The sequence below is a fragment of the Oncorhynchus keta genome, chromosome 28, assembly GCF_023373465.1.
Source record: "Oncorhynchus keta strain PuntledgeMale-10-30-2019 chromosome 28, Oket_V2, whole genome shotgun sequence".
NCBI lineage: Eukaryota > Metazoa > Chordata > Actinopteri > Salmoniformes > Salmonidae > Oncorhynchus > Oncorhynchus keta.
The window spans coordinates 38,180,005-38,423,790 of NC_068448.1; the positions used below are offsets into that span (position 1 = coordinate 38,180,005).

The 243,786-nt window shown below is 43.2% G+C and overlaps 9 protein-coding genes across 24 annotated transcripts; 4 read left to right on the plus strand and 5 right to left on the minus strand.

Annotated features, from left to right (window-relative positions):
• Positions 1–8,215: 8,215 nt before the first annotated feature.
• LOC118361268 (myelin transcription factor 1-like) lies at positions 8,216–35,131 on the plus strand. Of its 8 annotated transcripts, none has more exons than XM_035741070.2 (23): positions 8,216–8,247; positions 12,557–12,651; positions 13,346–13,400; positions 13,524–13,554; positions 13,810–13,875; positions 14,049–14,299; positions 14,474–15,508; positions 15,610–15,729; positions 15,877–15,967; positions 16,144–16,269; positions 16,616–16,830; positions 21,335–21,543; positions 22,304–22,528; positions 24,249–24,403; positions 24,615–24,677; positions 25,045–25,113; positions 25,603–25,665; positions 25,788–25,871; positions 26,048–26,272; positions 29,579–29,670; positions 33,282–33,385; positions 33,562–33,705; positions 33,892–35,131. In XM_035741070.2, exons 3-23 carry the CDS (start codon positions 13,346–13,348, stop codon positions 34,033–34,035), a joined length of 3,567 nt encoding a protein of 1,188 aa, XP_035596963.2. In that variant the 5' UTR covers positions 8,216–8,247; positions 12,557–12,651; the 3' UTR covers positions 34,036–35,131. The 8 variants fall into 8 exon arrangements, with proteins under 8 accessions (XP_035596963.2, XP_035596962.2, XP_035596965.2 ...); XM_035741069.2 differs by lacking the exon at positions 8,216–8,247 and adding an exon at positions 8,258–8,548; XM_035741072.2 differs by lacking the exon at positions 8,216–8,247 and adding an exon at positions 8,258–8,548 and having other exon boundaries at positions 33,895–35,131.
• A 9,453-nt stretch (positions 35,132–44,584) lies between these two features.
• Positions 44,585–58,085, plus strand: LOC118361270 (protein-L-isoaspartate O-methyltransferase domain-containing protein 2-like). The gene is made up of 7 exons (XM_035741077.2): positions 44,585–44,778; positions 44,871–44,903; positions 52,269–52,588; positions 52,757–52,859; positions 53,270–53,441; positions 54,043–54,166; positions 54,559–58,085. Exons 3-7 carry the CDS (start codon positions 52,282–52,284, stop codon positions 54,987–54,989), a joined length of 1,137 nt encoding a protein of 378 aa, XP_035596970.1. The 5' UTR covers positions 44,585–44,778; positions 44,871–44,903; positions 52,269–52,281; the 3' UTR covers positions 54,990–58,085.
• Positions 58,086–58,236: 151 nt separating this feature from the next.
• On the minus strand, positions 58,237–83,803 carry LOC118361271 (polycomb group protein ASXL1-like). Its single transcript, XM_052482954.1, has 13 exons — positions 83,228–83,803; positions 72,762–72,844; positions 72,582–72,584; positions 72,323–72,440; positions 72,007–72,166; positions 70,457–70,587; positions 70,215–70,299; positions 65,998–66,120; positions 64,858–65,024; positions 64,545–64,641; positions 62,904–63,009; positions 61,772–62,744; positions 58,237–61,458 (listed from the first exon to the last, which is right to left on the minus strand). The coding sequence occupies exons 1-13, from the start codon at positions 83,282–83,284 to the stop codon at positions 58,738–58,740; spliced, it is 4,824 nt and encodes a 1,607-aa protein (XP_052338914.1). The 5' UTR covers positions 83,285–83,803; the 3' UTR covers positions 58,237–58,737.
• An 836-nt stretch (positions 83,804–84,639) lies between these two features.
• Positions 84,640–90,221, plus strand: LOC118361272 (zinc finger protein PLAGL2-like). The gene is made up of 2 exons (XM_035741080.2): positions 84,640–84,790; positions 85,720–90,221. Exon 2 carries the CDS (start codon positions 86,233–86,235, stop codon positions 87,511–87,513), a length of 1,281 nt encoding a protein of 426 aa, XP_035596973.1. The 5' UTR covers positions 84,640–84,790; positions 85,720–86,232; the 3' UTR covers positions 87,514–90,221.
• Positions 90,222–97,245: 7,024 nt separating this feature from the next.
• On the minus strand, positions 97,246–108,411 carry LOC118361273 (targeting protein for Xklp2-B-like). Its single transcript, XM_035741081.1, has 16 exons — positions 108,253–108,411; positions 107,763–107,893; positions 107,359–107,499; positions 107,100–107,253; positions 104,567–104,653; positions 104,050–104,160; positions 103,635–103,744; positions 103,409–103,554; positions 103,066–103,237; positions 102,795–102,933; positions 102,270–102,489; positions 101,766–102,035; positions 101,351–101,497; positions 98,690–98,801; positions 98,100–98,287; positions 97,246–97,721 (listed from the first exon to the last, which is right to left on the minus strand). Exons 2-16 carry the CDS (start codon positions 107,875–107,877, stop codon positions 97,611–97,613), a joined length of 2,223 nt encoding a protein of 740 aa, XP_035596974.1. The 5' UTR covers positions 107,878–107,893; positions 108,253–108,411; the 3' UTR covers positions 97,246–97,610.
• A 647-nt stretch (positions 108,412–109,058) lies between these two features.
• trappc6b (trafficking protein particle complex subunit 6B) lies at positions 109,059–113,132 on the minus strand. The gene is made up of 6 exons (XM_035741082.2): positions 112,696–113,132; positions 112,539–112,606; positions 110,126–110,243; positions 109,925–110,008; positions 109,732–109,825; positions 109,059–109,371 (listed from the first exon to the last, which is right to left on the minus strand). The coding sequence occupies exons 1-6, from the start codon at positions 112,774–112,776 to the stop codon at positions 109,340–109,342; spliced, it is 477 nt and encodes a 158-aa protein (XP_035596975.1). The 5' UTR covers positions 112,777–113,132; the 3' UTR covers positions 109,059–109,339.
• Positions 113,133–123,103: 9,971 nt separating this feature from the next.
• LOC118361276 (solute carrier family 2, facilitated glucose transporter member 1-like) lies at positions 123,104–150,416 on the minus strand. Of its 3 annotated transcripts, none has more exons than XM_035741084.2 (10): positions 150,101–150,416; positions 138,185–138,280; positions 129,938–130,098; positions 129,509–129,749; positions 129,025–129,187; positions 128,525–128,712; positions 128,271–128,375; positions 126,768–126,869; positions 126,455–126,658; positions 123,104–126,273 (listed from the first exon to the last, which is right to left on the minus strand). In XM_035741084.2, exons 1-10 carry the CDS (start codon positions 150,116–150,118, stop codon positions 126,070–126,072), a joined length of 1,482 nt encoding a protein of 493 aa, XP_035596977.1. In that variant the 5' UTR covers positions 150,119–150,416; the 3' UTR covers positions 123,104–126,069. The 3 variants fall into 3 exon arrangements, with proteins under 3 accessions (XP_035596977.1, XP_052338915.1, XP_035596981.1); XM_052482955.1 differs by lacking the exon at positions 150,101–150,416 and adding an exon at positions 139,699–139,743; XM_035741088.2 differs by lacking the exons at positions 138,185–138,280; positions 150,101–150,416 and adding an exon at positions 130,956–131,118.
• A 16,020-nt stretch (positions 150,417–166,436) lies between these two features.
• Positions 166,437–217,523, plus strand: LOC118361277 (polyhomeotic-like protein 2). 6 transcript variants are annotated; one of them, XM_052482957.1, is made up of 14 exons: positions 166,437–166,521; positions 184,855–185,074; positions 187,177–187,344; positions 193,466–193,543; positions 193,859–194,020; positions 199,403–199,492; positions 201,740–201,995; positions 207,373–207,951; positions 210,720–210,931; positions 211,388–211,517; positions 212,388–212,499; positions 212,918–213,044; positions 213,188–213,479; positions 213,875–217,523. In XM_052482957.1, the coding sequence occupies exons 2-14, from the start codon at positions 184,916–184,918 to the stop codon at positions 214,027–214,029; spliced, it is 2,520 nt and encodes an 839-aa protein (XP_052338917.1). In that variant the 5' UTR covers positions 166,437–166,521; positions 184,855–184,915; the 3' UTR covers positions 214,030–217,523. The 6 variants fall into 6 exon arrangements, with proteins under 6 accessions (XP_052338917.1, XP_052338918.1, XP_052338919.1 ...); XM_052482958.1 differs by having other exon boundaries at positions 210,723–210,931; XM_052482959.1 differs by having other exon boundaries at positions 201,740–201,926.
• Positions 217,524–221,441: 3,918 nt separating this feature from the next.
• LOC118360428 (putative beta-lactamase-like 1) lies at positions 221,442–227,311 on the minus strand. Of its 2 annotated transcripts, none has more exons than XM_035739682.1 (7): positions 227,197–227,311; positions 226,318–226,460; positions 224,309–224,415; positions 223,927–224,084; positions 223,505–223,734; positions 223,095–223,200; positions 221,442–222,794 (listed from the first exon to the last, which is right to left on the minus strand). In XM_035739682.1, the coding sequence occupies exons 1-7, from the start codon at positions 227,271–227,273 to the stop codon at positions 221,810–221,812; spliced, it is 1,806 nt and encodes a 601-aa protein (XP_035595575.1). In that variant the 5' UTR covers positions 227,274–227,311; the 3' UTR covers positions 221,442–221,809. The 2 variants fall into 2 exon arrangements, with proteins under 2 accessions (XP_035595575.1, XP_035595576.1); XM_035739683.1 differs by lacking the exon at positions 227,197–227,311 and adding an exon at positions 227,004–227,183.
• Positions 227,312–243,786: the final 16,475 nt, after the last annotated feature.

A 243,786-nucleotide genomic window follows, 5' to 3' on the forward strand; every position in this document is an offset into this window, starting at 1 on the left:
TGAGTCCAGGCAGGGATGTTCTTGTCCCATCGCGCACTAGCGACTCCTGTGGCAGGCCATGCGCAATGCACGCTGACACGGTCTCCAGGTGTACAGTGTTTCCACCGACACATTGATGCGGCTGACTTCCGGGTTAAGTGGCCGTTGTGTCAAGAAGCAGTGCGGCTCGGCTGGGTTGTGTTTCGGAGGACACACGGTTCTCGACCTTCGCCTCTCCCGAGTCCATACGAGAGTTGCAGCGATGGGACAAGATACCGTGAAATTGGGGAGAAAAAGGAGTAAAAACTAAATGTATAAATAGAAATGCCAGTTTTGAAGTACTGTTCAAAATATGTACACAGATTTACTAATTTTAAGTATTTTTTTCATTTGTAAAAATGTCATAATCGATATCTTAAAAATGTCAATTGCAAGGATGACAGCCATAGAAAGCTGGTTATAATCTCACACAATTGACCTCTAGTGCATAAGTATGAGGGAGTCCGTACATCACCTCACCCTCCATACATGATCTATATACCATTAAAGTCATTTGGATACAGATGCCAACTCAGCCCAGCGAGTTAGATGAGAAGGGGTGGGGGGGGGGGGATCAGCACACCTGGTTAACGATCTACGGGTGCCTGATGGCCTATACACCCAGTCCTTTGACCCTGTGGCATGGCGACAGGAATGTATATTTCAAATGACCATACTTCGGAAGGTGGGCCGGTGTCACTCAATCTTTGAGGATGTCAGGTCCAACAGTGATAATGTATGGGCTTGAGCAGTCTGCAAGTAGATTTTATATTTTATTTTTTAAGGAGGGGGAATGGGGGCAGCTGTATTGCCGGGGGAAAGAAACAAAAATGATCAGAACAGGAAGTGAGTGTGCTTAAATAGGGAGGTATGAATAGGGGTACAAAGTGGGGTCGGGGAAGGGGGGCACTGAGTTTGATGGAAGGGGGTATGAGGGCCGGTGGCATGAACATCTAGAAGAAGTCAAATTGTCTCATTGGGAAGCTGCAGGATTAATCAAAACAGAGGACTGTTGGTACATTGTCATATTCATATTTTGGGGAATATTCAGAGGTGAAAATTTTCCACAGGAATTAACGGGAATATATGGGAATTAACAGAAATATATGCAAATTAATATTAATACCATTTAAATGTAGATGTTTTTTGCATTGGATATGTTTACCATATCATATGGAGACAGTAAATCCTTCCAATAGAAATAGAAAACAATTTAGTTACAAATTAACTTTAATTAAATGAGTTGACTCTTCACATGGGATGATTTCACTGAACAACAAAAGAAAGAGAATATTGAATGATCCCAATGATCCACCGCATCTCCCAAAAACATTTTCAACATACATCTGTAAAATGATAGTCTAGAAACTAAAGCTTTGGTTGTCTTCCCCTCAGGCTTCCACGTTTTCTCCCTGGACCTCCTCAATGTCCACCTCTTGAACATCAGACTCCGAGGCCTCATGTTCACTGTCACTTTCCAACCTTGTTGATGGATGTCTCGCTGTCAGCCTCAAAAATCCTAAAATTTTCCCAGATGGCCAACAATGTAAATGGTCCTTCTGTAGCACAGTTGGTAGAGCATGGCGCTTGTAACGCCAGGGTAGTGGGTTCGATTCCCGGGACCACCCATACATAGAATGTATGCACACATGACTGTAAGTCGCTTTGGATAAAAGCGTCTGCTAAATGGCATATATTATTATTATTATATTAGAACAGTCTTCTGACTTTGAGTCACTTCATAGATCCCTACGCACAAAATCCAAAAACAGACATTTTATTTTTGGGTATGTAATCTTCAAATAATAATTTAATTGTTGCAGGGATATTGATGCAGTCCTTATTTTTACATTACATTTAGATAGACTAGACTGATATTACACTGGAGTGACAGCTGTGGCAAAGGGCCTTTTTAGCACTATTCACATACACAAGCACATGCGCGGCACACACATGCTCATTAGGCAGCCTCATGCTCAATGGCCTGGAAATCATCCTGCTGGCTCCACCCCAAAGTGTGAGCGGCCTTTGTTATGGTAATCAGACTCTTACTTGAGTGTGTGTGCAGGGGGCAGGGGGTGCATGTGCGTGCAGTATAACAGGACTTGGCCATCAGTCATCAAGCCTCCTCACAGCTCCCATCCATAGGCCCATACAACATCAGATTTTTTAAAAAGTATATTGATGAAAAACATAAATACAGTTTATTTACTACAAAATAAAAACAAGTTCATTTCAGGGTAATCACAATCAGGTCTCAGCAATACATGTCTCAACTCTCAAAAGTTTGAGCTTGCAGAATGCCTTGAGGACAACCCAGAAGCCCTGTCAGAAAGGAGGTGGGGGAAGGGGGGCTGCAGCCTGCAGTCATCAATATCTGCAGGCCATCTGTCATAGAGGTCTATGGGGGGAGGGGGGGGGGCACTCAGTCTCAACTCACAGAAGGACATATTCACCCCTATTTGAGTGAATTTCCACACCTTTCTGTAGCATGTTGCAGTGCTATAGTACAACATTGTGTGGTGTATTACCTTGAAAGAAGAACATTACTACACTGAATTTAAGGGTATAGGGCAGGCGAACAGAATTTGTATTAGCCTATGAGTGGGCCTACTAGACCTATACATTTAGATAGACTAGACTGATATTACACTGGAGTGACACACTATTGCCATGTTATAACCACAAGTGCTACCAACCTTAGTTTATTGACTAAATTAATCTGATTGTGCATTTTTGCACACGCCTTCAGTATTATAATCAGTTTCATTACATACTGCAGCAAAAGGGTGCCTACCTTTCACCTGCTGACACGATTCTGAGGGAGTCATTCTGAGAAATGAAAGCTTCATTTCAGTCAGTGGTGGAAAAAGTACCCAATTGTCAAACTTGAGTAAAAGTAAAGACACCTTAATAGAAAATGACTCAAGTAAAAGTGAAAGTCACCCAGTAAAATAATACTTGAATAAAAGTCTAAAAGTATTTGACTTTAAATATACTTAAGCGTCAAAAGTAAATGTAATTACTAAAATATACTTAAGTGTCATAAGTAAATGTATAAATAATTTCAAATTCCTTATATTAAGCAAACCAGACGGCACCATTTTTTAAGCTTTTTTAATTTACTTACGGGTAGCCAAAACTCAGGCATAATTTACAAACAAAGCATGTGTGTTCAGTAACTCCGCCAGATCAGAGGCAGTAGTGATGACCAGGGAGGGATGTTCTCTTGATAAGTGTGTGAATTTGACCATTTTCCTGTCTTGCTAAGCATTCAAATAGTAACAAGTACTTTTTGGTGTCAGGTAAAATGTACGTCATTTTCTTTTGGTATGTAGTGAAGTAAAAGTAAAAGTTGCCAAAAGTAGAAATAGAAAAGTACAAATACCCCCCAAAACTACTTAAGTAGTACTTTAAAGTATTTTCACTTCAGCACTTTACACCACTGTTTTCAGTAACACTTTGAAAGCTAAAGCATATTTAAGGAGTTGCAATGAGAGAACGGGAAGAAGTCGGATTAGACTTGTGACTTGCTGGGGTCCACGACCCCTTTGTGTTCCTTTTCAATGAGCATTGTTTTGGAGCGCTGACAGTGTGCGCCGCTCTCATTGGCTGTTTTATGAAACAATAACAGGACCGGTGGCCTCTGATTGGTTCAACCCGACAGCTGCCCAATACCCCCTCTCCGACTGATAAGTTTCTCTAACCAACTTTATTTAGTATGAAGTCAAGTTGCTTGTGTTTTGAAGCAGTGAGCAAAGGGAAATTTCACCGCAAAGAAGATGAAGCTGTGTAAAACGTTTTTAGGTAAGTAGCCTATGTATTATCTGTTTTTCACTCTTCACTCATCACTCACTTTTTCACTCTTCACTCATGTGTTGATGGCTAACTGAACTCAGGTTAGGAGCAGAAGTGACGGTCGTTCACTAATTTCTATGTTAGTATAGGTCTTGCTCTTTTGTTGTAGCCTAAACTTGCATGTTTTTTATTCAATAATTTGAATTATGTTATAGTCTGTTTATGCTGCATTATTTGATATAGCCTATAGATATTTAATCCAATACTTACTTGTTAATTTCTTAGGCTGTATAGCCAAGTGACTCATTTAAGGACACAGTAGCCTATTGGTTGTAAGGATAGTGTCAGTATTTGCATTGGTTTATCACTAGGATGGATAAACGGGTTGGTTTATCAATGGGAGAAAACAGACCGGGTTGGCTTAGAATGTTGCCAACATGTAAACTAGTGAATATTTAGTCTCCACTGTTTATTGAAAACATAAATACATTTGCACAATGGGCACTTGTAGTCTCGCGAATACATGGTTACAGCTGTTGTTTAGCTAGCGAGCGAATTTAATTCAAAACACCTCAAAACAAGACATGATGGTATCAAGAACAAGATTAAACAATCCAATTCCTCACATGGCAGTTTGTAATTCCTGCTAGCAAACTGGCCATCCAAGAATCACAACACGCTGGCTTCTGCCCCGTGGATGCGCGCACATCAATTTCGTGAATTGTCAGCTAACCCATCTATTGGCTAACATCTTCAAGCCACTAGGCCTACTAGACACAAACAGGTGGCATCCACTTTATTTAAACAGTCTAATTATGTCAAGGTGACTGCTTTGTATTTAATTTACAATAACTCATGAACTCTACTTACACAATGTCATTTTAACCCAAAATGTACGGCAGCTATAGAGTAGTGAGGAGGAGGAGTCTACCATGTCAGGAAGTGACTTCACCAATCATTTTCTATATTCAGGGTTCACTCAAACATGTTTTAAGCTTTGTTGTAATATTGACAGTTACAACTGATTTCAGTAGTGTATTCCCTGTCCTTAAAAATAGGTCATCTGATTTAATTCAGTCTCTGAAACGTTTAATCAAAGTTTTCGCCTCCAGACCCGGGCATGACAACCACAATCTGTCTCCTGAATTGTGCACTAAACCCGAACTATTTTTCTTTGCTTTTCTCTCGATCACAATATTTACCACATCTACCAAATCTAAATTGGCTCTATCGTAAACATTCAGGGAAACAAAACATTTGCTTTTTGGTCTTAATTTAAGGTTAGGGTTAGGTATAAGGTTAACACGCAGTGAGGTCTTCGTTACAGTTTGGGTTAGGTTTGAAATAATATTTTAAGAAGATACATTGTAAATGGGGGTTATGACTTTATGGTTGTGGTAACTAGTGACGACCGTCTTCCCTGGCTAAACTAGCTGAACTGTGCTAGTTTTCGTCCTCATTTCCAAACTTCATAAACTTATACAATCATGTAACAAAAAAATTGCTGGAAATAAACTTACATTATTTATTGTTGTATTGTTTTGATGAAGTGTCATGATTGGTTGGAGAACGACAGTGGCGAAGGTAGCCTAGTGGTTAGGCTAGTAACCGAAAGGTTGTAAGATCGAATCCCCGAGCTGACAAGTTAAAAAATCTGTCGTTCTGCCCCTGAACAAGGCAGTTAACCCACTGTTCCTAGGTCGTCATTGTAAATACGATTTCGTTCTTAACTGACTTGACTAGTTATATAAAGATTAAATGAAACGAATAAATATCACTGGTACTTAAATCGGATCCAAGTTCAGATTTGGGCTCCACCGGCGTTATTGACTTAGGGTTTGCTGGACGTTTCTGACTGTTCTTGGAACTGTGGAAACGGGCAGCCTCTCCCCGCTTGGCTCGACGGGATATGTAGTGATTTTGCCAACACAGCTTGAATTGTAGGCCTACACAGTCTTGTACCGAGGAATTAAGTGCTGCCAGAGCGCGACCCTCACCTTTTTCAAATTCAGAATACACGAAAAAAAATATTTAAAAAAATATTTCTGGAAAATTAGCCTATTTCTGAAGCTTAATCAAGATCACGTAGGTTAACGATGAATGAATATTTTACATAAAAGAACCGAATATAATAACATAGCATAACATCTCATCGTTTCTAGTGATATTTTAGGATAGTAAACTGAAGCTGAATAGTCGCATTTATTTTCTCATGCGGCTCAAAGCTCAACAGCGCGCGCCACTAGACAATATGCGTGCTTCGATTTGTTTGTTAACACCATCTGGTCTAACATGCTCAGGAAACAGTCATCTAAATGTATATTCAAATGAAACTGATTGAGATCAAATGATTGGCATGCAGACGCAGTTTGGGCATTCACTGGTAAAATGTGAAGAATTGTCATTGACAGTGATGATGGCCTATTTTGACATTAAGTAGACCTATGCCGAACTTGCTGTTTAGGGGTTTTAAACATATAACATTTCTTGAGACAATATATGTGAGTATAGGCAGACATTGCACATGGAGGATGCATTTTAATCATATTTTATAGGCTAATAATATGCAATGCTACATCTGTCAGTACAAACTTTGATTGAGAAATTATGATGTAATAAATAAATAAACATTGCACTACACCACTGCTTGGAACCTTAACCTTTTTTTCAACTGGCTATCATATTTGTTGATTAAATCGAACTGTATTAATATCACGAGTAATCGAGGAATGTCACTTAATCGGCATGAGAAAATAGCAACTCGATAGAGTGCATTGACAACAATGAATGGCTAAATTACTTCCGGACACTAGGGGTCAGCGGAGCTCCTCCGTCTCCTCACCACTCTATAAATATAGCAGACAAGGTCAATTAAATATATATTTTTAAATTGCACAGTTGCTGATTTTCAGCTGTTTATGAAACGTGTTTCTGTAGCCTACATGACCGAAATTGTTGAATCCTAACCACACAAGGCCCTTTGTGCTGACCAAAGATTTCCTGAACTCACATTCCGTCCAGACACTTTGTTAGACAAAGGAAAGTTGTGTCCCTTCAGGGATTAGTGGCTCTTAACTCTGTATAGGGGACGTCAGGCTGCAGGCGCATTAAAAAAGTTTTGTGCGGGGTGGGGGAGTCTGTCAGATTGGTCCATCTGTTGGCGGGGAGTCGAAAGTGTAGCCTACCCTCTCGTTGGTCGCCCCCTATGTAATATTTATACATCCGGTCCTAGTCACAGCAGATCCAACGCTGATTGTATTCCAGAGCAGGTCTGTCCATCTGCACTGGGGCTTTAAGAAGTGTCTGAGATTAGATGGGGGAGAAAAAGGCCCCAGCTGGTAACCGAAGAGGAGGTGAGTCTCTTTAAATATGCAAAACTCTTTCGAAGTTACTTCATTTTTAACGGTGCCAAAATGTGGATGATTTTTTTCTAGTTTTGCAACCGGACGTCTGATGGATATAGACTAGGCCTGCTAGGCTATAGACCTATGCCCAATAAGTAAAAGCATTTAGTTACATGCACTCCAAAGTGTAAACTACTCATTCATTTTAGTCTATTCCTATTCCTAAGTTATTGATTGGGTTTCTAAATTTGTATAGGCTGCATGATTTCATGATTATAGACCTCGATTACTGTCTTATATTCGTGGCTATGTTAGCATTTATTAACATATATTTAAACCTACTTCTGAAGTTGATGTTTTTTTGCTGTTACATTATATTATTTTCATCAAAACGAAAGTTTTTCGTTTGATACTTTGGATGCCTACACAACGTGCTACGAAGACGTTGTCTATAACAGACCCCATGCAATTCGAGGTGTTCAATGAACAAGTGGCGCAGCGGTCTAAGGCAATGCATCTCAATGCAAGAGGCATCACTGCAGTCCCTGGTTCGAATCCAGGTTGCATCACATCCGGCTGTGGGCTGCACACAATTGGCCGTCATTGTAAATACGATTTTGTTCTTTACTGACTTGCCTAGTTAAATAAATGATAACGTCAAAAGCCGATGTTTTTTAAATGTAACTTTGTAGGGTTTTCTATCGGTGTGCATTAGAAATTGGTTTATATTGAGCTGTAAGAGTCATTATCAAACTTATAAGACCAAATGTCATGTTTATGGATGGCAGTTTTAGCAGAGTGGTCTAGCTACTGTCCATGGTGCTGAAACTAAGGCACGCGCCACCCAAGCGCTGTCTGGGACACTGAACTGTTCAAGATCCTTGCACGGTGCTTAGATTTGCCTCAATACTGATGTTGATTGAGGGTGTCGAGTCTAAAGATAATTTATGATTGATGCACCATGATAAGTGATATCAAAAATTAACTGGAGTACCCGAAGCCCTGCCCCTCTTAGCCTATGTTGTGGGGTTTGCTATGGTGATGTCAGAGTATGGGGGAGGGGTGAACAAGGGACCATGAGCGAAAGGTAAGGCAATATTACGTATTCTCGCTGACAAAGGCAAATGAAGCCATGTTTTTTTGCTTATGTATTTTGGTGTAGGCTATTCTACATTTAAAGTTGGATTAATGCCGCATTTGTAAACTGGAGACTGTCGGAAGAGCACCCAGCTCCGGATTATGTTTGATGTCTCTAACGGTCAATGAGGGCGGTGCGGGGATGTTGTGGACGTTGTATCCAATGCTGAGCAGAAGTTGTTGAAATAGGGACCAGAAAGCCCGTTTTACCTACTTGAAAACAACGAAGCAACCAGAACCATTCAATAATGGTAGGCTATTTATAAATCATATTACGTTTACAATTCTGCAGTATATAGTTACATTATTATGTTCCCCAAATTCGTTTGAAATCAGATTGTAAACCTATCCTTTCGCGAATTTATTTTGGTTTCTGTAATGGACGTCCCGGTCCTAATTCTTAAAGATGCAGTCTCTTTAGGCTGCTCATTTATATAAAACACTAATCTTATTTCACATAACCTTCAGTATCATATACATTATGGACTGAAAAAGCAGAATACACAGTTATGTTAATCCAAAGGTAATCCAAAGGTAATCCAAACGACCAGAGAACGTCAATTCGGACAAATAACTGAACTCTTTTGGATATTCCCCTTGAAAAAAACGTTTATCGTTTTGATATGGGTTTCAGAATAAGCTATAATGTTCACAGTTTGTAAAAACATTAATGCGTGACTTGTAGCCGATCGAGTGTTGCTTAGGGTTACTGAAACTTGGAGAAAATCATAATGTTGATAAGTTTGAAAGCTGTAGGCCTTGTGCAGTAGCCTATGCCATTGTATTTTGTGGTTTACCCAGTCCTTTACATTATGAAGAGCCTATAGAAAAAGTAGGAGATATCAAATAATAGTTGAAGCCAGGCATATTTGTTTCGATTTAGGGTGCTATTGTGAAAGTCCTTTATGTTTTTGCAACCCGGAGAGGCATGGGCCTTTAATAAACGCAATGTTGCCTACTTTTCTTGTTCCTATTCTCTTCAGTTTTTTGTCTTTGTAGTTCAGTTGTATGTGGATGTTCACTCGGTGACCAATTAAGGCCCAAACCTGCATGTTATTTTGTGACAAAGTGGCTTTGCAATGGGCCTACTTGCTGCGTTACTATATAATTTTCCTAGTGCTTTGCTACTCGGCTCGCAGGAGGTTGTGTGTCGATGACTGTAAAGTGTGTCGGTAGGAGACGGGGGAGGTGGAGCTACATTTCCGAGAGCCGATGCGCCCCTCAAATGTCACCATCTCCCGGGGCTAAGTGCGCTCAGAGTGCCATTTATAACGAGTTTATTAATATAGTAGCACTAGAAAAACCCACCCAAGCTTGATATTTGAAGGCTCGCTCTCTCTCTCTCTCTCTCTATAGCAAGGACTGATTAAATCGAAGGCGTGGTGCCATAGCCTCTCATACAGAATGAGTGTGTTAGGTCGTGTTAGCACCATGGACAGCGAGCGCCGTTCTGTTTTTGTGCAATAACGATAAACAAAGACACGAAGCCCCGTTCTCTTTAAACCCACAATCATATATTTTTTGTTGAATCTATTCAAATGTGTCATACAGTATGCTTTTAGGTCTAATTCCATTATGTGCAATACAGAAGAAAAATAGCATGTTCGAGGGCTATGCTTTTGGCAGGCTAGCTGCTCTGGTAAGCGGATATGCATTTCCGTTGTACAGTTAAATATTTTATCATATATGCTTCATGACTGGTTTATTAAAGGCTATTCCTCAAATAACACAATTACCACCAGTTACTGGGCTAACTGTCCATCCATATAGCAGGCGTAATCATAGGTAGGCCTAATATGGTATAAAATTATACATATTTTTTGCACATTGCTGCATGTTTTACGCAACATGATCTTAGAACACTGTAGGCTATCCTAGTGATAACACACGTGCAGGCCTTCTGTATTGTTCTCATATTTTTCTGGGAGAATCTCACACACAGCCCAACCTTGTTCGCGGAGAGCTACCTTCCTGTAGGTTAGACATTTTTTTCATTTATCAGACGCGATTTACAGTAGTAAATGCATACATTTTCGTACTTTCACGTACTGGTCTCCGGTGGGAGTCCAAACCACAACCCTGGCGTTGAAAGCTGCATGCTCTACCAACTGAGCCACACGGTTGTAAATAACAGATTAAACAAACCTGATTCCGTTTATCAACCAGCTAATTATTAGAAACAGGTGCGCTAGATTAGGGTTGGAGCGAAAACCTACAGAATGGTAGCTCTCCAGGCACAGGGTTGAAGAGTCCTAATGTATGAGGAGCTCCAAGGTACCAGTTGCCCACATGAGGCAATAGCTGTGTGGATGTAGTTCGTAATGTATAGTAGGCCTAAAATGAAACAGCTGGGTCGAGTGCCCATGCTATACAGCACCAGTCAAACGTTTGGACACAACTACTCATTCCAGGGTTTTTCTTACATTTTTACTATTTTCTACATTGTAGAATTATAGTGAAGACATCAAAACTATGAAATAACACATATGTAATCATGTAGTAACCAAAAAAGTTTTAAACAAATCAAAATATATTTTATTTTTGTGATTCTTCAAAGTAGCCCTTTGCCTTGATGACAGCTTTGCACACTCTTGGCATTCTCTCAACCAGCTTCATGAGGCAGTCACTCAGAATGCATTTCAATTAACAGGTATGCCTTGTTGAAAGTTCATTTGAGTAATTTCTTTCCTTCTTAATGCGTTTGAGCCAATCAGTTGTGTTGTGACAAGGCAGTGGTGGTATACAGAAGATAGCCCTATTTGGAAAAAGACCAAGTCCATATTATGGCAAGAACAGCTCAAATAAGCAAAGAGAAACGACAGTCCATCATTACTTGAAGACATGAAGGTCAGTCAATCTGGAAAATTTCAACAACTTTTAAGGTTTATTCAAGTGTAGTCGCAAAAACCATCAAGCGCTATGATGAAACTGGCTCTCATGAGGACCGCCACAGGAAAGGAAGACCCAGAGTTACCTCTGATGCAGAGGATAAGTTCATTAGATTTACCAGGCTCAGAAATTGCAGCCCAAATAAATGCTTCACGGAGGTCAAGTAACAGACACATCTCAACATCAACTGTTCATAGGAGACTGCATGAATCAGGCCTTGCAAAGAAACCACTACAAAAGGACACCAAGTATAAGAAGAGACTTGCTTGCTCCAAGAACCACAAGCAATGGACATTAGATCAGTGGAAATCTGTCCGCATATGTGGTTCCCACCGTGAAGCATGGAAGAGAAGGTGTGATGGTGTGGGGGTGCTTTGCTGGTGACACTGTCAGTGATTTGTTTAGAATTCAAGGCACACTTAACCAGCATGGCTATCACAGCATTCTGCAGTGATTCACCATCCCATCTAGTTTGCGCTTAGTGGGACTATCATTTGTTTTTCAACAGGACAATGACCAAAAACACACCTCCAGGCTGTGTAAGGACTATTTGACCAAGAAGGAGAGTGATGGAGTGTTGCATCAGATGACCTGGCCTCCACAATCACCTGACCGTAACCACATTGAGATGGTTTGGGACGAGTTGGACCACAGAGTGAAGAAAAAGCAGCCAACAAGTGCTCAGCATGTGTGGGAACTCCTTCAAGACTGTTGGGAAAAAGCATTCCAGGTGAAGCTGGTTGAGAGAATGTCAAGAGTGTGCAAAGATGTCATCAAGGCAAAGGGTGGCTACTTTGAGGAATCTCAAATATACAATATATTTAGATTTTGGTAACTTTTTGGTTACTATGTTATTTCATAGTTTTGATGTCTTCCCTATTATTCTACAATGTAAAATAAAGAAAACCCCTTGAATGAGTAGGTGTGTCCAAACTTTTGACTGGTTTTTGGTCATTGTTCACGGGTGTAACGCTGTGTCATCGTAGAATTAGAATATCGTTCTATAGCCTAGTGGGTGCAACAGTCTAGTGGGTGCAATAACAATAATAATAATTTAATAAGAGTCATGGCTATTTATCACCCTCTTATGAACCATCCACTTTTTTTATACCTATAGCTCTGTCCAGATTGAACATGAGATGATTTCTGGGGTGCTTTACAATGATCATTTTGTGTACACGTTTTTTTTTTTTAAACAAATTTTGTACTCAAATAAGATCAACAACAAACAACACCGCCAATGAAATTTACATTACATGGAAAGAATATAGTACGTAACGGGTTAGGATGTAGGCCTGACTAAGTATTTATGCTTTATGCTGGTGATGTATAACCATGACTTTGTGTACAATGTCTCTCCTCTCCAATAGAAAATGAGTTCAGAGGCCAGCTGCTGAACCAGAGGTGGACACGAGGGGACAGAATAAGCAGATTCTGTGAGACCAAGAGGAGCCTGCGAATCAAAGTGAGAAGCTGTGTGTGTGTGTGTTGGTGTGCGTGCACGTGTGTGCCTGTGTCTGTGTGAGAAAGAGCCAGAGAGAAATAGAGAGTTAAGGCTTCGTGATACCGACGAGTGGTGTCAGAAACCGTGACCCTCCCATTTCACACCAATCTATCTCACTCTGCTCCTCTCTCCCGCCCTCTTCCTTCCCTCGCTAAACTTAAGGAGGTCATACATTTTTCCTTTTAAAAGCTTTTATTAGAGTTGATAAGGACTCTGCTTCTGTAACCAGATCTTGCTCCATTGAGGATGAGGGGAGGTTCCACCTCACTTTGAAATCAGTATGAATGTTATGTGTATGTGTTTGGTTATGGATGTATCTGTGCTTTAAAATACTTGTGTGTGGGAAGAGGAAGACGGGGGGGGGGAGACAAAATGATACTGCTATGGTACTTGCAATGAGGTACTGTATGGATTGATGATGGAGAATAATTGTAGAGAAGTCACTCAAAAAGTGAAGCTGTGTATGTGTGTGTATGTATGAGCATCAATATGTGTACCTGTGTGCCTATGTAGTATGTATGTATGTGTGTGAGTGAGTGAGTGAGTGAGTGAGTGAGTGAGTGAGTGAGTGAGTGAGTGAGTGAGTGACAGAGAGAGAGAAAGAAAGAGAGAAAGAGAGGTAGTGAGTGCACTGTCATAACACTTTGTGTTTCAGATGAGTCAGGAAGCAGCAGAAACAAGAACACGGACCCGCTCAAAAGGCATCAGAGGTGAGCTGGGGCCACACACATGCACGTTCAAACGCATGATACTAATGGAAACAGCTTCGTTTGGAGTGCATTTAGCGTAAAGGTTGTCTTTTGATGTTCACTGTTTGTCTTTTTACTCTCCAGTACCCAGTGAACTCGTGGGAACAGAGTTAAGGTGAGAGAGGACGATGTTTTATGCTACGGTATTAAATTCACAGACACACTTTTCCTATTACTGTATACATGTAGCCCAGTCCTGATAAATGTAATATTGGTTTAGGCCAGCCCAGTGCACTTAAACCAGAGCATGCAGATATTCAGAGCAAATAAACTGGGCTGGTGATGAACTGGAAAGCACATTCAGAGTTTGAACGTATCCATTGCGCAACATGAAGAAAACAAACGTTTGTTTCCTGTTTGTATCACTAAGTAGCTGCCCCACCCCTGGATGTGATGGTTCAGGCCATGTCAGTGGGAGATATTCACGACACAAAAGGTATGATATACTAACTGTACTAACTACCACTAACTCTTAGCACTCAAGATCCTATGCTAACAGTTTTTTAAATACATCTCAACTTTGGGTCATTGATAACAAATTCAACGTATAGTGTAAAATATACACTTGAAGGGGAATTCAATAGTCTCTTACCATCTCCGCACCCACAGCGTTCTCGGTTGCCCAATAGTGAAGAAGAGGAAACTTGCGGAGGCGGAGGCAGAGGCAGAAGAGAATCAGCCCGCCCCTAAGAAAAAGTCCCCGTCCCTGAAGTTGGCCATGGACGAGGGTTTCAACGCAGCAGACAGTGATGCTGGCAGTGAGGCGGAGCATGAGGAGGAGGAGGAGGAGGAGTCAGAGGATGAGGAACAGAAAGAGAAAGAAAATAACAAAATGCCAAACCCACTGGAGTCCATGAAAGGTGAGTCAAGAGAAGACCAGGATCCAAGGAAAATATCACATTTATCATGGATTGTTATTAGCTATTACAGTGGTATATATTGATAATGATACTAAAGTAAGTAATGATGGAAAGACAAATATAGGGAACAGCTTTCTCTTTAGCAATAACCTATCAACTCTGCACTGCACACAGCCAATTGCGCTCAGGTGTTACCCGAAGACACAGAAAAAGAGACATCTGTCAAGTTCGACACCATAGCTGCACCTGAAGCAGAGGCTCTGCAGGAGGACACAGAGGCAGCCACCACAACCCAACAGCAGGCTTCCACAGAGGCAGAAGCAGAAACAGAGGCAGAGACAGCAACATACAGACGTGAAGAGGAGGTGCAAGCAGTGGCAGAGATACAGGCCACAGAGGAGGAGGAGGAGGAGGAGGGGACAGTTGATGAATACAGAACAACAGAGCAGCTCAAAGGCAACGATGAAACAGGGAGAGTAGAGATTGAGGAGAAGCAAAAGGAGGAGGTAGGATACGAGGAAGAAGAGGAAGAAGAGGAAGAAGAGGGGGTGGAGGAAGAGAAAGAGGAGGAGAGGCAATGTGTGGGTCAGGAGAACTCAGATCATCAGTACTCCAGTGGTGACTACAGCAGGCATCAGGCAAAAGTGGAAGGAGATGAGGAAGAAGAAGGGGAAGAGAAGGAGGGAGAGGAGACTGAGAAGAAGGTAATGGAAGAGAAGGAGGACGAAGAGGAGGAGGAGGTGGTCCACGTGGAGCCTCTTGCCTCTAGTACGCTTGCTCAGGGATGTGAGGATACAGAAGTGGCATCGGAGGAGGTAAAGATTGGTACCCCGTTGACAGAAGAGGAGGAAGAGGAGGAGGAAGGAGAGGAGGAAACAGAAGCAGGGGAGGTGGAAGAAGAAGACCAAGACTCTCACAAAGCCTCACCTACCACAGTGGTCATTGAGATACGATCTGAGGAGGAGGAAGAGGAGGAGGAAGATGACTGTCTCTCACAGGGTTCAGGCGTGACAGATGACTCTGAGACCTGGGATATGACCCGGGGGAACTTGGGGCTGCTGGAGCAAGCCATCGCCCTGAAGGCCGAGCAGGTGAGAGGACCGAACGACGACCAACAGTCTCCCGAGGACCAGCGCTACCACAGCCCCGACGACAGGGCCAGCAAACCCATGGACCAAGCCATGCGACACAGAGGACACCACAGCAAAGGTAGGACAGTTTATGGTTTATCAGGATGTCTTTTATCTCACCATAGGTTAATCTTCCAATTATTATCCTGCTCACTCAACTTCTCTCCACTTTCCATCCAGACAAGAAAGAGGTGAAATGCCCCACCCCTGGGTGTGATGGGACAGGCCATGTGACTGGGCTGTACCCCCACCACCGCAGCCTCTCTGGGTGCCCTCACAAAGACAGGATCCCACCTGAGAGTGAGTACTTTTGTTTGTAGTACTAGCAGAGTAGTAATACAGTACTACCAAAGTGCTAACAGGGAAACTACTGCTTTGAACAATATGCAGACTTGTAACACATACATATATCTCTCTGCCTATGTCTCTTTGCCTCCATTTCCCTAGTCCTGGCCATGCACGAGAATGTGCTGAAGTGTCCAACTCCAGGATGCACAGGCCAAGGTCACGTCAATAGCAATCGCAACACGCACCGCAGGTATTATACTGTCCAATGATTATAACCTCACATTTACCTTTTATCCCTACACTTAAAGGCTAACATTGAGTGTATGCTAAATGAGCTGTTAATGAGCTGTAGCTCTAGTCACAAAGTTAGTCAATCAAAAGTGAAACAATTGATGAATTATCACTATCTCTCTTTGTCTGTCTCAGTCTGTCCGGTTGTCCCATCGCAGCTGCAGAGAAGCTTGCCAAGGGGGGCCAAGTCACCCTCACTCACCCCCAACCTTCAGTCAGCGAGCCCCAAACTGGGAGCCCCCACTCAGACAGAGTTCTCAGGTGAGCCCTCTCTCCTCCTCCCTTTCTCCCCTTACGTAAATAGCTGTCCGTCTCTGATGCATTTTTACTCATCTTTGACCCTTTCTCTTGCACATAATGTTCTCTCTCTCTCTCTCTCTCTCTCTCTCTCTCTCTCTCTCTCTCTCTCTCTCTCTCTCTCTCTCTCTCTCTCTCTCTCTCTCTCTCTCTCTCTCTCTCTCTCTCTCTCTCTCTCTCTCTCTCTCTCTCTCTCTCTCTCTCTCTCTCTCTCTCTCTCTCTCTCTCTCTCTCTCTCTCTCTCTCTCTCTCTCTCTCTCTCTCTCTCTCTCTCTCTCTCTCTCTCTCTCTCTCTCTCTCTCTCCAACAGACCAATGTGTTTTGTGAAGCAGCTGGAGATCCCTCAGTATGGCTACAGACCCAACATGGTGCCTGCTACACCCCGCGCCAACTTGGCTAAAGAGCTGGAGAAATACTCCAAGGTTTCCTTCGACTATGCAAGCTTCGACGTCCAGGTGTTTGGGAAGCCTATGCTGGTTCCAAAGATGCCCGCAACCAGTCAATCCTCACCCAAAGCCATCAAATGTAAGATGATCTTGGCAGAAAGAATGAAAAACTATGAGAATGCAGGAAAAGCAGCTATAATCTTTATAGCACATTAATAACAAGGTTGTTTATTATGGCAATTGAACAGTCATCAGATCTGATAACAGTAAGGGGCTAAAAATGTATGGATTAGAGACAAAAGTTCTCGAGTCCTCAATCTTCAACCTTGAAGGGCTAAGATAAGATAGTAGTTTATTCAGAAATTTGATTGCACCAGCCAATACATACATTACCACTAAATATGCCATAAAAACACAACAAAAGACACACAGACATTAAAAGCAGCACATCATCAATGGATATGAAAAAAAAAACCTGAAGTGTTCATGTTAAAAGCCTCATAGCATATGGTAAAAAGGATCCGTGGAAACGCTCTGTTTTAGGAAAAATACATCTGTCTGCCATCGCACTGCAATGCTCCGCCAGGTACTGTGGAAGGCGTGGCTAGTGATGGCCTCTATACTCCTGAGCTTCTTGAGGTTCCGCTTATCTAGGGTGGGATCTAGATTGTTTTCAAAAACTATGGAGGTGTTCTCTTTCCACTGCAGCTTATCGTCAATCACCACCCCCAGGTATTTGTACGAGCCCACCCTTTCCACAGTGACCGCATTGATGACCACAGCAAACACACTCTCCTTCCTACTGAAGTCTATCACCAGCTTATTGGTTTTAGACCCATTCAGCTCCAGGCGGTTTCAGCTGCACCATGCCACAAATTAAGATATTTCCTCCCCGTATTGGGAATCATCATCCTTTGTAATGCAACCTACAATGGCTGAATCGTCTGAAAACATTTGTAGGCGACAGGAGGCTTGGGCGTGCCAGCAGTCTGCTGTGTAGACGGTGAAGAGGAATGGTGACAAAACCGTCCCTTGTGGGGCATCTGTGTTAGTGATGATGTTGTCTGAGACCGAGTGGTTCTGTAGTCTGACCCACTGCGGCCTGTCAGTGAGGTAGTCCATGACCCAGGTGATGGTGGAAGGATGTAACTGCATGACCTGGAGTTGGCGGGCTAGAAGATGGGACTGGATGTTGTTGCACAGTCATTGAGCCCCCGAAGTCTGAATTAGAGGTTATGGACCGATTATGATTTTTCAACGCCGATGCCGATTATTAGAGGACCAAAAAAAGCAGATACCAATTCATCGGCCGATTTTTAAAATGTATTTGTAATAATGATAATTACAACAATACTGAATGAACACTTATTTTAACTTTTTTATTTTACCTTTATTTAACCAGGCAAGTCAGTTAAGAACAAATTCTTATTTTCAATGACGGCCTAGGAACAGCGGGTTAACTGCCTGTTCAGGGGCAGAACGACAGATTTGTACCTTGTCAGCTCGGGGGTGGGGGTTTGAACTTGCAACCTTCCGGTCACTAGTCCTCTAACCACTAGGCTACCCTGAACTTAATATAATACATCAATAAAAATCCATTTAGCCTCAAATAAATTATGAAACATGTTCAATTTGGTTTAAATACTGTAAAAACAGTGTTGGAGAAGAAAGTAAAAGTGCAATATGTGCCATGTAAAAAAGCTAACATTTATGTTCCTTGCTCAGAACATGAGAACATATGAAAGCTGGTGGTTCATTTTAACATGAGACTTCAATATTCCCAGGTAAGACGTTTTAGGTTGTAGTTAATATAGTATTTATAGGACTATATCTCTCTATACCATTTGTATTTCATATACCTTTGACTATTGGATGTTCTTATAGGCACTTTAGTGTTGCCAGTGTAACAGTATAGCTTCCGTCCCTCTCCTCACCCCTACCTGGGCTCGAACCAGGAACACATCGACAACATTAACATTAACTGACTTGCCTAGTTAAATAAAGGTGAAACAAAAAAAAAACAAAAGAAAATGTTCCTGTACCCAGAAAAGCAAAGGTAACTGAACTAAATGACTATCGCCCCATAGCACTCACTTCTGTCATCATGAAGTGCTTTGAGAGGCTAGTTAAGGATCATATCACCTCTACCTTACCAGACACCCTAGACCCACTTCAATTTGCTTACTAACCCAATAGATCCACAGACGATGCAATCACCATTGCAGTGCACACTGCCCTATCCCATCTGGACAAGAGGAATACCTATGTAAGAATGCTGTTCATTGACTATATCTTAGCCTTCAACACCATAGTAGCCTCCAAGTTCATCATTAAGCTCGGGGACCTGGGTCTGCAGACTTGTTAATTGAAATAAATTCCAGGTGACTACCTCATGAATCTTGTTGAGAGAATGCCAAGAGTCTGCAAATCTGTCATCGAGGCAAAGGGTGGCTACTTTGAAGAATCTCAAACATAAAATATATTTAGATTTGTTGAACACTTTTTTGGTTCACTTTTTTGGTTACATGTGATTCCATATGTGTTATTTCATAGTTGAGATGTCTTCACTAGTATTCTACAATGTAGAAAATAGTCAAATAAAGAAAAACCCTAGAATGAGTAGGTGTGTCCAAACTTTTGACTGGAACTGTATGTACATTTACAAAAATGTCTATATACAGGTTTTCACTTTGTCATTATGAGGTATTGTGTGTAGATGGGTGACAAAAAAAAAACAATCTAATCCATTTTGCATTCAGGCTGTAAAGCAAGGTGTATGAATACTTTCGGAAAGTATGTTCCACATTTTGTTACGTTACAGCCTTATTCTAAAATGTATTACATTGTTTCCTCCCCCCCTCATCAATCTATACACAATACCCCATACCGACAAAGCAAAAACAGATTTTTAGAAATGTTTATTTTTATAGAAAATTAAAACTGGAAATATTACGTTTACATAATCATTCAGACTCTTTACTCAGTACTTTGTTGAAGCACCTATGGCAGTGATTACAGCCTAAATTCTGCTTGAGTATGACACTACAAGCTTTGCACACCTGTATTTGGGGAGTTTCTCCCATTCTCTGCAGATCCTCTCATGCTCTGTCAGGGTAGATGGGAAGTGATGCTGCACAGCTATTTTCAGGTCTCTCCAGAGATGTTCATTCAGGTTCAAATCCGGGCTCTGGCTGGGCCACTCAAGGACATTCAGAGACTTGTCCTGAAGCCACTCCTGCGTTGTCTTAGCTGTGTGCTTAGGGGTTGTTGTCCTGTTGGAAGGGGAACCTTCGCCCCCGTCGGGGGTACTGAGTGCTCTGGAGCAGGTTTTCATCAAGGATCTCTCTGTACTTTGCTCCGTTCATCTTTGCCTCGATCCTGACTAGTCTCCCAGTCCCTGCCGCTGTAAACATCCCCACAGCATGATGCTGCCACCACCATGCTTCACTGTAGGGATGTTGCCAGGTTTCCTCCAGACGTGACGCTTGACATTCAGGCCAAAGAGTTCAATCTTGGTTTCATCAGACCAGAGAAATTTGTTTCACATGGTCTGAGAGTTTTTAGGTGCCTTTTGGCAAAGGCAATGGCTTCCGTCTGGCCATACTACCATAAAGGCGTGATTGGTGGAGTGCTGCAGAGATAGTTGTCCTACTGGAAGGTTCTCCCATCTCCACAGAGGAACTCTAGAGCTCTGTCAGAGTGACCATTGGGTTCTTGGACACCTCCCTGACCAAGGCCCTTCTCCCCTGATTGCTCAGCTCTCGGAAGAGTCTTGGTGGTTCCAAACTTCTACCATTTAAGAATGATGAAGGCCACTGTGTTCTTGGGGACCTTCAATGCTGCAGACATTTTTTGGTACCCTTCCCCAGATCTGTGCCTCGACACAATCCTGTCACGGAGCTCTACAGACAATTCCTTCCACGCCATGGCTTGGTTTTTGCTCTGACATGCACTGTCAACTGTGGGCCCTTATATAGACATGTATATGCCTTTCCAAATCGTGGCCAATCAATTGAATTTACCACAGGTGGACTCCAATCAAGTTGTAGAAACATCTCAAGGATGATCAATGTAAACCAATGGAAACAGGATGCACCTGAGCTCAATTTCGAGTCTCATAGCAAAGGGTCTCAATATTTATGTAAATAAAGTATTTCTGTTTTTTTTTTAAAATAAATTAGCAAAAGAAAATTAAAACCTGTTTTTTTTTCTTTGTAATGGGGTATTGTGTGTAGATTGCTGAGGGAAAACATTTTCTAATCAATTTCAGAATAAGGCTGTAATTTAACAAAATGTGGAAAAAGTCCAAAGGCACTGTATATACAGAATTGTTTTGTTTTCCACCAAGTCCAACAACCAGGGGATTCAATATTATGCAAGTAATGTTATTTGATAGAGACTCCAATTATATCTGCTAATTTCATAGGTGATCTATCCCCTATATAAAAAAAGATGATCTTGGCATTTGTTGAATTTCTGTTGGAAACCATTCCTTAACTACGAAAACATAACTTTCATTTGTTATGTCAGTGCTCATGAGAGAAATTGGTTGGTTATAGAGAGAACTGTAATGGTGGCTTGGTGCATGTTCAACTGGGAAGATGAATTCTCATTTGGACTCCCACCCTCTCTCTCCTCCACAGCTAAACCATTCCCTAAGGCCTCGTCCCCGAGCCATAGCTTGTCAGGAGGATATGCAAAGAGCAGCTCCTCCTCGTCCTCCAGCGGCTACGATTACTCCCATGATGCCGAGGCCGCTCACATGGCTGCCACTGCCATCCTGAACCTGTCCACGCGCTGCTGGGAAAGGCCCGAGAACCTTAGCACCAAACAGCAGGAGGCAGCCGGCAAGGTAGGCCTCTTTGCTACCCAGCCCATCCTATCCTATTGGTGTTGGTAGTTGACTTTACAAACTCTTTCCCTCTTGAAAATATTTATTGGACACACTGCATTACTTAACCATGCACTTTCTGGCGAATCAACCTGATCTTATGATCTTCTAACTTTTGTCATCAATGTACATAAATATACATGTGTAGGATCTAAATTTGACCTATATTGTCACAGCAAAATGATCCTGCAGCAACAAGATTTGAACAACTAGTCCATAATGTTGCTTGATCTGTGGTTAGGCTATTAGCTGGCCAAAAGTAGGCTACATGAAAAGTTCAATACTGTTAATATAACCATGTATTAGTGTTTCTTTTGTGTGAATTTATGTAAATCAGAAGCTCATCTGCAGGAATTTTCCTGAGCTTCTGCGAGAAGCCCAGAAAAAGTCTCATTAACAAAATAGTGATCCAATTAGGATCCTACATCTATACACACTAGAGGAGGTTGGTGGCACCTTAATTGGGGAGGATGGGCTCATGGTAATGGCTGGGGTGGAATCAGTGGAATGGTATGAAATGCATCAAACAAATGGATTCCATGTGTTTGATGCCATTCCATTTACTCCAGTCCAGACATTATTAGGAGCCGTCCTCCCCTCAACAGTCACCACTGGTACACACACACACACACACACACACACACACACACACACACACACACACACACACACACACACACACACACACACACACACGCTAACATAGTCCTTGTACCTTCAGGAAATTGATATTGAAGTGGATGAGAATGGTACACTGGACCTGAGCATGAAGAAGCCCATCAAGAGGGAAGGGATGCAATCACCAGACCCATCTTTATCCTCCTCCTCTTCCTCGCAGCACCTGGGAGGTGTTCCCTTGTCCCAGGCCCACCTGCAAGAGGAGTGGGAAGGGCCTCTGGACTTCACCAAGCCAAACTGTCCCAAAGAGGAGGAGGAGCAAGATGAGGTAACCACATAATGCCAAGTCTGCAAATAACACCAAACCATTGGAATTATGATCATGTTAGTCTTGAGAGAGAGGTTACCCGCTGGGCACAAACTGGTTAAATCAACGTTGTTTCAACGTAATCTGTCTACGTATTGTGATGTGGAAAATACATATTGGATTTGAAAAAAGTTATCAACCTTTTTTTTTTACAAGGTAAGTTGACTGAGAAGACATTCTCATTTACAGCAACGACCTGGGGAATAGTTACAGGGGAGAGGAAGGGGGATGAATGAGTCATTTGGAAGCTGGGGATGATTAGACGGCTATGATGGTATGAGGGTCAGATTGGGAATTTAGCCAGTACACCGGGGTTAACACCCCTACTCTTACGATAAGTGCCGTGGGATCTTTAGTGAACACAGAGAAGACACCCGTTTAACTTCCCATCCAAAAGACGGCACCCTACACAGGGCAATGTCCCCAATCACTGCCCTGGGAAAAAGGGATATTTTATTTCGACCAGAAGAAAGAGTGCCTCCTACTTGCCCTCCAACAGCATCTGGTCTCCCATCCAGGGACTGACCAGGACCAACCCTGCTTAGCTTCAGAGGAAAGCCAGCATCAGGATGCAGGGTGGTATGCTGCTTTTGAGGAAAACTTTTTAAACCACATGATTATGTCATCATGGTAACCAATTTTCAACAAAGACAAACCTTGTATTAAATATGTTGAAGTTGTACCTTTGAAAGAACATCAGATCTTCAAGGTAATATGCACAATAAGAAAAAGCTATAGGCTGGGCAGCACCTCCTACTGGAGAGTTGATCCATCTACAGCCATCCTTTCAGTCTCCCATCCAGGATTTTAACAAAGCCCAACCCTGCTTAGCTTTTGTCCCCGACTCGTACCAATGTGCTCTCATGAGAATAATTGTTGCTATCGTGTTGTGCTATCGTGAGAATGATTATCGAAGTCATTCCAAAGGGTAGGTTGAACTTTATCAATCATACATCATCAATAATATAATAATAATAATAATATATGCCATTTAGCAGACGCTTTTATCCAAAGTGACTTACAGTCATCAATGATGCTATTTAGGCCTGTATAGTATTTGGGAAGTAATCAACAGCTATTCAGCACATGATTCAAATACATATCGGCCTAGAGTTTGGTTAATTTCAAATGGAATCTACAAGTTGATAATAAATATGTTGTATTCACGTCTCCTTCTCAACCAAAAACAAAAGTTAAAGAATTTGATTGAATCAAATCAAACTGCATTTAAAGTTTGATTTGTTTTAGTCCTATTCTTTAACTTAGATTGTTGGTTGAAATGGAGACCTGAATCCAACATGTAAATTATTAATATGTAGACAAACTGGAATTCAGCCAGACTCAGTGGCACAGATGGATTCTGAAAAAATATTCAGACCCATTGACCTTTTCCACCTTTTGTTACTTTACAGCCTTATTCTAAAATGTATTAAATATTTCCCCTCATCAAGCTACACACAATACCCATAATAACAAAGCAAAAACAGGTCAAAAAAATATATTTGTGCAAAAAAATTAAAAATTAACCTGAAATATCACATTTACGTAACTATTCCAAATCAAAATTGTACGATTGCCTTTTTATCTCAATGGAACATCCTGGCAATGAATCAGGGATGGATGAAATGATAAACTATAATCTCTCTCCATCCTTACCTGTGTTTGTTTGACCTTCCCCCAGGTGGACTTTGTGGCCCACTCCTACACCTCTTCTGATGCAGAGGACGATGACATCGCTCAGGAGAGCATGGAGGACAGGAAGTACCCAGGCGAGGTCACCACGTCCAGCTTCAAGGTCCAGTTCTCGCCCAAAGACTGCAAGAAAGAGGTTCTACTGTAAGTCTGCTCTAAAACAACTTCAATCCAGCATTCATAACAACATTATAAGAGAAAAAGCATCCCAATTTTAATCTTAAAATTTCTATCTATGGAGTACTCTAATCTCAAGGCTGACACATAACTATTATAAAGGACATAGTTCAAAGTAGTACTGCCATCCACCCTCACTATGTTTTCAATTAATTAATTAATTTCCAATTATCTCCAGATGTCCCACCCCAGGTTGTGATGGCAGTGGGCACATCACTGGAAACTACGCTTCACATCGGAGGTATGACACAGCCCCACTCCCCTGCATTTCAACCAATGCAGTCGGTAGCGCTGTTTCACATTTTCCGTCTTACAACTACATACAACTGCATTTATAGTGTTTTTCAGGCACTGATTCTGAATGTCAACGAATCTGCACATCTGCATTACAAATCCAGAACTTTCAATAATGACTATTCTCTATTACTCTCTTATCCTGTGCTACAATGAATCCTGTAAACAATATTCATTGTTATGATTGGATATCGAGCCCTTTCCTTTGTTCTGCCCCTTATTAAATGACTTCACAATATCCTCTCCATCGCTCTCCTTCCCTCTCTCTCTCGCTCCCCCTCCTTCTCTCTCTCTATATTTTCCATATCTTCCAGTCTGTCAGGCTGTCCTCTTGCTGATAAGTCTCTTCGGACCCTCATGGCAGCCCACTCTGCTGAACTTAAGTATGTCTGTGCTTGTATTCCCCCTTCCGTCCTTCCTTCCGTCCTTCTTTCCTTCCTTCCTTCCAACCCAGGGGTAACTCTGCTCACGGAGTGTAGCATGTGTGTGCATGTATTGGTTCCAGTTCAGCTCCAACACATCTGCAAACCTAACTGTTGTCTGACTTGAAGATCATGGTTAGTCAAGGATTTGAATTAGGTGTTTAGTGCTGGGCTGAAATAAAAGTCTGCACACGCTGTGGCCCTCCTGGACCAGAGATCCCTATCCCTGTTCTAACCCTACTTTATACTGACATGACTGAACCCTACTGATCTTTGTATTGTCACCACAATGTGCAGGGATGTGTCTTCCTCTGCTGCGATCTCCTGTATCAAACAAATTGCTATCCTATAGAGAAAGTGTTAGCTACTTTTATGAGAAACGCTATCGTATGTTCTTTACATTTCCTATGCTCACATGACTTGTGCTGACCTCTGTCTGGTTGACCCCAGGTGTCCGACCCCTGGATGCGATGGATCAGGTCACATCACTGGAAACTACGCCTCCCATAGAAGGTACACACAGATAGTTTATTGCTTTTGTTTCTATTTTTATTTCATCCTAAACAATCCTACTACAAGATTGTCTAAAAAGGACTGTATTTGAATCCTTATTTTTCTCTCTATGTCTCTGTCAGTTTGTCTGGATGCCCTCGTGCAAAGAAAGGGGCTGTCAAGACAACACCCACCAAGGACGACAAGGAAGACTCTGAGCTTTTAAGGTTGGTCCACGACAAACCATTTGTTTTTCTTTTCTTTACAATCCACACAATGGATTGCCCTTTATTCGGACCTCTAGCTCTCAAACGAAATGCTGATTGCTTTCCTCTCTCTCTCTCTCTCGCTCTTCTTTCTCCTCTTCTTCACTGTCAACCCTGGCTTCCCCCCCCTCCATTAGTAGATGCCCGGTGCCCGGCTGTGACAGCCTGGGCCACATCAGTGGGAAGTATGCCACCCACCGCAGTGCCTATGGGTGCCCCCTGGCAGCGCGGCGTCAAAAGGAGGGGCTCCTCAACGGCTCTCCTTTCTCCTGGAAGGCCTTTAAGACTGAGGGACCCACCTGTCCCACCCCCGGCTGTGACGGATCAGGACACGCCAATGGCAGCTTCCTCACACACCGCAGGTATTACACTCAATCAAATTCAAATAAAGGTTTTTGTTTGTGTTCTTACTGTTAAGGGTTTGTACGGGAGGCGAAGTCAGCAGAGTGTAGTGAACAGGCACACTTTTTATTCCGGTCCAACGAAAGCACAAAAGTACATAAATGTGCCCAAACACAGAACAATAGACAAAAAGTATGGCGCTTAACAATACCCACATAACATAAATACAATTTCACACAAAGACATGGAGGGGAACAGAGGACGAAATACATGCAGTGTGATTAGGGAATGAAAACTAGGTGTGTATGGAACAAGACAAAACAAATGAAATATGAAAAATGGAGCGGCGATGGCTAGAAAGCTGGTGACGTCGATCGCTGAATGCCGCCCGAACAAGGAGAGGAGCCGACTTCGGCGGAAGTCGTGACAGTACCCCCCTTGATGCGCGGCTCCAGCGGGGAAACTCCCGCAGCAGTTCGGGGTCCAAAACATCCGCAACCGGGACCCAGCACTTTCCTCCAGACCGTACTACTCCCACTCCACAAGGTACTGAAGGTCCCCCGCCCGACGCCTCGAATCCAGGATGGAACGAACGGAGTACGCCAGGGCCCGTCGATGTCCAGAGGGGGCGGAGGATCCTCTCGCACCTCAGATTCCTGGAGCGGACCAGCCACCACAGGCCTGAGGAGAGACACATGGAACAAGGGGTTAATAAGGTAATCAGAGGGAAGCTGTAACCTGTGACACACCTCGTTCACCCTCCTCAGGACTTTGAATGGCCCCACAAACCGCGGACCCAGCTTCCGGCAGGGCAGGCGGAGGGGCAGGTTTCGGGTGCGAACACCGGGGCCTCACTGCGGTGATGTTCCGCGCTACTCATTTCACGGCTCACTGGAGGTGAACATGGGTGTCCTCTCATGTCTCCTCCGCGCGCCTGAACCATTCGTCCACCGCAGGAGCCTCGGTCTGACCCTGATGCCATGGCGCCAGAACCGGCTGGTACCCCAATACGCACTGAAAAGGGGAGAGGTTAGTGGAGGAGTGGCAAAGCGAGTTCTGTGCCATCTCGGCCCAGGGCACAAACGCCGCCCACTCCCCCGGCTGGTCCTGGCAATAGGACCGCAGAAACCTGCCGGAGGAGTCGAGAGCCAAATCGGCATATTCTGGGGGGATGCGCACGCTGGAGACCTGGTCTGGACTTTCCACCATGGTAGCAACAACGGAAACCCCTACACACCTCCCCGAGCACTCTCGCGACAACCCTGTGAGAGCCCTCTGTTGCCAGGAAATGGTGGGGTTATGATGAGCCAACCAGGGAAGGCCTAGTACCACGGGAAACGCAGGACAGTCAATGAGGAAGAGACTGATTTTCTCCTCGTGACCCCCCTGCATCTCCATGGCCAGGGAGATGGTGGCCTCCCTGATTAACCCGGACCCTAATGATCGACTATCCAGAGCGTGTACCGGGAAAGGTCTAACTACAGAAATAATGTGGATCCCTAAACTAAAGGCTAATGCTCTGTCGATAAAATTCCCAGCTGCGCCTGAATCAACGAGCGCCTTATGCTGGGAATGCGGGGAAAACTCAGGGAAATAAACAGGTACAAACAGGTGGTGAACAGAGGATCCTGGATGAGTGTGGTGCAAACTCACCTGGGGTGACGCCGGAGTGCCCTGCCTGCTGCCTCGACTCTCAGAGGGACCGACACGGCACCGACTGGAAGTGTGCCCTCTGCAGCCACAGATGGTGCACGTGATGGCCCCTCCTCCAGCCTTCCTACGCACAGCCCCTCCCAACTCCATGGGCACCGGAGCGGGGGTGCTGGAAGATGGAACCGACAGAGCCCCCTCTGGACATCCCCTGGTGACCAGCAGGTTATCCAACCGAATGCACAAATCTACCAGTTGGTCAAAGGGGATGGTGGCATCCCTGCATGCGAGCTCACGTCGGACATCCTCGCGCAGGCTGCATCGGTAGTGGTCGATCAGGGCCCTGTCGTTCCAGCCTGCATCGGCTGCCAAGATCCGGAATTCCAGGGTGAACTCCTGGGCACTCCTCGTCCCCTGCCTCAAATGGAAGAGCAATTCCCCCGCCGCTCTACCTTCGGGCGGATGGTCGAAGACGGCCCGGAAGCGGTGAACTCCTCGATGTGGTCCAACGCCGCGTCTCCTTCCCCGTACACGCCGTTTGACCACTCCAGAGCTCTCCCCGAGAGGCGTGAGACAAGGGCGGACACTCTCTCCCTTTCCAAGGGAGCTGGGTGAACGGTGGCCATGTAGAGGTCTAGTTGTAAAAAGGAATCCCTGGCACTGTGCTGCCGTCCCATCATACTCCCTGGGAAGGGAGAGACGCATCCCACTGGGACTGGCTCCGGATGGGACGGGTAGAGGTAACCCCGGTTGCGCTGGTCGAGGCACTGGAGAGACTTCCTGTCTCTCCCAGCGGTCCATGGTCTGAACAACGCGATCCGCCATGGCACCAAGATGATGTAACTTTGCAGAGTGTTCCTGGACGCGCTCCTCGACTCCTCTAATCGGGGTACCTGCTGACTGGCCGGACCATTTAAGAACTTACACATTCTTGTTCTGAAGCCATTCCAGCGTTGCTTTGGCTGTATACTTGGGGTCATTGTCCTGTTGGAATGTAAATCTTTGCCCCAAGTCGAAAATCGTTTGCACTCTGAAGCAGGTTCTCATCAAGGATTTGCCTGTATTTGGCTCCATTCATTGTTTCCTTTATCCTTACCAGTCTCCAACTCCCTGGCAATGAAAAGCATCCCCATAGTATGATGTCACCACCAGTAGGGATGGTGTTAGACGGGTGATGAGCTGTGCCTGTTTTTTTCCAGACAGTGCTTTGCATTCAGGCCAAAGAATTATATTACATCATCTTTATCCTTATGCTTTCAGTCTTTCACGTGTCTTTTTGCAACCTCCAGGCATGTGGTCATGAACATTTTTCTCCATTTGGCCACTTTCCCATATAGCCCAGAATGGTAAAGTGCTGTAGAGACTGTTGTCCTTCTGGCAGGTTCTCCCATCTCAGCCAAAGGACTCTGTAGTTATGTCAGAGTGGTCACTGGGTTCTTGGTCACCTCCCTGACTAAGGTCCTTCTTGCCCGGGTGCTCAGTTTGATCAGACGGATAGCTCTCGGCCGAGTTTAACATCTTGACAGGTTTTTAAAGCATGGCAAAACATATTGTGTAAAGAGAACTGATAGCATATTCAAATAAAATAAACTAACTAGTAGTTAGTCATATTGGCCCTATTTTGCAGCGCTCGCATCACTAGCCTCACTTCTCTTTTCCTCTTCTGTTGCTCCTAGTCTCTCTGGTTGTCCCAGAGCCTCTGCTAATAAGAAGAGAAGCAGGTTTCCTGGAGACGAGTACATTACAGCAAAGTTCAGGGCCAGCGATGGTAAGTCTGGACATAACTTAAAAGCTTCATCTGACAGTAAAAAAAAAATATATAAAAAAAATCTACTCATTGTCTTCAGAGGACAAATATAGCTTTTTTTAGTTAGATATACATTTTACATATTACATTTGACATACTACATAAATACTTTTATATACAGCATTCACCTAACAAAGCATTTACCTGACAAAGATATTTATAGAAAGATATACAGTTGAAGTCTGAAGTTTACATACACTTAGGTTGGAGTCATTAAAACTTGTCTTTTAACCAATTAACAAACTATAGTTTTGGCAAGTCATTTTTCCAACAATTGTTTACAGAGATTATTTCACTTAGAACTCACTGTATCACAATTCCAGGGGGTCAGAAGTTTACATACACTAAGTTGACTGTGCCTTTAAACAGCCTGGAAAATTCCAGAAAATGATCTCATGGCTTTAGAAGCTTCTGATAGGCTAATTGACATCATTTGAGTCAATTGGAGGTGTACCTGTGGATGTATTTTAAGGCCTACCTTCAAACACAGTGCCTCTTTGCTTGACATCATGGGAAAATCAAAATAAATCAGCCAAGTCTGGGTCATCCTTGGGAGCAATTTCCAAACGCCTGAAGGTACCACGTTCATCTGTACAAACAATAGTACGCAAGTACAAAACACTGTGTGACCAAGCAGCCGTCATACCGCTCAGGAAGGAGACGCGTTCTGTCTCCTAGAGATGAACGTACTTTGGTGCAAAAAGTACAAATCAATCACAGAACAACAGGAAAGGACCCTGTGAAGATGCTGGAGGAAACAGGTACAAAAGTATCTATATCCACAGTAAAACGAGTCCTATATCGACATAACCTGAAAGGCCGCTCAGCAAGGAAGAAGCCACTGCTCTTAAACCACCATAGAAAAGCCAGACTATGGTTTGCAACTGCACACGAGGACAAAGATCGTATTTTTTGTAGAAATGTCCTCTGGTCTGATGAAACAAAAATATAACTGTTTGGCCATAATGACCATTGTTATGTTTGGAGGAAAAAGGGGGAGGCTTGCAAGCCGAAGAACACCATGCCAACCTTGAAGCACGGGGGTGGCATCATCATGTTCATCATGTTCATGATCATGTTGTGGGGGTGCTTTGCTGCAGGAGGGACTGGTGCACTTCACAAAATAGATGGCATCATGAGGATGCAAATTATGTGGATATTTTGAAGCAACATCTCAAGACATCAGTCAGGAAGTTAAAGCTTGGTCGCAAATGGGTCTTCCAAATGTACAATGATCCCAAGCATACTTCCAAAGTTGTGGTAATATGGCTTAAGGACAACAAAGTCAAGGTATTGGAGTGGTCATCACAAAGCCCTGACCTCAATCCTATTGAACATTTGTGGGAAGAACTGAAAAAGCTTGTGCGAGCAAGGAGGCCTACAAACCTGACTCAGTTACACCAGCTCTGTCAGGATGAATAGGCCAAAATTCACCCAACTTATTGTGTGGGAAGCTTATGGAAGGCTACCTGAAACGTTTGACCCAAGTTAACCAATTTAAAGGCAATGCTACCAAATACTAATTGGGTGTATGTAAACTTCTGACCCACTGGGAATGTGATTAAGGAAATAACAGCTGAAATAAATAATTATCTTTACTATTATTCTGACATTTCACATTCTTAAAATAAAGTTGTGATCCTAACTGACCTAAGACAGGGAATTTTTACTCTGATTAAATGTCAGGAATTGTGAAAAACTGAGTTTAAATGTATTTGGCTACGGTGTATGTAAACTTCCGACTTCAACTGTATTTCTTTGTCAGGTGAATGTTGTGTGTGTGTGTGTGTGTATGTATGTATTTGCGTCTATATATATATATATATATATATACATCATATTGGACACCTGCTCATTCAGGGGAAGGCAGATAGCCTAGTGGTTAGTTGGGCCAGTAACCGAAAGGATGGTGGATCGAAACACCGAGCTGACAAGGTAAAAATCTGTCGTTTTGCCCCTGAACAAGGCAGTTAACCCACTGTTCCTAGGCCATCATTGTAAATAAGAATTTGTTCTTAACTGACTTGCCTAGATAAATAAAATAATTGTAAAAAATAAAGGGTTTTTGTTATTTTTACTATTTTATACATTGTAGAATAATAATGAAGACATCAAAACTATAAAATAACACATATGGAATCATGTAGGAACCACAAAAGTGGTAAACAAATCAAAATGTATTTTATATTTGAATTTGCCATCCTTTGCTTTGATGACAGTTGGCATTCTCTCAACCAGCTTCATGGAGGTAGTCACCTGGAATGCATTTCAATTAACAGGTCTGCCTTGTTAAAAGTTCATTTGTGGAATTTCTTTCCTTCTTAAGCACTTACACTGCAACGGTGAAGTGTAAGTGCGTTATTGTGAAGTGGAAACGTCAAGGGAGCAACAATGGCTCAGCTGTGAAGTGATAGGCAACACAAGTTCACAGAACGGGATCGCCGAGTGCTGAAGTGCGTAAAAATCGTCTGTCCTCGGTTGCAACACTCACTAATGAGTTCCAAACTGCCTCTGGAAGCAACGTCAGTATAAAAACTGTTCGTCGGGAGCTTCATGAAATGGGTTTCCATGGCCGAGCAGCCACACACAAGAACAAAGATCACCATGCGTAATGCCATGAGTCGGTTGGAGTGGTGTAAAGATCGCTTCCATTGGACTCTGGAGCAGTGGAAACCCGTTCTCTGGAGTGATGTATCACGCTTCACCATCTGGCAGTCTGATGGACGAATCTGGGTTTGGCGGATACCAGGAGAACGCTACCTGCCCCAATGCATAGTGCCAACTGTAAAGTTCTGTGGAGGAGGAATAATAGTCTGGGGCTGTTTTTCACGGTTCGGGCTAGGCCCCTTAGTTCCAGTGAAAGGAAATCTTAATGCTACAGCATACAATAACATTCAAACAATTCTGTGCTTCCCAACTTTTTGGCAACAGTTTGGGGAAGGCCCTTTCCTGTTTCAGCATGACAATGTCCCCGTGCACAAAGCAAGATCAATTCAGAAATGTTTGTCGAGATTGGTGTGGAAGAACTTGACTGGCCTGCAGATCCTGACCTCAACTCCATTGAACACCTTTGGGATGAATTGGAACTCCGACTGCGAGCTCGTGCTCTTATGGCTGAATGGAAGCAAGTCCCCACAGCAATGTTCCAAAATTAAGTGGAAAGCCTTCCCAGAAGAGTGGAGGATGTTATAGCAGCAAAGGGGGGACCAACTCCATATTAATGCCCATGCTTTTGGAATGAGATGTTCGACGAGCAGGTGTCCACATACTTTTGGTCATGTTGTGTACATACATACACATTTGATTTTACTCAGGTATACATTATATGTAGTGTTTTAAATAATAATAATTTCTGACAGTTTGTGCATAATGGCACAAATCCTCATTTCCATTTAAGTAACATTTCCATTGATGTCAATTGGAGACTAAGTGAAAATTCCACTTAAGTTAGCATTTGTCCCAACATGAAAAGTGGGTCAAGTCTTGTCCAGTAAAACTGGATGATCTTCAATTATGTTTGACTGTTGCTAGTTGTTTTATTGTTTCTAACTGGTTTGCTATTAATTATTCAGTTCTGGATAATGATGAAGATATCAAGCAACTGAACAATGAGATCAGGGAACTCAGCGAGTCCAATTCAGAGATGGAGGATGACATGATGAACCTGCACACACAGGTTGGTCTGCCACTTCTTAACAATAACCACTAAATACTGTCTTGACGTTCCTAATTCAATTAGAAATAAAAACAATGATTGTATAGACAGTTTGTGGTGGACTGATAAGCTGTTATTGACTTGTTTGTGGCTACCTGAAGAACCGTGGTTGATTGGTTTGTGGTTCTCTGCTCCAGATCTCATCCATGGAGAATAACCTGAAGAGTATGGAGGAGGAGAACAAGCAGATCGAGGAGAGAAACGATGCCCTGTACATGGAGCTGTCTGGCCTGAGCCAAGCTCTGATCCGCAGCTTGTCCAACATCCGGCTGCCACACATTGTGAGTTACACCCAGGGATGGATCACTCAGAGCATGCACACACACGCGCACGCACACACATACACAAACACTTTCTCTTAGAGAGAAAATGTTGACATAACCTCAGTTATACACATCTACATGCATAAAACACACATTTTCTAATTACACACACTTTATCTAACGTGTTACTTGTGTTTACTTCAGCAGGAGCCTATGTCGGAGCAGAACTTCGATACCTACGTGGACACCTTGACCCATATGTTCTCCAATAAAGATTGCTACCAAAACCCGGAAAACCGCGCTCTGTTGGAGTCCATCAACCAAGCAGTAAAAGGCATCGAAGTATAGTCTCTCAAAGGGAGATGAAGAGGCTAAATGGAATATATGAAAGAGAGGGAAAAGAGGAACGAGAGCAGGGTGACATGGTGTGTGGGTATACAAAACCCAACAACTATACAAAACCCAACATCTATAAATAAATCCATTGCTTTTGGAATATACTGTAGACCTGATTTTTCTTGTATTTGTTTTGGAGAAAATGTGTCCATTTCACATTGCTCCCCCTCCCTGCTTGCATGAAGGTTATCAAGATCAATGGACACACTTGTGTATGGATGAGTACGGAAGTTTCAATTATGTCTTGAGTGTTCTTGAGTGCATTGGAGTAAAACTGTGTTGGTGTGGGTGTTTAGGAACGTTTTGAGGGGTATAATAAAGAAGCCACTTTAATGGTTCAGAACGGACTAAGAATGCAGTATACTGGCTCCAATACCCCATCATACAATATTCTCCTAAATAGTGTACATGTAATTCCAACCCCATTGAGTAATGTTGATAGTATTTATGAGCGTAGATGTTGCACTTCCAGGGGATAGTTTTTAGTTTCATTACTATTGTTGTGTATGAATTTGAGTCTTAAAAATGTCTGTTTGATGTATTATTTATTCATGTTGTGTTAATTTAGCTTATTTATTCAGCATTTATTTATTGGCCTATTTATTTATTTTTACAAAACAAAATTATACTGAAGACATTTTTAAACAGCGATTGAGAGGAGTTTTCCTCTGCACTGTTGAAAAATAGAAATATTTTAAAATATCAACTATAAATTGTTTTATATATCTTATTATTTATTTGAAATACTGGGATCTTTTTTAAGTGCAAATATTTTATAACCGACAAGTTTTGATAATTTTTTAAAGATTTTTCTTTTGTTTATATTATTTATTTTATTCCATAAAGTATTTTGAGACACCTTGCAATGAACTGGGAGAAATGTGTATGTATTTAATATTTATTTGATAATGAAGAACAAAGTGAATGGAGATGTTGGTGTATATTTATTTTGTATTGTCTATGTGTTAGTGATGATGGCTGTGTATGGATTAGTCTTTGCCCATATGTTGATATTGAAATAAAGAAAACCTGTGCTAATATAACTAAGCATCATGGAATATGTCACAATGATTGTAAAAGTGTACATGAATATTGTTTAAGGCTACAGATATTTTGTGGAATGGTTGTGGGATACAACAATTGAAAGGATGAGGACTGAGCCAGGTATACTACGCTGAACAAAAATATAAACCCAACATGCAACAATTTCAAAGATTTTACTGAGTTCCAGTTCATATAAGGAAAAAAGTCCATTGAAATAAATCCTGTGAATGTTGTCCAACTTCCAATCAGTGTTCCAAGTTTCTGGATATTGATGGGAACTGAAACATGCAGTCGGTCCAGAGTATCCCAAACATACTCAATGGGTGACATGTCTGGTGAGTATGAAGGCCATTGAAGAACAGGGACATTTTCAGCCTCCAGGAATTGTGTACAGATCCTTATGACATGGGGCCGTGCATTACCATGCTGAAACATGAAGTGATGGCAGTGAACGAATGGCACTAAAATGGGCCTCAGGATCTCGTCAAGGTATCTCTGTGCATTCAAATTGTCATCGGAAAACTGTCATTGTGTTCATTGTCTGTAGCTTATGCCTGCCCATACCATAACCCCCCCACCACGGGGCACTCTGTTGACTGCTTGCCCACACCACACCATACACACTGTCTGCCATCCCGGTACAGTTGAAAATGCAGTCCGGTCAAGACCCTGGTGAGGATGACAAGCACACAGATGAACTTCCCTGAGACATTTTCTGCAGAAATTCTTTGGTTGTTTTATCAGCTGTCCGGGTGGCTGGTCTCAGACGATCCCGCAGGTGAAGAAGCCGGATGGAGAGGTCCTGGGCTGGCATGGTTACACGTGGTCTGTGGTTGTGAGGTCAATTGGACATACTGCCAAATTCTCTAAAACGACGTTGGAGGCAGCTTATGGTAGAGAAATGCACATTCAATTCTCTGGCAACAGCTCTGGTGGACATTCTTGCAATCAGCGTGCCATCTGTGGCATTGTGTTGTGTGACAAAACTGCATATTTTATAGTGGCATTTTATTGTCCCCGGCACAAGGTGCACCTGTGTAATGATTATCTTGTTTAATTAGCTTCTTGAAATGCCACACTTGGCAGATGGATGGATTATATTGGCAAAGGAGTGGTGTAAATAAATTTGTGCACAACATTTGAGAGAAATACGTTTTTTGTGCATAATAATTCTGTGCACAAAAAATACCCGTAAGACTTTAATGAGGGTCATATTGAGGCAATTTTGACCATAGTACAATGGTTACAGGAAAAACTAGTGGACTTTGTGATAGAGCAATCAAATTTCATAAACAGTTGGGGCATGTTTAAAGAGGTATTTTGGGCTATAGTGCCATCACAGATTATTTTCCATTACCCCCCTGGCAGCAATTTCTAATATGGGCACCAACCAACAGCATGGGGCCATATTTAACTAGATTCACATGGCCATATCTTCATAAATAATTGCTACATACAGCCCAATGATGGCTTAACATTTTTGAAAGGAAAATGTAAAAAAATAAAAAATAAAATAGAATGTCTGGAAAACACAATAAAATGGCCCAGAAATTACATAGCAATGTATTAAGTCTAGCAGAGAGACAGGTAACCCATTCAGCCTTTACACAAAGTAATCAAAAGTTTGAACAAAGATGTCTAGATATAGAACCATTGAGATTTAACCTATTATACTCATTGGTGTAGTGCTGTTATTTTAGGTACCGGAGGGCAATAAAAGAAAATGACGTCATAATTTCTCAATCAACGCTTGCACAGTAGTAGTAGCCTGTTGAATAATATTACTTTAATATGCATAAAACACATCATCCAAATGCAACGCCTGCCTACACCTACACACATTGACAATGTTTGTATATTTTACTCTTAATAACTATTTATTCAAACTGTATTTAACAAGTTTACCAAGGTCTTAGTTTTGTCCTCACATGACTATGTGGAACTTTTTCACCCTGGAAGCTTTATCTGGACATAGATCTGCAGGACCTCTTCTGGCCATAAAAAAGAAAGCCAAGTAACATAATGCCTTCTCATTGCAGTAGCTGTACTCTTAATATACAGAAGAACTATCACCTTAAGGTAAGGATACCCAAGTTGCAAGCTCGGGTTCAGACGCAATCGTTAGTCAAAGGCAATTTAAATGTAGGAAAGAATGATACAGCGTCTGTGCCATCGGGAATACAGATAGTAGTGTTAAAACCCTTACACAGTCTCCGCAGCCTGACAATTTTCTCATAACTTCTGGAAAGAAATGCTTTTGGCATGCTCAACCGGTGTCGCTCATTCAGCCAATAGAAACTGTCAAACGGTTTTCCTCACTAAGCAACGAGTCGTTGTCAGAGCCCGAGCTTTCTCAGGTCTCTCCTCCAACTGTTACGAGGTCTGAGCTGCCGAAGCCTCCCTCCATTAGCTCTGACAAATTAAAAACATCATTACCCTAAATATTAGACTTAAACATAATCATCCAGTGATCATATATTTTTTACCAGAGGGCAGGGCTGTCGACGTAAAGAGTAATCTGAAAATCGTGCTGGCTCAGGCTAAAACTGGCTAGTGTAGATGGTATAGGGATATTGTTATCCACGTCTGCACCAACAATGTTAGGATGAAACAGTCATAGGTCATCAAGCGCAACATAACTTCAGAGTGTAACTTAGCGAGAAAGATGTGTTGGCATCGAGTAATTGTCTCTGGCCCCCTCCCAGTTAGGGGGAGTGATGAGCTCTACAGCAGACTTGCACAACTCAAATGCTGTTTTCAAAAAACTGTTTTCTGAATTTGTAGATAACTGGCCCTCTTTCTGGGACTCTCCCACAAACAGTACCAACACTGGCCTGCTGAGGAGTGACAGACTCCATCCAAGCTGGAGGGGTGCTCTCATCTTATCTATCAACATAGACAGTGCTTTAACTCCTCTAGCTCAACAATGAGATAGGGAGCAGGTCAGGCAGCAAGCTTTTAGCCAGCCTGCCAGCTTATTGGAGTCTGCCACTAGCACAGTAAGTGTAGTGATCTCAGCTTTCCCCGTTGAGACCGTGCCTGTGCCACTATCTAGGTTGGGGAAAACTAAACATGTCGGTGTTCGCCTTAGCAATCTGACTGGAATAAAGACCTTCTCCATTCCTGTTATTATTGAAAGAGATTGTGATAATATCTCACATCTCAAAATAGGACTACTTAATGTTAGATCCATCACTTCCAAGACAGTCATACTCAATGAACTAATCACTGATCAATAACTTGATGTGTTTGGCCTGGCTGAAACATGGCTCAAGCCAGATTTATTTACTGTGTTAAATGACACCTCTCCTCCTGGTTACACTAGTACCATATCCCTCCAACCCCCCCTCTGTCAGAGTGATCATCGGGTTCTTGGTCACCTCCCTGACCAAGGCCCTTCTCCCCTAATTGCGCAATTAGGCCAGGCAGCCAGCTCTAGGAAGAGCCTTGGTGGTTCTAAACTTCTTCCATTTAAGAATGATGGAAGCCACTGTGTTCTTGGGGACGTTCAATGCTGAAGAAATGTTTGGGTAACCTTCCCCAGATCTGTGCCTCGACACAATACTGTCTCGGAGCTCTATGGACAATTCCTTCGAACTCATGGCTTGGTTTTTGCTCTGACATGCACTGTCAACTGTGGGACCTTATATAGGCAGGTGTTTGCCTTTCCAACTCATGTCCAATAAATTCAATTTACCACAGGTAGACTAATCAAGTTGTAAAAACATCTCAAGGATGATCAATGGAAACCGGATGCACATGAGCTCAATTTCGAGTCTCATAGCAAAGGGTCTGAATACTTATGTAAATAAGGTATTTCTGTTTTTTGTTTTTAATACATTTTTCCGAATAAGATGGACCACCATCTTACTATGTTTGCAATTGCAACAAATAATCTGCTCAGATCCCAACCAAGGATTATCAAACGCTGCGCTATAAACTCTCAGACAACCCAAAGATTCCTAGATGCCCTTCCAGACTCCCTCCGCCTACCCAAGGACGTCGGAGTACAAAAATCTGTTAACCACCTAACAGAATCTAAATGTATAATTTGCACCTCTAAAAACAAAAACAAAACATTTGTCACAAGAAATTAGCTCACTGGTATACAGAAAATACCCGAACCCTGAAGCAAGCTTCCAAAGAATTGCGCTCCACCAAACTGAAAGTTTTCCGACTAGCTTGGAAAGACAGAGCCCTCAATACTGCTCGATCTGCCTACTTTTCAACCTAATTGAGGAGAATAAAAACTATTCAAAATGTTACTGTCGCAAAGCTAATTAAAATGCAGCATTTCTGCCCAGGCTCTGTCGTAACCGGCTGCGACCGGGAGGTCCGTGGGGCGACGCACAATTGGCATAGCGTCGTCCGGGTTAGGGAGGGTTTGGCCGGTAGGGATATCCTTGTCTCATCGCACACCAGCGACTCCTGTGGCGGGCCGGGCGCAGTGCACGCTAACCAAGGTTGCCAGGTGCAAGGTGTTTCCTCCGACACATTGGTGCGGCTGGCTTCTGGGTTGGATGCGCGCTGTGTTAAGAAGCAGTGCGGCTTGGTTGGGTTGTAAATCGGAGGACGCATGACTTTCAACCTTCGTCTCTCCCGAGCCCGTACGGGAGTTGTAGCAATGAGACAAGATAGTAGCTACTAGCAATTGGATACCACAAATTGGGGAGAAAAACGGGTAAAATTCAACAACAAAAAAAAGCAGCATTCCCCAAGAGAGGATGGCCTTCAGTTCAGCTGTGATGAATTCATTAACTTCTTCGTCTTCACGAAAATATCATGATCATTAGAAAGCAAATTACGGACTCCTCTTTGCGTATTTCTACAAAACTCAAGTTGTCCTGATTGCACAGAACATCCAGGACATAGGATCAATGGAGACACTCCAGTTTTTTTATCATGTATCTCTCAACACATTCACAAAAATAGTCATGGCCTTTAAACCTTCCAGCAACCGACTGGACACTATTCCAACTATACTACTGAAAGAGCTACTTCCTGTGCTTGGCCCTCCTATGTGGAACATAATAAACGGCTCCCTATCCTCCGGATGTGGACAAACTCACTAAAAGTGGCAGTAATATAGCCTCTCCTGAAAAAGCCAAACCTTGACAAGAAAATCTAAAAAAGTATTGCCCAATATCGAATCTCCAATTAATACAAAATAATAATAACATGAAAACGCTATTGAGCAGCAACTGATTGTCTTCCTGAAAACAAATCATGTACATGAAACGCTCCCGTCTGGTTTTAAACCCGATCATAGTACTGAGACTGCACACCTGAAGGTGGTAAATTACCTTTTAATGGCGTCAGACCAAGACTCTGCATCTGTACCCGTGCTCTTGGACCTTAGTGACGCTTTTGGCACTATCGATCACCACATTCTTTTGGAGAGATTGGAAACCCTAAATTGGTCTACACGGACAAGTTCTTGCTTGGTTTAGATCTTATCAGTTGTAAAATTCCAAAGACTAGTGACATCCAGTGGAAGCGGTAGGAACTGAAAACAAGTTCCTAAGAAATATTGTTTCCCAATGAGAACTCACTGAACAGACAGAGACCTCGAAAAAAGAAAATTCTGAACGGTTAGTCCTTGGGGTTTTGCCTACTACACAAGTTCTGTTATACTCACAGACATGATTCAAACAGTTTTAGAAACTTCAGAGTATTTTCTATCCAAATATACTAATAATATGCATATCTTATATTCTTGGCATGAGTAGCGGGAAGTTGAAATTGGGCACGCTATTTATCCAAAAGTGAAAATGCTGCCCCCTATACCTTAAGAAGTTAACTTGGCTTTCGAAGACTTTAGATAGGCAGGGCAGGATGGATATAGGTCTGTAACAATTTGGGTCTAGGGTGTCACCCCCTTTGATGAGGGGGATGACCGCGGCAGCTTTCCATTCTTTAGGGATCTCGGATGATACGAAAGAGAGGTTGAACAGGCTGGTAATAGGGGTTGCAACAATGGCGGCGGATAGTTTTAGAAAGAGAGGGTCCAGATTGTCTAGCCCAGCTGATTTGTATTGGTCCAGGTTTTGCAGCTCTTTCAGAACATCTGTCTGGATATGGGTGAAGGAGAAGCTGGGGAGGCTTGGGGGGTTGGTTCCTGACTTCCCTGAACAGTTGCATATCGGGGGGACTATTCGATGCTATAGCAGTCCGCCACATGATGTTTTTGTGCTGGTCAAGGGCAGTCAGGTCTGGAGTGAACCAAGGGCTATATCTGTTCTTAGTTCTGCATTTTTTTGAACGGGGAATGCTTATCTAAGATGGTGAGGAAATTACTTTTAAAGAATGACAAGGCATCCTCGGCTGGCGGGATGAGGTCAATATCCTTCCATTAGAAAGGCCTGCTCGCAGATGTGAGTAAAACAAACTTAGAGAGGAGGCTTCTGATGTTGACATGCATGAAACCAAGGTTTTTTTGATCATTGAAGTCAACAAATGAGGGTGCCTGGGGACACGCGGGCCTGGGTTTACCTCCACGTCACCCGAGGAACAGAGGAGAAGTAGGATGAGGGTATGGCTAAAGGCTATCAAAACTGGTCGCCTAGAACGTTGGGGACAAAGAATAAAAGGAGCAGATTTCTGGGCATGGTAGAATAGATTCAGGGCATAATGTGCAGACGGGTATGGTGGGGTGCAGGTACAGCGGGGGTAAGCCCAGGCACTGAGTGATGATAAGAGAGGTTGTATCTCTGGATAAGCTGGTTATAATGGGTGAGGTCACCACATGTGTGGGAGGTGGGACAAAGGAGGTATAATGAGTGGAACTAGGGGCTCCATTGTAAACTAAAACAATGATAACTAACCTAAACAACAGTATACAAGACATATTGACATATGAGAGAGACATACAGCGAGGCATAAAGTAATCACAGGTGTTGATTTGGAGAGATAGCTAAGACAACAACAGCTAATCAGCTAAAACAACAGGTAAAATGGCGATGAATGGGCAGAGGGTCGGTTAACTACACACAGAGCCTGAGTTTGCGGCTGGGGCCGGCAGATAAACAAACAAAAAATAAATAAATAAACAGAATGGAGTATCGTGATTAATGGACAGTCCAGCGGGCATCAGCTATCATACGTTGAGAGGAAACTACTTCAAAAGGGAATCTTACTGGCTCAACACACTGTCTCCTCTCGGCCTTAATGAGGAGTTTGACTTTAAACTTTATAGTTCTAAAAATGTCCAAACTACTGTTCTTACCCTAAATGAACAGTGTATGTATATTACTTTAAATATTTCTCACATTCCTCATGTATGGTTATATATTTTGATATATTGAATGTTGATATTGTGAACAAATATTATATATTTTTTACCTCCTGTTTCAGGAAGTGATGTCACTGAGCATTGCTCCTATATATAGGACTTTCCACCCCCACCTGGGATATGGATGCCTGATGAAGACCTAAGGGTTGAATCGTTGTAACGATAAAATCACCTGGGAGCATGAGCAGCAGTGTGCGGCACTTTTGTTTTTCATGTATTTAAATCCTGTCAAAACTTTCCTCCATTTCTTTCCAGTTGTATGCATTCAAGTAAAAGTATGTTTATTTCATATTTTCCATGTATTATTAAGATGTCATGCAATGTCCTTATTTAAGGTATATTGGTTTAATAGATTCATCCTTATGATTGTTACCTTTTATTTATGCAACCTGCTTATAATGTCTCTCCTTTGTTGCAGAACCACACACAAATCCAACTTTACCATGTCCAACCACAAGCCCTCAATAAATATGTGAACTGTGGCACTGTCTCTGTTGTCTGCTTCATCTCTGAACGGAGCCTAATTACCTATATTGTTTTTTTTTTAGTATATTTTTCAGCAGCCATATTGGAAATTACCTCCAGGGGGGTAATGGACCAAATCTGTGATGGCACTATAGTCAGAAATACTTATTTAGACATGCCCTAGCTGTACGTTAAATTTGGAGGCTCTATTTCAAAGTCCACAATGTTTTCATGTAACTGCTGGACTATGATCAAAATGACCTTTATGATCAGAATTATTGTCTATATTATCTGTAGGATTTAGTTAGTCGGTAGATAACATTACAAAGTCATTTTTACATTGTTTGGAATGATTTTACCCTATTTTCTTCTAATAGGAAATCCAGATATCCTATCAGTCAATTGCTGACAGGATTCCTAGGCTGCCTCCAACCTTTAAAATGTCCCTTAAGGTATCTACTATTAGTTTAGAAAGTTTGATACTTGCATCATAAAATGGAACAATTATTTCACCTGTGCGCTGGACTATACTATTACTACCACACTGTTAGAGTTTTGTTTACCATCAAAGAGTGGGTCCACCAGTCAAAATCTGGATAAACGTTCTGAAGTACATTCCATGATAATTTCACACGCAAATAGCAATTGATTTCTATGATATAGGCATAAGGGTTACAATTGGCATATTACAGGTGTACAGCCCACATTCTGTTTTATGTTTCATGTCAAACAAGTTCAAAAGCTTTAGGGTGATATTCCAAAATTGCATTCAAAGCCTAATTTCTAAACTAGGTCAAATGAGTTTCATATCGGATGTTTGTGGATATTTAGTTTACTCTCGTCAATAGCTATTGAACCAAGCATGCCATAACTATGAAGATGGTATATTCTGAATCAGGGGTGGATGGAGAAATATACACCCCTTTTTTAAAACTATTTTTAAATAAGATCTCAGATTTCAATCTTCAATAGCTCTTAGGCAAAGCATGCCATGACTATGAAAATTAGATGTTCTGCATCAGGGGAGGATTGGATGCTTTTGTGTAAGAGAAATCTGGAAAGTGTCTTACCCTAAATGAACAGTGTGTGTATATTACTTTAAATATTTCTCACATTCCTCATGTATGGTTTGTGTAAGAGCTATTGAAGATTGAAAGCAAAAACATTAAAAAGCGCATTTTTGTCCATCCTCCCCAGAATTCAGAATATATCATTTTCATAGTCATGGCAAGAGCTATTGAAGAGCTATTGAAGCCCCACTAAAAAGAAAATCACAATTTCAACAAGAACAAAAAATGTGGATTTTTGTCCAACCTGCTTTGCCTAAGAGCTATTGAAGATTGAATGCTAAAAAAATATACTAATAAATACAAAATGTACAACAACAAAAAAGCTGTGTATTTTTGTCCAACCTTCCCCTGATTCAGAATATATCATTTTAATAGTCAAGGCGCACTTTGTGTAAGAGCTATTGATGATTGAAAGCAAAAAATATACTATAATAATAATACATAAATCAATAAAGACTGTGGATTTTTGTACACCCTCCCCTGATTCAGAATGTATCATTATCATAGTCATGTCACTCTTTGTCTAACAGCTATTGGCTACACCGAATATCCAATTTAAATTAATTTGACCTATTTCATTTTCCATTGGAGATTTAACATTTCGGCCAATGCAAGACGAGTACAACTCTCCCTCTCCACTGGGGAACTGACTGATCGGAGTTTGGTGTTTGTGTGACGTCACTGTCAGCTGGTCAATGTTTACGTCCAGAATTGTGGCGACATCTATTGAATGTTTATGGGGGAAAACGAGAAGGTATCAACATATTTTTTCGAAATACAGTTGACACTATAAAGCAGTGTCAATTATATCGTCACATCCATAAGGTAAAGACCGCTGCTTCGTATTTCTTATGGCGAGTGTCTTTTTCAGCTCCAGCCAGACAATAATTTATCTTCTCTCCCATGTACCCATGCAGAGCGCTTCGTTGACGAAATCAACAGAGACAAAGGTGATGCATATTTATTTATATATCTCGCGTTGAAGCAGCAGTTTGATAACATGTTGTGTTTGGTTGTTAAATATCAAATTCCCAATGTCAAACTATTTGAAAGAAGATTAAGAAAAACACTATGAATGCGCAACAAATGCTTACCCAAATTTTGGCTGCAGTACTTTTGGTGATAATAAGAATATTTATGTAAACACATACTATTTTGTTATTCAGTGGCGCAGCTGTATTTTGTGTGTGCGTTCATTGGTGGGAAATATGCATCACTGAGAGGATTCGATTATCTGGTCCGGGCGCCCTGTTCATTGGGTGAAAGTAGTGGCATTTGTTTTGGAACCGGGCTGCCTCCTGGGTGTGAGCCAGGGACCTGGATCAAAGCACACGGCGAAATCGGCTCAAAACAAAAGCGATGTAATTAATCACGTTGAGTAACGACTAGGATTCTGTGTTCTCACATGCACAAATGATTGCTTTTGATATAAACGCCCTTATCTGCCTTACAATGAAACTAGTTTGTAAATGCAAAGGTATATTATATGGCAAAGAGATGTATTTCTGCATGATACACCGTGTTTTCTTGTTGCCAACATGACCGAACGTCAGAGATTATGCCGCGTTCATCTGCTCGTCAGAATTAGGAAAATATGACATTTTCTATTTTCTAACTGGTTGCAGTTATACACGTGCCACGTTCAACTAATCAGCACATAGGACATTTCAGTTTTCTAGTATCGACTAGCAGATGAACGCGGCATTGATGTTCGATTTCAGATGGGCGCTCCTCCCTCACCGCTTTTGCCCGGCACATCACGGGACATAGACAGGTGCCCCACGGCTCAGCATAATCGAATCCGCCTACTCCTGCAGTTACAAAGAAGGCGTTTCCATCATCACTAGGATTAACGCCCAGCTACTCGTGAAAGCAGAATACAATACGAGTTTATTTGACTGGTTTGTAATATACGAACTTCATTAAAGGCCGAAGAAAGAGGTTCTTAAACAGGCCTGTCTTTTACACACACCTTCAGAACCAAAATGACATGTTCAAAGTTAATCTTTTCTCCAAATAGAACTCATTCCAGGGTTTTTCATTATTATTATTTTTTTTCAACAATTTTCTATTATAATAATGGTGAAGACAAACTATGAAATAACCAATATGGAATCACGTAGTAACCAAAAAGGTGTTAAACAAATCAAAATATATTTTATATTTGAGATTCTTCTAAGTAACCACCTGTTGCCTTGATGACAGCTTTGCACACACTTGGCATTCTCTCAACCAGCTTCATGAGGTAGTCACCTGGAATGCATTTCAATTAACAGGTGTGTCTTGTTCATTTGTGGAATTTATTTACTTCTTAATGCATTTCAGCCAATCAGTTGTATTTTGACACGGTAGGGGTGGTATACAGAAGATAGTCTGTATTTGGTAAAAGACCAAGTCCATATTACGGCAAAACCAGCTCAAAAGAGAAACGACAGTCCATTACTTTAAGACATGAAGGTCAGTCAATCTGGAAGGTGTCAAGAACTTTGAAAGTGTCTTCAAGTGCAGTCGCAAAAAGCATCAAGCACTGTGATGAAACTGGCTCTCATGAGGACCGCCACAGAAAAGGAAGACCCAGAGTTACCTCTGCTGCAGAGGATCATTTCATTAGAGATACCATCCTCATAATAGGCAGCCCAAATAAATACTTCAGAGTTCAAGTAACAGACACATCTCAACATCAACTGTTCAGAGGAGACTGCGTGAATCAGGCCTTCATGGTCAAATTGATGCAAAGAAACCATTACTAAAGGACACCAATAATAAGAAGAGACTTGCTTGGGCCAAGAAACACGAGCAATGGACATTAGACCGGTGGAAATCTGTCCTTTGGTCTGATGAATCCAAATGTTTGATTTTTGGTTCCAACCACCATGTCTTTGTGAGACGCAGAGTAAGTGAATAGATGATCTCCGCATGTGTGGTTCCCAACGTGAAGTATGGAGTAGGAGGTGTGATGGTGCTTTGCTGGTGACACTGTTGGTGATTTATTTAGAATTCAAGGTACACTTAACCAGCATGGCTACCACAGCATTCTGCAGCGATACGCCATCCCATCTGGTTTGGGCTTAGTGTGACTAATTATTTGTTTTTCAACAGGACAATGACCCAAAACACATCTCAAGGCTGTGTCAGGGCTACTTGACCAATGAGAGGGATTGGAGTGCTGCATCAGATGACCTGGCCTCCGCAATCACCTGACCTCAACCCAATTGAGATGATTTGGGATGAGTTGGACTGCAGAGTGAAGGAAAAGCAGCCAACAAGTGCTTAGCACATGTGGGAACTCCTTCAAGACTGTTGGAAAAGCATTCCAGGGGAAGCTGGTTGAGAGAATGCCAAAAGTGTGCAAAGCTGTCATCAAGGCACAGGGTGAAGAATCTAAAAATATATTTTGATTTACACTTTTTTTTATTCGTTACTACATGATTCCATATCTGTTATTACATAGTTTGTCTTCACTATTATTCTACAATGTAGAAAATAGTAAAAATAAAGAAAAACCCTTGAATGAGTAGGTGTGTCCAAACCTTTGACTGGTACCGTGTGTGTGTGTGTATTTACAATTTAATTGCACAATACAAATCTACATGTAAAGTGTTACATAGTAAAAGGTGCATTGTGCCCCCAGAGGATCCAACAAGACTGAAATACTAAGCTGAGTTAATATCTAAGATCCTTCTCATCAATCATCTGTTGTGAAAGCCATTGTTGGCAACACGTTCTACTTTACCAGAGGGACGTCAAGGAAACCTGAGAGAACACTTTCTCTTCCAATTAAGAAATCAAATTTTATTTGTCACATACACATGGTTAGCAGATGTTAATGCGAGTGTAGAGAAATGCTTGTGATTCTAGTTCCGACCATGCAGTAATATCTAACAAGTAATCTAACCTAACAATTTCACAACAACTACCTTATACACACAAATGTAAAGGAATTAATAAGAATATGTACATACAAATATATGAATGAGTGATGGCTGAACGACATAGGCAAGATGCAGTAGATGGTATAGAGTACAGTATATACAGTGGGGCAAAAAAGCATTTAGTCAGCCACCAATTGTGCAAGTTCTCCCAATTAAAAAGATGAGAGGCCTGTAATTTTCATCATAGGTACACTTCAACTATGACATACAAAATTAGAAAAAAAATCCAGAAAATCACATTGTAGGATTTTTAATGAATTTATTTGCAAATTATGGTGGAAAATAAGTATTTGGTCACCTACAAACAAGCAAGATTTCTGGCTCTCACAGACCTGTAACTTCTTCTTTAAGAGGCTCCTCTGTCCTCCACTCGTTACCTGTATTAATGGCACCTGTTTGAACTTGTTATCAGTATAAAAGACACCTGTCCACAACCTCAAACAGTCACACTCCAAACTCCACTACTCCACTCCAAGACCAAAGAGCTGCGAAAGGACACCAGAAACAAAATTGTTGACCTGCACCAGGCTGGGAAGACTGAATCTGCAATAGGTAAGCAGCTTGGTTTGAAGAAATCAACTGTGGGAGCAAATATTAGAAAATGGAAGACATACAAGACCACTGATAATCTCCCTCGATCTGAGGCTCCACGCAAGATCTCACCCCGTGGGGTGAAAATGATCACAAGAACGGTGAGCAAAAATCCCAGAACCACACGGGGGGACCTAGTGAATGACCTGCAGAGAGCTGGGACCAAAGTAACAAAGCCTAACATCAGTAACACACTACGCCGCCAGGGACTCAAATCCTGCAGTGCCAGATGTGTCCCCCTGCTTAAGCCAGTACATGTCCAGGCCCGTCTGAAGTTTGCTAGAGAGCATTTGGATGATCCAGAAGAAGATTGGGAGAATGTCATATGGTCAGATGAAACCAAAATATAACTTTTTGGAAAAACTCAACTCGTCGTGTTTGGAGGACAAAGAATGCTGAGTTGCATTCAAAGAACACCATATCTACTGTGAAGCATGGGGGTGGAAACATCATGCTTTGGGGCTGTTTTTCTGCAAAGGGATCAGGGTGACTGATCCGTGTAAAGGAAAGAATGAATGGGGCCATGTATTGTGAGATTTTGAGTGAAAACCTCCTTCCATCAGCAAGGGCATTGAAGATGAAACGTGGCTGGGTCTTTCAGCATGACAATGATCCCAAACACACCGCCCGAGCAACGAAGGAGTGGCTTCGTAAGAAGCATTTCAAGGTCCTGGAGTGGCCTAGCCAGTCTCCAGATCTCAATCCCATAGAAAATCTTTGGAGGGAGTTGAAAGTCCGTGTTGCCCAGCAACAGCCCCAAAACATCACTGCTCTGGAGGAGATCTGCATGGAGGAATGGGCCAAAATACCAGCAACCGTGTGTGAAGACTTACAGAAAACGTTTGACCTCTGTCATTGCCAACAAAGGGTATATAACAACGTATTGAGATAAACTTTTGTTATTGACCAAATGCTTATTTTCCACCATAATTTGCAAATAAGTTCATTCAAAATCCTACAATGTGATTTTCTGGATTTTTTTTCTTCTCATTTTGTCTGTCATAGTTGAAGTGTACCTATGATGAAAATTACAGGCCTCTCTCATCTTTGTAAGTGGGAGAACTAGCACAATTGGTGGCTGACTAAATACTTTTTTGCCCCACTGTACATATGAGATGAGTAATGAAGGGTATGTAAACATTATATAAAGTGGCATTGTGGCTAGTGATACATTTATTACATTTATTGCATAAATTTGTCCATTATTAAAGTGGCTAGAGTTGAGTCAGTATGTTGGCAGCAGCCACTCAATGTTTGTGATGGCTGTTTAACAGTCTTATGGCCTAGAGATAGAAACTGTTTTTTAGTCTCTCAGTCCCTGCTTTGATGCACCTTTACTGACCTCTCCTTCTGGATGATAGCGGGGTGAACAGGCAGTGGCTCGGGGGGTTGTTGTCCTTGATTATCTTTTTGGCCTTCCTGTGACATCGGGTGGTGTAGGTGTTCTGGAGGGCAGGTAGTTTGCCCCCGATGATGCATTGTGCAGACCTCACTACACTCTGGAGAGTCTTACGGTTGTGGGCGGAGTAGTTGCCGTACCAGGCAGTGATACAGCCCGACAGCATGCTCTCGATTGTGCATCTGTAAAAGTTTGAGTGTTTTTGGTGACAAGCCAAATTTCTTCAGCCTCCTGAGGGTGAAGAGGCTCTGCTGCGCCGCCTTCACCACGCTATCTGTGTGGATGGACCATTTCAGTTTGTCCGTGATGTGTACGCCGAGGAACTTAAAACGTTCCACCCTCTCCACTACTGTCCCATCTATGTGGATAGGGGGCTGCTCCCTCTGCTGTTTCCTGAAGTCCACGATCATCTCCTTTGTTTTGTTGACATTGAGTGTGAGGTTATTTTCCTGACACCACACTCCGAGGGCCCTCACCCCCTCCCTCCCTGTTGGCCGTCTCGTCGTTGTTGGTCGTCAAGCCTACCACTGTAGTGTCATCTGCAAACTTGATGATTGAGTTGGATGCGTGCATGGCCACGCGTCATGGGTAAACAGGGAGTACAGGAGAGGGCTGAGAACGCACCCTTGTGGGGCCCCAGTGTTGAGGATCAGCGGGGTGGAGATGTTGTAACCTACCCTCATCACCTGGGGGCGGCCCGTCAGGAAGTCCAGGATCCAGTTGCACAGGGCGGGGTCGAGACCGAAAACCCAATTACCATTAATTGTGGAGAAGGTTAAAGAGTGGCCCACTGTGCCTTCATGTACCTCAGGTAATCCAATCAGGCTACACTGCAGTGTCTGATACTGGATGTCACAGTTAATGATAGCTGCTTCACTTAGGTTGTTATTCACATCAAAAAACAAACAAATGTACTGTAACTTCTACATATATACTACCGTTCAAAAGTTTGGGGTCACTTTGACATTTCCTTGTTTTTGTCCATTTTCTTTTCAATTAAAATAACATAAAATTGATCAGAAATACAGTATAGACATTGTTAATGTTGTAAATTACTATTGTAGCTGGAAACGACAGATTAATGTTTTTTTTTTATTATTGAATATCTACATAGGCCCATTATCAGCAACCATCACTCCTGTGTTCCAATGGCACGTTGTGTTAGCTCATCCAAGTTTACCATTTTAATAGGCTAATTGAACATTAGAAAACCCTTTTGCAATTATGTTAGCACATGGCCAGAAACAACTTTCTTTTGAAACTCATCAGTCTATTCATGTTCTGAGAAATTTAGGCTATTCCATGCGAGAAATTGCAAAGAAATGGAAGATCTCGTACAATGCTGTGTACTACTCCCTTCACAGAACAGCGCAAACTGGAGCTAACCTGAATAGAAAAAGAAGTGGGAGGCTCAGGTGCACAACTGAGCAAGAGGACAAGTACATTAGTGTCTAGTGTGAGAAACGGACGCCACACAAGTCCTCAACTGGCAGCTTCATTAAATAGTACCCGCAAAACACCAGTCTCAACGTCAACAGTGAAGAGGCAACTCCGGGATGCTGACCTTCTAGGCAGAGTTGCAAAGAAAAAGCCATATATCAGACTGGCCAATAAAAAATAAAATATTAAGATGGGCAAAATAACACAGGCAATGGACAGAGGAACTCTGCCTAGAAGGCCAGCATCGCCTCTTCACTGTTAAGACTGGTGTTTTGCGGGTACTATTTAATGAAAAAAATAATGATTTTGAACTGTCATGTCTAGAAGAAACCTGGCACCATCCCTACGGTGAAGCATGGCGGTGGCAGCATCATGCTGTGGGGATGTTTGCGCTCAGGACCTCAGACTCTCTTGAGAGACCTGAAAATAGATGTCTAGCAATGCTCCCCATCCAACCTGACAGAGCTTGAGAGGATCTGCAGAGAAGAATGGGAGAAACTCCCCAAATACCAGTGTGCCAAGCTTATAGTGTCATATCTCAGACTCAAGCCTGAAATTGCTGCCAAAGGTGCTTCAAAAAAGTAGAGAGGAAAGGCTCGGAATTCTTATGTAAATGTAATACTTATTTGTGTGTGTTTATGTGTAAGGGTTGTATGTGTATGAGAGTCAGTGCCTATAGTCTGTAAAGTGTGGATAGTCTCTGAGGTACAAATAATCTCTCAGGAGCAGGTCTGAGCAGGTAGACAGCAAGGGGTAGCTGTTCAGCAGTCTGATTGTCTGGTGGTTGAAGCTGAAGCTGTCTCGGGAGCCTTTTGCCCTGAGACCCGATGTTCTGATACCGTTTGCAAGATGGTAACAGTGAACAGTCTTTGAGGGGGATGAATCAATCTGAATCAATTGATCAATATTTTTAGACACCTTTTTGTCTGACTCTGTCCTCACCTTTCTCTCAGCGAGTCTGTGAGGATGGGAGGAGCTGTGAGTGCGGGGGAGGATAACGATGAGTTGATTGACAACCTGAAGGAGGCTCAGTACATCCGCTCGGACTTGGTGGAGCAGGCCTTTAGGGCCATCGACAGGGCCGACTACTATCTGGAAGAGTTCAGAGACAGTGCCTACAAGGACCTGGCCTGGAGGCACGGCAACATCCACCTCTCAGCACCCTGCATCTACTCCGAGGTGATGGAGGCCTTGGATCTCCAGCCTGGCCTGTCCTTCCTCAATCTGGGCAGTGGTACGGGCTACCTCAGCACTATGGTGGGACTCATACTGGGTGAGTCAGGATGGCACAAACCTCACCTGGCCAGGTGAAACAAAATAAAGCAATTATAAGGGCAAGAATGGCTTAAAAATCATTTTTACCATTGCTTTACATAAGAAAATGGAAAATAAGATGGAAAGTGCAAATGTACTCACACCTTGTTTCTCCCCTTTACTGTAGGTCCATTTGGAGTGAACCATGGGGTGGAGCTGCACCAAGATGTCATTGAGTATGCATACCAGAAACTGGAGTTTTTCATCAAGACCAGCGACAGCTTCGACAGGTAGGAGTTTCATGATGAAAATGACAATGTAGGAATTACAACCAGAGTTATGAGCTATCAGGAGAATCCAGTTTAATTATCATTATACCAGAGTTATAGGAGCTATCAAGATAATTCAGTTAAATGGCTATAACTCTGGTATATCAGGAGAATCCAGTTAAATGACATTATACCAGAGTTATAGAAGCTAGCAGGAGGATCCAGTTAAACAGAATTATTCTGTAACAAGCTAGTAAGATAACATACTGCAGTTATGGTGGGTAGGCTGATTCTCTGAGGAAACTGTGTCGGGAGTGCTACAGGTATCCAAGGAACATCAGACGTGGCTCTGGAATGGGAGAATCATAGGTGTGTGTGTGTGTGTGTGTGTGTGTGTGTGTGTGTGTGTGTGTGTGTGTGTGTGTGTGTAGGTTTGAGTTCTGTGAGCCCTGCTTCGTGATGGGGAACTGTCTGGAGATAGCCCCAGAGAGTGGTCCGTATGACCGGGTGTATTGTGGAGCTGGGGTGCAGCGGGAGCAGGAAGACTACATGAAGAACCTGCTCAAAGTGGAGGGAATCCTAGTGCTGCCATTGGAGGAGAAGGTCAGCGCTCACACATGCACACCCCCAGTGGTGGCTGCTGAGCGAAGGACGGCTCTTAATAATGTCTGGAATGGAGCGAATAAAATGGTATCCAACACGTGGAACTCCACTCTAGCCATTACCACGAGCCCGTCCTCTCCAGTTAAGGTGCCACCAACCTCCTGTGACCCAGGCACAGACACAAAATGTGAAGTGAAACAGAATGGCGAGCGTAGCAATCAGGATGGTTTCACAAGGCTAAATTGTGACTGTAAAGACATGGCCACTTTTAAAACCAGAATAAACTTAGATAAACTCACCTCTTAACCCAGTGCTATTTCTAGCACTTTGATATATTCTGGTGTCTTGTGGTGTCATCTTCCCTGTTATACATCTTCTCTGTTGTAGACTTTGTTGTCTCATCTTTCTTGGTCTCGCTCCTAGAAATTGTTTGTATACCTTCTATACACATTTTGATACTCGTTTCCTTCGTGTGGAGCTAATGCTCTGTGCTCCACTTGTTTAGAGAAAGACCTGTATATGAATACATATTTCTTAACACTGCTTACGACAAAAAAATCTCCAGGACACAAACACATTATTGCTCTTCCTCTCTCCTTAGTTGACCAAGATCACTCGAACAGGCTACAACAGCTGGGAGACCAAAAACATCATTGCCGTGTCCTTTGCCCCACTGGTGTTGCCCAAACACAGAGATAACAGTAAACCCAAAGCAGTGCCTTTACGTAAGTACTGTACTAGCACATCTGTCATATGATTGTCTATGTAACAGAGGTCGTTTTCCAAGTGAGCCTTTGTGTGATGAGTAACCATATCGGAGATCTGGGCCGGTATTCGCAAAGCATCTCAGAGTAGGTGCTTATCTAGGATAAATGTAGCCTTTTAGATTATAATAAATGACGGGAGGGGGCTGATTCTAGATCAGCTATCCTACTCTGAGGCTTTGTGAAAACAGGCCCTGGAGACTCAGAACCACGGGGGGGAGGTGACAGTTGTTGAACACTATGTTGTCTCAAATGCTGGACTAGTTACAAAATGGGAAGGCAGAACTTCCATCACTTACTATGTGGGAGTGTGTGAAATGGTTTCCTCTTGTCATTTGTGTGTACCTCCTCAGCGACCATGTTTGAGGTGCGGACTCTGCAGGACTTGGCTCGCATCTTTATCCGTCTGACGTTAAAGAAGACAGTGGTGGGGCCAGGGCCCTTGCCCAGGGGGTTGGCCCACAACGGGGAGCGACTCCAGCAGGCCCAACACTGTGGCTCCACCCTGCTCTCCAACCGCTACGTATTCATGAGCCGCCTCATCCCCGGGCCGATGGACGACGACAACAACCGCTCAGACGCAGAAGAGGAGGAAGAAGAAGGGAACTGCAGGATTCGAGGAGAGCCTGAGGAAGAGGAGGATCAGGAGGAAGAGGGGGAGGAGAGTAGGGAGGGCGGTGCCCTTCTACATGAGGCTCCAGTGAACCTGCTCAGAGAAAGGATCCTGAGCCTGCCGCTCCCTGAGCCTCTGAAGATGTACATGCTCCACTACAGAGAGAAGTAGGGAGGTACAGGAGACAAGAACCTGTGCTCCCATTTTCTAACTTGTTCCCATCCCTATGCTCTTGATTCCCCTTTCTGGATACAAAAGTAATTAATGTGTAAGAAATAGGCTGATCACTCCACAGGAATGGCTAAAATGAGTTCCCATCCGAATTCAAAATGTAAGCCCTAGAAACTTCATGTTGAAGTGAATAACTAGAAGAATTGGATAAGTAGAAGCAATATGGTAATAGCTCCATCTCCCCCTTCCCCGATAGCCCAGGTACGCCTATCTAATCTACAGAGGTGCCTGAGGGGTAGAGGTCGAGGTTGGAAAAACAAGGATTTAGAGATTGAGAGCATCCTTAGGGTCACCCCTACCCCTAGAAGCCCTCACCACCACCACCAGCCCCCTAGGACTATTCCAACAACCCCTCTGAACACTAGAAAACTAGTCTCATCCCACTCAATGCCCCACCCATGAACTTTATCTCCCCTCTTTTGGGGTATCTTGTCTTGTGCCTGACACTGGTACCCAGTCTCAAAGACCTTTCCTCCCTCTTTGAATTTTGTAAATGTGATTTTTCTGAGAATGATGATTTTGACTGTGACTGAACAATTCAGGGGAGCTTTTGAGATCAACTTACAAGAACTGAAAGCCCCAAATGGTGTGGAAACATTTGCTCATTCTGTGTTCACATCTGTAAGATCTTCTCTGCATTGAATATACTTGTTGAGAGCAGGAGTGACAAATAAAAGTAATTTAACTGAAGAGACCATTTCTGTTAAGGCAAATGTCAAGAGGGCTACAGGCATGAAAAAAGTATATTAACACATTTTTACACGGTATAGCAAAGAAATCACCACATTGTCAAACAGCATTACCCGAAATTCACTCTCGTTTTGTGAATTTCTTCAATATCAAATAATGGGAGACTGCAAATGCCTTTGGACCGTAGAACACCTTTGGATTAGGGGTAGAAAGTGAGTGTGGGAAAGCAATTTACTATTAGGTTCTCAAAGCAGATCTGTAATTAAAGTGGTAAATAATGTACAGTGGGGTCCAAAGATATTTGGACAGTGATACATTATTTTGCCTCTGTACTCCAGCACTTTGTATTTAAAATTTTACATATATATATACACACAAAAGTATGTGGACGAGAGGACCCGCCGAGTACTGAAACACGTAGCGTGTAGAAATCTTCTCCCCGGTTACAACACTCACTACGGAGTTCCAAACTGCCTCAGGAAACAACGTCAGCACAATAACTGTTCGTCGGGAGCTTCACGAAATAGGTTTCCATGGCTGAGCAGCCGCACACAAGCCTAAGCTAACCATGTGCAATCAAGCGTCGGCAGGAGTGGTGTGAAGCTCGCGCCATTGGACTCTGGAGCAGTGGAACGCGTTCTCTGAAGTGATGAATCACACTTCACCATCTGGCAGTCCAACTGACAAATCTGGGTTGGAAAATGCCAGGAGAACGCTAGCTGCCCCAATGCATAGTGCCAACTGTAAAGTTTGGTGGAGGAGGAATAATAGTCCTCGGCTGTTTTTCATGGTTCGGGCTACCCTTAATTAAGTTCCAGTGAAGGGAAATCTTAACGCTAGAGCATACAATTACATTCTAGATGATTCTGTGATTCCAACTTTGTGGCAACAGTTTGGGGAAGGCCCTTTCCTGTTCCAGAATGATAATGCCCTCGTGCACAAAGTGAGATCCATACAGAATTGGTTTGTCGAGATCGATGTGGCAGAGCCCTGACAACCCCAATGAACACCTTTGGGATACATTGAAACGCCGACTGCGAGCCAGCCTTAATCACCCAACCTCATGTTTTTAATGGCTGAATGGAAGCAAGTCCCCGCAGCAACGTTCCAACATCTAGTAGAAATCCTTCCCAGAAGAGTGGAGGCTGTTATAGCAGCAAAAGGGGGATCAACTCCACATTAATGCCCATGCTTTTGGATGAGATGTTCGACAAGCAGGTGTCCACATGCTTTTGGTTAGGTAGTGTACATTGAGGTTAAGGTGCTGGGCTGTTGGCTTTCATTTGAAAGTATTGTCATCCATATCGGGTGAACGGTTGAAATTAAAATACTTTTTGTACATAGTCCCCACCCATTTTAGAGAACCAAAAGTATTAGGACTTGTGTATTAAACAGTCAAAAGTGTAGTATTTGGTCCCATATTCCTAGCACACAATGATTACATCAAGCTGTGACTCTACACACTTGTTGGCTGCATTTGCAGTGTTTTGGTTGTTTCAGTTTATTTTGTGCCCAATAGAAATTAATGGTAAATAATGTATTGTCATTTGAGTCACTTAGAGTAAAGAATATAATATTTTTCTGAACCCTTCTACATTGTGGATGCTACCATTGATTACAGATAATCCTGAATGAGTCGTGAATAATGAGTGAGAAAGTTAGTGGCACAGAACACAACCCCAAGACATGCTGACCTCTCGCTATTTCTAATAACAGGAGAGGTTGGCATTTTTTGTGGGCTTACAATATTTATGCCTCATTCATGGGCACAAAATGTGAAACCAAAAAAAATGCAAATGCATCCAGAAAGTTCAGTCACAAGCCTGATATCATTGCGTGGAATATGGGACTAAACATTTGACTACTTTAATGAGTGAATTTTCCATGTCTGGTCCCATAAAATGGGGGGGCACAGGGAAACGGAAGTACAAAAAGTCCTGTTAATTCCAAACGGTTCACCCGGCATGGATGAAATTACCCTCAAATTAAAGCTGGCAGTCTGCACTTGAACCTCAGTCATTGTATAATTTTAGTACAGAGCCAAAACAACATGTCACTGTCCAAATACATTTGGACCTCACTGTGTGTATCCACCTGTGAAGGAATTTAAGCACTTATTTGTCTACCAGTGTGATGGACTGTGTGTTATGCTCCGATGCTGTTGAGGTATATATAAAAAAAAAAATGAAATGTTTTGTCTGATGTTCTCAGTGCCAAACTTATCCAGCACTTGACGGGTCCAAATGTGTCTTGCTGTTCAGTTCTACATGTCAAATTGTTAATCGAATAAACATGTGTATTTAGAATAAATATCTACGTGTGACAAAAGTTGTAAGTTGAACTATACTGCCAGAAAATCCAAAATGAGTGTCATTGCTTAACACCAGACTGCTCAATCTAAGTTATTCATTTTGATTACTGTGCTTAGCTGCAGAGTACAGACTTGATTTTGTGCAGGGAAAAATGGAATGAAAGCACTTACAAAAAAACTGAACAATGTAATTTATGCTTGCTTTAATGATTAAAAAAATATTTCTTTGCAAGAAAGAGACGAGAACAAATCCCCCTCTAAGCCCTCCATGCAGGGCCAGAGAGGAAAACAAACAATAACGGCCACCATTTTCACACTGAACTGCAGACAGGTGTGTCAAGATAAGATGAGGTAAATGTTTTGAGGAAAGAATAAAAAAAGGCACAATTTACAATCTACCGTGCCAAATAAATTCACAATATTAATAATTATAACAAAATAATAATTACATCAACATAACAGCATTAGAAAAAATATGCAACAAAAAAATACATACCGATTTTATAATACAAGGCAACATTTCCAAGGGTTATGTACATGTCAAAGCCTGAAGTCCCACACCCTTGTTTCTCTCAAGTTCGGGGTGTGTTAGGTTAGTTAACCGTTTATACATGGAGCAGGTATGCTGAAGGTGGCACAGCATATAACATCAAACCACCAACACCGTGATAACGTCAGAGAAAGCTCCTATCTGACCACCAGACAGGAGACACACAGTTTGGAGGGGCCGATGCAGTCGTCGTGGCAGAAGGCCCCGCAGCCCTGGCACATGATCATGGCCTTGAGGCGGCACGAGCACTTGAGGGCCACTTCCTCAGCGGCGCTGTCGGCGAACGCCTGGATGCTGAGTGTGGCGCTCTGGCTAGCGCTGTGGCGCTGACGCAGCTGCAGGACGCCGTCAGCGATGCTCCTCGAGAAGCCACTGCCGTCCACCACAGACACGTTGGCCGTGTAGCTGAAACCGGGCGACGCCACACCACCCTGCTTAGGCAGCTTTCCGTAGAGCTGGAAAGGGAGGGAGGAGGGGGAAGATGAGGAGTACTGAGCTTTGCTCTGCGCCTCCTTCTTAGCCATGCGGGCTAAGGACATCTCCATGTTCAGCAGTCCTTCCATAGCCCCACCTCCTCCTATCCCTCCTCCAGTCAGGTAACCGTCCATAGAGTTCACTGCCTCCTTTTTGGTGACCACCACACCTGGCCCGCCGCCTGCCATGGGGCCAGAGGGGGAGGTTTTGGCAAGAGTTTGGCAAGAGGGCCGGGAGGTGACCTCGCTCTTCACGGGCGAAAGCTGCTGTTGGTGTGGGGGGTGGGGTTTGGAAGGGTGCCAGTTGATCTTGACGGTGGGGACCACGTCAGAGAGGCAGAGGTTGCTGTGCGGGGGCGATGGGGCGTCCGGGGTGGCCCGCGGCTGGGTGAAGTTGTGGTGCCTCTCCGGAGACTCTCTGATGACGGCTGACTCCTGGGAGTTGCGTCTGGAGGAAGAGGACGAAGAAGAGAGGGAAGTAATGACGGGCACGGCCCCGGGGGGAACGGCACCAGCCGGCTGCTGGGAGAGATACTGCTGCATGGCCGTGGCCCGAGAGGAGGCCTCCTCCAGCAGGCAGGCCATGCGGGAGGGTACTGTGCCTGGGGGAGAGGACGCAAAGCTCCTGCCTGCTCCAGGGGAGCCTCCTCGGCCAGCAGGGGACTTCTGCTGGTTCTGAGAGGACAACTCAGGGACCAGCGACTCCATCGTACCGGACTCTGGGGGGCCCCTGAAGCGAGTGCCTGGGTTCCTGGTCTGCTGCTGCCGGCTGAGCTGGGACTGGGGGCCTGACTGAAGCCCCTCTGGCAGGCGGTTGATCTCCAGCTTGCTAGCCGAGTGCGTCTGCGGCAGGACTTTCTCCAGCGGGAGGCTGCCTTGGAGCAGCTGGGTGACCAGAGGGTTGTTGGCCTCCACTGTAGACACAGGCCGGGCTGAACTAGGGAGCCTCTTGCAGCTAGCGGTGGGAGAGGGATTCAGCCCCAACCTACAGTCCTCATCAGCCAAGCAACGGCTAGATGCTTTGTAGTCTTCGATGGCGTCTGTTTTGTGCCCCCTCTGGGCTTTGGGGTGTGGCGCAGCGATAGCTTGTTGGTCTGGGTGGGGAGTGCGTCCAGGCTGCTGCGGATTTTGTCCCGGCTGCATGAGACTCTGGCTGGGCAGGCCGTTGGGGAAGCAGGGCTGGATGACCGTCTGGCCGTGCTGGTTGGACACATGGGCCTGGATGACCGGCTGCTGGTTCTGCTGTGAAGGGGGACTGCAGATCACAGGCTGGCCATGGGCCTTCTGAGACAGCCTTTGGAGGTGCTGGATGTTGCCGTTGCGCTGAGCGGGCAGGTGGTGGCGCCATGTGCTCAGGTGGGGCTCCTCCTCCTGGCTCTCGTTCTCACAGTCGGAGGCCGTCTCCGTGGAGTCGCTGTGATGCCCTGCGTCGTCCTCTCTGACTGAGGGTGGGAGACGAGGGAGAGAGGCTGTCTCTCTCTCCCTCCCCGGGGGCTCCGACTGCTGCCTTTCGCCCTGGATGCGGCCCTCTCTAGCCGGGGTGGGGGGGTTCTCCTGTGGACCCACGTGGTGGGAACCATGCTGGATGACACCCCCTCCTCCCCCCCTGGCCTGCTCTGTGCCGGCCAAGGACCTGATCACATCCACTCCCTGGGCCCCGAACCTGGGCAGAGAATCTGGGATGGAGGTGGGTGCCAAGGGACCGCTTTGGGTCGTTGTCCTGTCACAGTCGGCCCCCTCGCTTTGCCCTTGGAGGTGGCTGGACACAGTCTCAGGCTTCAGCAGCACTGCCTTGTCCGAGAGTCCATTGGTGGTGCATTTGACTGGTGGTGGTGTTAGTGTAGCCCCTTCCTCCCCACTCAGCTCCCCCAGCCGCTCCTCCTGGGCGGGTAGGGGTGGAGTGGGGGTCTGCGGGGGCTCTGAAGAGGACAGGGAGGGGTTGGAGGAGGTAGACAGGGAGGGGGATGAGGCAGCTGTGTGGGGGGTGGGGGTAGAGGAGGGCTCTACATTGGACAGCTGTAGTTGTGTTCCAGGCGGATGAGAGCCCGCAGGCGATCCCTGCTCCTCCACGCCTCCTGCTCTTCCTCCTCCTCCTCCGGGCTCGACGGGTCCTGGGTGCTCTCGAGTTCGTCTTCCACTGCTGCGATCCGGTAGCCCAGAACCAGCCCTGCCCCCGCCGGGCCCTGGCCCGTCCCCAGTGGCTGCAACAGCAGCAGCGGCCTCGCGCTGGGCCCGGGCCTGCTGGGCGCGAGCTTTGATGTCCGCCAGGGTGCGCGCCCCCGTCCCCGTGCGCCGCAAGCCCTCGCCGGGGGGCACAATGCGGGGACAGATCTGGTAGGTTGGCGGCCCTTTGACCCAGGGCGGTTTGATTCTGGAGAGTTGAATCTGGAGGGATAGAGAGAAGGAGAGCATGTCAAATATGGAATTTACCAAGGCCATATACAGGACATTAGCATGCATTGCTTGGCTAATAATCTCACACCGAAACCCAGAGTCAATCATCTCTATTGATTTACCATCTTCAGAGAAAGAACTTGTTCTTTGTCAAGTTGATTTGAGATGTTTTGTGGAGACAGAAATCACAAAATAATCAAACTTACTTTACAGATTGTGGACTCCAGGTCTTAGGAAATTGGGTGCCTGCCACTGCACCACTAGTCACAATAAAGACTTACAATTACAAATGGTGACTTCATACCCGGATAGGTGGGACCTTGGGCTCCTCTGCTGTCGGCTGCGGCTTTTCCGTGTGGACCCCGTCGATTGTGGTACGAAAGGACTGACGATCTTCTATTCGCGGCCTCTTCTCGGGGAAGCTGGAGAAGGCCTGGGTCTCGTCTGGCCTCCTCTTCTGCTCCTTGGTCTGGGTGGAGGTGGCGGCAGTGGGGGTGGGGCTGGCTGCAGGGCTGCTCTCCTGGCTGCTGGTGGCCGTTCCCCCCGTGACCGAGGTGACCACAGAGGCCCCATCGTCTAGTGGATCGGCAGTGGCGGCGGCCGTGGAGGAGGAGGAAGAGGAAGAAGAGTCCAAGCCGCCGGTGAACGCCCCCTGCCTCTCTGAGGTTGAGGAGGGAGAGGAGGAAGGGGAGGAGGACGAGGAGGAGGAGGAGGAAGAGGAGGAGGGAGAGGTTGAGGCGATGGCAGGTGCAAGCTCTTCGGGGAGCAGGCGGGCAGTGACTTCAGGCTCGTCAATGGCACTGACGGATGCAGGGCTGGGGCTGGGGGTCGGGGTGGGCTCAGGCTCAGGCACGGTCACAGACAGGAGCGTGGGGACAGGGGAAGGGCAGGGCGTGGGCTCTAGGGAGGCAGACTGGGCCGGGGTCTCCAGTCCAGATTCGGCCTGTAGCACCACCTCTCCCTGCACCATGGTGGCCTCTGGGACGGGCGAGGGCGCAGAGACAGAGGCAACAGCGTCTAGAGTGAGTGTGCCCTCCGGCTGCTCGGGGGTCTGCATGGCGGGGGAGTTGGTCTTGCAGAGGGTGCGCCGCGCCCTGCGTCTCATGTCTGCACGCGTTCGCCGTCTCATCCTGCCGTCCCGCCGCCGCCTGCCCACACCACGGCGCTTGGGCGTTCCTGCAGCCACAGATGCCACCTCACTCTCCAGGACGCTGGCGGCAGCATCGGCCTCTTCACTCATTGTCAACTTCAGAGACTCTTCCCGGGTCAGGCCAGACCTGCAGCCATAGATCACAACGTTAGTGCACAGTATATACCATTTATAAAAGACACTTTCACCCAATTGAAATAATTAAAGTAATTTTCGAAATGATCCACGGACTAAGAGCGAGCTTAAAAAAAATACTGATGTGACGGGGTGTGTTCAGGAGACTTACTTTTGACCGTGGTACTCCTCAAAGAACTTCTCCTTCCATGCCTCCACTTTCTTCTCTTTCTCCATCTCCTGGCGAAATCGCACCTGCATCTCGTGGGTGAACTCCCCTGAGTAGGTCAAACAATATTGGACAAGATTAATCCACAGATATCTGGCTATAGTGTTTTAAACAATACATTAATTTGTGTATTGACCTATTGTTTCCCCTGGTATTTACTAGGAAGCTATGTTGTAGTATCAATGGGCACTTTCTGGTTTCCCAAGAGTTACCTGCCACCCTAGACACACTCAATTTGCATACCGCCATCACACTGCCCTATCCCATCTGGACAAGAGGAATACCTATGTAAGAAAGCTGTTCATTGACTACAGCTCAGCATTGAACACCATAGTACCCTCCAAGTTCATCATTAAGCTTGAGGCACTGGGTCTCAACCCCACCCTGTACAATTGGATCCTGGACTTCCTGACAGGGCGCCCCCAGGTGGTGAAGGTAGGAAACAAGATCTCCACTTCATCGATCCTCAACACTGGGGCCCCACAAGAGTGTGTGCTTAGCCCCCTCCTGTACTCCCTGTTCACCCATGACTGCATGGCCATGCACGCCTCCAACTCAATCATCAAGTTTGCAGACAACAGTAGTAGGCTTGATCACAAACAACGAGACAGCCTATAGGGAGGAGGGGAGGGCACTCGGAGTGGTGTCAGGGAAACAGCCTCTCACTCAATCGTGGACTTCAGGAAACAGCAAAGGGAACACCCCCCTATCCAAATCAACGGGACAGCAGTGGAGCACCTCAGGAGGCTTAAGAAATTTGGCTTGTCACCTAAAACCCTCACAGACTTTTACAGATGCAAAATTGAGAGCATCTTGTCGGGCTGTATCACCGCCTGGTACGGCAACTGCACCGCCCACAACCACAGGGCTCTTCAGAGGGTGGTGCGGTATTCAGGACACCTACAGCATCTATTGTCACAGGAAGGCCAAAAAGATCATCAAGGACAACAACCACCCGAGCCACTGCCTGTTCACCCCTCTACCATCCAGAAGGCAAGGTCAGTACAAGTGCATCAAAGCTGGGACCGAGATACTGAAAAATAGCTTATCTCAAGGCTACCAGACTGTTAAATACCCATCACTAGCAAACAGAGAGGCTGCTGCTACATACAGACTTGAAATCATTGGCCACTTTAATAAATAGATCCCTAGTCACTTGAATAATCTTTACATATCTTGCATTACTCATCCCATATGTATATACTGTATTTTATACCATCTATTCCATCTTGCCTATGCCACTCGGTCATCCATATATTTATATGTATATATTCCATCCCTTTACTTAGATTTGTGTGTATTAGGTAGAAATTGTGGAATTGTTAGATTACTGCACTGTCAGAGCTAGAAGTACAAGCATTTTACTACACACGCAATAACATGTGTATGTGACCAATACAATTTGATTTGAGTTATTGTAACTGTGTTATATCTGAAAAAAATACCTGGAAATAGTCCTGGCCAAATAAATTGTTAGCCAATTAAACCCTGAAGGGAAGGTGTTCACTATATGTGCAGCCAGTCACTAACCCACTCAATCACATTACATGTGTACATTATAACTAACTACAGTTAGGTACTAACCCTCAGCGAGCCTTTCCTTCCAGCTCTGGGAGGCGTGAGTGAAGAATTCATTGTTGAGAGCAGAGTTACTGAGGCGAGCCAGACCGTCAGGTCCCACCTAGAGAAGAAGAAAGGCGGAACATACTGGGTTACATTCCAGACGTTTCTGGTATTTCTCTGTACAACAACATGGCACAGAAATGACGAGACGTTATGGGCTGGACTAAAAGCCATGCTCCAATAGGGAATCTCCATTGAAAAAGCTTTTTATTCCAGGGAAACTATCAGTTATAAACTATGAGTATAATGATAAATTCTGAGCGTGCGCACTCACCTGGCGGTCGACTTCAGGGAGGAGCTGCAGGAGTTGCTGTTGGTACTGCGCTGGGAAGGCAGAGAAGGTGCGCATGTTGATGAGTGCCCTGATGTTTGTGTTGACCAGGATTGAGCCAGGCGTCTCAAAGTCCACCTCCACCCCACCTCGGCTCCTTTTCATGGGCCCTGCAGACAAACACAACCCATAGGCCTGCACGGGTTAGCAAGTGGCTAATGCTATCCAACCCTGGGTTTAAACACATTCATTCAACTAACAGCAAGCACAGCGTGGCCATTCCATTGCCAGCCAGCAGCAGCACAGTAGGTGTTTAGCTTAGCAGCCAACACAACCACAACAGCTTTCAGTCAGTGAGCGGTTAAGTAAGTCCTGTCCGGATGGCTAGTGTTGGGATAGCTAGCCGACCCTGGCATTCAGTTAGCAACCTGCAAAGCACTGCCTGTTAGCATTAGCGACCAATGCAATCCTGACAATGTTAGAGACCAGTGTACCATTAGTTAGCTACCAAATCACCCTGTCCACGTTTGGTGCTTATTTGTGTTATTTGTGTTGTTGTATGTGTCGAACTGCTTTGCTTCATCTTGGCCAGGTCGCAATTGTAAATGAGAACTTGTTCTCAACTTGCCTACCTGGTTAAATAAAGGTCAAATAAAATAAATAAACATTTGTAGACAGCTGACCTGCGCAACGTCTATATACATCTAATAGTTCTACAGATAGTGTGCTATATCTAGACTATGATGTTTGGCCTTTTCCTTTGTGATAGCTAAATTCAAGTCATAAGATAAAGATTTGTCAAGTTGTTTACAGTTCAGGCCCATCAGGCATATCTCTCTGCCAAAGATGTCCTGAACAATGATGGGAGGGGAAAAAAAATGCTTCACAGCTGAACCCGTCCCCCTCCCCGCTGAATTGGACTAAATAAAAATGGGACAGTCAATGAAGAGAGAAAGACATTTTGTTGAATTCAACCACAGTGCAACAGACTAAGCTTCCACAAATCCAGGGGATTTTTGGGTTGCTAATTGTTTAGGGTTTGATAATTGGGTAGACTGAGGGGGAGAGAGGGGTTTGGCGTTTTCGTGGTTACTGAGGGAGATGTTGGTTGGGGGTGATTATACCCGGGTCTAACCCCTGTACCTGAGTGGTGGCCACGAATGCTCTTGAAGTGCTGGGGGCGTTTCCAGCTAGCCAGTTCAGGGCGGGCACGGAGCGTGGGGCCTGGACCCCCCCTAGAGCCTTCCCTGCGCCTCCCCGCTGCTCCTGAGGGGGAGAGGTGGGGAGGAGGGGGAGCCTGGTGAGACACTCCCGTCACGTGTGTAAAGGGGGGTTTACAAGCAGGGGAGGGCAGATCAGGCAGACAATCCAAAAGGGGGGACAGCAGAGCCAATAGCACAGGTGGGGTGGGGGAGGGGGGGTTGGGAGGGGTGAGCAGCACACAACAAAGCAAGAGGAGCAGTTACCCAGGCCCACAAACACAGAGAGGAGGGGGGGTGCAGCAGACATCTGAGAAAGTGCTCACCTCACCCTCTCTCATACAGAGAAAATCAGGTTTACTGGGCAGCTAAACGTAAGGCAGGAAGGAGGGACTGATATTCCAGGTACACACAGAAAGAAGGAGGGTATTGGAAGTTGCACTCAGACAGTGAGGGCAAGGGAAGGTTATTCTGCACGCAGAGACGGACAGAACCACAAGAAGGGAGGATTTTCTGGGGCACCTCAGAATGAGAGAAATACTCTGGGTGTACACATAAGGAGTACGGTCAAACATGAGCAGCTCACTGGGGTTGGGCAATGTCTGGAATGACACATCGTCCCATCCAAACATCGTTGATCTACGATTTGATCGCACATTATTTTGTGCACGGAAAAGAGAACAATATTAAGGACACATTGCGAGGCCTAATTATTTGATCTAGTCTAGGCTGCAGAATCATTTTCAAATTGGTAGGGCTATGATTCTCTTGTCCATAAAAATACATAGATATCAGTTACATTAGCCTACCGTTAAAAAATAATTATATTATAAACTGGGTGGGTCGAGCCCTGAATGGTGATTGGCTGACAGACGTGGTATATCAGACTGTATACTACATGGAGGACAAAACATATATTTTTACTGCTCTAATTACATTGGTAACCAGTTTATAATAGCAATAAGGCACCTCAGGGATTTGTGATATATGGCCAATATACAGCGGCTAAGGGTTGTGTCCAGGCACTCTGAGTTGGGTCATGAGTAACAGCCCTTAGCAGTGGTATATTAACCATATAAGTAATTCTATTTCTATCTGCAATGTTCAGAAAGTTTCACAGCCATGTTGACGTTGACTCTACCCCCCAGTGCCAACTGTCAAGCCACTGACTTTCTATTACACTGCTCAAAAAAATAAAGGGAACACTTAAAACAACACAATGTAACTCCAAGTCAATCACACTTCTGTGAAATCAAACTGTCCACTTATGAAGCAACACTGATTGACAATACATTTCACATGCTGCTGTGCAAATGGAATAGACAACAGGTGGAAATTATAGGCAATTAGCAAGACACCCCCAATAAAGGAGTGGTTCTGCAGGTGGTGACCACAGACCACTTCTCAGTTCCTATGCTTCCTGGCTGATGTTTTGATCACTTTTGAATGCTGGCGGTGATTTCACTCTAGTGGTAGCATGAGACGGAGTCTACAACCCACACAAGTGGCTCAGCTGGTGCAGCTCATCCAGGATGGCACATCAATGCGAGCTGTGGCAAGAAGGTTTGCTGTGTCTGTCAGCGTAGTGTCCAGAGGATGAGGCGCTACCAGGAGACAGGCCAGTACATCAGGAGACGTGGAGGAGGCCATAGGAGGGCAACAACCCAGCAGCAGGACCGCTACCTCTGCATTTGTGCAAGGAGGAGCAGGAGGAGCACTGCAAAATGACCTCCAGCAGGCCACAAATGTGCATGTGTCTGCTCAAACGGTCAGAAACAGACTCCATGAGGGTGGTATGAGGGCCCGACGTCCACAGGTGGGGGTTGTGCTTACAGCCCAACACCATGCAGGACATTTGGCATTTTTCAGAGAACACAGAGATTGGCAAATTTGCCACTGGCACCCTGTGATCTTCACAGTTGAAAGCAGGTTCACACTGATCACATGTGACAGACATGACAGAGTCTGGAGACGCCGTGGAGAACGTTCTGCTGCCTGCAACATCCTCCAGCATGACCGGTTTGGCGGTGGGTCAGTCATGGTATGGGGTGGCATTTCTTTGGGGGGCCGCACAGCCCTCCATGTGCTCTCCAGAGGTAGCCTGACTGCCATTAGGTACCGAGATGAGATCCTCAGACCCCTTGTGAGACCATATGCTGGTGCGGTTGGCCCTGGGTTCCTCCTAATGCAAGACAATGCTAGACCTCATGTGGCTGGAGTGTGTCAGCAGTTCCTGCAAGCGGAAGGCATTGATGCTATGGACTGGGCCGCCCGTTCCCCAGACCTGAATCCAATTGAGCACATCTGGGACATCATGTCTCGCTCCATCCACCAACGCCACATTGCACCAGACGCTTTAGTCCAGGTCTGGGAGGAGATCCCTCAGGAGACCATCCGCCACCTCATCAGGAGCATGCCCAGGCGTTGTAGGGAGGTCATACAGGCACGTGGAGGCTACACACACTACTGAGCCTCATTTTGACTTGTTTTAAGGACATTACATCAAAGTTGGATCAGCCTGTAGTGTGGTTTTCCACTTTCATTTTGAGTGTGACTCCAAATCCAGACCTCCATGGATTGATGAATTTGATTTCCATTGATAATTTTTGTGTGATTTTGTTGTCAGCACATTCAACTATGTAAAGAAAAAAAAGTATTTAATAAGAATATTTCATTCATTCAGATCTAGGATGTGTTATTTTAGTGATCCCTTTATTTTGACATACATACACACACAAGGCCTTGTTGCTTAATTATAACATATCAAGTGTAGTTTCTTCAATAGGGATACTTTCCGACAGTAAAAAAAAGTGACTGGATTTCATAAGTATCGCTTAAGCTAAATCCTGAGAAAAAAAAAAAAACATATGGTGACTTGGTGGGAAAGAAAAGCATGTCGACACCAAGTTGGAAGTTCTTCGATTTCAGGCCGAATGATAAAGGTGAGCCAGCAGACCTGACGAAGTCCCTTGCAGCATACGCAAAAATATTATACAAAAGACGGACAGACCACAAACCTGAGTTCTGAGTTCACTAGAAAAGGTAAACATTGCCAGAAACCTTTAGGTAGGCTTGTGACATGGTAAAAAACAACTAAACCTAATGGTACTTCATTTCAGTTTAAAAATGTAGCCTATATTCAAATCCAGATGCATCTTATTCAAAAAACAGAACATTTTTGCTTTTTTATTTTAGTATTTCGTTATGGCTACTTTGATTTATTTTTTAACATGTAGGTCTATATTTAGGATTTGTACAGGCATATCCTAATAGGTTTATTCGTTTAAAAACGCACGCCATGTTCATTCAAGTGTTATAAAGAATGTTATAGGAAAGATGAACTGAGGTCCACACTCCAGTCGGTGGTAAGGCACCTTAAAGTTGGTTGCCAATCGACATAAAAGTCCACAGAAGAAGACAACTACTTCTACTGAAGGCGAAGAGATTACTAGAAACAAACTGTTTCCCCTTTTATCTGTGGATTAATTTTTGGAGAAGAGAACATACAATTTTGTGAAACTCAAAATTCTACAAAGACCCAGGGGGGAAAAGGACCTTATGCAATTCAGCTAAAATAACAACCCAATGGTTATATCCCAGGACAAATGAGCTAGCAACAGCAAGCTAGCTAAATGTTTCATGTGTTTCGACCTGTCTCCAAATTAACATAGTTGATTCAGAGTTCCTTTTGATAATTCAACCTGCGTGTCTAGATCACATCTGGTGTAGATGTACAAAATCAACATGCGCGCAATGATGCACACCCGATCTAGACAGCATGTTAGGCCCCATCTGACATTATGCGCTGCTTTGGTGCTCTCCGCTCTTTCTACAATTTGCATTGTTCTCTTGCAATATGTTAATACCACATATGTATTGAACATTTATGCTATGGCAAATAGGGAATGGACCATTTGGCAGGTCACCCTGCTGTGTGTTCACTGCGCTGCGCTCTTGTCCACCGCCAGACTCAAATTCAACCCATCATTTGTGACATCAAGATCAACGATGGCTGTCAAACATCTTTGATAGTCGATCCAGGAATAGGACTCAAAAGGCGTTGGTGTGTAATGCTACCACAATTTGCTGCCCAGGAAGTGTGTGTGGGCACAGAAAGATGGGGTTAGGGTAGCAAAGGGGCTAGTAGAGAGCAGTGCTAACCTGATGGGACGTGGTCACCATTGACCTTGAGTGGAGTGAGGACCACGCGCGGCATCATCACAGCCTTCTTCCTCTGTCTGCCCGACTGCAGCAAAGGAGAGCAGGGGACATGGTGAGAGGTAATAGAATGCTAAGACTGATGTTATCACGAATTCAGAGATAAAGGGGATCTTCAATATGCAATTATTTCTTATATATCATATCCAAAAACGCTTCAGAGGGAGTGGTGGGGTAAAGCATACCTGTCTGGATCGGCTTAGCCGGGTCTGTGCCTGGGCCTCGGAGCGCACCTGTCCGGAGACTCCAGACCTACTCAGCCTGGTCTGGGGCTCTGTGGAGCAGGACGCACTGGATGAGCTCTCATCTACTGACGCTGTGTGTGGTGGGGGGGGCAGAGAAGGTTATGGTCATATATCAAAATTGTTACTCTTTACATAGTTGATGACAAATGGTCCATGGATCACATACACTGACTAGAAGGCTTTTCACACTGCACGTTTCGGTTTCTGTTACCACAATTGGTGATGGTGCGTTTATCATCTAGAATTTATCAGCCATGCATTCAAAGACTCGCATAAACAGCAGCTCCCATACAAATAAACAATAAATGCTTCTCTTAATAAAAATAAAAAAAGAAAGTACACAGACAAACACACAGATCTAGGCCGGGGATGGCAGTGTCATGTGTGCCTGTAACCATGGCAACGAACACATGTTTAGGGAGGAAAAAAAACCTTTCTCCGATTCCCAGTTTTTGTTCAAAAAGCCCTCTCGTGGGCATGCTCCTTCCGCCTGTATCACAATACATGTTCCGGTGTTGTTTCGAAAGCACCTTTGAACAGACCAGTCAAAGTAATTATATATTTTTGTGCTTAATAAAGACCAGGGATGTAGTGGTAAAAAAAAAAAAAAAGGTGGATAAACAGTAAACAGTGGTTGAGAAAATGGGCAGTGAGTCAGGTTGCACGTTGTAACCAAACTTGAAAAATGGTCCATAACTCCAATGTGTTACTTTCGGGTTCTTCTGTCAAATGTGTCTCATGTTGTATACTGAAAGAGGATTAAGTCAGTCTAGTAATTTGCCTGAACAAGACGAGTAACGAACAGCAAATCAGATAACCTCATAGTGGAATAGTTTACCTATTTACCTAGTCAGCTTGTTGTTACCCCACAATTGCATTAAGCAAATCAGATAACCTCATAGTGGAATAGTTGACCTATTTACCTAGTCAGCTTGTTGTTTAATGCAATCGTGGGGAAAACGCATTTGAAAGAAGTTTTGATAGCCTTTGTTTATATAAAAAGGGAATCCCAGCTTTCGATCGCTACTACAACTCCTAAAAAATGAGCGCAAACAGCACAGTTTTAAAACGGAGGACATCAGCATGGTTCGGTGTGCTAGCGCTCCTTAATTCACAGTGAGTGCATAGGGGAGACTGGGGCTAAATGTAACACTGGACAATTCTAACAGATGCCTACATTATATTCACTGTGTTTATGGGGACATTAAAGTCATCAATACATTGCTAACTAGTAACAAGATCATGTTTAGAGTTTGGGATCCAGCTAATATGATTTGCCCAATGGGGTATGCATACATGCAATCCTGTGCTTCAGCCTATTTATTTAGCCATTATGCTGCATCAGTTGGGCTACAGCTGATAATGCTTATTGGATTATGTATAGGCTATGGTAAAAGTAAGCCCTAAAAAAAATTCTGGTATTGTGACAGCACAAGAGGTAAGTAATGTAAACTCTAACACTAATTTACAGTAGATGTGACCATACATACCGTCATTCTCTCCGCTGGCCGCAATCGTTTCCATGGAGTCACAGCTCTCTTGCTCCCCACCTTCCGTTGGCCCTGCTGTTGCAGTGGAAGCGGTAGCCTGTGTGGTGGTGTCCGCTGTCTCCGCCTCTGTCGAACTCTTGGTCCACTGCAGAGCGTTCTTCTGCAGAGGGAGAGTCAGAAAGGTGACTCCTATCAGAAACGTGTGTGCATGTGCATTTTAGGTAGAGGTTTGTATGACGTTTATAAGGGGTAGGGATAAGAGTTGTGTGTGTGCATGTTCAAGAGATTTGGTGAATGGAGTGGGCTTGTTCCATACCTTTAAAGTGAACAGACTCATCCTGCCAGGAAGCTTGAAGAAGATGCTGTTCTTTACTCGGTCCCCCCTCACCTGGGAGTGCAGCATGGTCACCAGACAGGCCAGAGGGGCCGTGCCACTTATGGACAGAGAAGAGCAGAGGAGATGAGTGTGAGAAGCAGACAAAAATGTGAACTTGCAAGGTAATACTATGGTATGCAAAGAGACCGCACAAAAAAAAAATAGATAATATTTTCCTTTTGTTATTGTGCCATCTCACCTTCTGTTTTTGTGAAACACATTGTGTATCCGGCCAGGTAGAGATCATGGGGGAATGGTGAAAAATGACAAAGTGTGTTACTTATTTGACATAAAACGAGTGATATTATTATTGTACATATGTTACATATTACAGTAGAGATGTGCGTTAATTAAAAGGTGTGGGTGTGTGGTTGTTGACCTCATTTCCTTGAGTCCTTTGGTCTGGATAACATGCAGGATCTGCTTGGGCGTCATGGGGGCATCAGAGAAGTTCTCTAGAACCTGAAAAATACAATACAATAAGTAAACATGTTAGAGCACACACAGAACATTTGAGAGTTGGGCCTAATAATAGCTCTTGAAAATAGCTGTTAGCATCGTTCACGGTTCGTTGCGTGTGTACGAGGACTGACCATTTATTCGACTGGTCGATTGTTTAGTCGATGGGCTGTTGGTCGACTGAGATTTCTTTAGTCGAGCAGTAGTAAAAATATTTTGCAAATAACGTTGTAGAAGACACCTGTCTGAGTGGACTGAATCATTGTGGAGGCCGTGGGGATGGCACAGTCCATCACTCTAAGACATGTTACTGAAATTGTACACTACCGTTCAGAAGTTGGGTCACTAAGAAATGTGCTTGTTTTTGAAAGAAAAGCTCATTTGTCTATTAACATAAACAATTTATCAGAAATAGTGGAGACATTGTTAATGTTGTAAATGACATCTGTAGCTGAAAACGGCTGATTTTTATGGAATATCTATAGGCTTACAGAGGCTCATTATCAGCAACCATCACTCCTGTGTTCCAATGGCACGTTGTGTTAGCAAATCAAAGTTAATAGTTTTAAAAAAGGCTCATTGATCATTAGAAAACCCTTTTGCAATTATGTTAGCACAGCCGAAACCTGTTGTTTTGATAAAGAAGCAATAAAACTGGCCTTCTTTCGACTAGTTGAGTATCTGGAGCATCAGCATGTGGGTTAGAGTGCCTAGTTTGAGAAACAGATGCCTCACAAGTCCTCAACTGGCAGCTTCATTAAATAGTACCTGCAAAACACCAGTCTCAACGTTAACAGTGAAGAGGCGACTTCGGGATGCTGGCCTTCTAGGCAGTGTTGCAAAGAAAAAGCCAGATCTCAGACCGGCCAATAAAAATAAAAGATTAGGACGGGCAAAAGAACAGACACTGGACAGAGGAAGATTGGAAAAAAGTGTTATGGACAGACAAATCTAAGTTTGAGGTGCTTGGATCACAAAGAAGAACATTTGTGAAACGCAGAAAAATTGAAAAGATGCTTGCCACCATCTGTCAAACATGGCGGAGGCAATGTGATGGTCTGAGGGTGCTTTGGTGGTAAAGTGGGAGATATGTACAGGGTAAAATGGATCTATTACTCCATTTTGCAACACCATGGCATACCCTGTGGACGGCACTTAATTGGAGCCAATTCCCTCCTACAATAGGACAATGACCCAAAGCACAGCTTCAAACTATGCAAGAACTATTTAGGGAAGAAGCAGTCAGCTGGTATTCTGTCTATAATGGAGTGGCAAGCACAGTCACCGGATCTCAACCCTATTGAGCTGTTGTGGGAGTATCTTGACCATATGGTACATAAGTGCCCATCAAGCCAATCCAACTTGTGGGAGGTGCGTCAGGAAGCATGGGATGAAATCTCTTCAGATTACCTCAACAAATTTACAACTAGAATGCCAAAGGTCTGCAAGGCAGTATTTGCTGCAAATGGAGGATTCTTTGATGAAAGTTTAATGTTTGAAGAACAATTATTTCAATTTAAAAAATGTTTTTATTCATAACCTCGTCAACATATTGACTGTATTTCCTATTCATTTTGCAACTCATTTCATGTATGTTTTCATGGAAAACAAGGACATTTCTAAGTGACCCCCAACTTTTGAACTGTAGTGTATATGGTTAAATAACATAAGAACAATGGTGCAACACTAATGGGGGAAAAATTATTTAACAAACACGCTTTGTCCCGCGTTGGATAGCGGATTGCCTTTTCCTAGACCATGTTGCCATGTGCATAATAGCAAAGCTAAACAGCATAATGGTGTGGAGAACAATGAGTTGGAGGCAGCAGCAGCGTTAGGAGACTAGAAAACAGCCCGTCTTAATTGTCTAAAAAGTGATGAGGAAACCAACTTAATTAGGCCTATAATTAACAGCCCAAGTTAAAAATGTGCCTGGCTTTATAAATCATCCATATACAGTGCATTCAGACCCCTTGACTTTGCCACATTTTGTTACGTTACAACCTTAATCTAAAAAGTATTAAATATTTATTTTTTCCCCCTCAATCTACACACAATAAACCATAATGACAAAGCAAAAAGGTTCACAAATTTTTGCAAATGTATTACAAATAAAAACAGAAATAGCTTATTTACATAAGTATTCAGACCCTTTGCTATGAGACTCGAAATTGAGCTCAGGTGCATCCTGTTTCCATTGATCATCCTCGAAATGTTTCTACAACTTGGGAGTCCACCTGTGGTAAATTAAATTGATTGGACATGATTTGGAAAGGCACACACACCTGTCTATATAAGGTCCCACAGTTGACAGCGCACGTCAGAGCAAAAACCAAGCCATGAGGTTGAAGGAATTGTGCGTAGAGATCCAAGAAAGGATTGTGTCAAGGCACAGATCTGGGAACGGGTACCAAAACATTTCTGCAGCATTGAAGGTCGCCAAGAACACAGTGGCCTCCATCATTCTTAAATGGAAGAAGTTTGGAACCACCAAGACTCTTCCTAGAGCTAGCTGCCCGGCCCAACTGAGCAATCGGGGGAGAAGGACCTTTAGGGAGGGGAACAAGAACCCAATGGTCACTCTGACAGAGCTCCAGACTTACTCTGTGGCAATGGGAGAACATTCCAGAAAAACAACCTCAACAATCTCTGCAGCATTCCACCAATCAGGCCTTTGTGGTAGAATGGCCAGACGGAAGCCACTCCTCAGTAAAAGGCGCATGACAGCCCGCTTGGAGTTTGCCAAAAGGCACTTAAATACTCTCAGACCATGAGAAACCAAGATTGGCCTGAATGCCAAGCATCGTGTCTGAAGGAAACCTGGCACTATCCCTCCGGTGAAGCATGGTGTTGGCAGCATCATGCTGTAGGGACGTTTTTCAGCGACAGGGACTGGGGAGACTAGTCAGAATCGAGGGAAAGATTAACAGAGCAAAGTGCAGAGAGATCCATGATGAAAACCTGCTTCAGAGCAAGTTTCAACGTCCAACAAGACAATGCAGGAGTGGCTTCGGGACAAGTCTCTGAATGTCCTCGAGTGCCCGGACTTGAACACGATCGGACATCTTTGGAGAGACCTGAAAATAGCTCTGCAGCGACGGTCCCCATCCAACATGACAGAGCTTGAGGATCTACAGAGAAGAATGGGAGAAACTCCAAATACATGTGTGACAAGCTTGTAGCGTCATACTCCAAAAGACTCTAGGCTCTAATCACTGCCAAAGTCACTTCGACAAAGTACTGAGCTAAAGGGTCTGAATAATTATGTAAATGTGATATTTTCCACAAGTCAAATTTATTCCACACCATCCTTCCTCTTTACCTCCTGAGCAACCAGTAAACATTCCCGCTTTGAGTTTGTCACATTCTCTGCATTAATTTTGCAGTCATTTCAGTCAGAAATGGCTGTAATTATGCTGCATCTTCAGCAGCAGACAGCGTGATACACTGTTGATGTTCTGTGGTGGTCGCTGCAGCAGGGACGAGAGAGAGACAACGGGTGCTAGTCACAGTTGCTTGCAGTCTCTTATTTTTAAATTATTCTATTTTTTTTTTTTACACAGCAAGTCTGAGTCCGGTCCAACACAATCAAATCAATTGCGGTCGGACTTCCTCTAGTCATGTGAGTCTTAAAGCATCAGACAAGCTCGGTGTTTGAAATAGTTAAGCGCACTGCTAGTTGATTGGACTAAGACACCGGATGTATCTATATATGGAAAGATGTGCATATAAATGTTGACCAAAAAGAACAGACGAAAGAACAGACGACTATCGGTTGACCAAGGTAAAAAAAATATATATTAAAAAATGTCGGGGTTAGCCTCGCTTGCGAAACGGTTTTCAAAACAGATATATGCTGATATTCCCTTATCTTTCATATCAGCAAGAAAGAAACTTTCAAATAAAAAAAGATACATTTACTGTAGCAGATTAGCACAGATCCATATGCTTGACAAACTGCACTTCCTCTCCATTTACACTGACACACAGGTGTTCAGAGCATACTAGATAGCCAATTAGCACAGGTGGCCGTCTACAAGCGCTGCAACATGGAGATATGGCTGTGTGGAAACACTAACCCTGTAAAAAGATGTGTAGTAATTTTACCGTTATTAAAATATTTCTCAACGTTGAAAGACACGTTCCTTATGTTTCCAAAACCGTAACGCAAGCTTTGTGTTTTAATGTTCAGAATGAGCATCAGGGCTCTAAACAAAACTCCACCGACCAGAAGATACTATCTTCAATAGGTGCTATAGGTAGTTAGGAGAAAGCTAACCCATTCATAGAGGCGAACTATAAGTCTGTACCATACATACAGTCAGTGAATACAGAAGCTTCAGAAATATCGGGTGCAAAAGAGAAACAAAACGTGAACTCCATACCTCAAGAATGGAAGACTCAGAAAGGCTGTGCCTAAAACTTTTTACAAGTATTTATTCAAATGCTTAAAACACATGAGTTAACCACTCAAGCTTTGTCAGCAGAAAGGGGAAATTGAAGCAATACGCTAAGACAGAAATAGTACACAACACAAACCCATAACTAGGTCCATCACTCTAGGTGAACCAATTCATATCTATCAGGTGATGTAGCTTAATATTTTTTCTAAAGTGACATCACTACATAGCCTAGTAACCTGTGGTTTAACAGCCATCTCCACTCACTTAAAAATACAGTGAATTATTGATTAATTGCAATGCTGAAGATGAAAAGACCAGAGACAGATAGGTGGTTGGGGTTGTGAGATCGATCCAGTGTCTCTCCGTGTGTCGCCATGACAGGATGCATGAGAAGGAACAATACATAACAGACTGGGTAGTAGAGCGCTGCTTCAAATGAACCCAAGGACATACAAGCAGGAAATGGAATGGAGAGGAAGGGTATTTTGGTCAGGGAGAGACAAGCAGACAAAGCCTCTTAAGCACTCCACCAACCACGCATGCACCCTAAAGATGCAGATCCCAAATAGAGAAACAGTATGCTCCATGATTAGGTGAGTCGTTGGTGAATAACAGAATGCTACGACATGTGGCAATCAATGTAACATTTATTTTGTCCTTGTCCCAGAAGAAAATGTAAAATAGAAAACGGTCCCTGAGGAACCAGATGGTCAATAAGTTAGACTTATCAGGGTACTCTGCAATCTGTGGAGAAAATAAAAGAACCTGCTCAGTTATAATATATATGGAACTGGTAAAGTGTGTGCCCCTATCTTGTTGAAGATACAACCATGTGTCCACTGCCTATCTACCTGAATGTGTGAGCGTGCAATGTATGTGTGTTTCCAGACTCTGTATGTCTTGTGACACTAATTGGTCAGTCATTTCTGTATGCCTCAGCAAATGACAGAAGTCCTTAGTTTGAACATGCTTATTTTACACACAAACCTAGCATGACATAGCACAAGATTCAGAGCACACTGGATTCTTGTTATTAGTCTCAGTCTATAAATATTGTTTATGCTCCCAAAAGCTACACATTCTCTCTCCACAAGGATCGGCAGTGACATATGGGCCTTAGCTTATAAATACATGCATTCTCTGCACAGTCAAAACCAAAAATGGCACAGAGCTTTGTAGCACTTCCATGGCGTGCAGGGATGCAGATAGGCAGAAAACAGTAAAATAGGGTCTGGCAACTGAACAGAGCCACATCCTAAAATGCAGGCCTGTGCATCTAAGGAACTTCCACACCCATATTAAGGAAGGAGAACTGAGCTATAACGCATCTGCAGTATGCATGTACAATATAAAACATGGTAGGATTTATAGCATTGTGAACTGAATAAAATCAAATGTGTCATTAACTGCATCCAGTTCAAGATCCTCAAGAAGCAACAATGATAATATCAAATTGTATTTGTCGAATAAAACAGGTGTAGACCTTTGTGAAATGCTTACTACAAGCCCTTAATCAAAAATGCAGTTAAGAAAATCCCTTAAAAAAGAAAGCGATAAGAATAACAAATAATTAAGGGGCAGCAGTAAATAACAATAGCGGGGCTATATACAGGGTGTACTGGTACAGAGTCAATGGGTCAATGTACAGGGGGCACCGATGTTGAGGTAATTATGTACATGTAGGTAGAGTTATTAAAGTGACTATGCATAGATAATAACAGAGAGTAGCAGCAGCGTTCCGGGGGGGGGCAATGCAAATAGTCTGGGTAGTCTTATGGCTTGGGGGTGGGTATAAGCTGTTTAAAAGCCTCTTGGACCAAGATTTGGCCCCGGTCAGGATGTTCTTGATGGTGCAGCTGTAAAACCCTTTGAGGATCTGAGGAGCCATGTCAAATAATTTCAGTCTCCTGAGGGGGAATAGGTTTTGTTGTGCCCTCTTCACAACTGTCTTGGTGTGCTTGGACCATGTTAGTTTGTTGGTGACGTGGACACCAAGGCATATTAATTAAGCTCCCAACCTGCACCGCTACAGCCTTTCGATGAGAGTGGGGGGCATGCTCGGTCCTCCCATTCCTGTAGTCAAAACTCATCAGGTCTCCGACCTCCTCCCTATAAGCGGTCTCATTGTTGTCAGTGATCAGGCCTACCACTGTTGTGTCATCAGCAAACTTAATGATGGTGTTAGAGTCTTGCCTGGCCGTGCAGTCATGGGTGAACAGGAAGTACAGGAGGGGACTGTGTTGAGGATCAGCGTGGCGGATGTGTTGTCATGAAGTCCAGGATCCAGTTGCAGTGGGAGGTGTTTAGTCCCAGGGTCCTTGGCCTAATGATGAGCTCTGAGGGCACTATGGTGTTGAACACTGAGCTGTAGTTAATGAATATCATTCTCACATAAAGTGGGGCAAAAAAGTATTTAGTCAGCCGCCAATTGTGCAAGTTCTCCCACTTAAAAATACGAGAGAGGCCTGTAATTTTCATCATAGGTACACTTCAACTATGACAGACAAAATGAGAAAAAAAAAATCCAGAAAATCAAATTGTAGGATTTTTAATGAGTATTAAATTAGTATTTTTAATGAGTATTAAAAATAAGTATTTGGTCCCCTACAAACAAGCAAGATTTCTGTCTCTCACAGACCTGTAACTTCTTCTTTAAGAGGCTCCTCTGTCCTCCACTCGTTACGTGTATTAATGGCACCTGTTTGAACTTGTTATCAGTATAATAGACACCTGTCCACAACCTCAAACAGTCACACTCCAAACTCCACTATGGCCAAAACCAAAGAACTGTCAAAGGACACCAGAAACTAAATTGTAGACCTGCACCAGGCTGGGAAGACTGAATCTGCAATAGGTAAGCAGCTTGGTTTGAAGAAATCAACTGTGGGAGCAATTATTAGGAAATGGAAGACATACAAGACCACTGATAATCTCCCTCGATCTGGGGCTCCACGCAAGATCTCACCCTGTGGGGTCAAAATGATCACAAGAACGGTGAGCAAAAATCCCAGAACAACACGGGGGGACCTAGTGAATGACCTGCAGAGAGCTGGGACCAAAGTAACAAAGCCTACCATCAGTAACACACTACGCCGCCAGGGACTCAAATCCTGCAGTGCCAGACGTGTCCCCCTGCTTAAGCCAGTACATGTCCAGGCCCGTCTGAAGTTTGCTAGAGAGCATTTGGATGATCCAGAAGAAGATTGGGAGAATGTCATATGGTCAGATGAAACCAAAATATAACTTTTTGGTAAAAATTCAACTCAATGTGTTTGGAGGACAAAGAATGCTGAGTTGCATCCAAAGAACACCATACCTACTGTGAAGCATGGGGGTGGAAACATCATGCTTTGGGGCTGTTTTTCTGCAAAGGGATCAGGGCGACTGATCCGTGTAAAGGAAATTATGAATGGGGCCATGTATCGTGAGATTTTGAGTGAAAACCTCCCATCAGCAAGGGCATTGAAGATGAAACGTGGCTGGGTCTTTCAGCATGACAATGATCCCAAACACACCGCCCGAGCAACGAAGGAGTGGCTTCGTAAGAAGCATTTCAAGGTCCTGGAGTGGCATAGCCAGTCTGCAGATCTCAATCCCATAGAAAATCTTTGGAGGGAGTTGAAAGTCCGTGTTACCTAGCAACAGCCCCAAAACATCACTGCTCTGGAGGAGATCTGCATGGAGGAATGGGCCAAAATACCAGCAACAGTGTGTGAAAACCTTGTGAAGACTTACAGAAAACGTTTGACCTCTGTCATTGCCAACAAAGGGTATATAACAAAGTATTGAGATAAACTTTTGTTATTGACCAAATACTTATTTTCCACCATAATTTGCAAATAAATTCATTAAAAAATCCTACAATGTGATTTTCTGGATTTTCCCCCCTCATTTTGTCTGTCATAGTTGAAGTGTACCTATGATGAAAATTACAGGCCTCTCATTTTTAAAGTGGGAGAACTTGCACAATTGGTGGCTGATTAAATACTTTTTTGCCCCAATGTAGGTGTTCCTTTTGTCCAGGTGGGAATGAGCAGTGTAGAGTGCAATAGAGATAGCATCATCTGTGGATCTGTTTGTGCGGTATGAAAATTGGAGTGGGTCTAGGGTTTCTGGGATAATGGTATTGGTGTGAGCCATGACCAGCCCTTCAAAGCATTTCATGGGAACAGACGTGAGTGCTACAGGTTGGTAGTCATTTAGGCAGGTTACCTTCATGTTCTTGTGCACAGGGACTATGGTGGTCTGCTTGAAACATGTTGGTATTACAGACTCAGACAGGGAGAGGTTGAAAATGTCAGTGAAGACGTTTGGTCAGCATGCTCGGAGTACATGTCCTGGTAATCCGTCTGGCCCAGCGGCCTTGTGAATGTTGACCTGTTTAAAGGTCTTACTCACATCAGCTGTGGAGAGCGTGATCAGTCTTCCAGGACAGCTGAGGCTCTCATTCATGTTTCAGTGTTATTTAGCTCTTATGGTAGGCTCGTGTCACTTGGCAGCTCTCGGCTATGCAACGCAGCCTCGTCTGGCAGTTGCAGAAGAGTGGACTGCCTCCCATTGAAATTAATGGACTTTTGCCAGATGCAGACGGTTTATAGCAATAAATATGCACTGTTAGGGCTCTGCATAACTAATGTAGGGGTCTGATCAGGCTGCTCAGCATAAAGTCAATTCCGAGTGGCATGACATGAACCTCTCCCTCTCTAAATTACTTTATTTGCCTCATTTAGTAGACCTAGCTATTTAGACCCCTCTACAAAGCACAGAGAATAGTGTGTATGTAGCAGATGAAACCACGGACGAAAAATGTCTGACAAATCTAGATTTTTAAATGATGAAGTACAGGTTAAGGTCAGGTAAGGACGTCCCAAACATCCCAGACAGCACTAACCATAGAAACACACTGTGGTGCATTTCCACACATTGTTTACCCAAAAGGCTCAGACTTTTCTGTTTCCATCTATGGTCCAGGCACCTGTGTCTCATTGGTCCATGGCTCTGGTAGATCTGACTGAACTTTAACACATTCTCACAACTGTTTTGATTATGCAGAGGTTGTTGCTGCTCGTCACATAACCTCACTTTCAGCCCTAGCTAGGGATATCATTTCCCTAGTATAACATAAAGGTGTATACACTAGTGTAACACTGGTGTTACAGTCGAAAAGCAGCATTGAGGACTTGCAGTACACAAGAACACAGACATGATGTCTATACTATTACGGTAGCCTACAAGCTACTTCTTATCTGGCTTATTTATCAACATGGCTACATAAAAACATTTGCACGCATGCACCAGGTTAGCTATCCAAAAACTATGGTGTTGGCTACATAAAGACGGCTCTATCCATCTTTATATGGTTGTAGCTAGCTGCCACCTAGCGAGCTAACATTAGCTAAACTGGGGGTGGTAACGTTAACGTTATGCCCCCCTGACCCTTGTTGACTCCAGCCACAGAGGGGCCTGGCTAAATGTGTTAAAAAATACGAGGAGCTAACGTTAGTGTAATTAACGTCAGCTGGGAAACAGTTTTGGTGGTTAACTAGGAAATGTATATGTAGTTACATGTTCAATAAATGGTGGTAGTCTGGCTAACGTTAACTTGCTAATACAGTGAGTTATGCTAGCTAGCAAACAAAGGGTCAAACGGGAAGGCAGACGTACCCCCTAACGTTAGCCAGCTAGCTATGCGCCTGTCAACAATGAGGGTTCGTTTAGCCACAGCCACACGCGGAATGACAATAAGAGAATAAAAAACGGTATTTCGTTATTACGGGCTCAATGCATGTATTTATTCCATTGTTAACATGTTGGCAATTTAATGCTGGAGCACTCCCTGCCAGCGAGCGTTAGCGGGCTGCGTGCAGTGCCAACCAGACTCGGTACAATCTTTGTTCGGTTGCCGACTGTTGTTCGTCTACCCTGTCGCACAGGGGCTGTCAGTACATTACACAATTACAATTAATAATTAGTAGTACATTACCATGCGAGCCGCCTCAGCCCACGTGCGTTCCTTCTTTCTCTTCTGTTTGTCCTTCATTTCCTCCCTCTAGTAGCTAGCGATCCTCTCTCAGTTGCTCCTCCAGCAGCAGTTGCGATAGCTTCAATGGGTCAGGAAACGCCGAACTAGCAAGCTACGTTAGCTGAGCGGTTTCTCTCCGTTTCGCTAACTTAGCCTTCCCACCACGCAGTTGCTCGTTTTCTCGCTCGTCCTGTGCTCGGTAGGCACGTCCCTTGTTGAGCTAATTCATTTATATAAACTATTGTTGTTCTAGTCTAGTGCACTGTAACGTGACAGAAAGCTCATGAGAAGCTATCTTGTAAACACGTACGGGGAGCGCAGTAACGAGCGAACCCTAGCAGCTACGAGCGCCTCTCGTCTGTTGAAGCTACATCTGCTGCAGGAAAACCTCACTTTGGAATGCAAGGCGGAGAGAACACAACAACGAGGTCAAGGGTCAAACACACTGCAGGAACGCAACACAAAACAACTCTCCCCACCCCCTCTCTATGTAGCCACTCTGCAACAAACCAACGCTAGTGGGAAGGAAATGACGGAGAACAAGACATTGTGGCTCTGTATCTGCAAAATGAGCCACAATGGCGTCAACATGTAACATGCCAGAGATCTACCTGAATAGAAAAATATGGAAGAATCTAAAATCAGATACCACGTTTCGATAAAAAATTACGTCAATTCCAAAATTGTACTCATAGGCGACTCACATTACATACCATAAGGGAACATACTGCTGCAGTGTTTACAACAAATGCGTTCTGATACCTGAGTATAGTCTATAATGCATAGAGTACTGATAATAATGATTGTCCGTGTCCCAAACGGAAGTCACACAGAGAACATCCACATTAAAACATACATATATTCACCTTAATAAAATAGGTATAACCTGTAATTTCAACAGCCTGATCCTGACACATTGTTTTGTAAACTGAGGTATGGGGCTAAGGAAATGTCACCACATTTGTGGATGGAGCTATGAATGCAAACCTGGACAGAGTTTGTGAGATTGACATGGTGATATATTTGGAAGCTATACGTTATAGAAGAAAATTACAAAAACTTGAACAGTAGGCTATGCAAACTTACTCCACAACTAATGCAACCTAAATCCATGTTGCTAACAGTTCAACAAAGTTCTTCATCGAGGAACTGTTTGCAACATGGATTTAGGTACTATTTCCAGATTTTGACCAGCAAATGAGATGGAAAAGATGAGCTTCCTCCATCATCTTCTCTTCTTATATAGTATCATGATATGGGGCCCATAATGTTATATTGTCATAAGTGTTCAAGTTTAATATGAAGTATAGTATCGCATACTAGGTCAATCAGTGTTGGTGAACGGTATTTAGCAACCACAGCAAAAGTTTGTCAAAGCGGTGTGTCTGACGTCACACTCCCATAATGCACGCGCTCTGAAACTCCAGCGCTGCACTGGAAAATCCAGGCCCTGAAAATAATAAAATAGTTTTACAAAATATCTCAGAGAAAAGGAACAAGAACCGATTCCCGAAAGTTTTAAAGGTACGTTTATGCCCATTTCTAACAGAAAAGTCCCAAATATAAGTCTGCCAGCCTGATAGTAAAAATCGACTCATGCCGAGCAACTTCGTGACATGAACTTGCTGAATTTCTTTTGCAGTTTTCAAATAGTAGTGAAATATGTATTTTTCTGTTAATTACTTAATTACTATCTGTAATAATGAAAATCATAACTGTTCCGCTGGTGCTCAACAAATGTTCAGAATACAAAAGTGTTAAAAAAGTTTTTTTAAATGTTCGTCCTTATTTTCGCACTACGTGCCACCATTACGTTTTTTCGAGAATGAATTACATTAGCTAGTCTCGTTTATCGAGTTTACTGTTTACTCTATATTCTAATTGACTAGCGTTGCGTGATTTAGATAGTCGTTTAAAAAACACATTTCTGAAACACATCATTAAAGATCATATACAGGTTGAGCAGCTCGAGTTGATGATTAACCATATGTTCGTTGTATTTAGACACTTGATTGGTTTTCAAGTGTTGCTAACATACCTTGTTTTACATTGTGTTGAAATCAGAGACGGTTTTGTAGTTAGAATTTTCTAATATAGAAAACCTTGGCTCATCATGCCACCCAATCTCCACAAGAGGGCACTATGACTAGAATATTGATCTGCAGCACTTGCACAATTATAACCATCGTTGTACTAAATCCCGAACTTCAATTTATTGCGACAGTTTTCCTTTTTTCACCTGTGTAATTGCAAAATCCGAGGAACTCCATTACATTACAATTTCAAAGTAATTACTTAAGTACTATGTAATTACACTGTTACTACCAATGACATATGTCTATGGTTATTACACAGGTATAGGTATGGGGTGTGTCAGGCACCAGTGTGACTGTGGGTAATTTCATCACACAACAACTATAGGCTGATCTGTGCTTATTTGTGCTTATATATAGGGCTGTAATCATGAAGAACTGCCATTCACATTCAACCCCTTCTCTGGCTGGTGTGGCTGGATGAGACCTGGAGAAGAACCACACAACTTACCCAATAATTACCCTCTGGAGAGACACACACACACACACACACACACACACACACATACAACTCACACAAGCTCAGGTAGGTTCATACACATCCAGTCCGAGCTTTAACGGCTGAGTGTTTGACTCCTCTCCTTTCATCGCCCAGGCCCTATTGGGTTGCTATGGCAGCTGCTGCTGCAGAACCACCCCATCTGATAGAAGCTTGTGCTGGAAAGGGAGACAGGCGGACAGACCGTCGCCTGGAGAGAGTACGAAACATTCCACTAACAGCATTCAGCAGCACTCAACACCCCACTCTCCATTAAGGGTGGAGCCAAGGTTGTCAAGTTTGAAGGTCCTCTCTTAAAATACCCCATGAGTCTGCTCAGGCTTATGCTCCGTTGCCCTCTGCAGAAGACCCAGCGCTGTTCCCTCTGCTAGAAGATGTTCCAACAGAAGGAGCACCTGAAAAGCCACCTGCAGGCCCATGACGCCAACAGGCAGGTGTTCCAATGCCAGGAGTGTGGCAAACAGTACAGCACTCAGCTGGGTTACCGGCGCCACCTTCTGGCCACTCACACCCCCACCTCCCTCTCTGGTGAGCTACATTTCCAGGAGGGAGAGCCCACCCTGCTGGAGCAGCTAGGGAGCCACACCGACAGGCCTCAGCCACTGGGGGGTGCCACCGAAGCCATCAGGGAGAGGAAGTATTCGTGCGAGCGTTGCGACCGACGCTTCTACACCCGCAAGGATGTGCGGCGCCACGCTGTGGTGCACACGGGCCGCCGGGACTTCCTGTGCCCGCGCTGTGCCCAGCGCTTTGGCCGCAGGGACCATCTGACACGCCACCTGAAGAAGAGCCACGTCCAGGAGGCCACACCCACCACCCCCACAGCCACACCTGCCCCCACCACACCTGGCCCCGTAAAGGAGGAACAGAGTCCTGTGTCATGTGGCATGGGGCCCCCCTCAAAGGAGCCCATAGAGACCTTCCCCATGGACATGTACAGCAGCTACCCCCTGCAGACCATGTCCAATCCAGGCATGGGCCACCACCACCATTCCCTCATGCAGGTTTCCCTGTCCACGGCCATGGGGGTGGGCCGCCACATGCCGGACCCCGCTCCCCATCCCCACCACCACCTTCCCCAGCCCCAGCAGCAACAGCAGCCTTATGGCCACATGCCCAGGTACCAGCATGGATCTACCTCATATCCCCACCCTGACACGGAGAGCTTTCTCATGGACCTGCAGAGTGGGCTGCCTCCACACCTGACCGCAGCCTCCTCCTCTACCTCCTCCTCTCCTCAGAGGGAGGTGCTCTCAGAAGCCCAGGGTGGGCCAGGGGCCGGGGACCCCAGCATTCTGTCCAGGAGCCCCGCTCTCTCCTCGGCCGAGTTGTCATGCGCTGCTAACATGGACCTGGGTCCTCTCCTGGGCTTCCTGCCGTTCGGCTTGCCTCCCTACAGTGCTCATATGAGTATGGGAGGTCTGGTGATTGGCTACCCCTCTAGCTCCACCTCCACTGAGCCGCCCTCCTCCTCCAGTCCCCTGCCTTCTCAGGCCCCAGGAGGCCTTACCTTCCTGCAGCCTCCACAACCGCACACACCCCAGGGTCCCGGAACCCACAACCACAACAACAACCAGCTACCTCAGGGGTTCAGCAACCCTGGAATGAGCACTTCCACCTCCCTACCTCGCTACTACCAGGCCTTTCAACAGTGAGCAGCCTGATACCATGTGACCCACGTGATCTAACACCAGGCCAAGGGACACTTCAAATAGTCACGAATAATGCCTCCAATAGAATATGAGTGTTTAGAACAGGGATGGGCAAGTGGAATGTTGTTGTCCCCTTTCTTAACAGCGGAGAGGGGGGGGGGTTTACAGTTAACACGTCTAGCAATGGGGCAGAGTGAGGATTTAGCAATTTTATAACAAATTTAATTCATTTCTACAAATTTGTGCATTGATGCATTGGTGCATTGATCCGCAGGTCAGTTGCCCATCCCTGGTCTAAAATGACCAGAATACACAAATGATACATACACTATATATACAAACGTATGTGGACACCCTTCAAATCAGTGTATTGGGCTATTTGCGCCACACCTGTTGCAGACAGGTGTATAGAATCGAGCACACGGCCATACAATCTCCATAGACGAACATTGGCAATAGAATGGCCTTACTGAAGAGCTCTGACTTTCAACGTGGCACCGTCATTGGATTCCACCTTTTCAACAAGTCAGTTTGTCTGCCTCAGTCAACTGTTCCAGACAGCAGGTGTCCACATGCTTTTCATTGTGTGGTGTATATGCTTTCAATGTGCTTGCATTGAAAATGTTTTTTTTTTTTAAATACATACATTTTCAGTCTTTAAAACGATGCTCATTAAGCTTTCGGTGGCAATAATTTCCATTATGACGTTGAACACAATGAACCACCTCATCAGTATTACCTCATCCGATTAAAATAAACTTGAGCAGAAGGAGAATAGGGGGAGTGTCTTTTAGCAACCCAAATGTTGTTTTACTGAAACCTGTTAGAAATAGGCCACGTGGTTGCACTTTGGAAAGATCGCGTCAGGTCTATACAATGTGGACATAAGTGCTACATGACACCTGCCACTCATCTTGATTATTTTTTTTCAACAATGTGATTTACTTTGATGACAATTGTTATGCTAGATATATAACATCAGTTTGAATAACATTGTACTTTTGTGTCATCATGTAATGCTTATTTATACAAAAACTAGACATGTTTAATTTTTAAGTTACTTTAAAGAAGTTTCCTCTACCCAGTACCCCATTCCACTTATTTGGTCTGTTCCAGACAGTTTTAGCACACTGGTTAAAGTAATCAAGGGCTTGATTATTATTATAAACTGGGTGGTTTGAGCCCTAAATGCTGATTGGCTGAAAGCCGTGGTATATCAGACCGTATTCCATGGGTATGACACATTTATTTACTGTTCTAATTACATCGGTAACCAGTTTATAATAGCATTAAGGCACCTCAGGGGTTTGTGGTAAATGGCCGATATACCATAGCTAATGGCTGTATCCAAGCACTCCTTATTAAGTCGTGTATAAGATCAGCCTTGAACCGTGGTATATTGGCCATATACCACACCTCCCCGGGCCTTATTGTTTAAGTTGACGTTTTAAATCAGCTGTGCGTGTTCTGGTATAGACCAAATAAGTGGAATTGCAGGGGGTACTCGAGAGGTTTGGCAAACACCTCTTTAGAGAGTTTTACTGAAATGGGTTTCATATTACTGCATATCATTGACTGTATCCTGTATTCAGTGAAATGTCGCACCGATGTCTTAAAAAATGCTACTGTTGTGCCTCTTGGATGCCTACTCTCGACTGTGTTAAAGCACTTATGACATTATGAAAGGAGAGAATTGATGTCTTAAAAAAATGTTTTGTTCCTTTTACCTCAACAACATGCTCTCCTAGATGAACAGCGAAACAGAATTATGTCCTGTGGGGTTAGGGTAGGTCTATATCTTTCCAATTTACTTTGGCTCTGAGTTGTGCCATTAGATCTAAAGTGAAAATGTAGGTTTTATGAATCTAGTTGCTTTTTGTTGTTGTTGATACAACATACAGTGATATTAATTGACCCATATTCTTTCTACCTCTTATACTATTATAGTATATGGTGTTTTTTTTTCTGCCATATTCTGTCACCGGTGTAATCTAAAGAAGTGTAACAAGCAGTAAGGAAAATGTTGTATAACATCTCCTTGAACATTCTCTTTTACCAGTTCTCATGTATTATATCCTATCCTGATATGTAGATCTCTATTCCACACCCATGTTTATTTTATACTTGTTTGCCGCATTCCAGACTGACTACATTGCAGATGCCTGCCAGATCTCACAACACCTGGATAGGTGTTTTAAGATATCTGCCAACCACATCATATGATATAGCAATCTGATGCCCGGCTGTACAGACGATGACGTAACATGCCACCATTGGTTGATGCAATGCACCTGTCTGCAACGTAGTCGGCCCGGAACGTGACCGTTGACTACCTCAGAAAAGAGCAACTTGTTACTCTTCATATTATTGTGTAGAGTTTATTTTTTTGTCAGTTCAACGAACGCACACTTCAGTACTAGATTTGTTTTGAGGTTAGCTTAGCATATTGACGGAAGGATGTTAGCACAATAATTAAGTTCCCATTATATTATGTTAAATGGTGATTTTGTTGTATTGAATTGCGGTGTTGCCTGCAGTAAAATGAGCTACTATTTAGGCAAACATCCCCGTTAGCTCTTAGGACTACCCTCTTGCTGTTTGTACCATCACCCTGTAGAAGAAGTTACAAAATAGGAATTGCTCTTATCATATTATCTTTGAAGCATTTTCTTATTGTCAGAATGTGAACATTAAAGTACCACATAGATTGATTGATTTTTCACTTTCGAACACATTTCCTCTATAGGTGTAATGTCATTTGTTTTGGCATGAATTTGCTTCCATACATTTCCACACGAAAAAGTACAACTATTAAAGAACATTTATGTACATTTTACGAGTCAAATAATGTAGCGTAGCCACTATTTAATCACACACCAGTTTATTTTACACAGACAGACCAAGATGAGGATCTTCTGACTGATTGTGAGGGAAGTCTTTACAGGAATGCTGTCGAACGGAAGAGGTCAGAAGCACATTTACAACATACAGTGAGCAAGGCAGGAATCTTTGTTGCATTTCATTAACTGGTAGACCAGAATCAATTTACATGAAGTTGGTTGCAGTGCAAAGACGATAAAACTACTGTAATGTAAACAATATATCTTCTAACCACAAAATGAACCAGAGTAACATGTGTGGTGTAGGAAATCTGTTGAACTGATGATCTTCCATAGTCTCTTCGCCAGATATTTCTTCAGTAGGACCTGGGACTTCAGTACTATATTGCTGCCCTTGGCCTTTTCTGTAATGTTGTTGCGCCACGGGCGTCTTAGACACTGTGCAGCACTTATTCGTCCTCTGGCCAAACAGGGAAACGGGTAGAAGTATTACAATTAAACTGTAATAATCACATACTTTTGTTAATGTAGTGTAAATTAGACTCGCAGCATATAAGTGATGACCCCTAAGGTCCACATCTGTGGGGAAGGACACAAAGTCAAAGTTGACCACCTCTGGGGCCAGAAATTCAGGGGTTCTAAAATTGACTCAGAGCCTACCCGTGACCTGTATCTGATTCCCAGGAAGAAAGAACATTCATTTTCAAGGTTACCTTTGAGAGAGCTACTCACAATAAAGCCCCCAACACACACACAGCTGTGCAGAAAGGAGGGATTACCTTCTGACCAGCCTAAAGTCGATAATCCATTGATTACTTTTCATGACACCAACACATGCATGAGTGCCTCTGATTCATGGTGAGTGGAAAATCCAGAAAATCACATTGTAGGAATCTTTATGAATTTATTTGCAAATTATGTTGGAAAATAAGTATTTGGTCACCTACAAACAAGCAAGATTTCTGGCTCTCACAGACCTGTAACTTCTTCTTTAAGAGGCTCATCTGTCCCCCACTCGTTACCTGTATTAATGTTACCTGTTTGAACTTGTTATCGGTATAAAAGACACCTGTCCACAACCTCAAACAGTCACACTCCAAACTCCACTATGGCCAAGACCAAAGAGCTGTCAAAGGACACCAGAAACAAAATTGTAGACCTGCACCAAGCTGGGAAGACTGAATCTGCAATATGTAAGCAGCTTGGTTTGAAGAAATCAACTGTGGGAGCAATTATTAGGAAATGGAAGACATACAAGACCACTGATAATCTCCCTCGATCTGGGGCTCCACGCAAGATCTCACCCCGTGGGGTCAAAATGATCACAAGAATGGTGAGCAAAAATCACAGAACCACACTGGGGGACCTAGTGAATGACCTGCAGAGAGCTGGGACCAAAGTAACAAAGCCTACCATCAGCAAGGGCATTGAAGATGAAACGTGGCTGGGTCTTTCAGCATGACAATGATCCCAAACACACCGCTCGAGCAACGAAGGAGTGGCTTCGTAAGAAGCATTTCAAGGTCCTGGAGTGGCCTAGCCAGTCTCCAGATCTCAACCCCATAGAAAATATTTGGAGGGAGTTGAAAGTCTGTGTTGCCCAGCAACAGCCCCAAAACATCACTGCTTTAGAGGAGATCTGCATTGAGGAATGGGCCAAAATACCAGCAACAGTGTGTGAAAACCTTGTGAAGACTTACAGAAAACGTTTGACCTCTGACATTTTGAACAAAGGGTATATAACAAAGTATTGAGATAAACTTTTGTTGTTGACCAAATACTTATTTTCCACCATAATTTGCAAAGTAATTCATTAAAAATCCTACAATGTGTTTTCTGGATTTTTTCCCCTCATTTTGTCTGTCATAGTTGAACTGTACCTATGATGAAAATTACAGGTCTCTCTAATTTTTTTAAGTGGGTAAACTTGTACAATTGGTGGCTGACTAAATACTTTTTTGCCCCACTGTATGTCTCTGAATGTCTGTATTGTGTACTTTAGTGTATGCTGCCAGCAAACCAAATCTCCCCTCAGGAGATCAGTAAAGTATATTAATGAATTGTTAATTTATTGATCCCTGTTAAATTATATGTAGAATGTTGGGAAGCACTACAGTGTAATGGAGTTCATGACAAGGAATATCAGAATGGAATATGAAGGAAGAGTACCAACTTACTATTCCAGAATTAACACCAGCTGGTGTTTGGCCTCAAAGACCTCATAGAGCTGGAGGATGTTGGGATGACTCAGCTGGTTCATTGCCTGCACCTCGTTATTCACCTTTTTTCACAGGCAAATGTCAACATACAAATATGTACCTGTAAAAAATAAATACATGTATGTATGACATTTATCAACATGATAAAAGTACATTTAACCATTCACACAATGAGGAAAACCGACTCAAGTTAACTTAGCAGTGACAAGTGAGGTCCTGCCTGGCAGAGATGCTGTCCTAGGTAGTGGCTCGATGGGTGGGGCTTGGGAATTTCCCTGGCAGGTGTGGGGGCCCCTTTGCTCCAGACCTCAGTTTCAAGACAAAACAGAATAGTCTTCAATGGAAGTTGGACACATTTGCTACAAGCCTCTCATTTTCACAATAGCATGAGCATTGTTGTAACATCAATCAACATTGAGAGAGCAAAATCATTGTAATTTATATCCACTTCACAGCTATTCATCTTTCAAATGCTGTTTGAAACTTTCATTCAGATGAATCACATGGCGTTGGTTGAGACATTGAAATACAACCTTTTTGAACTACAATATAATACAATACTTCCATGTGTCATTGAACTTGTTATCTTTAGTCAGGCCCTCTAAAGTCCTCTGCATTTTACTCATCCTCTCCAAGTTGGTAGGCCAGATCACCGACAACGACGAGACAGCCTATAGGGAGGAGGTCAGAGACCTGGCCGGGTGGTGCCAGAATAACAACCTATCCCTCAACGTAACCAAGACTAAGGAGATGATTGTGGACTACAGGAAAAGGAGCACCGAGCACGCCCCCATTCTCATCGACGGGGCTGTAGTGGAGCCGGTTGAGAGCTTCAAGTTCCTTGGTGTCCACATCAACAACAAACTAGAATGGTCCAAACACACCAAGACAGTCGTGAAGAGGGCATGACAAAGCCTATTCCCCAACAGGAAACTAAAAAGACTTGGCATGGGTCCGGAGATCCTCAAAAGGTTCTACAGCTGTAACATAGAGAGTATCCTGACCGGTTGCATCACTGCCTGGTATGGCAATTGCTCGGCCTCCGACCGCAAGGCACTTCAGAGGGTAGTGCGTATGGCCCAGTACAGCACTGGGGCAAAGCTGCCTGCCATCCAGGACCTCAACACCAGGCGGTGACAGAGGAAGACCCTAAAAATTGTCAAAGACCCCAGCCACCCCAGTCATAGACTGGGCAATGGTACCGGAGTGCCAAGTCTAGGACAAAAAGGTTTCTCAACAGTTTTTACCCCCAAGCCAAAAGACTCTTGAACAGGTAACCAAATGGTTACCCACACTATTTGGATTGTGTGCCCCCCCCACCCCTCTTTTACATTGTTGCTACTCTCTGTTTCTCATATATGCATAGACACTTTAACTATACATTCATGTACATACTACCTCAATTGGCCTGACCAACCAGTGCTCCCGCACATTGGCTAACCGGGCTATCTGCATTGTGTCCCACCACCCGCCAACTCCTCTTTTTACGCTACTGCTACTCTCTGTTCATCATATATGCCTAGTCACTTTAACCATACCTACATGTACATAGTACCTCAATAAGCCTGACTAACCGGTGTCTGTATATAGCCTTACTACTGTTATTTTCAAATGTATTTTTACTGTTGTTTTATTTCTTTACTTACCTACACACACACACACACACACGTACCTTTTTTTCGCACTATTGGTTAGAGCCTGTAAGTAAGCATTTCACTGTAAGGTCTACACCTGTTGTATTCGGCGCACGTGACAAATAAACTTTGATTTGAAGTTCTCTAGCGGCCTGGAACGGGCCAAAAGCTGTCTCTCTGTCGCCTCTCGCTGGCCGCTGTGCTGACTGCAGGTGGGGCAGGCGCTTATTCCTCTGGAGAGCTCATCCAAGTGATCTACTTTGGCCTCTAGGACAGGTAGGTCTGTAGGAAGTGAGACTGCTGGCGGACAATGCCCTGAACCCATTATGGACGAACAGTGGCCCTCAACAGGCCTCTGCAAAGCCAGCCTTTAGACTAGAAGCAGAGGCAAGAGTCACAGATTTGAGGTTATCATCACAGTTATCCTCAGGAAATGGAAGTGATCGTTACAAATGCTACACATTTTTACTAGTTACATATGCTACAAAGGTCAGCAGTTGGTTACAGCTCCCTCAACAAATACAAAGGTTGGCACTCTTCAAATTCTACCTACCTCTTAGATCAATGAAAACAGTAGAAGACAGAGTAGGAAGAATAAAGTAAGATCAGGTACACGATGAGCAGAAAGACCAGTACTGGTTAGTCACAGTGGGGTTGGTCTCATCCAGAGAGGAGAAAGCCGCAGGTAGCTGGTTCTCTGTAGCTACAGCCTTATGGTCCAGAAATAGGCAAGCAAGGGTCAAGTGTGCCAAGGGTTGCGAAACAGTAGCAGATAACCAAGGTATGCATGATAGGCCAGACAGACATCAAGAGCAGGACATAGATGCAGTTTATCTGATGGAGAGCATGTGCACACAAGAACAATCCAGTATTTGTGCACAAAAGACAGTGATCCAGATGTCTTGGTCTTGGCTAATTGTCTCAGTTTGGACCAGTCTTCTAGTAAAGACTTTTCCAGACTCCTAAATAGCATACCTATTGGTGTTATAGCCTCTCACTAAACTATCAGATACTGTTCCACCATAATACTCTTCCTGTTTCAGATACTCTTTCCAGTTTGTTTAATTTTGGAATTCAAATATAAAGGTTACTGCCAAAATAATGTAAACACAAGGATACAAAGTACACTGCTCCAAAAAATAAAGGGAACACTTAAACAACACAATGTAACTCCAAGTCAATCACACTTCTGTGAAATCAAACTGTCCACTTAGGAAGCAACACTGATTGACAATAAATTTCACATGCTGTTGTGCAAATGGAATAGACAACAGGTGGAAATTATAGGCAATTAGCAAGACACCCCCAATAAAGGAGTGGTTCTACAGGTGGTGACCGCAGACCACTTCTCAGTTCCTATGCTTCCTGGTTGATGTTTTGGTCACTTTTGAATGCTGGCGGTGCTTTCACTCTAGTGCTAGCATGAGTCTACAACCCACACAAGTGGCTCAGGTAGCGCAGCTCATCCAGGATGGCACATCAATGCGAGCTGTGGCAAGAAGGTTTGCTGTGTCTGTCAGCATAGTGTCCAGAGCATGGAGGCGCTACCAGGAGACAGGCCAGTACATCAGGAGACGTGGAGGAGACCGTAGGAGGGCAACAACCCAGCAGCAGGACCGCTACCTCCGCCTTTGTGCAAGGAGGAGCAGGAGGAGCACTGCCAGAACCCTGCAAAATGACCTCCAGCAGGCCACAAATGTGCATGTGTCTCTTCAAACGGTCAGAAACAGACTCCATGAGGGTGGTATGAGGGCCCGACGTCCACGGGTGGGGGTTGTGCTTACAGCCCAACACCGTGCAGGACGTTTGGCATTTGCCAGAGAACAACTGAGCACATGTGACAGACGTGACAGAGTCTGGAGACGCCGTGGAGAACATTCTGCTGCCTGCAACATCCTCCAGCATGACCGGTTTGGCGTTGGGTCAGTCATGGTGTGGCATTTCTTTGGGTGGCCGCACAGCCCTCCATGTGCTCGTCAGAGGTAGCCTGACTGCCATTAGGTACCGAGATGAGATCCTCAGACCCCTTGTGAGACCATATGCTGGTGCGGTTGGCCCTGGGTTCCTCTTAATGCAAGACAATGCTAGGCCTCAAGTGACTGGAGTATGTCAGTAGTTGTTGTCAGCACATTCAACTATGTAAAGAAAAAAGTATTTAATAAGAATATTTCATTCATTCAGATCTTGGATGTGTTATTTTAGTGTTCCCTTTATTTCTTTTGAGCAGTGTAGTATATTGCTTCCACACAGGTTCAGTTTTTGAGTTATACAATTAAGATCCCATCAAGCTTAGGGTCATGTATAAAAATGCTGGGCAGGCAATTATTCAGGCAAATATCTTTGGACTTAACCGTGGTCAATTTGCAGTGTACAAATAATTGTTTTTCTCCAACAAAAATATACAGTACCAGTCAAAAGTTGACACCTCATTCCAGGGTTTCTTTATATTTCCACATTGTACAATAGTGACGACATCAAAACAATGAACACATATGGAATCATGTTATAAGCATGACAGCTTTGCAGTCAACCAGCTTCATGAGATCGTCACCTTTAAATTAAAACAGGTGTGCCTTGTTAATAGGCACACCCGAGAAAGGCACAAACCAGGTTCTGAGGGGTGGCCAATCCTCTTCTGGCTGTACCGGGTGGAGATAACAGTACAGCGCCAAGATCTTCAAACTTTCATAGATGACCGGAAGGGTCAAATAATAAGTCACAGTGGTTGTAGAGTGCAACAGATCAGCACCTCAGGAGTAAATGTCAGTTCTCTTGTCATAGCGGAGCATCGAGTTCGAGACAGGTGCAGCAGTCAAAAACAGGACATCCAGTTAACAGGCCAGGGTTCCATAGCCACAGGCAGAACAGTTGAAAACCTTGCTCAGTTGGTCAGCCTCTGGTCCTGGAGATAATCAACACGTGTATATACCCAGTTCTAGCGCTGTAAGCCCCCCCCCCCCCAGAGGGAAAACTACAGACTGCCGGTCCCTGGTAGAAAAAAGGTTGAGAAACTGCAAAAGCTCATAAAGAATTCAAAAAGTATCAGAGAACATTGTAGTCCATTTTTATTGGGCAGAAGGCTGCTGCAAAATGTTGCAGAGACAGTCAAGACTACATTCATATCAGGAAATTAAATACAGGTAAGACTTCAAAGAGAGATTATGAATTTAAAGTCTTGTGTTTTAAAAGGTTAAGACATTAAGAACATGACTTTATTATACATAATCGAAAGCAAAGCGACAGCAAGTCAGAACAAGCAAGTAATGTACAGGCCGTAGTGGGAACGAGTAGTCAGGTTTTTCCAGAGAAATTTAAAGCTGAAGGTTCAAACCAATAAAATAAAAGGCAGCCAGAAGAACTAAATGAAGTGTTTATATAATATACACAACGAAATCCCTTCACAGCCATCACATGCGGAAGCGATCAGAAAAGTTGGGAGACTGGGGCACAGTGAGTGTGACGTCGCTCTTCTTCAGCTCCAGCTGTTTGTAACGTCTGACGGGTTGGGCTTTGTGGACCTGAGGGACAGAACGAGGACACTCACGTTACACTAAGGTACAACCAGGGCTGCTGTTCCGACAAACCACCACATGCCCGACTAAAAACTACACCAAATGCCCCAATGAGCAATAAATCAGTTGTAACCAGGTGTGTTGGTGCCGGCGCTAGAGCAAACAACATTTTGAAACCAAAAAGGAAAGTGTCAAGACAAGTTCAGGTTGGGCACCCTACCCAGGCATGTTTGTGCTGGAACAAAAGCCAGCACATGTAGAGGGAGACTGGTTTAAAAGTGGTATAGGGACAACAAGCCCTTACCAGGCTACAACTTAGCTCTACAGTATTTTAAGCACATGACCAATTTCTGGGCGGGGCTGGTCTAAGGTCAGCATAGTTACCTGTTCCAGGCGTAGCCTGGCCATGTCCTCCTTCTCACGCTCCTCCTGCTCCCTGCGCTGTTCCTCCTCCATGCAAGCCCTCAGCGCCTCCTTCTCACTCACCGCCTGGTCAAACTCCTGCCGCTCCTTGGCGCGGCGCTCTGTAGACAGCTGGAAGCCCTCTGGAACTACGGAATTATTCATGTCTTCTAAAGAAAGGCAAGAAAAAAAAAAGTGAAAAGTGGTTTGGGTGGTGAGGTGTTAAAAAAATAAAGATTGGCAGGTGGTAAAGGAAAGGCAAAAAGGTTGAGTGCAGAAGTCCAGTTCAGCGTTACCCAAACAAAGCCCAAGTAAAAGGAGTAGGCAACCATGATACAGTATTGAGACTAAGATAAGCAAGACTGGAATTTGTAGTTGAGGGAAAGAAATAGGCTTGAGATGAGTCTCAAGACAGGCAATGATCAAAGAGAACTGTTCAGGGTGACAAAAGTGGGGTAATCCGAGATAAAAGGTGGGAGGAGAAGTTGAGTTAAAGAGGTCCAACAGGACTACGGTTGTGGTCTATGGCCAGTGCAGAAAGAGGTGAGCAAGGCTGGTGTGATCATACTTACCCAGGACAGAGCGGTTCTCTTTCTTGGGGATGAACGGCTCTTTGTGAGTGACCATATTTGGTCGAGCTTTGAAGGTGGCTGCCTCCGCCTGGTGCTTCTGTTCCTCCTTCACCTGGAGAGAACAAAACAGAGGGGTTTGGGCAGGAATAGTGCTGTGGAGGTCATGAAATTCCGTCAGACAGTTGTCGTCATGCAAAAGACCTCCGGGCTGACGGTAATTGACCGTTAATTAACAAACACGTTTAGCATCTCCAGGCCTCCACACACGAGCCACTAGTGTGCTTATTTGTCACATCTACATAAATACGTTTCCTCCCGAGTGGCGCAGCGGTCTAAGGCACTGCATCGCAGCACTTGAGGAGTCACTACAGACCAGAGTTTGAGCCCAGGCCGTGTCACAACCAGCTGTGACCAGGAGTCCCATATGGGAGGCGCACAATTGGCCCAGCGCTGTCCAGGTTAGGGGAGGGTTTGGCCGGGTGGTGGCTTTACTTGCCTCATCACGCTCTAGTGACTCCTTGTTGCGGGCGGATGCCTGCAGGCCGACTTCAGTCGTCAGCTAAACAGGGTTTACTTCTACACATGGGTGCAGGCGGCTTCCGGATTAAGTGGGCAGGTGTTAGAAGGGCGGTTTGGCGGACGCATGACTCGACTTACGCGTCTCCAGAGCCCGTTGGGGAGTTGCAGCGATGAGACAAGCTCTTAATTGGAGATCACAAAATTAGGGCGAAAGACTTATTCACCATCAGTAAATATTCATCACAACAAATCCATTATTTTAGGCAGGTCTAAAGAAACATGAAGAAAATGTATTTCAGAAAAGAATATAAGTTGGCTATGCTCCATGCTTTAGACTTGTTCATTTAGCAGACAAGATGTCCCTTGCCAATATTTTATAGTAAGAATTATAATTGAACTCGGCTGAATAAAATAGAAAGGATGTTTTTCCCCCATTCCGGAGCAAGAGGGTGCGCAGATGAAGCGGCAATGTTGAGTGTAAAAGTGAGAATTTGAAACAGGTCCTATATGCTCCATTGAGTTTGGCAACTTTAGTTTTGAATGATACAAACGTTAGATAAAAAGATATGGGCTGCATGATGCGACTATAGGCTATTGATGAGTTGAGAAAGTCAAAAAAGCCTGCACTCCGTTCCTTGCCTCAGGATGCACATTCAGTTCTCATTGAGTGATCCTATTTTCACCCATCAGACTATTCTCAATTTAACCTAGCCTGTACTATTGTCAAATTTGTTTCGATTTAGAATGGCTCATTATCAAATGGTCAAGACATGGTCACCCTTATGCACTGGAATAGAAAATGGAGGCCACTTTCCCACCAATGTGTTTTTCACACAAGTCTGGTAATGTCACTACTTAAATTTGGGAAACCAAGTGAAATCTGTTCGGGAACATTGATAGTAACATGTTTTCACAAGGAAACATTTGATTAAACGGTTGACAACCGGGGCCTCCCGGGTGGCGCAGTGGCACCAGAGGCTCTGAGGTCAGTGGGGCAATGCACAATTGGCCTAGCATCGTCCGGGTTAGGGAGGGTTTGGCCGGTAGGGATATCCTTGTCTCATCATGCACCAGCGACTCCTGTGGCGGGCCGGGCACAGTGCACGCTAACCCAAGGTTGCCAGGTACATTTGGTGCAGCTGGCTTCCGGGTTGGACGTGCGCTGTGTTAAGAAGCAGTGCGGTTTGGTTGGGTTGTTTATCGGAGGACGCATGACTTTCAACCTTAGTCTCTCCCGAGCCCGTACGGGAGTTGTAACGATGAGACAAGATCGTAGCTACTAACAATTGGATACCACGAAATTGGGGAGAAAAAGGGGGTACATTTATTTTATTTTATCATAACTGTTGACAACCCCTCTATGCACGCTGGAGAAAGGAATGAAGGAAATATAAACTCAAAGGTGGAATATTCTGTAGCTTAAGGTAAAGCGTCAGAATATTAATGAATTACTAGACTACTCAAATTTCACTATAATTGTAAGCTAAATTGGTTTCATTTAGGCTTCACCAATTACGTACCAAAGATATCTTTAAATCAGTTTATTTTTATGTTTTATTGCCATGTGCAGTAGGCTGTGTATTGTATAACGGAACAATAATGTTCATTCAGGTTCTTTGCAACGACCATGTCTTCCACTACGTTTCAACCGCTTGAACATCTTTCTTCAAATGGATCACAGTGAGGTGAGTTTTAAAAGCACATAGTGTTTTCATAAGTGTTTGATGCAATTTTATTTGCATTGACGTCAGAGGGTTGAGGGACAATAGAACCCCAAGTACCAGGCCATTAGGACCTGATGATAGCCAGTTTCGTACAACTAATGCATGCCCAGAGTGCATAACAGGAGATCAGAATTTTACTGTGGTCATGACTCATGACTGCTGGTGTGGCAGTAATAGGATTTTGCAAATAGTCGATGCACATATAAAAAATAAAAAAAATTAAAAACTGATTGTGTCCGACACGCAGTACTTTGGTGCCAGTCAGAAATACGGAGCTCGTTATTCTACTTATAGGGTCAGAGTATGAAAGCAACTGCATGAACTTAGCCACATCTTCAGTTTGACAGCCGAGCAGGAATTCAATAAAGCCAGTCAGTACAACTCTGGAGTTGTCCAGGGACCCCGCCTTGGGCCTTACCATCTGCTCCCAGCGGTCGTGCTTGACAGCTCCCCGCTCATCAATGAGCAGCTTGAAGGGCTCAGGCTTGGTGGGCTCAGCCACCTTCTTCTCTGGCAGGACCACTTCATGGAAGTCCGGCAACGGCTGGGCCTTGAACTTTGGCACCTGAGGTTCAGAATTTTTTATTGACCAATCTGGTTACGATAACATTTTCTAGCAAAACAACGTGCAGCAAAAAGGCTTTAATTCATTATCTCAAAATAATGTTGCACCACAAATCTTAGATGTGTAACACCATCTAATGACAAAGGGCACAACAGGGAACTGCTCCTGTAACCCCTCTAGTGGGACTAATCATCAGGTCTCCCCATATTAAATAGAATTTAAGGCAAAAGCAACCCGAGGAGAAAACTGAACACTTTTAAGGCAGTACCTCTTCATGCCTAAGCTCCTCCAGCCTCTTCTCTTTCAGCAGCCTTTTCTCACACTCCCGCTCTTCAAAGGAGAAGGGGCACACGTCCATATGGGTCTTGTCCTGGAGCTTAGGCTGGAAGGGCAGGCCAAAGTGGGGCGCCGCGTGGGCCTTGAGCGGGGCCGGGGGTTTTACCTCCTCCACCTTTCTGTCTATGCGCACCCTCTTCTTCAGGGCCCATGCAGGGGACTCTGGAACAGTGGGACATAGCACCTTCTTCTCCGGGACACCCTGTAAACCAACAGGTGTGAGTATCCCATTAGCAAGGGCACCATCACATCATATATACCATCATGGTATTATACCAGAGCTAGAATGTTTTGCATGCAAAATACTACATTTTCTGTTCATTGTTTGGCATGGCAATACCATAAGGAGCAGACTGCAAACAGACTCGCATCTAGGCTACATGTACTACCAATCCATGACAATCGAGTAAAAACTAGTTGGCTGTGTAGCACTCACCACCACCTCCTCTAGGATCCTAACCGGCAGCGGGCGGGAGTGGAAGGTGTGCTGCTCCTCTGGCTCCTCCGGCTTCTTACTGGCATTTCGATCCGCCAGCCTCTTGTCCATATGCAAATGGAAGCCCTCAGGCCGCGTGGACTCCTTCACCGAGGGCTTCTTGGGATTCAGCGCCCCCTCTAGGATCTTCCTGTTCAGCTCCAGGGCCTTGAACTTAAACCTGGAAGACACCACAGGACATGGGTGGATAATGAAGGTTGCAAATAGAATAAGCGAAGACAATTCCTTATTCAAATTGAAACAAATCATATATGTTCAATACAAAGCATTTCCATCTTCTTGAAGAGGGTTCAAGGTCGTTGGACCATGAATGGGCTGGAGCACCAGTAAACGTGTCAGCTTCATTCTAGTAACGTAGAGTACACACTGGTAGAAGTAACCCACCAAGTCTAATAACTACTATTTATAGGCCACACCACATGCCAGTAGAAGAACAGAGTGAAGAAGCCGTAAGTGTGGACTCACTGTTGGAGTTTCTGGAGTTCCTCAGCCTCAAGCTCAGCGCTGCTCTTGACTGCCGTGGGTCGGCGCCTCTGCCGGGTCATCAGCAGAGGGGTGTGAGGGTGGGTGATCTTCAGCTGCTCACTCTTCACAGGCGACGGGCCTGAAGGAGAGAATCATTGTAGTTTGCTGCCATTTTTACTTCATGCACGAAGCACACCCCAAAGCATGGGACTGCCACCATTGCCTGTCATGTATAACAGAAAGGACGAGCTGGATTAGAGCTAATACACACCCCTCTCGTGGCTCTGTCGACTGCGAAGGTGGTAGCGGGTTGGAGTCCGTCTCTGAAACTGCTCAATCTGTTGTGCCATGGGCACGTAGGGGGCAGGTTCCTCCAGCTTCCTCTTGCTGCCAGTAGACAGGTTAAAGGGCTTGGGCACAGTGGTACCATTTGGTGCCTTGGCCTAACAAAGAAAATAATTCAGGAGATTACTTCAAGGGGAAAAAAATAATCACAAATATGTCTGGGTGAAGCGACAATGTAGGGAAGTGGAAAAATCATATCTTTGGGTTGCACCCATCCCTTAAACTGCCATAGCAGCTGATGTGGCCCCACAAAAAAGCTAGCTACTTACAGGGGAGGATGGGTGCTTGCGGAGCTGAGCGGTGAAGTCCATCTCCTTGTGCGGTGGCAAGGTGCCGACCTTGACACGTCCGTCTGTGCTGAAGTTGAACTCTTTGGGTACGGTGGTGGCCAGAGCCAGCTTCTTAGGGGGCTGACCTGAATGACAACACGATTGACAAGATGAAATCCTGCTTAATGCAGACAGATGACTCCTTCCTGAAATTGAAGCTACTCACTGCCTGCCATTGCAGCCCTGTAACTGGCCTCGTTCCTCTTCCGCTGGTCAGCCACTTCCTTCTGAAGAGCCTTGATGCGCTCCATCTCCTGCTGCTCAGAGCTCTTATGCCTGGGGTTGACATACAAACTTTATAACACAATCTAGGGATATTAACCTTCAAATGCAGTGTTCCACAATCTTGGTCCTAGAGTACCACTGGGTTTTGCAAGCTTTTGCCCTAGCCGTGTCAATACTTGATTAGTTGAATAAGGAGAGTTATTGCTTGGGTTATAATGCTGAGTGATGGGAAATGTAACCAGTCAAATTCCTTAAAATATCCATGGATTAAAGGACTGACAGTCTTGTCAGCACCAACATCAGGTCATGCATGCCTCCTTTAATTAAAATCCATGAGTGATAGCAGTATGACATACTGTGTGGTGGTGGGGGCTGCTGCAACGTGCCGGGCCTGCGTGGCTGCTTTGGGGTTGAGTCGCACGGAGGTGCGGACACTGAGACTGCGCCTGGGGGGCAGAGATGAGCTCCTGGCAAATGAACAGACCAGGACAGTCTGGTTACTTTTGTCCACAAGACAATTGGTGAAGGTTCATTATTAAAGATGGAATCTGCAGTAGGGGGAAACAGCACCACTGCCCAGGCATTGTTGTTTTGTTGACAAAGCAGAGGTGGAGAGCGCTGCATGTGAAAAAGGAATACATTCACCAACATCCAATATTAATCTCATACTTCAAACCAAATAGTCTACAGTTTGGACCATGCTAAACAAGCCATGGTGGGAGGGGGAAGAATAGATACTCCAGTTGTTTTGTTTAACGGTGATGCGTTGACAAAATGTTGTTGGGTTTTTGTGTGTTTTGTGTTACAGGATTTAATAATTCCAGGCACACTGTGGCAGAGGGGAAGATAGTGAAAATGTATAAGTTCGCTGACCTTCTCTGCTTCTTGACAGGTGGTGGCACTTGAAGGGCGGTGTGCCGTCCTTCCTCATTGCAGGCTGCCTCTTTGCGCTTTGACACCCTTCAGTGGAGAAACAAGTGTTATATTGCCACTTAAAAGCATATATTTGATTGGTCTAATACTTGTCTGCAGCTAAACAGGTTGATGCAGTTATAAAAGAAACATAATGTTAAAGTTTATAATGTTAAAGTTATAAACAAGCTAAGCGTCAGTACAGAGACAAAGTGGAATCTCAATTCAACGGCTCAGACACAAGAGGCATGTGGCAGGGTCTACAGTCAATCACGGACTACAAGAAGAAACCCAGCCCAGTCACGGACCAGGATGTCTTGCTCCCAGGCAGACTAAATAACTTTTTTGCCCGCTTTGAGGACAATACAGTGCCACTGACACAGCCTGCAACGAAAACATGCGGTCTCTCCTTCACTGCAGCCGAGGTGAGTAAGATATTTAAACGTGTTAACCCTCGCAAGGCTGCAGGCCCAGACGGCATCCCCAGCCGCGCCCTCAGAGCATGCGCAGACCAGCTGGCCGGTGTGTTTACGGACATATTCAATCAATCCCTATACCAGTCTGCTGTTCCCACATGCTTCAAGAGGGCCACCATTGTTCCTGTTCCCAAGAAAGCTAAGGTAACTGAGCTAAACGACTACCGCCCGTAGCACTCACTTCCGTCATCATGAAGTGCTTTGAGAGACTAGTCAAGGACCATATCACCTCCACCCTACCTGACACCCTAGACCCACTCCAATTTGCTTACCGCCCAAATAGGTCCACAGACGATGCAATCTCAACCACACTGCACACTGCCCTAACCCACCTGGACAAGAGGAATACCTATGTGAGAATGCTGTTCATCGACTACAGCTCGGCATTCAACACCATAGTACCCTCCAAGCTCGTCATCAAGCTCGAGACCCTGGGTCTCGACCCCGCCCTGTGCAACTGGGTACTGGACTTCCTGACGGGCCGCACCCAGGTGGTGAGGGTAGGCAACAACATCTCCTCCCCGCTGATCCTCAACACTGGGGCCCCACAAGGGTGCGTTCTGAGCCCTCTCCTGTACTCCCTGTTCACCCACGACTGCGTGGCCACGCACGCCTCCAACTCAATCATCAAGTTGCGGACGACACAACAGTGGTAGGCTTGATTACCAACAACGACGAGACGACCTACAGGGAGGAGGTGAGGGCCCTCGGAGTGTGGTGTCAGGAAAATAACCTCACACTCAACGTCAACAAAACTAAGGAGATGATTGTGGACTTCAGGAAACAGCAGAGGGAACACCCCCTATCCACATCGATGGAACAGTAGTGGAGAGGGTAGCAAGTTTTAAGTTCCTCGGCATACACATCACAGACAAACTGAATTGGTCCACTCACACTGACAGCGTCGTGAAGAAGGCGCAGCAGCGCCTCTTCAACCTCAGGAGGCTGAAGAAATTCGGCTTGTCACCAAAAGCACTCACAAACTTCTACAGATGCACAATCGAGAGCATCCTGGCGGGCTGTATCACCGCCTGGTACGGCAACTGCTCCGCCCTCAACCGTAAGGCTCTCCAGAGGGTAGCGAGGTCTGCACAACGCATCACCGGGGGCAAACTACCTGCCCTCCAGGACACCTACACCACCCGATGTTACAGGAAGGCCATAAAGATCATCAAGGACATCAACCACCCGAACCACTGCCTGTTCACCCCGCTATCATCCAGAAGGCGAGGTCAGTACAGGTGCATCAAAGCTGGGACAGAGAGACTGAAAAACAGCTTCTATCTCAAGGCCATCAGACTGTTAAACAGCCACCACTAACATTGAGTGGCTGCTGCCAACACACTGTCATTGACACTGACCCAACTCCAGCCACTTTAATAATGGGAATTGATGGGAAATGATGTAAATATATCACTAGCCACTTTAAACAATGCTACCTTATATAATGTTACTTACCCTACATTATTCATCTCATATGCATACGTATATACTGTACTCTACATCATCCTTATGTAATACATGTATCACTAGCCACTTTAACTATGCCACTTTGTTTACTTTGTCTACATACTCATCTCATATGCATATACTGTACTCAATACCATCTACTGTATGCTGCTCTGTACCATCACTCATTCATATATCCTTATGTACATATTCTTTATCCCCTTACACTGTGTATAAGACAGTAGTTTTGGAATTGTTAGTTAGATTACTTGCTGGTTATCACTGCATTGTCGGAACTAGAAGCACAAGCATTTCGCTACACTCGCATTAACATCTGCTAACCATGTGTATGTGACAAATAAAATTTGATTTGATTTGAACCTTTCGCCATCTTTCCTTTCCACTTGACATGGACTAATAAAATAAATATTCCAAACACCCATGAATGCAGCAGGATGGCTGCAATTGGGTTTTTCAAAAATAACCACATCCCTTAGTAACTCAATTTGACCAATGTAGAGCCTCAAAACGAGATGTCAGCCAAGCTGAGTGTTCTAGAACCAACATACCTATGCGGTTGGGCAGGGGGTCCCTTCCTTTTTGGCAGGGCAGCTACCGGAGCTGGCTTATTTCCCCAGGAGGTGACAATGTTGGGGAGGGTAGCTGAGGACATGCTCTGGGAATCTGCTGTGGTGGGTCCCGAGGAAGTGCTTGGGGCCTCTACTGTGGAAACAAGAATATATATCACATTACACACAGGTCAGTCCAACTTGTGAATGTAAGTGTGAAAACACCCTGGATAATAATAAAACTGTTTAAAGTACCAACCTGAGTTAGAGTTGTCCTTCACCCTGGGAGATACAATCACCCTGGGCAAGTGTGTTTTAGGGGTCATTCCAAATGGCATATTGTTTCTGTTTGGGGTGGCAAGGTGGCCAAACATTCCACCATCCTGGCCAGCACATTGGTCTGCACACGATTCAAGAATAAAGTGTAAATTCAACTACTTTGCAAGTTACAATAGGTGATAAAGCATTTAACACCAAGATCACCCATATGTCAGCGTGCTCCAATATTTAAAAATACATGCATTAATCTTGGGAAGATCTATCCTTACACAGCCCATGGGAATTGTATAACTGTTGCCTTACTAACAATCCCATAACTTCTAAAATCGGATTTCCTCCTAAATACTTTATAATATTGTGCACAAGCTTGCGAACATATCTCACCAAACCAAATGTCCGCGTTGTCCTCCGTATCCAATGCTTTGAAATCAATTACATGTGACGGTGCATCAAATTCGTAGTGACTTGCCGATTCACTCTGCGCCATCTCACCATCCATTTCAGCAGCTGCTCTCCTAACAAGTAGATGTTGATGCATGACATGAGGCCAATTGTTAAGATGGGAGTTAGTTTTGAAAACGTAGCCGTAGCTAAATTAGCGAGAAAAACGTTACGCTTCCCCCCCCCCATGAACACATTTAACTGCTTAGCGACAAGAGATATAGATATATATATAGTACGTTAACATAACAATCACAAGAGAGCCATATAAAAACAAAATACCAGAAATGGTATCGTTAGTGTATTGAAGCTAGCTACAGTAGCTAACGTTGGGATACTAGCTCGATACTGTACTGTGGATCCAAATTATCTGAGATATGAGATTTAAAAAATAGTTAACATGTTCATAAAAACACACTACATTAGAACATACCTTTAAAACGCGTATCTTACAAACACAACCAAGCCGTAGTGGCAATCCCTTGAGCCGTCAGTTAGCTTCAGTGCTGAAATAACAAAATAAGGTTTGGCGTTACCGTTTAAATTTCCTCCCCATTTGAACCAGCCAATCAATAGCCTCTTCCAGAGCAATTGGTTTTCCATTGGCTCAACGTGCCTGGATTACGGCATACTCAAATTATATTTCCTGCCACGTGAGGACTTTCTGTAACAATCCTGAATGCCCACATTCTTACATTTAGCTACATTTGACTAATTTAGCAGACACTCTTACCCAGAGTCAACTAATGTATCTAGATAAGAAACCCACATAAGTAATTATAATTTTAAATTCCCCCAAAAAACAGCTATCAGCAAAAACCGACAACAGTGCACGAGTTCGTTTTGGGTGGCCCGGGATTTAAGCGGGGTTTACACATTTTAAACCATTCCACTGGACCTCAAAATAAAACTCCACTCAACTGGGACAACGGACCATGCAAAACTAACACTTCCATTATCAAGGGGGGAGGGGGGTTCAACAGCAACAGATGAAAGGGGACATCTTTGACCATGTTCTTTGAAGAGCATCATTTTCATCATTAATTTATCAACCATGTAACAAATTCAACTCGATGGGCAATCAACTGCAAATAATAAATGTGCATTTGCACAGCATCATGCTCTGTATGCCTAATCTTTATCAACTGTTCAATAAAGTAAAACATTTAGCATATTAGGCCTACTTATTTAGGCCTATGCTATGGTCTAACGTCAACAAATGATATGGATACACAATGGTTGAAATAGACTTGGGTCTTTAATCAACACTCAGTGCAAATAATATTTTTCAGATGTAAAGAAAAAACATGATTCATGTGCATGTTACAATAATGCATTCATTAATCGTAATCAACAATAATAAGTAACAATAGTACAAATACATTTGATAAAAACATAATGATATGTAGGCACAACACTGATGTCTGCATGCAGGACATTTCAAGCTTTTGTTCAATAAAGAAAGTCAATACAACTGGGATGGGTGGCGTTGGAGTGAATACGCCTTCCTTCGGAGGGTGCTACATTTTCTGGATCATGACCTGAAATTTACCTGTGAAGAAATAAACAATATGTCAAAAGGATAAAAGTACTGTATATCCCAAGATCATTTTGCTCTTCTCATACCAAGATCACACACAACATACTGTATCAGTCTGGGCTGGCTGATGTTTTTGGTTGGTTGTATTAGACTGTGTTGAGTAATGGTTGGGGCATGGTTATGTTGAGAATCATTATAGCTCTGGATACCTGTAATAAGTCTAACTTTCATTAAACGGTTTACAACCCTGGATATCTTGTTTATGGAGGAATGTAAGTCGCTCTGGATAAGAGCGTCTGCTAAATGACTTAAATGTAAATGTAATAGGTTTCTCAATTCACAAGCTCTACCAAAGAGAAAAGTCTTCCTTACAGGCAGGCATAACGGACACCTCTGCTGTGACAATACTCTTCACTCCCAGGTTGGAAAGCCCTCCTCTAACCAGGCCACATGTGAACGCCAAATACTGCAATGACAGGGGCAGGGAGAACCATTCATGTGGTGAAAGTTGTCCAGGTATAAATAGTGCTTGACAAGTGAGTTTTCCCCCATTATGCTTCCTCACCTTTGGGGCATGCTCCAAATACTGTTTACCGGCAGAGAGCTGAGTGAGTAACCGGAACTTGTTATCCTGCAGGACATAAATACCCTGAAAAATAATCCACAGAAATCAAAACTACATGAAAATTACAATATATTCAGTGAAAGTATTTGACCGCATAATATTTCCATGAGAGGTGGTGATTGAAGTGCAATTGAATCTTACTTGGTGGTTTGTTCTTAGGTTGTCAATTTGCTTTTTGAAGACACAGGTCCAGAAGTCTTTGCAGATGAATTTCATGACATCAAGCTCATCTTTAAACCGTGCTGTGTCTTTGGTGAACCTAAATAAAAAGAGTATGTTCACCATGATGTTGTTCCCAGGGCCGACTCCAGACAGAAACAGGTACTTAGGGGCCCAGGCCGCTAGGGGGCACCCAACCCAGGGCCCCAGCCCAGCTATCTAAACTTGAAGTAATCATAATCGAATACCAACCGGTCATGCAGGGCACGTGCCCAGGGGTCCTGACCTCCAGGGGGCCTCTATTGATTTGGTTAGTTACGCTCACTCAGATATCATTAACATGGCATGAGTCATGGCAAAATGTGTATAATTGCAGGAAATTAGCCTTAAAACTGAAATGTCTCTCTGGACAATGGCAAAATGTGTAGAACTGCTTCAAACTTGACTCAAATCTGCAACTTTCAAATTGTATTTATTTTTACTCAGTCAGGGTCTCAACTTACTGTTGAGAGTTTGAATACACAAGGTGCAAGTTCAAAATGTGGCTGTGCATCAGACATTTTTCTCTTGTTACGTCAGTCACTAGCTAGGTTGCCATCCAATTGGATACAGATTTTCATGCAAATATTCTCAAATCTGCATAAAAACATGTGCATTTTCCCACCAGAGATGTGTTCCCATCGAATTGACTTGTTGCAGATAAAAAGCTGTGCAGTTAAATTCCCATGTACAGAATACAAATTCAAGTTCAATTGTTTTCAATCACATTTTTTACTTTACTGGTGGTTTTCTCACAAAACAATGTGTGTTTTATAGCGTATGCCCACTTTGGTACTGGCACGTGCTCTCTAGCCAACAGCGTGCAGGTAGCGGAATGGGCCAAAATACCAGCAACAGTGTGTGAAAACCTTGTGAAGACTTACAGAAAACGTTTGACCTCTGTCATTGCCAACAAAGGGTATATAACAAAGTATTGAGATAAACTTTTGTTATTGACCAAATACTTATTTTCCACCATAATTTGCAAATAAATTCATTAAAAATCCTACAATGTGATTTTCTGGATTTTCTTTCTCATTTTGTCTGTCATAGTTAAGTGTACCTATGATGAAAATTACAGGCCTCTCTCATCTTTTTAAGTGGGAGAACTTGCACAATTGGTGGCTGCCTAAATACTTTTTTGCCCCACTGTATAGCCTACATGATGAGATTATTATAGACAAAAGGGCAAGATTATTTTCAGTTTTCAAATGGCAGCAAAGCATCGATTATCATGTAACCAGAAAAATACCCTCAATATTTATTGGAAAGCAGCATTAAGCTCATCACCTTGCACTTCCACCACCCATAACTTATTTAATCTCTAGCCTAATAAACTGCATGAAGAGTCATAGTGGGAGGACCACACAACATGTCATCACGTGACTCCAAGTTTACTTCGAAATGATCATTATTATATTAATATTTGCACATAAGTGTTTCCATTACATTTTATAGACAAAAAATGATCCCTCCTTGTCTAGCATATTTTATTTTGTTGACATTTGGAAAGTTTACCGAAAACTTTTCTGTTTCCATAAGGCCTGTCATGACATTTTTTATTCGAAAATTACTCTAGCCAGCTATCTAAACTTGTAGCAATCATGACGAAATAACAACCGGTCACACAGGTTACGTGCCCAGGAGCCCCACTGATTTTTGTTAATCACTCTCACTCAGATATCATTGACATGGTATAAGTCATGTAAACACGTGTAGTGCAGGAAATTTGCTTAAACTGAAAAACTATGCATCCACCCCATGGCTAAATGGGTAGAATTGCAGGAAATTGGCTGTAAAACTGCAAAGGTTTTTCTCTGCCCTATGGTAGAATGAGTATAATTGCATGAAATGTGTTATACAATTTCTAACATTTCTCTGCACTTTATGGCAAAATATGTAGAATTGCAAGAAATTACATTTACATTTTACATTTAAGTCATTTAGCAGACGCTCTTATCCAGAGCGACTTACAAATTGGTGCATACACCTTATGACATCCAGTGGAGCAGCCACTTACAATAGTGCATCTAAATCTTTTTAGGGGGGTGAGAATTCGAAATTCACCTTAAAATGTATTGGGGGGGTGGCGGCAATCACACATTTTTTTTTTCGTGAGGTGGGAAGGGGACCCCAATCAAATCTAACTTGGGGCCCAAAAAGCGTAGAGCCAGCCCTGATTGTTCCATTTCCATTGACAGATCAGGTTGAAAAATATCAACCTTGGAAATAATTTGTGTTTGGTGATGTCAGTGATTATTATAATAATTGGAGGTGGTCACAGTGGTAAACAACAACATTAATTATCATATTAGTATCAATAAATAAACAAGACAAACATAGTGCTTCAACAAACCTTTCTATTAGTCCCTGACCCACCCGGAATCCCATATTTTCCAGTTTGGTAATACATCTCCCATTTTCCTAAAGGATTTGAGGATAAAACAACATAATTAGTTATTATGCACACACATTCCATATGTTCCAACACCATTAAAAAAATATGGCCTCACCATTTCTCCATGTTCAGATGATTTGTATATATACTGTATCACCTCATTGTGTAAAAACTGAAAAAGGGCTTCGTCTGCCATCCTTGGTTATTCCCAAACCTATCAAACACCTCTGGCTAGTAAGGATGACGCCACCCTAAATGCTATCAGTATTCATATATAGATATTTATATATATAACGTTATATATTCGTCTTTGAATTTAGTGATGTGTGTTTCTACAGTCACTTAATAATGTAGAGCAAAGAACACAACCTAATCGAAATTTCTATGAACCCAAGAGTATTTAAGCCAACATATATTTCTAACTAGCCGTCAATAAATTACTATGATTAAATATCTCAACTTGAGTCGTGAGACGCAAAGATTTAACGATGGGACATGAAAATAAACATCTGACAGAGGTCCTTCTTTCACACTAGCAAACAGTCGGCCAAAAGAATGCCTGAATAGGAAGCGAAAAATACAAATAAAAAAGGATGAACATATGATTATTACATCCCTTATTATTTAACAGTTCATACGGTTAAAAACATGCCGGTGGATGTATGTGTTATTTAGCTAATTAGACACATGAAACATTGTGGCAATGTGGGCAACAACGTTACAAAGGCATATATGGACTACTTCCATAGAGATAGATAGAGGACTTCTCTTTGTATCTGTGCCATTGTAGCGTCTGTGATAGCATCAAATCAAATCAAATTGTATTGGTCACATGTGCCGAATACAACAGGTGTAGACTTTACCACGAAATGCTTACTTACGAGCCCATTTCCAACAATGCAGAGTTAAAAAGTAAGAACAATAAATGCTACAGTATGTACAAAAAGTGACTAGACAATCAGGATAGATAATAAACAGAGTATCAGCAGCGTATGTAACAAGTATGAAAGTCTGTCTATGTGTTGGTGTGTGTGTGTAGTCAATATGTATGTGTTTTGTGTGTGTGTGTGTGTGTGTGTGTGTGTGTGTGTGTGTGTGTGTGTCGGTGTGTGTGTGTGTGTGTGTGTGTGTCGATGTAGTATGTATAAGTGTGTGACGAGAGTCTAGTGAGTGAGTGTGCAGAGAGTCAGTGCAAAAATCATAATAAGTAATAAAGGGGGTCAATGTAAATAGTCCGGGTAGCCATTTGAAGTGATGTTCATCAGGCGGATCCCTATTTTTGAACACAAGCATGGTACCAATAATTGCTTCTATTTCACAAGATGTATAGTACCAGCCAAAAGTTTGGACTCACCTACTCATTCTAGGCTTTTTCTTTATTTTTACTATTTTCTACGTTGTAGAATAATAGTGAAGACATCAGAACAATGAAATAAAACATATGGAATCATGTAGTAACCAAAAAAAGTGTTAAACAAATCAAATTTTATATTTGAGATTATTCAAAGTAGCCACCCTTTGCCTTGATGACAGCTTTGCACAATATTGGCATTCTCTCAACCAGCTTCACATGGAATGTTTTTCCAACAGTCTTGAAGGAGTTCCCACATATACTGAGCAGTTGTTGGCTGCTTTTCCTTCACTCTGCAGTCCAACCCATCCCAAACCATCTCAATTGGGTTGAGCTCGTGTGATTGTGGAGGTCAAGTCATCTGATTAAGCACTCCATCACTATCCTTCTTGGTCAAATAGCCCTTACACAGCCTGGAGGTGTGTTGGGTCATTGTCCTGTTGAAAAACAAATGATAGTCCCACGTTTTTGTGACTGCACTTGAAGAAACACAATTGACTGGCTCAAACGCATTAAGAAGAAAATAAATTCCACAAATGAACTTTTAACAAGGCACACTTGTTAATTGAAAGGCATTCCAGGTGACTATCTAATTTAAACATATATATACAGTGCCTTGCGAAAGTATTCGGCCCCCTTGAACTTTGCGACCTTTTGCCACATTTCAGGCTTCAAACATAAAGATATAAAACTGTATTTTTTTGTGAAGAATCAACAACAAGTGGGACACAATCATGAAGTGGAACGACATTTATTGGATATTTCAAACTTTTTTAACAAATCAAAAACTGAAAAATTGGGCGTGCAAAATTATTCAGCCCCCTTAAGTTAATACTTTGTAGCACCACCTTTTGCTGCGATTACAGCTGTAAGTCGCTTGGGGTATGTCTCTATCAGTTTTGCACATCGAGAGACTGAAATTTTTTCCCATTCCTCCTTGCTAAACAGCTCGAGCTCAGTGAGGTTGGATGGAGAGCATTTGTGAACAGCAGTTTTCAGTTCTTTCCACAGATTCTCGATTGGATTCAGGTCTGGACTTTGACTTGGCCATTTTAACACCTGGATATGTTTATTTTTGAACCATTCCATTGTAGATTTTGCTTTATGTTTTGGATCATTGTCTTGTTGGAAGACAAATCTCCGTCCCAGTCTCAGGTCTTTTGCAGACTCCATCAGGTTTTCTTCCAGAATGGTCCTGTATTTGGCTCCATCCATCTTCCCATCAATTTTAACCATCTTCCCTGTCCCTGCTGAAGAAAAGCAGGCCCAAACCATGATGCTGCCACCACCATGTTTGACAGTGGGGATGGTGTGTTCAGGGTGATGAGCTGTGTTGCTTTTACGTCAAACATAACGTTTTGCATTGTTGCCAAAAAGTTCAATTTTGGTTTCATCTGACCAGAGCACCTTCTTCCACATGTTTGGTGTGTCTCCCAGGTGGCTTGTGGCAAACTTTAAACAACACTTTTTATGGATATCTTTAAGAAATGGCTTTCTTCTTGCCACTCTTCCATAAAGGCCAGATTTGTGCAATATACGACTGATTGTTGTCCTATGGACAGAGTCTCCCACCTCAGCTGTAGATCTCTGCAGTTCATCCAGAGTGATCATGGGCCTCTTGGCTGCATCTCTGATCAGTCTTCTCCTTGTATGAGCTGAATGTTTAGAGGGACGGCCAGGTCTTGTTAGATTTTCAGTGGTCTGATACTCCTTCCATTTCAATATTATCGCTTGCACAGTGCTCCTTGGGATGTTTAAAGCTTGGGAAATCTTTTTGTATCCAAATCCGGCTTTAAACTTCTTCACAACAGTATCTCGGACCTGCCTGGTGTGTTCCTTGTTCTTCATGATGCTCTCTGCGCTTTTAACGGACCTCTGAGACTATCACAGTGCAGGTGCATTTATACGGAGACTTAATTACACACAGGTGGATTGTATTTATCATCATTAGTCATTTAGGTCAACATTGGATCATTCAGAGATCCTCACTGAACTTCTGGAGAGAGTTTGCTGCACTGAAAGTAAAGGGGCTGAATAATTTTGCACGCCCAATTTTTCAGTTTTTGATTTGTTAAAAAAGTTTGAAATATCCAATAAATGTCGTTCCACTTCATGATTGTGTCCCACTTGTTGTTGATTCTTCACAAAAAAATACAGTTTTATATCCTTTATGTTTGAAGCCTGAAATGTGGCAAAAGGTCTCAAAGTTCAAGGGGGCCGAATACTTTCGCAAGGCACTGTATATATAATGATTTAACCTTTATTTAACTAGGCAAGCCAGTTAAGAACAAATTCTTATTTACAATGACGGCCTATACTGGCCAAACCAGACCCGATGCTGGGACAATTCTGCACCGTCCTATGGGAGTCCCAATCACGACTGGTTGTGATACAGCCTGGAATCAAACCAGGATGTCTGTAGTGATGCCTCAAGCACTGAGATGCAGGGCCTTTTTAGATCGCTGCGCCACTCGGGAGCCCAAGTGGTGCATGTTGACAGAATGCCAAGAGTGTGCAAAGCTGTCATCAAAGGGTGACTACTTTGAAGAATCTCAAATATAAATATATTTGGATTAGTTTAAAAATTGTTACTACATGATTCCATATGTGTAATTTCATATGGTCCTTCTGTAGCTCAGTTGGTAGAGCATGGCGCTTGTAACGCCAGGGTAGTGGGTTCGATCCCCGGGACCACCCATACGTAGAATGTATGCCTTGAACCGATTACGACTGTAAGTCGCTTTGGATAAAAGCGTCTGCTAAATGGCATATACATATACATAGTTTTGATGTCTTCACTATTATTCTACAATGTAGAAATTTGGTAAAAATAAAGAAAAACCCTCTAATGAGTAGGTGTGTTCAAACTTTTGACTGGTACTGTATGTCCTTGAACCGATTACGTTCAAATCACACACAGATGATAAATTATAAGGATAATTTAGTTGCTAGCCTACAGTACCTTGGTTGGGCCTTCATCTTGAGATACTCCATGAGAGGGGGATGCACTGAGCCAGCCTGCAAAGTCACTTCCTAGAGTAGATCAAACTGTTCATGCAATGTTTCCAAAATGTTTCCTCCAAGTAGCAAGATGACACTTCCTGATCATCAAATGCACCACTGAGCATTCTCATAGGAAACAATGGGGTGACGTCATCGATGGCTTCCTCCATTTTTTTTACAGCCTATGGGTGGAAGCCCTCAATGGCGCTGCCCATGCTAATACAGCCTTTTGGCCACGAGAGGCCTCTATCATTCTCTATAGCTATGTCCAAATAGTTTTAACATGGTTCTCTGCATACTAGGTTTGGTTTGCTCCTAGTCGAAGTTGGGCTAGGCGAAGTGAATGTCTGTACCTCACATGCTCTTGACCTTTGATTGAAAATAGTACTGTTTGTCCCTCTTTAGACGCTGTAGTCAGTATACTTCCTCAAAATAGTCTAAATTATTCTAAGATAACTCTAGAAATCTGTAATACATTTTTATGTTTTCGCCAGGAAGTCCAGGACCCAGTTGCACAGAGTGGGGTTCAGACCCATGGCCATGAACTTAAGATGAGCTTGGAGGGTACTATGGTGTTGAATGCTGAGCTATAGTCAATTAACAGCATTCTTACATAGGGATTCCTCTTATCCAGATGGGATAGGGCAGTATGCAGTGTGATGGCGATCTGTGGATCTATTTGGACGGTAAGCAAATTGAAGTGGGTCTAGGGTGTCAGGTAAGGTAGAGGTGATATGATCCTTAACTAGCCTCTCAAAGCACTTCATGATGACAGAAGTGAGTGCTACGGGGAGATAGTCATTTAGTTGAATTACCTTTGCTTTCTTGGGTACAGGAACAATGGTGGACAATTTGAAGCAAGTGGGGACAGCAGACTGGGATAGGGAGAGATTGAATATGTCCGTAAACACTCCAGCCAGCTGGTTTGCGCTTGCTCTGAGGACGTGGCGAGGGATGCCATCTGGGCCGGCAGACTTGTGAGGGTTAACACATTTATATGTCTTACTCACATCGGCCACGGAGGAGAGCCCACAGTCCTTGGTAGCGTGCTGTGTCGGTGGCACTGTGTTATCCTCAAAGCGGGCAAAATAAGTGTTTAGCTTGTCCGAGAAAAAAGACGTTGATGTCCGCGACGTGGTTGGTTTTCTCTTTGTAGTCCGTGATTGTCTGTAGACCCTGCCACATATGTCTCGTGTCTGAGCTGTTGAATTGCGACTCCACTTTGTCTCTGTACTGAGGTTTTGCCTGTTTGATTTCCTTATGGAGGGAATAACTACACTGTTAGTATTCTGCAATATTGCCAGTCAGCTTGCCATGGTTAAATGCAGTGGTTCACACTTTCAGTTTTGCACAAATGCTGCCATCTATCCACGGTTTCTGGTTTGATTAGGTTTTAATAGTCACAGTGGGAACAACATCCCCTATACACTTCCTGATGAACTCCACCACTGTGTCAGTGTATACGTCAATGTTATTCTCAGAGGCTACTGTTGGAGGAAATTATAGTTGAAATGATTAATTATGTATACATTTAAATTACAACCATTTATTTTAATACTATTAAGTTGTGGTATGAAATGTATGGGTTTTTAGTTAAACTAGGACTGAAAATGTAGTTAAAACGAATGAATTGTCTGTACCTTACGGGTTTCAGGGAGAAGGAGGGTATATCTCTTTAGACAGATAAGAATGTTCTTTGATGTTCCATTAGTGGAGAAGAGTATATCTTTTAGACAGATTGGAATGTTTGTTTTATGAGGGGAGTAGAAGACAATCTCCAGACCTGAAGACACTGCGCTATTGTGTGGATCGGAGAAAGTGTGAGAACTGATGACGTCATTTTGATCTTCTCTTTAAAATGTAATGTTCTTTGTATTTTGGGTCAGTACTCATCAAGAATAAATGCTGAAATTGTTTTTAAGACTGGTCTCTTGCTATTTCATGCAAATGATAAATTTACAACTTATTATGAAATAGATAGAGTGTGAATTTGGTATTGGCTACAAAACATATAGGAATTTAGAATTCCACTAACACTACCCGGAACAAATCGGTATTTCGAAAAGTTGAGTAGCAGTGGTCCAATGTTTTACCAACACGAGAACTACAGTCGATGTGTTGGTAGATCTTTGGTAGCATTTTCCTCAAAGTTTCTTTGTTAAAATCCCCAGCTACAATAAATGCGCCCTCAGGATATGTAATTTCCAGTTCATAAAGTCCGGTGTAGTTCTTTGAGGGACATCATGGTATCGGCTTGAGGGGGAATATACACGGCTGTGACTATAACCGAAGAGAATTCTCTTGGGAGGTAATACGGTCGGCATTTGATTGTGAGGTTTTCTAGGTCAGGTGAACAAAGGACTTGAGTTTCTGTATGTTATCACAATCACGCCAGAAGTAGTTAATCATGAAACCTACATCTCCACCTTTCTTCTTCCCGGAGAATTCTTTATTCCTGTCTGTGCGATGTACTGAGAACCCAGATGGTTTATGGACAGGGACAGTATATCCCAAGAGAGCCATGTTTCTGTGAAAGAGAGTATGTTATAATCCCTGATGTTTCTCTGGAATGAGATCCTCGCCCTGAGCTTGTCTACTTTATTTTTCAAAGACTGAACATTAGCGAGTACCATCGAACATTGCCATCGAAGCGGTCGATGGTGTGCACGCCTCCTAAGTCGGACTAGAAGTCCACTCCGAATACCTCTTCTCCGCCGGCAGTGTGTTTCGGAGCAGCCACTGGAATAAGTTAAATTGCCTTGGGGGGTACGAACAAAAGTCGTATTCCTGGTCATAATGCTGGGGAGTTACTGCCGCTCTAACATCCAAAAGTTCTTCATGTATTTAATAACACCAAACATTTTATGAGCTCATAAACCAAAATGCCCGCAAAGTTGCTTAGGAGCTAGAAGCAGAGCTGCCATATCTGTTGGCGCCAAACACACAGACCTTTTTCACAGTCTGATGTCCTTAGTGCTCCGGAGCAGGTTTTCATCAAGAATCTCTTTGAACTTTGCTCCGTTCATCTTTCCCTCAAACCTGACTAGTCTCCCAGTCCCTTCTGCTTAAAAACATCTCCACAGCATGATGCTGCCACCTCCATGCTTCACCGTAGGGATGGTATTGGCCAGGTGATGAGCGGTGCTTGCTTTCCTCCAGACGTAACGCTTGGCATTCAGGCCAAAGAGTTCAATCTTAGTTTCATCAGAGAATCAGGGAATCTTGTTTCTCATGGTCTGAGAGTCCTTTAGGTGCCTTTTGGCAAACTCCAAGCGGGCCGTCATGTGCCTTTTGCTGAGGAGTGGCTTCTGTCTGATTGGTGAAGTACTGCAGAGATGGTGGTCTTCCATCTCCACAAAGGAACTCTGGAGCTCTGTCAGAGTGACCATTGGGTTCTTGGTCACCTCCCTGACCAAGGCTGTTCTTCCCTGATTGCTCAGTTTGGCCGGGTGTACAGCTCTATGAATAGTCTTGGTGGCGCCAAACGTCTTCGATTTAAGAATGATGGAGGCCACGGTGTTCTTGGGGACCTTCAATGCTGCAGCCATTTTTTGGTACCTTGACACAATCCTGCCTCAGGGCTCTACGGACTATTCCTATGACCTCGTGTCTTGGTTGTTGCTCTGACTGGTGTGTGCCTTTCCAAATCATTGAATTGTCCACAGCTGGACTCCAATCAAGTTGTAGAAACATCTCAAGGAGGATCAATGGAAACAGGATGCACCTGAGCTCAATTTCGAGTCTCATAGCAAAGGGTCTGAATACTTAAGCAAATAAGTTATTTCTGTTTTTATTTTTTTTTCATAAATTTGCAAACATTTCTAAAAACCTGTTTTCACTTTGTCATTATGGGGTATTGTGTGTAGATTGATTAGGAAAATGTTTAACATTGTCAATTTTCGAATAAGGCTGTAATGTAACAAATGTGGAAAAAGTGAAGGAGCCGGAATACATTCCGAATGCACTGTTCATCAAACACATGGTTTCCAGATGTTTGATGACATTCCATCTGCTCCGTTCAGGCCCTTATTACGAGCCGTTCTCTCCTCTGCAGCCTCCTGTGATATGGATCTGCCAGAAGGCAAGGATCCATTCTCTCCAAAAATCTCACTCCCACAGGGCCAGAATCATATTTGTCATCATCAGGATGAGGCTCAAACTCAGCGGTCTTCACTGCATCTGTCACCACAGTTAATTCATCCACACTCTCGTCATGTTCAATTTCCTCCTGTAGCTCTTCCAAAAGTTCTGTGTGATCCACCACTCCATATTGACCTTTTTTTCCTGTCCTCCATTTTACCCCAAACTCGTGGCCACAGTAGCAAACGAAGAAACACTTAATTGAAGAATCTCTACTGTTGACCAATCACCGACGAAGGGGCGTAGACTTCGGCTTGCCTCAGGAAAAATGTTTGTGTGCCCATACAGCAAATAAAACCCTTTCAAAAGACCCAATAAACAACCTCACAAAATGTTGTCATAATATATGAACAAACTGTTTCGGATGGGAAGCATGTGGACACCAGAATTTATTTGAATTTTACAGGATGAAATCTCTTGATATGCACCATGTCGTTTTCAAGTGTCCAAATAAAAAAAACGAAGCAAACAAACAATACTTAGTAACAAGAATAATATGGTAACTTATGTCTAATAATAATAACATTGTAATTATAGGCGCAGGCATAGTCTGTGTGCCAGTCTTTTTAGCAGAGACTGTTAACCCCTAAATAGAGACGGGCACCCAGACTAGTGCAGGCAAGGCGAAGCAGAGAAGTTGAGAAGGAAGCAAACGGCATAAGAAATAATAGAGCTATCTGACGGCAAAAGGGCTATAATGCAAGGTGTGGTAAAGATACACTACATGACCAAAAGTATGTGGACAACTGCTTGTCGAACACCTCATTTCAAAATCATGGGCATTAATATGCAGTTGGTCCCCCCTTTGCTGTTATAACAGTCTCCACTCTTCTGGGAAGGCTTTCCACTAGATGCTGGAACATTGCTGCAGTAAATTGCTTCCATTCAGCCACAAAAGCATTCAGCCACAAAAACATTTGGCGTTCCAATTCATCCCAAAGGTGTTCGATGGGGTTGAGGTCAGGGTTCTGTGCAGGCAAGTCAAGTTCTTCCACACCAATCTCAACAAACCATTTCTGTATGGACCTTTGTTCACCGGGGAATTGTCATGCTGAAACAGGAAAGAGCCTTCCCCAAACTTTATTTTTTTCTCAAAAAAGTTGGAAGCACAGAATCGTCTAGAACGTCATTGTATGCTGTAGCGTTAAGATTTCCCTTCGCTGGGACTAAGGTGCCTACCCAAACCATGAAAAACAGTCTCAGACCATTATTCCTCCTCCACCACCAAACTTTACAGTTAGCACTACGCATTTGGACAGGTAGCGTTCTCTTGGCATCCGCCAAACCCAGTTTAGTCCATCGGACTGCCAGATGGCGAAGCATGATTCATCACTCAAGAGAACACGTTTCCACTGCTCCAGAGTCCAATGGCGGTGAGCTTTACACCACTCCAGCCATTCGCTTGGTATTGCACATGATGATCTTAGGCTTGTGTGCAGCTGCTTGGCCATGGAAACCCATTTCATGAAGCTCCAGATGAAAAGTTATTGTGCTGACATTGCTTCCAGAGGCAGTTTGGAACTCTGTAGTGAGTCGAGGACAATTTTTACGCACTATGTGCTTCAGCGCTTGGAGGTTCCGTGCTGTGAGCTTGTGTGGCCTACCACTTCGCGGCTGAGCCATTGTTGCTCCTAGATGTTTCCACTTCACTGTAACAGCACATACAGTTGACGGGGGCAGCTCTAGCAGGGCAGAAATTTGATGAACTGACTTGTTGGAAAGGTGGCATCCTATGACGATGACACGCTGAAGGTCACTGAGCTCTTCATTTAGGGCATACTCCTGCAAATATTTGTCTATGGGTATTTCATGGCTGTGTGCTCAATTTTAAACACCTGTCAGCAACGGGTGTGGCTAAATTAGCCGAATCCACTCATTTGAAGGGGTGTCCACATACTTTTGTATATATGTCAAAATGATACTACAAAATGATCATTTCATAAGTAACTATATTCAAATAATTTGGGTAACTTTCAACTCTCTGTTTGAATATGTTGAACAAAGAACAGAAAAGACACACCCACGAAAGTGGTTCTCTGCGTGCAGCTTGCTTTTATTGAGCAAAATATCCAGCTACCATACAATACCTCATAAAAAAAGGGGAAGAGCTGTCAGTAGAGCAGTCGTGGCACTTTGTTGTAACATAAAACATAAAGAAAACACAAAAGATCTCCTTCTGCTGCCTACTTCCCCATCACCCTAGGCACTACACACAGATTAGCGTTTTCTTTTTGGTAGGCTACACAATAGAATTGTACAGCTCACTAATAAATAGTTTTGTTTTGTAAAGTGATACAGAACTCTGCAACTGACAAGTTAGAGCTTACATGGTATTTTACTCTTATTCTGGTTATACAACTACAATGATCTATTTTGTATATTATTTACAGCATGTGTCCAATACTAAAGAAAAAGTCACTATGCATAAAGCAGTGACTTGTGGTGTGTACAAACGCACACACGCACGCACGCACGCGCGCACACACACACACACACACACACACACACACACACACACACACACACACACACACACACACACACACACACACACACACACACACACACACACACACACACACACACACACACACACACACACACACCATTACATTACATTGTATTGTTCAAACAAGACAAGGATACAAATCTGTAAATTCCAAAATGTCTTGCCTTAACTGATTGACAGACTACGAATCCCCTTCTGTAGAGTCGCCCTCTAAAATCCATAGGTTCAAGTGGAGTTGTATGCTAAATTTGCTAATATAAAAGTATATATTCAAATTTGCTGACATCATTGTCCTACACTCTTCGAAAAAAAGGATTCCGAAAGGATTCTTCGGCTTTCCCCATAAGATAAATGTTTTTGGTTCCAGGTATAACCCTTTTTGGTTCCAGGTAGAACCCTTTTGGGAGGACAGAACCCTCTGTGGAAAGTTTTACATGGATACCCTGTGAACACCCCCTTGTATAATATATCAGAGCCGGCAAGCCAACTTCATCACCATCATCTGGCATCAACTGCGTCACCATCATCAAACCATCATCTCATTTTAGGAGCCTGAGATCGCTGATCTGTTGAGGGAGTCCTGCTCTATGGCTATGACAATGTCTCCTATCCTTTGATTTGTTATGCGTTAGCTATATGTGTAAGCCAACTATGCCTGTTATGTCATGTGTTATATGTATAAGCCAAGTATGCCTAGTATGTTTATGTTTGTACATTTTTGAACCATTTATTTAAGAGGACTATAATGGAAATAGATCGTAAAAAACATGTCTTGTGTCATGCTTGATAATTTTAAATGCATTATCCACATTTGTGGTTGTATATTTTTTTACATGGTCAAATAAAATCTATCTATCTATCTATGTACAGTTGAAGTCAGAAGTTTACATACACCTTAGCCAAATACTTTTAAACTCAGTTTTTTCACAATTCCTGACATCTAATCCTAGTAAGAATTCCCTGTCTTAGGTCAGTTAGGATCACCACTTTATTTTAATAATTTGAAATGTCAGAATAATAGTAGAGAGAATTATTTTTTTCAGCTTTTATTTCTTTCATCACATTCCCAATGGGTCAGAAGTTTACATACACTCAATTAGTATTTGGTAGCATTGCCTTTAAATGGTTTAACTTGGGTGAAACGTTTCAGGTAGCCTTCCACAAGCTTCCCACAATAAGTTGGGTGAATTTGGGCCCATTCTTCCTGACAGAGCTGGTGTAACTGAGCCAGGTTTATAGGCCTCCCTGCTCGCACACACCTTTTCAGTTCTGCTCACAAATTTTCTATAGGATTGAGGTCAGGGCTTTGTGATGACCACTCCAATACCTTGACTTTGTTGTCCTTATAAGTCATTTTGCCACAACTTTGGAAATATGCTTGGGGTCATTGTCCATTTGGAAGACCCATTTGCGACCAAGCTTTAACTTCCTGACTGATGCCTTTAGATGTTGCTTCAATATTTCCACATAATTTTCCTCCCTCATGATGCCATCTATTTTGTGAAGTGCACCAGTCCCTCCTGCAGCAAAGCACCCCCACAACATGCTGCCACCCCAGTGCTTCACAGTTGTGATGGTGTTCTTCGGCTTGCAAGCCTCCCCCTTTTTCCTCCAAACAAAACAATGGTCATTATTGCCAAACAGTTCTATTTTTGTTTCATCAGACCAGAGGACATTTCTCCAAAATGTATGATCTTTGTCCCTATCTGCAGTTGTGAATCGTAGTCTGGCTTATTTATGCCGGTTTTGGAGCAGTGGCTTCTTCCTTGCTGAGCGGCCTTTCAGGATATGTCGATATAGGACTCGTTTTACTAGATACTTTTGTACCTGTTTCCTCCAGCATCTTCACAAGGTCCCTTGCTGTTATTCTGGGATTGATTTGCACTTTTCGCACCCAAATACGTCCATCTCTAGGAGACAAAATGCGTCTCCTTCCTGAGCGGTATGACGGCTGCGTACTATTGTTTGTACAGATGAATGTGGTACCTTCAGGCGTTTGGAAATTGCTCCCAAGGATGAACCAGACTTTTTTCCTGAGGTATTGGCTGATTTCTTTAGATTTTCCCATGATGTCAGGCAAAGAAGCACTGAATTTGAAGGTAGGCCTTGAAATACATCCACAGGTACAGCTCCAATTGACTCAAATGATGTCAATTAGCCTATCAGAAGCTTCTAAAACCATGACATAATTTTCTGGAATTTTTCAAGCTGTTTAAAGGCACAGTCAACTTAGTAAACTTCTGACCCACTGGAATTGTGATACAGGGAATTATAAGTTAAATAATCTGACTGTAAACAATTGTTGGAAAAATGACTTGTGTCATGCACAAAGTAGATGTTAACTATAGTTTTGGCAAGTTGGTTCGGACAAGACATTTGTGGAGTGGTTGAAAAACTAGTTTTAATGACTCCAACCTAAGGGTATGTAAACTTCCGACTTCAACTGTATGTATGTATGTATGTATGTATCGGTGTTGTCGGAGGGCTTAGAGCTGGGAGTCGGCTCCCCCCAGGCTGTTCATCTCGTCAGGCGCATACTTCTCCCCTGCCTCTCCGGCATCATGGCGGAAGCCAGCGGCGATCTCGTCAAACGATCGTCCCTTGGTTTCGGGCACCATGAAGTAGGTGAAGACGAAGAAGCCCAGCAACAGCACGGTGAAGATGATGAAGACGTAGGGGCCACACAGTTGCTACAGAGAATACAGAAATGTTACATTATTTTCACAATTTCCAAATTGAAAGTGGAATTCACAAGTGCTATTATAGAACTATATAATATATATAATAATATATACTATCAATGTATATTATTAATTCATATAATATGAAAATGAGCCATTAATGAAATAGTAATGGTTTCTGTCTCCTTACCTCAACGTATTGGAAGGTCATGCCCACTATAAAGTTAGCTGACCAGTTGGAGAATCCAGCCACAGCAAAGGCAGAGGGCCGAGGACCTTGGCTGAAGAGCTCAGCCACAATGAACCATGGGATGGGGCCTGGGCCAATCTCAAAGAAGGCCACGAAGCTGAAGATGGCCACGATGCTAACGTACGACATCCATGGCAGCTGGTCCTGAGGCAAGACACATCAGTAGACGAGTCTGGTTGAAGTAGCCGTGTACATAAAATATAATATGAGCATATCCATTTTTTATGTTCCTTTAGTGCACCATTATACATACCAGCAGTGCCATGGCAACTGTCATCAGGACCGCTGAGAAGGCCATCCCCAGTAACCCAGTGAGGTGAAGGGATCTTCGCCCAGCACGCTCCACAATGAATAGCTATATAAAGAGAGCGAGGAAGAGGAGAAGAAAGGTGGTGTTAGTGGGGGTTGGGGAGTGGCTACATTTCAAAGACACATTTCTCAAGCTGTTTAATTTTCCACCCATACTAGAAAAAACAAACATTTAAAATATATTTTTTATACATTTTTGGGGGATAATGTGTTTAAAATGGATATATAAACGTATGTAAAATGTATATCACAATATACACTGAGTGAACAAAACATTAAGAACACCTTCGTAATATTGAGTCCAGTTGCACCCCCTTTTTCCCTCAGAACAGCCTCAATTCATCGGGCCATGGACTCTACAAGGTGTCAAAAGGATTACACAGGTATACTGGCCCATGTTGACTCCTATGCTTCCCACAGTTGTGTAAAGTTGGCTGGATGTCCTTTGGGTGGTGGATCATTCTTGATACACACGGGAAACGGTTGAGCTTGAAAAATCCAGCAGCATCGCCTGGCACCTACTACCATACCCCGTTCAAAAGCCCTTAAATATTTTGTCTTGTCCATTCACCCTCTGAATTGGACACCTACACAATCCATGTCTCAATTGTCTCAAGGCTTAAAAATCCTTCTTTAAACTGTTTCTTCCCCTTCATCTACACTGATTGAAGTAGATTTAACAAGTGACATCAATAAGGGACCATAGCTTTCACCTGTATTCCACAACTCAATATTAGGAAGGTGTCCTTAATGTTTTGTACACTCATGCATTGGAAAATGTATTTAATGTATTCTAAAATACATTCTGAAATACATTAAATAATGTTTCCACATGTATTTAGTGATACATTTAGTAAATATATTTTCAAATGTCTTTTCATATTAATATTATGACACATTCTCCCATGGGTGGCCCAACGAGCTCAAACCAAGGCCACGCCTCCAAGAAGCCACGCCTCCAGATCATCTAATAGGCTGGCGCAGCTACAGTATATTTGCTCAGTGTATTTTTATTGTACTTGAGACATATCAAAAGCGTACCGAAAGCACTAAAATGCATTCAAATTTCAAATCATGTAATGATTTTTTCATTATTTAATGAAGCTGAAGAGAGACACTTACTTTTACATTTGTATTTAAACTCTTGAGACAGGAAACATGTTTTTTATGAAGTTGAACATGCACTCTTTATGACAATGTTAAAATTATATCAATGCAAACATTTTGTGTAAAAAGAGTAATTAAAGAATCCTCTGAAGGGCCAAACTATGTCATATGCTGAATTAGGAACTGCTTTGGCCTCCCTGTAGACTAGATATCTTAGCTATGCATTTCTGGAATTGTCAGCCATTACATGCATTTGAACAAATATGGAAATGTATGTACATGTATTTGAAATACATTTTGTGAAATTAAATATAATTAAATAATTTTTTTTCTGACTTACAGACACAACAGTGAAGGCTGTATTGACTACTCCAGCCCCAATGGTAGCATAGACTGGCTGAGAAACCCCCGCCTTCTCAAAGATCCTGGTGGAGTAGTAGAAAACCTGCACAAAATTGTCATAATTTAGTGGATCATGTAGTTTGAAGTGTGTGTGCACATGTGTGTGCATGAGTTAGCATGTATGTGCATGCATGCATGCATGCATGTGTATTCACAAGTCAGTGTGTGTCTCCCAGAGTGTCCTACACTCACAGCGTTGATGCCAGACAGCTGCTGGGAGAGCTGGAGCATGATGGCGATGAAGATGGGCTGGCGGTAGAGTGGCGAGCGGAATAGCTCCAGGATGGTCACTTTCTTCTCCCTCATCATCTGCCTGGCCTCCTCCTTCATCTCCTGCATGTCGGCGCCCACCTCCTCAGTGCCTCGCAGCTTCTCCAGCACTGCATGCAAATCCACACCACACTCAGGACTCCATTCAGCTGGTACCAAGATGCATGACTGGTGGCCTACCCTCCTCCTGGAGAGCTACTGGATGTGCAGGCGTTTGTTCCGGGCCCTACTTTAACACCCCAGATTCTACTAATAAGCTGCTTGTCAGGACCTTGATTAGTTGAATGGTGTGTTAGAGCAGGGCTGGAACAAAAGCCTACACACCCAGGAGCTCTCCTGCTCTCCATGTGAATAGGTCCTCAGCCGGGAGGGTTCCATGTTTGAGGGAGTGAAGGTGTAGCAGTAGATGGTCAGAGGCTTACCTTCCCTGGCCTTGAGCTCCTCGTTGCAGTTGATGAGGAGGAAGCGAGGGCTCTCGGGGCAGAAGGGCAGCAGGATACACTGCAACACGGCCGGGATGAAAGTGAGGCCCAGCAGGAAGGGCCACATAGTGGAGTTCCCCATGATCGACTCCATCCCAAACACCTGTAAGTAACAATATGTTCGTACACTGTAACACTGTTAATGAAAGTTAAACTACCATGGAAATGCACTGTGGTGAAGTTACTTGGGAACGGTATGTTGGTGGAAAGAATATATTTGTCCAGATGATTGTGCTGTATCACTAGCGTTGAAAAAGATAACAAAAAGATCACACCTGAGGGCAGCAAATATTACTTGAACATTTGTCTTCTCGTCATTGCTATATTTGTCCAGGTGTCCTGTGCCACATTTGGATTGTCATCTCTAGTAATCGCTGATATTGGATCAGGTGAAACTGAAAGTCACCCAACGGACAGTGCCTACCTGTGCCATGAGGATTCCAATGACGATTCCCAGCTGGTGCAGAGTGCCCAGCGCCCCACGGAGCGAAGTGGGCGCGATCTCCCCCACGTACATGGGCACGAAGCCAGTGGACAGGCCGGAGTAAAGTCCCACGATGAAGCGGCCAATGATCAGCATCTCCCACGACACCGCCAGCTTGGAGAAGCCCATGAACCCGGCGGCGATGAATGCTAGCACATTGGCGATGAGCATCGAGTTCCTCCTGCAAATCATTCACAGTGAGGTCAATTGAAAAATATGGCTGGCTTCTTCACTTCCTAAAGGCACAAAAATGCTATACTGCTGTTAAGGTGCATAGGACAGCACAAAAAAAACAAAATGACCCATGATTACCACACCCTTTTAACGTAAAGACCAGTCTAAAATATAACACTAACAGAGCAGATTTACCTGCCCAGGCGGTTGACAAAGAGGCCCACGGAGAAGGAGCCGAAGATGCCCCCGACAGAGAAGATGGCCACGGAGATGGACCACAGGGTGGTCAGGGATGTGGCAGGGATGGGCTCAGAGTACCTGTTGTTCCACGTGTCATTCAAAAAGCCTTCAATGATCTAAGGTACAATACAACATATCACAACATGAAGAACATACATTAACTATATTCATCATTGAAGGTTGCTGGAGACATTAAAGCTGCAATCAGCAGCAAACAATAACAAAGCATTCTCCCCGGTAAAAAGCTTTGTGATGGGCCTCCCAAGTGGGTTTGACCCATGAGGCATCACACAATTGGCCCAGCGTCGTCCGGGTTAGGGTAGGGCTTGGTCGGCCGCATGTCCTTGTCCCATTGCGCTCTAGCAACTCCTTGTGGTGAGCTGGGCACCTGCAAGCTGAATTCAGTCGCCAGTTGTACAGTGTTTCCTGCGACACATTGGTGCGGCTGGTTTTGGGTTAAGCGAGCAGTGTGTCAAGAAGCAGTATGGCTTGGCAGGGTCCTGTTTCGGAGGATGCGTGGCTCTCGACATTCGCCTCTCCCGAGTCAGTACGTGAATTACATTGATGGGACAAGACTGTAACTATCAATTGGATATTCCGTAAAAGGGGTAAAACTAAAAAAAAAAACATTTTAAAAGCTGAGGGATGGGGCTGGAGAAATGTAATCACCCTCAAATTCATAGACAGAGTTATGGATGCAAGGACTGACCATCCAGGATATCAAAATTGGAGTTTCAACCATGTAGCGAATGTTTGTTTACATTTACTTTGTTAAAAAACATTGGCATAAAACAAGCTTATATTTTGGGTTCTGATGGGGTACGACAGTTGAATTAAACTCATGAGGCATTTATAAATGATATTCTTCAAGACTCAATGGGTACATATCGTTAATTTATAAGTAAAACAATGTCTGTACAAACTGCAGATTGCCCCTTTAAATAATATCATTATCATACATTCATACACTCACAATTCAATTCATTGTGAATTACCAACCATAGAGTGAAATTATAGATATTGTAATCTCGGAACCTGAACTAAAATCTTGCGTAATTGCGTCAGATGCTCAATTAAGTTCTGCGCGGAGACATGATAGAAACAAATATTTACTAGGATGTGGAGCGGAAGCCAGGGCGGTATCTAAAACAACTGGGTTAAATGTCCCCTCCCATTCCGAAATTGGAAAGATGCGAACACCTGCGAAATCATTATTTATCCAAATGATCAGTGACGAAACATCTGTGCACCTGAACAAAGTTCCTAGTCATCTCCGACGCTACGATACCAGGGATGCGGTCCAAACAGACACACCCTGGTTTTATGCCCTTGGGGGAATGGCTATCTTGGAGGGTAGTCCAAATGATTAGCCAAGGAAGAGACGTTTGCAACATTTTTAGTCGGCTTTGCGAGTGTACAATTATGTTCACTCCAGGGCCTGAAACTTCCCATAATTCAATTCGCGACTGCAGCCCAAGGCTGGGTGCTTTATATGCGCTACAGTCAATTATGATTGCATGTCTTTTTATATTATTAATATACGCCTACTGTATGATAGCTAGGAAATGAATTCGCTTGTTAGCCTGCCTAGCTGAAACTTCTGAAGAAGGAAAATGTTTTACTTCTACAATTTCCAAAAGATAGCCAAACAAAAACATATTTACTTTTTACGAGACGTGTTTGTGCCGTCATGAGCATTAGTAGCACCATTTCTAACTTATTTGCATTCATTTTAGTTTAATTCAAAGCACATGTTTTGCCTATTGGCGCAAGGTGTTGAGTTCTCAAGAAATTACGTATTCCTTTTTGTGTTACAGTAATGTTATAAACTCAGCAAAAAGAGAAACATCCTCTCACTGTTAACTGTTAATTTTCAGCAAATTTAACATGTGTAAATATTTGTATGAACATAACAAAATTCAACAACTGAGATATAAACTGAACAAGTTCCACAGACAGGTGACTAACAGAAATGGAATAATGTGTCCCTGAACAAAGGGGGGGCCAAAATCAAAAGAAACAGTCAGTATCTGGTGTGGCCACCAGCTGCATTAAGTACTGCAGTGTATCTCCTTCTCATGGACTGCACCAGATTTGCCCGTTCTTGCTGTGAGATGTTACCCCACTCTTCCACCAAGGCACTTGCAAGATCCCGGACATTTCTGGGGGGAATGGCCCTAGCCCTCACCCTCCGATCCAACAGGTCCCAGACGTGCTCAATGGGATTGCGATCTGGGCTCTTTGCTGGCCATGGCAGAACACTGACAATCACACACAGAACAAGCAGTATGCCGGGTGGCATTGTTATGCTGGAGGGCCATGTCAGGATGAGCCGGCAGGAAGGGTACCACATGAGGGAAAAGGATGTCTTCCCTGTAATGCACAGCGTTGAGATGGCCTGCAATGACAACAAGCTCAGTTTGATGATGCTGTGACACACCGCCCCAGACCATGACGGACCCTCCACCTCCCAATCGATCCCGCTCCAGAGTACAGGCCTCGGTGTAACGCTCATTCCTTCGACGATAAACGCGAATCCAACCATCACCACTGGCGAGACAAAACTGCAACTCGTCAGTGAAGAGCACTTTTTGCCAGTCCTGCTGGTCCAGCGACATGGGTTTGTGCCCATAGGCGATGTTGTTGCCGGTGATGTCTGGTGAGGACCTGCCTTACATCAGGCCTACAAGCCCTCAGTCTAGCCTCTCAGCCTATTGCGGACAGTCTGAGTACAGATGGCGGGATTGTGTGTTTCTGGTGTAATTCAGGTAGTTGTTGTTACCATCCTGTACCTGTCCCCCAGGTGTGATGTTCGGATGTACCGATCCTGTGCAGGTGTTGTTATACGTGGTCTGCCACTGCAAGGATGATCAGCTGTCCGTCCTGTCTCCCTGTGGCGCTGTGTTAGGCGTCTCACAGTACGGACATTGCAATTTATTGCCCTGGCCACATCTGCAGTCCTCATGCCTCCTTGCAGCATGCCTAAGGCACGTTCACGCAGATGAGCAGGGACCCTGGGCATCTTTCTTTTGGTGTTTTTCAGAATCAGTAGAAAGGCCTCTTTTAGTGTCCTACATTTTCATAACTGTGATCTTAATTTCTTACCGTCTGTAAGCTGTTAGTGTCTTAACGACTGTTCCACAGGTGCATGTTCATTGATTGTTTATGGTTCATTGAACAAGCATGGGAAACAGTGTTTAAACCCTTTACAATTAATATCTGTGAAGTTATTTGGATTTTTACTAATTATCTTTGAAAGACAGGGTCCTGAAAAAGGGACGTTTCTTTTTTTGCTGAGTTTATTATGTTGTTATATTCTATTTTGTTATGAAGAATACGATCATTTTGATATTACGGAAATGGATTCAGCTTTAATCTAACTTTATTAAATGGGCAACATTCGCCAGAGTAGCCTGTTCTCTACAAGTAGAGCGGAGACTGTGTGTAAAGTAGAGAATCTGCACTTGCGCAGACCTTTCAGGACCTTTAGTGTCGGGACGAGGGGTCCATAAAATTCGGATCCGCAGCCACTCAGTATTCGGCCAGTATTCTAAAGAACAGGTAAATAAAAACATTCTTACAGAAGCCAGCTTTTGACCAGCAGAGGGGGGCAGAGATACACGATGCAACATTGTTCATTACAGGACTTCATGTTGACAAACATAACTCAGAGTGTCATGGATACAAGTGTGAGAAAGGCAGAGTTTATTGCCCAAAGAATATGCCCTGGGTCTCTGACTATGGAAAGCATATTTTTCCCTATGGCATCACCATTCGCCCCCTGCAGTGGTTTGTTGGATGTGAGCACATCATTGTTTTTTTTACCTGACTTTGACTTATACCCCACAACATTTTTATCTGGTGATACAAATTTTCTAGTGTACTAGTGTACTTTGAAGGAGGTGTGAAGTAAATTTGCCATAAAGAATATGCGAAGAAGAGAGTAGTCAGAGTGAATGATCTCTTTGTTATTATTAGTTGCACAACTCCTGTAGCCACCTTAATCCTGCAAACGTGACAATGATCCCTTGTTACCTCTGCCACGTGTAATGGACACACCGGAAGTGGAATGATTGCAATGGTAAACATTTCCCAAAATTCCCAGTTGGTGACTTCCTGGAATAAGATTGAAATACAGGAATCCTCCAACAGGGATCTGGGGGAAAACCTGGTAAATTTGGGAAAGTTAATGGAATTTTGAAACTGTAATTCACTACAATAGATGGTGACTTTCCACCGCAGACCGTGGAGGTGACTACAAACCCTAACAAATTATCAAAGATACTGGATCCACTAGCAGCTACCTTACTGTCCTGCACACATTTAGACTGATGTAATCTTAATCTACAAAGCTATTTATAGTGCTCATGTGCTCAGGTATCCCGTAGAGGCTCCAGGATTGGCCTTAAACCCCCCAAATCACAGACATACACACACGCACACACACATACACACAAATATAAGTACACACACATTAATACACATTTTTATTTACAGAGCAGGCTTCAGTAATACCTCAAGTAACTTTCTCAAGAAACTGCTGGAGTAAAGTACATACAGTACCAGAGTATCTCCAGTATATCAGCCAGACTGTCACTTACAGATGTCAGATGTTAATTTGATCACTCTTTCGTAGCAACATTTGTTCCTGCCAGCTGGAAATTCGAAGAAGCCTTGTGATTTAGATACGTTCACTGAAAACCTGCAGTTCTCTTTCTCTCCATGTAGGGGCAGTCGAGTCATTCGGACCAGTGCCAGCTATCAAAATCATTCTTCTTCTCTTGCCTCCTCAAACAGTAAAGCACCAGACAGAATATTAATACATTTCCTACTGCTACTGTAGGTCTATAGGTACTATTACTGCAACATTAAAATGTACAAAATGTATCAGAGATACATCCATACACATCAACAACTGTTGTTTCATAAAGCTTAATAACTCAAGATAGATATTGGTCTCCACAACGACATAAAAGTGTAAAGTGTATCCGAGATGCAGCTGTATAGTAGGCTACACCTAAACTATAGCCTACTGAAGCCTATCAAAACTACTTGCACACATAGGCCTATAATATCAGATGTAAAGACAAGATGAAATTGAGAATCGTGAGGTAGCCTACGGAATGGAGCACAAAGGCGCATGAAAGAAAGTGACTCAGATTTTAAAAACAAAAAAAAACGCAGCCCATGATTTTTTTGATCTAGTGTATATATTATAGAAAAAGATATCAATTGCCACAGTAGATTTGCCATGGTAAACGAGGAAATACTTTATTTCAATTGTACAGAATGCTTGTCAAATAGATTTATTTTAAAGGACTAAGTTCAGACTTTTGAGTTATTGTGCCAGAAGAGAGTGGGCTGGAATCAAACCCATAGCGATACGCTATGGCTTACATGTGTGTGTGTGCTGAAGGCAGCGGCCTTAAGACTTTGATTCCAAGCAGGACTAAGGTAACACTGTCAAAAACCTTTAGGTAGCGGTAATGTGGTGACCAATAATGGTTGCAACTGAGATTAGATGTGCGGGTGAATTTATCGATTATTGATGGTTAAGTTGGTGACAATCTAGTTCCATCGATGGTGGCAATAGGCCCCTTGTTATGTGATTATATTCCAATACATTCTGCAGGCTAGCCTATCCATTGTCACAAAATGAAAGGTGTGAAAAATGATAATAGGCTAAGATAATGGCTCTCGAGGGGTTGGCAGACGTTTTACGGGCTCCTAACCAACTGTGCTATTCTGTTTGTTTTTTCCAGTGGTGGAAAATGTCATCAATTGTCATACTTGAGTAAAAGTAAAGATACCTTAATAGAAAATGACTCAAGTAAAAGTGAAAGTCACCCAGTCAAATTATACTTGAGTAAAAGTCTAAAAGTAAATATACTTAAATATACTTAAGTTTCAAAAGTAAAAGTACAAAAAATCCTTATATTAAGCAAACCAGACTGCACAATGTTCTTGTTTTTTAAATTTACAGTGGCACACTCCAACACTCAGACATAATTTACAAACAAAACATTTGTGTTTCGTGAGTCCACCAGATCAGAGGCAGTAGGGATGACCAGGGATGTTCTCTTGATAAGTGTGTGAATTTAACCATTTTCTGTCCTGCTAAGCATTCAAAATGTAACGACTACTTTTGGGTGTCAGGGAAAATGTATGGAGTAAAAAGTACTTGAAGAAGTAAAGTAAAAGTTGTCAAAAATATAAATACTAAAGTACAGATACCAAAAAAAACTACTTAAGTAGTACTTTCAAGTATTTTTACTTAAGTACTTTACACCACTGTTTTTGTCCGCATGGTTTGTAACTCATTTTGTACATAATGTTGCTGCTACAGGCTCTTGTGACCGAAAGGAGTTTCTGGACATCAGAACAGCGATTACTCACCCTGAAATGGACAAAGATTTATTTTTTATGAGTCTGATGTGAAGGATATACTGCTTTGTCGTGAGAAGGCCCAAATCCTTCACGTGAAGAATAGACGGAGAAAAGGGCGAGGAGTGTGTGCCTTGTAAGTGTGCCTATTTTAAGGACTGGGTCAGTGCCACTCCTTTGCTATTTTTTTGTTGCTTTTATTGAAGAGATAGAACAATGTTGGAAACATGGGGAAGGGTGAGTCAAAGGGCAGTGGACCGGAGTCGAACCCTGCAGACTCTGGCACATGTATGACTGGATAAGCGTTTGTAACCGCTGGGCCACATAGGCACTAAGGCCACCAATTAGTTATTCTGCCCATTGCTTGTCTCGAACATACAGTTTAATAAAAAACATTTTAAAAAAGGATTTTCCCTACCGGAAAATACATTTACTTCCTAGAAATATGTGGATTTATTATAATCCGAATAAGAATTCACACAAGACGCGCTGTAGCCTGCATGTAGCCTACATTGGCTACTTGAACTGGAGCTGCAGTCTAAGGGATCCAAAAGGGTTCTTCAGCTGTCCCCATAGGAGAACCCCTTTTGCTTCCAGGTAGAACTATTTTTTGGTTCCAGGTAGAACTCTTACAGGGTTCATGTAGAACCCTTCTTGGAAATGGTTTTACATGGAACCCAAAGGGGTTCTACCTGGAACCAAAAAAGGTTCTTCAAAGGGTTCTCCTATAGGGACAGCCAAAGAACCGTTTTAGGTTATTTTTTCTAAGAGAGTAGGTACGGTATTGCATTGTATACAATCACAGCTTCCCCCTGGTGACGATTCTAAATATTTATTCAGACATTGAAATCCTCCTCCTACAGGGTTATTTCCCCCCTGCTACAAAACAGGTCAAACTAAAAATCCAACATCCGACACCAGTAGAAGGGTTGCGTCTCCTCTTATCTCACCAGGGAGTCTCACCACATCAGTCAAAGATCCTACATGTGTTTTATGTATCACGGTTGATTGACCTGGTGGGGCTCTTGATGGAGAGATGAGATGCAAACCTTGACAAACAAATCAAATCTGAGTTTATTTGACATATGCACAGCATACAATAATAGTAACAATAACACCTTAACCAAGTCAAAAAGAGCACAAATACAAATACAAAGAAAGGTAATAACGTAAGAAAGATATACTGAAAAATACAGAAATGTCCTATGTCGGTAATGCAAGAATATACTGTGAAGGTTATTTACATGTAATAAAGTGATAAGTGACTTGGCTGAGCAGCGAGAAATATAGTAAAAGCAGATATGTAGCAAAAGAGTCTGGGACTCAATCGTAGGGTCATAGGCACAACATAAACGATCCGGAACCATCAAATCATCGACCCTGATCATCTTAAAGCCAATACTGCATGTAACATGGGCCATTAACTAACAGGTAACGAATGTTACTTTATACATAGTCACGTTTGCCATCTAACTCATATCACAGACAGAGGTACGTATTGTTGCTAGACTATTAATGGCTTGGAAAATGGACTTTGGACACGGCACCTTTGGGTAGGACATCTATGAGCGCCATGCATCTCTTAAGAACATCTTAACCTGCAGAGCTAGTAAGAGGTGTCAAGAATGAATAGGAAGAATACTGTCTTTACATTCACTGGGTTTGGACAGGCTTTAAGGGGCACAAACATAGAAACTAACAGAGTATGTGTCCAAAATTGCACCTTATTCTCTATACAGGGCCTCTGTGGCACTGGGCAAAAGTAGTGCACTATTTAGGGATTAGGGTGACATTTGAAACTGTCCCTTTCTCACTCACCTTTTGGGGAGCGTTGATGACCCCTGTGTTGTAGCCAAACTGCAGCGAGCCAATCACAGCTGTTCCCACTGCCATCATCAGCTGGAACGTCACCCCCTGTGGGCACAAAAATAACATTTAAATTAAAGTCTCTTCAGTTTTACAAAGAAATGCTCAATGTGCTCAATCACCTGCGTTATTGTATTTTCCTACGAGCATTTTTATTTTTTATTTTAATATATATATCTGTGAGGGAAAGTATATTCAGACTACTCTGATTTTATATGAGAACTCTTGGACTTGGATAAAAGACAGGCGAATTGGGACTAAGACTTAATAAATGTGCATGAGATATTGAGAACTCACTTGGACTCTGTGTTACTGACACTGGTGGTCCATTCATTATAATCCCCTTAAGGAATGAGGAACATCAGAAACTGGGCATGGCTCCACGAGAGGGCAAAAATGAGACTTAGTCCCCTCAGTTGAAACTTGTGCCACCTCAGTTTTCGTTTTATGTCCCAACCTGTCACTCAAATAGTTGAGTGACAGGTTGGCACAAAATCTGTATCTGTATCTATGTGTGTGTGGGTTTGTGTGTAGGGGTGCTATGGAAAGCCACTGGAGGAAAACACATGCTCATTTGTGGTAGACTATGTGAATAATGTGATACTTCACCTGTCATTTTTTATTTAGATTTATAAGGACAGGGTCAAGTTACAGTTGAAGCTGCTTCACTGAACTCTGCCTCACACCCCACCACTATAGAGTTTAGTTAGCTTCTTAGCTTCCTGCAAAAGGCGTTAGTGTTATTAGCCTATTTAGCTCTAACCAGCTAATCTACCACTGCCAAGATGGATATCAGAAATTAAACCATCGAGGCCGCCGCCAAGCCCAGCAGCGATGATGCTGCCGAGCTCCTGCTTGCTACGCGTGAAGAGCCCCCCTTCCCCCCTTTCACAAGTGCTGCCAGTTTAATGGCTCCAAAGTCCCCTCCACCTCCGTCTGTTCCTGACGATCTTGGTACAGAGGAGCCAGCCCAGGGCGCAGTCCATGGTGCAGTCCATGGTGCAGTCCATGGTGCTGATAAAGCACAACAGAGTTTTTGCACCAACCTTTTTACTTCTTGGTCAAAAGCACTCAATGGTCTCAACATTTGAACTTTTATGTTCATTGTGGTATAGCGTGATATAGGCAGAATTTAATATAATTCCAATGCAAGAACTCAAATTACGCCCCTGGGTATATCTACATATCTTTATGTTTCATCACAGAAATAGATAGCCTAGTTTGTTTACTGTTAATGTAACTAGCCTAAATATAGATTGCCCCTTGCCATTAACGATCTGATATTTTGTTTATAAGCCTTTAGTAGGTCTTTGTTATGTTCGCATTCATTCGTTCGCATTCACCTGTCAGTATTCTAAGCCAGGTCTCTGTTTCGAAATGTACTATTGTTGTATTATCATTGTTTAAAAAAAAATTAAAAAGTTGCAGCCACACTGACGTCCATAAAAGTTACCCTCTTTACTCACATCGACAGGAATCTCAGTCATTTCACCTTCTAGAATCTGCATCTTCTATCTGTTAAGTCAAAAGAGAGATGCACTGAGAGTAGCTTAATTCCTACTCTTTCAAATCGTCTTAGTGAAATTCCTTTTAGATCTTATACAGCATGTACCACATCATAAATCACTTATTTTAAAATCGGGTATCAACAACAACATATGTCCTGCTCAAGCAATAACACACTCTCCATCTTAGCTGTCCAGGCTTGAGCTTTTTGCGTCAGTGGCCTTTTAATAGTATAGTAATCTGGCTCCTATCTTGTGAATGACAGTGCTCCTGTGTGGAGGTTATATCCAGGGAAGCGGAGTCGGCCAGCAGTGCAGCTTTGCAGGGATCAGCTGCTGCTGTGGCATGCTCACGCCTCCTTCTACACCGTTGTCATGGACACCTATCGGATGCCCTTTAGCTTCTCGCCTGCCCTGCGAGGGAAGACTGTCCCCTGTGAAGGACAGGCCGAGTGTAAAAATGGCCAGCTCATCCTCCATTCAAGACCCCAACTCTCTTTTTAGTTTTCTTATTGCAATCATCATTATTTATTAGCCAATCGGCAACCTTTATTCCCGGGACTTAGCGTAGGACCCCACCATGCAGGGCCATCAGTCAGTCACTAGTTTTCCATTCAGGTAGTCTTCCACAAGATTCCCACAATAAGTTGGGTGAATTTTGGCCCATTCCTCCTGATAGAGCTGGTGTAACTGAGTCAGGTTGGTAGGCCTCCTTGCTCGCACACGCTTTTTCAGTTCTAACACACACATTTTCTATAGGATTGAGGTCAGGGCTTTGTGATGGCCACTCCAATACCTTGACTTTGTTGTCCAAATGTGAAGTATGCTTGGGGTCATTGTCCATTTGGAAGACCCATTTGCGACCAAGTTTTAACTTCCTGACTGATGTCTTGAGATTTTGCTTCAATATATCCATTATAATTTTCCCCCCTCATGATGCCATCTATTTTGTGAAGTGCACCAGTCCCTCCTGCAGCAAAGCACCCCCACAACATGATGCTGCCACCCCGTGCTTCACGGCTGGGATGGTGTTCTTCGGCTTGCAAGCCGACCCTTTTTCCTCCAAATATAACGATGGTCATTATGGCCAAAAAGTTATATTTTGGTTTCATCAGACCAGAGGACATTTCTCCAAGAAGTATGATTTTTGTTCCCATGTGCAGTTGCAAATCGTATTCTGGCTTTTTTATGGTGGTTTTGGAGCAGTGGCTTCTTCCTTGCTGAGCGGCCCTTGAGGTTATGTCGATATAGGACTAATTTTTACTGTGGCTATGGAAACTTTTGTACCTGTTTCCTCCAGCATATTCACAAGGTCCTTTGCTGTTGTTCTGGGATTGATTTGCACTTTTCGCACCAAAGTACGTTTAATCTCCTGAGCGGTATGACATCTGCTTGGTTGATTTCTTTTGATTTTCCCATGATGTCAAGCAAAGAGGCACTGAGTTTGAAGGCAGGTCAATTAGCCCATCAGAAGCTTCTAAAGCCATGACATCCTTTTCTGGAATTTTCAAAGCTGTTTAAAGGCACAGTCAACTTAGTGTATGTACACTTCTGACCCACCGGAATTGTGATACAGTGAATTATAAGTGAAATAATCTGTCTGTAAACAATTGTTGGAAAAATGATTTGTGTCATGCACAAAGTAGATGTCCTAACCGACTTGCCAAAACTATAGTTTGTTAACAAGAAATTTGTGTGGTTGAAAAACGAGTTTTAATTACTCCAACATAAGTGTATGTAAACTGTAACGTTCTATTGTGTGCTATATTACCTCATTGCTACTAGCATCCGTGTATGTTATAGTGTGCCATTGTCTACTGCTAGCCTACTAACCTATCCAATACTTGAACCACTGTATAACAGAGGTGGGACCAAGTCACTATTATTCGAGTCACAATGTCAGAGTCTCAGGTTTGAATCTGAAGTAGAACGGGTTAAGCCTCGAGTCAAGTCCAAGTCATGCATTCTAAGAGCAAGTCAAGTTGAGACAAGTAACATGTTTTAAAAACATGCAACGCCTGTTCAACTACAAATCTTTGTCTATTTGAGTCTACCAGACAGCCCGTTTCATTAATTTGGTCTGCAACACAGTTTGATTTGCCCATGTAATTGTACAATAGGGACCGTGTAGCAGTTATAAGGGCATGAAATCAGCAGAAGGCAAGGCAGGTTGACATGCTCAGAGTGTAAATGTATTGACAGGTTGGTGATCCAATGCTGAAAGAACCATATCATACAATATATACAAGTAGATTAACCAAATATACACGGGCAATAGCCCAACAGTTCCATAAAGGTTCAATACAAAATAGCCTCTGTCTGAGGCTTAACATGTCCTATCTGAAGGACACAGGTAGAGGGCAAGACTGTACAGCCTCCCCTTGAGAAACCAAATCGAATTTATCTAACAGGAGCTCAAATAGGTGGGCCTACATAATACAAGCACTTGGCCCCCATGACCATTCAATTACACAATTGGCAATTACAACCAATAAACTGGTTCTATAATGTAAAAGGCCATTTCCACATCCATTGGTACATTCGTCTTAGTCGGACTTAATGAATATTAATGATATTTCAACACCATGCATAGATGGAACAATAATTTTCTGTTATTCAACCTTCTGACTCCAATGCTTGGAGCGCAGGCCACGTAGCCTAGTTCTATGCGCACTGGGGTACGCACGCTCCTCTTACGCACAACAAAAATGACAGACATAGGACATAGACGCACAGAACTCCGACATAACCCGGAAAATATGAACAAAGGAAACCATACATTGAATTAAATAAACATAACTTCTATAAACATCGCGCCCACCCAGAACACTGCAACAAATGGTTGGCTAAATGGAAATGTATCGTAGGACCTATCAAACATGAAACAGAAATGTCTACGTAGGCCTATCAATCATGGAACAGAAATGTATATATATATGTGTTGCAATAAACGGTACGGGGATGGAATGATGAAACGCTAGAAATGATTGTAGTATTAGATGGAATATAGATTAACCACATACGGCCTATGCATTTAACAGCAAACATTTCAACAATATAAAAAGCACTCCCCCTCCACTGGCGGGAGTTTGGAGAGTGCAAGTGAAGAGCCGAGCCTATGGTGCGTCTTCGCCACAGTAATAATTCATTTTACAACAAATTCAAAATACAAGCTTCTTAAGTAAATTATACATTTCAAGCAATTGCTACATACTAAAAGACCAGTAGGCCTATGCTAATAATTGTTGCCCCATTGCTGGTGAGCTTGCGAAGTAAACAATTAATATTCTTGATCACCAAACCATTTTGGAGCTGCATATTTATTTATTAATGCTAATCCTCTCTTCCTACAATTTTGAAGTTTGCGCTGCACCCAACCATATAGCTGTACAGCAAATCAGCAATATTTTCGCTAGCTCGCCAAACTGTTGTTTGACAGTTTACTGGTCTAATCAGAGTGCCGAGTGTGCGTATCACTAGCCAATCTGTTGCAGTTATTTTTTGCAAGGGCGATGCTGCAGCTACTGTCTCTGGCTGCAAGTGACAAAACATTACCAAACCTGACCAGATCATTTCAAGTCATCAGTCTAAAGTCGAGTCCCGAGACTTGAGGCTCCAAGTCCAAGTCAAGTCTCAACTTATTTTATTGTCCAGTCTCAAATCATCAAATTTGTGACTTGAGTCAGACTCAAATCCAAGTCATGTGACTCGAGTCCACAATTTTGCTGTATACTGTTTCCATTTAATGCTATTTGTGCCCTGTTACTGCTTACACTGTAGTAGCTTTGTAGCCTATCACTGTATAGTTATTATCATATACACTACATTGCTATTAATGCTCTATACGTTACATCATTGCCATTCCCTTTGTATATCCTTACATCGCTATTACTCTGATGTAATATATATTCCTTGTTTCTTCTGTTCTACAGAAACCACAACACTATCACTACCGCTAGTTTCCTCCTCTTCTCGTTTTCTCTGTGTGTGTGTGTGTGTGTGTGTGCCTGTCTGTTTGAATAAAGTGTGTCTCTTGCTGGTCTTTATTAGTCCTCTTACCAGGACTTTGGGACAGTTGCCCCTATACTCGAAACTGGCACTTGTATCGCAGTCCACCACCAGTTGGTTGCGCTCTTCTTCAATGGTCCTTTGAACAGGATCCAGTAACTGCTCCAGCCCAAGGATGCCAGTCACCAGAGAAGATCCTCCACAAGTTGTGGTCCGTCCCCGCCATCAAATTCAACCCCCACATCATCGAATCGACTATGAGGTAAGCTTCGAGTCAAGTCAACACACAACACACAAAAACACACCACTCCAATGAGGGAGAGCAAGCAAAGGCCGCTGTGGCTGGAATTAGTGACAACCAAAGAGGACACACTGCAGTCACAAATGCAAGATACAGCAGCTCATTGAAGAACTCAGGCTCAGAGAGTTCACCAACACAGACCAGCCATCATCATCGTCATCACCTACTCAGTTAAACCCTCGCCGTCGTGAGCCATCGCACCACAGAGACAGGTTGCCTTCTAATTTCAGGACTCGTAGCCATACAGAGCCACCTAGAGGGACAACCTCATCTGATCACCAACGTGATCACCTGACACTCATCGTCAGCCTACACATAACCCACGGTCAGTCTACACCAGATTGCCATCATCAGCCCTCACCTGACTGCCGTCAGCTGACACCTGACTCCCGTCAGCCCTCAACTGATCGCCGCCATCAGCCTACACCTGACCGCCTCTGTCGGCCTAGACCTGACCACCGCCGTCAGCCTACACCTGACTGCCACTGTCAGCATACGCCTGACCGTCAGCTTCAGCCCTCATCCTGCATCGTCGCAGAGGTTGGAAGAGACTTCGCTAATTTCAGACTCCTACAGCAACAGCAGGTACCCATACAACAACATTATGGAGTCCCTCACAGAACTGTAAGGCCAGCCCCACCAGCTTGCCCTACAACGCATCGCAGGGTTATTGGACGGCCCCAACATCAACTTGGTTGACCTGTTGGATAAGCTAGGGAGCTCACACTCTTAGCTAAGTTGCCACACGACTTAAGAGCCAGCTTCAAGAGACATGTGGACCCCATTAAGACACCCATTCTAACCCTCCTTTACCTGACAGAGTGGCTTGAGTACGAGCTGAGAGTGCACGAAGATGGCACGCAGTTCATCACACGCCGAGATCAGCATGTAGACAAGTCCTTCCCCAAGACCACAACCATCCTTCACGGAGGTGAGCAGAGAAAAGGCAAAGCCAAAACCTCTTTACAGAACCAGTCATCAGAGGAAAGGTCACGGTAGAAGCCAAAGGAGTACTGGCCATTCTGCAACACCATACAGCACTACATGAATCAGTACACCAACTTCCAGCTCCTTTTCAAAGAACAGAAAGAATCCGGAATCAAGATAAATCAGATATGTTGGAAGTGTGGACTCGAACACCAAGCAGCGCAGTGTACTCTCAAAGCTACGTGCAAGAAGTACAATAAGAAGCATATTGAGATTCTCCACAAGGTCAACAGTAGCACAAACGCTATCAAGAATGCTACAAAGACCACAAGCACAAAGGTGCCAGCAGAGAGCACATGCCTTGTGAGTTGCTCCCCTACTCAAGAAACCAACACTCGACTCATCTGACGTCAAAAACTATAGACCTGGGAACTTCCGGTGGCCTTTTGGCAGAAATGCACGTGTAGTTCTGAGTACCGTCTCAAAAGTCCAAAATCCGTCATAAATTCCATACTGTGAAGGAAGCAGAGGCATGACTTGCAGCTGAGGACAACTACCAGAGAAGGAGCCCAGTCATAGCCTCCCATTCCTCCAGATTCTCCCCATTGTAGACGGAAGAAACAAACAACTACAGCCCCCATCCTTCCTTGAATAACCCAATCGCATGAAGGCCCATCTAACTAGTAAGATGGACACAACTAATGCTAAGCTAACTAGCTAACGTCACCCATGTTATTTTTTTATTCAGCGACATAATGTAGTTAATTTGGTATGAGGGGCATGGTGGATTTGTTAACTTGGCGGTTAGCATCTAGTTAAATGATTAATAGGCAGCTGGCTGGCACGTGGCTAGCTAGTTGAGTTGGCTGGCTGGTTAGGTTAGCTGGCTGGATAAGTATTTGGGTCAGGCTGAAAACGTTAACTGGCTATAATATTTAGCCATCAGTAAAGGAGTCCTGGGGTAGGGAAAACATTATGGGGATTAACATACAGAGCGCTCATCTTGGTATGAACGTGTTCTGTGAAAAGTAACGTTGCCACCTATTCATATCATGTTGGATAAAAACAAGAGGCTAACATAATGGGACTGTTCATGGGACGTGTGTCGCTGTTTGGGAGCCTTCTGATGTTAGCGAACCTGAGTTCCTACCAGCCAAAGAGAGCGGTTGAAGCTATAGACTTCCTCTTTTGCGGGTGGTTACTGTTTTTGTTGTTATTATTGTTAAAACTCAGCTGTCAGAGTTGGTGCACAAATTTTTTTTTTCCTGTTTATATCGAAGTAGGTGTTTTTTATTTAATTTCTTGTATATTTTGTCATACACTTATCCATACATTCTATATGACAAAGGTTTTAAATTAAACGTGAGCTCATCGTAATGTTGTTAAATTCCCATGGTTTGAATTCCGCTATCAAGCATACCAAATTATTAGAATACATAAGACGCAAAAAGGTTGATGTCACCCTAATACAAGAAACCCACCTAAAACATAAGATGTCTATAGATTCCAAAACAGATACTATAAATGTGTTGTTCACTTCTCAGCCACAAACAAAAGAAAGGTGTTTTAATACTATTTGATAGAACACTACGTGTTCAGGTTGATGGTTCTGATAATGATGATGCAGGACTTTTTGGATTTGTAACTACGGTTATAAATCACACTAAGATGTGTTTCGCCTAATAGAAAAGACTATTAGGTCCTTCAGAATAGCAACTTGTTGTGGGAGGAGATTTTAATCAAGTATGTAATTCTCAGTTAGATAGGTCTCATGATTCATCGCACTCTCAAACTGATCATTTCTGACCATGGAGCTGTCCTGTATAGTATCTTCCTTGATAGCTACAAACAGAAAGGCGCCTAAAGATCGCGCTTTTACCACAACATTGCTGCAGAATAAGGCTTTTTTTGATACAACTTTCAGAAAAGTTTAAATGATTGTTATTGTTTAATACAGATACAACTGCTCTTCCTCCCAGGGAAGGCCTGCCCACTGAAAAACCTCTCCATCACGGTTGACAACTCCACAGTGTCGCACTCCCAGAGTGCAAAGAACCTTGGCGTGACCCTGGACAACACCCTGTCGTTCTCTGCAAACGTCAAAAGAGTGACCCACTCCTGCAGGTTCATTTTCTACAGCATCCATAGAGTACGACCCTACCTCACACAGGAAGCGGCTCAGGTCCTAATCCTGCCCAGTCTGAGAGCTATCCCTACTAGAGGCAGGTAAACCAGTCCCTCCAAGCAACCGTCTGGTGACACTGGCCACTGAGTATGACAACGACACTGGACTGATCAGTGTTGGAGGTCACCTTCGGATGTCTGATCAGCTGGTTCCTGACATCTTTCACCCAGTGGTCCTGGACCCAGCTCATCCATTCACGAGGCTATCAAGAAATATGACGAGCAGCTGCGGCACCCGGGCATAGAGAGGGTGTTTGGCGAGTTCTGGATTCTGATGGGGAGGACAGCTATCTGCCGCTTCCTGCTTGGTTGCACCGAATGCAGGAAGTGGCGACTCCAGCCAGATGTGCCTAAGATGGCTGACTTACCCCCAGCCCAACTGTGGTTCCATCAGCCCTCATTCTATTTTACAGGTGTGGACCTTTTCTGGCCGTATCTTATCAAGATTGGCCAAATAAATGAAAAGATATGGGGAATCACCTTTAAGTGCATGGCCACCCGGGCTGTATACGTGGATCTGCTGACAAACATGGATACGATTTGTTCCTAATGAGGTTGAGATGCTTCATCGCTCACAGGCGAAAGTACTTTCTGATCTTGTCTGACTGAGGAACAAATTTCAAGGTATGAGAGTGAGAGCTACAGGAGGCCTTCATGGCTCTCCACCCACATCTCCAGGAACAGTTGGCCAATCAAACGATTTGCTTTGCTTTCAACCTGCCTAGTGCGACGCACTTTGGAGGATGCTTGGAAAGGCAGATCAGATCCATCAAGACTGTTCCGCAATCCACTCTTGGCACACAGACCGTCTCCAAAGAGGTGCTGAGGACTATCCTAACTGATATAGAAGGGATCTTGAACTGCAAGCCCTAACTCTGTTCTCATGGTGGCGGCCAGACTCATTAGTACCACAGGTGGTCTACCTCGAGTCTGAACTGCTCAGTCGCAAAAGGCAGAGACTCAGCCAGGTTCCAGATGACCATTTCTAGCATTGATTCACAAGCCCGCCAAAAGTGGCACAAGGATAAGGAGGACTTTGCAGGTTGTGATGAAAGATCAGTCTCCCAGAGCACTCTGGCAAGTTGTTGCTGTTATAAGTCAGTTATCCTTGTAGCAGACGGGAAAGTGAGGATAGCAAAGATCCACGTCAAGGATAGAATTTACGTCAGGCCTGTTGCTCGGCTCATCCAGCTGCCCTTCCTCAAGAAGCTACCGACCCTTAGCTGGCCTGTCAGCTGAAGCAAATCTGGGGGCGGCTGTAAAAATGGCCATCTTATCTCCTATTCAAGACCCCAACTTTCTTTAGTTTTCTTATTGGAATAAGGTCACACCAATCATACTTATTTACTAGCCATTCAGCAGCCTTTATTCCCAGGATTTAGCGTAGGACCCCACCAGGCAGGGCCGTCAGTCAGTCAGTAGTTTTCTATCCTGATTGATGACCAATCATTTTCCCCACCAGCTCATTCTATCTCCTGAGGAAAAATACGTTTTAGTTTCTGATGTTGATTGTGCGTGCAGCTAAATAACCACAATTAGTATCAGAGAGAGTGGTGTTGTATGTGTGTGTGTGTGTGGATCTTCATTAAAACCATTGAGCTGGAAATACGGCTTCCTCTGGAAGGACACCCTGTGGTGGTTGCTACTGGCCAAAAATCCAGCACCTACATTTTTATTCTTATCTATTATTAGTCCTTCAAATTTCATAACCAAGCCTTATTTTTCACCGGGGAATCTGAAGGGGAGATGAAAGTGTGTGTGTGGGTGAGGTGAGTTTGTGGGTGTGTATTGAATAGTTTGATGGCTTTGATAACACTTTGAAGATGCTGCTACTAAATGTATTTTCCTTTTGTACCCCATAAGTTAGATTTTCAGGAAAAAAGTAATGCAAGGGAGACAATAGTGTGGAGATAAAGAGCACTGAAAAGCTTCATCAGAAAGTTAACCCATGAGCAAGGGCATTACCCAAATGTAAACAACGTTAAATGAGAGAGCGAAAGCCAGCGTTTGGGGTCACACACACACACACACACACACACACACACACACACACACACACACACACACACACACACACACACACACACACACACACACACACACACACACACACACACACACACACACACAACAATATAGACCAAGGCAACCTCTGTTTAAAACACACAATTCAGAGACCATGAATGTGTGCCGCCTGGTAGCCTCCTTCACGGCACATGCTGTAATTATAAGGATACTGAAAAGTGCCTCAATGTGTGTTAGAATAATAATGTTATTGCCATATGGGGGGCAGGGTTCCACAAGTAATTCATGAATCTGATGTTTATACCATATAAGGCATACAACTAACTAGGATGATAATTTCTCAGAGTGAGCAATAAAAAAAATAAAACATGTTTTTAAATGTTGTCAGGCGGGGGAGACATGTACTTGTGTACATCTACATGAACCATTGACATAGGATGTCAACACAAACACCGACACACACATAAAGCGATCATGTTTTGACACTTGGTCTAACTCAAATAAAGTACTGTATGTTTCACAAAATAAACAATCCATCACAGACATGTTCTGCTCCAGGTATCAGAACCCAGTCTAGATTGATATGCAAGTTTGAGGCTTTGTTCCCTCAGACAAATTGAACCATCCTATTCTACCCAGCCATACTCAACAACACTAGATATTGCCAAAGTTTAACATCGCAAACATCCTTTGTGTCAGGTAGTTTCAGGGCAGTATTCAATATAGGCCTACTGTGCAAAAAAGTTGCAACAAAGCATCTGATATTGCATGACCTATTATTAATATGGCCATTTAAATTCAGCTGAACTGTCAAACTCATGTAGACAAAACCAACAGCACAGGTTACCAAGACTATCCGTTGGCCATCAGCATACCTTGGCTAATTTAACTATATTTTATATCTAACTTTGTCATTACCTTGCCTCCACCCTCCATATTTGATCAGTGAAGTAGATCGATGGTTGAAAGCAGGTCTTTCGGGACAACTCTTCAGAGGCAACTAAAATCCACAGGGCTTACTTACTACACCGTCGTAAGCCTTTTTCAATATTGATATCAACGTTTTAAAAAAACATTTAAAATACACAATTCCTTAATACAGTTTCATTATGCCGTCTTTCCTTATTTCTTGTATGTTGCGTTTGTAGACTGTTATAGACTCCCATGACTTGCTGCTAATGGACATAAGCCGGTTAATATAATTCAAGCAGGTTGCATTGTGATTGGCTGTCGCCAGCTTCCAAGCGAGCGCTTCGGACGTGAGGGATCAATGTCTGTTTATCAAGTGTGGGAGAGATCCTGTTTGTAACATATGGCTCTGATTGGTTGTGAATAGCTCGGCAGATGACGTAGCCCATAACAAACTACAGTACTACAGGAAAGTTTTATGTGATGGAGAGAGACATTTTTCCACTTCAGTCCATATTTATGTGTTACTTTGAAAAAGTAATCAAAGTATCTAAGGCAAGATAACTTGTTAATAGATTAGCATTTCAATAATCAATTAAAGACTATAGCTTATCACTGAAACATTTTTTTATTGTTGGGCTATTTTAATGGTATAGCATTCACTATGTGCAGACGCTATTAAATGATAACAAACACAAAGACAAGATGATCAAATGTAGGCTCTCTCTGAAAGGGACAGAGTGGCATGTGCTTAGGTGGAAGTGCATAGTAGTGTTGATGTAGGAAGATGGCCAAGGTTGAGTTCCTTGTGGATTAGATTAATTAAAAGTTCAAGCACTGAGGTTATTTATAAATGAGACCATATTGTGGGGTGAGTGATCTTCATAGTAATCCTTCATTTTGTGATAAAAGCACCAAATTTGGTACAGATTATATCAAAACTCAAAAGATGTAGATAACGGTCCAACGCAGGTATGGCCCTGTGGCAGACACCTTCCAAAATGGCCACTGGCGCTCTTATTTGTATTAATAATATAAATTCAATATTCTACATACTCCTACAGTAATTGTTTAGGTATTTTCTAAATGTCAGATTGTTTTACATTTACATTTAAGTCATTTAGCAGACGCTCTTATCCAGAGCGACTTACAAATTAGTGCATACCTTATGACATCCAGTGGAACAGCCACTTTACAATAGTGCATCTACATCTTTTAAGGGGGGGGGGTGAGAAGGATTACTTTATCCTATCCTAGGTAGTCCTTAAAGAGGTGGGGTTTCAGGTGTCTCCGGAAGGTGGTGATTGACTCCGCTGTCCTGGCGTCGTGAGGGAGTTTGTTCCACCATTGGGGGGCCAGAGCAGCGAACAGTTTCGACTGGGCTGAGCGGGAACTGTACTTCCTCAGTGGTAGGGAGGCGAGCAGGCCAGAGGTGGATGAACGCAGTGCCCTTGTTTGGGTGTAGGGCCTGATCAGAGCCTGGAGGTACTGAGGTGCCGTTCCCCTCACAGCTCCGTAGGCAAGCACCATGGTCTTGTAGCGGATGCGAGCTTCAACTGGAAGCCAGTGGAGAGAGCGGAGGAGCGGGGTGACGTGAGAGAACTTGGGAAGGTTGAACACCAGACGGGCTGCGGCGTTCTGGATGAGTTGTAGGGGTTTAATGGCACAGGCAGGGAGCCCAGCCAACAGCGAGTTGCAGTAATCCAGACGGGAGATGACAAGTGCCTGGATTAGGACCTGCGCCGCTTCCTGTGTGAGGCAGGGTCGTACTCTGCGGATGTTGTAGAGCATGAACCTACAGGAACGGGCCACCGCCTTGATGTTAGTTGAGAACGACAGGGTGTTGTCCAGGATCACGCCAAGGTTCTTAGCGCTCTGGGAGGAGGACACAATGGAGTTGTCAACCGTGATGGCGAGATCATGGAATGGGCAGTCCTTCCCCGGGAGGAAGAGCAGCTCCGTCTTGCCGAGGTTCAGCTTGAGGTGGTGATCCGTCATCCACACTGATATGTCTGCCAGACATGCAGAGATGCGATTCGCCACCTGGTCATCAGAAGGGGGAAAGGAGAAGATTAATTGTGTGTCGTCTGCATAGCAATGATAGGAGAGACCATGTGAGGTTATGACAGAGCCAAGTGACTTGGTGTATAGCGAGAATAGGAGAGGGCCTAGAACAGAGCCCTGGGGGACACCAGTGGTGAGAGCGCGTGGTGAGGAGACAGATTCTCGCCACGCCACCTGGTAGGAGCGACCTGTCAGGTAGGACGCAATCCAAGCGTGGGCCGCGCCGGAGATGCCCAACTCGGAGAGGGTGGAGAGGAGGATCTGATGGTTCACAGTATCGAAGGCAGCCGATAGGTCTAGAAGGATGAGAGCAGAGGAGAGAGAGTTAGCTTTAGCAGTGCGGAGCGCCTCCGTGATACAGAGAAGAGCAGTCTCAGTTGAATGACTAGTCTTGAAACCTGACTGATTTGGATCAAGAAGGTCATTCTGAGAGAGATAGCGGGAGAGCTGGCCAAGGACGGCACGTTCAATAGTTTTGGAGAGAAAAGAGAGAAGGGATACTGGTCTGTAGTTGTTGACATCGGAGGGATCGAGTGTAGGTTTTTTCAGAAGGGGTGCAACTCTCGCTCTCTTGAAGACGGAAGGGACGTAGCCAGCGGTCAGGGATGAGTTGATGAGCGAGGTCAGGTAAGGGAGAAGGTCTCCGGAAATGGTCTGGAGAAGAGAGGAGGGGATAGGGTCAAGCGGGCAGGTTGTTGGGCGGCCGGCCGTCACACTACGCGAGATTTCATCTGGAGAGAGAGGGGAGAAAGAGGTCAGAGCACAGGGTAGGGCAGTGTGAGCAGAACCAGCGGTGTCATTTGACTTAGCAAACGAGGATCGGATGTCGTCGACCTTCTTTTCAAAATGGTTGACGAAGTCATCTGCAGAGAGGGAGGAGGGGGGGGAGGGGGAGGAGGTGGCAAAGAGCTTCCTAGGGTTAGAGGCAGATGCTTGGAATTTAGAGTGGTAGAAAGTGGCTTTAGCAGCAGAGACAGACGAGGAACATGTAGAGAGGAGGGAGTGAAAGGATGCCAGGTCCGCAGGGAGGCAAGTTTTCCTCCATTTCCGCTCGGCTGCCCGGAGCTCTGTTCTGATAAGATGTCATTACGGTCAGACTGGGACCCTGGAGAACCATGTTTACATGGGAAAGCAGTAGGGGTGGCACAGATTTTTGCAGCATCTGTTAGGTGAAGTGCATCTATGTTTAAACAATATGTTTTTCTATGCATCGGCAGGAAAGAATGTCAGCGTTGAGTAACCTCAATGGAGGAGGTGTGTTAACAACAGCTGGTGCCTAATCTTTAATATTAAGGAACTCTTGAAGTTCTGGGTACGCGCAAAGCTGTCGAAGGAACGCCAAGTAAAAATGTGATTCACATTAAAAATATATATATATATTTTTAAATCTTCACATTTTCAAACAGCACATTAAGATTTTACAACGGGGCTATACATTTGGGTGAGTTTTTTTTCTCGCCTGAGTAGCCTCGTTTCACTGCCTAAAATAAAATTAAACCATCTGGTGTTCGGCGAAATAACACCACAATGTAAAAAACAGGTAGCCTAGTCAAATAATTAACGTTTTGGACACTACAGTGAAAATGGTTAACTTGGTTAAAGAAAGGCCCCTGAACTCTGGTGTATTTTCTGCATTATGCAGGCTATCAAGGGGCAAAGTATTTACAAGTTTTTTAAAATTGAGAGACGAGCTTAAAGTTTCTTCACTAATCATCATTTTCACTTGTCTGACCGCTTGCATGATGACGAGTTTCTCACACGACTGGCCTATCTGGGCGATGTTTTGTCCTGCCTGAGTGATCTGAATCGAGGATTATAGGGACTCTACACAACTATGTTCAATGTGCAGGACAAAATAGAGGCTATGATTAAGAAGTTGGAGCTCTTTTCTGTCTGCGTTAACAAGGACAACACAGGTTTTCCCATCATTGCATGATTTTTGTGTGCAAATGAACTCAAGCTTACGGTACAATGTAAAAATGTTATATAGCAAAGCACTTGAGTGAGCTGGGTAGGCAATTACGCAGGTACTTTCCTGAAACGGATGACACAAACAACTGGACACGTTATCGCCATGAAGACAGTACGCACCTGCTAAAATCGGTTTCCTATTGAACATACTTCTTTCCGTAAGAAATATTATAGTTTGATTACATTTTTAGGGTATCTGAGAAGTAAATAGAAACTTATTTTGACTTGTTGAAACAAAGTTTAGGGGTAGATTTTTCGGATTCCTTTCTCTGCATGTTGAATGAGTGGATTACTCAAATCGATAGTGCCACCTAAACAGACTTTTTGGGACATAAAGAAGGATTTTATCTAACAAACGACGCTACATGTTATAGCTGGGACCCTTTGGATGACAAATCAGAGAAGATTTTCAAAAAGTACGTGAATATTTAATCATGTAGGAAATCTGTGCCAGTGGAAAAATATTTTGATGTGGGGCGCCGTCCTCAAACCATCGCATGGCATGTTTTCGTTGTAATAGCTACTGTAAATCGGACAGTGCAGTTATATTACATCAGTTAACCACATCAGTCAGCGGCTTCATTGCAAAAACTTGTCACATGCTTCTGTATGCAGATGCCAGTTATGTATGCTATTGCCCCTACGACTGACCAGGCTATGTTGGAGCTGCAAAGTCCTTATTAATTTAAAATCAGTACTTCATTTGGAAAAACTAAATGTATGCTGCTTTCTAATTCTCTTAGAAATATTTCAGATGGCTTACAGTACACATTTACACATTAGATGGTTCTTCTATTGAGCAGGTTTGCACCTATAAATATCTGGGCTTTTGGATTGACAATCATTTTACGTTTAAAAAACACATGTTAAGAAGTATAGAAAGTATAGAACTAGATCATGATTCTCTAAACCGCAGGGAGCTGATTGTACAGTCAACTTTCCTGCCAGTTCTTGACCACGGTGACACCATTTATCGGAATGCAACAGCCACTATTCTTAAACCTTTGAATGTAGTCTACCATAGCGGCCCTTGGCGCTAGGTTGGCTGATCTTCATCAAAGTCCCGTAGATCATTTCATTACTCCCTTTTTGTTTACAAAGCTTTACTACACAAACTTCCTTACCTACCTTGCTTCACTGTTAAAAAAAAAAAAAAAAAAATATGAGACACCAAACCCGTTCACAAGGATGGTTAAAATCTCAAGGTTTCACTGGTATGTACCGACCGAGGTAAATCTGCCTTCAGTTTTGGTGCCCCCTATTTTTTGAAAAACCTACAAAATTCCCTACATGTTGACTCTCTGGAGCCTCCAGGGCAGTTTAGGACATACATGTTCAGTTAATTTAATGAGAATTGTGACTGTTTGGATTTAATGTAAATAATTGTATTTGTGGTTTTTGAAGCTATAGTGTTGATTCTGTAATTTGTAGTTTATTTTATTTGTATAGAGTTTTTTTTACATTTGTTGTATTGCTGTCCGCAGTGCACAATTGTAAATGAGACCCTGGTCTCAATGGGTTCCCCTAAATAAATAAAAGTTCAATAAAAATGAATAAGTGCATCGAGGACTTCATTCTCACAGTGACCGTACGTACATATCCCAAACAGAAGCCATGGATTACAGGCAACATCTGCATTGAGCTAAAGGCTAGAGCTGCTTTTTTCAAGGGGCGAGACACTAATCCGGACACTTATAAGAAATCTCGCTATGCCCTCTGACAAACCAACAAACAAGCAAAGCGTTAATACAGGACTATCAAATCTTACTACACTGGTTCTGACACTCGTCGGATGTGTCAGGGAATGCAAACTATCACCAGTTACGAAGGGAAACTCAGCTGTGAGCTGCCCAGTGACGCAAGCCTACCAGACAAGCTAAATGCTTTTGATGCTCGCTTCGAGTCAAGTAATAATGAACCATGCATGAGAGCACTAGCTCTTCCAGATGACTGTGTGATCACACTCTCCGTAGCCAATGTGAGTAAGACCTTTAAACAGGTTAACATTCAGAATGCCGCAGGGCCAGATGGATTACCATGATGCGTACTCAGAGCATGCACTGACCAGCTGGCAAGTGTCTTCACTGACATTTCCAACCTCTCCCTGACCCAGTGTCACGTTCTGACCTTAGTTCTTTTGTTATGTCTTTGTTTTAGTATGGTCAGGGCGTGAGTTGGGTGGGTTGTCTATGTTCCTTTTTCTATGTTGTGTTTTGCGTTTGGCCTGTTATGGTTCTCATTCAGAGGCAGGTGTGGTTAGTTGTCTCTGATTGAGAATCATACTTAGGTAGCCTTTTCCCACTTGTGTTTCGTGGGTGATTATTTTCTGTTATGTGTATATCACCTCTCAGAATTGTTTTGTTTCCTTTCTCCTTTGTTATTTTGTTTAGTGTTCTCGGTTTCATAAATATATGATGAACACTTACCACGCTGCGCTTTGGTCCTCACCTCATTCCAACGACGATTGTGACACCCAGTCTGTAATAGCTACAGTTGGTCGGAAGTTTACATACACTTAGGTTGGAGTCATTAAAACTAGTTTTCAGCCACTCCACAAATTTCTTGTTAACAAACTATAGTTTTGGTAAGTCGGTTAGGACATCTACTTTGTGCATGGCACAAGTAATTTTTCCAACAATTGTTTACAGACAGATTATTTCACTTACAATTCACTGTATCACAATTCCAGTGGGTCAGAAGTGTACATACACTAAGTTGACTGTGCCTTTAAACAGCTTGGAAAATTCCAGAAAATGATGTCATGGCTTTAGAAGCTTCTGATAGTCTAATTGACATCATCTGCGTCAATTGGAGGTGTATCTGTGGATGTATTTCATGTATTCCTACCTTCAGACTCAGTGTGCCTTTGCTTGACATCATGGGAAAATCAAAAGAAATCAACCAAGACCTCAGAAACAATTGTAGACACCCACAAGTCTGGTTCATCCTTGTGAGTAATTTCCAAACACCCGAAGATACCTTGTTCATCTGTACAAACAATAGTACGCAAGTATAAACACCATGGGACCACACAGCCGTCATACCGCTCAGTGAAGCACAGGGGTGGCAGCATCATGTTGTGGGGGTGCTTTGCTGCAGGAGGGACTGGTGCACTTCACAAAATAGATGGCGTCATGAGGAGGGAAAATTATGTGGATATGTTGAAGCAACATCTCAAGACATCAGTCAGCAAGTTAAAGCTTGGTCGCAAATGGACAATGACCCCGAGCATACTTCCAAAGTTGTGGAAAAATGGCTTAAGGACAACAAAGTCAAGGTATTGGAGTGGCCATCACAAAGCCCTGACCTCAATTCTATAGAAAATTTGTGGGCAGAACTGAAAAAGCTTGTGCAAGCAAGGAGGCCTACAAACCTGACTCAGTTACACCAGCTCTGTCAGGAGGAATGGGCCAAAATTCACCCAACTTATTGTGGGAAGCTTGTGGAAGGCTACCCAAAACGTTTGACCCAAGTTAAAACATGTAAAGGCAATGCTACCAAATACTAATTGAGTGTTTGTAAACTTCTGACCCACTGGGAATGTGATGAAAGAAATAAAAGCTGAAATAAATCATTCTCTGTACTATTATTCTGACATTTCACATTCTTGAAATAAAGTTGTGATCCTAACCGACTGAAAACAGCTAATTTTTACTCGGATTAAATGTCAGGAATTGTGAAAAACGGAGTTTAAATGTATTTGGCCAAGGTGTACATAAACTTCCGACTTCAACTGTATATGTTTCAAACAGATCACCGTAGCCCCTGTTCCCAAGAACGGCAAGGTAAACTGTTTAAATGACTTTCACCCCGTAGCACTCACATCTGTAGCCATGAAATACTTTGAAAGGCTGGTCATGGCTCACATCAACATCATCATCCCAGACACAAATTCTCCAATTCTCCAATTTTCATACCGCGCCAACAGATCCACAGGTGATGCAATCTCTATTGCACTCCACACTGCTCTTTCCCACCTGGACGAGAGTAACACCTACAGTACCAGTCAAAAGTTTGGACACACCTACCCATTCCAGGGTTTTTATTTATTTTGACTATTTTCTGCATTGTAGAATAATAGTGAAGACATCAAACTATGACATAACACATGTGAAATCATGTCGTAACCAAAAAAGTGTTAAACAAATCAAAATATATTTTATATTTGGGATTCTTCAAAGTAGCCACCCTTGTAGAAAATAGTAAAAAATTAAGAAAAACACTTGAATGAGTAGGTGTGTCCAAACTTTTGACTGGTACTGTATGTGAAAATGCTGTTTATTGACTACAGCTCAGCGTTCAACACCATAGTGCTCATCACTAAGCTAAGGACCCTGGGACTGAACATCTGGATCCTGGACGGGCCACCCCCATGTGGTGAGCGTAGGTAACAACACATCCGCCACGCTGACCCTCAGGGGTGCGTGCTTCGTCGCGAAGAGTACATGACAACACATTTTCCCCCTCAGGAGGCTGAAAATATTTGACATGGGCCCTCAGATCCTCAAAACGCTATACAGCTGCACCATTAAGAGCATCTTTACTGGCTGCATTACTGCTTAGTATGGTAGCTACTTGGCATCCAGCCGCAAGGCGTTACAGAGGGTAGTACGTACAGCCCAGTACATCACTGTGGCCGAACTCCCTGCCATCCAGGACCTCTTTACCAGGCGGTGTCAAAAATGGTCAAAGTCTCCAGCCACCCAAGTCATAGTCTGTTCTCTCTGTTATCGCACATCATGCGATTCCAATGCACCTGGAACCAACTGGACCCTGAACAGCTTCTACCCCCAAGTCATAAGACTACTAAAAAGTTAGTTAAATAGTTAACCAAATAGTTACCCGGAAAATCTGCATTGACCCTTTTTGCATGAACTTTTCAGGCTCATCACATACGCTGCTGCTTCTACTGTTTACTATCTGTCACTTTATTCCTAGTTATATGCACATATCTACCTCAATTACTTCTTACCGCTGCACATCGACTCAGTACTGGTACCCTGTGTACACAGCCCAGTTATCGATACTCATGCATTTATTATTACTTTTATTATTACATGTTTTACTTTTCTATTATTTCTCTATTTTCTTTCTCTTTTCATTGTTGGGAAGGACCTGTAAATAAGCATTCCCTGTTAGAGTCTATACCTGTGGTTTACGAAGCATATGACAAGTAGAATTAGATTTTGATCAGAACATCCTCCGCCTTGTTTTGGGCCAGCATTATAAAGGTTGAAATAAATAAATAAATAAATAAATAAATAAACATAACCCGGAAAGAGAAGTGTGGCATGAACCTTGGTGCAGGAATAAACAGCACACGACTGACAGGAAACAAATCCTTAGCCAATGACTTGACCAAGTTCTTGTCAGTCCTGAGTTGTTAACTACGGCATCGTGGTAATCCCAAGCTGCTCTTTTTTTAAATTCAACCTTTGCTTTGTAAGATGGGTGCCACAGCCTCCAGGTGCCAGATCTGTGATGGCTTGATATATAAATCTTTTCAGGACACATAAATCTGCAAAAGTTGGCGCTTTTATCACAAAATGTATAATCATTATGGGAACGTCAGTTTAGCAGCCCCACTAATACAACATTTGCATTGGAAATAGATTTAGAATTGAACCTGTTGAAAATCAGGAGGAGCAATTGGACGTCAAATGAACAATAAATGTTTCAAATGGACTCACATTCTGGCTGAGTAGCTCTGGCATCATGCTACTATTAGTGGCCTCACTGGCCTGGTAATGACAAGGAAGACGTTATGTCCACTTTTAAAACATTTAGTCATGTGAATGCCTGCAAATTTAGGACAACGGCCATTGCTTATAGTAGAAGAATAGAGGTCAGTTCCATAAATGGTTATGAGAGACACGAAGTAATACTCAGCTGGAGGGAAGCTTTGCAAGTGGAGGGAAGGGATGCTTAGCAGATCAAGTTTACAGCTCAAAACCACCTACAGGACAAAAATGCCAATATGTTTGGTCTAATAAGAAATGGGTCTGAAGTGCAGTACTTTTCCATGTTGTGTGAAATGCTAAGGGTAAATGTGTTGCTGATATCATTGGATGCATTTTAGCCAACCTTTGTTCATTATAGGGAGCTGTCCGGTAATCGGAATGCGTAAATTAACAAAAAAACTTTAATGAGATGCAAGAAAAGACCACGTGCAATGACTTCTGCTCTAAATTGGGGTTTAATCAACTCTTTGAAAGTGAACATAAACAATAACGTTACAAGAAAGAATGGGTGGAGTTTTGGTGGGGTCAGTATTGTTAAATATATAAAAAGAGAATACTTGAATTACAAGCCATTGTGAACACCTTGTGACAAAGGTCATGCAACATGATAAATGATAAATGATAAAACAATCCTACATAGAGGATAAGCTAAGCAATGTCTAGATGAGTCCCTTTGTCCTGTAAACAAATTCACCCAAAGAACGTTTGATTATATCATGACAAGTATTGAGTCATTTAATGTCAGGTCATGTCAGTCACTACAGGCCGAAATGCGAGAAAGGAAACAGGATAGTGGAAAGCACATTGGGTATTTGCAATCCAATACTTGCATAGTGTCATCTACCACTGAAAGGACTTCCACCTCACAGAGGCTTCAATAATTTGGTGAGTCCATATGTTTCTACTAAGTTGTGTGCGAGCCAAACAACCTGCAAACAGCAGAATAAGACAGGCCAGCCAACTGATGTTTACGAGAAAGAACCAGGTCTGCACCGTCTTAGTTATGACATTATTTACGTGTTACAGGATTATTTGATCATTTGTTCTGTCTCTCTGTATGTCTGTCCCTCTCACCTGTCATGGAAGTGTTGCATTGTTTCTCTCATGTGAGTACAGGTGAGCGAGTGCTTATCTGGACAGTTCCTAGCACTTACTGTAATCCCCTTGAGCACAGTTTCTATTTTAAGGAAGCGCTTCTCAATGGTTTGATAATAGCACTTCTGACACCTGGATGATGCTGTGGCTGAATGTAACATTCAGGTCTTATAGGACCAGATTTACTAAGCGTTTGCACACAAAGTTACAACCTATACATTTCAGAACGGAATCATTTCTAAAACTAAACATACTATTGGTTACATTTCAACTCAATCCTAACCTAAAATAACCTTTGTTTCCTTTTATTCCCTCTGAAATACAACAACTGCAAACTTTTCACCATGGAAATATTTTTGGTCTTTTTGGTCTTACATCTTGCCTGTAAGACCAAATGGAAGTTTGAGATGCACACCTTTGTCTTGCAGGTGTATTGGTGATGTGGGCTGAGGGCTGTGGCTGAGGGCTGGGTGTGAACTGGCCAATGGCCACCTTGACTTCCCTTGAGAGAGGATGAGCTCAGGTAAAAACATGACACCTAATCCAGGTGGTCACGTGACCTCCCCTAGTGCTGCTGTCTCATGGGAATACTCCCTGTCTCCAGGGTGACTCACCCTCACATGACGGTAACCTGATCCCCTCAACACCTGCTTGCTCTGACTGAGGCCGTACCTGTTCTTGCTGCCTAATCCAGAATCCTGCCTCCATCCTGCCTCCAACCTCCAATCCCAGCCAAACCCAGGAGACGGACATCCAAACTGGCCAATCCAGAGAACAGAGGAAAGACACAAGGTATAAGTGCTTTGAGAGACACTATGCACAATGAATAAATCATGAAGGTAGACAAATACATGCAAGGCCATCAGTAGAACAGCCACGGATGTGGTATAAGTGGCATGACACAGAACAAATATTGAGGTAGACTGGTGCAAGGATATTTCTCCTCAAAACAACTCGTTTCACTCTGTTAAGCCAGTGCCAAAGCAAACATGTTGTAGTAGAAATGTAGACGTTTTACTGTGTAGCCTAGCAGGCCGTCATTCCGCCCCAACCTCCTCTCTCTGTCATGTACCTGTTGTACTGTATAGTTGAATGGGGTCTGCCAGTTTGCTGAGTTCCAACAGAAGGATCAAGGCCTGATCCGGTGGTGGGCGGGGGCAAAAGAGTATGACCAGTGTACCCAAAGCAAGTACGCCCACATTCACTCCCTCACCGCTCTTGTCCCAGTCATCAAGGGCCATTTTGCAATTGAGATTGACACTGTCCAATGGCTCATGGCACAGCATGAAAGCGGAGTTTCAAATTGAAACCATCACCCCAACAAAGGTGGTGATCTCACATCAGTGCACAGCGCATGCAGTTTAATGCCACTGTTCTGTTGCGAAATATTTATTCCCTTTTGCCTCTTTTTTTCTGTGACTAGGAGAAATAGGAGAACAGGCTCCCCCAGAAATTTGACGAGTCATTCAGTTCAATGATGGGCAATTACACCCTTATTTAACAGTACTGCATGTCCGCTGTATGGAAATGAGCGATCTGACTTGAAAATGGGCACATAGGCCTACTCTCCAAATCGTGTTGTGGCCAACCGGAGTGCTTTTTGAAGGGATTGTTTGACAATCAGATGAAAACATGACTGGTTGTGTTTATGCCACATTAAAATGTAACAGATGATAAAAGTTACATGACAAACCTTTATTAGGCCTGCTATGCCCACGGAGGTCACTAAATTAATAGGGATTCTATATGCAATTCAATGGTTAGACCCATAACATTTTTAGTAGTAGGCCTCGTACCAGTAAGAAATGTAATCTACTCTCACCCCTTGTCATAGCTAGAGTCCCTGGGTCAAGCTGGTAAATGTGCTGACTAATCGAATGAATGGGTGAATTAACTTAATGAGCATGGGAATTTAAATGAAGGACACGAGTAACTGGAATTCCAAATGTGACAGAGACAGTAAAATAACATGTTCTAGCTTTGAGGTATCTCTCGACAGTTGTTGACCATTTTCTGGGAACCAAAATCCCATCCAGGAGAGTTAAAGTTCTGAACAAGGCTTATAAATGTTCTTCAAAGGATTCCTGCAGTAGATGAAAAGATCCCAAAAAGTTAGCCCAAGCCCCTAAAAAACAACAACAGGATGTTGCTCAAAGGAGGATGTGAAAAGAAAGGTGGAGAGTTTACCATATCAGCCATTGCTTCCAGAGATCCACTCTCACTTGTGGCCATGGGAAGATGTTTCCATATCTCTTAGAAGTCAGTGTGTTTGAGGAATGTAGATGAAAATATATGTTTAAAAAAGCATTGTCTTTACACAGAAAGTTATACTTTCTTCCAATGTGAGAAAACCGTGCTCTGTAGCCTACACCGTTTGGCCTGTTTGTGTTTGAACACGTGCCCTTCGGTTTATGCAATGCTCCAGCAACCTTCCATAGATTTACAGAGCTGTTCGGGCAACCTGGTAGCAGGGCCCTCTTGGCAGTACTGTGTGCTGCTGCCATCTTGTGGAGAATAACACCCATAACTTTGAGCACAGAAAAGCAGGACCGAATACTGACCCACCATAGAATAAAACATAAACTTAATTGTGTAGGGAAGTTGTCTTGCACATACATAAAAGAGCACTGTCAATTTAATACACAAAATATCAATGTGTAAACATTCAGCTGTTCAAACACTGTTGGAAAATGACAGCAACTCACTATGGTGAAATGACAGCAATTAAATGAGGCTGTATGTCAGTGATGTACCTAAATAATTGAACATTCACTTTCCTTATATTATTCTGTTCAGTATAATTTCAGATGATCAGAAACTCCAAAACATGTTGTGCTTAAATAAGCGACATACAGAGAAAGTAGTCAATTATTTTATACAACAATAATTAGGTTTGGCTGTATCAGGTTAGGATAAGGGCCTTAATGTATTTAGAGCAACATCAAGAACAACATGGCCAGTGAGTGGTACACAGCATGTAGTGGTGTATAATTCCAGAGTTGACCGTAGGTCACTGTTCACACAGAGACTCTCCCTTCTTCTTATTCCTCTTCTTCTGTTGTTTTTTTCTAGATTATCGAGCAAAAAGGCCTCCAACCAGTCAATCAGCATCTCCCCATTACTGTGACGCCGCGTCAAACATTTCCATCTACTGCTCCAAGCTTTGTCACATGATGCCGAGATCAACACAAGGCCATAGTTAACACACTACGTGTTCAATGTTCCTAAATATTAAGAGTTGGTGAAATGGAATTGCAGAAGAAACGTCTAAATGGTCGAATAAACATGGGAGAAGCTTGTAAAGTAAATAGTCAAAATACAAAAGGAACGTATCTCGCTCAAAACACTGTAATAGCATTGACTTCAAAACATCAAGAGGCTACACAAACATGGATGATATGCTGTATTTAGCAGATTCGGTTAAGGACAATATAACCCCCAGTCAAGTACATCTCAGTGGTACTGATGGACTGTACTTGCGATTAGATTACATATCGCTCAGCGTTGTCCCAGGCTATCAGCCATGTCTTTTATGCAGTAGTAGGGTATAAAGTTTGTGTAGAGATGGAGAATATAATCCTCTGTACAGCTAGGTCAAAGACAGGTCAGAACTAGCCTGCTATAATTGGACCACGCAGTATGCACATGCTTAATTTCAGTCATCAACTCCATGTACGTGCAGTACCATACTGTAATCAGATTACACCACAATCACGCCATCTACCGCACTATGGCGGATGATATCAACCGAGACAGCTGTGTCTATGTAGCCATGTATATTTTGCCCCATCTTCTTCGTATTGCTAAAAAAAACCTCAAAATGACATACACATAGTGAACACATTTATACAATACAAAATCACTCCTCCAAGATATGTCTGAACAATGTAAAACTACCCCATCAATCAAAGTTTAGCTCATCAACATGATGTAATATCATTCCATATAAGAATACTCAAAAATAAAAATAAACACTTTCTACCAGAAAGCTATGATATGAAAAAGCTGTAAGAGGTTAAATGAAGCCCCGGGCCTGGCCCTTACCTGTTCTTGGTTTGGACCCCTTACCAGACTGGTGGCCTCTGTGGGGCCAGGGATAGGGGTCTTGACCCCCTCGGTGGTGGACATGGTCTTCTGGTCCTATGGTCTTGGTTGTGGAGGGAAGCTGAGGGCGGAAGCTGAGGAGCTGTGGTGGTGGTACAGCAGCAGGGAGAAATAGAGTCAGAGGCGGCTATCTAATCCTGGCTGGATCCCACAGTGTGTGTGTGTGTGTTTATGTGTGTGTGTGTGTGTGTGTCAGAGCTCCCATTCATCCCAATCGGCCTCTGTCGTCACCTACAAACAGCCCATTGGACATTACTGTTCGAACTGAACATACACTAAACAAATTACATGGAATGTACCAGCTTTTTTAGGAGCATAATAAACAGTTAAATGCCGTTTGTTAATAGCCGTGTCACTTCTCTTTAAAGTTTGCTATTGTTTTGTTACTAGTCATTATATATTGGTTCCACAAAATATTTTTGTGTGAAAAGTCAGGCAGCTAGTATCATTGTGCACAACTGCTTCAATCTGATCATAGTAATTATTCACTTTACGGTTCCTTTTTCCTTCCACATGTGATGAGCTGATAAAACAACTATCCTGCCATCAAATAAAAGGTAGAATACAGCAGCCTCACTTCCCTCAGTTCCCCAGCCATTTCCTGCCCCAGCCGTTTCCTGACCTGCCTAAATACCCTATTGCTGTCTGCACCTGTGTGTCTAGCACAATTACGTGTACAATCACTTAGTAGCCTTCGATGTCCCCCGATTGAATTACATTTCGGAACCTTTTATTACCCAAGACCGAGAACAAATCATTCATATTTTAGTTGTTTCAAAATGAGCACTCGGGTGATTAGCACTCTGTTTTCAATCATAGATGACTTTCCATTGCACCATAAATGGACCATAAACTCAAGGCCGTCAAGCTTCAGAAGTTCTATATAGTCCCCTGTAATCTCTCTCTCTCTCTCTCTCTCTCTCTCTCTCTCTCTCTCTCTCTCTCTCTCTCTCTCTCTCTCTCTCTCTCTCTCTCTCTCTCTCTCTCTCTCTCTCTCTCACACACGCACAAGACACACACACACATTGTAATGCACTTGCATGTTACTCTATCAATGCACAGCTTTGGCAGACCCACTCACACACCCTAACCAAACTCCAATTTTGTGGGAGATGCAGTAACATCACAAGTAAGGGTTAAATCTCTCTGTGCTACCATGGAGACAATGACAGGCATTCTGTACTACAGCCGTGTCATCGCCATTCTACAAGACAACAAGGGAGGAGGGCCAGGGGGAAGGGGGAAGGCCACAGGCTAATAGATGCTAACCATTGGCTCACTTGAATCACATGACTGCTTATGGAATTCTAATTCATGCAGGATTTTTTCCCACCTCCAGCTCCTCCTCTACCCTTGGTCTATTCTGAGGCTGGCAGAGCAAGACTCAGATATGGTGTAGTATAACAGGAAAGAAACAAGAAACCTATACAGCATGGAGGGAGGCCTGTGTTGAAGGTATGGAAGCGTGGCTTTGTGTCTTTTTGAAAGTCATTTTTCATGTCTTGCTGATGCTGTAACTACAACTCTGACCCTGTTGTGTGCTTGTTGTTGGAGTATGTGTGCATGATTTACTGTTTGCATTTGTGTATGTGTGCATGTGTGTGAACTGGTACATGTGGATTCTCTGCAAGTGTTGCTGGTGTAAGTGTGCGTGCTTGTGTGTGTGTGTGTGTGTGTGTGTGTGTGTGTGTGTGTGTGTGTGTGTGTGTGTGTGTGTGTGTGTGTGTGTGTGTGTGCATCCATGTGTTTGTGTGCCTCTCAATCAACATGCCGTCTGTAGTCTCTTCAGCACACTATTCAGACACTTAAGTCTGACCTGGACAGTATTGGAGCAGTTCTGTAAAGATTTTACCATTTTATTTACATTTGCCAAGTGTATCAGGGACTGACTTGATTCAAATCATGGCATTCTTGTTGAATGGGCTCTCTATCCATGGATCCAAAGGAGACAGACTGTCTAGTTGGTTGAGGATCAAAACATGCCATTTCTGTTAGGACTGTCTTATGACAGCTGAAAGCATCTCCTTTTTACTATCATGTCGAACTCACATGCCACTCTCCCAACACATGCACACGGAGTAATGTAAAAAATTAAATGGCATGCTTTCGGGAACCATTTGATGTTTGCATTGAAAGATCAGTGGGTGAAGGCCTGTAGACGTTGAGTACAGACAGACTGCATTTACCCAGATTGAAATTGTAGACCTATAACCTGTATGAACACTGATCATAAAAGATCTGTGGGAGAGCTTCTGACAGCCGAGGCAGCAGAACTCAGTGTAACTCAGTGTGTCGTTAGGAAGTGAGTGTCGACAGGTTGGAGTGCCTCGGCTCTGATGAGGTATGGCCCTGTCCCCTCTCCCCCTTTGGGCAAGGCAGCTGGTCTGGAGGGTCTGGAGGTCTGGGAGCAGATGAAAGTGACTCCTTCTCACGTCCAGGTGTTATTCCTCCTGGTCCCGCTGGTCCCTATGCTTGCGCTCTCTCTCTCTCACCCCCTTTCTCTTCTCTCTCACCCTCTCTCTCTCTCTCTCTCTCTCTCTCTCTCTCTCTCTCTCTCTCTCTCTCTCTCTCTCTCTCTCTCTCTCTCTCTCTTCTCTCTCTCAATTCAAGGGCTTTATTAGCATGGGAAACATGTTCACATTGCCAAAGCAAGTGAAATAAATAATAAACAAAAGTGAAAAAAAAAAAAAAATGAACAGGTAACATTACACTCACAAAAGTTCCAAAGGAATATAGACATTTCAAATGTCATATTATGGCTATATACAGTGTTGTAACAAAAGAAATAAACGTAAATATGGATTGTATTTATAATGGTGTTTGGTCTTCACTGGTTGCCGTTTTCTTGTATGGGAGTTTATCAAAATTGCATTCGTTTTCAAATTCTTTGTGGGTCTGTGTAATCTGAGGGAAATAATATGGTCATACATTTGGCAGGAGGTTAGGATGTGCAGCTCGTTTTGGGCAGTGTGCACATAGCCTGTCTTCTCTTGAGAGCCAGGTCTGCCTACGGCAACCTTTCTCAATATCAGGGCTATGCTCACTGAGTCTGTACATAGTCAAAGCTATCCTTGATTTTGAGTGAGTCACAGTGGTCAGGTATTCTGCCACTGTGTACTCACTGTTTAGGGCCAAATAGTACTCTTTTTTGTTAATTATTTTCAACGTGTCAAGTAATTCTATGTTTGTTTTCTCATGATTTGGTTGGGTCTAATTGTGTTGTTGTCCTGGGGCTCTGTGGGGTCTGTTTGTGTTTTCTCTCTATATCTCCCCTTACAACAACAAAAACACACGTGATTTTCAGACACGTGTGAAGTTTCACATGTTAATTTTGAGCTTCAGAGGCAAATCGGCAGTGGGATGAAGGGTGCTATGTTGCTGGAATGAATACCAAAACTTGCAACTGTAAAAAAAAAGGCAGCAAAGGCCAGGGTAATATAACCAAAGATTGCAGATTGCAGGAAAGAGGGAGGCGTTCTATTTAATTTAAATTGTTACCTTACAATATTTTGTTTCGCTACCAATACTTTAGGCTTTATGTTTTGCTTTCAATATCATATCTTTTGTTTGCAATAGTAATACTTTTTTTCTCGACTTTTTTCTCGAGTTTTGCTTGATATTAACAGCACAAAAGTAACTCACTCACTAGAGGATTGCACCATATAATAACACTATGACTATTAAAGGTGTTTAAAAAAGTATTTAGTCAGCCACCAATTGTGTATGTTCTCCAACTTAAAAAGATGAGAGAGGCCTGTAATTTTCATCATAGGTACACTTCAACTATGACAGACAAAATCAGAAAAGAAAATCCAGAAAATCACATTGTAGGATTTTGAATGAATTTATTTGCAAATTATGGTGGAAAATAAGTATTTGGTCAATAACAAAAGTTTATCTCAATACGTTGTTACATACCCTTTGTTTTCTGTAAGTCTTCACAAGGTTTTCACGCAATGTTGCTGGTATTTTGGCCCATTCCTCCATGCAGATCTCCTCTAGAGCAGTGATGTTTTGGGGCTGTTGCTGGGCAACACGGACTTTCAACTCCCTCCAAAGATTTTCTATGGGATTGAGATCTGGAGACTGGCTAGGCCACTCCAGGACCTTGAAATGCTTCTTACGAAGCCACTCCTTCGTTGCCCGGGCGGTGTGTTTGGGATCATTGTCATGCTGAAAGACCCAGCCACGTTTCATCTTCAATGCCCTTGATGATGGAAGGAGGTTTTCACTCAAAATCTCACGATAGATGGCCCCATTCATTCTTTCCTTTACACGGATCAGTTGTCCTGGTCCCTTTGCAGAAAAACAGCCCCAAAGCTTGATGTTTCCACCCCCATGCTTCACAGTAGGTATGGTGTTCTTTGAATGCATTCTTTGTCCTCTAAACACGACGAGTTGAGTTTTAACCAAAAAGTTATATTTTGGTTTCATCTGACCATATGACATTCTCCCAATCTTCTTCTGGATCATCCAAATGCTCTCTAAGCAAACTTCAGACGGGCCTGGACATGTACTGGCTTAAGCAGGGGGACACGTCTGGCACTGCAGGATTTGAGTCCCTGGCGGCGTAGTGTGTTACTGATGGCAGGCTTTGTTACTTTGGTCCCAGCTCTCTGCAGGTCATTCACTAGGTCCCCCCGTGTGGTTCTGGGATTTTTGTTCGCCGTTCTTGTGATCATTTTCACCCCACGGGGTGAGATCTTGCGTGGAGCCCCAGATAGAGGGAGATTATCAGTGGTCTTGTATGTCTTCCATTTCCTAATAATTGCTCCCACAGTTGATTTCTTCAAACCAAGCTGCTTACCTATTGCAGATTCAGTCTTCCCAGCCTGGTGCAGGTCTACAATTTTGTTTCTGGTGTCAATGAGCAGCTCTTTGGTCTTGGCCATAGTGGAGTTTGGAGTGTGACTGTTTGAGGTTGTGGACAGGTGTCTTTTATACTGATAACAAGTTCAAACAGGTGCCATTAATACAGGTAACGAGTGGAGGACAGAGGATCCTCTTAAAGAAGAAGTTACAGGTCTGTGAGAGCCAGAAATCTTGCTTGTTTGTAGGTGACCAAATACTTATTTCCCACCATAATTTGCAAATAAATTCATAAAAATTCCTACAATGAGATTTTCTGGATTTTTTTTCTCATTTTGTCTGTCATAGTTGAAGTGTACCTATTATGCAAATTACAGGAATCTCTCATCTTTTTAAGTGAGAGAACTTGCACAATTGGTGGCTGACTAAATACTTTTTTGCCCCACTGTAACTCCTCTCACCAGCTTCCTCAGGTCTCCATGTTTTCTTTCTTTCTTTCTCCCTCTTTCACTCCCTCCCTCCATGTGTTCCCAGTAACTTGGGAGCAGGCACACACACATCTGATTGAAGTTAGTCTCTCATCTGTCCTGCATCTCTTTGGACTGTAGGCACTCAGAAAGACACACACAGAAACACACACACCTGCATGAGGCATGGTGCACATAAACTGCGTTTATTTTCAGCATATTTACATGTGTAAATATTTGTATGAACATAACAAGATTCAACAACTGAGACATAAGCTGAACAAGTTCCACAGACATGTGACCAACAGCAATGTAATAATGTGTCCCTGAACAAAGGGGGGTGGGGGGGTCAAAATCAAAAGTAACAGTCAAATATTTGGTGTGGCCACCAGCTGCATTAAGTACTGCAGTGCATCTCCTCCTCGTGGACTGCACCAGATTAGCCAGTTCTTGCTATGAGATGTTACCCCACTCTTCCACCAAGTTCCCAGACATTTTTGGGGGAATAGCACTAGCCCTCACCCTCCGATCCAACAGGTCCCAGACGTGCTCAATGGGGTTGAGATCCGGGCACTTCACTGACCATGGAAAAACACTGACATTCCTGCCTTGCAGGAAATCACGCACAGAACGAGCAGTATGGCTGGTGGCATTGTCATGCTGGAGGGTCATGTCAGGATGAGCCAACAGGAAGGGTACCACATGAGGGAGGAGGATGTCTTCCCTGTAACGCACAGCATTGAGATTGCCTGCAATGACAACAAGCTCAGTCCGATGATGCTGTAACACACCGCCCCAAACCATGACGGACCCTGCACCTCCAAATCGATCCCGCTCCAGAGTACAGGCCTCGGTGTAACACGCCTTCCTTCAATAATAAACGCAAATTCACCCCTGGTTAGACAAAACCTTGACTCGTCAATGAAGAGCACTTTTTGCCAGTCCTGTCTGGTCCAGCAACTGTGGGTTTGTGCCCATAGGCGACGTTGTTGCCGGTGATGTCTGGTGAGGACCTGCCTTACAACAGGCCTACAAGCCCTCAGCCCAACCTCTCTCAACCTATTGCGGACAGTCTGCGCATTGATGGAGGGATTGTGCGTTCCTGGTGTAACTCGGGCAGTTGTTGTTGCCATCCTGTACCTGTCCCGCAGGTGTGATGTTCGGATGTACCGGTCCTGTGCAGGTGTTGTTACACATGGTCTGCCACTGCGAGGACGAACAGCTGTCAATCCTGTCTCCCTGTAGCGCTGTGGCCACATCTGTAGTCCTCATGCTTCCTTGCAGCATGCCTAAGGCACATTCACGCAGATGAACAGGGACCCTGGGCATCTTTCTTTTGGTGTTTTTCAGAGCCAGTATAAAGGCTTCTTTAGTGTCCTTAGTTTTCATAACTGTGACCTTAATTGCCTACCGTCTGTCTGTAAGCTGTTAGTGTCTTAACGACCGTTCCACAGGTGCATGTTCATTAATTGTTTCTGGTTCATTGAACAGCATGGGAAACAGTGTTTAAACCCTTTACAATGAAGATCTGTGAAATTATTTGGATTTTTACGAATTATCTTTGAAAGGCAGGGTCCTGAAAAAGGAACGTTTCTTTTTTTGCTGAGTTTATGTTATAGCCTGTGCCAGGTCCATTATCGATTTAAGGCGTGATCATAGCAAATGAGCAGCAATGTGGATTTGAGTGCATCCATCTGAATTCCTCTCCTTTTCCCCTCAACAGCGCACACACACCACCTCTTCCTTACCTTGAGTAGCACCAAATTTATATGCAAATTAGCCTAGGGAAATCGATGCCATCAATTTTATTTTGCATGTTTAAATTTTGCTCTTGTACATTTGTTACATCCAGGTGCAGTAGTTCCAACTTTTTTCCTTAATTTATTTTGCTTCCTGATCACAACAGTTGAATACCTTTGTCTAAATGTATCCTTTATATTAGTACATGTGTGGTGAATTAATGTTTAGGAGTTATGACCCTCAGAAAGGGGAGGGAGGAGCACTTCAGATGAGAATGCCTATGACCATCACTCACGGTCTTCCTCCTTCACATTAGCCACAGCACGAGGTGCTGCATTCGCATCCTCAACACCATCACTAAGCCGCTCTCTCTCTCTGCATTGCTCTACAATCAATGAAACCATGACAACACAGGCTGTATATCACTCTGCCTTGTCTCACACAAAAGGCCCTCCTCTGGCAGACAAAGCAGGCAGGTTTATTGGGGGGGTCTTAAGGAAATAAGGGCCAATAATCTCCCCCTGCCTGCCTGCCCAGTGGCCCTGACCACTAAGAGAGAGGTTTTTCCTCTCACACGACACACCCACTGATATAATTCAGAATATCTTTAGAAGGACTACCCTAAAAAAGGGTTGTAAGAGTTACAACCAGCAGTAGTATACCAGCAGTAGTGGTCAGTTCAGATTGAAGTCACAGGTATGGCCATTATAAATTGGAAATACTCTGGTTCCCCCTAAAAATGAGTTGTCCCCCGCCCACCATTTTGGAGGTTGAAATGTAAATCAATTTCTTCTGATGTCATAATTTTCATAATTTTCACCACTTGCAGTATATAAATGAGAGAAGTGCTGGTGTCAGTAGTGGGCCAAGCTTGGGATGTACATTGACTGACTGCAGAGTACAGCGTAGTTTGGGTATTTTCACTGTAGCCAGACAAAAGGCAGCCACTGTATGGTATAAGCTACCGTGGGGAGGGCACATCATAAAGTCAGTCAAAGCTCTTGCTGGGAGCAGTGAGGTAAGAGTTAGCTTCGTCCTCCCCCTCAGCCCACACCAAGCCCTCCCCCTCAGCCAACACCACACACCACACCACATGGGCGTTATGATTCATGGTTACCTTTTAAACAATATAGGTATTACAGTTCATCAAGATGTACTTTACTTTATTACACATGGGGTACCACAGGGATCCATTCTTGGCCCATCAAGTGAGGGCCAGCACCCTAGAATTGTGTTTGTGTGTGATAAGATATTTTAAATGTAGGGTGTATGAATTACTTTTGCCTGTGCTGTGTGTCTGTTATTTCTGGGAGGAGCAGACCACACCTTTTGACACTCTACCATGCTGAGATAGAGACAGGAGCTGAGGTGTCAGCCAGTGGTGGAAATGTACCTAATTGTCATGCTTGAGTAAAATGAAGATACCTTAATAGGAAATGACTCAAATAAAAGTGAAAGTTACCCAGTAAAATACTAGTTGAGTTTTAAATGTACTAAATATACTAAGTATCAAAAGTAAATAGAACTGCTCAAATATACTTAATTATCAAAAGAAAAAGTATAAATCATTTCAAATTCCTTATATTAAGAAAACCAGATGGCACCATTTATTTTTATTTATTTTATTTACAGAAAGCCATGGGCACACTCCAACACTCCAACATAATTCACAAAGGAAGACTGTGTGTTTAGTGAGTCCGCCAGATCAGAGGCAGTAGGGATGACCAGGGATGTTTTCTTGATAATTGTGTGAATTGGACCATTTTCCTGTCCTGCTAAGCATTCAAAATGTAGAGTACTTTTGGATGCCAGGGGAAATGTATGCAGTAAAAAGTCATTTGTTTTCTTAAGGAATGTAGTGAGGAATGTAGTGAAGTAAATGTTGTCAAACATATAAATAATCAAGTAAAGTACAGATACCCTCCCAAAACACGATTTAAGTAGTACTTTAATGTATAATATTTTTACCTAAGTTATTTACACCACTGGCGTCAGCAATGGCACCCTTCACCTGCTCACTCTATTCTCTCTCTCTTTCTGGTGTGAGGGGAAACAGAAAGCCATGTTACATTGTCATTGGTAGACCTCTGCATTAACGGAGGGTCCATTAGACATACTGTACGTTTATTTCACTAATTCATGTCCATGGATTCGATGGGTGGACCAGTGTGTTTGTAGGTGCCGTACGTCATGCACAAAATTGGATGGAATAGGGTTGCTGTGTTTGTGTGTGTGTGTGTGTGTGTGTGTGTGTGTGTGTGTGTGTGTGTGTGTGTGTGTGTGTGTGTGTGTGTGTGTGTGTGTGTGTGTGTGTGTGTGTGTGTGTGTGTGTGTGTGTGTGTGTGTGTGTGTGTGTGTGTGTGTGACACACCATGGCAGGTGGATGTCTCTGTCACACTCCCGTTTGTCAGCCGTATGGTGTAGAAACTGCAGTTGGTGTAGAGATGTTGGTGTAGCTGTTCTCTCACCAGAAGTTCAGAATTGAACTGGAATTTTATGAGGCTTACTCCCTAACTCCCCTCACCCTCTAGCTTCAATTAACCCTCTGCCAGCCCCCTCCCTGCCAAACTCCCCCCTGGAAGCTCCAGTGAGAGAGGAGGAGGGTGGTGTTCTTTGAAGTGTGTTTCCATAAAGGGAGCACCAGGAGTCCCAGGGTTAAGTTCCAGTAGGCCGAAGCACCACTGCAACGTGTTATATTTTACAGTGAGGGCTGTAGCAAAAGCTCTTGAGTCGGGAAAGACAGTTGGCTGGCTAGTGGCTCCATGGGGAAACTCGTGGAGGCTCTCATATCTATTGGTTCACTTACTGTATGCCCCAAAATACATGTTTCATATAGGCAGATGATTGTTTATAAATTCGTTCTTATATATTTTTAAATTAGCTGCTTTCATTGCCTTAATTTAATAAATAAAATAGGGTTGTGTGAATAACTTGAAAAATGTCATCCATAAGCCTACTAACACATTAATGAATTAAAACGTGCACATATAAAGAAAAGTTACTTCAACCTTGTAGTAATACATTTTATTTCAATTTGCTCCATAGAATATAATTATCAATATAATTAAACTGGGCCTATGATATTTTCTTGAATGGGCCTATCATACTGAAACATCATAATTGTTTCAAGTTTCGCAAATAATTGCCATGAAAAAACTAAATCAAGCAGGAACCGGCAAGACAGGCTCCTTCCTCAGCGCCACCATCTTTTCCGTTGGCTTCAGCAGGGGCTGTGCAGATTCATTAATATTCTCAGCACAGTTTTTTGGTATTAATTTTCAGCACATCATGATGAGTTTTTTAGGCTAGGCAAATAATTACAGATTATGTCTAGTTGAAAGGTAATCGACTAGCTGGGCTGTTCCTCAGACCCTGTATGTAGGGTTCTTGTACAATGCTTCAACAAGGCTATTGAACTTGACATTTGTGTGTGTCTTTATTCTTTTATCCGATATATCATACTGAAACATGGTATCAGAAGTGTCTCGAAAACCATGTTTGTTATTTTTGGTAGCAAAGTACAGTATACATGGGCTTGCGAAAGTATTCACCCCCCTTGGAATTTTTCCTATTTTGTTGCCTTACAACCTGGAATTAAAATGGATTTTTGAGGGGTTTGTACCATTTGATTTACACAACATGCCTACCACTTTGAAGATGCTAAATATTTTTTCTTGTGAAACAAACAAGAAATAAGACAAAAAAAAACAGAAAACTTGATTGTGCATAACTATTCACCCCCCCCCCAAAGTCAATACTTTGTAGAGCCAACTTTTGCAAAAATTACAGCTGCAAGTCTCTTGGGGTATGTGAACCTCCATCCCAGTCTCAAATCTCTGGAAGACTGAAACAGGTTTCCCTCAAGAATTGTCCTGTATTTAGTGCCATCCATCATTCCTTAAATTCTGACCAGTTTCCCACTCCCTAGCGATGAAAAACATCTCCACAGCATGATGCTGCCACCATCATGCTTCACTGTGGGGATGGTGTTCTCAGAGTGATGTGAGGTGTTGGGTTTGCGCCAGACATAGCGTTTTCCTTGATGGTCAAAAAGCTCAATGTTTGTCTCATCTGACCAGTGTACCTTCTTCCCTATATTTGGGGAGTCTCCCACATGCCTTTTGGCAAACACCAAGTGTGTTTGCTTATTTTTTTCTTCAAGCAGTGGCTTTTTTTCTGGACACTCTTCCATAAAGCCCAGCTCTGTGGAGTGTATGGCTTAAAGTGTTCCTATGGACAGATTGTGAAGATCGTCGTTGGTGGAATTAGACCAAGATGCCGCATGGGGTAGGTTAATCATATTCTTTAATGATAACCACAAACACAAGAAAGAGCGAACCAACGAAACGTACATCCTAGTAGGGCTCAACAGCAACAATGCAAGGACAAGATCCCACAACATAGGTGGGAAAAATGGCTACCTAAGTATGATTCCCAATCAGAGACAACAATAGACAGCTGCCTCTGATTGGGAATCACACTCGGCCAAACACAAAGAAATACAACACATAGAATGCCCACCCAAATCACACCCTGACCGAACAAATAGAGACATAAAAATGCTCTCTAAGGTCAGGGCGTGACACAGATACTCCAATCTCCGCTGTGGAGCTTTGCAGCTCCTTCAGGGTTATCTTTGGTTGCCTCTCTGATTAATGGCCTCCTTGCCTGGTCCGTGAGTTTTGGTGGGTGACCCTCTCTCGGCAGGTTTGTTGTGGTGCCATATTCTTTCCATTTTTCTGTGGGATGTTCAAAGTTTCTGATATTTTTTTAGAACCCAACCCTGATCTGTACTTCTCCACAACTTTGTCCCTGACCTGTTTTGGAGAGATCCTTGGTATTCATATTGTCGCTTGCTTGGTGGTGTCCCTTGCTTCGTGGTGTTGCAGACTCGGGGGCCTTTCAGAACAGGTTTATATATACTGAGATTATGTGACACTTAGATTGCACACAGGTGGACTTTATTTAACTAATTATGTGACTTCTGAAGGTAATTGGTTGCACCACATTTCACATTTTTATTCCAACACATTTCACATTTTTATTCCATTTTCTTTAAACAAGTTATTTTTTTCATTTCACTTCACCAATTTGGACTATTTTGTGTATGTCCATGACATGAAATCCAAATAAATATCTATTTAAATTACAGGTTGTAATGCAACAAAATAGGAAAAACTCCAAGGGGAATGAATCATTTTGCAAGGCACAGTAGGTGCAGTTACGTTCCATATGCGAACAGACGCCATTTCCTACTGCTAACTTTAGTCACAACACTGATCAACTCGTTGTTTGCTGGCTAGCTAGCATCACTACCTACCTCGATGGCTGAAGGCAAAGAGATCTCCTATTCCATCGCTATGGCAGTGAACATTCCACCACCAAATTCCATGGTTCTCACAGGGGACTGGAATACTAATTGGGACAACTTCGGGGACTATGCGCTTGCGACCGGTGTACGTGAGAAACCCAACGAGGTCCATGCGGAAACTCTGAGGAGCTTAATGGGAAGTGAATGCAGGCATACCTAAGGGCACAATCTCACCCTCACAGCACGACAACAGAGTGATGCAAAGGCCATACTGGTTGCATTGGAGAATGATTTCAAACCTGCCAGGAACGCCATTTACGAGCGGTTCGTTTTTTGGAAGCTGCAAACAGGAAGAGGGGGGCTCAGTAAACAACTTTGTAACCCGTTTGAGGGAAAAATCCGCTACTTGTGAATACGGGGGATTGAAAGATTAACTGATTTGTGACAGAATAGTACTGGGAATTGCAAATGAGGACACGCGCCGGCGTCTACTGAGAGAGAGAGGCTTCACATTAGTAACTGCCATTGAAATGTGCCGCACTGCCGAAGTAACTGACATGAGAATGAGAGCAATGGAAATCGAAACCCCACGCATTGACGCTGATACTGTTCACGCTGTTGCCAGGCAGACATTCAGACAAAACCAAACGAGGCAGAATAATTCACCACAAATGGTGAACACAGGCAGCCCCATAGCATGCGAATACTGTGGAAATGCACACGCACAAGGCATAGAGCACTGCCTTGCCTACGGAAAACCATGCAGAGCTTGTGGAACTAATAATCCCTTTGCAAAAGTGTCTCAAAAGCAAAAGAAGGGTGAGTGAGGGCAAAATTCACTGTGTTGTTGATGTCACTCAGTGTTCAGAATAGTGAAAGTGACATTTCCATGCATGAATCCATTCATTGGTGCTGTACACCCAAGAAGAAGAAATGGTTTGTGACACTACAATTACACAACAAACTGCAACAATGTCAACTGGATTCCGGTGCTATGTGCAACGTAATGAGCTACAAAGACAAAATCAATCTGGCACCTGACACACATCTCTTGCCCAGCGATACTAGCCTAAAGCTGTACTCAGGAGAGTTAATGAGCATCTTTGAGTCCGAATGTGTTATTTGGGGACACAAACACAAGCTGGAGTTTGAGATCGTGAAAACCAGTCAACATCCTCTCCTCTCAGGCTCTACATGCAAATGCCTGGTACTGATGCAATTCACCGTACCAAATGACCTGCACATCGTGGAGCATGTCCAGCATAGACCCCTGATATCAGCAGATATGACGATGTATTCAACGGGACCGTTGAATCAGTACCTGGGAAAGTACACTTTGAATTGGATGAGAGTATCACTCCAGTCCAGTGTGCTCCTCGCAATGTGCAAATTGCAATGAAAGTGGCTGTGAAAGCCCAGCTGGACAAGTATGAGGTCAATGGCCACATGACATCTGTGACTGAACCAACTGACAATATGGTCAAAAAGCCAGAGAAGCTGAAGGTCTGCATCGACCCAAAGCATCTGAACCAAGCACTGAAATGCTCCCAATACATCATGCCAACACTGGAGGATGTCCTCTACAAGCTTCCCAAGGCCATGGTTTTCACCACGAGATGCATTCCTTCAATGCAAGCTGGACGAAGAAAGCAGCTTCATGACTATCTTCTGGACTCCCTGGGGTCGGAATAGCTGGCTCAAGTTCCCGTTTGGTGTCTCAGTGGTGCCTGGGGTATACCAACGCAAGCAGCACGAGTTACTGACTGGCCTCAAGGGCATTGAAACCATTGCTGATGATGTCCTGATCGTGGGCTGCAGGGCACAGGTTGCAATGCAAGGCCAGCCTGACAAGGTCATCACGGACAATGGCCCACAATTCAATGCACAGTTCAAGCGTTTTGCCGAAAGAATGGGAGTTTGACCACGTGACCTCCTCTCCAAGACCCAAAGACAAATGGCAAGGCAGAGTCAGCTGTCAAGATTGCAAAAAAACTGTTACGCAGGGCCTTGTGTGACAGCAACGACCCGTGGAAAGCCATCTTGCAGGGGAGGAACACACCCACCGAAACATGGACAGCAGGCCAGCGCAACGCCTTCTGTCCAGATGTCTGAAGACTACCATCCCTGTAGCTAACAAGCTACTTGAGCTCTGCGTCATGGCCAAAGAACTGCGCCACAACAGCACCACAGAAAGCAGCTCGCTAAGTGTTTCTACGACCGGACTTGTCGAGACCTACCAGTGATGGAGGTGTGTGAAACGATAAGGATGAAACCGCTGCGGGCAGACCACACAGGACTTTGGAGGCTGGGCTCGTGCCTACAGAGAGTTGCACAACGTTCTTACCTGGTGGATGTTGGTGGCTCCCTCTATCACCTACAGAAACCCAGCCTAAAACCCCAAACAGCAAGCTCGGCAGGTGTAGGAGCACGGTGGCTAGGCAAAACTCCCTAGAAAGGCCAGAACCTAGGAAGAAACCTAGAGAGGAACCAGGCAACGAGGGGTGGCCAGTTATAACTGACCCTGGCCCCTTCTTACGATACCCCCGGACAGGGCCAAACAGGCAGGATATAACCACACCCACTTTGCTAAAGCACAGCCCCCACACCACTAGAGGGATATCTTCAACCACCAACTTACCATCCTGAGACAAGGCTGAGTATAGCCCACAAAAGTCTCTGCCACGGCACAACCCAAGGGGGGGGGGGCAACTCCTAGGGATGGCATGGAAGAGCACCAGTAAGCCAGTGACAGCCCCTGTATTAGGGTTAGAGGCAGAGAATCTCAGTGGAGAAAGGGGAACCGGCCAAGCAGAGAGAGCAAGGGCGGTTCGTTGCTCCAGTGCCTTTCCGTTCCCCAGACTACACTCAATCATAGGACCAGCTGAAGAGATGAGTCTTCAATAAAGACTTAAAGGTTGAGACCGAGTCTGTGTCTCTCACATGGGTAGGCAGACCATTCCATAGAAATGGAGCTCTATAGGAGAAAGCCCTGCCTCCAGCTGTTTGCTTAGAATTTCTAGGGACAGTAAGAAGGCCTGCGTCTTGTGACCATAGCGTACGTGTAGGTATGTACGGCAGGACCAAATCAGAAAGATAGGTAGGAGCAAGCCCATGTAATGCTTTGTTGGTTAGCAGTAAAACCTTGAAATCAACCTTTGCCTTAACAGGAAGCCAGTGTAGAGAGGCTAGCACTGGAGTAATATGATCAAATTGGTTGGTTCTAGTCAAGATTCTAGCAGCTGTGTTTAGCACTAACTGTAGATGATTTAGTGCTTTATCCGGGTAGCCATTGCAGTAGTCTAACCTAGACAAAGTGACAAAAGCGTGGATTCATTTTTCTGCATCATTTTTCGACAGAAAGTTTCAGATTTTTGCAATGTTACGTAGATGGAAAATAGCTGTCCTTGAAGCAGTCTTGATATGTTCGTCAAAAGAGAGATCAGGGTCCAGAGTAACGCCGAGGTTCTTCACAGTTTTATTTGAGACGACTGTACAACCATCAAGATTAATTGTCAGATTCAACAGAAGATCTCTTTGTTTCTTGGGACCAAGAACAAGCATCTCTGTTTTGTCCGAGTTTAAAAGTAGAACATTTGCAGCCATCCACTTCCTTATGTCGGAAACACAGGCTTCCAGGGAGGGCAATTTTGGGGCTTCACCATGCTTCATCGAAATGTACAGCTGTGTGTCATCCACATAGCAGTGAAAGTTAACATTATGTTTCCGAATGACATTGCCAAGAGGTAAAATATAGAGTGAAAACAATAGTGGTCCTGAAACAGAGTCTTGAGGAACACTGACTTTTACAGTTGATTTGTCAGAGGACAAACCATCCACAGAGACAAACTGATGTCTTTCCGAGCAGGCCAGGCCAGAACTTGTCCGTGTAGACCAATTTGGGTTTCCAATCTCACCAAAAGAATGTGGTGATCGATGGTATCTAAAGCAGCACTAAGGTCTAGGAGCACGAGGACAGATGCAGAGCCTCAGTCTGACCCCATGAAAAGGTAATTTATCACCTTCACAAGTGCAGTCTCAGTGCTATGGTGGGGTCTAAAACCAGACTGATGCATTTCATATACATTGTTTGTCTTCAGGAAAGCAGTGAGTTGCTTTGTCAAATCAATTGTGCCCCCTCTCTTGCATTGACACATTGAGCGAATTCAGATGATCAAACATATCCACCAGGTAGGCAACTTGTGCGAGCCATTCCTCACAATCGAAATGTTCGGCCAGAGATGACTTGTTTTCCGAAAGAAACTTATCAATCTCCGCTCGAAGCTCATAAAAGCGACCCAACACTTTACCCCTGGAAAGCCAGCGGACTTCTGCATGATAAAGCACCTGCTGGTACTCGCTCCCCATATCCCTGCAGAAGGTCTGGAAACACCTGCTTTTTTGCAGAACTCTTTTTGATATAGTTGACACACTTGATCACATCCTGGAGAGTGGAGAGGAGCTCAGGCACCATGCCCTTCGCTGCCAATTCCTCCCAGTGTAGGAAGCAATGGTTCCACGTCGCACTCGGTGCTCTCTCCAGGATCCGCCTTACTACTCCGGAGTGCTTACCTGTCATGGCAGCTGCCCCATCAGTTGTCACACCAACACACCCATCCCAAGCCAGTCCCACGGAGCCCATAGACATATCCATTGTGTTAAAGACAGCATCTGCAGTGGTGGTGGTGGGCAAATCAGCACTAAAAAGGACCTGCTCCTCGAAGTTATGATCCCAGACGTGTCTGACATAGACCATTAGAATTGCACGGTTAGCCACATCTGTGGATTCAAGCTGCAGTGCTTAATGGCCATTTGCACTGATGCTCTCTGATGTCTGCCTCGTTATGTCCTCAGACATGTCCTGGATTCTCCTCCTCGTGGTGTCATTGGATAGGTGTATGGTTTTCTAGTTTTTTGGCGGCTGAATCTCCCAAGATTCCAGTGCACATATTAATTGCAGCAGGGAGTATGAGATTGTGTTTGCTTTTTTGCACTTGCTTTGGGCCACAAGGTATGATGCGCGAAGTGCTTCTTCTTGTATCGTGCATACGTTGTTCAATGAACCTTGTGAGGCCTCCAGATATTGACATTTCCTTTAAAAAAAAGTCAGCTGTCTTATTTTTGTGGCTTAGATGCTTGGTGCCCAGATTACTTTTCATTTTGGAGGGTTTCATGCTCTCATTAGCTAACGGCTCGTTGCATAGGACACACTGCGGTCTACACTCATCCTGACTGTCTTCTGTATATGTAAAACGACCCCCAAGTTGAGAATCACTGGTCTAGAAAATCTAAGAGTGATCTTTGGGTTACCCACCAAAACAAAAAAGAAAGAAAGTGACATATAATTTGAAAGCTACAGCGCTTGTCTTTTTGAATATTGAACTCAAATCTTACTGCTGGAAATGTCATAACCCACCTCATAAAGGCCAGAAATCAGGTGCTGTGGTCATATTCATAGAGTATGCAATGTAAGTCATGTCACAAAAAGGACAAACTTTTAATATGCACGGAGAGGGTATACCCTGATGGTCATTGTGAAGCAATGCATTTCCTTCTCCATCCACATGACCTTGTATTCATCCTCTACATGTGCCGTGATCAAGCTCATCTAGATAAATGTTTTTACTTGATAACTTGAACGGCCTGATTCCCAATAGTTATTTTAAGATGTCAGGCTTGAAAATCCGTTCAGCCATTTTGGCACAGTGACTCATTACCTAAACCAGACTCAACTGTTTTCAAGTGGCCAAGAGACCTCATGTTATGTCCAACTGCTCTCTAGTGGACAAACTGGGAATCAGGCAGGGGATGTGCCTTCAGAAAGTATTCATACCCCTTGACTCATTCCACATTTTGTCGTGCTACAGCATGAATTCAAAAGGGATTAACTGATTTTTCCCCCCACCCATCTAACGTACATACATTACCCCATAATGACAAAGTGATAACATGTTATTATTTCAAATGAAATAATGAAATATCTAATTTACATAAGTATTCACACCCCTGAGTCAATACATGTTAGAATCACCTTTGGCAGCGATTACAGCTGTGAGTCTTTCTGGGTAAGTCTCGAAGGGTTTTCCACACCTGGATTTTACAATATTTGCTAAATTCTTCAAGATCTGTCAAGTTGGTTGTTGATCATTGCTGGACAGCCAATTTCAAGTCTTGATATAAGTCAAAACTGTAACTATGCCACTCAGGAACATTCCATGTACTCTTGGTAAGCAACTCCAGTGTGTATTTGACCTCGTGTTTTAGGTGAATTCCTCTCCCAGTGTCTGTTGGAAAGCAGACTGAATCAGGTTTTCCTCTAGGATTTTGCCTGTGCTTAGCTCTATTCCGTTTATTTTTATCCCCCTAAAAAACTCCCTAGTCCTTGCTGATGACAAGCATACCCATAACATGATGCAGTCACCGCCATGCTTGAAAACATGAAGAGTGGTACTCAGTGACGTGTTGTGTTGGATTTACCTCAAACATAATGCTTTGTATTCAGGCCACATTATTTGCAGTTTTACTTTAGTGCTTTGTTGCAAACATGATTTTTCTGGGTGGGAGGATTTCCCGGTCTGCTGATTTAGCTGATATTACTTGATGCTACCCGATCAAAGAGGAGAGTTGAGCTGACAAAGATGGGACAGACAGAAATCTTACTGTAAACCTGTAGAAGGAAAGACAAGGCTTTGGAGAAGAGTTGCCCCGGGGACATTTCCGGCAGGTGTTACAGCATTCCCCATTCACTTCCACTTGCCAGGGAGGAGTCGCATAATGGAGAGATATTTATAAATGTTGGGTTGTGATTCTCTTATAACTATTGAGCCAGACTTAACATACAAGGCTGCGTTTACACAGGCAGACCAATTCTGATCTTTTTTTCATTCATTGGTATTTTGACCAATCAGATAAGCTCTGAATAAGATGTAATGTGAAAAGATCTTATGTGATTGGTCAAAAGACTAATTAGTGGAAAATATATTAGAATTAGGCTGCCAGTATAAACTAGACTAGTTGGGAGGGATGTCATTTTTGGCTTACTAAGCAACAAAATTAACTAGTTAACTGCTAAATGTGGCATTTATTTTCATTATTTCAGAGAGCAATGTGGTTTAAGGCCTGTGATTCATTTTGATTGGGTTTCTCCAAGTGACTCAATAACGAGCAAATTTGTCTGTAACTCTAGTCGTTTCCCTATCACCTCTCCGAGTGGCCTGCCAGATTGGGGCTAAGGAGTCATGGCTGAGGGGGAGAGAGTGACCATGTTATCAACACTCTGCCTGTGTTTTATGTGTTTTATGAGACACATGTCCACTAGCTCTGAGTGCAATATTACACCAGCCTTGCAACTTATTTTTAAATTAAAGATAAATCTCTCCACTCCCCCACCTCTCTCTCTCTCTCTCTCTCTCTCTCTCTCTCTCTCTCACACACTATTTCTCTTGCTCTCTCTCTCTCTATCAGTTAGAGGAGTATCCGACTAAGCAGTCACTGTGGATTGTGGGAAGTGGAGGCGGAGTGCGACATGCAGAATGAGGCCCCGGGCCCGGCAGCCGCCAGTGCCAGCAGCATCAGTACGACTCCCAGTGTCACCACTAGCCTGGTCACTACTAGCAGCACTGGGAGGCCAACCCTGCCCCACATCTCTGTCTACGCTGGGATCCCAGGTAGACAGACTGCTCAGGTACAGTAGTAGCAATGTTTGTATACAGTATCTCAGAAGTGTGTCCAGTGTGGTGGCATGGAGTTAGTTGAACCCTTGGGTTGTTGCTGTTGCTATTGATGTTGGTGTTGCTAATGATGTTGTTTTCACCATTGCAACATAATCCACTTATGAATTTGGATGTTTTGTTGCATCACAACAACAACAATATAGTGCAATAAAGTGACTTTTCACACATGTAAAGCAGCATATGTCTTCAAAAAGCAATACTGTTGTAATAGGAGTTGGAGTTTGTGAGGTGTTATGAAATGGATTTGAAATGGATTTGATCTCCAACCCTGCTCAGTGGTGCAGAACAAGCAGCATTTGCCAGGTCTTTACCGCCATCTAGTGGCCAGTTTAAGACTAAAGCTATCGGTTGTGAGTCCAGGATGAGTGTTCAGAGGTCGTCTCACTGATGATAATTACATTGAATTATTTTCATACCAGGATATGGTATGTGTTTTTCCTCCAGAAACAGATACTTGTCACTGCTCATCGGATACGTCAATGCAAGTGGTGATGTACCGGCATTCAAAGTATATATAATATGTGTATGTGACCGATAACATTTGATTTGATTTGAAAGTGAATAAAGGTATCAGAATAATGATGCTTCAAATACCACCCACAGCAGTCCCACCAGTTAGAGACAAAAGGGCCTACCTGAATGAAGACTATGTGATCCTGACTATCATATTGAGCACTGAGAATCTAGGTCACAGGTCATTGGTCAACACCCCCCCTCTCTGTCTCTCCCGTTTGCCATGGGACTCCACATAGACTCTCAGTCAACCTGAGATGCACTGATGTCACTGGTTAATGAGGGCTCCCCATGTTATGTGGGAGGGGCCAGTTAGGCTAAGGGAGAGCAGCTATTGGCTCCCAAAGGCAGAACTTCTGTCTTGTGTGGCTGGCCTGGTGCTTGGCTGGTGATTTCAGTTTGGGGAGGATTCAGGTTGGGGAGGATTCAGCCCTATAAGTGGAACTTCTATTGCAAGTGATACCAAGTCGGTTCTAAAGAAAAAGAGAGGGTCTCATCTTATTTAACTCTATGAAGAGAAAGGGGCAATCCCATGCTATTTAATCAAGGTTTGTTTCAGAGTTTACTGAAGTATTTTTTTTTTAAAGATCTCCAAAGTGTGGTACGTAATGAGTTTCATCTGATTACAGCGTATCTCATTGATGCTTGTTTTTATTCATCATAAAGAAACAAGTAATTGATATTATAGTTCATTACAATGTAATTACCATTCTACTGTGTACAATCTTACTAAATGCCTAGTCTGTATCGTAGTATAAAGTGCTACCATGAAGGTGGCAAGTTTGCATGTTTTTTCAGTTGCATGGTCTTGGTCTGGTGTGAACAGGGGCCCGGTCAGTGAGGAGTGTGGAGGCAGGCAGGCAGTGATGGAGTAGGGCTGGTCCTCTGGAGGTCAGGGGGGGCCTAGGAGGGGGTCTGCTGGGGAATGTGGCTTGGCTGTCAGGCCTCTCTGACAGATGAGGTCTGGGTGACGGGGGAGGGGGGGGGTCACTGAGCACTGCTGTCAGACACTGGCCCTCTGTCCTCCAGACTTTCTGGGGCCACCATGGAACCACAGAAATGGATGGGTGTCTTTAGGGGGGGAATTTGGGCAATATGCTTTCTGAGGTGTATATATATCCCTCTCTCTCTCCTCTCCATCTTTCATCTCCCCCTCTCTCTGTGCAGGTGATCCAACAGGTGCTGGTGATCCCTTATCTCTAATATCTATCTCTGTGTGTGTGTGTCTCTCTCTCACACACACACATATCTATCTATCTATCTATCTATCTATCTATCTATCTATCTATCTATCTATCTATCTATCTATCTATCTATCTATCTATCTATCTATCTATCTATCTATCTATCTGTCTGTCTGTCTGTCTGTCTGTCTGTCTGTCTGTCTGTCTGTCTGTCTGTCTGTCTGTCTGTCTGTCTGTCTGTCTGTCTGTCTGTCTGTCTGTCTGTCTGTCTATCTCTCACTCGCTCACTCGCTCACTCGCTCACTCGCTCACTCACCTTTGCATCCTTTCATCTCTCTCGCCCTCTCTCTGTAAAGGTGATCCAACAGGCGCTCCACAGACAACCCAGCACGGCAGCCCAGTACCTGCAGCAGATGTATGCTGCCCAGCAGCAGCACCTCATGCTTCAGACAGCAGCCCTCCAACAGCAGCAGCAACTGAGCAACACTCAGCTCCAGAGGCTAGCCGGTGTGCAACAGGTCCATGTGAGTGGTGTGTGTGAGTGATGTGTTTGTGTGCATATTGGTGCATTGATTGTTTGTGGCCACAGGGGACAAGGAAATTCCAGATTGCACTTTTTTATAGACACCAATAATTTTTTTCCATGCAGCAATAAAAGCCTAAACTCTGATGTTGCAAACAGCATGGTAACTGAGCCATATCAACCATATGATGAAGAAGACAATTCAAAAGTGTTACTGATAGAACTATCCGGGATAAATTAAATGAAATACAGAATATTGACTGATATATTGTGCAACTGAGATGTGGTCAATCTCACCGAAGCAGATATTGACCGTCTCGACCCAGCTTTCTGCTAAGGTTGGCCTTGTAATACACACTGCTGTCCTGGTGCCCAAGGACTGCCTCTGTATCACAGACATACATTAACCATGTCTCCAAAGTCATGCACACGGGTGATTTCTCTTCTATAGGATGCTGTGTGTGTCAGTGTGTTCATCGACCTTTGACCTGGACCAGGGGTTCACAACCTAAGGGGGGGACTTTCCTTGATTTGAGTGGTGAAAGAAGACTGTTTCTTCATTTTTACAATTTGCGATTCTTTATACCGATCTAAACAAAACATAAACGTGAGCTTTAGGCTGTAAAATGTCAGAGGAAGAACCGACTCTGATGCACATGGCAACATCTTTGGTTTGTCTCTATGACATTCAGATGCTGAGGTACGACCTTCTAAAGTAGAGGGGTCAAATCATTTGGACTTTGCTCGGGAAGTAATCTCATACAATGTGTGACTCTGTCGCTAACAATTGATTGAATCACATTCGGTAAAAGAGAATATGTGTAGTTCAATTGAGGGTTCATATAAATTATCATAATAAAATATATATATTTGGTAACAGAATAACATTTGGGGAAATCGGGTCGAGACTGTTTTCCTTATCCATTAGTATTATTATTATCATTAAAAAGCCTACCGAAAATATGTCATGCATCTTGTTAAACTATGTTGAAGTGCAGGAAATGAACTTCAACAAAAGAAAATCATAGGTTCCTCAAACTAAACAAACTCAAGCTGGTGTTGTATTTAATGTAGGCTATCATTTAAAAAAAAAGACATTTTTCCAATGTGAAAAAAAGGTTGGGAACCCCTGACCTGGACCATATGATCCCTGGATACACTGGACACAGGTCGATAAGTATTGATCTCAACTCAACTGGTTTCTTTATGTCCATCTTTCAAACCCTCCGAGACAGCCATGGATTACACATTCCTAATCTGATTTGCTCTCTTTAGTAGTAAAAGTGATGATTCTCGCATGGGCCACACATTCTGGGTGGATGTGTTCATTGCGAGTTGGTTCAAAGGCAACAGTATTATTAAAAATGCATATAAATGACCTTAACAATAGGCCATTGAACCAAACAAACCCATTCAAAAACAAATAGTGGTACAGTCACATGTCACTTTTGTTTTAGCATTTATTGTTTGAATCAACATTTCAAAACAAGGCACGGGTTCTATTGACTAGCTAGCTGATAGACTGCCGGAAAGACTTCCACACTCTGCCTTCCTTCCCTCCATGTTTACCTGCGATGGGAGCTGCTTCCTGTGGGCTGATGTGTGGATTGATGGAGAGCCCTCTGTGCCTCTCTCTCTCCCTCTCTCTCTCTCTCTTTCTGATAATGCCCCCAGGCTTCCTGAGCTCTGACAGTGATGAATGTCTTTGTACCCCAGAGACTGCAAGGCAAATACCAGTTACATCAAGCTTGTGTCTACAAACTTGTTGGATGCATTTGCAGTTTGTTTTGGTTGTTTTAGATGATTGTAAAATAAGAATATATGTTTCTAAACACTTCTACATTAATGTGGATGCTACCATGATTACGGGTGAATGGAGTCCATGTCCTGACTTCTCAGTCCCTCTATCCTGGGGTTCAGGGTAATCACTTTTGTTTAGATGTCTGTGAGAAGTTACAGTGCCATAGACATGGACCTCAATAGTGTGATGTTGAATTGAGTGTGTATCTCAGTAGGAATGGTTTATAGTTAAAGGTCAATGTAAAAAAACATAATCAAATCATTTCTGGGTAACAATGTACCTTACTGTGATTATTTTTTATTATTATTTTCAATTTTCAACTGAACACTATCTTTCTTATTGGTCTGTTAACTATGTCACCAGGCAGGCTAAAACTCCGTCCCACCAAAACTATTCAAACAGCTCTTCCACTAAAAGGGCATTATCCTCATTTTCACAATTTTACGATATTATTTCAACCTCATAGTGTGGAAATATATACTACCGGTCAAAAGTTTTAGAACACCTACTCATTCAAGGATTTTTCTTTATTTTTACTATTTTATACATTGTAGAATAATAATGAAGACATCAAAACTATGAAATAACATACATGGAATCATGTAACCAAAAAGTGTTTAACAAATCAAAATATATTTTATATTTGAGATTCTTCAAACAGCCACCCTGCTTTTCCAACAGTCTTGAAGGAGTTCCCACATATGCTGAGCACTTTTTGGTTGCTTTTCCTTCACTCTGTGGTCCGACTCATCCCAAAACATCTCAATTGGGTTGAGATCAGGGGATTGTGGAGGCCAGGTCACCTGATGCAGCACTCCATCACTCTCCTTCTTGGTAAAATAGCCATTACACAGCCTGGAGGTGTGTTTTGGGTCATTGTCCTGTTGAAAAAGAAATGATAGTCCCACTAAGCCCAAACCAGATGGAATGGCGTATCTCTGCAGAATGCTGTGGTAGCCATGCTGGTTAAGTGTGCCTTGAATTCTAAATAAATCCCTGACAGTGTCACCAGCAAAGCACCCTCACACTATAACACCTCCTCCTCCATGCTTTAGGGTGGGAAATACACATCCGGAGATCATCCGTTCACCCACACCATGCAAAGACACAGAGGTTGGAACAAACCATTTCCAATTTGGATTCCAGACCAAAGGACAAATTTCCACCGGTCTAATGTCCATTGCTCGTGTTTCTTCAAATAGGGCTATCTTCTGTATACCCCCCTAACTTGTCGCAACACAACTGATTGGCTCAAATGCATTAAGGAAAGAAATTCCACGAACTCTAGGGTAGGGGGCCGCATTTGGAATTTTGGATGAAAAGCATGCCCAAATTAAACGGCCTGCTACTCGGGCCCAGAAGATATGATATGCATATAACTGGTAGCTGTGGATAGAAAACCCTTTAAAGTTTCCAAAACTGTTAAAGTAGTGTCTGTGAGTATAACAGAACTGATTTGGTAGGTGAAAACCTGAGAAAAATCCATTCAGGAAGTCGTTTTTTTTGTTGGTTTTGTAGTTTTCTATTCAATGCCATTACAGTATCCATTGACTTAGGACTCAAATCTCAGTTCCTATGCCTTCCACTAGATGTCATCAGTCTTTATAAATTGTTTCAGGCTTGTATTCTGATAAATGAGGGAGTAAGACCAGTCTGAATGAGTGGACCCTGCCGTGTCACAAAGCTTTTTCATGCGCAAATCCGAGGAAGTGCATTTCTTGTTTACCTTTTATATTGACGACGTTATTGTCCGGTTGAAATATTATAGATAATTTAGGCTAAAAACAACCTGAGGATTGAATATAAACATCGTTTGGCATGTTTCTATGAACTGTACGGATACAATTTGGATTTTTTTGTCTGCCTGTTTTGACTGTGTTTGAGCCTGTGGATTACTGAAGAAAACGTGCTAGGTTTTTGGATATAAAGAGACTGTATCGAACAAAAGGAACATTTATTGAGTAAATGAATGTCTTCTGAGTGCACCCATATGAAGATCATCAAATGTAAGGGATTAATTTTATCTCTTTATCTTACTTGTGTAACTCTTCTACTTGGCTGGTTACTGTTTGTAATGATTTGTCTGCTGGGCTATGTTCTCAAATAATCGTAATTCGCCGTAAAGCATTTTTAAAATCTGACACCGTGGTTGGATTCACAAGAAGTTAATTTTTAAACCTATGTAAAATATGTTTTCTTTTCTGAATTTTTATAATGAGTATTTCTGTATTTGAATTTGGCGCTCTGCAATCTCACTGGATGTTGGCCAGGTGGCATCCCACATACCCTAGAGAGGTTAATTGAAATGCATTCCAGGTGACTACCTCATGAAGTTGGTTGTGAGAATGCCAAGAGTGTGCAAAGCTGTCATCAAGGCAAAGAGTGGCTATTTGAAGAATCTCAAATATAAAATCTATTTTGATTTGTTTAACACTTTTTTGGTTACTACATGATTCCATATGTGTTATTTCATGGTTTTGATGTCTTCACTATTATTCTACAATGTATAAAATAGCAAAAATAAAGAAAAATCCTTGAATGAGTAGGTGTTCTAAAACTTTTGACCGGTAGTGTATATAAAATACAGGTAAATCATGTTTTTGACTGCACTGAGCCTTTAACCTCTATGGTCAGTGGTCAATGAATCCGTATCTCTCCTCCTGACAACATTGACCAAAACAATGAACAGCACAACTTGACAGAGGTCATTACAGCAGTAACACTTTACAGCCTGTATGTATGAGCCCCATTACACACGCACTAGCACACGCACTCTACACACACTTACATTGTAATATTGTTGTATGGTGGTATTATACATTTTGTATTGTAGCTATGTAGTGGTGTAATAATGTTATATGATGTACTGGTTTATCTTTTGTTTTTTATGTAATCTAAGTGTCTTTAATGTGTTTGAACCCCAGGAAGAGTAGCTGCTGCCTTGGCAACAGCTAATGGGGATCCCTAACAAATATAAATACAAATTACAGCTATTGTCACGTCCTGACCTTAGTTCCTTTTTCATGTCTCTGTTTTAGTTTGGTCAGGGCGTGAGTTGGGGTGGGCATTCTATGTTTTTGTTCTAGGTTTTGTATTTCTGTGTTTGGCCTGTTATGCTTCCCAATCAGAGGCAGCTGTCGATCATTGTCTCTAATTGAGAACCATACTTAGGTAGCCTGTTTTCCCACTATGATTCGTGGGTAGTTATTTTCTGTTTAGTGTGTGTTGCACCTGACAGAGCTGTTTAGGTTGTGCCTTTTGTTACCTAGTGTTTAGTTATATTTAATAAAATGCCGAACACGTACTACGCTGCACCTTGGTCCGATCCTTCATACTCCTCGTCAGAAGAGGAAGAAAATCGTTACAGCTATAGCTAAAGAGCACTAGTGGTTGCTCACTACTAGCCACGTAAAGACATCCATATAGTTTACCACCACTGTGCTCCAAGGAGTACAGGCTGGGTCAAGGGAACCCCTGAAGTACCAACTTACCCCAGTTCGGAACGTTCCGAAGGGCCCGTTAGTAGGGAAGTCCGCTGATTACGCCGAACGTCCGCTCGTTTAACTAAGGCTGGGTTAAAGCTAGGTATGAGGAGTGAAATTAACTGACCTGCCTAGTTAAATAAAGGTGAAATAAAAAAAATAAAAAATTGCCCTCCATCAGTATGAGGCCTGGCTGGTTAACATGGGCTCCTGATGCATGACTAGTCCCTCCCTGGGGGCACAATCATCTTACACTACGAGGGTATTTACACTCTATTAGAGAAGAGGAGGCTACACTTGGGGGCTAAGACTCTGTCCGTTACTCTTTGGTCTGTATTGGGTTTTCCCTACGTAGTGGCAAATAGCAAATACTTAGAAGAAGAAAAGTAGGTAAGTAGCCTTGTCCGAGCCAGAATGGCCCATAGAGCAGGAGTGTATTTCCTGTTTCTGTAATCTGAGGCGGCTTGATATACAAGTACGCTCCCTGGACAGGATGCTAGTCTATCTCAGGGCCTACTTATAAGGGACACCATAAATAATTGTTCACTATATTTATCCTTTATTTCATTAGGCAAGTCAGTTAAGATCAAATTGTTAAATACAATGATGGCCTACCAGAGAACAGTGGGTTAACATCCTTGTTCAGGGGCAGAACAACAGATTTAAAAAAAAATCTTGTCAGCTCAAGGATTCAAACCAGCAACCTTTCAGTTACTGGCCCAACACTCTAACCACTAGGCTACATGCTGCCCCAACCACTAGGCTACCTGCAGGATGGCACAAATGATTGATTGTTAGTTGTGATATTGGTAGCTTTCTTCATTTCCTTCATTTCACAGGCTACCATAGTGGCAGGAAGACAGAGCTCCAACCAGATTTGGACCTCCTCTCACCAGACATGTTCCACACAGACCACTGTGAGTGGAACTGTTTAAATAAAGATGTGTCTGTAGCTAGTCCACTGATTTTAATGACTATCCCTGTTTCTGTCTGCTTGTGTCCTTGTGAACTAGATTATTTTTGTGTGTGCTACATGTCCATGTAAGCATGTCTGTTCCTGCATCTTTGTATCGTTTGCGTCTTTATCACTTGATACTATCTATGGCATGAGGGCATGTTCATGAGTAGGCAACCTTACAGAACGTTCATAAAATAAACACATGAACAGATATGATAGAAATTGTGTTAGTTCTTCTACAAGTTATAGTCATTACAGTCCACCCCTCTCCTAGGTAAACCCGGCCACGCCTCCAGCAGCGGCCCAGATAATCAGCAGAGTCCAGAGTGTTAGCTCCACTCCCACCTGTATCCCCCAGCAGGCTGTGCTCCTAGGCAACGCCTCCAGTCTCGTCCTCACCGCTAGCCAAGCTCAGATGTATCTGCGGGCTCAGATGGTAAGAGAATGGCACGCACGCACACATTTGTCATACCTATTTCTCCGCTGATTGAATGGTCTATAGTCATCTCCTCTCCACACAACTAGATGGGCCTCTTCATCTGAATAGTAAAGGAACGTTTTGCTCAATCTACTCAAATCTGATTTTATTGATCGCATAATACACGTTTAGCAGATGTTATTACGGGTGTAGCGAAATACTTTTGTTCCTAGCAGTAATATCTAACAATACAGTGCCTTGCGAAAGTATTCGGCCCCCTTGAACTTTGCAACCTTTTGCCACATTTCAGGCTTCAAACATAAAGATATAAAACTGTATTTTTTTGTGAAGAATCAACAACAAGTGGGACACAATCATGAAGTGGAACGACATTTATTGGATATTTCAAACTTTTTTAACAAATCAAAAACTGAAAAATTGGGCGTGCAAAATTATTCAGCCCCTTTACTTTCAGTGCAGCAAACTCTCTCCAGAAGTTCAGTGAGGATCTCTGAATGATCCAATGTTGACCAAAATGACTAATGGTGATAAATACAATCCACCTGTGTGTAATCAAGTCTCCGTATAAATGCACCTGCACTGTGATAGTCTCAGAGGTCCGTTAAAAGCGCAGAGAGCATCATGAAGAACAAGGAACACACCAGGCAGGTCCGAGATACTGTTGTGAAGAAGTTTAAAGCCGGATTTGGATACAAAAAGATTTCCCAAGCTTTAAACATCCCAAGGAGCACTGTGCAAGCGATACTATTGAAATGGAAGGAGTATCAGACCACTGCAAATCTACCAAGACCTGGCCGTCCCTCTAAACGTTCAGCTCATACAAGGAGAAGACTGATCAGAGATGCAGCCAAGAGGCCCATGATCACTCTGGATGAACTGCAGAGATCTACAGCTGAGGTGGGAGACTCTGTCCATAGGACAACAATCAGTCGTATATTGCACAAATCTGGCCTTTATGGAAGAGTTGCAAGAAGAAAGCAATTTCTTAAAGATATCCATAAAAGTGTTGTTTAAAGTTTGCCACAAGCCACCTGGGAGACACACCAAACATGTGGAAGAAGGCGCTCTGGTCAGATGAAACCAAAATTGAACTTTTTGGCAACAATGCAAAATGTTATGTCTGGCGTAAAAGTAACACAGCTCATCACCCTGAACACACCATCCCCACTGTCAAACATGGTGGTGGCAGCATCATGGTTTGGGCCTGCTTTTCTTCAGCAGGGACAGGGAAGATGGTTAAAATTGATGGGAAGATGGATGGAGCCAAATACAGGACCATTCTGGAAGAAAACCTGATGGAGTCTGCAAAAGACCTGAGACTGGGACGGCGATTTGTCTTCCAACAAGACAATGATCCAAAACATAAAGCAAAATCTACAATGGAATGGTTAAAAAATAAACATATCTAGGTGCTAGAATGGCAAAGTCAAAGTCCAGACCTGATTCCAATCGAGAATCTGTGGAAAGAACTGAAAACTGCTTTTCACGAATGCTCTCCATCCAACCTCACTGAGCTCTAGCTGTTTTGCTAGGAGGAATGGGGAAAAATTTCAGTCTCTCGATGTGCAAAACTGATAGAGACATACCCCAAGCGACTTACAGCTGTAATCGCAGCAAAAGGTGGCGCTACAAAGTATTAACTTAAGGGGGCTGAATAATTTTGCACGCCCAATTTTTCAGTTTTTGATTTGTTAAAAAAGTTTGAAATATCCAATAAATGTTGTTCCACTTCATGATTGTGTCCCACTGGTTGTTGATTCTTCACAAAAAAAATACAGTTTTATATCTTTATGTTTGAAGCCTGAAATGTGGCAAAAGGTCGCAAAGTTCAAGGGGGCCGAATACTTTCGCAAGGCACTGTACACTTTGGTAAACCGTGGGGTGTTGGGTTGAGTGCACAGAGATGGACGCAGAGACAGGGAGGTTAAACCCAGAAAACACAACTTTACTAGGAAACAAAATAAATGTAACAACAAAATAACTTAAGGTTGGCTCGGTCCTTCTCATTTAGGCTCCGTGCCTCCGGGAGCTTCATTCCCCTCTGTAGGCTCACTCCTTGCCTCTCACTTTTTCTCTCCCATGGTGTGCCACGGTGCTCAATTTATGTGGCCTTTACGGTTGGTTGGCACTTTCCCCTAATTACACCGAATTGAAGCCATCGGTGTTGTGGTGCCCAGCCTGGGTACTCCCAACAGAGGGTGCCATTGTCCCAGCACGTACCGCCCCTCTATCACCAACCCCGAGGGTAGACCTCCCGGGATACCACAACACGCAAATATAAAAGTAAAATAATGGAATTTAGAAATATTAGGACGAGCAATATCGGAGTCCGGAGTATAAATATATATATTATTCGTATTTATTAATGATTAAATACAGCCTTATTCTAAAATGGATTAAATAATTTCCTAATCAATCTACAAACAATACCCCATAATGACAAAGCAAAAAGTTGTTTTAAAAAAAATGCAAATGTTTTACAAATAAAAAGAGATGACGTTTACATAAGTATTCAGACCCTTTACTCAGTACTTTGTTGAAGCACATTTGGCAGCGATTACAACCTAGAGTCTTCTTGGGTATGATGCTATAAGCTTGTCACACTTGTATTTGGGGAGTTGCTCCCATTCGTCTCTGCAAATGCTCTCAAGATCTGTCAGATTGGATGGGGAGCGTCACTGCACAGCGATTTTTAGGTCTTTCCAGAGATGTTCGATCGGGCTCAAGTCCGGGCTCCAGCAAGGACAGTCAGAGACTTATCCCGAAGCCACTCCTGCGTTGTCTTAGCTGTGTGCTTAGGGTCGTTGTCTGTTGTAAGGTGAACCTTCGCCCCAGTTTGAGGTCTTGAGCACTCTGGAGCAGGTTTTCATCAAGAATCTCTCTGTACGTTGCTCCGTTAATCTTCCCCTCAATCCTGACAAGTCTCCCTGCCACTGAAAAACATCTGAAAAACATCCCCACAGCATGAGGGATTGTGCAGGTTTCCTCCAGACGTGAGGCTTAGCATTTAGGCCAAAGAGCAACTTGGTTTTATCAGACCAGAGAATCTTGTTTCTCATGGTCTGTGAGTCCTTCAGGTACCTTTTGGCAAACTCCAAGGACAGTCTCCCTGACCAAGGCCCTTCTCCTCCGATGGCTGTAACGTAACAAAATGTGGAAAAAGTCAAAGGGTATGAATACTTTCCAAATGCACCTTATAGACATTATGGACAGTACGTGGATAGAATATACAGTTGAAGTCGGAGGTTTACATACACCTTAGCCAAATACATTTAAACTCAGTTTTTCACAATTCCTGACAATTAATCCAAGTAAAAATTCCCTGTCTCAGGTCAGTTAGGATCATCACTTTTTTAAGAATGTGAAATGTCAGAATAATGATTTATTTCAGCTTTTATTTCTTTCATCACATTCCCAGTGGGTCAGAAGTTTACATACACTCAATTAGTATTTCGTAGCATTCCTTTTAAATTGTTTAACTTGGGTCAAATGTTTTGAGTAGCCTTCCACAACCTTCCCACAATAAGTTGGGTGAATTTTGGCCCATTCCTCCTGACAGAGCTGGTGTAACTCAGTTAGGTTTGTAGGCCTCCTTGCTCACACAAGCTTTTTCAGTTCTGCCCACAAATGTTCTAAAGGATTGAGGTCACGGCTTTGTGCTGGCAACTCTAATACCTTGACTTTGTTGTCTTAAAGCCATTTTGCCACAACTTTGGAAGTATGCTTGGGGTCATTGCCCATTTGGAACACCCATTTGCGACCAAGCTTTAACTTCCTGACTGATGTCTTGAGATATTGCTTCAATATATCCAAATCATTTGCCTTCCTCAAGATGCCATCTATTTTGTGAAGTCCCCCAGTCTCTCCTGCAGCAAAGCACCCCCACAACATGACGCTGCAACCCCTGTGCTTCACGGTTGGGATGGTGTTAATCGGCTTGCAAGCCTCCCACTTTTTCCTCCAAACATAACGATGGTCGTTATGGCCAAACAGTTCTATTTTTGTTTCATCAGACCAGAGGACATTTCTCCAAAAACTATATTTGTCCCCATGCGCAGTTGCAAACCGTAGTCTGGCTTTTTTATGGCGGTTTTGGAGTAGTGGCTTCTTCCTGCTGTCCGGCCTTTCAGGTTATGTCGATATAGGACTCTTTTTACTGTGGATATAGATACTTTTGTACCTGTTTCCTCCAGCATCTTAACAAGGTCCTTTGCTGTTGTTCTGTGATTGATTTGCACGTTTCGCACCAAAGTACATTCATCTCTAGGAGACAGAATGTGTCTCCTTCCTAAGTGGTATGACGACGGCTGCGTGGTCCCATGGTGTTTATACTTGCGGATGAACCAGACTTGTGGAGGTCTACAATTTTTTTTGGCTGATTTCTTTAGATTTTTCCATGATGTCAAGCAAAGATGCACTGAGTTTGAAGGTAGGCCTTGCAATACATCCACAGGTATACCTCCAATTGACTCAAATGATGTCAATTAGCCTATCGGAAGCTTCTAAAGTCATGGCATAATTTTCTGGAAATTTTCACGCTGTTTAAAGGCACAGTCAACTTAGTGCATGTGACCCACTGGAGTTGTGATACAGTGAGTTATAAGTGAATAAATCTGTCTGTAAACCATTTTTGGAAAAATTACTGGTGTCATGCGCAAAGTAGATGTCCTAACTGACTTGCCAAAACTATAGTTTGTTCACAAGAAATTTGTGGACTGGTTGAAAAACTAGTTTTAATGACTCCAACCTAAGTGTATGGTCGTCTGGCTGTATGTAAACTTCCAACTTCAACTGTATAGTTTATCTGAAGAATACGTAGGAAAGGATAGAATATGTATGTACAGCAATAGTTGAATAGGATGGACTTGACTAGAATAGAGTACTCTGTTTTCCATATGATTTCATATTATGATTTCCTTCATGTGGCCAGGGTATAGATATGTGGCACAGCAGAGGGTAATTTAGAAGGAAAACAAGACTCAAAACTTGTGTGTCAGTTATGTTTTTACTGGCAGATATACTGAGGTTCCTCGTATGATTTTTTTGGGGATAGGAGCCATAGCGGATAGTCATGTTTTTTGTTGTTGACAACTCTTTCCTCTCTGAAACCATCAAGCATCCTTGAGTTGCTATCCATCTTAGATCAGAATAACACAGTGCAAGGCTGCACATGGCTGGCCTTGTTCAAAATCAAATTGCTGCCAGGGAAGAAAATGCCTTAGCCATGTAATTCATGGATGGCGAGATTCAGTTGAAAGAGCTTTGTTACTGTTGTTTTTTGGCCTCACTAGCTCAGTGGGATAACACCAACTTTAGCTGAGGGCTTAGCTGGTCCTGATTTGGAGCTGTTTTAGTGCCAATATTGTTTTGTTCTCCCAGCTCATCTTCACCCCAACTGCAGCTGTTGCCACTGTCCAATCAGCAGCCTCATCACAGTCTGCCACCAACCAACAATCTGCTAGTGCACAGGTAATATTCACCACACACAACATCCATTCACAACCCCAATGAGCACACACATGCACACAATTGGATTAAAAAATGTTGTTTTGTACCTTTAGTTAACTAGGCAAGTCAGTTAAGAACAAATTCTTATTTACAATGACGGCCTACACCGGCCAAACCCGGTGATGTTGGGCCAATTGTGCACAGCCCAATGGGACTCTCAATCACACCCGGTTGTGATACAGCCTGGAATTGAACCAGGGTGTCTGTAGTTACACCTCTAACACTGAGATGCAGTGTCTTGCGGCACTCAGGAGTCCTACTATGGGAGAATCCCAATAGTTTTTTCTCGCCTCCTCTCCTCCTTCTGCAAGGAGAGGAAACGTGGAAACAAATGAGCTTGTATGAATTGAGACTGTCATTCTCCAATCACTGGTCATCAGGCAAATTATGTTTACAGGGGCAGAATCCCCAAATAAATATGTAAGGTGATAATAACAGATGTAGCTAAGTTGTGCAAGACATTTTATAGATAAAAGGATGAGTAAAATATTGTTTTTAAATGTGTTTCTCCTTCTCCTTTTTATTTTTTTTAACCTTTATTTAACTCGGCAAGTCAGTTAAGAATAAATGTTTATTTGCAGTGGTGTAGTTCTATCTTTGAATTTGTCAATCAAAATGTGTAGCCTATTGAATATCATTGTAGAATAGACCTATGCATAAAATGCTTCATCCATTTGCAACGGCTGCCTATGCCCACACATTGTCTCAAGAATAGTTGCTATTTTTAATACGCCAAACACTGTTAGGTATACCTGATATCCAAATAGACCATAATCTCTGTAAATCTTGAATGATGATAATTCAATAGGTTTTACTGGTGAAATGTCCAAACTGCATGCCAATAATTTGATCTCAATCAGTTTCATGGGAATATGCCTTTAGATCTTCTGTTTTGTGAGCGAAGAAGCCCTTTCCTGCAGTCAAATGACCAAATCGTCCTCTAGTTCTCATGGTTGGAATGTTATTAATATTTTTCATAAATGTATAATTAATGAACAAACAAAAAAATTGACCACCGAAAAAATACAGTATTTCTATGTCAAGCGATTTGGTTATATTTAAGTCTTCTGTGATATACAGTACCAGTCAAAAGTTTGGACACACCTACTCATTCAAGTTTTTTATTTTTTTATTTTTTATTTTACTATTTTCTACATTGTAGAATAGTAATGAAGACATCAAAATGATGAAAAAACACATATGGAATCATGTAGTACCCAAAAAAGTGTTATATTTGAGGTTTTTAAGTATCCACCATTTTCCTTTTTGAAAAGCTTCATGGGGTAGTCACCTGGAATGCATTTCAATTAACAGGTGTGCCTTGTTAAAAGATCATTTGTGGAATTTATTTCCGTCTTAGTGTGTTTGAGCCAATCAGTTGTGTTGTGTCAAGGTAGGGTTGGTATACAGAAGATAGCCCTATTTGGTAAAAGACCAAGTCCATATTATGGCAAGAACAACTCAAATAATCAAAGAGAAATGACAGTCCATCATTACTTTAAGACATGAAGGTCAATCAATGCGGAACATTTCAAGAACTTTGAATGTTTCTTCAACCACAGTCGCAAAAACCATCAAGCGATATGGTATCAAGCAATCAAGCACTGGCTTTATATCAAGGATAAGTTCATTAGTTACAAGCCTCAGAAATGCAAACTTGTAGTGTATTTGAGTTTTAAAAAAGCATCTAAAGTTGGTCATTTCCACTCAGAAATTTCAGACTTGATTGCCCTAACGAAAAATGTATCAACCCCTACAAAAATGTAATTAATTATAATACATATAGCAATTCACAATTCCTGTTGCTGCAGATTTATTTTCCTTCTGTAGCAAACTGGCTGAAATTAAGATCCTACATCTGTATCTATAGGCTGCTACAGCCTACAAATTTATTTTGTTTGTCATTCTATCGTTTTCATGGCATTTTAGTGGTGATTAAATATAATTTATTTAGAATTTATCAGAATTAATTTTCCATAAGTATTTTTGAACAGCTCTGACTATTCGCAAATTGGAAAAAGTGAGGGAGTGCCGCTCCCCCACGCTACGGCAGCACTACTCCCTGCTCCGTTGTTTGCCTGCTAACGAATTGGCACTCTCCTCGATCACCCATAGGTTTCCGGGTCACGGAGGAGTCGAGGAGAGAACATACTTTTGTCACATTGGAATTTTTCCCATGATGATGTTTTAAATCTCCTTTTCCCATAGGTGCAGAACCTTGCCATCTGTAGTCAGCAGGGGGCCCCCTCCTCCTCTCAGCTCCAGGGCCTTCATCTCAAACAGATGTCTAGAGGGGCCCAAGTCTCCCTGGCTGGTCAACTCAGCGGGCCAACCCAGGGGCCGCAGGGAGCACAACTGGGGTCCCTGGCGGCCCAATCAGAGGGGGGGCAGAAAGGTGAGGGCCACTTGGTGACCATGAGCCGCAGTGTGATGGCCGTCAGCAGTCACCCCCTCATCAGCCCAGGTAGACCACACTCAAAGCGCCCTGTTCAAGGTTAGCATAACAAAGAAGCATAGGTTTAATAGTAACTGTTATATTAGCCTGAATGTAGGTGGTGTATGATGACACCAACACTGTTTCATAAACATGATAACAGTAGGGCATGTAGCCGCAGCCAGGGCAGGGCGCTGTTGATTTTCTACTTTTGCTATAGATAAATCAAATTTCACACACAGTTAGAGCAAGTCTAAAGAAGTGTTTTTACCACACAATTTTGTCAAAAGACACTTCCATAACCTTGTCTCCGCTATAGGTCCTTTTGAGTTCTACTTCCATACCACATCACCAGGCCGGCACAGGGCTATCTGTCAGACCTATCCAAGAGAAGGCTTTACTGTAAATGCAGGCCAATCCTTCATTAGACTGCCAGCCCTATTCACGTGGACCCACTTACAGAGGAAATGTATTATTATTACAGGACGTAAAGGGGAAATGGCCTAGGATCAGACGGCAAGCTTCAGCCAGACCCCAGTTACAGCTCCAAAACGGAGCAAATATGGCAGAGAAGGGTTCTAAAAGTAGTCTTAATGGCAAGACGACTGACAGCTTCCAAACACAGCAGCAGTACACTCAGCTTAGTTCTAATATGCAGAGTTCCTTGACCAGTGGTGGATAAAAGTACCAAATTGTCATACTTGAGTAAAAGTAAAGATACCTTAATAGAAAATGACTCAAGTGAAAGTGAAAGTCACCCAGTAAAATACTACTTGAGTAAAAGTCTAAAAGTATTTTGTTTGAAATATATTTAAGTATCAAAAGTAAATGTATTCGCTAAAATATACTTAAGTATCAAAAGTAAAAGTACTAACAATAAAAAATTCCTTACATTAAGCCAAGTAGGCGGCACAATTAAATGCTTTATTTATGGATAGCCAGGGGCACACTCAAACACTCAATCCTTTACAAACAAAGCATTTGTGTTTTGTGAGTCCACCAGATCAGAGGCATTAGGGATGACCAGGGATGTTCTCTTGATAAGTGTGTGAATTGGACCGTTTTATGTCCTGCTAAGCATTTAAAATGTAGAGTACTTTTGACTGTCAGGGAAAATGTATGGAGTAAAAAGTACATTATTTTATTTAGGAATGTAGTAAAGTAAAAGTTTAAGTTCGAACACTATAAGCTGAACTGTTGCACGAGGAGGAGAGACCTTTTTTTCCCCCATGAGGATCTCATTAGTAGTTGGGATAAAAGGGATATCCCAAACACCATCTTATACAGTCACCTCCTTCCTGCAGCACTAGAGCTTTAAGCAGCCCTAAGCCAAACCAGACGGTTTCCCTAGTGTTGCTAAAGGTGAGGAGGGCAAGGCTGCAGTGGAGGATATGGCTGAAAGCTTGACCCATGGGTCTGAGCTACTCCTAATGAGCTACTTCCAGATGGGGGCTGGCTGCGCTGCACATCTTCCCCTTTGTCACCATGTGCGCACAGGAACCCCCCCCATCTCAGCGTCCAAAATCAATAGATCAGAGGCAGAAACTTCTGTTTCCGATTAAAATGCATGCCACAAGGGGTTGCGCTACTGTTTTATAAAAATATTGTTGGTGGTATTTATTTCCTTATGGAAAAACCAAATGAATTTCACATGTGAACGCATGTGAAGTGTCCCAAAAACACATGTTTTCATATGATTTCACATTTTCCACATGTGAAATCATGTGATTTTCCTGTAAGGGTTGAGTCTGTGTTATTTTGACCGGCTCAATTGGTTCATGTACGGAACATTGTGTGCTAGATTCAATTATTTATTGATATGTGTAAAACCAAAATTAGACTGCGGTCTGGACCCAAAGTCGCAATATTGAATTGGACACAAAGCAGTCTCCCCGCAGCTCGCCAGTTTGAAGCTTTTCGACTTGGCAGTGTAACACATGTAAGTGGTGTGTGAATATTGGACGGAAGGCTGGCACACCGCTTTAAAGGAGTTGTCACATAACTAGTGGCTGTAGAAGAGTTTCCACAGAATAATCCCCAAACCACAGCAGAGTGAGTTGTCAAAAAGGCCTTTGTTTCCACCAGTTTGGGGCCTGACTGAGGTACTTATAAATGGTGAGGCAGGCATTCTATGAGTGGACCACAGCAGAGGAAACCAAGAAGGCTAATGATCATGAGACGTGCTGCCCCTCCAGAAATTGCTGCTCTTCACATGCAGTAGAGGCATCTACTGCACACATTCAATCAAAAGTGATTGTGCTTCATGCTTGGAGAACAACAGCTGTTTCACCGATAGGTCACATTGAGTTGAGCGTGTCATGTGTGTAGAATGAGACACAGTTGACTGGATACATTCACCTGAAGACAGACTCTGTGGTGGCGCGATACAAACGGACTGAAGGGGATGTCAAAGGTATTAGCTTTACAGTGATGGTTGGCATACAGTATATGATTTAGGGGACAAATCCATTAAAGAAACTCAGGACTATTTATTTACAGGTTCGTTTTAGTTTACCGTGGTTTTCTGTTAACCTGTTGCGACGAGCAATCCCGTATCCGGGATCGTAATTATAGCCTCAAGCTCATTACCATAACGCAACGTTAACTATTCATGAAAATCGCAAATGAAATTAAATAAATATATTGGCTCTCAAGCTTAGCCTTTTGTTAACAACACTGTCATCTCAGATTTTCAAAATATGCTTTTCAACCATAGCAAAACAAGCATTTGTGTAAGAGTATTGATAGCTAGCATAGCATTAAGCCTAGCATTCAGCAGGCAACATTTTCACAAAAACAAGAAAAGCATTCAAATAAAATAATTTACCTTTGAAGAACTTCAGATGTTTTCAATGAGGAGACTCTCAGTTAGATAGCAAATGTTCAGTTTTTCCAAAAAGATGATTTGTGTAAGAGAAATCGCTCCGTTTTGTTCATCACGTTTGGCTAAAAAAAACCCGTATCCGGGAGTGTAATTATAGCCTCAAGCTCATTATCATAATGCAACATTAACTATTCATGAAAATCGCAAATGAAATGAAATAAATATTGGCTCTCAAACTTAGCCTTTTGTTAACAACACTGTCATCTCAGATTTTCAAAATATGCTTTTCAACCATAGCAAAACAAGCATTTGTGTAAGAGTATTGATAGCTAGCATAGCATTAAGCCTAGCATTCAGCAGGCAACATTTTCACAAAAACAAGAAAAGCATTCAAATAAAATCATTTACCTTTGAAGAACTTCAGATGTTTTCAATGAGGAGACTCTCAGTTAGATAGCAAATGTTCAATTTTTCCAAAAAGATGATTTGTGTAAGAGAAATCGCTCCGTTTTGTTCATCGCGTTTGGCTAAGAAAAAAACCCGTATCCGGGAGTGTAATTATAGCCTCAAGCTCATTATCATAACGCAACGTTAACTATTCATGAAAATCGCAAATGAAATGAAATAAATATTGGCTCTCAAACTTAGCCTTTTGTTAACAACACTGTCATCTCAGATTTTCAAAATATGCTTTTCAACCATAGCAAAACAAGAATTTGTGTAAGAGTATTGATAGATAGCATAGCATTAAGCCTAGCATTCAGCAGGCAACATTTTCACAAAAACAAGAAAAGCATTCAAATAAAATAATTTACCTTTGAAGAACTTCGGATGTTTTCAATGAGGAGACTCTCAGTTAGATAGCAAATGTTCAGTTTTTCCAAAATGATTATTTGTGTAGGAGAAATCACTCCGTTTTGTTCATCACGTTTGGCTGAGAAAAAAAAACGAAAATTCAGTCATCAAAACGTCAAACTTTTTTCCAAATTAACTCCATAATATCGACAGAAACATGGCAAACGTTGTTTAGAATCAATCTTCAAGGTGTTTTTCACATATCTATTCGATGATAAGTCATTCGTGGCAGTTTTGTTTCTCCTCTGAATCACATGGGAAAATACATGCAGCTGGAGATTACGCACCAATTTCGACGGAGGACACCAGGCTGACACCTGGTAAATGTAGTCTCTTATGGTCAATCTTCCAATGATATGCCTACAAATACGTCACAATGCTGCAGACATCTTGGGGAAACGACAGAAAGTGTAGGCTCGTTCCTGGCGCATTCACAGCCATATAAGGAGACATTGGAACACAGCGCCTCAAAAATCTGGCTCACTTCCTGTTTGAAGTTTCATCTTGGTTTCGCCTGTAGCATTAGTTCTGTGGCACTCACAGACAATATCTTTGCAGTTTTGAAAACGTGTTTTCGTTCCAAAGCTGTCAATTATATGCATAGTCGAGCATCTTTTCGTGACAAAATATCTTGTTTAAAATGGGAACGTTTTTTTTCCCATAAATTAAAAGAGTGCCCCCTATATCCAAGAAGTTAAAGGCCCAGTGCAGTCAAAAACGTAATTGCCAGTGTTTTATATTTCCACGCTATGATGTTGCAATAATACTATGAAATTGTGAAAATGACTAATGCCCTTTTAGTGTAAGAGCTGTTTTGGTGGGAGTTCTGGCCTTCCGTGGTGGCATCACCAGGTGGTAAATTAGTTAGTAGACCACTAAGAAACAGAGTTCCAAACCTCTCTGCCAATAACAGCACATTTTCAGTTTTTCCCTCCCCATTCAGACCACTCCCAGACAGTCCTAGCTAAATTCTTGCTTGAGAAATTGTTGTTTGGTTTTGACAATTTGTATTGAAAACAATCACAGTTAAGTACTCAATTGTTACCCAGAAATGATTTGATGTTGAGATAAAAACGCCTGCATTGGACATTTAAGAGACTACACATGAAATCCTAATTTCACTAATACAATATTTATTTGTATAGCACTTTTCATGATACTCAAAGACATTCAAAGTCACTAGCCATAACATGGCTTCAATGGTGTTTTGATTTGGGTTTCGCTCTCCTATAAGTGAACGTCCATAGTAACCACAGACCTTTACAAACTGCAGCGCTTGCAAGACTCTGATGTGGAAGGCGGCAATGTTTTTGAAAACGGGAAGCTGTCTTTAAGTGTCCTGTTACTCGTACGCCTACGACTACATCAATGGCTCTTTTCCCCAGATGTTTATCTTCTCTAGTTCCACAGACCATGGTCATGTGTTTGGCCTCAGGGAACCTATTGTTCTGTGTATAAACACATTTTATGAGAGTGAGGATTAATCCAGGCTTGACTGACTGAAGCCAAAGATGAACATGCCCTGGGGTGTGTGTTTGTTTGGGAAGTTATTGCTGTGGTAACCAATGTAAGATATGTCTGAGGCTTACTCATTGAGGGCCAAATCCTAACTTGAAATGTACACAACTAAGAATTACGTACGTATATTTTATTGTTTGTTTTGTGAAAGAAACCTGATATTTCTTAGTTTAAAGACTAATGTTGATTTATGTGTTTGTTTTTTTACAGCGTACGCACAAATCCAGACGCACCAGTTTCTGCAGCAGCAAAAACAGCAGCAGTTTGTGTTCCAGCAGCAGCGACACCAGACCCAGCAGCTTTCTCTGAGGGGCCAGGCCCCAGTGCTACACACAGCCTCCATCCACAGTCACTCTCAGGCCCAGATGCTACAGGCCCTGGCTATCCAGCCCCCGCCCAAGGAGGGCCCCGTCCCTGTACTGCCCAAACCATTTGTCTCGGCCAATGTTCCTAGCCAGCAGGCCACCATCTTTCACTCTACCGTCAGTCCCCAGATTCTTACCCACAACGGGCCATCCCCTGTGGTCACCCAGACCCAGGCTGCTCCGCTGCCCAACACCAAGCTAGTGCAGATGGCTGCAGTAGACCTCCAGATCCAGCCAACTGCTCTTACACCAGCCTCTCAGCTGGTTCAGGATAGTGCTGGCAAGGAGCTGCCCACGTCTGAGGTAGTCACGGAGAACAGCTCCACTCCCCTCATACAGCAGCCAACAGCCCCTCCTATTCTTGAGGTCATCACTATTGAGCAATGCCCATCGGATCCCAGCAACCCCACCACACCCACTGGAGGTAGATATTATATTTTATATGTCACAGGTTGCATCTCTAAGTCATTGGACTTATGGATAACCAGAAGCCCTGACTGGCTGTTCAATTTGTTACAGTAATGTGACATCCCACCCATCCACTCACTCACTCACTGACTCACTCACTCTCTTATTCAATGACTCACTCACTCACCAACCCATGACCCACCAACAACCTACTCACTCACTCACATCCATCTGTATGCTTGGGCAGCTCAGGCACAATGGCCATCCCCACTCTAGCGCTCCCCTTAAGCAGAATACTAAATCTGTCATGGCCCAGAGTCCATTGTCCTACCTTGCCACTTGGGGGAACGGGACAGCTTTAGCCATAATTACGGGAAAGGGCCAGGCTTTGTCACATCCCGCCATGGGAAAGTTTTCAGGCTTCCGCTTCCGTCTTACCAATATATTTCTCAAATATTGAGGGAATTTGATTATCTGGACCAAGTTATCCCGGTGGGAAGAGTTTGCTGCAGGTGAAAAGAATTTGTATACAAGTCGGCTCAAAACAAAAGTGACATTTGTGTTTTCAAATGCAAAAGTGAGATTTTGATTTTTTAAAATCTTCCATCCCAATGAAAAATTGTTTGAAAATTCTAACATATATTACATGGACAATTACTCTAATTGTTCGATTTGAGAAGGGCGCTCCTTCCACTTTTGCCTGTTCACGTCACGGACCATATACCGGTGCACCGGAAAGCAGTGAGGGGAAAATAAAGTCCACCAATCCAACCAATCAGAGAGGGACCCTTTTGAGCTAATTGTCACCATTGAATCACATTCCAAGTTGCGCTGGCCGATTGTGGGAGTGCTTTATTTCCTAAAGGCTCGTCATGTCTGACAGGTGTATCTGAGTGAGACACATCCACTCAGACATTCAAACATGAATAATATACTTTCAAGAGGCCCGGATGCTATTACTCTGCAGATACTGAAGTGCCCGCCACTGCTACTTGGCTACTCTGAATCACAGCCATAATCATGGCACAATCCTCCTCTAAGTGTAACTGTTAGGTGGTCATAATTACAACCTTGATCTAGCATGTCCAGTGATGCCTAAAACCTTGGTCCACCCTCAAGCCTAGGCCAGCATGTCTGCTTGTGGACATCTTGTGACAGACAGCTGAATGAAATAATACTTGTGTCAGAAAAACGTGCTATGTATATGTCATGACATGTAATTTAACACAGTCTTTACTATGCATGGTATATTTTGACATAATGACAAGTCATGGAAGAGTTGGGGGTCCTATACCTTTAGGCCCATAGCTCAAAAGTTGAGACAATCCATCTCTCAATTTCCCCACCCCAAACATTTGTCACTAAATCTATGAAAATATGCTATTTTACGTACAGGCTTTCAATTCTGTCTTGCCAATATAGTTCTCAAATATTGAGGGGATTCGATTATCTGGACCGGGTTTCCCAGGTGGGAAGAGTTTGCAATAGGTGAAAGTTTATTGCATTCTCTTTGGTACAGAGCTGCCTCCCGGCAGTGAGCCAGGGTCCCTCCTCTGGCCAACGGCCAAGTCGGCTCAAAACAAAAGTGACTTTTGGGTTTTCAAATTTCAAATTGATATTTTGATAACAACTAACTGCCATCCCAATAAAACGTAGTTAAATAGTTAAACAAATTAAAACTTTTATTATATGGACAACTACTGTTACTGTTCGAATAGAGAAGGGCGCTCCTCCCACTTTTGCTTGTTCATGTCACGGGCCATATACCAGTATTCCGCGGTTCATTTTAATCAAACCACCAATGTGGTAGATTGTACTGGAAAGCAGTGGGAGTGGAAAATATAGGCAGCCAGTCCAACCAATCAGAGAGGGAGTGATTTTGAGCTACTCGTGACCATTGGATCACATTCCAAGTTGCGTGGTCCAATGGTGGGGGCGCTTTATTTTCTATTCAGTTCAGGCATACAAAGGCTACTTGCTTGTGTACTTTTGCAGGGATAATAGTGCCGAACAAACTGAAGAAAGCATACGAAAAAGTATCGATGTGATTGCATTGCTTGTGTAGTTTCTACTCATGTAACGGGTGCGTATTTCCACGGAATATTTGTGAATTGTTTGAGAACATGATTTGTTTGCTCCATGTTGCCTTGGCGGACGGGATATGAAAGGAAGGGTTGCTCGGAGCAGTGGAACAAAGGGGTGTGCCACCGAGTACTGTCTTTGGGTGTGCTTTCGCTCCCGTGTTGACCGTTGTCCGGGCTTTAGAATCAGAGCGTCGATATTTGTCATTTATTGTGGTGCGTTTCTCAATTTAAGCTAATTTTCAAAAGAGGGCAAATGTAGTTTTAATGATGTCGACGAAACCTTTGCACTTTTATACCGTAATTTATTAGGAACAATACGCATGTGGGACAATAAGCACCTTGCGCAATGATCATTAATGATTAGTTGATACAGTACATATTCTTTGTATTAAATACACTTACTATTCTTAATTGTTTTGTTTATGGTTTGTTTACGAAAGTAGTTTTTTTGTAGATGTAGAATGATGCGGGGAGGAAAATAAACAAAACAATTTCGAAAGTGTTCCAGATTTTATTCTAGAATCATTAATTCTAAATTGCGTAAAACATGTCCATATTCATCATTATTGTTACATGATTGGTCATTATCTCTTTATTATTATTATTATTATTATTACCTCAGCACTGACTCCTGCACGCCAGTTAACATTTTACACAAATATTTCCTTTTTATTTACTCACAAATATGCCATTATGCCAGCAGGTAAGGGAGACGCTGAGTGGCTGAATGCGCAACCAGGTGCAGGCTCACTTCCAGTCATGACCTCAGGGAATGGGAACAATGCGCCCATGGTGACAGGCAGTACCCCACAGAATGGCGAGAGCAAACTGCCTCAAGCCATAGTGAAACCCCAGATCCTCACCCACTTTATTGAGGGATTTGTGATCCAGGAGGGAGCAGAGCCTTTCCCTGTGAGTAGGATTCTGAAGAAGCTTTCCACCCACTGGGCACATGGCTCTTCAGAAGCAGAGAGACACACACACACACACACAGGCGGACTGGGACCAGAAATCGGCCATGGCATTTCTAACACTCTCTTCCTCTTGGTCCCCACACCGGCCCATTTCTTCTTCTTTTTTTTTTTAGGCCCCCATTATTAGTCGAATAAGGATAATTTTGCGCAAAAAAAAAACAGAAGTTAGACAGGCCCACTGGGCAAATAATTGACCAGCGTTATTTGCCCCTGTACGCCTGTTTTGGAGTCAACTGAACCATGAGGACAAATAGTTATCCATGTACATGAGCAGTAGTGCACTTCCCTCTAGTAGACTAAATGAGACTAAACCATTCATATCATTGTGTAGTGTACAGCCTTTTACCACCGGTGTAAGCAGCATGTGTGACGTGAATTGTCTCTGTCCTTTCAGGTGGAACGCCCGTTGTCGTTGCTGATCGAGAACCTGAAGAAACACAAACAGCAGACGGACTCTGAGAAGACGACGACGACCTCCTCCAACAGCACCACTGACTCTGAGATGGAGGACCTATCACAGCAAGGTAAAGGACCAGCCAGAAGACATCTTGCTTGGCCCACTTCTATGGCCTTTTCTCAATTAGATTTGCTCAACTCCTGCGTCCTCTCTCCTCCGTCTTCTCTTGCCTCCTTTACAAAAAGGTCAAAGGTAACCAAGGAGAGGCGGTCGAGGAGAGTGAACGTGGACGAAGATGCGCTTATACGAAATGAGAAGCTCCTCCACTTGCAAATTACGTTTACAGGGGGGGAATCCCAAAATAAATGTGTAAAGGGATAAAAACAGATTTAGGTTAGTTGTGCAAGACATTTTATAGGTAAAAGGACAAGTAACATTGTTTTTAAATGTGTATTGTTGGAGGAGAAAAGCATGCACAACAGCTGATTCAAAGGGGGTGTGGTAGATATCAAAACTATTCTGCTGTAGGATACATGTGCTTCCTCGCCAAAAGGAGGCTATCGAGGAGTGGAGGACCGTCTTTCACTTGCCTACTAACGAATTGACACACTCCCTGACCACTTATCAGTATCCAGGTCGCAGAGGAGAGAGGATGTAGGATGGACTTTTGCCCAAACGAGAAAAGGCCTATTAACCCAGAACTACAAGCTTCTCATTGTGGCATTGGCTACCTGGCTTCACGTCCCACTTCTGCTTGAATCTCAGCACAAATGTTTGTACATTATTGGCACTTGGATTTGCTCTTCTTGATCCGTACTGTAGGACTGTCTTTAGGGTTTTATCCGTCTTATGTCAACTCTCTGAACATCGGAAAGTCAGCCAACCACTTGCCTCCGTAGACATGAAGCCATGCCACACTCAGTGCCTGTCATGCCAACCGGCATTCAGTGTTAATACCCACCATATTTCTACCCCTGGTTTCCATGTTGCTGTGCAGAGCTGAAGCAGCAAGAGGAGCCCACCCTGACGTGTGAGCTGTGTGGCAGAGTGGACTTTGCCTACAACTTCAAGAGATCCAAGAGGTTCTGCTCCACAGTGTGTGCCAAACGGTAAGGCGTGGGTAGACAAGATGCTGGGACTGAGATCTGGGTCGTACTCATTAGTCTCTCCCTGTTGCAGTCCGTTTCCTTCCGTTTGGTGCCTATCTGAACTTCTATTTTCCATTGGAAAAACATTTAGCAAAGGTGTGGTCTAATGAATATACCCCAGGCATCCTGAATGACATTTTCGCCAGCAGTTGTTGCTGCAGTAATTACAGCAGTAGTACACAAGTGCAGGAATAAGAAATACATTAATTGGCTTATTCGTTACTTGAGCTTTTAATTTGTTAGTCAGATTTTTTAATTTTTTATTAATTGACAATTAAAAAAAAATGTCTTGTTCAGCCTTTGAAACACTTCGTTACCCAAGCTACTTGTTGATACATTGCCCGTCCCCCCCCTCCGCCCCCATAAAATGTTTGTGCAGGTACAATGTGGGGTGTACAAAGCGAATGGGCCTCTTTCCAAATCGACAAACCACGATGGAGAAACTGAAGAAGCAGAGAACATCCAATGGGAACCACCAGAACTCAGGCTCCGAGACCAAAAAACAGGTGAAATGGCACTGTTCACAAAATATCAAGAATAAAAGCACTACATGACTTTATAAACATATTTCCATTGAGACCCTCTTTCTGGCTAGAATGGCAATAATCCCGTATCACTTCAAAGCTAAATCTTTCCTTTGTGTTTCCAGACTCCCATTACCAGGCAACAACCTGGGGGTGGATCGGTGACGTCCAGCCACCCCTCTCACCCTGGTCACAGGGAGTTCAGCCAGTGTTTAGACATGTCCAGCTACGAGGGTCCCCCTTCACCCCCACTGTCTGCTGCCAGCTCTAGTGCTCCCAGGTCCCAGGCGGGCAGAGGGGCAGAGCACATGGAAGGCTGTGGACAAGAGCTGCCCCTCCTCTCCCAGCACTTCCAGCCCAGAGACCCGGCCAAGTGGAACGTGGAGGAGGTCTACGAGTTCATCTGCTCCCTGCCAGGTGGGCACTGCGACATTTTCCATTTACTCCAACAGTTTCTAAATGGCAGAGTAGCAGCCCAATACAACAGTGGTCACCAACGTTGCTTTTGGAGAAATGCAGGGTGTGCAGGCTTTTGTTTTAGCCCAGTAGTAACACACCTACTTCAGTCAACAAACTTAGTATTTTGATTAGTTGAAATACAAATTAAATCAACGTTTGTTTCAACACTAAAACATAAATATCGGTTCCACGAACAAAATTGCTCACCTGACCCCTGTCATAAATCAAGCAAGCAGGAGTGATTTTTTTAGAAAATACTTGCCTGGAACCTGGTGGTTATGTGTAATGTTATTATTTTAATATATATCTTTCTAATAAAGCTAACTCATCAGGCTGTTTGTTTATGTTCCCAGGTTGCCTGGCGATAGCCGAGGAGTTCCGCTCTCAGGAGATCGACGGCCAGTCCTTGCTGCTGCTGAAAGAGGACCACCTCATGGGCACCATGAACATCAAACTGGGGCCTGCGCTCAAGCTCTTTGCCGAGATCAGTATGCTGAGAGACTCGTAACCCCTCCTCTCTGGAGCCACTCCACACTGCCGGAAAGTGTCCAGAACACCGTATTTATACGGCACTCTGACCAGGCTCAAGCCTACCGCTGTGGCAGGTTGGTCCCACGGGGGTGGAGGATGGACGAAGGGTGTCTCTGTTTCATAGAAGCTGATGGTCCATAGCATATTGACAACGCTATCTGAGTTTAGAGCTTTTGCCTCTTTGGACTCTCCTATGCAATGCAGGAACCGTTAGCTACTGAATGAGTTGTACTGTGGATGTTGTACTGTGCACAATGAACTTATCCAGCTAGACTCAAATGGACAAGGTGGTACTTAAGTTCATAAATGCCGTTACTAGTAGTTAGAGATTCTCTGGTACATCTGTATACTTTTTTTAGCCAGTAATTCTGAAAGTAGCACTCACGAGCCAGAAGTGGTCCCTGAAAATTGTGTACTACGTAACATATGTGCATCACGTCATTGCTCTCTCGCTCTGCTGTGTGCGTCTTGCTAGCTGTCACTCAAATAGTGAGGGGCTGAAGCACATTGGTTGGAACTCAAATTGTTAGGGGGCTGGCCCACATGGGGGAAAATGGCACCGCACAGCTTCCAGTAAACAGCCTCTTTCAAACTAGGATTTTGTGGCTAATTGAGGTAAAGTAATTCTGCTCATAGATTATGCATGTATGAACTACACATGTCACATGCACCAAATACAACAGGTGTAGACTTTACAGTGAAATGCTTACTTACGAGCCCATTCCCAACAATGCAGAGTTAAAATATGAGGCATACATTTGCTAAATTAAAAGGAAATGCACATCCAGCATGAAGTGGGAGGTTTAAAAATATATGAACTCAGCATAAAAAAAAACGTCTTCTCACTGTCAACTGCTTTTATTTTAAACAAACTTAACATGTACATATTTGTATGAACATAAAATTCAACAACTGATACAAACTGAACAAGTTCCACAGACATGTGACTAACAAAAATTGAATAATGTGTCCCTGAACAAAGGGGGGGGTCAAACGTAACAGTCAGTATCTGGTGTGGCCACCAGCTGCATTAAGTACTGCAGTGCATCTCCTCCTCATGGACTGCACCAGATTTGCAAGTTCTTGCTGTGAGATGTTACCCCACTCTTCCACGAAGGCACCTGCAAGTTCCTGGACATTTCTGGGGGGAATGGCCCGAGCCCTCACCCTCTGATACAACAGGTCCCAGACGTACTCAATGGGATTGAGATCTGGGCTCTTCGCTGGCCATGGCAGAACACTGACATTCCTGTCTTGCAGGAAATCACGCACAGAATGAGCAGTATGGCTGGTGGCATTGTCATGCTGGAGGGTCATGTCAGGATGAGCCTGCAGGAAGGGTAAAACATGAGGGAGCAGGATGTCTTCCCTTTAACGCACAGCATTGAGATTGCCTGCAATGACAACAAGCTCAGTCCGATGACGCTGTGACCGTCCACCTCCAAATCGATCCCGCTCCAGAGTACAGGCCTCGGTGTAACGCTCATTCCTTTGACAATAAACGCGAATCCGACCATCACACCTGGTGAGACAAAACCACGACTCATCAGTGAAGAGCACTTTTTGCCAGTCCTGTCTGGTCCAGCGACATGGGTTTGTGCCCATAGGCGATGTTGTTGCCGGTGATGTCTGGTGAGGACCTGCCTTACAACAGGCCTACAAGCCCTCAGTCCAACCTCTCTCAGCCTATTGTGGACAGTCTGAGCACTGATGGAGGGATTGTGCGTTCCTGGTGTAACTCGGGCAGTTGCCATCCTGTACCTGTCCCACAGGTGTGATGTTCAGATGTACCGATCCTATGAAGGTGTTGTTACACGTGGTCTGCCACTGCAAAGACGATCAGCTGTCCGTTCTGTCTCCCTGTAGTGCTGTCTTAGGCATCTCACAGTACAGATATTGCAATTTATTGCCCTGGCCACATCTGCAGTCCTCATGCTTCCTTGCAGCATGCCTATGGCACTTTTATGCAGATGATCAGGGACCCTTTCTTTTGGTCTTTTTGAGACTGTAGAAAGGCCTCGTGTCCTAACTTTTCATAACTGTGACCTTAATTGCCCACCGTCTGTCTGTAAGCTGTTAGTGTCTTAACGACCGTTCCACAGGTGCTTGTTGATTAATTGTTTGGGCATTGAACATGCATGGGAAACAGTGTTTAAACCCTTTACAATGAAGATCTGTGAAGTAATTCGTAAAAATCCAAATAATATTTGAAAAACAGGATCTTGAAAAGGGACGTTTCTTTTTTTTGCTGAGTTTATATACTTAACAGTCAAGTTGCGGAGCTTTCTGTAAGTCTTTTTTTTTTTTAATTGTGAGGTAGTTGCGTCTGGATTACTTCTCCATTGATAATATACACTGAGTTTACAAAACACAACACCTGCTCTTTCCATTACATAGACTGGTGAATCCAGGTGAAAGCTATGCCTGACAAATTGAGGCTGTTCTGAGGGCAAAAGGAGGGGGATGCAACTCGATATTAGGAAAGTGTTCTTAATGTTTTGTACACTCGGTGTATATTTGATTCTTGACTGGAAGTTGGCGTTTTGGGTATTTCGGTCTTTGCGGGAAAGTGGTTAACCTGCCTAGGACTGTATTTTGAGTTTAGGTTATAAACACCATCCACTGCACAGGACAGTACACAAAATGTTACAATTCACGCCTTGAATAGGTGGGTTGTGATACTTTCTGAAGTATTTTTGTATATAAATTCAACAAAATAGCCTAAAATCATTGCATCCTTTTTATTTCTTGCTTCTTGTGTTTTTAGAAAACGGGTGTTTTTTTAAGGATTCTAAATTTGAATAATTTTGGTTGCTTTCTTAATTTATTGTCCTGTGTCAATGACATTTTCAAAGGGACAAGCCTTAACCATATGTAGTTGTCTGTCAAACTAGCCACCAGGTAGGGTCCCTGGCCTCCAGAAGTCTGAGGAAATGGCAATCGATTACTCTTACAAACTCTAGTGCGAAACTAAGAAAAATCAACTGTCATTCCAAGTTTGTATTATTTTGTGTGATATACTACTAGGGTTTTAATTGGACAGGAACATGGAGGGACGTTTAGGTTCCCCCACCTATTTTGGTTGAAAAACCTGTGACATTTGAATAGATTTTAGTGATGATCTAAATTAATACATTTTTGGGAAAAGCAGCATTCCCAATTCCATTTTGTGCTCGGTATCATATTGAAGGGATCGTTTACACAATGAAATGCAGAGTTTAATAGATAATCACTCAATGTTTTTTTTGGTCATCACTGCATCATGTCCTGCAGGCCTTTTTTTTTAATAGACTTTGAAACCTGCTGTAACCCTCAAACCAAAGTGTCATCGGCATCATGTTTGTATCTAATGTTTAGGATTAGAAACTCACTTTTCATTCTTCAAGTTCTAAACTTGTTGAGTATTTTGTATTTATGGAACTCGTTCTTGTATACCACATTTTATACTCCAAAAATAAAACTTTAAAATGGTATCTGTGTACACGTTTCTGCAGTGATAAGACCGTACCATCATTTATTATGAATATTTTACTTAGTGAATACATTTAATTGAAATGTATTTTGAGTGGAGTCTCCTATACACATCAATCAATAACAGGGGAAGTGAGAGAATAATTCATTAGAACTATTCAACCGGCTGATACAAAAATGTATTTTTATATCTGCTTCTCTAGTGCATAGACTGAGATGCCATGACCACGAACAGTATGAGTATACAGCTTATTAGAATCTGACATGGTGAGAAACCAACTACAGCAATTGACAAATATTAATCTTACTCCAAACATATTTTGCTTGAAACTGACCAAAGAAAATGAAATGGGATGTCGTCTTTTAGAAAGGTTGGCAGGTGTCCCTTTTAACAGCCAGTACATGTAGCAAATGTGCAGATCTCACAGGCATGTGGATGGTCAGCCACACCTGCTGTTCACAACCACTACAATTACCACACATACTCTTCCTTTAAGTATTTATACAAGCGCATACCGACACATCTAAATACTGTACATTTAGAAGCGTGTGCATGCACACACACAGTATTTATAGTTTTTCACAATGTTACAGAAATAATCCACTAATTAGCCAATGGACTTCCAACACTTTATTATCCATATTTGAAAATAAATGGTAAAATGCCAATGTTTTTCACCCAATCATCTGGTCACTCCTTTTCAAAATTACAGTTTGGAAGCTCAGTTGCTAATTAGTTTGTTTTCCCAACCCGGTCCTCACCTCGGCTCCGGATGCAGTTTTACTCACGTGTGCCCCCTACTGGAAAATGTTATGGAGTGCAGCTTTAACTCACCTAACCTTGCAAAGGATACCCCGGCGTCCTTGCTTTGGCACAAAGGCATGAATTCTTCAGGGAGAGAAAGGTGTGCGCACACAGCCACTGTGCTGGTCTTGCTTAAACCTCCCTTCACTGTCCAGCAACGTTTCCTCACTGATTCCAGAGAGAATAGGACATCTCCTTCCTGGCGGGAGAATAGGACATCTCCTTCCTGGCGGGAGAATAGAACACAAAAATTGATCATTGCAGCAGCTCGGCACAATGGGTATAATAGTGTCCAGCTCACTCTCTAAGAGTGATGTTAGAAAGAAAAACAACAAAAAAGAAACGTACTAATTTACAAAGTTAGATAAACATATCGGGGTGGATGCATCAAATCTCATTCAAGTACATATTCATAAAAGCTCAGTTTTTCCCAAAGTGCTGATTGACACTTACCTTGACAAGAACAGCATTAGACATCTGGCAAAAAGCCACGAGGAGCAGGACAATAGAGAGCAGTCTTCCTCTTTTCTGTTTCTCTGTGATACAGTATGTTCTGTTTCTGGGTTTCTCTCTTGATATAAAAATATATTTTTTGACTGCACTCCAACCTGGGCTCAAAAAGGATATGATTGGTAATAATTACAGCATGTTATCTCTAGTTAATAAATAGCTGGTTATTAGGTCTATATGGTGACATAAATAACCTGACACTGTTCATATGGTCAGAAAACAGTAAGAGAAGCTAAGAGAGGTATCAGATATGATGTTTTATTGGGTTAATGAACCCTCTATTTCTCTTGTCTCTATATGATACATCTTTTACCGTACGCTGTGTTGATAAATAGTGTCCATTTCAGAAAGATTAACGGGGGGCTCTGTTCAATCTGTATCGCTCAAGCATTACAGATTGCGTGATCGACATTTAAAGGTAATTTTCCATTGAGCTGACATATGCAGTGTTTACCGTGAATGCAGTTTTCACTAACGTGGGAACAATGCCTTTAAATTTCAATCACGCTGTAATGCTGAAATTACGCGATACGGATTGAATAGAGCCTTAACTTTCTGTTCCTGTTTAGTCACTATCACAAATTGAGACTTAGGTGGACACTATTCCACAATTTCTTTGACTTTATGATGACAAATTTCACCGGTTCCCTTAGTAAACCACAAACTCAAAAGGGTTTTGTTCTTTTTACTGTGATTCAGTCATAAACTCAGCAAAAAAAGAAACGTCCCTTTTCAGGACCCTGTTTTTCAAAAATAATTAGTAAAAATCAAAATACCTTCACATATCTTCATTGTAAAGGGTTTAAACACTGTTTCCCATGCTTGTTCATTGACCAATAAACAATGAATGAACATGCACCCGTGGAATGGTCGTTAAGACACTAACAGCTTACAGACGGTAGGCAATTAAGGTCACAGTTATGAAAACTTAGGACACTAAAAAACACCAAAAGAAAGATGCCCAGGGTCCCTGCACATTTTGCTGAATGTGCCATAGGCATGCTGCAAGGAGGCATGAGGACTGCAGATGTGGCCAGGGCAATAAATTGCAATGTCCGTACTGTGAGATGCCTAAGGCAGCACTACAGGGAGACAGAACGGACAGCTGATCGTCTTCGCAGTGGCAGACCACGTGTAACAACACCTTCATAGGATCGGTACATCCGAACATCACACCTGCGGGACAGGTACAGGATGGCAACAACTGCCCGAGTTACACCAGGAACGCACAATCCCTCCATCAATGCTCAGACTGTCCACAATAGGCTGAGAGAGGTTGGACTGAGGGCTTGTAGGCCTGTTGTAAGGCATGTCCTCACCAGACATCACCAGCATCAACGTCGCCTATGGGCACAAACCCACCGTCGCTGGACCAGACAGGACTGGCAAAAAGTGCTCTTCACTGACGTGTTATGGTTTTGTCTCACCAGGGGTGATGGTCGGATTCACGTTTATCGTCAAAGGAATGAGCGTTACACCGAGGCCTGTACTCTGGAGCGGAATCAATTTGGAGGTGGAGTGTCCGTCATGGTCTGGGGCGGTGTGTCACAGGATCATTGGACTGAGCTTGTTGTCATTGCAGGCAATCTCAATGCTGTGCGTTACAAGGAAGACATCCTCCTCCCTCATGTGGTACCCTTCCTGCAGGCTCATCCTGACATGACCCTCCAGCATGACAATGCCACCAGTCATACTGCTCGTTCTGTGCGTGATTTCCTGCAAGATAGGAATGTCAGTGTTCTGCCATGGCCAGCGAAGAGCCTGGATCTCAATCCCATTGAGTACTGGGACCTGTTGGACCGGAGGGTGAGGGTGAGGGCCATTCCCCCCAGAAATGTCCAGGAACTTGCAGGTGCCTTGGGTAACATCTCACAGCAAGAACTGGCAAATCTGATGCAGTTCATGAGGAGGAGATGCACTGCAGTGCTTAATGCAGCTGCTGGCCACACCAGATACTGACTGTTACTTTTGATTTTAACCCCCCCCCCCTCCTTTGTTCAGGGACACATTATTCAATTTCTGTTAGGCACATGTCTGTGGAACTTGTTCCGTTTATGTCTCAGCTGTTGAATCTTATGTTCATACAAATATGTACACATATTAAGTTAAGTTAAGTTTGCTGAAAATAACCGCTGTTGACAGTGAGAGGACGTTTCTTTTATTCTTTTAGTTTGTGTTGACAGCATATGGACTCTACTCAATTTTGTATAATTGCATTGTATGAATGCAGTATTATTGTATTTTGAAAGTTACATATCTTGAAACTTGTTTTCCTGACATGCAAAACATTTTGGGACTATATCAACAATGGACGAACAAAACAAATCCACAAATATCGTTTTTGGATGGAGTTTTTCTTTAGGCCAGGGAGCTCTGCACTTGCCATCTAAAATGTGGTGACAAAACATTTAGACAACAGGATTTTCTTTCCCAAGGTCATTTGAGGCACTTAAATGAATTAAAAGTGAGAAAAGTGGACATTAGCTTCCAGAATTGTCACCACAGTCATATTTCGTCGCGAGACAAATAACTATCATAGTGACGACAGCTTCTTTCATTGAAGTAACAAGGTAACAGAAAGAATGTGTCACCACAGTATAACAAACAATATAACGCACCCATTTAATTTAACCTTCATGTAACCTTAATGATGCATCATTCAATAAGAATAACTTCACGCAAGAGACAGCATGATATTTGCATGGAAGACAATTGACATTGAAGATAAGATTATTATAAAACGACTTACAATTGCACTACTTTACAGAACACAATAACAAGGCCCTCTGACATTCACTGTAGGAAAAACAACAATTTACTCATTCACGTCATACACATAAAACAAATAAGCATTTGAAAGGGTAGAAAAATTAAAATTCCAAAGTCTCTGCACACTGTTCAGGCTCTGAAATGATCCACTTAAAATCCAGAATTCCATCTGTGATTCCATACAATAAAAACAGTTCAGGGTTTAACTGTTGAAGATTGGCCGTCGAGCTATCCGGAGCACTTTGTAAGTGTTGAGCCCAGGAGAGTCGAATCCAGGCGACACGCCCTTCTCGTTGAAATAATAGAAGTTAAAGAGTTGCCTGTCCTGGGTCTCCAGAGACACTGAGATGCTGTTGACCTTCAGCTTGCAAGGGTACTCCCCCTCGAACACCACCCTGAACACCCTCTCCTGCAGGAAGTCCAGCCTGATAGTCCTGTACTTGGCCAACATCATGGTGTCCACCTGGGGCCCAAACTGCTGCATGACCAGCACCCCGCCCAAACTCGCCTTTATCTCATAGAAGGTCATGTTCTGGTAGGTGAAGAGGCCCACATAGGGCGTGGGGTCGGGCGGCGGCGAGAGCTTGCGCTGTGCATTCCTGAAAGCGCTCTCCATGGCTGGGATGAGATGGCTGAAGGCCTGAGTGACCAGATCCCCGTCCATTATTGGCGGCCTCACCCCGGCCATCAGCACCACCAGGCCCAGCTTCAGTCGGGGAACCAGGGAGAAGGTGGTGGCGTAGCCGTCCAGGTCTCCGTCCTTACGAACCACCTCGTAGCCCAGCTGCTCGTTGACCTCCCAGGGCGTGCCGGTGTAGTTGGCGAAGTAGCCCTGGTGGCAGCGAAACAGAGGGGTCAGCAGGGTCTTCAGGGTGTCATGTTGGAGGAGGGGCCGGCTGTAAGCCCCCAGAAGCACCATGGCTAGTTTGGCCATGTCGGCCGCCGTGGAGTACATCTGGCCAGCAGGCCGATACCAGCCCAGGTCGTAGAGGGGTGCCGATTGGCCGCTGCTGTACACGCCCACTGCCATCTGGCTCTGCATGGCTGGGGTTATATCAAAGCCTGTGTCCTCCATCCCCAGCTGCTCCAGGATGTTGTCGGACACCCAGCTCTCGTAGTCAGATTTTGCAAAGTTCTCGGCCAAGACATTAGCCAATAAAGAGAAGGCCACGTTGCTGTAGTGACATCTAGGGAAGCGAGAGGAAGTATTGGTGATTTTTACATTTAAGTCATTTTAGCAGACACGTTTATCCAGAGTGAAACAGGAGCAATTAGGGTTAAGTGCCTTGCTCAAGGACACGTCAACAGAATTTTCCCCTAGTCGGCTTCGGGATTCATACCAGCAACCTTTCGGTTATTGGCCCAACGCTCTTAACCACTAGGGTAACCTGCAACCCCATGTCACAGTCACATTAAATCACCACCACCCTTTTACCAAAATTGACTGAATAAGCTCTTAACAGGAAGGGGAATGAGGTACATCTTACTTGGTGCCTGGGTCTGCCACCAGGACATCATCTTGTAATAGATCTATAGCAGCGTCTGTGTCTCCACCCCAGAGTAGATTTGTTGACCGAAGCCGTCTGGGTAACCCTGAAGACGAAACAAATTCTGGAGTCAAAAGAACGTCAAACGTTCTGGAGTCAAAGGAATGTACAAGGGAACTCCCTTTATCACGTAGTGCTTTCCTCAGGTTTAATCCCGTGAGAGTACAGTACATTACATTACAGCACAGTCCATGGGATCTGGTCAGGACAAAAGGCTAATAGGCCAGGAGCTTATTACCGCCATCATTAGGGACAAGTCTCGATCTAAGTATAGCCTCTCTCTCCACTCACGCAATGGCCAAGGTAAGCTAAGGTTAATGTACAGTCATGAAGAGGAAGAGTGCCTTCACCAGAGAGCTGACCGGCCATCCTGCGCAGGGTGACAGAGGGAGAGCGTGGCTGGGTGTCTCTGTCAGAACCAGCCTTGACATCCACTACTCCCCGCCGCTTCCCCAGCGGGTTCTTGATGGTGAAGTTTGCCGCATACTTCTCCAAAGGGTCATCCAAGGAGGCCACCTTCCCCTCCTCCCATAGCTTGTACAGCATCAGTGTCGGGAAGATCTTTGAGAGACTTGCAATTCTGTTGTGGAAACAGTTGTTGAGTGTTATTACTCCTGCAACCATTCACCTTTGTGGCAAATCTCCGAATATTCTCATTGTCAACCTGACCAAGTCTCTGGAAATAGACACAAATCTGTCACAGAAATCATGTACATCTCATCTAACATGCTTCTAACAAATGTTTTAACAACAGAGGAAGAGCAGAGCTCACCTGTACACTGTGTATTCGTTGGGTGGAGGCGAGGAAGGATCACTCCCGTTCCTTCTGCCAAAGTTTCCGTTCCACAACACAGAGTCGTTGAAGACAATGATGGCAGACAGAGCTGGTAGTGTAGTGTCATGAATACTTAACCTTAGGACAACATCTATCTGTATGGGGGGGGGGGGAAATGACATCTTGTGAAGAAAAATGTGCATGTTGTGCTTTCTGCCTCAAAAACAACACAGGGCTAATCTGTCATGTTTGACAAAGTAAAGTAAAGTAAAGTCAGCTACACATGTCTGTGTATATATAGTCTAGTGCTCGTCTAATTCACGTTTGTTATCAAACAAATTCCATTCACGATCTCACGATTTGAAATGTTATTGTTGACCTTTTCTAATGCTTCCTTGAGTGCAGGGATGGGGTGTTCCAGGAGTACTGGCTCAGGGAAACGGGGGCACATCTTTTCCTCCTTCACCTCAATGTTCACAACATTGCCTGTGGACAGAAAGAAAGGGGGTGTAACAAGTGCAGTCGGTGAATCACACTTCACGTGGTACCAAACTGGGCCGTTAAGCCAGTTCACGTCTACTAACGCCAATCATTTTCAGTTGCAACAGAAAAAGACTGTTTGAGTGAGGGAGGTTCATCCAATTCTCTTTGGCAACATGGTCCCATTATGTTAAAGTGGTGACATTTAACCATTGTGGTTGTTTTAGGTCACCTTATCTCACATGTTAGTTGTGTAATTTACTATCTGATGTGACGATTTGTCTGTGTTCCAAATAGTAGACAATACTCATTCTGTTGCCAGTTTATGTTATTCTGTACCAGGCCATGTACAGCAGGGACGTGCACAGACCTTTCACGGGGCAGGTGCTTAAAATGAAAAAAGGGCACCCACCTGAGCCTATGGCGACAGACGAAGAACCCCTTAAGGTTCTAGATAGCAACTAGTGTAGTGAATTTTAAGCACAGATTCAACCACAAAGACCAGGGAGGTTTCTCAATGCCTCACAAAGAAGGGCACCAATTGGTAGATGTGTAAAAAAAATAATAATAAAAAGCAGACGCTGAATATACCTTTGAGCATGGTGAAGTTGTTAATTAGGCTTTGGATGGTATATCAACACACCCAGTCACTACAAAGACACGTGTCCTTCCTATCTCAGTTGCCGGAGAGGAAGGAAACTGCTCAGGGATTTCACCATGAGACCAATGGTGATTTTAAAACAGTTACAGAGTTTACTGGCAGTGATAGGAAAAAAACTAAGGATGGATCAACAACATTGTAGTTACTCCAAGATACTAACCTAAATGACAGAGTGAAAAGAAGGAAGCCTGTACAGAATTCAAATATTCCAAAACATGCATCCTGTTTGCAACAAGACACAAATACTGCATAAAATGTGGCAAATGTTTTACTTTTTGTCCTAAAGACAAAGCGTTATGTTAGGGGCAAACCCCGACACAGCACATTACTGAGTACCACTCTTCATATTTTAGAGACTTACCCAAAAATACTATGTAACAGCTGTAAACACCACCAAAGGTGCTTCTACAAAGTATTGACTCAGGGGTGGGAATACTTATGTGAATTAGATACATTTCTAAAAACAAGATTTCACGTTGTCATTGTCTGTAACACCACAAAATGTGGAATAAGTCAAGGGGTATGAATACTTTCTGAAGGCACTGTACGGTGGGTAGCTAGAGTGTAGACTACCTGTGTTGCTGCAGCTCTGCTGCCCTGACACAGTGCAAACCCTGACTGAAGAAGGGTCGGAGGTCAGAGGGTCGCAGATGCAACTGCTCCTCTCTATGTCTTTCTGCTTCGCTCTGCTGCGCATAGGCTGTCAGCCAACCAGACCAAATTATTGATAATGATATAAATCAAGTGTTCCTCAAATCTTATGCTGCAGGGGGTGGTGGTATAATTATAATACAAATAATAACTATACAACCACCCAAAAGTACACTTGGTGAGTGAGAGGACAACGGGACAGGTGTTCAGGGCACAGGTAGACCCCTATCTGTGCACATGCCTGATCTACAGTATGTGTCCTGTACAGGAACACCCACTTTCGTACCACTTCATACTCTTCCTCCCTCCCGCCCCTGGTGTTAAAGCCTGCATTAAAGGGCCCGGTAATCCAGCAGCTTTGTGTAATCCCCAGCAGCCCCTGCAAACGAGCAATTAAGCCAAAGAGGATAAGGAAGCCACATGTACAAAAGTGTTTCCATGTTAAAACCCACATCGAAGTATTTTTGTCTGCTTGGGCGAAATGGCTACACCTCAACGGTCCCCCATTAGAACACACTCACAATTCAAGAATGGCTCTTGAATCAGTGGATGTATGGAACCACACATGGGATGGGAAATTCTCTTTTGACTCTTACCCATTTTTAATTTTGGCATCCTGTACTGCCAAATAAAGCATCCCGTCATGACCAAGGATATCAGCAAAAAGACCACCATGCCTAACTTGGTCCATTTCACCTTCATCTTGCTGGTCTGGTGGTCTTGCCCAAGGTTGGACAGGCTGGAAATGACATGAAAGTTAGTTGCACCTCTTACAGTCTTTATCCATGGAATCCTAATTGTCCTCAATCAAATAGATTTCCTAATGAAGTATTCTTTGGCATGTGAGGATAAATTGGTTAGGGGATAAAAAAAAACGTCTGATTAACACAACAGTGGTTAATGTCTTTCCAAAAGAAAACATGACATTGAAACAGAAGCGTGTTGCATCAAGCCTATAGTAGCCTATAGCAATACAAGACTATCGTAGCCTATAGCAATACACACCTATAGCAATACAAGCCTATCGTAGCCTATAGCAATACACACCTATAGCAATACAAGCCTATCGTAGCCTATAGCAATACACACCTATAGCAATACAAGCCTATCGTAGCCTATAGCAATACACACCTATAGCAATACAAGACTATCGTAGCCTATAGCAATACAAGCCAGAACACTGTCAATGCCAAGTGCTAATGCAATAATATGTACTTTCATAGATATAATCCTATTGACTGTATAAATACAGTGCAGCCGACTTACCACTCAGTATGCTCACTTTTCCAGCTGAGAGAAGTTCCACAAAACCCAAACTTCTCACATCACTGATGTTTCATCTTCAGTAGGATGCTATAGCAAAACCCCACCATCCAACCTCTCCAGTTACTTCAGTACTCTTTCACAGAGACATACAGTACATGTACAGTAACCAATGGCTCCCAATCATTCACTTGCTACCTGCTACTACCTACCCACACTTAATCCTAGTCGGTGATCCCTGAATGGGTGATTCAATTCCCTGTCTGCAAACTAGGGGCCGTGACGTCATAATCTCCAGAGATTCTGCTGTAAAGCCATGCTGGAGAAGGCCTAGGAGAGGAGGGAACCCTTAAGCTCTCATCCTGAGCAATAAAATCAGTTCAAGCTGAACGGGGGGAGGGCGAATTGATTCACTTCACAAATCACACTCTATACCAGGGTTCCCCTAGCAAATAAAACCTGCTGGTGATTTTATTTGCAACCTCAAGTTTTCATTTAGAAATAAATATTTTTTATTATAATATAATTTTCCTTGTTTCAACTCAGCATCATAAACAAATTGGCCGGCTGGTGGTTTTATTTGCCACCTCAAGTTCTCTTTTAAATATATATATATATATTTTTAATTATTATATCATTTTCCTTGTTTCAGGTCAACATCATATACAAATTGTACATACATTACCAGTCAAAAGTTTGGACACACCTACTCAATCAAAGGTTTTTCTTTATTTTTACTATTGTAAAATACAATAAAATATTATTGTAAAATAATAGTGAAGACATCAAAACTATGAAATAACACATATAGAATCATGTAGTAACCCCAAAAAGTTTTAAACATATATTTATATTTTAGATCTTCAAAGTAGCCACCCTTTCCCTTGATGACAGCTTTGCACACTCTTGGCATTCTCTCAACCAGCTTCATGAGGAATGTTTCCCAACAGTCTCGAAGGAGTTCCGACATATGCTGAGCAAATGTTGGCTGCTTTTCCTTCACTCTGAGATCCAACTCATCTCAAACCATCTCAATTGGGTTGAGGACGGATGATTGAGGAGGCCAGGTCATCTGATGCAGCAGTCCATCACGCTCCTTGGTCAAGTATCCCTTACACAGCCTGGAGGTGTGTTTTGGGTCATTGTCCTGGTGAAAAACAAATAATAGTCCCACTAAGAGCTGGCATATCGCTGCAGAACGCTGTGGCAGCCATGCTGGTTAAGTGTGCCTTGAATTGTAAATAAATCCCTGACAGTGTCACCAGAAAAGCACCCCCACACCATCACACCTCCTCCTCCATGCTTTACTGTGGGATCCACACATGCGGAGATCATCTGTTCACCTACTCTGTGTCTCACAAAGACACGGTGGTTGGAACCCAAAATCTCAAATTTGGACTAATCAGACCAAAGGACAGATTTCTATCGGTCTAATGTCCATTGCTCGTGTTTCTTGGCCCAACCAAGTCTCTTCTTCTTATTGGTGTCCTTTAGTAGTGGTTTCTTTGCAGAGATCTGACCATGAAGGCCTAATTCACACAGTCTCCTCTGAACAGTTGATGTTGAGATGTGTCTGTAACTTGAACTCTATGAAGTATTTATTTTGGCTGCAATTTCTGAGGCTGGTAACTCTAATGAACTTATCCTCTGCAGCAGAAGTGACTCTGGTTCTTCCTTTCCTGTGGTGGTCCTCATAAGAGCCAGTTTCATCATAGCGCTTGATGGTTTTTGCGACTGCACAGGTTTTAAAATTTTCCGCATTTACTGACCTTCATATCTTCGTATTGATGGACTGTCATTTCCCTTTGCTTATTTGAGCTGTTCTTGCGATAATATGGACTTGTCTTTTACCAAATAGGGCTACCTTGTTACACACAACAGATTGACTCAAACGCATTGCTTCTTGCGACTCTCAAACCCGGATCCGGGAGCGTAATCATCGCCTCAAACTAATTAGCATAACGCAGCGGACATAAATATCCCTAGAAAATCTTCCTATTCATGAAAATCACAAATGAAATATATTGAGACACAGCTTAGCCTTTTGTTAATCACACTGTCATCTCAGATTTTCAAAATATGCTTTACAGCCAACGCTAGACAAGCATTTGTGTAAGTTTAGCATAGCATTATGCCCTGCTAGCAGCAGGCAACATTTTCACGAAAATAAGAAAAGCAATCAACTTAAATAATTTTCCTTTGAAGAACTTCGGATGTTTTCACTCAGGAGACTCCCAGTTAGATAGCAAATGTTCCTTTTTTTCCCAAAATATTATTTTTGTAGGCGAAATAGCTCCGTTTGTTCTTCACGTTTGGCTGAGAAATCGACCGACAACGCAAAACTTTTTTCCAAATTAGCTCCATAATATCGACAGAAACAAGGCAAACGTTGTTTAAAATCAATCCTCAAGGTGTTTTTCACATATCTATTCGATAATATATCCACCGGGACAATTGGTTTCTCATTAGAAGCGATTGGAATAATGGCTTGGAATAATGGCTACTTCTGTACTTTACGCAAGATTTTCTGCGGGAGCCATCATGTGACCACTTGCTCAATGTGGTCCCTTACGGCTATTCTTCAACATAAATGCGTAAAAAGACGTCGCAATGCTGTAGACACCTTGGGGAATACGTAGAAAGCATAAGCTAATTCGTAGCCCATTCACAGCCATATAAGGTGTCATTGGCATGCAGCGCTTTCAAAATATGGGGCACTTCCTGAATGGATTTTTATCTGGGTTTCGCCTGTAACATCAGTTCTGTTGCACTCACAGACAACATCTTTGCAGTTTTGGAAACGTTAGAGTGTTTTCTATCCAAAGCTGTCAATTACATGCATAGTTGAGCATCTTGTCATGACAAAATATCCAGTTTAAAACGTGAACGTTTTTTATCCAAAAATTAAATACCGCCCCCAGAGTTCCAAAAGAAGGAAAGAAATTCCACAAATAGCTTTTAACAAGGCACACCTGTTAATTGAAATGCATTCCAGGTGACTACCTCATGAAGCTGGTTGAGAGAATGCCAAGCGTGTGCACATCTGTCATCAAGGCAAAGGGTGGCTACTTTGAAGAATCTCAAATATACACTTCCCAGGAGCCACGTGTATGTCACAGGAGGAGACGGTGGCTATGGAGACATATGTCACCAAATCTCTGGGACAGGGGTACATTCGGCCCTCCACATCGCCTGTCTCGTCTAGTTAATTTTTTTGTGAAGAAGAAGGAGGGATGTCTGCGTCCGTTCATTGACTAAAGAGATCTAAATTTGATCACAGTGGGGTTCAGTTACCCGCTACCTCTCATCGCCACGGCGGTGGAGTCATTCCATGGAGCATGCTTCTTCACAAACCTGGATCTTAGGAGCGCATATAACTTGGTGCGAATCCGGGATGAGTGGAAAACCGCGTTTAGTACCACATCTTTCCAATATGAGTACCTCATCATGCCGTATGCTCCAGCCATTTTCCAATCTTTTGTTGACGAGATTCTCAGGGACCTTCACGAGCAGGGTGGAGTGGTTTACATCGATGACATACTGGTCTATTCCGCCACACGCGCCGCGCATGTGTCTCTGGTGCGCAAGGTACTTGGGCGACTGTTGGAGCATGACCTGTACGTCAAGGCCGAGAAATGTGTGTTCTCCAAACAAGCCGTCTCTTTCCTGGGGTATCGCATTTCCACATCTGGGGTGGTGATGGAGTGTGACCGCATTGCGGCCGTGTGTAATTGGCAGACTCCGACCACGGTAACGCAGGTGCAGCGGTTTTTAGGGTTTGCCAATTACTTCCGGAGATTTATCCAGGGTTTTGGGCAGGTGGCTGCTCCCATCACCTCACTGCTGAAGGGGGGGCGGTGCGTTTGCGGTGGTCGGCGGAGGCGGACAGAGCTTTTGGTCGTCTGAAGGCGTTGTTTACCGATGCTCCCGTATTGGCACATCCGGACCCCTCTCTGGCATTCATAGTGGAGGTGGACACGTCCGAGGCTGGTGTTGGAGCCATGCTATCGCAGCGCGGAGCAAAACTATGATGTGGGGGATCGGGAGTTGCTGGCTTTGGTAAAAGCTCTGAAGATGTGGAGACATTGGCTTGAGGGGGCGAAACACTCTTTTCTCATCTGGACTAAACACCGTAATCTGGAGTATATCTGGGGTACATCAGGGGTACATCAGGAGACTGAATCCTCATCAGGCAAGGTGGGCGATGTTTTTCACTAGATTTCGCTTCACTATCTCTTACAGACCAGGTTCCCGTAACGCGAAGGCCGGCGACCTGTCCCTCTCTATGATACCGAGGAGCGGCCCATCGATCCCACCCCCATACTTAAGGAGAATGCATTTGCGGGGCCACAAAGAGTAATGTTTTAAGAAGATTGAGCTGTGCTCAGGTATGTGAGGGCCTGTTCCCAACTACACCCAGTACAAATTGCCATGTGAACATGCCCCCAGCTCCGTTTTGACATTTTCCCAGAAGTCCAAAACAGATTGCCATGAGGGCCTTTTTCCTTCTTACACTTCAACACGTATCTGAGAATTCTGCTTTCATTTTATTACATACAGTACAGGTCAAAAGTTTGAACACACCTGCCACGCCTGCTCCCGCGCCAGGCTGCCCATCATTACGCACACCTATGGGCTATACTCGGCCTTGTCTCAGGACGGTAAGTTGGTGGTTGAAGATATCCCTCTAGTGGTGTGGGGGCTGTGCTTTGGCAAAGTGGGTGGGGTTATATCCTTCCTGTTTGGCCCTGTCCGGGGGTATCATCGGATGGGGCCACAGTGTCTCCTGACCACTCCTGTCTCAGCCTCCAGTATTTATGCTGCAGTAGTTTATGTGTCGGGGGGCTAGGGTCAGTTTGTTATATCTGGAGTACTTCTCCTGTCTTATCCGGTGTCCTGTGTGAATTTAAGTATGCTCTCTCTAATTCATTCTTTCTCTCTCGGAGGACCTGAGCCCTAGGACCATGCCTCAGGACTACCTGGCATGATGACTCCTTGCTGTCCCCAGGTTACCTGGCCGTGCTGCTGCTCCAGTTTCAACTGTTCTGCCTGTGGCCATGGAACCCTGACCTGTTCACCGGACGTGCTACCTGTCCCAGACCTGCGGTTTTCAACTCTCTAGAGACAGCAGGAGCGGTAGAGATACTCTTAATGATCGGCTATGAAAAGCCAACTGACATTTACTCCTAAGGTGCTGACTTGCTGCACCCTCGACAACTACTGTGATTATTATTATTTGACCATGCTGGCAGCCTAGTGGTTAGAGCGTTGGACTAGTAACCAGAAGGTTGCAAGTTCAAACCCCCGAGCTGACAAGGCACGAATCTGTTGTTCTGCCCCTGAACAGGCAGTTAACCCACTGTTCCTTAGGCTGTCATTGAAAATAAGAATTTGTTCTTAACTGACTTGCCTAGTTAAATAAAGGTAAATAATTTGAACATCTTGGCCATGTTCTGTTATAATCTCCACCCGGCACAGCCAGAGGAGGACTTGCCACCCCTCATAGCCTGGTTCCTCTCTAGGTTTCTTCTTAGGTTTTGGCCTTTCTAGAGAGTTTTTTTAGCCACCGTGCTTCTACACCTGCATTGCTTGCTGTTTGGGGTTTTAGGCTGGGTTTCTGTACAGCACTTTGAGATATCAGCTGATGTAAGAAGGGCTATGTAAATCAATTTGATTTGATTTGACCTGTCACCATCGTTACACGCATCAGTGCTTCTTTGGACTCACCTACCCCTCCTATATCTGCCTGTTCCTCAGTTTGATCCCCGTGTCAGCATGAATGTTATTGTGTTTCCCCTGTCCAGACGCTGTTCGTGTTCTGTTTCATGTCCGTTGTTTATTAAATGTTCACTCCCTGTACTTGTGTCACACCCTGATCTGTTTCGCCTGTCCCTGTGATTGTCTCCACCCCCTCCAGGTGTCCCTTATTTTCCCCAGTGTATTTATCCCTGTGTTTCCTGTCTCTCTGTGCCAGTTCATCTTGTATGTTTGGTCAAGTCAACCAGTGTGGTTTTCCCCACACTCCTTTTCTATTCTCTTTTGATCGTCTTCCCGGTTTTGACCACTGCCTGACTCTGGACTACTTTCCCACCTGCCTAATCATCCTGCCTGCCCTGACCTTGAATCTGCCTGCCCTTCGGTACCTATTGGACTCTGAACTGGTTTTGACCTTTTGCCTGTACAAGACCGTTCTCTTGCCTACCCCTTTGGATGAATAAACATTGTAAGACACCAACCCTCTGCCTCCTGTGTCTACATCTACAGCCTTGTGCCTTGATAACTTTCTTCTTATCTCCCAGTGTCTGTCCTCACAACACCTACTCAGTCAAGGGTTTTTCTTGATTTTTTCTACAATTTTCTACATTGTAGAATAATAGTGAAGATATCAAAAACTCTGAAATAACATATGGAATCATGTAGTAACCAAAAATGTTTTTTTTTGTTGGTTGCTACAATGTAGAAAATAGAGGGAAAAAAAGAAAAAAATCCTGGAATGAGTGTGTCCAAACTTTTGACTGGTACTGTATAATCGGAGTCCTACGAAGCCTTTGCATAATCTTCCTTTGCATTTTTTGCACCTTGTTACAGGCGAACAGTTGTCTTGCTTCGAGCATAGCCTTTGTCCAATTTAGAATTTCTGGGCCCAAGTTTTCTGAACAGAAAACACACATAGACATATATATGTATTCATTGTTGGACAGAAAAGACTGTAAAAACACCTCCAAGTGATTTTAATTTTGGAAAACTGTTATCAAGTATTCCCACGGATAATATACAAACACATGTGATCGTATAATGTAAGCAAGGTTTGAAATTATTATGTTTAAGTCAAATATTATATCTAGTTGGGCTTCTTGCTGTCAGTTTGCAGTCTACAAATGATTTGTAATTTGTTCCAGCCCCCTGACCATCTGCTTAAGAAACAAAACGGCCCTCGGTTGAATCTAGTTGATAATCCTAGCTTTATACCATTTATACCATTACACTTTTTATTTAAGAATAGAGACATGGCTGGCATGACCATTAGAGATCGATGATAAAATATTTTTTGACGATTGTAGATGTGGTCTAAAACTGGCCATGTACATTTGACATGTAATACTGGCTCCGTAACACTAATCTATAACACTTTCTACCTCCACCAAGTCATTAGGTTTGCTGCTAGTTGGACTGGATCTTCTTGACCCTAAACAGTCTGGCTTCAAGACGGGTCACTCAACCGAGACTGCTCTTCTCTGTGCCACAGAGGCTCGCTGCTCTTCCAAAGCTGACTCTCTCTCCTCTGTTCTCATCCTCCTAGATCTTGACGCTGTGAACCATCAGATCCTCATCTCCACCCTCTCAGGGCTGGGTGTCTCAGGCTTTGCACACTCTTTGGTTGCATCCTACCTGGCAGGTCTCTCCTACCAGGTGACATAGAGAGCATCTGTGTCTGCACCATATACTCTCACTACTGGTGTCCCCCAGGGCTAGGTTCTAGGCCCTCTCCTCTTCTCTCTATACATCAAATCCCTTGGCTCTATCATATCCTCACATGGTCTCTCCTATCAATGCTATGAGGATGACACTCAACTACTTTTCTCCTTCCCCCCTTCTGACACCCAGGTGGAGACACGCATCTTTGCGTGTCTGGCAGATAACTCATCTTGAATGTCGGCCCACCACCTCAAGCTCAACCTCAACAAGACGGAGCTGCTCTTCCTCACTCCAAGACCTCTCCATCACTGTTGACAACTCCATGGTGTCCCCTTCCCAATGTGCAAAGAACCTTGGTGTGACACTGGACAACACCCTGTCGTTCTCTGTAAACATCAAAGCAGTTACTCACTCCTGCAGGTTCATGCTCTACAACATCCCTAGAGTACGACCCTACCTCACACAGGAAGCGCCCTGTACGGGAGGGCAGCTCCCGGCTCAGCCCAGTCCAAGTTCTTCTCTGTCCTGGCTGCTCAATGGTGGAACCAGCTTCCCCCTGAAGCTAGGAAAGCAGAGTCCCTGCCCATCTACTGAAAACATCTGAAACCCTACCTCTTCAAAGACTATCTTAAAGAGTATCTTAAACCCCCCCAACTTGACTCTTTTCACCCTTAGTAGCTCTGACTTTGCTGATATGCTTACTATGACTGTGATATGTGGTTGTCCCACATAGCTATTTTAAGATGAATGCACTAACTGTAAATTGCTCTGGGTAAGAATGTCTGTTAAATGACTCAAATGTAAATGTAAAAAATGTGCTTACGGCATTGAAGATGAGCAATATTACACGAGCCAGGGCCAAATTATAGTTCACCACTGCCTTAGTCTCTTGTGACAGCCCGAGTAGCTGAGAGTTGGTTCTAGGTGCCGAGATTACCACAACCTGTATCTTGCTTCGGATTCTGCTTCTGCCAAATAGACAAGGATTCCATGGGTATGACATATGTTTTATGCACTCAGTTACATATATCTCAGCTTGCTTTACCTTCTCACGGTGAAGTGGATAATGTGTGTGTGTCTGCAAATACTAGTTTCACTCCAACTCAAGTGGAACTTTCATTAGGAACTGATTCTGATTTATCCTCAAGACGAAGGTATAAGGCCTAGTAATGCACCACTATCATTTTGAGTAATCTTCCACCATCAAACACTACAGATTCAAACACACTATACACACTGTAGACCAAACACATCACACGTCAAACTTAAATTGGTTCAAGTCACTGCAGTAGAAATGAATGAGATTTACTGATGAGATTTCTTGATGATGACATTGACATAATTTACTTATTTTTAATTCCATGGCACTTCATATGCTGTCTGCAGAAGGGTTATGGACATAATAGATGTCATAAGATAAGTACATATGTATGAGGAAAAGTTTGAGTTTTATAAGAACAGGTAGTACAGATATCAAATCGTAATTTGATCACCCTGTTTTTGCAGGAAATTTCCTACACAGCAGGAAATCGAGAACTTGGGACTATAAGGATCTATCTGAATTTTTGTCAAAATTAAGTTATTGACATAGTCCTGTTCTGTTCAATGTTCTCTACCTATATAGTTCTCTAAATACCCCAATTCATGTTGTGAAGTTCAAAAGAATACAAGATAACTGACTCCATTCAAACCAATGAGGGTTCGGGACTTTAAAGGCAATTATCTCAGAATCCTATTTTTGCAGATATAACCTTGTAGTCCCAAGCTCTCAAAATGCAAACTTGTAATGTATCCAAGGTTTAAAAAGGCTTCTTAGATTTTTATTTTGCGCTAACAATTTTTTTAATCAACCCCTACAAAAATGTTAATTCATTATACAGGATCATTTTCCTGCTGTGAGAAACTCGTCAAATTAAGATCCTACATCTGTAGCAAGCAGATGGGTAGGAAGCTGCCCACTGAAGAAGGCGAAAGCTGCAACGTCTGTGTATGTTAGCAACTTGATGCAGGAGAAAAATGAAGAAGTAAGCTTGACGTCTTTTTTTAGTGCGGACCAATCTCAAATACTTTACTTTACCTGAATTCCAGGGTTTTACGCGCTACATTTTCTTGGGGAGAGTGCAATGGTCTTCTTTTGATGGGTAGGAAGCTCAAATACCTAAGAGAGACAGATACAGTAGCTGCACAGTTCATTCAGTTATGATGCGTGATTTAACAGTACTGAAATACAGTATGAGCTGTGACTGTAATACGGACGTGGGAAGTCAGGTCCACCATTATGCCCTCATACACTTTATCAGAAATTATAAATGTCTGCCCATATCATAATTATCCTCTGTTGTATGAAGTCTCACCTTATGACTATGACCCAAAAAAGCCATTCAAGAGTTATGTGGTTTTTACCGTGATGATGTCCAATCAGACCACAAGGGGGCAGTAGATGCTGTTGCTTTAGCCAGCGGTGACACACTCATCACATAATACAGGATTTGATAATAGCAACAATGATAGCAAAACTAAGCACCACTAAGGATTGATTGGATTTCTCCAGGATCCGAGTAAACTCAGCAACAGTATTAGCATTATACTTGGAGTTGTGAATGCACTGATATATATATAGGAGGCTAACCACTTCATATGTATCAGCTAACCACGTCATATCAGCTAACCACTTCATATGTATCAGCTAACCACTTCATATGTATCAGCTAACCACTTCATATGTATCAGCTAACCACTTCATATGTATCAGCTAACCATTTCATATGTATCAGCTAACCACTTCATATGTATCAGCTAACCACTTCATATGTATCAGCTAACCACTTCATATGTATCAGCTAACCACTTCATATTTATCAGCTAACCACTTCATATGTATCAGCTAACCACTTCATATGTTATAGAAATCAGCTGTTGTTTTCTTGGAAGAGAAAAGCATGGACACGTTTAAAAACCAAAGCTACTTATCTTTTATCTATACAATTTATTTTTACCACTTAAACATATATATTGGGATTCCTCCTCTGTATAAACCTCCTTAGCCTGATGATGTGCGTGTAGCGAAGGAGAGTGTAATTTAATACAAGGGCATTTGTTTCCATGTTTCCTCTCCTTGTCACATGTCGTTGATTACCTTTGACCTTTGTCAAAGGCAGGCGAGGAAGGGACGGAAGAGAGAACGCAAGGACATTTTCCACAGGAGAGGGAAACCCAGGGACAGTCCTGTTGTCTCCAAGGCCCCACTCCATCTATAGTCTGTGAACATTCCGGTTGCAGTTGACAATGCTATTTCTGTCTGTGTGTTTTTTGTAAGGTTAATTGTAGGTATTCTGAATACAACTTGTTTGGTATCTTGTGGACATGGAAACAGCCAGCAAATGTATGTCTTGTGTTTTTTTTTTACATTGTGTTGATCAGTACATTTAAGGGATTGACTTATTTATGTGCATGCAGCACTTTAGTCTTTACGACCCTTTGATATTTAATCTCTGTTTTTCGGGATGACTTTTACATGCCTTTCAAACCAGTCCCCAGTTCAGGTATTTACTGTCCTATCCTAGAACCGCTTTACAGGCTGGGATTTAATCAACCCCCCCATAGCAATGTTTACCCAGTGTCTTTGTTTAAAAACGTCGCGGGAAGTGCTGCTCACCAGAGCAAAGGTCCTCCAACTTCCTGACTTGACTTCATTAGTATCCTTTTGTATCCCAGGCAGTCGGGCCATACAGCACAGACAAAACACAAAGTGAAAGCGGAAACCATCCTCAGAATGGACTACTGCATGTGGGTGGAGGAGGAAATCCTTGTTGCTCCTACGTTTCAGAGCCTGTCTTATATTCAAAATGTGTGTTAGATGTGCTTTCGTGTCTGATTATGGACTGTACCAAAATGCAAGAGTGAGGGAGAGTGCAAACGAAAGCTTTTTCAAGACACCTTTCCACCTTTGCTCACACAAGTGAATAGAGGAAGCCTCTATTTGCTGTCCATATCTGACCCCTCCCATCTGTGACCTCATCACTGCAGCCAGGCAGGAGAGAGTGGGAGGTCACTGAGCAGTGGACTCACAGACAGACAGACATTAACCGCATCCAGCATGAATAGTCTTCTCTTCACACTGGCATCACACAGGAGTCAATGTGAGATGCTAATTACAATCCAGAGAGACAGATACAATCCCAAGCATTTATGAAAAGTCTAAAATAAAGAGCTGGTGAATTCACAGAAGAACAATATCTGGCACATGCTCCAGTTATTAAATGACTCATTAACTATATGCTTTTACCTGCAGATGCGTGGCAGTCTTTGTTGTTCACTCAGTGTATCTCCAGAAATGTCTTCCAGAGCAGGCTTATGTCACCTCCGCCAGCAATGTCAAAAGAAATGTTGTGCACTCGCACTTCAGTACACATCATTATCAAAGACAAGTTCACTGGGTGCGTGGGACTGGGAATAGTAATTTCAGGAAATAGTTATGATTTGTGTTGGTGAAATATTTTTGATATAGTACGGCATCCATATTAGGACATCTTCAGACATCCGCCTTGGACCTCATCACCCCACTCCACACCCTGAGTAATCTCCCTCAGCCTTGCGCTATTCAGGAGACACCCTCGCCTAGGCTCATCTCACCAAGCCACACTGACCATTTTCCCCTATTCTTTGCAATTAAATCGATTTCTATGGCTTCAATAACGCTTTTCTAGTAAAGTCTTATATCCCAAGCACTGGTATTTGCCTGGAGGTCACATTTTCAACATAATTTTCAAAATAACACCCGATGGCTTTGTTGTGTCATTACAGACAGGAAATCGTCAGGGGTTCTGTTTGATCATAGTCTGAGTCTGCGGAATTGACCAAATCAGGGAAGCGAGTAGCTGGGCGTCTTTTCCTAACGCATGATGTAAGCCCATAGAATATGGACTTCAATAAAGAATACCTTTATCCAAGACCACGTTAGTTGTATAGCTCTTTTGTACCCTGTAAAAATGTGTTACATTGTTTCCATGGCTGTGCTTATCTGTGTGTGTGTATATGTGTGTGCTTTATCCCTTTGTATTTTAGGGTATGAGCTGATATATATATATATATATATACATACAGTGCCTTGCGAAAGTATTCGGCCCCCTTGAACTTTGCGACCTTTTGCCACATTTCAGGCTTCAAACATAAAGATATAAAACTGTATTTTTTTGTGAAGAATCAACAACAAGTGGGACACAATCATGAAGTGGAACGACATTTATTGGATATTTCAAACTTTTTTAACAAATCAAAAACTGAAAAATTGGGCGTGCAAAATTATTCAGCCCCCTTAAGTTAATACTTCGTAGCACCACCTTTTGCTGCGATTACAGCTGTAAGTCGCTTGGGGTATGTCTCTATCAGTTTTGCACATCGAGAGACTGACATTTTTTCCCATTCCTCCTTGCAAAACAGCTCGAGCTCAGTGAGGTTGGATGGAGAGCATTTGTGAACAGCAGTTTTCAGTTCTTTCCACAGATTCTCGATTGGATTCAGGTCTGGACTTTGACTTGGCCATTCTAACACCTGGATATGTTTATTTTTTAACCATTCCATTGTAGATTTTGCTTTATGTTTTGGATCATTGTCTTGTTGGAAGACAAATCTCTGTCCCAGTCTCAGGTCTTTTGCAGACTCCATCAGGTTTTCTTCCAGAATGGTCCTGTATTTGGCTCCATCCATCTTCCCCTCAATTATAACCATCTACCCTGTCCCTGCTGAAGAAAATCAGGCCCAAACCATGATGCTGCCACCACCATGTTTGACAGTGGGGATGGTGTGTTCAGGGTAATGAGATGTGTTGCTTTTACGCCAAACATAACGTTTTGCACTGTTGCCAAAAAGTTCAATTTTGGTTTCATCTGACCAGAGCACCTTCTTCCACATGTTTGGTGTGTCTCCCAGGTGGCTTGTGGCAAACTTTAAACGACACTTTTTATGGATATCTTTAAGAAATGGCTTTCTTCTTGCCACTCTTCCATAAAGGCCAGATTTGTGCAATATACGACTGATTGTTGTCCTATGGACAGAGTTTCCCACCTCAGCTGTAGATCTCTGCAGTTCATCCAGAGTGATCATGGGCCTCTTGGCTGCATCTCTGATCAGTCTTCTCCTTGTATGAGCTGAAAGTTTAGAGGGACGGCCAGGTCTTGGTAGATTTGCAGTGGTCTGATACTCCTTCCATTTCAATATTATCGCTTGCACAGTGCTCCTTGGGATGTTTAAAGCTTGGGAAATCTTTTTGTATCCAAATCCGGCTTTAGACTTCTTCACAACAGTATCTCGGACCTGCCTGGTGTGTTCCTTGTTCTTCATGATGCTCTCTGGGCTTTTAACGGATCTCTGAGACTATCACAGTGCAGGTGCATTTATACGGAGACTTGATTACACACAGGTGGAATTTATCATCATTAGTCATTTCGGTCAACATTGGATCATTCAGAGATCCTCACTGAACTTCTGGAGAGAGTTTGCTGCACTGAAAGTAAAGGGGCTGAATAATTTTGCACGCCCAATTTTTCAGTTTTTGATTTGTTAAAAAAGTTTGAAATATCCAATAAATGTCGTTCCACTTCATGATTGTGTCCCACTTGTTGTTGATTCTTCACAAAAAAATACAGTTTTATATCTTTATGTTTGAAGCCTGAAATGTGGCAAAAGGTCGCAAAGTTCAAGAGGGCCGAATACTTTCGCAAGGCACTGTATATATCACGTCCTGACCTTAGTTCCTTTTTTATGTCTCTATTTTTGGTTTGGTCAGGGTGTGAGTTGGGGTGGGCATTCTATGTTTTAGTTCTATGTTTTGTATTTCTGTGTTTGGCCTGGTATGGTTCCCAATCTATCGTTGTCTCTGATTGAGAAGGTGCACCTACTTAGGTAGCCTGTTCCCACCTGTGTTTGTGGGTAGTTGTTTTCTGTTTTGTGGTTCTTCACCTTACAGAACTGTTTCGTTTCGTTCACGTTCTCTCTTTGTTGTTTTTTGGTTATTGCAGTGTTCAGTTTATTTATTAAAATTAACATGGACACTTACCACGCTGCGTTTTGGTCTGATCCTTCCTATTCCTCATCCGAGGAGGACAACGATCGTTACAATATATATATATACAGTGCATTCGGGAAAGAATTCAGACCCCTTTACTTTTTCATTTTTTTTTTTACATTACAGCTCTTATTCTAAAATTAATTTTACAAAAAATCATCAGTCTACACACATTACCACATAATGACAAAGCAAAAACAGTTTTTTTCTTCTTCACATTTATAAAAATCTTAATTACCTTATTTGCATAAGTATTCAGACACTTTGCTATGAGACTCGAACTAGAGCTCAGATGCATCCTGTTTCCATTGATCATCCTTGAGATGTTTCTACAACTTGATTGGAGTACACCTGTGGTAAATTCAATTGATTGGACATGATTTGGAAAGGCACACACCTGTCCATATAAGGTCCGACAGTTGACAGTGCATGTCAGAGCAAAAACCAAGCCATGAGGTCGAAGGAATTGTCTGTAGAGCTCAGCGAAAGGATTGTGCCAAGGCACAGATAGGGTACCAAACAATGTGTTGAAGGTCCCCAAGAACACAGAGGCCTCCATCATTCTTCAATGGAAGAAGTTTGGAACCACCAAGACTCTTCCTAGCGCTGACCGCCCAGCCAAACTGCGCAATCGGGGAGAAGGGCCTTGGTCAGGAAGGTGACCAAGAACGCGATGGTCAGAGCTCCAGAGTTCCTCTGAAGAGATGTGAGAACCTTCCAGAAGGACAACTATCTCTGCAGCACTCCACCAATCAGGCCTTTATGGTAGAGAGGCCAGACGGACGCCACTTTGACACACCTACTCATTCGAGGGTTTTTCTTAATTTTTACTATTTTGATTTGTTTAACACTTTTTGGGTTACTACATGATTCCACGTGTGTTGTTTCATAGTTTTGATGTTTTCACTACTATTCTACAATGTAGAAAAAAAGTCCAAATAAAGAAAAACCCTTGAATGAGTATGTGTCCAAACTTTTGACTGGTACTGTGTATATCTACATAACATTCGTTAAAAAATGTGTGGCCGACGTAGTTACTTCCCCATCTAGCCTGGTTGCGTAGCTAAATTTGCCTGTGTGACTGAATCTACATTAATAAAGAGATGAGTGTTGTCAGTGAAACAAACCAGCTTTCCTGTTCAATTTATGACCCACAAGTCAAGACAGATTAGACTTGATCGGGTCGTTGGTGCCATGTGTGACCTACAATGTGCTCAGCTCGTATTTGCAGACTAGAGGGTCGCTGATCTCCCTGGGCAAAGGTTTCCATGGGAACGACCCCTGGATCCTCTAATCTGCTATTTTGCAGCCCTCGCTCATCTTGAGGCTGAGTTATGTTGGATTCCTTTATGTCAGTCCCATATCCTTCTGCTCTATTTCCTCACCCTAGACCCACTCCCTATTTGCCTCCCCGCGCCCCCACCTCCCTCTCACTCCCTCCCTCTCTCCATCTCCTGTTGGCAAGCACTCTGCTCTATTTTCTTCCTCCTTACATGTTTGTCTACTACCAGCATTTGCAGTGAATCGGCCTGGTTTTCCCACTGAAATCCAAGTGGCATGTTTCACATTCATTTGCAAAGGGATCAGAAAATAAATAAATTGAAACAAACAATTGATGGCATAATCTTTGATATACATTTTTCCACAACACACATGGTATGATTAATTTATATAAATATTCTAGATGTAAATATTGAACACACGACAACTTGACTGGGATGCTATGTCCTCATTTTGTCATTCCTTTAAGGGGTCTTGACAGGCAGCACAGGCACACAGATGCAGGGCCAGCCTGCTGCATACTCTCTGATTCAGGAGCGCAACTTTCGTTTTAGAAGTCGGTGGGAGATAATATATATATATTTTTTTGTTTATCTAGTCGGATACACTCCAAACAGCATACCCGACCGCTCGGAGGCGTCCACATAGTCCTAAAGCACTCTGTTGCCTCATTTTGTATCACATTCCAATTATCAAATTGGGGGGGACATGTCCCCCCTGTCCCCAGTGAAAGCTGCGCCCCTGCTCTGAGTGTAATGTGACGCCAGAAATGCATATGGTTTTCAACAACACACCAATAATGTGTTTGATGTGCATCAAACGTGTCATTCTAACAAATGTGATGGGCTGGATCCACCTAGTCACTAAATGATGCTAATACAACTTTACTCAGTGTTTTCCAATGCTAGTGTCCAAGGCCCAAATATATATTCACATGTAGGATAATGTACATATCAATGCAGTGGTCAGTGGTTGGATTAATTGTTTAAATTTTTAATAGGTTTTTCTTGATTGTGTATTATTCTGTCTTAATGCAATGCAG

Bases quoted from the DNA above. Each gene is read 5' to 3' on its own strand.
- LOC118361272 (XM_035741080.2), top strand. From the start codon at position 86,233: ATGTTCCAACAGAAGGAGCACCTGAAAAGCCACCTGCAGGCCCATGAC.
- LOC118361273 (XM_035741081.1), bottom strand. From the start codon at position 107,877: ATGGATGGTGAGATGGCGCAGAGTGAATCGGCAAGTCACTACGAATTT. The intron at 104,161-104,566 runs GTCAGCGAACTT...TTCATTTGCCAG, and splicing joins CCTGTCAAGAAGCAGAGAAG to GAGCTCATCTCTGCCCCCCA. The intron at 103,238-103,408 runs GTAAGTAGCTAG...TTTCTTTGTTAG, and splicing joins GCAAGCACCCATCCTCCCCT to GCCAAGGCACCAAATGGTAC.
- trappc6b (XM_035741082.2), bottom strand. From the start codon at position 112,776: ATGGCAGACGAAGCCCTTTTTCAGTTTTTACACAATGAGGTGATACAG. The intron at 110,244-112,538 runs GTTTGTTGAAGC...CTTTTTATTTAG, and splicing joins GGTCAGGGACTAATAGAAAG to GTTCACCAAAGACACAGCAC. The intron at 110,009-110,125 runs GTAAGATTCAAT...ATTATTTTTCAG, and splicing joins ACCTAAGAACAAACCACCAA to GGTATTTATGTCCTGCAGGA.
- LOC118361276 (XM_052482955.1), bottom strand. From the start codon at position 139,740: ATGCAGATTCTAGAAGGTGAAATGACTGAGATTCCTGTCGAT. The intron at 138,281-139,698 runs GTGAGTAAAGAG...TTGTGCCCACAG, and splicing joins TGACTGAGATTCCTGTCGAT to GGGGTGACGTTCCAGCTGAT. The intron at 126,870-128,270 runs GTAAGTCAGAAA...CTCTTTATATAG, and splicing joins CAGCCTTCACTGTTGTGTCT to CTATTCATTGTGGAGCGTGC.
- LOC118361268 (XM_035741070.2), top strand. From the start codon at position 13,346: ATGAGTCAGGAAGCAGCAGAAACAAGAACACGGACCCGCTCAAAAGGC. The intron at 16,831-21,334 runs GTAAGATGATCT...TCTCCTCCACAG, and splicing joins CTCACCCAAAGCCATCAAAT to CTAAACCATTCCCTAAGGCC. The intron at 24,678-25,044 runs GTATGACACAGC...CATATCTTCCAG, and splicing joins AACTACGCTTCACATCGGAG to TCTGTCAGGCTGTCCTCTTG.
- LOC118361270 (XM_035741077.2), top strand. From the start codon at position 52,282: ATGGGAGGAGCTGTGAGTGCGGGGGAGGATAACGATGAGTTGATTGAC. The intron at 52,589-52,756 runs GTGAGTCAGGAT...CCTTTACTGTAG, and splicing joins TATGGTGGGACTCATACTGG to GTCCATTTGGAGTGAACCAT. The intron at 52,860-53,269 runs GTAGGAGTTTCA...GTGTGTGTGTAG, and splicing joins ACCAGCGACAGCTTCGACAG to GTTTGAGTTCTGTGAGCCCT.
- LOC118361271 (XM_052482954.1), bottom strand. From the start codon at position 83,284: ATGAAGGACAAACAGAAGAGAAAGAAGGAACGCACGTGGGCTGAGGCG. The intron at 70,588-72,006 runs GTATGTATGGTC...CACCACACACAG, and splicing joins GGCCAGCGGAGAGAATGACG to CGTCAGTAGATGAGAGCTCA. The intron at 63,010-64,544 runs GTTAGTACCTAA...TGACCTACTCAG, and splicing joins GAAGGAAAGGCTCGCTGAGG to GGGAGTTCACCCACGAGATG.
- LOC118361277 (XM_052482957.1), top strand. From the start codon at position 184,916: ATGCAGAATGAGGCCCCGGGCCCGGCAGCCGCCAGTGCCAGCAGCATC. The intron at 185,075-187,176 runs GTACAGTAGTAG...CTCTCTGTAAAG, and splicing joins CAGGTAGACAGACTGCTCAG to GTGATCCAACAGGCGCTCCA. The intron at 201,996-207,372 runs GTAGACCACACT...GTTTTTTTACAG, and splicing joins TCACCCCCTCATCAGCCCAG to CGTACGCACAAATCCAGACG.
- LOC118360428 (XM_035739682.1), bottom strand. From the start codon at position 227,273: ATGACGTCACGGCCCCTAGTTTGCAGACAGGGAATTGAATCACCCATT. The intron at 223,735-223,926 runs GTGAGCTCTGCT...TTTCCACAACAG, and splicing joins AACGAATACACAGTGTACAG to AATTGCAAGTCTCTCAAAGA. The intron at 222,795-223,094 runs GTAAGATGTACC...TCGCTTCCCTAG, and splicing joins GTGGCAGACCCAGGCACCAA to ATGTCACTACAGCAACGTGG.